Below are 288,358 nucleotides of genomic sequence, written 5' to 3' on the forward strand. Positions count from 1 at the left end.
TTGTTTCTTTTCTATTCTGTCTTATGTCTATCTAACCAAGACTTATTATAATTCTGCATCATTTGGCCTGAGATTATGACTGTTGTGTTGTAGTGCAATTTTCAATTATACTTTACTTTGATGCTCTAACCCGTGTGCTGAATTGTGTAAAGGTTTACATATTCCCGAGGAAATGGCCGGCTAGGTATTCCACTTTATGTGTGGGATACCCTTATGGAGATTCACCCCGAATTACTCAATTGATTTTAATGTATTAATTTCATGGTGAAGATCCACCCTAATGGCTTAATTGATCTTAATGTACTGATTTTAATATGGACCTAATTACTTAATCGACTACGGCTATCTAATTAATTGTAAAACTTTGCCTTTTAATATGCGATCTTGGACTTCTCTTTTGTTACCCTACGATTACGGTATTATGGTCATGTCCCGCGAATATGGGGATACACTTAGCAAAGACCCTTCAGTTAAATCATCATAGTCCCTCGAATGTTGCCTTTGTCCCTCGATGACCCTTCGGTGTAGCCTACGGTTAAATGATGATCGTCCCTTCGAATGCTAAGGTATCCTCACAACTGTTGCCTTCGATGACCGATCAATGACCCTTCGACGACCCTTCTACATCCAAAGGGATAAGACTACTTACTTCTCAATAGTAAGGACAGTTTTACCCTCATAAGGATAGGAAATGCCCGGAAAGACCTCAGACAAGTATAACTCTTAATTGCTCATTCACAATTTAAAACTACTTTTCACACCTTACACCTTTCAAAACCTCCATTAGAAAATCACCACTTGGCATACATTCGCACTAGAATCATTGCCGAGTTATATTTTTCTAAACTATTTTCAAAACTAAACGAGATAACCACTTTGTATACATTCATTCAAGAATCATTACAAAGTTAAATTCTCCTTTTCAAAACATTTCCTACACATTTCTCAACCACTTTTTCAAACTAGGAAAACATAAATGATTGAGCAATTAAGAGCCCATGGATAACCATGGATACAAAGGGTGCTAACACCTTCCCTTTGTATAATGTACCTCCCGAACCTAAGAATCTAAATTTAGGTATTTCCTGTTCTTTTCCACCTTTCCTTATAGGATAAAAGAAAAGTCGGTGGCGACTCTTGCTAACCGCGACATTGCGATTAAAAAACACATAAAGTCAGTTCACCGTATGACAATGCCCATTCGTAAGGATCACTAAAGGAGAATTTTTTTTAAATTCCGCTACGTTTTAGATCGCTATTCTCCTCCACTAATGCCTTCCCCTTGCATAATTGACTTCCTTACCCAACATATCTCTTTCCCCTGGGTTTTATCGATGTCTTCCCTTTCCTTCCGGAATAGATAAAGTTCGACGGTGATTCTGTTGTATGTTCGAGCGTGTGATACGTTTGGGTATATTTCCACTAGCTTCAGCTGACGACTCTACTGTGGATTTTTCTTCTTGGGGCATTTCCTAGTTGCTAAAAGGAGTCGAGCCTAATTTTGATTGCTTCTCGATTTGTTTGTGTGTTTACCTTTATGCATTTGCTCACTTTATTTATCGCATTTCTTATTGCTTTATATTATGGATATTATCTGTTATACTCTCTGTTGGGTAAGGGGTTGATACTACATGAGTGAAGCTCTATACCCGAGCTTAGTATACACACATGATAGATTCATGGATAGTCGTGTACACCTGTGTTTCATGCGTTGGGTTGTCACGAGAACCACACACAACTAGATTCACTTGGAAGTACTTTTGTCCTATGAGCATTCACTATGGCAGGGTATTTTCATTTCGAGTCGATGACTCTGGGAGACCTTCTAGGGACCACCTTGAAGCATAGTTCATACCTGTGAGGGGGATATGAGATTTTTTCTGCAGGAAACCATAGACTCTACATACCTTATCCTCATGGATGTCGAACTTTTGATCCTGTATCAGGCAGTATATATAGATTATCCGGATTCTTGGTGTTATTAACCTATGTTATTGCATTGTTGTGCATATGTTGTAGCTTGAAACTTGGGTTACTATAATATCAAGGCTTTGAATCTATGGATGCTGTATAATTATTTGCATTTCATCCCCAACATATGCATTCATTCATTTGCATTTCATGCATGTTAACCAGAAAACTCACCCTATCCATTCCTCCTTCAGAAAGACAATGATTCGTCGACACCAATCATCCAAGGATCATGGAAGATACTAAGAGCATTGACAGAACTGACAGGGTTTTGGGGCTATTCTTAGATAGCATGACAATAGACTTCCCAAATCAGGTTGTGATTGATAAGCAAGCTGAAGACAATCTAAAGAAAGATAACGAACAGAAGGTGGTTGTAGGCATTCTACCACTTCTTCCTCAAGAGCAGTGTTTGCTACCACATCAGAGGCTTGCTCCAAACGACTAAAAATTGAAGCAGAAGCAAACCATTTAGAAGAAAAATGATCAAGAAAGAAGATGTCCTTGCAATGATCCAATTCTTATGAGTTACAAACAACTTCTACCTATATTGGTTAACGTTGGGGCAATTGTGCCTAAATAAAGCGAGCCTGCTAGGTTTCCTTATGATCGTAAGCATGACCCCCATGCCATATGTGGATATCATGCTGGACATATAGGGAATTCTATAGAGAATTGTTACTCTTTAAAGACCAAAGTTCAAGAGCTCATCGATCAGAAGTTGTTGAGCTTTACACCTGCAATTGCTAAAGCGCTTGTTGAGAAAAAGTTTAAATACAAGGGTCCTCCGATTCGTGTCCAAGTTCATCCACCTGCAATCCAGCCTGCTATGCAATATTTGAATCAAGGATACCACCCTGGAATGTTGTTGTCCTATCTCGGGGCATCACCTTCTACTGCTATTGTACCTCAGTACGCCTATATCAGGGAACCATATACCCCATTTGGAGTTCATTATGGTCAGAATTCTCACTAGACAATCCATCCTAGCTTGGCGCATTCTGCTCAAATGTTCTGACCAATGGCTATTCCTCCGATTTATCCTCCGTTACAAGTACCTTTGATGCCTATGTCATACTATTCGCTTCTACCTGGTGTTACGTCCCAGTACCAGCATCCTCCTCAGGCTTAAGCTTTGAAAAGTCAACAAATTGTAGCACATAACCATCAAGGGAAAAGAAAGACCAAACGGTTTGATAGAAAACATCCTCAATGTGATCAGATCCCTATGACATATGCTCATCTGCTACCTTACCTTGTCCAACGAGGACTCATTGAGACAAAAGAAATCCCACTTGTCACTTCCCCATATCATGCAAAACACAATCCTAATGCCTCATCTGCTTATCATGTAGGGCATAAGGGGCATTCTATTGAGGATTGTTGGGTTTTCAAAGCTAGGGTACATGAACTTATAGATCAGAAGATTTTGACTTTCACCAAAGAAGGGCCTAATGTCAAGACCAAAAAGGGTGAGTGCAGTCATTGATGAAGAATGCTCAAGAACTGAGGTTGTATCTACAGAAGAATAATGAAGCCAATTATGCCAGGGATCATGTTATTTTTCAATCTTTTCATTTGTAATATTTTCTTGTATGTCAACGTATTGTTCAATTGTGAATTTTTTTGTTTTGAATAATGATCATAATGAAATAAACGTGCATGTTTTACTTAAATCTATTAGTGTTCACTCATATTTTATTTTGTCAGTATTAGACTGTTTGTGAAACTAAAATCAAAAGAGAATGATGCAATTAGAATACGCAAGATTGCTGCCAGTATGCTTTTGAATAAGATCGTGCTGATGATGTAAGGCATTGTTGAAATCCCTAAACACCGGGGATATAAGGAAGATAATCCCTAGTCAACCCCTTTGGGCCTTCTAGTAGGAGTTTCTTTCTTTAACACATAAAACCCACATGTTTAACCAGGGGCAGGGTAGTCTTTAGTTAGTTTGAACTCGAACTCAAATTTCAGAAGGAGAATATCCCATCAAGTGATCAATCATATCATATCCCTCAAAAGAGGATGGAATCATAAATCAATGGTTAACCATTACCCACAAAAGGAGTGAGATAGTCATGAACCTTGCAAAAAATCAAGAAAGCAGATGTCATAAGATTTGCTCCAATACAAAAAGAAAAGATGAAATGAAAAAATCAAAAGCAAATGAAAAGCCCGCTAAGTCAAAAACTTGAAAACAAGATTGACTTAGGCAAAAGTTAGGGTATCCCGGTGGGTTGCAGACCCAAAGGATCAGCCTAGGAAAAAATCAGGGTAAACAAAACAAAAGAACAAGAGGATTAATATCAAAATCCTCAGCAAGAGAAAATCCTTGTGACTACAAACAAAAGCAGAAGGTGAGTGACTATCACTCCAAACTCTCATAGGGTTCCTTAACCATCATTTCTGATATTCAAAATCTTTTCTGAAAGATGAATACTTATTTTAAGCTAACTGAAAGTAGGACTAGAGAACATCACGGAGAACAGGTGGGTTAGATTAGGTTTTGAGCCTTATTACCTTTATTTCTAAAATCGTGAACCATACCACGTTACAACCCTCAAAAGACCTAATTGAATCAGGGTTTATTTCGAAAGCATACTATGGTAAGATCGTGTTAAGCTGACTCCTAAAGATTTGCTTGTCATCTGTTTTAATGCTGATATGGCACTCTAATCAGTGATTCGTTCACTAGATGTCAGAATCTTAGTGAACACACTTGAGTTTCCAAACTTGCATGATCATGACATTACAATTATCATTTTCAAAATAAGCATTTTACATACGAGCATTCATTTGACATCAAGGAAGGTTACATATTGGGAAAGTCGAACAAGTTCCTGATACCCCATAACTCAAATATCTTCAAGAGACAGTCAATCTGGGGCTACCATGTCGAGATTCTATAAATATCTCTGAAACAGCCGGATAGGGTCAAAGTTCTTCAAACCTTATATTGGGGAAGGCCACCTTGAGAGCATGAGAAGTCAATCATTCCTACGATGGTTAATCAAGAGAATATTGTTTCAAGACACCGGGGTAAGCCCGTTTGAGATATTCCAATGATGAGACTACTCCGTAATCGGTAACTGGGGCAGTTGGTACAAATACCCATTATACTGGGACAGAGGCAAACTACGCAGACACGAGCTCTCTCCATGTTTCAGATCAAATCCAAAAAGTACCACAACAATTTTTGAGCTTGAAATAGGTGTCCGAGAATCATATCCATATGACCATTATCCTAGCCCAAAATTCCCACCGCCCTCTATGTGAGCATCTGGCTTAACCATTACATGAATCATCATCATGCATAAGCCACGTCGTTTCACTCATGCATATTATTCCTAAAACATAACATGAAACCGTGCAAACGAGAAAAGTCAAAAATCCAGTTTTATTGACTAACCCAAATCCTAACATTAGCTTGGCTCTTATCATATTACATTCATTCCCAACGGGCAAATTTTTGGATACGTTAGTATTTAATCCTCTTCTACCTTGAATACCTGAAAAGCTTCCGCAATTCTTGTATTCAAGTTCAAGAAGATTAAATAGGGGCAACTGTTGTACCCCAAAATTTGCCCTTCCTTTTCGCTTCTCATCTGACTTATGGCTTGAGACTCATTCATATTTCATTCATGTGCTTTATTCATTCATGATTAACACTTGCTAACAGGCATCATAGATTCAAGGTTTGTGGCTAATGAAAATCAAGTTTTTTTGGTTTGAGGATTATGGTATTGCTCATCATGTGGAGAGAAACCCTAATTTCTGGATTCGTTGGGACCTTGACTCTTGTGGACTGCATCTTAACATTCATTTGTACATTGCAACCCTAATTCTTAACTTTGCTCCTATGGGATTTTATATTTGACCTTCTGTGTAATTAACCTGACTTCTAAACCCTAATTATGGGTCCATGGTTTGAGGTGTTTCTTGTGGAGCTTTGGGCTTTGTTTGAAACCCTAATCAGGGATAGTTGGTATTCAAGTGCTTTATTGGTTTGGCTTTCTGATCTATGGTTCATCAAAACCCTAGACCTTGGCTTTGAGGTTTGTGAACCATATGGTTTTCATTAAGGTAGTGGAAACCCTGGTTATGGTTTGTGGCATTGATGCATCACTTGAGTTGACTTCTCTCATGGCTTGAGATTCTTGATTGATACACAACTTTGAACTTTGACCTAGTAAACCCTAATTCATGGTGTTATGTGATTGATTCAAGGCATGTTTGCATATTTCATTGACCTCATGGTCTCATGATTCATTTGATCCGAGTCTTATTTCATTCCCACTTCATCCATTACTTTCATGGTTTTATTAAAATGTCAAGATTCATTCATGCTTTGATTTATAGTCCCATTGATACAAATTCATTGTCCATTTGATCAAGTCATTCCATGACCCATTAATTCAATTTCATTCTTTCATTCAAAGAAAGCCAAGCCATTATGCATCAAAACAAAGGAAAAAACCCCATTTTGCATGATGGAAATCGATTACCATGTTTGGGAAATTGATTTCCCTACTCCATTAGCAAATAAATGAATTTTTGGATGATGGAAATCGATTACCATGGCTGGGAATTCGATTTCCCCGGCTCCAGTAGCAAAAAAAATCAATTTTCATGATGGAAATCGATTTCCCCTGGGACTGTGGGCCAAAATACAACATTTTTCAGCAATAATGCAGTTTCCTTTGCACTCCAAAACAATTCCAATGCTTGCATCAATGCACCTTGAAATCTCTATATAATTATGCAGTGACCAACCATAACATTCATGTATTAAACCAAGTATTTCCAACACTTCAAATCATAAACTTTAATCTATTCTAACGTCCCCCAACTGTCATAACAGTCCCAAACTAATTCCAAACCATATCAAACTAATTCCAAACCACATCACACTAACTCCAAACCTCCTCAAACTAATTCCAAACCATTTTAACTAATTCCAAGCCTCATTTAACTAATTATAAGCCACATCAAAACTAACTCCGAACCTCCATTTGATCCAAACCTATAACCTATATAAACACAAGGGGGAGCAAAAACTCAGAACTTGATCATTCTCTCAAATTACTCATTGCAAATTCAACTTTTCTCCTCTAACTTCATCTTCTCCAATTCCCCTCCCTATGCCAAATCTCAAATCACCATTGGATCAAGCTTCTCATTGAATTTTGTTATTAATTGAGCTAAACCTATTGTATTCAACAATCATCCCTATATTCACATAATCAATATCAACAACAATAATTCAATTCAGAATTTTTCAGAGTTGATTCTTGAAGAGGAAGGGTTCATAGTGGAAGTAGAATATTAAAGGTTCAAAGTAGAATACCTTTGGTTTTGACTTCATCTTCTTCATCTTCATCACCTTCAAATTTCAACAAGTTCCAAGACAATCCTTCGTCTTGTAGGTCGGTGAATTTCCATCCTTGCTTGTTTGCTGAAATTTTGACACCACAATGTAGCTTATGTAATGGAGAATCAAAACCCCAAGGTTTGGTGGTTTGATTCTGCTTTATCCCCATTTAATTTCAGATTTTGTGCTTAGGGTTCTTGACTTTAATGACTCAATTTCCATAATTGATTAACTTATAGTTAGAATGGATGAGACATTAGGATAGAAGAGGTTGAGAGGAGTAAGAAAGTTGTGTTTTTTCTCGATTCCGGCCAACTCCGCCGCCTCAGGCGCGGTGGTGCCGGAGCTCCGGTGGTGGTTCTGTTATGACATGAGAATTAGAAGATGATGTGTAGAGAAGAGAGTGAGTTGCTGAATTTTTTCACATGTTCCTTTGCAAATTCTGTTGGCCTTAGCCATTAAGCCCAATATTTTGCTTTCTACACCCTTGTTTTGCTTAGCAACATACTTGCTGAATCCAACTACACTTCTTGGTATTTGGGCTTATTTTGTTGGACCCAAAGCCCCTTTTTCTGGACTTTGCACTCTATTCAGAGCCTGCACCCACTTGACCCAACATTTTAATTACCATTTTAATTACCTTTAATTCCATTTTATTTTATGTTGATATTTTTGGTAATTGTTTTTTTTGGCATTTTAATTTAGGTTTTATTAGATTTAGATTGTAATTATAATTTTAGGGATTAAATATTTATTAGTATAATTTGTAATTAGAATTTTAATATAGTTTAATTAGATTAAAAATTAGAAATTGATTAGATTTTTAGTTAATTTTAGAATTTAGTTAATAGTTAAACATTAGGTTAACTTTAGAATTTAGGACTTAATCAACTTGTAATTTCTAATTAGACTTTAATTGGAATTAAATTTGTGTTCATGATTGATTTTTTTTTGTGAATTGACCATTTTGCCCCTTAGGGGTTATTTTGGTATTTTTACCATATAATTGCATGCTCCCTTAGGAATAGCCTTTAAATTTAAGTCTAACCTTTAGATCAGGTCCTAACCTAGTTTCCAAATTATTTCAAGCCCCCTAATTCAAATTGATCAAAAGTAATTTTGATCAATTAAATCCTTTGAACTTGTATAATCCCACAATCTAAATTGAGTGACCAAAAGACCTTGGTCACTTAATAGGACTTTTTTCTGTAAGTTGTGGAGCTCGAGACTTCAAGTAAGATCTTCAATCAAGGCATCCTCAGTCACATTAAGCAGCGAATTATACAAGATAAATCAAAGGCCAACACTTGGTAAATACGATTCAAATTGTACGATACGAGCCTTAAGTAATAAGGAATGATGAAACGTAGTTTCTCATATCCTTGTCTAGAGTGAATTTGCGTATGAGGCGTAGGCCCTAGCTATTCAAAGCATTCGCCCTTATTCATAGACTATAGTGTGATTCTCGTCAATCAAATGTCAAGTCTCCCTCTCTTCATCATTGCAGGAAACAACAACAAATATTCTCCTTCAGCAACTTGAAAGTTAAGATGCGAATTACATGCCACGAGCCTTAAGTAGTAAAGAAGGAATGAGACTGGAGCTTCCTTACACTCATTCTGGATATCTTTAGGTGTGGGACGTTTGACTCGTTGCTTATCGTATCCACCTTTACTCATAGACTTTAGTGTGGTTCTTACCAAATAACTATCAAGTCTATCCATTCTTCATTTCAATCTATCACATTCTTTTGCCTCACCAATCATCTTATCTTCATCCCTAGTGGCCTGAACTACGAAATCTCTGATTTCCTTATTGAACTATAAGGATACGTAGGCAGGCGAATCCAGATTCTTTGTGAGCTAGCCTATTTATCAATCAATCATTCTCCATTCATTTAATCAAGACCATATTTTTTAGATCAACCATACTTCTCCTTGGACTCCTTGTACATCCTTTTAGGACGATATAATGGAAGTCCACCTCATCAATTGAGAGTTGTTTGGATTACCTCTGAACACTTAATTCAGTCTTTTTGGGTTTAGACACCACCTTTCTCTTCGATTCAGAGTCTAACTCTTCTTGGATCCAAGATACTATTCTTCTTTGATCTCGAACTGTTTGTTCTCCATCCAGTGATATATTGTTCCTTATACATAATAATACTTTATCTTGGGCCCCGCCTATACCCTTTTAGGACGATATAGAGGTAGTCTATCTTGTGAATCAAGAGTTGTTTGGTTGGCACCCAGACACTTAATTCAGTCTTTGTTTTTGGCTTTACCCTATAGCGGCAGCTATGCTAACCCACGTACTATTAAAAGCTTGTTTACTCTTTGATTCCAAGTTCCATCCATTTGTGGGTTCCTTTGATACCATTCTGTTGGTGCAAGTTATAATTTTTGTCACTTATCATTCTCTTTGTTCTCGTGGTTCCACGAACTACGATTGCTCTAATTTTCTCATCACATAGTGAAAATATATAGGCACGAGGATGTGAATCCTTGGCGAGCATACTTCTAATTATTCCTTCTTCTGCCTTAGGGCATCATCCATATCTTTCATGATCCATTATCTACCTTCAGTTATAAATCGTTCACCTAGTAACATACTATTTCTTTGACATCAAAACACAGTTTTCTTTGGATATCCATATACACCCTTTTAGGATGCTTAGCGAAAAGTCCACATTTCTACCTAGAGTTGTTTGGCTTATACCCAGATATTTAATTCCTTCTTTTTTTTGGCTAAATATCAGATAGTGGCAACCATGTTGTTCCACGTGTCGTTTAATGTCGTTTCCCTCTATGGTACAAATCCCATTTCTCTTATGGATTCCAATATACCTTAACCTTCAGTTTCAAACCATACTTCTTCAGTCACTTGTTACCAAATCCTTCTATTCTGTGACTTTGGTCACTTCATTCCATTCATTTCCATGACACACATATTCTACCTTCATTCATTCCATGTGATGTACCAGTTATCTTTAAGCCAAATAGACTACCTCTTTGTGCTTATTCTTGCTTCACCTTGTGAACCAAGCGATGTTTGGGACCGTGCTCAAACACTTATTTTTTCGTAATCTCGGCATTACACTATAGTGGCAACCATGCTAGCCCACGTACTGGTAAGAGCCACCTTACTCTTGAGTTCATCCTTCCACCCTTGTTGGAGTTCAAAATATTATCCTTTGGTTCAGACTATACTTTAGTCACGATTCTTTTCACCTCCCACCACTAGTTCTTTGAACTACGGAGCTATGAATTCCTCATTGTATTATAAGGATACGTAAGCATGACGACCCCAATCTTCACCGAGCAATCTATATATTTCTTTCCTTTTCCCTTATCCCTTCGTGATTAATATTTAGATATAACACCCATTTGAGCGAGAGCAATCAAAACGGTTCCCATGGAGTACTATGGATGTTAGGGGTGCTAATACATTCCCCTTGCATAACCGACTTTCTTACCCAACATATCTCTTTCCCCCGAGTTTTATCGATGTTTTTTCCCTTTCCTTAGGGAATAAATAAAGTTTGATAGTGACTATGTTGTATGTTCAAGCGTGCGATACATTCAGGTATATTTCCGCTAGCTTCACATAGTGGATTGAGAGTGGAGCAGAATTGGTTGTGGTATTGTGTTGTAAGTTGTTGAGTTTATCTGTACTATTCTGTGCGTGTTTTTGCACAAATTGTGTAATCTTTGATGTTGTACTATATGTTGCTCTATTTCACTTATTGTTTTTTTTAATTTGAATTATAAGTGAATTTTGTTGGTTTCACTGCAATAAATTTTTTTTATGGATTTCCTTAGCCACTTGTACCTTTTTACTGCATTATGAAAGTTTGAATATTTATTCTTGTAACTTTGGTGCAAATGGAAATTACTTTGTGCACTTTGTCATAACAATGTTGAATTATTTTTGCATTGGGGTTGTACTAATCTGATCTTGACTGGCCTTGGTTCTTGATTGGAGACTAGAAATTTTCCTTTGTAATAGGCTCTTTTCATGGATAAAGCATGGCTTGGAAGTTTCTTGGGCATGAAAAAAGGCATAATGGAGAATGGTTCAAGGATCTTGAAGCTATAGAGTCAAAGGAGCCAAAATTTGGATAATGGGAGGGAAATAGTTCTTGAGAGTTTTTTTAGGACTCAAGGAAACTTGTAAAATTGTACATTATGGTATTTTTTCCAAGATGTAGAAAAACTCAATAGAACATGATGATTTGTAAACTCAATTCTTGTGCAATTTCCAAATTCAAAGCCACTAAAAAAATCTCTTATTATTCTCTTTGTCTCATCCAACATCAAACATAATTCAAACCTCTTTTATGAATTAGTGGTATGGCGAATTCAAATGACGTGAAATTTGAAAATTAACTTAGATTTAAATGGATGAAATACTAATGACAATGCATACTTAAGTCAAACAAAATAAGAAGGGATACTTGAACATGATTTGAGATATGAGAATGCTCATGTATGCTTTGAAACAATTAAAATTCTCTAAAACTAGGACAGGCATGAATAAGTGTGAAACAAAGTGATATAATTGAAAACAATTCAAAATAAAAAACAAAATTATCCTAATGGCTAATGTCATGATTAGAGCAAAAAAAACACTCTAATGTGCCCATGAAATGTAATGGTGGATGCAACGAAATGAAATGAATCTCAATATAGAGATTGACCTAAGTCTTATATTGACATATGCATGAAAGTGAAACTTTTACGACCAGATGAAATGGTCATAAGATGTCAAGTCAAATAACTTCTATGACCAGATGAAAATATGAAAACATGAGATATGCAAATAATGAGGTGTATGATACCAAGTTTTTTCACTACACAGTCAAATTGAGATATGCTAACAACATGAATATATTTTTTTGGAGGAGGACATTGAAATAGATAATCATGTTGTTAACTTCTATAAAAATTTGTTTAATTGAGAAAATCATTGCAGTTATACTGATATGGTGGAAAGAACTATCCCAAAATGTATAAATCACGCGGATAATGAATATCTCACTAGAATGCCCCTACCAGAAGAATTTAAGAATGTAGTGCATAATTTGAGTATGATAAAAAGTTTTATCATTAGATTATTACCATTCTCCACTCTTCCAAATTATCAATCATGGTAAATAGAAAATTTGCAAGATTTTTTATTGCTTTAGAAGAGTGAGGCAAGAAGATCTTCTCTCTTCCTTACTCTTTTGCATTACTGAAGAGGCACTTAGTATACATTTATCTATGTTACTGAAGAGGCACTTAGTATGCATCTATCTATGTTGCATATGAACTTATGATATTATACAATGATACAAGAAAAAATGCTCAAGTCATTAACCATTTCCTTCAAGAATATGGTCAGAATTTTGGTCAAAACATCAGTCCAACTAAGTGTAAGTTTTATGGTGGAGGTAGTTCTGGATCCTGGTTGAGGGACATCATAAATATGCTTGCATTTACTATGGGGCAAACACCATTTAATTATATTGGGGTTCGTATATTCAAAGGCAAGCTTAGAACTCATCATCTCCATATCATATTAGATAGAGTGTTAACCAAGAGCGGGGTGAACCCTAATTGTAACACCCTATTTCCCCAACACATAATTATAATTAAATTAGAGATTTTTCACAACTTTCACACATAGGATGTTACACATCTCGAAACACACATTTGTTGATCATGTAACACTTAATTTAAATAAACATGCCACACCTATCATCGCATGCTCACCTTCACTTAGGGTATCATCGCAGTAGAAATACTTAATTAAAACAAACCAATTTAAATCTCATCATAAATCTCATGTCATAATTAAATAGCATCGACTCGTAAGTCTTCTCCAAATGCTTATCACACCAAAACATAAAATACGAGAGCATACATGGTCTCTTAAAAATCTCAATATAAAATAAAGAAATCGCTCTCCAGTGTTACATATCAGAGCATAACCAAAGCTAAAATAAAGGAATTTAAAAGAAATAACTTCATGAACGAGCTTCCACTCACAACAGTAACTGTACTCTTTAGTATCTGCATGATGCCCACGTAAAGGAAACATTCAAACAGAAGGGGTGAGAAATCACATTCAATAATAAATGGCATATACTGTAAGGTAGGATATCAAACTAACATGTTCTACACAATCTCATCCATAGTATATCAAAATACATTCTCGCACCCAGGCTCATCAACCAATCATAATTCAACAATTATGCATATAAACCATTATGTGATACAACTAGACTATGCAACTCTATGCATATGCATGTGCTACCAACTTAATACTCGATTCTCTCTAGAAACCGAGTCCCAATCTCTACGAACCCATGAGCCATCTCTCTGAGCTTAGGACAAGCCATCAGTCCCCTCTTTGAACTAGCGAACATGTCTCTTGACACAACTCTTATAAAGTATGATCATATCATCAAATCAATGTGTTAAGACCCCTCTCTAATCCTAACATAAATGCATTGACAACTCAAGTAATCCCCTATCTGGATTACGTCTCAATCACAATCACAATCACAAAATGCACAACATCATATAATTCAGTGCAACTCAAGTATTCAATCAATCTCCTCAATTAGATTATTATTCGTGAATGCCATAACAAAATAGTCATAGATATTACCTCAAACACACTGACATTGCGATACTCTCAATTCACATAACAACATCATTATAAAAGATCATCAGCAATATGGCATACATATATCTGAACATGTAACATCATAGCAATATCATCAAACATCAAAATCATAACAACTACATTAACATCATCAACCCAACACATGCATATTCATAAGCATTCAGTCACTTTAATTTGTTATAACATCAATACATCATCAAATTAACACAACGATTCATTAATCGATCATATAAATCAATACAAAATCACAACAGTAGTCACATGATTATTATTCAAGTATTTCACCAAGAACTATTATGATGTAGATCTGAGTGTTAACTTTCTAAAGCTTCAAACGGGGCATCATTTGGACCTACAGATCAAAAGATACAGCCAAAATCATCGGACAATACAACAAAACAAAAGTAGATTTTTCACTATTTGGCATGGTGCAATCGATTATCATTTTATGAAATCGATTGTCACTAAAACATATTTCGCTACTAAGTTCATAGAAAAACACTTTTCTAGGCATGACAATCGATTGTCATATGGTGAAACCAACTGTACATTTATTTCTTTTCAAATTCTCAACTAATGCAATCGATTGTCACTATTGCTTTTTCTAAAAATTCCATCTTTCTCTGTTACGTGATTTTTCCTCCAATTTCCAACTTCAACCACCAACCAGTTCCAATTTTGTTCATTCAAAAACATCCCTATATATTTTCTAACAAGATCAATACATATATCTTAATAATTATCATAAATCTATCCATTTTCTAATGAATTAAACACTTAGATTCATGCCCCAAATTACTCAATCTCATATTATTTTTCATGGATTGATCAGTGTATTTTGATGTATATTCTTCTACTATTATACTTAGACAAATCTATAGTTTATTCTACTATTTTTACTATTTTAGTGTGTTTTTATATTTAAGTTTATTTTTGCCTTTATTTTATTTTCGTGCTTTATTTTCAGCATAAATAGTTATCTATGCATACCATAACTTGAGCTACGGAAATTTGATTGATGCATTCTAATATGCGTTGGAAAGATAAGAGAAAGAGATACAATTTTCTTGTTAAACTCAAAAGCTGATTCAGAGTGAAGGATGATCTAATAATTAGCTAAAGTTCCAGACTTAATTAAAATAGTTAGTTTGAGCCCGTTTTTGTAATTTTTGGGCAAAATCCCATAAGGGCCCGAATTTCCCTTTTATTATATTAGATTTTTCACTACTACAAGAATACTATTATGAATTTTGAATATAGAATATTATTTAGATGATTTCATGGATAACTAAAGTTCACAAGGTTGATCTGCTGTAATCAGTTCCCGCCGATACTTTGAGATTTCTTATTTTTCAATCAAATGTCTTTTCCCTTTCAATATTTTGTTTTATGTCTCGTATGCTTTATTTAATTTCTATAGAATATATGTTAATTAATTTTGATTGATATATGTTCCATAATCGCGTTTGCTTAATTCGCGTGTGCTTAACGTGTTTGCTTAATTCGAAATCTGTTTGCTTAATTAAGAAACTAGGAACGCATATCATATATCAATATGAATACATTTGTTATTGTTACTATAATCTAAAAGGGATTAGAATACTCTTAGGACATGAAAATCATATTAACCAATGATAAGTTAGGAAACCAAAACAGTAGATCAACTTATTTCATAATCACTTTTTATAATCACTTTTCGTAATCCCTTTTTATAATCACTTTTATAATCACTTATTCAAATCAAAATCAAAATATCCCTATTTTATTTTCTTATTTAGTTAATTTGTCAAGAGTCCTTCCGATACGATACTCGAGTGTTGTTTCCCTAGACTACCGTTCTTAGTTACTCGTTTTTGATCCGTGTGCGACAAAAGATCAAATTGGCGCCGTTGTCTGCAACTCTTTGATAATATTAACTAATTTTAGAATCCTAGATTAGAGTTTCGTTATCATTTTGTTTTTTTTTTGTTTTTTGTTTATTTGTTGATTTTCAAGGTTGCAGTATAATGGCGTAACTATCCTAGCAGCCTATCAGGTGACTCTATAAGCTACTGTTCTGAATTGCTCCAAATTTTTTCTAGAAAATCAGAAAAGATTCAAGAAATAATACTCCCTTTGAAGAGAATTTTAAGAGATTTTGACCCTCAAAATCACAAATTCCTTATTTTTCTATTTGATTTGATTTATTTTCTGTTTTTATATTCTAAAAAAAAATCCATTTTTTTGTAGATTCGTTATTTGATTTTTAGTCAAATTTGCATGATTTTTAGATTTGGTTTTAATCATTTTTTAATTAGGTTTTATTAGTCTGATTTGATTCTGTGTTGATTTTACTATGATTTTGATTTTGATTTTATTGTTGATTTTATGTCATATTTGATAGTGATTTTATTTTATTCTATATTGATTTGATTTTGAATTTAATAATCATATCATGACTGATCAAAATAGAATCTTAAGAGAACTTGCTACAACTAATTCATTTTTTGCTGATTTCCCTTCTCTGTCTGATTTTGATGACACTCATACTTGTGATGTTTGTACAAAAACTCACATATGTTCAGTTTGTGTTGAAATTGAAGTTGCTTTATAGGTTGATATTTCTTATAATATTTCTACTGACAGAGTTGATGTTGCAGATGTAAATGTAGTTCCTACTACCAAAATTTTACCATCCATTGAGCAACCATCTACTTTAGAACTAAAGTCACTCTCTGCATTTTTAGAATTTAATGAAAATTTTCCTGTAATAGTTTCATTTAAATTTGAATCTAAACAAGAAAAAAAGTTTTTACAAGTATTGAGGGAACATAAGAAGGAAATTGGATGGACCTTGATTGACATTCTTGGTATTACCTCATCAATGTGTATGAATCAAGTCTTACTTGAAGATGGAGCAAAAGTAGTGAGGTAGCCCCAAAAGCGGTTTAACCCCTTGATCTTGGATGTTGTGAAAAATGACATCTATACTGCACCAGAGGACAAAAAGAATACCACTTTCATTTGTCCATTCGATACTTTCACCTATAGAAAAATGTTTTTTGACTTAGGAATAAAAAATGAAGGCATTGATAAAAATTTCAAAGTCAATGGACACCGTCTTAAGCTACTCCATAAGAGCCCCACTTTGGAAGAAGATATTGTAAAAGAGCTCTCTTTGAGAAAGGTTGTTTATGCAGTCATCTATCCGCCTTGACTTCTCTGGTGTGTTCTTTCTTATCTCTCTTCTCTCTTATTTTCTACTTATGTTCTTTTATTGAGGACAATGTGTGTCTTAAGTGTGGGGGAGAGAATCATTTACTTGTGGGTTTTCTTGTTTTTCATTTACTTATTTTATTTTCTTTTAAAAATAAATGTTTTTTCTGTGGTTTTCGAGTTGCAATTGTGAGTATTTTCTCTGATCTCTTGATTAAAGACTTGTGGTGTGATGTGATTGATTCTTTTTTGCGCATTCTTAGTATGATATGTAGGACTAAACTCTAAATTGTACATCATTTGTGGTAGATCAATCAACCATGTGAGATTTTGAGCATTTTAATGGATAACATTCAAAAATCAATCTCTTTCTTTTTTGTGTGTTTCACTGATGTATGTTAGTCTCTAGAACTTGAATTGACTCTAATTGAAACTTTTTATTTACTTATGCATATTGATATGATAAAGACAACTTACTTTTATTTTATTTATTTTGTAGTCAGTAGCCAAAAAGCCAACCCTGAATAATATCATCCATTGTTTGAAAACTCCCTTCTATCATCTCATTATTTGTTTAAACTCATTACAAGCCTGAAAGTGAAAAACAATGTTATCACTCATTCATAGGGTTGAAAGAGTCTTGTTGGAGTTGTATGGGGTTTAATCATTATACTTGTGATATTTGGTTTAAAAAAAAGTTGGCAGAACAAAAGAAAAAAAGTTGAAAAAGAAAAAAATAGAAAAAGAAAAGTAGGATGTCATTACATATTTATTTTGATCTGAAAAAGAAAAAAAGAATAAAAATATAAAATAAAAATAAAAATAATTGAGAATTTGTTGTTTGAAAATTAACGAAATACTTTTAGTTCAACTCCCGCGGCTCTTTCAATTTTCTTTTGATCCTTTGAATTTTAGCCTAGTACCCTCTTAGGATTTACCTCACACGTATCCTGACCAAGTTACAACCAAATAAAAGTCCTTTTGATCTTTATGTGCATGTAATTCAATTGTAGATGTTAGAGTCTTTTCAAACTTATGATAATACTTTCTTTTATGATGTGTTTTGAGTGTAAACAATCAACCTAAACACTTGAGAGTTGAGTGAATTTTATCTTGTGAGGATCTTGATGCTTTTGATACATTCTTTAGTAATCTATTTTTCATATTTGCTTTGAATGTTATAAAAGAGTTACTTACTAATGTCATTTTCTTGAAATTTAGACTTAGAATTTTTCTTGCACTTTGTATCATGAGAACCTTTGGAATTGCATGTTTTGTTTTGTTCTTGTTTTTCTTTTCTTTTCTGTTTTGAGATTTAAATTTATAATTTTGCTCGAAGTGCAAAAGTTTAATTGTGAGGGAATTTGATCAGTACATTTTGATGCACATTCTTCTACTATTATACTTAGGAAACTCTATAATTTATTCTACTATTTTTACTATTTTAGTGTGTTTTTATATTTAAGTTTATTTTTGCCTTTGTTATATTTTCATACTTTATTTTCAGCATAAATAGTTATTTGATACCTTGTTACTATGCAGATCATAACTTTAGCTGCGGAAATCGGATTGATGCGTTCTAATATGCTTTGAAAAGCTAAGAGAAAGAGATACAAGTTTCTTATTGAAGTCAAAAGATGATTCGGAGTGAAGGAGGATTGAATAATTCATTAAGGTTCCAGACTTAATTAAATAGTTAGTTTGAGGCGGTTTTTGTAATTTTCGGGCCGCTCCCATAAGGGCCCGAATTTCCATTTTATTATATTAGGTCTTCCACTACTACAATAATCATATTCTGATTTTTGAAGATACAATATTGGTTAGATGATTTCATGGATAGCTAAAGTTCACAAGGTTGATCTGCTATAATCGGTCTCCGTCGATAGTTTGAGGTTTCTTAATTTTCAATCAAAGGTTTTTTCCCTTTTAATATTTTGTTCTATGTATTATATGATTTATTCAATTTCTATAGAATATATGTTGATTAATTTCGATTGGTGTATGTTTCATAATCGTGTGTGCTTAACCCGTTTGCTTAATTCGGAATCTGTTTGCTTAATTCATAAATTAGGAACACATATCATATATTAGTATGAATACACTTGTTATGGTTACTATAATCGAAAAGGAATTAGAATATGCTTATGGCATGAAAATTATATTAAGCAATGATAAGTTAGGAAACCAAAACAGTATATCAGCTTATTTCATAATCACTTTTCATAATCACTTTTTATAATCACTTCTTAATCACTTATTCTAAATCTAAATATAAATCCCCATATTTTGTTTTCTTATTTGGTTAATCTGTCAAGAGTCCTTGCGATACGACACTCGAGTGTCGCTTCTCTAGACTACCGTTCTTAGTTACTCATTTTTGACTCGTGTGCGACAACGGATCATGGATTCAATTGATTTCAAGAACACAACAACTACATGTCAACACACGCAATTGCAATTCACATCATGGCATATAAAAAAAGAATTATCATAATATTTTCATCAACATTCATCATTACTCAAAGGAAGAACAAATCTTATAGGAGGTTAAGGACTCCTCTACCCTACTCCGCCATGCATAAGCCCTTATTTAAGGTTATTCTCCCCTTATTACCTTAGATTTCCATCAAGCAAGCTCCCTTATGCCTTCTCTTTCTCTTTCTCTTTCTCTTGCCCTAGCCTCATTTTTCTCTTTTCTCCCAAAAATTCTATGTACTTCTCAACTCACTCATTCTAATTCTCTTTTCACACTATAAACTTAGTCTCCTCTTTAGACTATTCCTACTTTAGCATTAGTTTTCTCTCTAATCCCCATCTTTCCCTCAATATCTCTATAACTTCTATTTTTTTTCTTTTCTTATTTAAATAATAAAATCAAAACATTGTTTTAATTAATAAAATAATTCTAAGTTATTCTATCTTTCTCTAATTACTCTTTACACTCTACTACAAAGTCACTCACCCTCTCTCTCACCCACATTCATTTATCTATCCACACACAATAATCAAATAAATACACAAAAAGTATAATTAAATTAAAATAAAATAATTTACTAAAACTGTGGAGTTACACTAATCACCACGATATATTCTAGTTTATGGTCTCTATCTATGTTGTTGAACAGATGACTCCAAACACAAAATAAGGGTAAATTGTGATATTAAAAAATCGTGATTAATTTATAATTAATTTATTAAAACATTAAGATGTATTAGTATAGTTAAAAAGGTAGATATGATAGGAGTGGAAAAAAAGGAAAGAGATAAATATAAAGGAAAGTAATTAGCAGAAAATAAAGAGGGAAAGTTTATAGAGATTACACCAGGATTTATAGAGGTTTCGCTGATCATTTGGTCTACTCCTCTCCTTGAGAAATAAATTTCTTGAGAGTTCCACCAATAAAATATTTTGAGGGGTTAATACCCATTTCCCCTACCATATGGGGCAAATTGGAAAACAGTTCCTGTAAAAAAATATAGATTCCCTCTTTGCCCTTTGCTGATTCCCCTATTTTGACCCCTCAATAAATTTGGTCAGTAGAATCTCTGACGTGGCACTACACATTTGGATATTTTTTAAATGACATGGATTTTTTCCAATTTGGCTTTTTTTTCCAACTTTGGGACTTTAAAATCTAAAAATTCTTTAAAATGTTTGAAACAAGATTCCAATTGATGCACATTCTCTCAAAGGGAAGACACCTATATCACTTGGCTACTTATTTTATTGTGATAATGTTGCTTAGGAAAAATGTATATTTCAATATCATCCCAAAAATGCATATTCCAAACATCATTAAACACAACAATGTACCTCTTTTGCTGCAAGTTATTTCTCACTTCATGAGTTAATGACCCTCTATCCATTTGAAATAAATCCTTAGGATGATCTTTTCCTTTTTGTTTGTATAATATTAGCAATATATCCTGAAAACCCCTTCAATATTATATGATTGAGAGGATGTGATCCATACCCGATAATCAAAGTGTCCAATGACGTTCTTGTTGTCAAGAACTTTCTTGGCTATAATGGTTTTACCTTGCCCTCTCATTCCTATAACATATATGAAAGTGGTGTCTTCCCTTTGCTTTAAAAACAAATAAATCAAGTTGTCTTTTTGATTTTCAAAGCCCATAATATCAGTTTCTTCAATGTAAAAAGCAGCCACTCAAGGATCGTGCCATTTGGCAATCTGACTTCTACTAGAACTACTTAATCCTTGTTCAATAAAAAGTTGGAAGCCATATATTTCTCTTATATACTTCTTCTTCTTTCTTATATACTTCTTTGATTTGATTAAGTGTATTTTTCAAAGAATTCAAGCAACAACAATAGCAACATCAACAACAATAGTAACAACAGAAATAATAACAACAACAACAATAACAACATCAATAAAAATAGCAAAAACAACAACAACAACATCAACATCAAGATTAATAACAACAACAAGAACAACAACAACAATAACAACAACAACAATAACAACATTAACAACAACAACAATAGCAACACTAGCAGCAACAATAATAACAACAATAATAACAACAACAATAATAACAACAACAACGACGACACAAAGAGTAACTACAATAGCAACAACAACAAAAACAACAACATCAACATCAACATCAACATCAACATCAACAACAACAAAAACAACAACAACAACAGCAAAAACAACAACATTAATGTAACATGAATATTGATGTTTGAGATATCAAATATGTGAACAAGAAGTGAAAGAAATGATTTGGGTTTTTTATTATGGAAATTATTGAGTGAGAGCCCTAAACACATATCATCTTCATATTGATGATGATATATGTTTGCGACTCTCGTTGTTTAGGTCTATTCGTTAGAGTAATGTCTATGTTGCTTTTAGGCAAGTTAAATTGAATGCTACCAGCTAATATTGATTTTCATTGCATTCTCGTTATATTTTTCCCTTTTGGTCTTGTTGCAAGGCCCTATGCCTCCTTCACGTTCTAGATAGGTCGACATATATTGTTGTGAAAAATCCACCATGTCCAATGTTGCTACGAATGGTCTACCCAAGATGCAGTTGTAGACGCTTTTGTAGGGAATTACTAAGAACTGCAGGTTAATTGTCCACATGTCTCTTTATTCTTCCAAGGTGTCCATTAGATCAATGTACCCCTATGGACTGATGATTGTGTCGTTAAAAGCTTGTAGGCCAAATCTTTCATATGGCCACAATTTCTCTCTTTTTAGTCCAATTTTTTCAAAGAGCTCCGCAAACATGAGTTTGCAAGAATTTTCTCCACCGATGAGGATTCTGGACACGAGAAAGTTAGCTATGGTTACTATTATTACCAAAAGAAAATTTTCATTTGGGATTCTGCCAACATTTTCACTATCTCAGAATTCGAGAATAGGTCTTTCTAGGTTTCCTTCATAATCTTTTTCTTCTTCCTTTCTAACCACCATTAGCTCGGAGATTCTTTTTTTACCATGCTCTTGAAGGGGTTCTTTAGTCAAGGAAGGACTCAAGTGATTGATACGAGGTATTAGCATTTTCCTTTTAAGTTTTCCTTCTCGTTTGTCTTTCTTTCCTTTAACCCCATTGACAATCTCTATATAATTCATTTGTGGACCTTTTTCCTCGACTAAGGGGGGGGGGTCGTTTTTCTTGGGCGATTCATCTTGCTTCTTATAATATTTCTTTGTATCTTGATCCTTTTTCTTTCCTCCGTATAGGGTATAACATGTAAGTTTCCATTTCTTGATCAACTTCTTAGTTGCATCCTTCAAGTGGATGCATTTGTCGGTGTTGTGGGTATGACTTTTATGGAAATGACAGTACATTAATTTATCCCTCCAAGATGACTCCCTGACCGCAAAAGGGCTATTGATCCTGAATTCTTTAATGTAGATGTTTGCACAATCTTGTAAAAATTTCTCTCATGATGTGTTCAAGGGAGTGTATGATGAGAACCTGGCTCGAGGCCCTCGGTCTCCGTCACCCCGAAGACGGTTGGAATCTTTCACAGTCACCCTATTGTGTCAAGGGTTCCCTGCTCATTGGCCTCATATTCTTCTGCGACTATGATTTCTTCCTCATATTTAATATAAGGTTAGACCTATCCAACAAGTCATTTAGGCTACCGACTCCCTCTAATCATAGTTTTTCATGGAACATGCAGTCCCACTACAACCCTTTCTTGAATATCCAACATTTTAAACCTTCTTCTATTCTGCCAAATTTTACTGCTACCTTTGTGAATCAGTCAACGTATTCTTGCATGGTTTCCTTCTTTTTCTACTAGATTCCACTGAGCATATCTATGGCGATGAGATTTCGCTTTCACGCTATGAATTGAGCGACGAAAGAGTTATAACTCCTTCCAAGAACTTATACTTATGTCTAGGAAGAGCTTTAAGCACTTCACGACGCCTCCCTTAAGGGTTAATACGAACAACTTGTATTTCACGACTCCCCGAGTGTGATAATAGTTCAGCCTGATATTATATGCTCATATGTTTTTCATACCATCTACTCTGAACTAGAATCAGAAATATGTAGATATCGAAAGAAATGGAGTTCAGGTGTGATGGAGTTAGCTTCCGATACGACGGAGCAGAGATAAATCTGCAAGCTTAACATTCTAACGCCTAATTTAGTGAATGAATGTGAAACTAGAATGAGTGCATGAATGCGATAATACATGAAATTCACGTGTTGAATTTTACATAACGTTGGCGGTTAAAATCATCTCTACAAGATCCAGTGCTTCTTGCGAGTTGTCATTTGATTAAATCTAATAGTGAAAAATATGTTAGGATACTAGAATTTGTGTTCTTAACTAGGGTGGAATCACATTTGTTTGGCGCATATTTCTATGCAATTTTTATACTCCCTCCATCTCATAATGAGTGATTCATTTGGAATAAAAAAGTATGCCAAAATGAATGATTCATTTCAATTTTCAATGCAGTTTTTCTAATTTTACCATCTAATTAATATTACTTTCATTATTTATTTATTTATTTTAACATATGTAAAATTGTCAACCGAAACATTCATTATAAAAAAAAATACTTCCTCTGTTCCTTTTTAAGTGTCACTTTCTTGATAAATTTTTGTTTCTTTTTAATTGTCACTTATAAAATTCAAGGTAATATTAAATGCACTTTTGTCAAAATTACCATATACAATTATTATAGAGAGAGAAAAAGTAAAAAGAATGTAGGATATTATTAAGGATATTATAGGTAAAATGAGAATTATTGCTTAAAAATAAGAATAATGATTAGCTTTTTTTCATATGTGTAAAAAGACAAAAAATGAAACTTAAAAAGAAATAGAGGGAGTAAGTATTAACCTTTCATATTTGATCTTACTATATTCCAACAATAATTTTGATATGAAATTGTGCGGAAAAATATTTTGCTTAAACAAAAGGAAAATATAGATGAAACTTAGAAATTCATCTCTCTTATTGTACATATGTACGTGGATACAGCGAAGTGTGAGCAGGCAGGGACAGGACAATGCGTGCCACTTCAAAAGGCGGCTACACGCAAGGGGGCCATCTTTGAGAATCGTTAGGGTCAATTTGTTGAAATGAAAGGACATAATGTCTTTACACATACTCATTGGCTGCAAAATAACACTTTCCAATTAAATTATGCTGACTCGACAACAACATGCTCAAGTTTTCACTCCAACATGAAACTAGAAGAAAAGTAGTTAAAGTTATAAAAATCTACTTTTTTGTTGTTATACCACAGTGGGAACTTTTTTTTTTAGACAAATTTCAATTACACAAAATAGCATATAAAAATTATGGTTTATAGGATGTCAAATGAACATATGTGCGATAAAAATTGAGACGTAGTCTCGGAGACAGTATCTTTTAAATTTAAAATTATATTAATGTATATGTCCGTAAAATTTTGAAAAAAAAACCAAACAAGACAACATAGATATTAAAAGTTAAACGACTAAACCCTTAATCTGTTAAAACATATATATTTAATATGTTGAATTGGTAGACAAAACATATAGTTTCAATAGGTCGAATTAATTTTGCCATCTCTAACTTATAGAGTGTGGTTTTCTCTCTTCAATTACGGCAACTTAGTAGATCAAAATTAATTTTGGTACATTTTGTGCTATCTTGTTTTTATTTTATATTTTGTTTGAATTTTTCATCTTCAGCTAATATATTATTTTGTTTATAAAAAGACTTTTTTTTTAATTTGATTAAAATTTTAAATTGTCATTTATGTTGTTTTTACTTTGAGTTAATTACATACACATGTGAACTTATATGATGAGTTAGCGAGCTAAAATCTGCATTTAAACTCCCCCTTAAAATTGAATTGAAATATTATTAAATATTTTGAGGAGTTTTATATGGTCTATTATGATCCTAGTCAATTGGATTGATTAATATTTGTAATTGTAGAAAATGATATTTGATTCAATCTTTTAAAAATTTTATTCAAATAATTCACATTTTTAAATAAATACCTAAAAAATAATCTATTTTTCTTTTACGTATTTTTTACACTAATTCATTTAAAAAAAATATTAACAGAGACTAATTCAATTGGTGTTAATGTACAACATATAAAGAGAGACGTCAATCTAATTGACAATAATATACAAATACGTAGGAGAGAGTGTATTCTTTTTTCTATATATTTGTACATTGCATTGACGTATTGATGTCTTCTTTGATATATTGTATCCTGTCGTCAATTGAATTGAATTGACACTTCTTTTGTGTTGAGAAATGTTTTTATTTAAAAGTAAGTTAGTTTAATAAATAATTAATTTAAAAAATTGGGATAAAAGATTCCAATCTTTTTTTTTTGACGTTTTTAATTTGGGTAATATATTAAATAAGCTTTTCTAACTTGTACATTTGTAAAATCACACTATGAAATTTTATTTAGTATAAATATTAAATTTATTTTAATTATAATTAATATTATATTAATAATAATATATTGTATCAGTAAGTTACTATTAATATAGTTTATTATATTCACTATTTATATAAAACAATTATAATTTAAATATCCTAATAAAAGTTATGTGACTTAATATTTATACAATATATTATTATATGATATATTATTATATAATATCTTATTATATAACATATTTTTGTACAATAAAAAATAAAATTATCTTTAAAAATATATAGCATTTTTTTATTCTATTTTTTATAATCTATTAATTTATAAATATCAATAATTTATTTACATCAATATAAATATTAATACATCAATATAAATAAATATTTCAGTTAGAGATTGAACTTTAAATTCATAATTTATATTTATTTAATTTAATTAGTCAACTAATACATGTTGAATTACTCTATCTACCTTAACTTTTATCTTTTCTATGTAATCTAGTATTATTTTAAATATGTTGCATTGACTTTTTGATTTCAAATTTAGTTTAATATTTTATTGTTTTTCGATGCAACAATAATTTTATGTCTATGTTAATTGTGGTTCAAATACTCTATAGACACTAGAAATTTAGTGACATATAATTTGAATATTATATTATTATACTTTTTATTTATTGTTTTTGAGACTTTTAATTAGGATTACAATAAATAAAGATTTCACTTAAAAACATATAGTTGTTTTTTTCTATTTTATGCAATTTGTAACTATTTTTAAAATGATGCATTTATTTTTTATCCAAATTTATTTTAAATATTTTTATTAAAATAGATTACAAATCTCTCTCTCTCTCTCTCTCTCTCTCCTCTCTCTCTCTCCTCTCTCTCCTCTCTCTCTCTCTCTCTCTCTCTCTCTCTCTCTCTCTCTCTTCTTCTCTCTCTCTCTCTCTCTCTCTCTCTCTCTCTCTCCTCTCTCTCTCTCTCTTCTCTCTCTCTCTCTCCTCTCTCTCTCTCTCTCTCTCTCTCTCTCTCTCTCTCTCTCTCTCTCTCTCTCTCTCTATATATAATATATATATATATATATATATAATATATATATATATATATATATATATATATATATATATAAAAAGTTATGCACACACTATATTTGTTTAAATATTTTTCAAAAATATTGAGTTGAAAATTCTACTATCTTTCTTATCAATTGGAAAAATCTTATGGGTCATTTATCCAAAACCTAAGAAACAAACATTATTTGTTTAACAATGCTATTTTATATGTTATGAAAACTTATATGAGGATATACTATAACGTTATGTTATTTATAAAAGTTTACGATAATTTATATTAATATTGTTAATAATAATAAAATTGAAGTTCATATATTCACTATAAAAAATACATTAATTAAACACGTGATAAACACGTCACAAACCACAAAATCACGTTGCATAACTCAAATTAGCGACGTGAGCAAACACATCGTAAAAGAGTAAGTCGTAACTCTGTTATTACGTGAAAAACACGTCGTAAATTTGTCACGAGAAAAACACATTGAAACCCTTTAACATGGGATAATCACGTCACTAATATCTACCTAGGGTGCAACATCTCTCGGTTAGTGGTCTGAGTGCAGATATAAGTGTAGGAACTAGAGATGTAGTTTTTACTAATTTGCAGCGTAAAAAACACGCCTCAAAGTTTAATATGTCATGTGATTACCATTTCACAGTTTCTTTAATAAAAAAAATAAAATGATGAATAATTAATAAAATATGAAAATTAATAATTAATAAAATAATTTTCAAATAATAATTATAAATATATATTTTTTTTTATAAAAATTCAACTAAAAATGATTATAAAGTAAAATGATAATTATAAATATGAAAATTAATATTATTAAAAAGTGAAATAACAATAAAAAATCAATCATCGACATTGATCTCATATTCTTCTTCCTCCTCCTCATTTACCGCTCCTTGGCCATCAATTGTTCCATTTCCGTCATTTCCACCAAATCCTTGATTTTCACCCATTGTACCATATGCTTGGTTCGTTTGTGGGAACATCATATATTGTCGCATTTGCTCATCCATCTCAATTGGTCTCTTATTCACTTCCTCCAACTCGGCCTTTAGCGCCGCCTCGCATGTCGTCGCCTTGCGTCCCATCTTAGTTAGAGCTAATTGTCTCACTGTTTTCATCATTTGGGATGTCATTTCTAGTGGATGTGACGATCCTCCCCCATCTAATTCCTAGCTAATTAGACTCTTACAAAACTTATATTCTTCTAATGCTCCATTATTAATACCAAACTCATTGTCATAAAAAAAAACATGCAACCACTAATGCAATAAGCAATATTTCTCACTTATAAACCCAACTTCGACACCAACCTCTTTGCATCATAAAACATGTAGGAAAGTTGTCTTTCGTAGGAGTCGCGTCCAACATCATTTTTGTAAAGAATTTCAAACACTAATCAGGAACATTCCAATTTGAGTTGGCGACCAATAATCTCACACACAGTGATAATTTTGAGTCTGACGATCCATCAAACAACAATGTATTCATTTCTTTCAAGAATTGATAAATTTTTTGCACTTCCTCATTTGACAACTCTTTCCCATCAAAATCTCGTGGTTCATCATAAGTCACGTTCACCCCAAAAACATCACCAACCATGCCATCGATCAAATTAATTTGTTCCTTATATTCCATATGTGACTGACTGCTTGAAGCATATGTACTAGTAGTCTCTGGTACATTACTCGACTGTTCTTCTCCATTATATGTCCAAACCCAATAATTTTTAATGAAACCCCCTCTCTTTAAATGACATTCTACTTCATATGGGTCACTAATTATAGGTCTACATTCAAATTTAAGACAATGACATCTTACTCATCATTCACTTCGAAAATATTTTTGAGCAAATTCTCATGTGATAAACCATTTATCTCCTTTCTCAAAATTTGGTTTAAGTTGTAAGACCCCAATTTTGACCCTAAGATCCCTCATGCTATCTCATCATACGCATTAGCTCTGGGATCACATCTTGGCATTTCTCATTACCCCCTCATTCATTGGATTTGCATTGGTAGAGGTCACCAAGCATATTTGATTTTATCATACTTTGTTTTTCATTATTTACTAACCAAAATGCCAAAAATATGTCTATGTATAGTTTGTTGCTTTTGTAGGTAGTGTGTGTGTGTTCACCCATGCTCCATAAAGCTCATATCTAGGGTTTAAGACCCTCAATGCAAGGAAATCAATCAATAGGTGGCTTACATTGACTCTAGACATCATGTATGTATCCCCATGGTCTTCACATATAATTTTTATCAAGAAATCATCAAGAGTTTGAAGCTTGTTTGCCTTGGAAGCCCTAATTCATCTGGGTATCTTGTGTGACTTCCTCAACAAGTTTCTTCATCATTTGATAAAATATATCAAGGTATACTTCATATTACATCATCTTACACATATATGATCTCCCATGAATTTCAAATATCAAGAGGATTTCAAGTTTGCAAGATGGTTCATGATGGTTGACCAGAGAAAGTCAATTGGTCAAAACTGGGGTTCCCTAGACCCTATCTCCTACAATTTTTGTCATATGAAAATGATTATAAGATCAATGTTACTCCTTATGACATTCCAAACAACTTTTATATTGAAGTCAAGATCTAGTTTTTCTTGGAAAGGCATTTTTATGGTGAAATATTATAGGTCATTTTGTTTGAACCCTAGTTAGGAGGTCAACTTCCAAGGATCATAACTTGCTCATTTCTTATGATATGAAATCTATGTAAGCTCCATGATTAAATTCAATATCTCTTTTTCAACTTTTATGTTTGGAATAAGTTCAAATTCAACTTGCAAATGCATGTGCCAAGAGAAAACATTATAGGTCATTTTGGGCCATTACCATTAAACAAGTGATTTTCCTCAACTTCTAAAATGCATAACTCCTTCATGCCAAATCCAAATATGGTTAAATGTATGACCAAATTGAATAGGTTTGAAAGAGATAAAACTTTTATTAAGGAACATTTTCCATTTGAAGTCCATAGCAAAAGTTATTTAAGGTAGAAGAAGTGAACATTTGGCTTGGTACTTAGAAAATTTTTAAATATGTTTGATTTTCCAAACTTCCACCTAAAAACTCATCATGATCCAAGCTTCAAATGGAAAAGTGTTCAATATTAAAGTTGTTCCCCTTGATCTCACATTTCCAAAAAGTCCAAGATCACCTCATTTGACCAAAGAATGAAGGACTTGCACATGGGTTCTTTTCAAGGGACCAATTGGATGATTTTCACCTCCACATTTCAAACTCAAATGCATGGCCACATGACATGATTTCAGCATGATTCACAAGAAATTTTGGACCTGATAGCATCACTTGATGGGGCTATCACACGCCCATGTAAGCATGCAATGAAAATTTCTAAATTTGGCAAAATTTGGAAGTGTGTGGAAATGAATCACATTGGCTATAAATACAACCCTTCATGCTCAGAATTGAGGACCTCATGCCTAAGCTTTGAACCTGAAATCCAAACCCTCATCATTAAAGGATAATCTTCAAGGTTTTCATTTGAAAATCGAGCTTCAAATTTCATTCTATTTTGAGATTGAAACTCCAAGAGTCCAAGCCATTTTCTGACTCATTCTATTTTGAGATTGAAACTCCAAGAGTCCAAACCATTTTCTGATCTTAATCACTTCCTACAAGCTTCTGAAACCAAGCCAAGCACAATTGGGATCAAGATTAAGCAAGGCTGAAGCTCCCTCGAAGTTAATTTTTCAAAATTTTCATCTCTTCGATTCTCCCTCAATTCTCCACTATTCTTTGTGATTTTTGGTTGGCTGAAGTCCTACCAACGTAGGCAAGAAGTTTGAGTTTCTTTGAGGTTAAATCGAAGCAACTCATTTCATGACCCTCAAAATTCAAATCCCTGTATCTTTTTATATACTTGGAATTGGAGAAAATTGAGACCAGATTCGAGCTCCTGAGCATTTTCTCTTCAAAATAGTATCCTTGTTTTTCATTTTTCATGGAGTTGAGGTTGGACCAGTCTGGTGGTCATCACCGGAGAAGATGACCGGAGCTAGGGCTCCGGTGGTGAGTTGGCTTCATCTCATCCATTTGATCTTGGTCCAAGGATCTAATCTCAACCTTTAGTTTGAATTACCACTTGTACATGTGCGTTGACTATGGACTATGGTGGATGATACACGTTTGGCCATCAGATCTGCCACCTCAATTAATGAGGGAGATCCGATGACTCTTGTTTTTTTTGTATTTTCTAATTTTTCATTTAATTTCTTTATTTTGATTAATTCATAATAATTTCTTTTTAATCCAAAAAATATGGGACTTTCGCCAAAAATCTTTAAATATTGTTCTCTTTCATTTTTTGAATTTTGTTTTTTTTGGATTAATTTTAATATTTTTCAGGAATTAAATGTTTTTAATCCCCATTAGGACCTTAAAATACTTAATAAACAACAAAAACCCTAAAAAATGTTTGGTGGACTGTTGGTCTTGATCTGAACTTTTGGACTTAGGATTAGACAACATTCCCTGTGCAAAAAGGACTTGACCAATGCCAACATTATGAGACCAAGTTATTGTGAACTGTGCCTTCATCTGATGCAAGTCTTGGGGTTTTGTTTGAATTCATCTGCTACATTGTCTTGGTGAAAACTGTTATTTTGATCTTGTGTCTAATGCTTTATTCTGAGTTGATCAAGGAGCATTTCATCTGATACATAAGAAGACAAAGAAGACTACTAGCGGGGATTTGCTTGCTTGGATGTGGCTATCTTTATTTGATGCCTTGATCTTTATGATGTCTGATATTTCTAATTGCTTGATTCAAAGTCCAAAGGGAAAGTGAGTTTTCTATATGACATTCTTGTCTGTTGGATTGCATCTCATTGGTCAGATCTTTTCAACTCTTAACTTTTAATTTCATGCTTAGGATTAGTCTCTTTATCTCCTCCCACTTCTTAAATCTCAAATCCCCCCCCCCTTTCAAAAACTTTCTTTGCTTGTAATTCCAAACTTAGACCTTACTTAAAAAAAATAGAAACTTTGGCCTTATGCTAATGAACTTTCAAACTCTTTTTCTTAAATCAAACTTGTAAATAAATCTAATCATGTTGACTTAAAATTTCAAAAGACAAAAAGAACTAACAACTTCATTCAAACTTTTGTGTCTTTTGTGCCTTTCTTATTAACCTTTTATTAAAAACAACCCACTCATTTTGAAATTGTTACCACGAACTACGAGGTTTTTATCCCTCATTTTTATGTTGGTAAGTAGGCACAAGTCCGAAGGTCTTATCAAACACAAAAATATAATCAATGAATTCTTTTCTCATCCCCATACTCTATTTTTCTCAAACATCATTTATACAAAAAATAACATACACATATAAAAAGGGCTCCCTAGGAGCACCTATGACACTTTGGGTGCTAACACCTTCCCTTTGTGTAACCAACCCCCGTACCTGTAATCTCTGGTATTTTATTAGTTTTGATTTTAAAACTTCTTATCTTTGGGTTTTGTATGTACTTTTCTCTTTTCCTTTGGAAACAATAAAAGTGCGGTGACGACTCTGGTTTTATTGACGTTAAGCTTATCCGTAGCTTGATGGTCATAAATTTACTGCTACATAAGTCCACGTATTTCTGGATATTGTTCAATCGTACATCCACTATGATAGTACCAAAAATATTTCATACTGCAAATTTACAAAATCGTTTCCATTTTAATTATAAAAGTATTTTTAATCTATCGACCAATTCTAAGAATTTTGATCACACATTAACGGCAAATATTAACAAACTTAGTGACTTAATAATTAATCATATTTTTTACACGATATTTTAAACATAAATATATATAAACTACAAACTACATTTCATACGACTTAATTGTGTTTTACTAAATTTATTTCATTTAATTTTCTTAAATGTTTACTTACTAAACTAAATTTAGTTTCGGAAAATTGTATTTTCTTATTTAAAAAAAGTTATATATACTTACTTAAATAAAAATATATATAGTTACATAAATATATAAATATATATTTATATTTATTATGTTTATAACTAATATATATTAAATAGCTATATCGTTAATATCAAGGTCGGTCCTGTTTTAACTTTAAAAATTGGTCCAATTTTTTTAAAAAAATACAATTAAAACAATTTTAAATAACATATAAAAATATAATTATATATTACGAAAATTCTTAAGGAATAGTTCGATGTACTTGAGAAGGATGTGAGATACATGATTTTCTTGTGGAGTGAGCAATGTCAGCCCGGTGCCTTCGATGGCCCTTCTTTCAGTCTCCTTCATCAGCGCCCGACACTGAGTGATGTGAAACTTTAGTTCAAAAGTGGCATTCAACCACAATTACAGGAGTCAGAAAGAGCCTGAGACTAAGAACGACTTACTCTTAGTATTCTCAAGAAGGTGATTGAGTTTGTAGGAGGCATCTCCAAGTGATTGGTAGAGGTTGGCCAGGAGAAGTTTACTGAGGGAGATCTTTCTCCCTTCATGAAGCTGAATGGCCAGAGGGACAAACTTCTTAGCCACCTGTAGAGAACTAGAACAGAAAACATAATAATAAATCCAGAAAGCCAAGAAAGCTATGTGTTTTTGGTCAGAAATGTCTTCGTTGATAATATCATGGTTATCGAAGATGAAATTTTTATAAGTGAAACGTTCGATGGTGAACTCGTGTTGGGTTTTCAGAGTTGGACATAAGGTGGAGCCAACAGGATTTAAAACTGTAATAGAGGCAATGTCGAAAAAATTTGGCATCAATATGCCGCAGAGAAGCTGAAAGGTGTTGGTCGAGCCTTCCCAAAAGAAGATTGAAGCCAACAATATGCATGGATTGTATTTGGGGCCAGTCTGGGACAGATTGACCATGTTATAAATGTCCAGTTTCTCCCAGTGTTTCGTCTTCTTGGATTGAACTTTTTTGAGCCCTGTCAAATACTCTTTGGTTGGAATCGGTGGAGTAGATCAGAACACGCGACTGGGCTTGACTATAAAATATAGGTCAAGATCATGTTTCTCAAACGCATAGGGCATAATAAGTGAGTAACCCAGGAAAAGGCGCGTAAGCTTTGTAACATGTGATCTCTTGGTGGGATAAGGTCCAGAGAAGGCATACACGGTGTTGTCTATGGAGTAGAGAATCAACATTTGCTTTACCCATATGACAATCTTGTCGTATTCAAATGAGGGCTCAAGGATGAAATCCATTGGCTCTTCGCTCGTTAGGGGGAATGATGAAGGCAAGCGGATTGCTACCAGTAATGTATTTGGAAGACATTTTGCTAGTAGACATGATAGAAGAAGTGTTCTTTGAAAAAAAATGGTAAAATGGGTTTGGAGTTCTGTGTGAAAAGAGAAAGAATACGAGAAGACGAAGTGAAAGAAAAAAAGGGAGATGAGAAAGGGTATTTATAGGCTTCAATGCATGTGATGGATCAGACACTTGGTGGCCACATGGGAGTGATTGAAGGGTTTCATGGGTTTTCGAAGCACTAGATTAAATGAGGAGTATGAGCAGTTAAGGAACATGGAAACCCACGTCTTCCTAGGAAATATGAGTAATGATGAGATTATGAGCGAAACTCATGAAATGACAATGCGCTATAAAAGGGTAATGATGATGATGGAGTCAGTGGAAATGAAACGAAATCGAGAAATTATGACAAAAAAGGACATATATCTTTTGTTGGATGCAAATAGAAACATGGCCTTTTGGGGGGCAATTTGTTACACTGGATTTTTCGACCTGACCATAAGTGGAAACTACTAGTGAGAAAAGCTATAAATATGCCACGTGGGAGGTGAAAGATAGAGTGAGTCTACATGACAAATATGACTCAAGGTCGAAATTCATATAAAGTGATACCGGTCGAAGGTGGCAAGGTCGAAACACATTTTGAGGAAATTGGGGACTTAGTGAAATTGTGTTATGTTGGCTAAGGTTGAATTTCATCACTATAATGAAAACAATGTCAAATCAGTCACCACATGTGGAGTTCATCATTACAATGGACAATGCAACATGGTATGTTAGCTTAACATAGTCGACATCGAAGACTTCGACAAGGGTAGTCAGTTTTGGCGCCCAACAGAGCAGTTAGGGAATTCAAATGATGTCACAAGGTGGGAACTGAGTTGGAATCGACGATTATTCAGAAAAACATGGGGGCACGTCGAAGAAAACCGCTGTATGGACTTGGGATGTGTCACCACATGAGTCGCTTACCATTCTTAGACAATTATCATAGAGTAATACATAATGATACTTAAGTTTATTTTGTAAAGGATCCGCAATTGTACACATTTCTGCTAACTCAAAGTACCCGCGTGTTAAGAAACGAGTGAGGAAAGATGTACGTATGCGTTCAACCATTTTCATACATTTCAAGAAACTTTACATTAAAAGTCATTTTTATGCATTAACTTGCTTTTCTATTTACTTTACTTTTCCTGTCAATTTACATCACTTGCACTTTAATTTCAGCATTTTCTTTTCCTACACCTGCCTTTTTTGAATTAAAAGCCTCTACTTTACTTACATTCCACATGTAGACCGTTTATTCCTTATTACAAGCAATCACAACAAACATTTTCCAACAATTATGGTTCTCCACAAACTTGAAAACACATAAATATGTCAGAGAGATTTACGAGTTTGATCCCTTAAGTATTAATATAAACTTGTATTTGATAACCAATCTTCACAATAAACACATCCAAAAGAATTTGTATTGTCGGTAGTTCTTTTTCTCTAGCCTATATTTTTTATGATTTCTCATCTCAAGAGAAAGAGATCAACTTCATCAAGAACTTTTTCGATTGTCAACTCATTCAAACTCATTTTGTGGAGGAAAGATACTTTTAGAAGTTTGAGTTCAAAGTTAATATATTTTATCTGTAACAAGCCCGATGAGATGTTTCCAAAGCTAATAAAGGTGCTCTACGCAAATCATCGCTACAAGATTGTTACAATAACAATCGAGGTATGCAAAACTTGAATTTATCTCTCCTTTGAGGAATTTGCTACTATTTATGATTACCCTGCTCCAAATCTTTCTACACCTCTGAAGCTCTTAGTGTTATAAATATTTTTGACTTTCTCTCTTCTCCTCAATTACTTTTAATCGACCCGTTAATAGGTCACAAATTCCCTCTTACTGTGGGATTTAGGACTCCGAATGCTCGTCTCACTCAATATGTGATTACGTATGTGCTAGTCCCCAGAAAATTTAATTCTGGAAGAGTATCTAAAGTCGATGTGGCGATCACATGGTTACTAGCCAATAAGACCGAAACTAATTGGGCTACTGGGATACTTCAATACATGTTAGGATACTGAGAAATGGAAGTGCATGGTTACCATATGGTGATTTGATTACAAAAATTCTATCACATATTTAATTCGATTTAGAAATGAAAGAATCAGTTGAGAGATACACCCAAATAGGAAAACACAACTTGATTTATATACAAATGAAAGATGATAAGGAGTCTTAGTGCACATGGGTACTAAGCAAAAAAGAAATATCTTCAATAAGAATCCCAACAAATAGAAACTTTAAATTTGGAGGACTTCAATTATGAGATTCCTCAAACATATACTAGGACAATGAACTGAATAATTTTCTAAGTTGCTTTTTTGATACGCAACCTAGTTGACTCTGAAATAGCTTTATGTCTTGGAACTTTTGGCGATAATGATGGAAACATTTAGTGACACTAGGTTGTTTTAATATTTCTTTTGTTGTTTGCTTGTTTTTTCTTCTTTGTCCCCTTTATGTAACTCTATACTTTTCTAATATATGAATGATGTTTTCTTTTTATTTGCTTATATGTGTTATAAATGTTATATGTGTTGTTTGTTTATTTTGTCTTTTTGATAATGTCAAGGTAAGAAGTATACTCTAAGGGGAGCATAGTATACTCTCTTTATTTGTGAGGAGGAGTTAACTGGTCCAAATTTATTAATCTCTATTTTGTTTTACCATCTCCTTAAGAGATGCATTGTCATTGTAAAAAAATGGGAGAATGTGATTCTATGTGTTGTGTCTGTATTGATGAGGTCTGCCAAACGTTGATGACAAATGTCAAGTGTTGATGATGACTATCAAATGTTGATGACAATTGCAAAAGATGGCGTTGACGACAAATGTCAAATGAAGGGTTGGTGACAATTGTCAAAAGACTTCAATCATGACAACTCTTCCAAAGGTTTCTAATGATGACATATGAACAAGAAAGAGATATCACAAGCTTCATCATTCAAATGTATCAAGATCAAGTTGAAAGTGCTAGTCAATATTGAATCGAGCAAAAGATCTTGAAGTTGCGTTCTTTAAAGATTTGAAAGCTTGAAGTCTTGAAGTTATAGACTCAAAAGATGTGAAAGTGTGAAAATTCATTCACTCCAATGTTTAAGTTCAACAAATTAACTGAATTGAATCTTAAACTAATTTGAATTATTCATTTTATCATCCTCAGTTACATAGATGAGATAGATAATTCAACTTGTTTAAACTAGTTGAACTAAAGAGTAAAAGAGTTTAAATTTAGATTCAATATTCAAAAACGATATAAGTATATTAACAAATAATTTTTAACAATTTCCCATTAAAAAATATGTCATTTGTAGAAGCTTATTAAAGAAGTAATTCAATCCTACCATTATATGATATTGAAAGATATAAGAAAAATCTCATGAAATGTGTTTCCCATTAAAAAGATAAAACAAATACAAAATTTGATGAATGACCCCATGTTAAGAGCCAAAGAAAGAAAAATCTTAGTTTAAACCAATGCTCTCTTGACCAAAACCACTAAAGTATCTTTGTGATTCTACTTTCCCAACCTTGTTTAACTTTTCTTTTTAAAAAGAAGCTTTTGGAGTGACTCGAGCTTTCATGTAAAGTAGGGTAGTGATGAAAAATAATAGTGGCATTGCGTGTATCCAACCCAAAAATCAAAACGTTATAAAATATTTTGAACCAAAGCATGTGATGCTTAGTTGGAAAAGGAGATTCAATGACAAAAAGAAGATGGGAAAGATACTTGAGGAATCTACAAATAATATACTTTTAGAGTTTAGCCAATAATGATAGAAAAAATTGAAAATTCTTAGGACAGATTCAAGTATTACATGCTCCTTTTGATAAATTGATAAGTGCTCTCACTGCTCAATTTTTTAAGAACTTTCTCTTAAGCTGTAGTACATTAGTCGAAAACACACACCTTTAAAGTCATTGGAGTGCCTTTAGTTCTTTACAATATGGACCCAACAAAATCATCTATTGTGCCATTCAACTAATGCAGCATAGACCCCCACTCACCCATCGAAGAAAAAATATATTAGTTTTATGAGCAAAAGATAAAGTTAGAAGAAGACAAAAAAAAAGAGCTTAATAACATGTGCATTGTGTAAAAACTCACTTATATTTAATAGAGAGTTGTTTATATTAAACTGAATGGTATTTTTTTTTTAATTTAATAATTCAGTTTATTTTGCCTAAATTTGTACTAACTAAATTCTATTAAAAAAAAGTGGAATCTTTTTACAAGTTAGTAATTAGGCTATTTAAAGACTATGCGGGCTATTGTAATTTTCAAACATTCAACAAATTATTGATGTTTTAATATGTTGTTTTTTCTAGATTCCTTTTATTTTTTCTATTATGCAATAATACTGTCATAGGTTAATATGGTATCAACGATAAATGAGTAGTTTAATATTCTTTTATTCCAATCATCATTATGTTTTTGCACTTGAATGGTCCATCAGATTTCATTCCTCTCTCCATCATCACACTTTTACATTTGAATTGTCCATTAGATCTCTCTCTCTCTCTCTCTCTCTCTCTCTCTCTCTCTCTCTCTCTCTCGCTCTCTCTTCTCTCTCTCTCTCTCTCTCTCTCTCTCTCTCTCTCTCTCTCTCTCTCTCTCTTCTCTCTCTCTCTCTCTCTCTTCTCTCTCTCTCTCTCTCTCTCTCTCTCTCTCTCTCTCTCTCTCTCTCTCTCTCTCTCTCTCTCTCTCTCTCTCTCTCTCTCTCTCTCTCTCTCGATGTTATATATAATCTGATATATTTATAATAGTGGATTTTATTAGAAACATATTGATTTTATAGATATTAATTTTTTTGGTAGCGATATACTTCCTTCGTCCCACGAAGAGTGACCCAGTTAACAATTTCACACAGATTAAGAAAAATAAATAAATGAAAGAGGAAGAATGATATTTGTACTAAAGGACCTCATATTAATTATTGAGAATGATGAAAGTAATTTTAATTAGAGGATAGAATTGGAAAGTGTGTATTGAAAATTAAAATGAATCGTTCATTTCAGAACATTTTTTTATTCTAAACGAGTAACTCATTATAAAATGGAAGGAGAAATGTTTAACGTAGATGATGAATCAACAATAATTTCACATAAATTAGATGTATGATATAATATTTTATGAATAACGAAGACAAAAATCTCATTTTTAAAAAGTAGTTCATAGGTTGGTTGTTTTTCCTTAGACGTGGTGGAGGAAAAAATGCATGTGTCTCAAATGTACACGCAAGTTGATTAAGAGTAAAAGAGATGACATAAAATAGTTAGAAATAGTTAGCGATTGATGAAGAGTCACAGAGATGATTTTGTCTACCATGATAGGTCTCTCACGTAAGAGACCTTAATAGATTTCTCACTTAAGAGATCGAAAAATTAATATTTTTTTATGTTTCAAACATTTAGCGGCGGTTTAAAACAATCACAAAATGTCATATCATTTTTATTTTTATTTGTAAAACATTTAGTAGCAGTTTTAAACCAACGTTAATTTTTTTTTTTTGGATTTCAATCTTTTAACGGCGGTTTTAAATCATCAAAAAATAATCATTAAAAATTTATGACGCCGTTAAATAGTTGAAACATAAAAAAAACATTAAGTTTCTAGTCTCTTATACTGGTCTCTTACGGTAAACGGCGTCCACAAAGATATCATAAAATAGTCAGAACCAGATGGTTTTAAAAAAAAACTATTGAATGTGACCTAATCATATGAACAAGTGTTGTATTTTTAATCCACATGTTTCAATTAATCACTTAGAAAATATTTAGTTTGAGATGATAGATAATATGGTTAGTAGTGGTGACGGTGTAAATGAAATACTCTTGAACGAGAATACACATAATTTGTATTGCATATTGAAGAAAATAAATGAATTGTTATTTCAAGGGTTCAATCCTCTTATTAGATCGGTTATCCATCCGATCCGGTTTGTTTTAGTAAAAAAAAATCATTCTCTAACTTTTATTCATAAATTCCTTAAATTAGAAAAAGACAACAAAAATGAAGAATAAACCTAACATACCTAATTAGCAATAGAAAACAAAAAGGCCAAGAAACAAAATAAGCCGGATAATTCCAATGACAAGTTACCAAATGGCTTTACGTGCAAGTGGGTGCAACTTTATTCATCTCAATTATTTTTGTGTGCTGCTTCTTTGCAACTTGCAAGTTTAAAATTGGTGGCAAGAGACACATGATTGAAGGCGAAACCTATAATAGATTTATTATATTTAAAATAAAATAATATTTAGGTTTGTCAAGTTCTCATATAAAATCAAACCATTATCATCAATAGGATTCATCTATAAAAGTTTATGGTCAGTTTGTAACAGATATAAAAAAATCAAATGTTTTTATATTTTAAAAATAATTTGTATAATTTTTTAATTATTATAAGTTATTTTAAATACATTTTTTTGAATAAATGATTTAAACTTTCAAACTCTCAAATAATGATAATTAACATAGATATATCTCAAACGTCAAAAAGACGACTCAAGTGTGAAAGCTCGTCTGATTGTATTCATTTAAGTGATCAATGTCTTCTAAAGATCCAAAGGAATTTTTGAAAACATTATGGCCAAATCACATACTAAAAACGTTTCAGAAACCTCTCTCTTTTATTTAAATCACCAAGAAAAATGTTTATGGCCAAGGCAGTTGATTAAGGAATTGTCTGTTTGATTATAATAAAATTTTAAAACTATCTAATCGTTTAGAATTGCCTAATTTATTATCTGATGCCTAATCGAGTTTATAATGGATTATGATAGTCTCTTAATGAGTGGCAACTACTCTATTAACCTAATCGACTGGGTCATTTATTTGACTCATGGATTTGTTTTCAAATTTACACCATGTCTTGACCTATAAATAGAAAATTTCTCTATCATTTTTCAACAATCTAGAAAATATATATAACCTCACTTTTTATTCTATCACAACCTCTCTCTAAATCTTTCATATTTTTCTCACATATTTTAATCACAAATGCTTGGAGAGCGTTCTTGAGTCTAGTGAGGAATAATGTTTTAGGTGAGGGAAAAATAGTAAATCTAGCAAAAGTAGTTTTTTTCTTGAATAAATAATTCTTCCTAAGGAATTTGGAATTTTTGTTGGGAGATAAACCATTGAAAAAGCTCTTGTTTATACTTGGGTGATTGTCTAAGTCTCCATTTGATTTGTGAGCTCAGCTATTGATAAAACTCTCTTTTGGTTTGTGAAGATCAATGAGTAAAAATCTCCACAATAGTTATTGAGCTCATCCAAGTTAAAAACTTTATTGGTTCGAGATTAGCCTGATATAAAATCTCACTCGATTTTTGAGTTCAACCTGATATAAAAACTTAGTAGGTTCGAGATCATCCTGGTATAAATCTCAATTTGGTTCATGATCAGTCAGTATGAAACCCCATTTTGGTTCAAAGGATAGCCAAATAAAAAATCCATCTTGGTTCTAGATCAGCTTGTGAAGAATCTCTGTTTCGTATGAAGACAAAACGCTTTAAGTCGTGTTCGTTGTTTGGATAGAAGTTAACCTAAAACATTGTTTCCTTGTAATAGGGGAATTCATGAGTATAACCTTCTAAAATCTCTTAAGAATAATGTATACTCTAAAGATCAATTCTAGGAGAAAGGATTAGATCTTCTTGGCCGAACTTGTATAATTCTCAAGTGTTATTTCTCTTTCCTCATCTCTTTATTTTCAAGTTATTTACTTTGATTTTCCATTGCATTTTCAACTATTTTTGTAAAATAGTTTTAAACTTTGATTTATTGAATGATCTATTTTAAATCATCAATTTTACAACCACCAAAATTCACCCCCCTCTTTTGTATGGAGTCACATTTTCAACAATTGGCATCAGAGTCTAACTCCAGTTTAAAGATTAATCGTCTCTGGAGGAAGATGACTTCTAACACAATTTTTAACAAAATGCCTTTTCTAAACACACCTGCACTATTTAATGGTGATAGATTTGAATTGTGAAAAGTTAGATTGAAAATATTCATTTAACGTTTTGATCTTGAGTTGTGAGAAATAATAATCAATTGTTACTTTATTACTACTCACTATGTTAATGGTGAAGTAGTAGATAAACATGATTTTCTTTTGACAAAAGAAGAAAATAGAAAGTTTACAATTGATTTTAAAACTAAAAACTTTTTAGTTATGTCTTTAAATAAAAATTATTTATTTATGTTCTAAAGTGAAATTCCACCAAGAAAATGTGGGATACTCTTGTAATGATATACAGAGTGTCTCCAAGTATTGAACAAGGGGAAAAAACACACGAGGCGACGAAGATGAATGCGAATACTTCTTTCACAAATATTTTTCAACCATTAGTAATTTTGGAAGCCATGTTATAAATTTATTCACTAAGAAATATATAATAATTAAGAATTGAAATAAAAAATTTGATCCAATCCTTAAATTGAGAAATGAAAATATTTAAGATTTTGAGGAAAAATATAGGAAGGAAGAAATCATTGAGAAATTGAATGATTTGATTCAACTATTAAAATATAAGGGGTAAGCTTAAAACTAGAAGAATGTCTATCAACTTCATCGAATAACTCTTTTGAAAAAGAAGAAGAAAAATCAACTCTAGTAATCTCCTTCAAAAGAATAGTCTCAGTGGTTGAGCGATCCTCGAAAGATTTAACTTCCAATGGAGAAACTTCATCAAGAAGAGAATATGGAGAATATGAAGAATATGAAGTCTCATAAAATGGAATCTTCAAAATAAGAAATTAGGAAGAAGTCTCAATGAGAAATACATCCAGAGACCCAACATCAAAGATAAATCTAGAAGAATCAACCTATAGGTAGAATCTTCGAAGAATATTCTTCCAACGAAGAAGATGAACAAGTTTGATTTAAAGTATCTCACAAAGAATAAGGTAACAACTCTTTCATATAAGAAATTGTTTAAATTCTAACGCTAATTTAATCAAGGAACATGATAAGATTAAAAAGCGTAACAAGATATTAAAGACTATATTGAGTTTCTAAAAAGAGTAACAAGATATTAAAGACAATTAAAAAGCTCTTTTAGGTGTCACAATCTGCCTTGCAACGACTACGAGTATGATGATAGTGAAAAAGGTAACAAATTTAATTGTATTGATTCTTATGTTTCTTTTCTGACTGATTGAACCTCTATCATTCCTACTCCATTCACCGTTGGCATAATACGATCAGATATTCATTTAATTCGTTATATGGTGAATCATGTTCTTTTCCCAGGGAAGATAAAATCTAGGCACATAAACATATCAGACATAGCTCCGATTTGGTTTTTGGAAAACAAAGTTGAGAAAAGTTGGGATGATGTGGTGATCCATCATATGGTGCGGAGGAAAAAGAAGAACATGCTTATACCATATAGTGAACTAGTCACAAAAATCTTGGTGAAAACATGCTATGATTTAGAGGATGAGGAATTATATATTAGACATTCAGGAATAGGAAAAAGCACTTTAAGTATGATGATATACATAATTTAAAATGGGGAACTAGTTCCACTATCTACAATAGCACCGCCAATAGAACGACAACATGCATAAAATTTGGAGGACGCTGACATCCCTCCTACCTCCTCTTTCAACACTATCCTCAACAACCCCCTCCAAGATCAACAAGAAATGATAAGGATGCAAATGAGGACTAACTTAAGGATTCTTCGTCTCACCAACAAGCTTGTTGCATCCCGACTTATATCTCTAATTGGTTCAAGCAATGACGATGAGGAGGCGAATTAGTTATTTGCTTAGTTGTTTAAATGATTGTTTCAATTTTTTTCTACTTATTCTCATTTTCTTCATGTTATTTTCTGTTACTTTTTTGTACTTTGCATGATTTTTTTATTCAATGGATTTTTTTCCTATTTATATATGCTTGTCTTTTCCTTAGTAAAATGTGACTATGTGAATTATGTGTTTGCATATTTAAAATTCTATCTAGCATATTTATCCGCCTTTTTTATGATGATAAATAGATAGAATTATATTCTAAGGGGGAGTAGAGTATACTCTATACTCTTGTGAGAGGGGGGGGAGTAGAGTATACTCTATACTCTTGTGAGGGGGAGTTTAACCACTCCAAATTGTATCTATTTGTTTTCTCTTTTACCACCTCCCTTAGAGATATGTTGTCATTATTAAAAAGGGGGGAATGTTGATCTATGTACTTGTAGGTATAGCCAAAAAGTTATCAAAGATGGTAAAACTTATGGATAAAAAGAATGCAAGTCAACTAATAACTGCTTAGTTTTGATGATGACAACACTCGAAGTCAAATAATGGCTAAAGATAAGCTTAATTGGTCAAATATGTACAAAATGGTTGATCAAGCTATCATCCCGAATCAAACTAAAGATATATATTTGAAATCAACATTGTAGTTTAACGACTCTCAAGTGGAGACTTAAGGTTTTTTTTTATCATTGGTGGTTTAAACTTTAAAACTTATAGATGATGGTAATTAACATAGAGATATCTCTAGCCTTATCAATAAGACTTAAGGTTCTTGTGTAATGCTAAAGTTAAAGAAAATAATGCAAATACTTAAAGCTTTAGAGTGTTAAAGAGAGGAAATGTGAAATCTCGCATAATCGTGTATGTTTGAGTGATCAATGTCTTGTAAAGACATAAGGGCATTTCTGGAAGCATTATGGATAAATCACACACACACAAATATTTGAGAAGCCTCTCTGTTTTATTTAAATCACCAAAAAAATATTCTTGAGGCCTAGCCAATTTATTAGGGGACTATCTACTTGATTAGAATTTTTTTTCAAAACTATTTAATCAATTAGATCATTTACCTAATCGAGTCTATAATAGATTAACAAAGTCTTTTAACGAGTAACAACAACTTTATATCAAAACCTTCCATTTGGATCATAACAATCTATTATTTGAAATGCCTAATTAATTATCCTAATCAATAAGGTCATTAATTTGATCCATGGATTATTTCTAAATTTACACCATATCTTGACCTATAAATAGAGAGCTTCTCTATCATTTTTCAACAATCCAAAAAACATGAAAAACCTCACGTTTTATTTTTCTCGTAACCTCTCTAGATCTTTCATACTTTTTTCACATATTCATGCATAGTGTTTTGAGAGTGTTCTTGAGTCTAGTGAGATATGTTGTTTTGGGTGAGGGTAAAATTGTAAGTTTAGAAAAAGTAGATTTTTCTCTTGAGTAAATAATTCTTCCCTAGGACGTTGGTATTTTGGTTGGGAGATAAACCATTGAAAAAACTCTTGTTTATATTTGGGGCATTTTTCTAAGTCCCTGTTTGGTACATGAGCTCAACTATTGAAAAAACTCTCTTTTGGTTTATGAAGACCAGTGAGTAAAAATCTCCACAACATTTTGTAAGCTCTGTCTGGTTAAAAGATCTATTGACTTGAAATTAGTTTGGTGTAAAATCTCACATGATTTATGAGTTCAACCCGATATAGAAACTAAGTTGGTTCAAGATCCTCCCACTAAAAATCTCAGTTCAATTTATGGTCAGCCAATATAAAACCCTGATTCGATTCAGAGGATAGCCAAATCAAAACTCCGTATTTGTTTGAGACCGACCTATGCAAAATCTCGGTTTGGTGTGAAGACTAATCAGTTCAAGATGTGTTCGTTGTTTAGTTAGAAGTTAGACTAAAACTTTATTTCCTTATATAAGTGTGTTAATGAGTATAACCTTCTAAAAACTCTTAAACATATTGGATACTCTTAAGGTTACAGAAGTATGGGTCGTTTCTCTTATATAAACAATATTTTCTCCATTTGTAATCTATGCGGTACTTAAATGCTCACACTTGAATTCCAGCAATTATGATAAATATTATGAATATATGTAATTTAAATAATTTAAAATTAAGAAAACTTTTATCATTTGTAAAAATAAGGGAAATATGTTTATAAGATATAACTAGTGTCAGGGCGGCAAACCATGTGAAAGAGCAGCACGTTCTACGACACAAGATTTTAAATATTGGAGGCCTCAAATTTTAAAATATGCATTTTTTTTCATTAAAATTAATAGATAAAAAAAATTTATAATCGAAATTCAATAAAAAAAAATAATACTATGATAAAATAATTATAAAAATTTATTTACTTTAAAATAATACATAATTATATTTTTATATCATTTTTTAATTATTTTAATTATACTAAAAAAATTGGGTCTATTTTATAAATTTGAATGGAGCCTCTAAATTAATTGGGCCGTTTGTATTCACATTTTTTTTCAAATAAACTTGTATATTATTTTTTTACTATAAAGTACTAATAAATATAAGTAATTGTATATGACGTAAATATAAACAAATTTAATAGACTCATCTTTGAAAGTTAATTTAATGATGAATTTTCGCAACACTAGGAGCTCCTCATCGATTATCTTCCTACAAGCATCTTATAACCAACTAGATGGCATATAAGGTGTGTGAGGTTATTGTTAGAGTTATGTCTTGAATCTTGTGGCTTTCATCTCTATTTCATGTTAGATTTAAAAATAGAATCATCATTTAAATTTTATGTAGATTTTCACAAAATATTATCATGTTTAGCCCATGATTTATTCAATCAAATCCTTTAGACAAACTCCAATACTATCATTTAAAGAGAAAAAAAAGGGAAGAAACATGTCCTCAACTACTTTAGGTCCAAGCCAACAAACAATGTACTTGCATTTTGATAATCTTTGTCTTTATCTTCTTTTGCCCAAACAATACCCAAAACTAGGGGTGGCAAAACGGGCTTGGCCCGCTGGGCATGCTCGTTTTGCCCGCACTTTTGTGCGGGGCGGGCCAAGGATTTAGGCCCTCACCCTCAAATGTGTCCGCCCCTCCCCGCTCCGTTTTTTTCGCAGACTTTTGCGGGCACATATATTTACATAAAATTTTGCATTTTTAGGCTTAAAAAGTGCAGTGCCCGCGGACTTTCCCCGCCCCGCCCTCATTTTTTTGCGGGGCGGGTCTAAGTTTTAGACCCACATCCTCAACTATGACCGCCCCGCCCCGCCCCGTTTTTTTGCGGGCTTTTGCGGGGCGAGCCTAAACGGGGCGGGCATGCCCGTTTGCCACCCCTATCCAAAACCTCCTAGTACACATGTTAACAGAAAGATCACTCATACATTATAGATGTTTTTTTTTTGTCACACAACTCTAAAATTTGTTAAGTTCCACTCATTTTATTATTGAACCAACACTCTAAATATTCACAAACAAAATCCATTGAAAAATTATAGCAATCATAGTTATTTGTGTTTATTGATTGTTGAACACAAAAATAGAAGAACAATTAAACTCTATAGATCTCTCAAAAATTTACACCAACAACCCTAGGGAAGATTGGTCGAGATTTCATGGGTACAACGTGTATGATCTTGAATTAACAACAATCAAGGATAACAATGAATTGAAAAGACTTTTGATTGCTACGTCGAGCAAGTCAATTATAGTGATCGAGGATATTGATTGTTCTATTGATCTTACTGGCGAAAGAAAGAAAAACAAGTAATCTTCGTCCGACGAAAATAAAGTAACTATTTTGGGTTTGTCGAATATTGTTAACAGAATTTGGTCGGCATGCGGAGGAGAAAGGATCGTAATTTTTACGACAAACTTCGTGGATAGACTTGATCAGACTCTTATTAGGAGGAGAAGGATGGATATGCATATTGAATTGTCATATTGTAGCTACGAAGCTTTCAAGGTGCTTGCAAGGAACTATTGATATGTTGAGTCTCATGATGAATTTTTTCCAATTATTGAAAAGGTGATAGGAGAGACTAATATGACACATGCCAAAATCATTCAATAAAGATTTTGAAACTTGTTTGAAGGCTTTGATTCATTCTCTTTGAGATTGAGAATGCAAATAAAAAAGCTGAGGAGAAAGCTTATATCAATGCAGAGGAAGAGGGAGATAAACAAAAGTAATTCAAGAAGAAGTGGAGACTCTTGAAAATTCAAATGAAAAAGTTTAGAAGAATGGGTTAATATGTTAATTTGGAATAAGATAATTATTGTAATATTAATGATGTTATTAAACTTCGTAGTAATATGATTGTTTTTATATTATGTGATTCAGATGATGTAAGTAGTTTTTAAACCGGTTTTGAATTGAAAGATTTAAGATACACCCTTATGCATGATAAAAGACTTTGAATTGTTTTCACATTTTGATTGACATCTATAAGGACAAAATTATGAATATGATATTTTTTTATAGTTGGTTTATTAGACTTGGCTGATATTGTCTGACTATATATAATTTTAGCTATATGTAATTAGTCTACATCAAATAGTTTAGAATAATATATTATGGATTAGAGTGGATATATTAACATCCTAGAATAATGAAAAATAATAATAAATATGAAATTATAGGTTTATTAAGAATAAATATACCGTAACGGTTTCTTATTTTTATTATAATAATTATTAATAATAAAAAACCAATTTTAATGTGGTCTATAGTTTTGAGATTTTGGTTCTGAAAAAGGTATGATTTATTTTGATTTTAATGTAAATTGATATGACCATTTAATTGGATGATAATGAGTTTTAATGGGTTTAAATTCTTGATGGTAGAATCAAGCCTATAAATAGTCTTTGGTCCCTAAAGCTTTCTCTCATAGCATTCATGAATGTTACCGCTGGACTACTTTGTTAAACATGTATTTTGATTTTGTTCATATCCATATGATTTCAATTTTACTGATCATTATGTCTTATTATTTAATCTTTGAATTAAATTTGTGCATAAATTAAAATTGATTTATAATGGTATTATTTTGTTAAGCAATTGTATAAGAGATCTTATTTATTTAATTTTGTTATCTCATATAATTGAGTTACTATGTCTAGTGATTGTTATAATTTTCATTAATTTGGATTAGCCACAACATCCTTAAATTAATTGAGATTATTTTTTTAAAGATTTGAGATCACATAAATTATTAGCATAAAATTGTAATTAATTATACGTGGTATAATGAATTTTATCCTACAAGATTTTTTATTATATTTGTAAGATTAATTAGGATAAAATGTAAAAATATTTTCATAACTTGCCCACAAGAATTATGAATTGGTATATAATTTGATAGTTTTATCATAAGGTATTAATTTTGGATAGAAAAACAAAATTATATCATGCACGTAAAGTGTGAGGTTTGAAAAATCTATCGCAATTTTTTTTTAAATCTTATTACATTAAAATTTAGCCCACAAGTAATTTTTATGTTGCAAGATTTATTTTATGATATGTTTATATTGATAATACAGACAATTTGGATAATATTTATGCCTCAAATTTTGACATCAATTTTGTTTATCTTTTTAGATTCTCAACCTGCTAATTTTTCTGATATCCGATGTGATATTCCTGAGCTCAGAGGAGATAACTATAAGGTGTGGAAGGAAAGAATTCTCCTCCATCTAGGATGGTTGGACATAGATTATGCTATTAGGAAAGACGAACCAGCTGCAATTACAGATGAAAGTACTCCAGCTGTGATAACATGAAATAGTATCACATTCTAGGACTCAATTTAATTAAATTATATTATTATTTACTTCAATTTATTTCATTTTATTAGATATTATGCGGTATTTTCTTTCTATTTTATCTCAGGTGGTTTATTTGAAGAACAAGTAAAAAAGGAAGAAAAGGAGGTGCAAAAAGGAATGAAAAGAAGCAAATATCAAAAGCCAAAGCCCAGCCCAAAAAGCACAGGCGCTGTGCCTGTGACGAGCGTCACAAAGGCTGTGACGAGCGTCACGCTTTGCACACTCCTGTGACGAGCGTCACACATGGTGTGACGGACGTCACACCGTTCCCCTATATTTTTGGCACCAGGAACGCAACTGACCACGTTGAAACAGACCACGTTGAAGCTACTTCCACGCTTGACCCTCGGAACGTAAAGACCGTGTACACGGAAAACCCTTGGAAGCAGTTACACAAGTAGCAGTATAAATAGTAGCTTTTTTGAAAGCTCTCGGTAACACGCTTTTTCCAGATTTCTTTTCCGTTTTCGCTTTTTCGCATTTTTCTTTTCCAGCAGTACGAGCACATTTTTTACAGCATAGCTTTTACGATTTTTATATTGTTTCCCTTGCAATTTCTATTTTCCTTTTTAGCATTTAATTAATTCTTTTTCGCACAATAGTTTCTACACCGGAAACTAGTGTATACCTTTTACCGGATCTAACCTTACGTTAGAATCTAGTTTTTTTTTATTCCTTCGCTTTTATTTTCCTGCCTGATTGAAGAATTCAAGAACAAATCCAACCGACCTGTGGTGGAGTGTTCAAGACCGCTATTTAATTTCTCAGGTTCTTTAATTATTGTTTGAATATATATATGCCCTGTTTTACTGTTTATTTATATTATTTGCCTGAGATGAATCTGTTTATGCATGATAATTATTTAAGTCTGTTTAGCATGTCTGGCTGATTTACTTAGGTATCGGAGTGTAGAGTAAGCGGAATGAAGGAATCAAAACCAAATTGGTTTAATTAAGTTTAAAATTAAAATCACTCTTTTTACGGTCTCAATTTACAGGTTTAATAACAAGGTTTTTGTACGAAAGTAAAAGACATAAAGAAGTTAAAAGCAATAGAGCGAGAGTTTGAGTTTTTGACTGGACAATGTAAATTGGACATTAATTCTAGATCAGGGCGAGAGCAATTTTTAGAGTTAATTAAATTCTAACCTTTTTCAAAAAGTATTTTTAAAGATTGAATGTGAGGACGAGAGTTAAGCATTTAAATTTAATTATATAACCTAAGTCATCAGAGCGAGAGTTTGAGATAAGGGTGTTTAAACGATTAGTGTTTTCTTAAAAAGAGTTTCTACGGATCCTATTGTTTTCAAAAAGTGGTTTTTGACTTAACTATAAGTGACAGCTACGCTAATATAAAATCATAGTTTATTCAACAGAGCGAGAGTTTGAGATAAGACTTTTAATCAATAGCGTCAACTGAAAAGATTTATTTTAAAACCAAGAAACCAACAAAGAATTGATTCCCTAATTACGACGAACTACATACCTCTATCCGCTTAATTAATATTTAATTTAGATCTTATTTTAGTTTTAACTTTCCCCCCGAACAATCAAAGTATCATCCGCCTTAGCTTTACGAAGTAACCTTAGATAACGGTATATCGATTCATAAGTCCCTGTGGGATCGATATCTTTTAAAACTACGCGATAGAACTGTGCACTTGCAGTTTGTACCCCAAATTCGACTCATAAAGTCGCGATCAAGTTTTTGGCGCCGTTGCCGGGGACTTTTATTTAGTCGATATCGTAACTCTTCTGTTACGCTGTAGAGACTAAGGCTTTTCTTTCTCTTTTCTTTCTTTCGTTGATTTGTATGCCACACACTCGCTCACAAGGCGAACCGTTCTACTTACGAATCAACGATATCGAACTATATCTCCGAGTCTTACGACGAATTCGGGAATATCGTGCTGCAAACAATCTCCCTCCTGTTGAATTTCCTGATTTCAAAAATATTTTCCCTTCGATACCCGAGATGGCAGAACCAGCTCGTGCTCTTAGAGATTACGCCGCTCCATCGCAAGATGAGCCGCATTCAAGTATTGCTCCACCCGCAATCGAAGCAAACAACTTTGAACTCAAACCTTCACTGTTGCAGGCAGTACAACAGAACCAATTCTCTGGAAATCCTACCGAGGATCCAAACCTTCATTTATCCGTATTTGTCCAATACGCTGATACTGTTAAAGCTAATGGTGTCACTTCAGAGGCAATTCGACTTCGTCTTTTTCCTTTCTCATTAAGAGATAGCGCTAGAAGATGGCTTCAATCTCTTCCTTCAAACTCAGTCACCACATGGAACGAGTTGAAGAAAGTTTTTCTTGCTCGATACTTTCCGCCAAGCAAAACAACTATGTTAAGAGCCCAAATAAATGGATTTAAACAGAAAGATAACGAGTCTCTTTTCGAAGCATGGGAAAGATACAAAGACATGATGAGACTTTGTCCACACCATGGTTTAGAGGACTGGTTAGTAATTCATACCTTCTATAATGGTCTCATGTACAACACGAGGTTAACAATAGACGTCGCCGCAGGTGGTGCACTAATGAACAAACCTTATGCTGACGCTTACCAACTTATCGAAAGCATGGCTCAAAACCACTATCAGTGGGGAAGCGAACGAACAATGGTAGAAAAACCTCAAACGAAAACTGGCATGTACGAGATAAGTAACCTTGATCATGTTAATGCAAAAGTGGATGCTCTGGTCCAGAAAATTGAAAGTTTAAATGTATCACCTCCAGCCACCGTAGTTGCCATAACTCAGAATTGCGAAGTCTGTGGAATCCAAGGTCACACTTCTGCAGATTGTCAACTCCTAACAGGAATCCAAGCGGAGCAAGTAAACTATGCTCAAGGAAGCCCCTACTCGCACACCTATAACTCAAATTGGAAGAATCATCCCAATTTTTCATATAAGAGTAATAATGCTTTATACGCACCTGGACATTCTCCAAATCAAGCCCCAGCTATACCTCCGGGATATCAGAAGCCGATCCCGTCTACACCTAACAATAACGCCCCTAGGAAATCCAACTTGGAAATCATGATGGAAAACTTTATAGCTTCTCAACAGCAAACCAATAAAGATTTCTTAAACCAGAATGTACACACTGGCGAACAAATTAAACAACTAGCAAGTAAAGTAGATGCCCTGGCTACTCATAACAAAAGGCTGGAAACGCAAATTTCACAAGTAGCTCAACAACAAGCGCCTACTGCTGCCCCAACTGGTACATTTCCTGGCCAATCCCAACCTAACCCAAGAAGCCACGCTCATGCAATTATACTGAGAAGTGGAACGGAAGTGGAAGGACCGTCTGACCCAAGGATAGAAAACCAAAACTCTAAAAAGTCAACTGAGGAGGAAAGTGAACCTAAGGAAAAGGAAGAGAGTAACAAGGAAACCGTAGAAAAGAAGGAACCTTATGTACCTCCACCACCTTATAAACCGCCTATCCCTTACCCTCAAAGGCTTATTAAAACCAAAGATGCGGGCCAATTCAAAAAATTTGTTGACCTACTAAAACAATTAAACGTCACAATTCCGTTTACAGAAGATATTACGCAGATGCCCTCATATGCCAAGTTTTTAAAAGAAATTCTTTCTAATAAAAGGAAACTTGAAGATAACGAAACCGTTACACTCACCGCTGAATGTAGCGCTATAATCCAGAATATGCCTCCTAAACTTAAAGACCCAGGTAGTTTCTCTATACCCTGTCACATAGGAAAATTTGTCATTGACAAAGCCTTATGCGATTTAGGAGCCGGTATTAGTGTTATGCCTTTATCCATATGCAAGAGACTTGAAATGGGAGAATTACGACCAACTAAAATGTCTGTGCAACTAGCAGATCGTTCCGTCAAATATCCTGTAGGAATTCTTGAAAACGTTCCAGTGCGCATAGGTCAATTCTACATTCCAACTGATTTTATAATTATGGATATTAGAGAAGATGAAGTTACACCCATTATACTGGGAAGACCGTTCTTGGCAACTGCCGGTGCAATCATAGACGTGAAACGAGGACGACTCACTTTTGAAGTAGGAGAAGAGAAAATTGAGTTCATTCTTTCCCAATTTTTGAAAGCACCTGCAATAGAAGATACATGTTACTTCATGGATATCATCGATGAATGTATAAAAGAAACGGAGTTAGAAAAAGACAAATCATCTGACTATCTTGTAGAAGACAAACTTAACCAATGTTTAGCAATAACACCGGACCCTACGCAATGCCTTAAGAAACCAACCTTAGACCTGAAAACACTTCCCAAGAATCTGAGATATGAATTCCTAGACTTAGAGCTTGAACGACCAGTGATAGTTAATGCTGACCTAGGAAGACTCGAAACAGAAAAACTCCTGCATATCTTAAGAAAATATCCAACCGCACTAGGTTACAACATCACCGATCTTAAAGGAATAAGTCCCTCTATTTGTATGCACCGCATCATGCTAGAAGAAGACTGTAAAACTTCTAGGGAACACTAGAGGAGACTAAACCCGATCCTGAGTGAGGTAGTGAAGAAGGAAATAACCAAGTTATTAGAGGCAGGTATCATATATCCTATATCTGATAGCAAATGGGTTAGTCATGTACACATAGTACCAAAGAAAGGAGGTGTAACAGTCATTGAAAATGAAAAAGGAGAAACTATAACCAAACGAATCGAATCGGGATGGAGAATGTGCATTGACTATAGGAAACTAAACAAAGCAACCCGAAAAGATCATTTCCCTTTACCATTCATTGACCAGATGTTAGAACGATTAGCAAAACACTCTCATTTCTGCTATCTAGACGGTTACTCAGGTTTCTTTCAAATACCAATTCACCCTGATGACCAAGAAAAGACAACGTTCACGTGCCCTTTTGGTACCTTCGCTTATAGACGAATGCCGTTTGGCTTGTGTAACGCTCCTGCAACTTTCCAAAGGTGCATGATGGCAATATTCGCCGATTTTCTAGAAAACATCATGGAAGTATTTATGGATGACTTTTCCGTATGCGGACAAAGCTTTGAAGAATGTCTTGAAAACCTAGAGAGAGTTCTAGAGCGATGTGTAAAAGTAAACCTAGTACTTAATTGGGAAAAATGTCACTTTATGGTACAAGAAGGAATTGTTTTAGGACACATCATCTCGAACAAAGGAATTGAAGTAGACAAAGCTAAAATAGAGGTAATCGAAAATCTTCAACCCCCGAAAACTGTGAGAGAAGTACGAAGCTTCTTAGGACATGCCGGTTTCTACCGACGATTCATTAAAGACTTCTCTAAAATAACTAAACCTTTAACCGGGTTATTAATGAAAGATGCTGAATTCATATTTGACAATAAATGTTTAGAAGCATTTCAAACGCTTAAACAAGCACTGATCTCCGCACCCATAATGCAGACACCAGATTGGAATGAACCATTCGAAATAATGTGTGATGCTAGTGATTACGCTGTAGGTGCTGTTTTGGGACAACGAAAGGATAAAAAGCTTCATGTTATATATTACGCAAGTAGAACTCTAGATGAAGCACAAATGAATTATGCCACAACCGAGCAAGAACTTCTAGCAGTAGTGTTTGCGCTAGATAAATTTCGTTCTTACTTGGTCGGAGCCAAAATAATCATCTACACTAACCACGCTGCTATCAAATACCTCTTAACAAAAAAAGGATGCTAAACCTAGACTCCTAAGGTGGATCCTTTTGCTACAAGAGTTCGATTTGGAAATCAAAGACAAGAAAGGAACTGAAAACGTAGTAGCAGATCACCTCTCTAGACTTGAGAACCTTGAACCAGAAAGAACATCGATCAACGATGATTTCTCGTACGATAAACTTATAGCTACTTTGGAAGAAAATAACGCTGATAAACAGGTGGAAACCACTTTAGCTATATCTGTTACACCGTGGTACGCTGACCTCGTCAATTATTTAGCTGCCGGAATAGTTCCACCTACCTTATCCTACCAACAGAAGAAACGATTCTTCTATGACATAAAACACTATTACTGGGATGACCCCTTACTTTTTAAAAGAGGCCCCGATGGTATTTTCCGTCGGTGTATACCCGAAGAAGAGGTAGAAAATATAATCCAACACTGTCACTCCGCTCCTTATGGTGGACACGCAAGTACATCCAAGACCTGCTCTAAAATCCTACAAGCCGGTTTCTATTGGCCAAATATATGGAAGGATGTACATGCAGCTATTAAGAAATGTGACCGATGTCAACGCACAGGAAACATATCTAGACGTGACGAGATGCCACAAAAGGGCGTTTTGGAAGTAGAGATTTTCGACGTGTGGGGAATAGACTTCATGGGACCTTTTCCATCCTCTTTCGGTAACAAATACATACTCGTGGCAGTTGACTACGTATCAAAATGGATTGAAGCTATAACTTCTCCAACAAACGACACACGAGTAGTAACTAGACTATTTAAGAATATAATATTTCCAAGGTTTGGTGTCCCAAGAATAGTAGTCAGTGATGGTGGATCGCATTTCATATCCAAGGTACTCGAAAAACTACTGCTTAAGTATGGCGTAAGACATAGAGTAGCGACACCTTACCACCCTCAAACCAGTGGGCAAGTGGAGGTGTCTAACAGAGAAATCAAACAGATACTAGAGAAAACAGTCGCCACTTCAAGGAAAGACTGGTCATTGAAATTACCAGAAGCTTTATGGGCTTACCGAACTGCTTACAAAACTCCCATAGGGACAACCCCATTTAAGCTAATTTATGGAAAATCCTGTCACCTCCCGGTAGAATTAGAACATAAAGCCTATTGGGCTATTAAAAATCTAAATTTAAACTATAAAGCCGCCGGCGAAAAGAGAATCCTTGATATAAGCGAATTAGAGGAACTATGAAGAGACGCTTACGAAAATGCCAGAATCTACAAAGAAAGAACAAAACAATGGCATGACAAGCGCATATCAAGGAAAATCTTCAAACAAGGCGATACAGTCCTTTTATTTAACTCCAGACTAAAGTTATTCCCGGGAAAACTACGATCTAGATGGTCAGGTCCTTTTCAAATCACCAATGTTTTTCCCAGTGGAGCAGTAGAAATTAAAGGCAAATCTATGGAACCATTTACCGTAAACGGGCAACGTCTAAAACATTATCACTATGCAGAAAACACTGAAGATTCGCAAGTCTTGCAGTTAGACGAAATGCCTCAAGAACTTATAGATTATAATTGATAGTTTTTATGTCGAGCTTGCGACATTAAACAAAGCGCTTAGTGGGAGACAACCCACAAATATTTTATTTTTCTTCTATTATTATTTTTCTATTTCTTCCTTAATTATTCTTTTAATTTTTGTTTAGTATTCATTCTTAATTTATTTTAATTTATTAAAAACTTTTCTCTTCTTCTTTCGGCATTTGGTCAAATCCTGACTAAAACTCTTGTTTTTCTTTTCTCTAGCTAACACTAACCTGATGGGACAAATTGATCGTATGGGTATCAAATTCAGAGGAACAGCTCAGAAACAAAAGTTTGAGGAACTAGCCACGAGAGAGATGCTACCTAGTCTGTATGCTGATGACTGGGCAATGACTGCCCTTGGACTAAGACAAAGTGTCCTGTATTTGCTGAGTCAGATAGGGTGGGAAACCGCTCCTATCCGTAGACAATTTGTCACTTACCGGAGACTGACTCTAGAATTCCTTAGTTCTCTGATCTATCTACCCAGCCATGGAGAAGGAATAAGCAGAGGTTTCATCTAGTTCAGAATGTTTAACATGGAGTACCAATTTAATATTCAAGATTTTACCAACCTTTTAGGTTTCCCTACATCCTTTGACACATTCACAGTGAGCCAAGAAGAACTTTTTGAATATAGAGAACTTGAACACTTTTGGGGTAACTTGACTGGAAATGACGATCCCGAGGAACATGAGTTTCTCTCTGGAAACATACATAACCCGGCCTTCCGTTATTTCCATAAGATCCTGACCCACACCTTATTTGGGAAGAAGCCAAACAGTACCACAGTTTCACGTGATGAACTCTTCATCATATTTTGTGCTTCCCAGAACCGTCCAGTAAACGGTGCCACTTTTATGTTGGCAAATTTAGACCACCTTATCCAAGATGAACGAGCACCAATTCGAATAGGCGGTTTGATAACCATGATTGGTAATGCTATCGGATTACGTCAGCCTATGCTTGACTTAAGCCCTTTTTGTGGCATTACTACTATGAGTATACCCTTCCTCTTCAACACTATGTTTATAGCAAACCTAGGATCTGATGAGTTTGAGCTTATAATTAATAACCAAGTTCTTTGCCTATTCACCATGCCCGATCCTAGGACTGGTGTTCATAACCGCAATAACTGACTTTACAATCTGAACGAAACCCCCTCTCCTGCTAGATCCACTGAATCCATCCAGGACTATGAGATTTGTGATGACCTGATTCCTTATGCTGAATCAGACCCTCAGAAACCATCTGGTTATTATGATATTGATCCTCCTCCTCAACCTGTTCAGACCGAAGAATCGGAAATACCCGACCTTAGACATCATATGCCCGGAACTGATTATAACACTGCCATTGAAGCTTTGATGTCAGAACAAGACGCCCTCAGAGAAGAGTTCACTAGCTTGAGACATGAATTTCTGGGATACATGAACAGTATGACAAATCAGTTTCACGAGTTACTATACCGTGTTAACTCCTTTGCTCCTCCGGCCAGAGATCGTGCAGATGGATAGAAGCCGTTTTTCTTAGTTATCTAGCTTTAGTTAGTTTTATTATTTAATGTTATTTCAAATTATGTTCGTATTTGTTTCTCTTTCGCATTTTTGTTTTTCTCCATTGTTACATTATGATTATTTTATGAAGCTATTGAATTATCCTATTTTATTATGAATTATGCAATATTTATCAAAAAAATGCTCTCTACTGTTGCTGCCTACATAAATTATTAACAATATAATACATTTATGCACTATTATACAAAGTAGAATAGCATGTAGGAAAATTAAATAGCAAAATAAAATAATCTGAAGCAAAACAAAATAAATAATAAAAAAAATAAAATAAAAAAAAATAAAAAAATTACCAAAGTTATTCTGAAGAACGCTAGCAGAACCTTGCCAAAAAGACTGTGTGACGAGCGTCACACATTCTATCACGGACGTCACACAAAGTGCTTGTGACGCCCGTCATGCTCCTGTAACGAGCGTAACGCCATGTTAACGTTACAAAGACCGTTGGAGACGAACGTTACAACCCTACAACTTTTTACCTTCCCCATTTATTCATATTTACCCACATTTATTCACTTTTCAACCTCTCCCTTTCCAACTTCAAAATTTTTCCCTATAAATACCCACCATACCTTTCTTCCTACATCACAACTATTCTATACAATCAAATATATTTTCTTTTTCTTTCCTAATTACTTCTTCCAACTCATTCATCAGTATGGCGGGAAATCAAAATTTCGGAAATATCATCTTCCGATCCGAAGATGATAATTATCAAAGGGAGCAATTCGAGCACTTTCAACAACGAGGTGTCACTTCTACCAGGTATCCTGATTCAACTTGTTTACAACAATTAGGATTACTTCAAGGTATCGAGTGGATGCTCCGCCTTGCCGATCTAACCTTTCTATGCACGCATAATCAACCCACCTACCCATCCCTAACCTTAGAATTCTTAAGTTCATATGCGTACAACACTCCCACCGGTGAGGACGAATTCTTAACCGGTACCGCAACCTTCCATATGTTCAATACCGAGTACTCCCTATCCCAAAACCAATTGAGTACCATGCTACAATTCCCCATAGAAGGTCAAGTCTATCCCAGAATCCCTCCAAACCTAAACTGGAGCACAGTTGCTGCTTTCGACCTCTTTAGGAAAATATCCGGTGTAGATGCCAACAACTGGGAAGAGCTCCTTGTTTCCCATATACATAACCCAACTATCCGGTACTTTATTTGCATCCTACAAAACACAGTTTTTGGAAGACCGAACAACAGCAAGGTCAACGCAAAGGAACTATTCTTCCTCGAATGCGTCTTCGAACCGAATGCTAAGGTAAACGCCGCCTCCTTCCTATTTCATCATATCCGCACCTTATGTGCTAGAGGACGTCTACCTTTTGTAATTGGTGGATTAATCACCACCATAGCACTTGGCTTAAACCTAGGGGACCGACTCCAAACTTTAGAATCTTTACCTCCCCTCTTTATGGATATAGGCTACTGTCGGTCCAGCCGCCTAATAAAGAACAGAGTAGGCGGAAAATATTACCTTATGGTGAATAACCAGGCAGTCCCAAGCGTTGTTCTACCCAACATTGCCTTAACCGATGTCACCAATCCCAACCGCCACCTCTATGATCTGAATGCTCCCGAAGCTACCGAGCCTTCACATACAAACCCGTCTGCAGACGAGTTCGAAGAAATGGAGCAAGGAGATAATGCTCCTGCACAACAATCAATCCCACTCAACCCTTCCGATACAGCAGCTGGCCCATCCTCCCGACGTCGTCGACGAAGAAGGCCTGCAGCCAACGACGACATCATGAATGCTATTGATGGTATGCAAGCACAGAATCTCGAAATGATGCAAATGATGCACCAAATGCAACAACAGCAGGAAGAGAGGAATGCCATAACCGACCAGCGGTTCACTGATTTGCTTAGCAGGTTCGACAACTTAGAAGTACGTCAAAGATCACCAGGTCCAAGAACAAGAGGCGACAGGCAACCTTAACTTTAGTTTTTTTTCCTTTCTTTTTGTAATTCAATTTTTTCCTTCAAACATTGAGGACAATGTTTCATTCAAGTATGGGGCGGAAAACCATGTTCTCTCCATCCTCCTTTTTCCTTTTCAAGTATGTATCTTTCTTTTCATTGTTATTTCCCTTAAAAATAAAATAATATTTCTTATAATATAGATTTATTTTAAGTTAAGTCCCAAACGTGAAAACCTTATATTATCTATTCCCCTCAATTTTCTTGAGCCATAACAAAAATTCATCACACTCAATAAGTATAAAGGTCGCTTATTTTATAAAACTTGAGTGAAATCAAGACAAAAATTATTACCATAACAACGCTCTAAGAACCTCAACATGTTAGATCAGGATAAGTACCTATTATACCAATCCCTTGAACTTTTAGTTTTATAGTAACCCCGAGTAGTTTATACGAGAAGTCAGCACCATCTTAATAGCAAACTACGTGGAGAGCCGATGAATATAAGTGAATGATTCCCAAAGTAACATAAAAAATATATATATATCAGGAAATGCACTAATTAAGTTAGGTGATCCTTACCAGATCATTTAATCTAAAGGTTGCAGATCATACAAAAGCATAATATGAAAGATCCATTATGAGTTGGTTCAGCAGGTATCTGGTACTGAACTTGGTAGGGCGGACTACGGTCCGATCCCACGCAATTTGCAATTGACTAAATAACGAAGTTATCCGACTTATGTACCAGAACTTCTAGCTAAAAGGGGATCAGAATCACTAATCGGTTACTCCACTATGTGCGCGAAAAGATAAAGGGCTTAATGTGATTTCGCTAGAATGAAAACGGGTGAAATAAAAGTAAAGGAACTAGGATAGCTATAATGGCATTACTCGAACTGGTTTGCATAAGGTGAGGTTATCTGAGGTTGTGACGGTGGTCGTTGATGTCAAGATTAAAACCAAGTAACTTCTAAACAAGGTTTACATGCAACCTAGTACGAATTGATGTGTGTTTCGAAATTTCATCTAGCTAAAATTTTTAAAACAAGTTCTATACTGTATTTTGCTTGAGGACAAGCAAAGATCTAAGTATGGGGGAGTTTGATAACATGAAATAGTATCACATTCTAGGACTCAATTTAATTAAATTATATTATTATTTACTTCAATTTATTTCATTTTATTAGATATTACGCGGTATTGTCTTTCTATTTTATCTCAGGTGGTTTATTAGAAGCACAAGTAAAAAAAGGAAGAAAAGGAGGTGCAAAAAGGAATGAAAAGAAGCAAATATCAAAAGCCAAAGCCCAGCCCAAAAAGCACAGGCGCTGTGCCTGTGACGAGCGTCACAAAGGCTGTGACGAGCGTCACGCTTTGCACACTCCTGTGACGAGCGTCACACATGGTGTGACGGACGTCACACCGTTCCCCTATATTTTTGGCACCAGGAACGCAACTGACCACGTTGAAACAGACCACGTTGAAGCTACTTCCACGCTTGACCCTCGGAACGTAAAGACCGTGTACACGGAAAACCCTTGGAAGTAGTTACACAAGTAGCAGTATAAATAGTAGCTTTTTGGAAAGCTCTCGGTAACACGCTTTTTCCAGATTTCTTTGCCGTTTTCGCTTTTTCGCATTTTTCTTTTCCAGCAGTACGAGCACATTTTTTACAGCATAGCTTTTACGATTTTTATATTGTTTCCCTTGCAATTTCTATTTTCCTTTTTAGCATTTAATTAATTCTTTTTCGCACAATAGTTTCTACACCGGAAACTAGTGTGTACCTTTTACCGGATCTAACCTTACGTTAGAATCTAGTTTTTTTTATTCCTTCGCTTTTATTTTCCTGCCTGATTGAAGAATTCAAGAACAAATCCAACCGACCTGTGGTGGAGTGTTCAAGACCGCTATTTAATTTCTCAGGTTCTTTAATTATTGTTTGAATATATATGCCATGTTTTACTGTTTATTTATATTATTTGCCTGAGATGAATCTGTTTATGCATGATAATTATTTAAGTCTGTTTAGCATGTCTGGCTGATTTACTTAGGTATCAGTATGTAGAGTAAGCGGAATGAAGGAATCAAAACCAAATTGGTTTAATTAAGTTTAAAATTAAAATCACACTTTTTACGGTCTCAATTTACAGGTTTAATAACAAGGTTTTTGTACGAAAGTAAAAGACATAAAGAAGTTAAAAGCAATAGAGCGAGAGTTTGAGTTTTTGACTGGACAGTGTAAATTGGACATTAATTCTAGATCAGGGCGAGAGCAATTTTTAGAGTTAATTAAATTCTAACCTTTTTCAAAAAGTATTTTTAAAGATTGAATGTGAGGACGAGAGTTAAGCATTTGAATTTAATTATATAACCTAAGTCAACAGAGCGAGAGTTTGAGATAAGGGTGTTTAAACGATTAGTGTTTTCTTAAAAAGAGTTTCTACGGATCCTATTGTTTTCAAAAAGTGGTTTTTGACTTAACTATAAGTGACAGCTACCCTAATATAAAATCATAGTTTATTCAACAGAGCGAGAGTTTGAGATAAGACTTTTAATCAATAGCGTCAACTGAAAAGATTTATTTTAAAACCAAGAAACCAACAAAGAATTGATTCCCTAATTACGACGAACTACATACCGATATCCGCTTAATTAATATTTATTTTAGATCTTATTTTAGTTTTAATTTTTCCCCCGAACAATCTAAGTATCATCCGCCTTAGCTTTACGAAGTAACCTTAGATAACGGTATATCGATTCATAAGTCCCTGTGGGATCGATATCTTTTAAAACTACGCGATAGAACTGTGCACTTGCAGTTTGTACCCCAAATTCGACTCATAAAGTCGCGATCAAGCTGCAATCGCACTATATGAGCGGTGGGATAGATCCAACTGGCTCAGTGTGATGTTCATTAAGACTAAGGTCACAGGTGGAATACGTGGTTCTGTCGATCAGCATGAGAATGTCTGTGATTTGCTGAAAGCCATTGACGATCAGTTCGTCACTTCCGAAAAGGCTTTGGCAAGCACATTAATTATGAAATTTTCCTCCTACCGACTCACCAGTGTGAAAGGTGTACGTGAGCACATAATGAAAATGCGTGACATTTCAGCTCAACTTAAGAAACTTGAGGTTGATATGTCTGACTCCTTCTTGGTGCACTATATTCTGAACTCTCTTCCGTCTGAGTATGGGCCTTTCAAGATCTCCTACAATATACATAAAGACAAATGGTCAATTCATGAATTAATGACCATGTGTGTTCAGGAAGAAGAAACGCTTGTAATGGAACAGAGTGAGAGTGCATTGCTGACAAGCACTCGCGGGAAGAACAAAGCTTTCAAAACTGACAAGTCATAAGCCAATCAGAAAGGAAAATTCAAAATACCACCGCAAGGTGATATCAAGAAAGAAGTAAAGTGTTACTTCTGTAAAAAGGGAGGACACATGAAGAAGGAATTCCCTGGATTCAAAGAATGGCTTGAGAAGAAAGGTAATTTATTCTCATTTGTTTGTTATTAATCTAATATGACTGATGTAAATATTAACACCTAGTGGATTGATTCTGGATCAACAATCCATATAACAAATTCCTTACAAGGTATGCAAAACCTAAGGAAGCCAGTGGGAAGTGAGCGGACTGTCCTATCAGGAAGCAGGATGGGCTCACATGTGGAAGCTATTGGAACTTGCAATTTAATTTTGAATAATGGTTTTGTTTTAAATTAGAAAGGACCTTTTATGTACCAAGTTTCTCACGAAACTTGATTTCAGTTTCTAGACTTGTACCTTTTGGACATTCCTTTAATTTTAAAGACACCTTATTTGAATTATTTTATAATTCGGAATGTGTTAGGAATGGTATATTGTCTGATGGTCTTTATCGTACTAATTTACAAATCGAATCCATTTATAGTTCAATGCATGTTCAAACTGGCACTAAGCGGTGTAATATTAATGAGAATTCTTCTATGTTATGGCATCGAAGATTAGGACATATCTCCATAGAGAGAATTAAAAGGTTAGTAAAAGATGGGGTACTTAATACTCTAGATTTTGCTGACTTTGAAACTTGTGTTGACTGCATTAAGGGAAAGCAGACCAACATGTCTAAGAAAGGTGCCAATAGAAGTTCAAGTATATTAGAAATAATTCATACAGACATATGCTGTCCTGATATGGATGCACATAGTCAGAAATATTTCATCACTTTCATAGATGATTACTCACGATATATGAATATTTATTTGCTTAACAATAAATATGAAGCATTGGATGCCTTCAAAGTCTTTAAGGCTGAAGTTGTGAACCAATGTGGAACACAAATAAAGATAGTGAGATCAGATCGGGGTGGTGAATACTATGGTAGATACACTGAGAATGGACAAGCACCTGGTCCATTTGCTAAGTTTCTTCAAGAACATGGGATTGTTGCCCAATACACCATGCCCGGTTCTCCGAACCAAAATGTTATTGTAGAAAGAAGAAACCGAACATTATTGAACATGGTGCGAAGTATACTTAGCAACTCTAATCTTCCTAAATCATTGTGGAATGAAACACTAAAGATGGCTGTGTATATTCTAAACCGGGTTCCATCCGAGGCTGTCCCAAAGACACCATTTGAGTTATTTAAAGGATGAAAGCCGAGTTTACGACATATGCGCGTTTGGGGATGTCCGTCTGAGGTGAGGATTTATAACCCACAAGAAAAGAAACTAGATCCGAGGACCATTCGTGGGTATTTCATTGGATATGCTGAAAGGTCTAAAGGTTATAGATTTTATTGTCCATATCATACAACTAGGATTGTGGAGTCAAGAAATGCAAAGTTTCTTGAAAATCATTTGACTAGTGGGAGCGATCAAATCAAAAATTCAATTTCTATGCATGATTGTAACACCTCAAAATTTGCCCTCCTCTCTTGGGACTAGCATACCATATTGCATATCATTTTAGGTCATTAGGCATTGCATATTGCATATCATGTGGTTACATTGTGCAAATCATCCTCCCAAGTCTTGGTCAGAAGATAAGAGGTGGAGATGCAAGCCTAGGGTTTTATTGACTGATCATTAGCCATCTGAGGATGTGGAGGTCCAAATTAGGGTTTTTTGATTCTCAAGGATATTGGTCTTCATCTTGATTGAAGTGATACATCATCATCATCATGGTCTTGATATCATCAAGTGTTGAAGCGTATTTCTTGAGATTAGGGTTTTGACCACTGGTCAACCCTAATCAGGTGCATTGGGCCAATCAGGGCATGATTAGGAGATGGGGTCTATGATGGATATGGGGATCATCACATGATTTTATTGTGCATACTGAGGCTAGGGTTTCATCCTTGAGCCGTTTCATCAGAAGATTGGGGCTCAGATTGATCTATGCATGGCCAAATTCATCTATCAGCTGAAAAAAGTCAACTGTGGTCAACTGTGATTGATTTTATGGATTTGGGGGTGGAAATGAGTTGGATACACTTCATTCATGTTGGAACAAGTGTTATTTGACATGTCAAAGCTTAAGAATGAAGAAAATAAAGTCAGGACAAGAATTGCCAAAAATAGAAAGTGACTTGTAATGGAAGTTTCCAAAAATGGAAAGTTTTTCACCTCAAGACCACGTGTCCAAGGAAGCTTCAAATGAAAATTTGTTCAACATGAAAGTTGTAGATCTTGTTCTCACCTTTCCAAAAAGTCCAAGAACTTGAAATTCCCATGTATGGTTGGCAAGTTATGGTCCATTCAATTTCAAAAATGACCCATAATCAGAAGGGCATAACTTCCACATGGAGTGTCCAAATTGGGTGATCTTTTTATGCACAAACTCCATTTGACATGTACTTTCATGGTGCATAATTGGATTTCATCAAAAATGGTCAATGCAAAAAGTCAAATTTCAAGTGTATGGTTAAAGATCCAAGGGCAAAATTGTCCAACTTGTGAAATAATGTGAATTTTTGAGTGGGGATTTTTGCAACATCTCACAAATGATATTTGGAAATGGTTTGAATGCTCATAACATGTCAAGGCCTCATGGTTTGAGAACTCACTTTTGAAATGGACTTGAAAATGCATAAAAGTGCCATGACATGTGGAAAATGAGAAATACACATCCAATGAAGATGAGACAAGTTGCAACAGCTCATGACAGATATTTTGAGAGTGTATGAGCTGTCAATACAGCTGTCATTGGCCTGTGGTGAAAGTACCATTTTGCCCTTGCTTTGAAAATGACATTTTGCTAAACACATTCTATTTTGTTAATTAAGGTGATTAAGGCTTGATTAATTGGAGGTATATATTCCTAATCATAACAAACTTCTAACAGAATTCACAATTCCCAAAATCACAATCTCTTTTCCCTCCAAATTCACCAAAAACCTCAAGAACACATCAAGCAAAACTCCATCAATCTCTCTCAATTCTTGATCATTTGGCGAGATTCTTTTTGATTTGATCCTCATTCACCTTCCTCTAGCACTGTTTTGGTAAATTGGATTGAGAGAAGCATCAAATCGTGACTGTCCAAGTAAGGTTCATCAATGGTGAATTGGATTTTTGTGCATCAGAAGCTAATTCAACTGAACCTGAGCACTTCATACAACTTCTTGAAGCTTATGCTGCACCTGTTTTGGATCAAGAAGCGCGAAGAACATCAAAATCATCGCTGCCATCTCCAGGTACTTGAATTTCGAACTTCATGATTTAATGAATGCTTATATGCGTTTTGAAGAGTGTTGAATGTAGAATCCAATGATGCAATTGGTTTGTAGAATGGTGAACCATAGGCTAAGTTATGTTGATTCAAAGTTAGGACACCAAAACCTAATCCATTCGATTCGTGAAATATAGGGAGAGTTAGTTGAAATTAAGGACATGTTTGTGATCCTCTCACTCAGACCTTTCCAACGAGTATTAGTTTGTAGATTTTGGTTAGGGTTTGATGTTCATGTGTTCGTCCCCAAATCTGGAAAATGTTGATGAAGATGATGAGATTTCTGGAAAATAAGCCGTGTTTGATCCATTGTTTTGCCAAGCCAGTTTGAATTCGTGTTTTGCGCCAAAACCAGCCAATCACGCGCCTCCAGCTCAATTATTTAAACGGCGCGTTTTGGCTCCTGCGTGCATATTTACCACTTTGCCACTGAGTCCATTTAAATTAAATAAAACATTCAATAAATATTACATAATTCATTTAAATCTTAAAAAATTCATAGAAAATTATTGGAAAGTCAGAAAAATATGAGGATTTTTTCTATAGTTTCCAAATTCCCTCTATAATTTTATGAGCATGATTTTGCAAGTTGTGCTTGGAGAAATGTTGACCTAGATTAGGGAACTTTGACTTGTGTGTATTTTTGACATGTTCTACCATTTTCAATGTGAAATACTCATACCTTAAAAGAAATTCTTGAAATTTTTTATGGTGATTCTAGACATGTTGCTGGTGATTTACATGTAAAGTTTGTGAATTTTGGATACCTGATGAGTGAGTTATGATTTTTTGAACTTAGGTGTGACAATTTGTGTCACACCTAACTAGGGCAACTTCATGAAATTATTTGCCTAGCCTATGCTTGTTGAAATGAGTTGAAATTTTGCATGGATGTTTATGGATATGTTGAGATGCTATGTGAATTTTTCTGGATTTTTATATGGCATTTTCAATTTGATTGATATTTTTCATCTCTGTTGGTCAATTATGCAAGTTCATATGACACATGTTTGTAAATTTAATGTGAAATCCTCATATGGTTTTAGATGAACATGAAATTTGGTATGCTGATTGTAGACACATTGTAGGACATCCCTGTTTTGGTCCCATTCATTTCTTAATTGTTCTCACTCTGTTATGAATTTTTGAAGTGAATGTATGTGTTGATACCTTGAATTGGCTTACATAATTGTGTCTGGATTTCTTGATTTTCATTGACCTAGTTCCTTTTGTCCAATTGAGCTGAAAATTCACATGCTATACCTTGAATATGTCCTGTTTAGGTGTGAATTATTTGAGGATTTTTGGAATTGTTTTGGTATGCTTTTGATGGAATTCATTCTGTTTGGACATTGGATGTTGCATTTAACCTAGTTTGTGATGTTTTGGTCATGAAATGAATATGATGAATGATATGAGTATGGGATCAATTGCATTTGCTTTCTATTTGCATTAATTTGGTTTTGGTTGAGAATTGTTTGCTGTTTAGAATTTTTTCTCACTTTTGGACCCTAGGCTTGGCCTAGTGGTCTAGTTTCTCACATTTGGGTTGACTTTTCAGGATGAAATGCATGATGCTTAAGGAGAATGCTTCAAGTCAATTAAATTGAGATTATTTGGTGTTGTGAACTAACATGAATTTGTTTTGTAGGTTGTGAAGCTTGAGCTTGAGCTTATAGCTTGCCTTTGTGTGCATTAATCTGTATAGTCTGACTGATTAACATTTGCTGTTTATTGTTGTTTGTCTGAGTACTGATGATACTTGATTGATTTCAGGTACATTTAGTTGCTTACAGTTCTTTAAGAACTTGCTTGCTGCTGCTTGGTTTTTAAACCACTTGAGGTAGGACTTCTATTCTTCATGTAGTCTGGAGACCCGGTCTGTTATTTGGCCGGGCAAAATGTCTGAAGTCCTCCTTAAGAGGCGATGTTTGTGGTTGTTTACATTTGTGCCAAGCAGGTAAAGACCTCTATGAGGCAATTGGTGGATCAAAGGGATATGCAATCTATCCCCCACTATTCTGTGAATCGTCCCTCTGCTCACACGGCTGTGTGTCGATGCATTGGGACACAAACCCAAGATCCTGTGCTGTTGCACAATCGAGTCAGAGTCTTTGAGCGTAGAAGGGTCCCTCCATTCTGGACCCACGCTCCTTCGTCTGAAGCTCTCCCTGGTCAGGGATAAGAGCTGTGAGGTCTCATCCTCACTTCACCTTTTCACCTGCTTCACCTTAGCCTCGTAATGGCAAGGTTAAGAGCGAATAATACCCATGTACAGATGACTTGCTTCGGCCGTCAAACCCATTGTTTGAGCCTCACTTGATTGGTTATAGTGTGTGCTTTGTGAATATTTGTTTGACATGTTTGCTTGAAATGCTTGTTTTGATCTGTATGCTTGTATGCTTGCTTTCTTCCTGGATAGGGTTAGCTTGCAGTTGTGCAAGTAGGTAGAAACCTGAACATAGGGTAATGATGCATGACAACACTAGGCTCGAGTCCAGCTCCCTGGTAGTGTGTCTTCCCTTGGTTTCTGGCTAGATTTTCTTTCCCTTGAGGGGGAACTACATCACCCTGATCCTTGTTCCAGACGAGGTATGTAGGCAGGTGGTCGTGCGAGACCACTCCGGGCACTTTTTTTCTTTTTGTGTGTGTTTACCTGTTATCTGATTGTGTGTTTGGTTCGGATGCCGACGTAAGTCCAGTGATTGGCGGTCGGGCTCCACGTTTGCCCTTTTGTGTGCGTTTTGGTTCGGATGCTGACGTAATTCCATCGAGTGGTTGTCAGGCTCCATGTTTGCCATCTGTTTGTGCGTTTTGCTTGTTTGGCGTGCGTGAGCCGAACTACAGTGGCTCTGATTCTCGTTCCAGACGAGATATGTAGGCATAGGATGCGATGTCCTATCGAGCTCCCTTCTCTTAACCCCACCTGCGTTCCCCTGTGTGTGTGTGTGATGTTTAGCAACCTTTTCTTTTCTTAGAACGTGGATCCCGTCGAGTACGACGGACGTGAGGGGTGCTAATACCTTCCCCTTGCGTAACCGACTCCCTTACCCTTTCTCTTTGGTCGCGAGACCATTTCCTTTCCAGGTTTCTCTGAGCGTTTCCTTTCCCTATTTTGGGATAAATAACGCGCAGTGGCGGCTCTGTGTTGTGTTTTTATTTGAGTCCCGCCGGTTGATTTTCGCGGATGCGACAATGATCATATAGAGTATGAACCTTCCACTTCAAGTAATAGAATGCTTACTATTTACAACATCCCTCAAGTTCAAATGGATGTTGATCAACCAATCATCGAGACTCCACAAGCTACTGATGATCCAGTAAATCAAGTTGGTCATCAAGATGATGAACAATTAGTTGAACAATAAGATCCTCAAGAAAATGTTGATCAAACATTAAAAAGATCTACTAGGACAAGAAAATCAGCTATTCTAATGATTACATTATGTATCTACAAGAATCTGACTATAATATTGGAGCTGAGAATGATCTTGAGAGCTTTAGACAATCCATGAGTTGCAAAGAGTCAAATTTGTGGTATGATGCCATGAATGATGAAATTAATTCCATGGAAAACAACGACGTATGGGATCTTGTAGAGTTACCTAATGGGGCAAAGGACATTGGTTGTAAATGGGTCTTTAAAACCAAGAAAGATTCATTAGGCAACATTGAGAGATATAAGGCCAAACTCATTGCTAAGGGATTTACTCAAAAGAAGGGAATCAATTACACTGATACTTTTTCTCCTGTATCTAAGAAAGATTCTCTTCATGTCATCTTGGCATTAGTTGCACATTTTGACCTTGAGTTGCATCAAATGGATATGAAAATAGCCTTTCTTAATGGTGATTTAGAGGAGGAGGTTTATATGAAACAACCTAAAGGTTTCTCTTCAAATAGTGGTGAGCATTTGGTTTGCAAGCTTAAGAGATCCATATATGGTTTAAAATAAGCCTCTCGTCAATGGTATCTTAAATTCCATGAAACGATATCCTCATTTGGGTTTATTGAAACCCCATGGATCAATGTATATACCAGAAGGTCAGTGGGAGTAAAATTTGTTTTCTCATTTTTTATGTGGATGACATACTACTTGCAACCAATGATAAAGGTTTTCTACATGAGGTGAAACAGTTCCTCTCTAAAAACTTTGATATGAAGGATATGGGTGAGGCATCTTATATCATTGGCATTAAGATCCACAAAGATAGACTTCGAGGAATTTTGGGTCTATCACAAGAAACCTACACCAATAAAGTTTTAGAGAGATTTAGAATGAAAGATTGTTCACCAAGTGTTGCACCCATTGTCAAGGGCGATAGATTTAATTTGAATCAATGCCCTAAGAATGATTTTGAGCGGGACCAAATGAAGAACATTCCATATGCTTCTGTTGTTGGAAGTATTATGTATGCTCAAGTATGCACAATACCCGACATTGCATTTGCTGTTGGAGTCTTAGGAAGGTATAAGAGTAATCCAGGTATGGATCACTGGAAAACTGCAAAAAAGGTGTTGAGATATCTTAAAGGAACAAAAGATTACATGCTAATGTATAGGCAAACGGACAATCTTGATGTGATTGGCTATTCAGACTCCGACTTTGCTGGTTGTGTTGATTCTCGCAAATCAACATCAGGACATATTTTTATGATGGCTAATGGAGCTATTTCATGGAGAAGTACTAAGCAAACCTTGATTGCTACTTCTACTATGGAAGCCGAGTTTGTCTCCTGTTTTGAGGCTACTTCTCATGGTGTATGGCTTAAGAGTTTTATTTCTGGGCTTAGAATCATGGATTTTATTTCTAAACCTCTGAAGATTTTTTGTGATAATTCAGAAGTTGTCTTTATGGCTAAGAACAATAAAAGTGGAAGTCGAAGCAAGCACATTGACATAAAGTATTTAGCCATTAGAGAAAGAGTTAAAGATAAAATAGTAGTTATTAATCACATTAGTACTGATTTAATGATCGCTGATCCTTTGACTAAGGACATGCCACCAATAAAATTTAAGGATCATGTAGAGAACATGGGACTTGGGCCCTCCTTATGATTGTATCCATACAATTTATTAATAAAACTCTTATATTATGATGTTTTCTCATTTTCATGCGCACATCAGTTTGAGAAAATATGTTACATCTGGACCAAGAGTAAACATTGGTTTATTCATCAAGTTAGTTACCACATTACAGATATATACTTGAAAATAGACATGTTGTAATACATAGATGAGACTACTCGCTTTTAGGGGGACTATCTCTATGATTCACATATTTATTTCTTGAGTAAGTTTTCCATGACTCATTTATGCCAATAATCAGTTCTATGGACCAAGTGGGAGAATGTAACAATTTCTTATTTTTATTATAATAATTATTAATAATAAAAAACCAATTTTAATATGGTCCATAGTTTTGGGATTTTGGTTCTGAAAAGGGTATGATTTATTTTGGTTTTAATGTAAATTGATATGACCATTTAATTGAGTGGTAATGAGTTTTAATGGCTTTAAATTCTTTATGGTAGAATCAAGCCTATAAATAGTCTTTGACCCCCAAAGCTTTCTCTCATAGCAAAAGAAATACACCATCTATATTGAGAGAGCAAGAACTTAGAAGAATCAAAGGCAGTTCACTCATAACACTGCAACAATGGCTGGAGGTAAAACCTCTAATTCTATTTCCGTATTTTGTTTTATTGATCTCGTTGTTCTTTTATTATGAGGAACATAGGATCAATATATATATATATATATATATATATATATATATATATATATATATATATATATATATATATATATATATATATATATATATATATATATATAACACATACTAGTGAAATATAATAAAGAGAGTTTTTTTTAATATAAACCAAAATTATGTATGAATGGATATAATGGACTCTTGAAGTAGTGCTGCAAGTCTAAAGAGGGAGTATAATGAAGTATGAAAATTGTGAGTAAGTTAGTCTTATCAAGGCACAGGGACTGATATGGTAATGAGGAAAACAGGAAACTCGTCAAAGCACAAGAGTCACATGACAAGAATCTTACCAAGGCACAAGGACTAATATGGTTATGAGGGAATAACAATGAAGGTGTCAACCCAGGGAATAACGATGAAGGTGTCAACCCCAAAAAAAGTGATTATAGTGGTGTTAAAACTAAGAGAGATAAAGAGCCACAAGGACAAGTTGTAGACTTGATAATGAATTGACAGGGAATTGCACTAAAGTCTATGAATAGAAGAGAATACTCTGAGCAGCTAGGGTCTACATCTTGTGCACAGAGGTACTCTAGACAAGGGTAGGGAAGATCCCCTCTCATCATTTTCTATTGCTTAAGGCTCATGGCATGCAAGTCTAGTCAATGACTGACAAGTTGTTGAAGCAGGTTCCCAAAGATGTTGTGTGGATGAGTCAGATGATTGACTGCTGAGGAAAGATGTGCTTCACGGAGGGTCTTAGACTTATGGGGGAGGCTGAATGCTCTAAAGTGACAAAGGCAAGTCCTATCAAGTGACTAAGATACTTATGGTCACTTGAGAAAGACAAGGGGGGATATGTAACAAATAAAGGGATTTAGTAGATCCTATGTGAATTGGATTAAGCCAAATAAAAGGAAAGGATTGATGAACAAACAAAGATGCATGATCATACAAAACTAGGCTAGGGTCTCATTCTTAGGTAGCCCAAGAGAAATCCATGTGAGTGCAAAGTGTATTGTCTTATGCCTCATTATAAGGTAGCCCAAGAGAAAGTCATGTGTGTGTAATAGTGTACTAAACCTAAGCAGATGAGGTTTTATTGAGTTTTGTACTGAATGTTTTATTGGGGTTCTCTTTTACCATGAATTTGATGTTAATTTTGATATGTATTTCAAGCATTTTAGGTTTGCATATAGAAGAAAAAATATATGGAAACCATACCAAGACCACTTGTTTGGGATATTGTGAAGAGGAACAATATTTCAAGCTTTGTTTTATCAAATTTTAGTATGTGTCTTTAAATGGCTGTATGTAGTTTTATAATTAAACATTTTCCTCTTATTTAATGGATTGGTTATTTCTATGAAATATTGATCACAAATTTCCTATGAAAGATTAACCCTTGGTTAATAATTTTTTGAATACCCAGCAAACAATTCTCAATTGAAGATGAAAATAAGACACTATCTACTAGTTTTTTAGGGTCATGGAAATAAGCATTAAGTAGTTGTAGTTTCCGGTAGTTGTGGTGACTTTTTCATATTAACTCGATTCCAAATGAACCTTTGCAATTACACTTTACTCATTTATATTGCAAGTCGTGTTTGATATATGTAGTGAGTACTAGTAGGGCTTGTCCATATGATGGTTGCTTGGTTTCCGAGGCCGATTCTAAGGTTATTTTCTTACATTTAAGTTTGAAAGTACTTATGAGCAATGTGAAGTGTTTTCTTTTGTATTTCATTAGTTTTATAAATTTGTATTTTCGGTATTTTAATTTCATCCTTTGATAGAGACAAATAAGACACTTGTTGAAACTATTAGGAAAATAGCAGTAACTATTGGAATATTAGCAGTTCATTAGATGTATCATAGAACTAGATGTAGAATCAGTTTCCTCAGCAGGACACATACAAGTGGGAGGTATTTATGGAGTTTACTTTTTGTTCTCAACCATTTTAGTGATTAAATTAGTTGCCACATATGAGCATCATTAAGACAAAATTTAGCTTTTCTAACTTGTCAAACATAAAGTCTTTTAGAACGTGTCGGCCTTATGATGCCGAGTTGAATGAGGATGAAAATTGTTTAGTCTGAACGATATGGAGTGAGAAACAAGTGCATTCAATGTACTTTTTATCGTTGAGACGTTTCACGAGATTTTTTTTAAACATGTGGCATAAGGACTATAGACTAGCGCGTAGTGTTTTCTTCCAAGGTGCTTGATTGCACTTAAATGTCATGGAATTACTAAGGTAGGTTCAATCTATTGCCTCCAGTCTTCCCATTTTTTTTGAGTCCTATGATTATTTGTGATAGTTTTGAATTTAATTGTGCTTTTAGGAAATCTTCTTTTGACGAGACCTTTTATGATCGGTCTTGCAGTATTTTTTTCTGACAAGAGTGTTAGGGGAATGCACTGGTGGTGATTGGGTTGATAACGTTATTTCTACCCCTAAAAGGGCCACTTTCGACTCTTCCCATGCCGGTCCTTTATCATATATGCAGCTTGTCGGCCTAGATGAACAAAGGCTTCAACATTTTATTAGGTTTTATAAAATTACACAAGGTCGAGATCCTAACAATGCTGAGATTAAGGGCCAAATCAAACTTCAAAATTAACGCATGTGTTTGGGTGGATTGTCCGCAACCCAAAGGTCAAACAAGTCTTTCCTATCGGGATCCATTTGATGTTAACTGGTATCGTTGAGTAGATCACAAATTGACAGGGATTACCTCTCTTTTCAACAACACAACCAAAGTAGAAAGTGCTATCGTAAAAGTAAGTTTGCCTCTTTATTGCAGGGTCGTCCTTGTAGATTCTTATAAGAGAATCCATAGTTACTATGAATGGTGCTCTATTCCTTTTTACAAATGTTTGTTCACTCAACGAAATCTTAGTCTACCTTGCAATGAATTCGAGGTAGGAGTGTTGAAACGTTTGATGATTGCTCCCTCTCTTAACTACACCTCAACGCATCAGTTTTCGTGAAAGTCTTATAGTATTTGTGCAAATATAGGGGTTGAAAGCCTTCCTTGAACTTTTTCGTCCTCATTTTTTCCATGGCACATACCGCCCTGGTCAACATTTGTGGCAAGGGTTGATTTTGCTATGGAAGGAGGTTGAACAATTTAGCTTCTACTCCGAGAATTGGGAAGAATTTAAATATCATTACTTCTTCGTGCGCCCTCGAACTCTAGAGGCTCACATTGTCTTGGGTAGGATCATTGGGGGAAAGTCTCTACTACCTGATTTTTCATGAGTGGGAATGATTAAGTTGGTGACCGAATTCAAAAAAGTTGGGCCTGGAACCACTTTAATAAAATCCCACACCTATGTCGTTCCTCTCGATTCTCTAACCTCAGAGGAAATATTCGTATAGGAAAACCTAGCGGCCTTCTGGGAGAGCATGTGCTAAGAGGAAGGGGTTTTCCCTTTAGATGTGAGGCCTTGTATGTAGAAGAAATGATCTATTAACACTCGAGCTATAGTGGATGCTTTTGAGGTTCACGAGAAGATAAAATTGTTTGATGAGGAGGGAAAACCAATATTAATGCATATTTTCTTCTTTTGTTCTAAATTGATAAATACTAACTTTTTGGTTTTATTTTCGCATATAGAATGGATTTTTGTGGCATGGCTGCAACGAAGGGTCTCTTCGAGAGGTAGAAAGCCCCGTTGAAAGCTGAGGTGGATGCTACCTCTCCTTCCGTTGGAGTTGTTGGTGTAAGCCCTAGAGACCAATACTTTTGGTACTTGTATTGAATTATTTATTAATAATAAAAGGCTTTTTCTTTATTATGTTTGTTTAATAAAGTCCCTATAATAGCTAGTCCGTTTAATGTATCAAGTGTGACTTAATCATGAGATCTCATTAAACATAATGACACTATTCTTAAAGTATCCGTAGTCGAGCTTTGTTGTGAAGTGGGATAACATTAAAACATTAAGACTATTATGTATATACACTGATGATCACATCTCATGGATCATGGATAAGGAGTTATCAAGTCTTAAACATATGTATGAATATTAGGAGTAATATTTATACTGGATTGACCCGCTATGAGAATACTACATAGAATGTTATGCAAAGTGTCATAAGTTATTCTCATGGTGATAGTGGTGTATACCACCCTTCAACCTGAAACCACTATGGACCCTAGATGTAGAGTCGAGTGCTTTATTGCTGATCAAACGTTGTTCGTAACTGGATGACCATAAAAACCGTTGATGGGAACTCCACGAAGCATGATGAGGGACATGAGTGACCTAGATGGAATTTGCCCATCCTACGTAATAGGATTAATGTCTAAGGGTACAATATTGAATTGGACAAGGATGACACGGTCTATGCCTTGTGTTCAATATAGACACAAGAGAAAAAAAAGGTAATTGTACACACAAGTATTATCATAAAAAGGGATTTGTCAGATCACATAACATTTTCAAGTCTTAGGTAGCATTGATGTGTTGCTAGATACTGCTCACTGTTTATTATGTTAAATACCTGATTTAATATAATTGTCAATATTCTGAAAACCTACAGGGTCACACACAAAAGGACGGATTGATGAGAGACAAAGTGAATAACGAACACCATAAGGTACGGTGCACTTAAGTGAATTGTAGAACATCGTAAGGTATGGTGCACTTAAGTAGAATACAAAATATGGTAAGGTACCACACACTTAAGTGATTTTCGGTATACCATAAGATATGAGCCACATACACTTAAGTGGGTTTTTTTAGCTTGCAGCCCACACAAGTGGTTCTATAAATAGAACCCTTGTGCAGAAGCATTTCACTTGATGAAATTTTGTTTCTCTCTCTCTCTCTCTCTCTCTCTCACACACACACACACACACACACACACACACACACACACACACATACTACTTTCATTCGTAGAAGGTAACACAAAGATTGAAGGATTTCGTTTGTGTGGACTGAGTAGAGGCGTTGTCACCATTAAATGCTCATGATCACTCCTTAGATCTGCATCGAAGGTTTCAATCACCACAAGGGGTAACAGTTTTTATCACTGATCATACCCATTCGTAAGGATCACTAAAGGAAATTTTTTAATTTCCGCTGCCTTTTGGTTCGCAATTTTCCTTCAGTGGTATCAAAGCCACTTACGGAACCATGCATCTGATAGTTGTTTATTTTTTGTATTTTTTGTATTAATACGATTGAAAGAAAAAATGAATTAAATAATAAATGAGTGATTAAATTTGGCATCATGTGTGTATGATTTGGATGATTGATGTTGACTATGCTTCGAAATCCGATGTTAGTATTGTGAAGCAGCGATACATCGATCGTCGATAGGTTACACAAATGAGATCGATCAATTTATATATATGATATAAGTAGTTCTGATGCAAAATATGGTATATATGATATACTGTTTCTATTTCGTTAATTCAAAAACTTAATGATTGATATTCCTTTGAGCGATCAATGGTCATTTGCTTTGGAATCCGACGTTAATATGGTGAAGCAATGACGTGTTGATCAATCATACTGAATTATCAATCGAGGTGTGTTTGACGGTATGAAATTGCTGCATTAGGGTTCATGACGGTACAACATTTGTGCTGTCAAAGAGTTATGCGATTAGGGTTGTGATTACATAAGAGTTGTGCTTTAAAGTATCAAGTGTTGATGCGAAAAACAATGTCGGTGTCAAAGAGTTATGTGGAACCACCATCTGCTGACCGGCCAGCGGAACCCTCGGCTAACTCTGCATAGTGTGGTCAATCGCCGAAATTTAATTTGGTTTATTTAATTAACAAAATTTAAATTAATAATAATAATGTGTTTATTATTATTGTCTTGTGGTGATCCGTTATGGCCTTAGTTTTCCTTTATTTTGTTTTTGGGATTTTAAAATACGACATGCGTGTCGTGTCTCTCTTTTAATCTCTTAATGTAACTTTTTTTCTCATCTCACTCCCTCGTATGTAAAACGAGTTTCTTTTATGTAATGTAATGTTATGAAGAAAGAGAAGAATACAATATCAAAGGAGGACAACCTTGAATATCTTTCTCGGAGAAGCTTAGATCGTTATTAGGTTAGCTTAGGTTCTCTCATTGGCGTGGGAGAACAATTGCGCTAGGGGACATAACTATTTCATTATGTATGTTGATGCATGTGAATGTATGTTAATGCATGTGAGAGACAATTTATATGATAAATAATCCGGTGATATCAAAATAATTGCAAATTCCCTCAAATTAAATATTAAGTTTATGCTTTCCAAGTTTTAGCACTCATCAAGACTAGTATTGAATAATGTAGGTTTCGCCTACGCGAGGTGCATGTTAGATATTAGTAAGATGCAATGGGATAATTGTAATATCCAATTGCTAAAACAATGCGTCAAACTTAACTAAACAAATTTAGAAGCCAGAGTTGGAAATGATCCATATGATGGATTGGAATAAGGATTTATTCACCCAACTAAAATATTCGAGAGTTGTATTAGATACAATTGGAAGGAGTTCCTACCTTAATAACCTAGTTTTGTGTAATCCTCCTATGCGGACTTAAAACAAAGTGAAATGTGGATCTCGATCCACCTTCCAATGGGATTTTCCGAATCAAATGGTGAGGGTCATTTGTTTTGAGTCAAATAGTGGGAGCATATTTAATTAAAGGCCTAATTAAATATGTTATTTTAATGATACTTATATTTTTATATTTTTCATGTAGATTACCATAACAACAAACACCTCTGATAACCTTTTGCGATCAATCCTTGATAAGGAAAGATTGTCTGGAACAAATTGTCTGGATTGACACCGAAATTTGAGGATTGTCCTCAAGCATGATAAAAAGTTGTATGTCTTTGACAAACCTGTTCCTGAAGAGGAACCTCCTAGTTCTGCACCTAAGGTAGAAAAATATGCTTATAAGAAGCATGTCGATGATGCCAACGAAGTTGCTTGCCTCATGCTAGCTACCATGAACTCGGAGTTGCAAAAGCAACATGAAAACATGGCAGCGTTCGACATAATCGGATACCTGAAAATGATTTATCAAGAGCAGGAAAGGCATGAAAGGTTTGAAGTTTCAAAAGCCCTTTTTCAAGGCAAGTTAGCTGAGGTAGCCCCCGTAGGTCCCCATGTGCTCAAGATGATTGGGTATGTGGAGAACCTTGAGAGGTTGGGTTTTCCCCTCGGAAAAGAACTTGCGATTGATTTGTTCTTGCAATCGTTTCCAGAGAGTTGCAGTCAATTTGTCCTTAATTTCAACATGAATGATATGGACAAAACTCTTCATAAAGTTCTAGGCATGTTAAGAACTGCTGAGAAGAATCTGAAGTTAAAAGGGAAGTCCACTCGGATGATCGAAAATGGAAAGAAGCAGAACAAAAGACCCACCAAGCAGGGTGGTAAAGGGAAAGAGAAGGAAGTTGCCAAACCCAAACACAATGCTCGTGCTTTGAAGCCTAGTGGAGGCATATCAAAGGATGGATCTTGCTTCCATTACGGTAAGACCAGACACTAGAAGAGAAACTGCCCAAAGTACTTGGAAGATAAGAAGAATGAAGTAGAGACTTCAACTTCAGGTATTTTTGTTATTGAAATTAATCTATCTACTAATGCATCATGGGTATTAGATATTGGATGCGGTTCTCACATTTGTACCAATGTGCAGGGGCTAAAAAGAAGTAGAGATTTGGAAAAAGGTGAAGTTGACCTACGAGTTGGAAATGGAGAAAAGGCTACTGCTTTAGCCGTAGGAACGTATGTATTGACTTTACCTAGTGGTTTAATAATTCAATTAGAGAACTGTTACTATGTACCTGCAATTAGCAGGAATATTATTTCCGTTTCTTGTTTGGACAAGTTTGGTTTTTCACTCATAATAAAGAACAGTTGTTGCTCCTTTTATTTGAATGATATATTTTATGCAACTGCACAAATGAACAATGGACTATATATCCTTGATCTTGAAATGCCTATTTATAACAATAATACTAAAAGGATCAAACCTAATGAGTTAAATCCAACTTACCTTTGGCATTCTTAATTAGACCACATAAATGAGAAACGCATTTCCAAACTCCATAAAGATGGACTCTTGGACTCTTTTGGTTATGAATCATATTAGACATACATATCTTGTTTAATTGGGAAGATGACAAAGTCTCCATTCACAGGAAAAGGTGAAAGAGCTAATGATTTTTTGGACCTCATACATACTGACGTATGTGGACCACTGAACATACCATCCATAAGAGGGTTTCAGTACTTCATCACATTTACTGATGATTTCAGTAGATATGGTTATGTGTATTTAATGAAATACAAATCAGAGTCCTTTGAAAAGTTCAAGGAATTCAAGAATGAAGTAGGAAACCAACTAGGTAAGAATATAAAAAGTCTTCAATTAGATCAAAGCGGTGAATATTTAAGCCTAGAGTTTGATGACCATCTGAAAGAGTATGGGATTCTATCCCAACTTACTCCTCCTGAACACCCCAATGGAATGGTGTATCTTAGAGAAGAAATAGAACCTTCTTATACATGGTCCGATCCATGATGAGTCACGTCGATCTTCCAAACTCCTTTTGGGGACATGCATTATTGACACCGGCTTACAGACTTAACCGTATTCTATCCAAAAAGGTTAAGAAGACACCATATGAGATATGGAGTGGTAAGAAACCACATGTGTCTTACGTGAAGATTTAGGGTTGCGAAGTTTATGTGAAACGACAAATTTCACTAAGCTTGAGCCCAAATCTGAAAAATGCTTATTTGTGGGTATCCTAAAGAAACAAGAGGGTATTACTTCTACAATCCTTCTAAGGGCAAAGTGTTTGTCGCTCAAACTGGAGTTTTCCTACAAATGGATTTTATTTCCAAAGGAATCAGTGGGAGGAAAGTAGAGCTTGAAGTAATTCAAGAATCACAAAGCATTGATACACCTATGGAGGAATTAGAGCAGGAAACACAAGTAGTTGTGGAAGAGCAACCTGCTCAATTAGAATAAGACCAACGTAGGTCAAGCAGGATACGTCACCTACCTAAGAGATATGGATATCTCATAACTGATCAAGGTGATGTATTATTCATGGATCAAGATGAGCCTGTGACCTACCAAGAGGCCATAACTGGTCCCAAGTCTGAGAAGTGGATAGAAGCCATGAAATCTGAAATGGATTCCATGTACAAAACCAGGTTTGGACCTTGGTAGAGCCTCCGGTAGAAGTTAACCCTATAGGATGCAAGTGGGTCTTCAAAATGAAGATTGACATGGATGGTAAGGTACATACGTATAAGGCAAGATTGGTTGCAAAAGGATATAAACAAATTCATGGGGTTAACTATGATGAAACCTTTTCACCAGTTGAAATGCTTAAATCTGTTTGGATTTTACTTGCTATCGCTGCATATCATGATTATGAAATTTGGGAGATGGATGTCAAAACTACTTTCCTTAATGGGAATCTTCTTGAGGATGTGTACATAACACAACCTGAAGGATTTGACATACCAGAAGAAGCCCAAAAGATATGCAAGTTACAAATATCAATTTATGGATTGAAGCAAGCTTCCAGAAGATAGAATCTTCGTTTTGATGAAACAGTATGGATTCATCAAGAATGAAGATGAGCCCTGTGTCTACAAGAAGGTTAGTGGGAACATGATCATCTTCCTGGTATTATATGTAGATGACATATTACTCATTTGAAATGATGTCCCTACACTGCAACAAGTAAAGACTTGGTTGGGGAGATGCTTTTATATGAAGGACCTAGGTGAAGCAGCCTATATATTAGGAATCAGGATCTATAGAGATAGATCATAAAAACTGCTTAGCCTAAGTTACATAGACAAAGTGCTGAGACGCTTTAATATGCATGATTCTAAGAAAGGATTCATGCTTATGCAACATGGCATGTGTCTATCAAAAACACAATCCCCTTCAACTAAGGAAGAAAGGGATCACATGAATAAGATTACATATGCATCTGCAATAGGATCTATCATGTATGCCATGTTATATACTTGACCATATGTCTCGTATGCTTTAAGTGCAACGAGTAGGTACCAATCTGATCCCGATGATGCTCATTGGGTGCTGTCAAGAATATCCTTAAGTATTTGAGAAGGACTAAGGACTCATTCTTGATATATGGAGGTCAGGAAGAGCTTGTTATAATTGGATACAATGATGCTAGCTTCCAGACAGATAAGGATGACTTTGGATCGCAATTTGGTTATGTGTTTTGCTTAAACGGTGGCGCTGTGATGTGGAAAAGTTCAAAGCAAGATATAGTTGCTGATTCTACAACCGAGGCTGAGTATATTGCTGCCTCAAGTGAAGCAAAGGAAGCTATTTGGATCAAAAAGTTCATTAGTGAACTTGGCATAGTTCCTAGCATTATGGATCCCATTGATCTCTATTGTGATGACAATGGTGCTATCGCACAAGCTAAGGAGCCTATATCTCACCAACGATCCAAACACATACTTAGGCGTTATCACCTCATTCGAGAGATAATAGATAGAGGAGATGTGAAAATATGCAGAGTACCTACACTTGACAATATTGTTGACCCACTGACAAAGCCTCTTGCATAGTAGAAGCATGATGGCTATACTAGATGTATGGGTATTAGGGGTATGCCTAATTGGCTCTAGATCTAGTGGGAGATTGTTGGTGTAAGCCCTAAAGACCAATACTTTTGGTACTTGTATCGAATTATTTATTAATAATAAAAGGCTTTTTCTTTATTATGTTTGTTTAATAAAGTCCCTAGAATAGCTAGTCCATTTAATGTATCACGTGTGACTTAATCATGAGATCCCATTAAACATAAGGATACTATTCTTAAAGTATTCGTAGTCGAGCTTTGTTGTGAAGTGGGATAACATTAAAGCATTAAGATTATTATGTATATAGCTGATGATCATATCTCATGGATCATGGATAAAGAGTTATCAAGTCTTAAACATATGTATGAATATTAGGAGTTATTTATACTGGATTGACCCGTTATGAGAATACTACATAGAATGTTATGCAAAGTGTCATAAGTTATTCTCATGGTGATAGTGGTGTATACCACCCTTCGACCTGAAACCACTATGGATCCTAAATATAGAGTCAAGTGCATTATTGCTGATCAAACAATGTTCGTAACTAGATGACCATAAAGACAATTGATGGATACTCCACGAAGCATGCTGAGGGACATGAGTGACCTAGATGGAATTTTCCCATCATGCGTAATATGATAAATGTCTAAGGGCCCAATATTGAAATGGAAAAGGATGACACGGTATATGCCTTGTGTTCCATATAGACATAAGGGAAAAAAGGGTAATTGTACACACAAGTATTAACTCAAAAAGGGATTTGTCAGATCACATGACATTTTCGGGTCTTGGATAGCAGTGATGTGTTGCTAGATACCGCTCACTATTTATTATGTTAAATACCTGATTTTATATAATTTCCAATAACATGAAAACCTACAGGGTCACACACAAAAGGATAGATTGATGAGAGACAGAGTAAATAACGTACACCGTAAGGTACGATGCACTTAAGTGAATTATAGAACATCGTAAGGTACGGTGCACTTAAGTAGAATACGAAATATGGTAAGGTACCACGCGCTTAAGTGATTTTCGGTATACCATAAGATATGGGCCACATACACTTAAGTGGGCTTTTTAGCTTGCAACCCACATAAATGGTTGTATAAATAGAACCCTTGTGCAGAAACATTTCACTTGATGAATTTTTATTTCTCTCAAAGCCTTCGTTCATAGAAGCTAGCACTGAGATTGAAGGAATCTGTTCGTGTGGACTGAGTAGAGGCGTTGTCACCATTCAATGCTCGTGATCACTCCTTAGATCAACATCAAAGGTTTAAATCTCCATAAGAGGTAACGATTTCTATCATTGATCATGCCCATTTGTAAGGATCACTAAAGGAAAATTTTAAATTTCTGTTGCGTTTTGGTTCACAATTTTTGTTCAGGGGTGTAACACCCCAAAATTTTCCCCCCTCATTCATGCATTTATTTAGCATTTCATATTGCATTTCATCATGTCAATCAGAATTAGATCCAAAAAAAAAAACGAAAAATAAATAAATAAATAAATAAATAAATAAATAAAAATAATAATAAAAAAATAAATAAAATATAATAGAAAAAACTTGGACTTGGACCTCTCTCATTTGAGCCCACAAAGCCATGAAAATCAGGTTATAAAAGAGGGAGATCAGACAAAAAAAGGAAGGGAAGCAAAATACTCTGAGGTTTCCTTGAAACAAAATCCTGGACAAAACCTGGAGAGGAACGTGACAGAGAACTCAGAGCAACCCCCATCTCACGCAAACCCTAACATTTCAACCGGTCTCTCCCATCAGGTTTGCCTCATTCCCATAATTTTATGCTCTTAATTTGGATCATCTGAATGTATGAGGTATGATGGATGAATTTCATTATGTTTTTGACCACAGGTTTAATTATGCATGAATGGGTGAAACCTATGCCTTGAATGTTTAATCACATGATTTCTGAAATGTATGCCACAGGGTTTGAGGTTTCTGAAACCATACTGTTATCCATGAAAAAATGCTTATCGTGTTTCACTAACCCTTTTGTTGAGTTTTTGTGAGGGCTCACAGACTCTTGCAGAGATGGTTTGCGTGGTTTTCCCACTTTATTTGTGGGATACCCCCTGGAGGTTCATTCCAATTACCTGTGCTGACTCACCTTTCTTTGATGGCATTAGCTTGGGAGATCCCTGGGTTTCTTACTCCTTTAATTGCTGTTACTTCGGATCTTCATCCGTGTGGTACTTTTACCTCTTTTCCGCATTTTATCGCTTTCTTAGCTGGAAGACCTCGATAGGAGACATTTGTTTTCTTTTGTTTATTTACTTCTGAGCCCCTTGTTGGCACATTTACTTTATACATGTTTGTTTTGTATGTGTTCGTATCCCTGCAGGTAGCGCGGTTCCTTTGTCAAGGACTGCTTTTTGCCCTTGAGCATCCCAAACCCTAAAACCCAAAGCAACACATTAACTCCTTCTACTACAGGCGAGTAAGTCTCCAAAGGTCGAGCATCCGGTAGATTGCATAGTGACGTCGTTTGTCCAAAACCCAATCCATAACCCCGTAGTTAGCCGAACTACGACTTGCTCTGATTCTCATTCCAGATGAGATACGTAGGCATAAGACGCGATGTCTTAGCGAGCACACATCCCCCCAACCCATAGGTCAGCCGAGCTACGAAGACTCTGATTCTCATATTCAGATGAGATACGTATGCAGTGGATGCGACATCCGTGCGAGTCATTTTCATTTAACCTTTTTTTTTTGGTAAACAGCACAAGATAAACTCACACCCTTTAGACAAGAACTACAAAAGTGGATCCCGTAGAGTACTACGGATGCGTAGGGGTGCTAATACCTTCCCTTCGCATAACCGACTCCCGAACCCAAGATTTGGTTGCGAGACCCCATCTTGTCCTTTCCCTTTTCAGGTTTACTTCGAGCGTTTCCTTTCCCTCCTTTGGGATGAATAACGCACGGTGGCGACTCTTCTGTCATTTTCTTTCGCTGGTTGTTTTTTTGCGCACTGTATTTTTCAGGTTGCTACAGCTGGCGACTCTGCTGGGGATTGAAAGAAGTTGACCTCTTGTTGGTCCATCTTCCCTAAGCGAGTCCCTCCTAGCTTGTGTGATTTCTTGTTTATTGGGTGTTCATGCTTTTGTACATTTATTTGCTTACCTGCTTGCATGTACATTTATTGGGTGTTCATGCTTTTGGGGATTGTTGTATCTGTTGGATCTGTTTGTTTGTTTGTTGGGATGGGGTGTTCTATGAGAGATAAGCCCATTACCCAGGCTTGAGTGTACACACAGGTTTTAGAGTGGATAATCATGAGGCTTGCGTGGCGTGTTGCTACGTTAAGTCGTTCGTGAAGAACCACACCCAGACGAGGTTTCTTTTGGATATATTATGTCTTACGGGTGTTCCGTAACGGCAGGATGTTCCTCTAGAAATCGTCGACTCTGGTGACCATTTCCCGAGAACTCAGTCGAGGCCTCTCCTCCGAGACGTGATTATGTTAGCTCTGGTGGGCGCATTCTCGCTGCTCAATCCGAGGATCCCGAGACTGGGAACTTGCTATTAGGATGTCCTGTTGAGGGGAGTCAATGGAGGCCTTTTGTCCCGTAATAATACCAAACCTTCAGTGGTAAACGTATTATTCGCGACTGAAGGGCTGAAGCTGACGAACTTCTGTTCTTAGAACCTACCAGTGAGGGGCGGGCTAAATTTAGGAAACCTTAACCTCCAACCAACCCGGTTTTCTGGAGCAGAGTTTTGGTCTTGTATTATATTCCTCAGTGAATTTCTCTCCAGGCAGTGCAACCTGACAGATGTTCAAGCGGATCCATCAATTCTGATTGACATGCCTTTGCATTGCATAACATCATCTGCATATTTGCATCCAACATCTCATGCTTATTCATTTGCAGGGTATTCCTTTTCAAAACGGGGGTGCCTTAAAACTGAACAAGCAGTGCATCGCATACCATGCATATTAACCCTTGTCTGTTTTGCAGGTGTCACCGCAGTGTCTAATGTTTGTTCCTTGTATCAGGCAGTTATTGGTCCCAAGCGAGTCCACAGGTACCCGACAAAGGAAAATCATCCACAGCTAGTGATGGACCAAGTACAGAAAGAGCTGGCTGATATGCGTGAAAGGATGGATCAGTTCATGACATTGATGACTGGTATGGCAGAAGGCCAGGAAAAGCTGAGGGAATTAGTTGAGCAACCGAGGCCCGATCCGGAGGTGGAGATACCAAATGCTGAGGGAAACCCTGGTAACCCTGGGAACGCTGATAACCCTGTGAACACTGGTAACGCGGGTAACGCAAATGCTGATGGAAACCCGGGTAATGTTGGCGACACAGGGAATGTTGGAAATGGTATTGGCGGAAGGTACAATGTGAATAAAGGAATTCGGATTAACGGGCGCCCCGTTACTGAAGATTATCAGTATGATCAATTTTCTTTGCACGACGAGGCTCTCGAGACCACTCGCCGTATGGATGAGCTTGCTGAGAAGCTCAAATCTTTAGAGTCTCAAAATTCCTTAGGCTTTGATGTCACAAATCTTGGTCTGGTTCAGGGAGTAAGGATTCCTCACAAGTTCAAACCCCCTACTTTTGAGAAATACAACGGGGCTTCTTGCCCACACACTCATCTCCAATCTTATCTGGGAAGGTTGGGAGCTCACACGGAAGATGAAAAACTATGGATGTACTATTTAGAAGACAGTCTAACTAGAGCTTCTCGTGAATGGTATTCTCATTTGTCTCGTACTACCATCAAGAGCTGGAAAGACTTGGCAGAGGCTTTTGCCAAGCAATATCAATACAACTTGGACATGGCTCCAAATCGGACCTTGTTGCAAGGTATGTCTCAGACTGCCAAGGAAACCTTTAGAGAGTATGCTCAGCATTGGAGACAGATTGCCGCGTCCGTCCAACCCCCTATGTCTGAAAGGGAGATGGCGGACATGTTCATGAACACTCTTCAAGGCAATTATATTGAGAGATTGGCTGCTTACCCGTCAATCAGCTTTGCAGAGATAGTAATTGTTGGAGAAAGAATCGAGAGTCTGTTGAAGATGGGCCGAATTCAAGACAATAGTGCTTCCAACTCATCAGGTCCCAAGAGACCGTTTGCTGGTAACGGTCAGCGAAGAAAAGAAGGCGAGGCAAGCGTTGTGTATGCCGGCAGAGGCAGGGGTAGAGGACGCCCTAATTATTATCAAGATCAAGTGGCCGCAGTCACTATTCCAACACCTGTTCCTCAACCGCAATATCATCCGCAACAATAACCTAGGTCCAACAATCAACAACAAGGAGGTAATCCGGGTCAGCAGAGACACTATCAACAACGTCCAAGGCAGACGGACCGGGTCATCGAGCCAATCCCAATGCCTTATTCAGTATTACTTCCCAAGCTGATTGACATGAATCTGGTTACATTGAGAACTCTGGCCCCACCAATCGATCCCAATAATTTGCCTAGAGGTTATGATGTCAACGCCAGATGTGCTTTTCACTCCAACGCACCTGGCCATACCACAAATAATTGCAAGGCTCTCTAGTTAAAGGTACAAGATTTGAGAGATGCCCAGGCTATCAATTTTGCTCCGGTGCCTAATGTTATCCAGAACCCGATGCCGGCTCACGGCGGGCAGAGGATTAATGCTGTTGATAGTAGGGAAACTTTGAATTTGGTTTCTGATGTGACTAAGGTGAAGACTTCGCTATCGGTGGTTAAAGACCGACTTCTGAAAGGACAGATTTTCCCGGGCTGTGGGGAAGAATGCAGAAGTTGTCGAGCTGCCGAAAACGGATGTGACAGTTTGAGAAGGGGTATCGACTTCTGATAGATGAAGGTTGTCTTCAGTTCGATCAGGCCCGTCCAGTGAAGAATGATGTATCGACGGTGACGTTTTATTTCACTCCTGAAGAAATATATGTTTCCGAGAGACTCGCTCCGACAATAATATATTTCCCAGAAAGTACAGAACCAGCAGCGGTGAACATCGAAAGTTCAGCACCAGTTGCAATTTACTCTGACAGCCCTCAACCGACTTTGGTTGGTACGATCACCATCACAATACCAGGACCCGTTCCGTATGAGAAAGACATTGCTATCCCGTGGCACTATGGGGCTGATATTTACTGCCAGGGGCAGAAAGTTAACGAAGAAGACATTGACATTGGTAGCTCCGCTGTAGACAATGTTGGAGGGGTTGGTGGCTTCACTCGTAGTGGACGCCTATTTGCACCATCAACATTACACGCGAATACTGAAGCCGAGGCAGCTGCCAAGGCTAAAGGGAAACAGATGGCCGCCGAAGAGGTTACTACTGAGGAAGATCCTCCTAAGACCGCATTCGAGAAGGAAGTGGATAAGTTTATGAGGATTATCAAGAAAAGTGACTACAAGGTAGTCGACCAGCTAAATCAGACACCCTCAAAGATCTCCATTCTGTCACTATTGATGTGCTCTGAGGCGCACAGAGCAGCCTTGTTGAAAGTACTGAATATGGCTTATGTTCCCCCGGAGATAACTGTTAACCAGCTGGAGTCGGTAGTTTCCAATGTAAATGCTAGCCGGGGGCTAGGTTTCACCGATAATGACCTGACATCTGAGGGCAGGAATCACAACAAAGCCTTGCATATCACAATGGAGTGCAAAGGGGTGATGCTTTCCCATGTTTTGGTTGATACAAGCTCTTCTCTGAATGTTCTTCCAAAGAAAGCCTTAATGAAGTTGGATTGCGATGACACCATCCTGAGGCCAAGTAACTTAGTTGTGAGGGCTTTTGATGGCTCTAAGAGAGCAGTCTTTGGCGAAGTTGAGTTGCCAGTTAAGATTGGAATGCAGGTGTTCAAGAGCACCTTTTATGTGATGGATATCCAGCCTGCCTACAGCTGTCTGCTAGGTCGGCCTTGGATTCATGTTGCCGGTGCTGTTACTTCTACCCTCCACCAGAAGCTCAAATATGAACTAGAAGGTCAGGTCGTCACTGTCTATGGTGAAGAGGATATTTTTGTTAGCCACCTGTCTACATTTAAGTATGTAGAGATGGACGGCGAGATGCACGAGATGTTGTGTCAGGGCTTCGAAGCCATAAACATCAATGAGGTCGCGCCCGAAGCTGTCTTTTCACCTGAGTTTGAGAAGGTCGGGACTTCTATCTCTTCACACAAGCAAGCTGTCGAAGTGGTTAAAGCTGGTAATGCCTAAGGCTGGGGCAAATTTGTGGAGCCAGTCATCAAAGAAGACAAGTTTGGATTGGGGTATGCTCCGGGATCTCAGAAGAATGAAATCGGTACTCTCTCCAGCGGGGGTTTGGTTTCTCCCCACATCGTCAATGCTGCAGATGAAGACAAGGCTGACAGCGACTGTGACTTAGATAGCTGGATTCGCCCGTGTGTCCCAGGAGAAAAGCTCGACAATTGGTCGTCCGAAAAAGTCGTCCGGTTTACTCTACTGAAAGAGTGATTTTTATTGTTTTCCTTTATTACATGCATAATAAAGTCTTACACTTTGCCCAAGGTGTAAAGGCTCATTTGTAGGGCCATCCATTTAGTTACATTTCGCAATTATTTTTATCATCAATAAAGGACGGCTTTTGCAAACAATTTTGTGTTCTCTTTCTTTCAGTTTTTTTTTTACTTTTACAAAAAAAATGGCAATGTTTCTTTTTTCGTTTTTTTTTTCTTTCCAAAAAAAAATCTCTCATTCTAAGGTAAAGCATAATCCTCCATCATGCAGAGCGGACCACCCGGATCTTACTACTAACGACACTGCTATGGCCAAGTATGACTTCGACAATCCTATCTATTAAGCCGAAGAAGGGGTTGAGGAAGATTGTGAATTGCCTGAAGGGTTAGCCAGATTGTTGAAACAGGAGGACCGAGCTATTACACCCTATCAGGAGGTGATTGAGACCGTCAACATCGGTACCGCAGACGACAAGAAAGAGATCAAGATCGGGGCAAGTCTACAGGCCGAGAGGAAAGACCGTTGATCATGTACTTGACTGTGTTAGAAAGGTCAATGGCTTGTGTGCTCGGTCAGCATGACGAGTCAGGTCGAAAAGAGCATGCAATATACTACCTTAGCAAAAGTTTACCGACTGTGAACAAAGATACTCATTGCTCGAGAAAACTTGCCGCGCTTTGGCATGGGCTGCTCGCCGACTAAGACAGTATATGTTGACTCACACGACTCTATTGATATCAAAAATGGATCCAGTCAAGTATATTTTTGAAAAGCCAGCACTTACCGGAAAGGTTACTAGGTGACAAATGATACTAACAGAGTATGACATCCAATACACTTCACAAAAAGCCATCAAGGGAAGTGTCTTGTCAGACTATCTTGCAGAGCAACCGATTGATGATTACCAACCTATGAGGTTTGACTTTCCTGATGAGGACATCATGTTTCTCAAATCGAAAGATTGAGAGGAACCACTCCCGGAGGAGGAGCCTGACCCTGAATCGAAATGGGTTATGATGTTTGATGGGGCGGTCCACGTCAATGGTCGCGGAGTTGGTGTAATGTTGATCACACCGGAAGGGGGTTCATATGCCATTTGGTGCCAGAATAACTTTTCCCTGCACCAACAATGAAGCCGAATACGAAGCTTGTATCCTAAGACTTGAGGAAGCCGCCAATATACAGATTAAAACCCTGGATGTATACGGGGATTCAGCTTTGGGTCATCAATCAAACCAACGGGAAATGGTATACACCTCAGCCTCATCTGGCTCCTTACAGAAACTACACGAGAAGATTGTTGACTTTCTTTTGAAGAAAACCAATTTGCTAATGCTTTGTTTACCTTGTCTTCGATGGTTAAGGTGCTATGCTGGAACTACGTACCCAGAATTGACGTATCTCGGTCAGAGACGAATGAAGAAAGCATTTGGTCAGAAAGTGCGCCCTCGGGGGTATCAAGTCGGTGAATTGGTACTCAAAAGATTTCTTCCTCCCAACACAGATCACAGGGGCAAATGGACACCGAACTATGAGGGTCCGTACGTGGTTAAAAGGATTTTCTATGGCGGAGCTTTGATGCTAACAACCATGGATGGCGAAGGATTCCCGTCCCCTATTAACTCAGACGCAGTTAAAAAAAAAATACTTCGCATAAAATAGACCCGCTAGACGATAAAAAGAATAGTCCAGGAAAAAAAAGGGCATCCCGACAAACCAAAAAAAAAAGAATAAAGAGGTACACCCGGTGAGTCGAAAACCCAAAAGGGCGGCTCAGGCAAAAATGGGTATCCCGGTGGATTGAAAACCCGAAAAGGGGGCGATCCAGGCAAAAGTTAGGGAATAAGCGAATGACTGTGATCTGAGTTCATCAGTGTTATATCACCGTTTCATTCAATCCGGTAATCTTCGAAGGTTAAAGATCGACTAATCATCCACTTCAGAAAGCAAGATGAGCAGAGCGTCTTGAGGACATACGAGCCATAGCAGAGTCGAAACTCGATGGGACCCCGTATCCCCATTGCCATTAGGATAGTTCTCTTTTTATAGCGATCACCTCTTTTCAGGGATCAGCTTCCTGATACCCTCGCCTATTCCTGGCACAAATTTTCTCCCCAGTAAGAGTCGAATAATTCAGTTAAAGAGCCTCTTTATTTTTCATTTATCAGTTTGTTTGCAAAAATGTCCGAATTTTTGATAAAACATATTGCATATGAACATAATGGTGGCTTTTGCAGATGATTTGCACAGGAAAACATTTAAAATTGCTTTGAATGTGCTTAATCCCGGACGGTGAATTCAAACCGAGTAATTCCCCCGAGGCATACGTGTATTTTTGGTTGCAGGTCACAGGAACCGGATGCCAAGTCATGAATCCTCATCCCTAAGCGGTTGACAAAGTCTCTCCTCAGTAGAGCATGTTCCCCATCAGAGTTGACAGTATCCAGATTATATATCCCCAGTGGAGTTGACAGTGTCAGACTGTATCTTCCTAGCAACAGCGGAGTGGTTGCATAACCAACAGATGAGAGGGTGGTATTCCCAGTGTTCATCTCATTCCCCAGCAGATTATTTTTAACAGATTTGTTAATCCCCAGCTTGAGGGCGATTAGCAAGTTCATATCCCCAGCAAAGGTCGTTTCCTACGACATTTCCCCAGGAAGTATTTTCCCCACAGACTCTCCTCACAGAGCCTCGCCGAACAAAGTTTCCATAGTTGATACTCCCCCCGCAAGGTCAACTTTTCAAGCAGCCAATTTATTTTTGGTGGCTCATTGGTCCCGGCAGATGGATCATTCCCCACAGAGCATTCAAGGATTGATACAGCGATCTGTTCCCTACCGGAGTTTGCTTCCCCAAGCAGATTTCTTTTTACACCATGCATAACATTTGCATTTGCATGCATATCATATCAAGCATACACATAAGCTGATAAACAGGTTCTTCCAAGCAGACCGAAGAATTACTTTACAACCAAGGTCATGAGATCCAGCCAGAGGATCAAGCGTGAGTGATCCAGCCTGAGGGTCATTTCGAAGATTCAGCCTGAGAATCGTGTTCCAGTGATCCAGCCTGAGGGTCATTTTGAAGATTCAGCCTGAGAATCGTTTTCCAGTGATCCAGCCTGAGAGTCATTTCGAAGATTCAGCCTGAGAATCGTGTTCCAGTGATCCAGCCTGAGGGTCATTTCGAAGATTCAACCTGAGAATCGTGTTCCAGTGTTCCAGCCTGAGGGTCATTTCGAAGATTCAGCCTGAGAATCGTGTTCCAGTAAGCCAACCTAAGGCTCAATTTGAAGATTCCCCAGTGAAGTCGCCTACAAGCTTTATTTCCCCAGCAAGCCCAATTGAGGAGTCGTTACAACATGTTCTAGCCCGAAGAATATGTACGAAGCCCAAAAGTGGAATATTCTCGAAGCTGCATATCTAATATGAAGGTTGGGTGTAGATGTCAAAAGAGGGTCAACCAGCGCATGCCTCAGATGCGGGATCCTAATGATGGGAATTTATCATCAAAACAATCCAGATCTAGCCAGAAGATCGAAGTAGATTCAGCCAGAGAATCGAAACAAAGAAGGAGATCTAGCCAGAAGATCGAAGAAGATCTAGCCAGAAGATCAAAATCGTATCCAGCCCGAGGATCAAAATTAATATCCAACCAGAGGACTAAATTGAGTATAGGTTCAGCCAGAGGATCGAAACTCCAGATTAAGCCAGAAGACTGATTCAGATCCAGCCAGAGGATCGGAAGAAAAATAAACAGCGCGGTGTATTTCCGCATTTTTGTGGTGTTCTTGGAGCGCAAATTTTCGGTCTGTCTTTGGTATTCAATCACAGCTCACCCTGTTTGTCTGATAAGCTGTTCGCTTTCATCCTACTCGGGTTAGCTGATGATTGAATAGGGGCAGCTGTAACACCCCAAAATTTGCCCCCCTCATTCATGCATTCATTTAGCATTTCATATTCCATTTCATCATGTCAATCAGAATTAGATCCAAAAAAAAAATTAAAAAAAACGAAAAAAATAAAAATAAAAATAAAATAAAAAAATAAAAATAATAATAATAAAATAAATAAAATATAATAGAAAAAACTTGGACTTGGACCTCTCTCATTTGAGCCCACAAAGCCATGAAAATCAGGTTATAAAAGAGGGAGATCAGACAGAAAAGGAAGGGAAGCAAAATACTCTGAGGTTTCCTTGAAACAAAACCCTGGACAAAACCTGGACAGGAACCTGACAGAGAACTCAGAGCAACCCCCATCTCACGCAAACCCTAACATTTCAACCGGTCTCTCCCATCAGGTTTGCCTCATTCCCATAATTTTATGCTCTTAATTTGGATCATCTGAATGTATAAGGTATGATGGATGAATTTCATTATGTTTTTGACCACGGGTTTAATTATGCATGAATGGGTGAAACCTATGCCTTGAATGTTTAATCACATGATTTCTGAAATGTATGCCACAGGGTTTGAGGTTTCTGAAACCATACTGTTATCCATGAAAAAATGCTTATCGTGTTTCACTAACCCTTTTGTTGAGTTTTTGTGAGGGCTCACAGACTCTTGCAGAGATGGTTTGCGTGGTTTTCCCACTTTATTTGTGGGATACCCCCTGGAGGTTCATTCCAATTACCTGTACTGACTCACCTTTCTTTGATGGCATTAGCTTGGGAGATCCCTGGGTTTCTTACTCCTTTAATTGCTGTTACTTCGGATCTTCATCCGTGTGGTACTTTTACCTCTTTTCCGCATTTTATCACTTTCTTAGCTGGAAGACCTCGATAGGAGGCATTTGTTTTCTTTTGTTTATTTACTTCTGAGCCCTTTGTTGGCACATTTACTTTATACATGTTTGTTTTGTATGTGTTCGTATCCCTGCAGGTAGCACGGTTCCTTCGTCAAGGACTGCCTTTTGCCCTTGAGCATCCCAAACCCTAAAACCCAAAGCAACACGTTAACTCCTTCTACTACAGGCGAGTAAGTCTCCATAGGTCGAGCATCCGGTAGATTGCGTAGTGACGTCGTTCGTCCAAAACCCAATCCATAACCCCGTAGTTAGCCGAACTACGGCTTGCTCTGATTCTCATTCTAGATGAGATACGTAGGCATAAGACGCGATGTCTTAGCGAGCACACAACCCCCCAACCCATAGGTCAGCCGAGCTACGAAGACACTGATTCTCATATTCAGATGAGATACGTATGCAGTGGATGCGACATCCACGCGAGTCATTTTCATTTAACCCTTTTTTTTTGGTAAACAACACAAGATAAACTCACACCCTTTAGACAAGAACTACAAAAGTGGACCCCGTAGAGTACTACGGATGCGTAGGGGTGCTAATACCTTCCTTTCGCATAACCGACTCCCGAACCCAAGATTTGGTTGCGAGACCCCGTCTTGTCCTTTCCTTTTTCAGGTTTACTTCGAGCGTTTCCTTTCCCTCCTTTGGGATGAATAACGCACGGTGGCGACTCTTCTGTCATTTTCTTTCGCCGGTTGTTTTTTCGCGCACTGTATTTTTCAGGTTGCGACAAGGGGTACCGTTGGAAAATATTACGGGGCGTCGATGCCCCACCCGCAACTCAGCCTTCTCATGGCTAGGACTAGTCATCCTCTACCGAGTCAGGTGAATGACATGACAAGCAAGCTTTGGCTTCTTCCAATAACACCTAGGGAGTTCAAGATTCAGATTCCTTACAAGAGGAAAGTTTAGAGAAAAGAATCAAAATGTTTGATCCTTCCCCTACTAGTCTTTTTACCCTTTTCACCATATTTCCTCCTACTTGTAAGACCCCAATTTTGACCCTAAGATCCCTCATGCAATTTCATCATAAGCACTAGCATTGGGATCATACCTTGGCATCTCCCTACCCCTCTCTCATTGGGTTTGTTTTGGGAGAGATCACCAAGCACCATGTGATTTTATCATACTTGTATATTATCATTTTACTAACCAAAATACCAAAAATATGTCTTTGTATTTTCCCAACTCTTTGTAGAAAGGGCATGATCACACTGATTTATCAAGTTCATACCTAGGGTTTGAGACCCTCATGGCTAAAAAGCACAACCAAGGATTGATCCACAATGCCTCTAAGCATAATATATGAGTCGCAATGATCTCTACATGTTATATTGATCAAGTTTTCTTCAAGAATTTGGAGGTGATTTGCCTTTGAAGCCCTAGTTTGACTGGGTATCCTGAGTAACTTCTCCAATAAGCTATCTCACCAATTGATCAAATTTCTCAAGTGACACTTCAAAATTCATCATCTTATGCATATATGGTCTACCATGAGCCAATAAAGTCAATATAATTGTAGGTTAGCAAGTTGGTTGATGGTGGTTTGCCAGATGAATTCATCTGATCAAAACTGGGTCCCCATAGGCCCTATCTCCTACAATATTCACCATATGAAAATTATTCCAAGAGACATGTTACTATAAATGACATTCCAAACAACTTTCATGTTGAGACCTAGAGCTAACTTTGCTTGGAAAATCATTTTCTATGTTGAAACATTATAGGTCATTCTGTCTAAACCCTAATTTGAAAGTCAACTTCCCAAGGCCATAACTTGTTCAATGTTTATGATATGAAAGCTTTCCAACTTTGACGAAGACACTTTTCTCATTTGAACTCACATAAAAAGTTAAGCAAGGTGGAATATTGAGATATATGGCTGGACACTTAGAAAACTTTTCATCATGTTGAAATTTCCAAACTTCCACCTCAAAATTCACCATGATACAAGGTCCAAATGGAAAAGTGTTCAACATCAAACTTGTTCCCCTTGATCTTAACTTTCCAAAGAACCCAAGCTCATGCATTTTGGATGAAGTTTACTAGGTCTGTGCATGGATTTAACAGAGCTGCACCATTGAAGGAAATTATAAGTCCAAAACTCCATTTCACATTGCCTTGCCAATCAAGCATCATTTGAACTTCAGTATAATTGCAATTGGACCAAAATGGATTACTTCATGGCCCTGTACACGCCCATGCAAGCTTATGCATCACATTGCCAAATTTAGCAAATTTTCAAGTGTGCAATTATCAATCCCAAATGCTATAAATACATGGCCTCTGAGCTTATTTCAAACACACTTTGCGCCAGCTTTGCCCCTCAATTGAAACCCTCTCATTCTAAAGGAAAACCTGATAATTTTCAATCTGAAAATTGAGTTTGAATATCAACTGTTTGGAGATTCAAGAACTCCAGGATCCAAAGTCTTGCACCATTGCTAACCACTCCCTGCAAGCTTCTCAAGTGTGATCAGGTTGTGTTTGAAGCAAGCAACCTCAAGTTCTGCACAACATTGGAGGTAATTTTCAGAAAACTTCATCTCTTCGATTCTCACTCAATTCTCATCAATTCTCTTGGATCTTTGGTTGTCTGAAGTCCTACCAATGTAGGCAAGAAGATTGAGTTGCTTAGAGGTCAAATCAAAGAAACTCAGTTGACACACCTCTAAATTCAACTCCTCGTATCTTTCTATATATGTGGAGTTAATTAAAATTGAGGTCAGATTCGTGCTCTACGCCATTTTTACTTTCAGATCATGTCCTCCTTTTTTATTTCGGTGATGGTTGAGGGTGAACCAGTTCGGTGAGGTTTACCAGAGAAGAAGACCGGAGCTCTGGCTCCGGCGGTGCGTTGGCACACCTCCCAGCCACAGGATCCTTTCAAAATGTTTTAATCATGAGCGCTCATTGTGATTACCCTTGAAACAGCGCGCTGACTCGTGTGTTTGGTGGAACGCGCGTTTCAGACCACTTGATATGCCACCTCAATTAGTGAGGGAAATCAAGTGGTCCACGTTTTTTTCATTTTCTGATTTTAATTTTTATTCCTTTGATTTTCTATAATTCATATTAATTTTAATATTGATCCAAAAAATATGAGACTTTCACCAAAAAATTTCAAAAATTTCCTCTTTCATATTTTGAATTAAAATTATTTTTTGGATCATTATTAAATTTTTCATGATTTAATTGATTTTGTGAATATTTTTAATTGTTTAAAAATACTTTTAAGTCTTTAAAAATTCTGAATTTTTTTCTCCAAGGTCCTTTGACCTTGTTTGACCTATGATAAATCTCATGGCCATTTCTTTGGTGTTTTAATGAGGTTTTAGGAATTTGACAAACCATATTTAATTTAAATGCCTTATTTTAGTATTTTTAATTTGAATAAATGCCAAATAATTGTGTTGACCTATTGTGATGATTTGTGTAAGTTTGACTCATGTTGTTGGGCCTTGGTCAAGGTTGATTTGGCTTTGTTAAGTTAATATCATTGATTTAGGGGATTGATGGAATGTACATTCCATCTCCCAAAATGAATGAATGATATTAATATGGTAAAAGTCCTCCTTTGACCAATTTGAGTTTTGATCCATTCCCTCCCCTCTTCAACTCATTCCCCTTCTTTATGCATTCATCTCATTTGGCCTATGATATCTCTAAGTCCTAAGGCTAGTTGACTGCAAAATCAACATAAGTATGGATGAGATTAGGCACCTATTTTGTATATTATTTTTGTGTGTGGTATGTTTCATGAGCATAGTCCATTATACTATGTCTCTAACATGCATTAGCACCAAAATTCTATTGCCCGACCTCAAATAGTTGTGACTTCTACATAAGTCCAATTACGTTTGCTTAACATAGCGCTAAATTTTTGACACAAAAGGCATATCATTCTAGTTAGTGAGATCGTAAGTCTCCCCTCTTTCATGGTATTGTGTGGAAACTTGGCCTTTTTTACTTCCTTTGGAAGATGTCTTGGCTCAAGGATCCATGCTTGTGATAAGTGGGTTGAGTGTTCTCCAAAGAATGACTTAAAATGAAAAGCAAAAGCAAAACAATACTAACTTCTAACTCATTAACAACTAACATTTAATGTCAAGTCCTTTATTTTAATGCACTTTAATTTTTAAGTTCTATTCATTTGCCATTATTCATACCATTCTAATTGTTTATGTTAATGTCATTTCCCCTTTGTCCATTTGGACCATATTATGTGATATATCTTGCTTGTGTTTATTTTGTTTGTTTGTGTGGTCTTGGACTATTAATGTACATAATAAGAACAAAAACCCTAAAAAACTTTTGTGTGGACTATTGACTTGATCTTGGACAAATTGGAGTTAGAATTTAGGCAACCTCCCTATGCTAAAGGACTTGGCCAATGCCAACTTTTGTGAAACCAAGTGATTGCAATTTGAAACTTCATCTGATACATCATTCAAGATCCCTTTGAGTTCATCTGCAACATGATCATTGTGAAGCTGTTATTTTGAACCTGTGACTTATGGAATTCATCTATTACATGGGCTTAATCTGAAGAAGATCATGGAATGGCTAAGCTTGGATGTGGCTATCTTTATTTGATGCTTTACTCTTCAAGTTGATATTGTATGCATTGTTTGTTGCTTGATTCTAATATCCAAGGGAATTTGAGGTTTCTATATGGCATTCTTGCCTATTGAATTGCTACCCATCGGTCAGATCTTTTCAACTATTAACTTTTAAGTTTGTGCATAGGATTAGTCTCTTCATCTCCTCCCCATTTCTTTAATTTCAAAATCTCTTCCTCCTTTCAAAAAACTTCTTTGGTTGAACTTGTTATTTTCTAAATTTTGACCACTTTGCAAACTAGAAACTTTGACCTTTTGTCATTGCATTTTCAAACCTCTTTTTTTAATCAAACTTGTAAATGACTTAAATATACTTGACCTAAACTTTCAAAAGCAAAAAAGAACTAACTCATTCAAACCATTTTCAGGCCTTTGTACCTTTCAAACTTAATTTTGTTAAAAATAGTGCATCCACTTTGAAATTTGTATTACGAACTACGAGGTTTTGATCCCTCATTTTTATGTTGGTATGTAGGTACAAGTCCGAAGGTCTTGTCAAACACAAAAAATATAATTAATGAATTCTTTTCTCATCCCCTCACTCTATTTGTTTGTAAACATCACTTTGTACAAAATACATATGCACACAAAAAAGGGCTCCCTAGGAGTACCTAGGACACTTTGGATGCTAACACCTTCCCTCTGTGTAACCAATTCCCTTACCTGTAATCTCTGACATTTTATTAGATTTGATTTGAAAATTTCTTACTTTTGGGATTTGTTCGTACTTTTTCCCTTTTCCCTTGGAAACAATAAAAGCGCAGTGGCGACTCTTCTTATTTGATGTCTAGCTTATCCATAGCTTGATGATCATGAATTTACCGTTACAGAAATTAAGTGGCGACTCTGCTGGGGAGTAGTCTCCCGTGGGTTTAGCCTAGTTTTTTGTGTGTATATAATTGTATATATGTGATGTATGTATATTTGTGTAATATAATCTGCTTGTTGTGCTTGGTGATCTCTGAGTGGTGAGATAGTTCTAACCCGGACTTGAGTGAAATTAAGATAGGAGGATGGTATAGTCATGTTCGACTTGTGTGGAGTAGTCCTTAATAAGTTGGCTTGAGATCCATCTGCTCAGTGGAAAACGTTTTGGATTTGGAAATGCCACACAAGTATTTGTGGTTAGGCATTACTATCTCTAATTTGGGTCCGAGAAGCTGAGGACCATAGAACATTTACCCCCTCTTGGCCTATTTAGGACGTAGTGCGGAGACTGTTCAAGTGTAAACTTGATAACAGTTGTTATGCGATACTATACTAAGGCAAGTTTCTCTTGAGAATATTATGGGTCGATGAGTCAGTCATCTTAACCTGTAATATCCAATAGAGGGAATTAAGACTCTGGAAACTTTTTAGAACATGATCTACAGGTTTTATCCTTAGTTCAGTCCTTTGGGATGGTTCTTACCCAGACTCCATGCCCGTGATTTACAACAAACCCTTGAATCTTGGTTAATCCAAACAAGTCTTGTCAATATCAATGGAACTTGGGTGTTGATAAGGTGAAAACCATAATCCACCAAAATGGATGATTGATCTTGACAATGACTTGATTCATCCCTTGACCTTTGCTTGTTGCCTTGTGTGTGATCCCTTATTTGTGATTGTTGCATTCATGCATTCATGCGCATCATAACATTCATCACACGAAAATTTCAAGGAACTTAGGTATTATTTGCAAATATTTTCAGACCATGGATTTTGGACGAAGTAACACTAAGAAGTAGAGTTTCAGATGTACCGATTTGAAAGAGTTAAGGTAACTAGCATCTTTTGTATTAGATTCCTTGGACTTCAAACAACGCCATAGGAAGCTTCTGTCTATCTTGTCTGTTGATGTGGTTGAAGGACTTTTGAGTGTACTAGTGTAGTTCTATGATCCTCTCTACCGCTGTTTCACTTTCCCAAATTTTCAGCTTGTGCCTACATTGGAGGTGTATTCTCATCTCTTAGGTTTACCTATTTCTAGTAGTGTGCCTTTTAGTGGATTGGAAGAGATTCCCAGATCTCATCTTATTGCTGAAGCTCTTCACTTGAAGAAGTCTGAGATAGAGGCTCATTGGGTGAAGAAACGAGGATTTTTTGGGTTGCCATCTGATTTCCTCATCAAGGAAGCTACTGCTTTTGCTCAAGCCAGTAGTGTGGATGCTTTTGAAGCTATCTTTGTGTTGCTCATTTATGGATTAGATTTTTTCCCTAACATTGACGGTTTTGTTGATGTTAACGCCATTAGAATTTTCTTGATTAGGAATCATGTGCCTACTTTGTTGGGTGATATGTATCTCTCTTTGCGTCTAAGGAATTCTAAGGGTGGTGGAACCATTGTATGTTGCATTCCTCTTATGTACAAGTGGTTTATTTCACACTTGCCTCAGACGCCTACATTTGTGGAGAACAAACAATGTCTACGGTGGTCTCAGAGACTTATGTCTCTCACTAATGATGATATAGTTTGGTATGATCCTTCTTTGGGCAGTTTGGACATTATTGATAGTTGTGGTGAATTCTCTAATGTACCTCTCATTGGTACACAAGGAGTAATTAACTACAACCCTGCTTTCGCTCGTCGTCAACTTGGGTTCCCCTTGAGAGACAAACCTAATAACATGTTGTTAGAAGGTATTTTCTATCAAGAGGGTAAATATCCCCAACATTTGAAGTAGAAGATTGTGCATGCTTGGCATAATGTGCATAGGAAGAGAAGATCCGAGCTTGGTCCATGCAATTGTGTACCTTTGGAAGCTTACACTCTTTGGGTGAAGAAAAGAGCTTTGGAGTTGAAGATGCCTTATCCTTGTGAAAGACCCATGTCTTTGGTTGTGGTTGAGCCATTAACTCTCCCTAACCAAGATATAGAGAAGTTGGAAGACGCACTCGCCAAGATGAAGTAAGAGAAGGACATGTGGGAAGAGCATTTCCGTGCTTTGAGCAAAAAGCATGAAGAGTTGCAGTTGGAGTCTAAGGACAAGGATAAACTTATTGAGCTACTTGAAGACCGCGTGACAAAGAGGCAGAGAGAGCCAGAGGTTTCATCTTCTAGCATGCCTCAACCTTCCGTTGCTTGGAAGAAAATTGTTGATCAGCTTGTCCTCGATAAGACACAGATGAAGGCTTCTTTTGAGACTGAGATTCGACGCATTTGAAGGAAGTACACGTCTTTAGCCAGATCTCCTGACATGGTTGTTAGTGATCCTTAGGATGACTAGTCTCCTTTTCTCTTGTATTTTTTATTTTGGTTTCTGAAATTGTACTCAGTGTAATCCTTCCAATTTACATAAATAAAAAGAGATTTTTGGTCATATAAAATTGTTGCAATCATATATATATTTGCGAATGATATAGTAAGTTCCTTGAAAATAGAAATAAACAAACAAGTATTGTATTTCATGCATCATTTGCATAAGCAGGTTTCTGTTTCGCCAGATGTCTCATTGGTGTTTCTTTTATGCTTCAGCCAAGCTGACTCATCGGTACAACACTCGCGCCAATCATCTGAGAATCATGGAACATCTTGATCAAGAGAATAAAGAGCTAAAAGACGAGATTGCCCGACTGACTGCCATGATGGAGTCAGTATTGGCTGCTCAAAGCTAATCTTCTCCAACGCCTGTAACTCCTCCTCAGAGTACGGTTATTTCAGAGGTGGCTACCTCTACCATGCCTGCTGCTACTGCTCATTTCACTCCTACCATGCCCACCGGATTCCCGTGGGGAATGCCTCCGAATTTTGTGCTTGAGGGCTTCGCGCCTACCTTTGCTTCCATGTCGGCATCTAACCCGGTCATGTTCGTGCCACCTCCCGTTATGCACACCTTACCTCGTGTAGAGGACATAATTTATCACTCCGAGCCGTCTGAGGGTCCGGATGTTTACGATAAAATGGACAAAATGAAGGATCAGTTTCTTGAGCTGCACAAGGAATTGAAGACGTTGAGAGGTAAGGATTTGTTTGGGAAAAGTGTTGTTGAGTTATGTTTAGTTCCAAATATGAAGATCCCGGTGAAGTTCAAAGTGCTTGACTTTGAAAAGTATAAAGGGAACACATGTCTGCTCAGCCATCTGGTGATGTATGCCCGCAAGATGTCTACCCAAACTAACAACGATCAACTGCTAATTCACTACTTCTAAGTCAGTTTGACCGGTGTTGCGCTCCGTTGGTATATGGGGTTAGACAGTGCAAGTATTCATACTTTCAACGACTTGGGGGAGGCTTTTGTCAAGAAATATAAGTACAATATGGATATGGCACCTGATAAAGACCAACTGAGGTCTATGTCTCAGAAGGATAAAGAGACATTCGAAGAGTACGTGGAAAGATGGAGGGAATTGGCTGCTCAGATCACTCCTCCTTTGGAGGAAAAAGAGATGACAAAGATCTTTCTAAAAACCCTGAGTTCATTTTATTATGAACGTATGATTGCTAGTGCCCCAGTGACTTTACCGAAATGGTAAACATGGGGATGAGGCTTGAGGAAGGTGTTCGAGAAGGACGTTTTTAAATAATGAAGCATCGTCAAGTAAGAGGTATGGCAGTAGCTTTGGGAAGAAGAAGGACAATGAAGCTAATGCAATAACCAGTGGGAGGCAGAGAAGGCCTCAGACCAGGAAGAGTCAACCACCCTGTCAAAACCATCATCAAGTATCTTCAGTTATTCCAGTATTCTCTAATAATCAATCAGTACCAATTCAATAACAACAACGTCAACAACAACAACCGCAACAACGAGCAAACACCTACAACAACAACAATACCAACAATTATCATCAACAAAACTTCGAGAAAAAGAAGGTCTCTTTCGACCCAATTCCTATGTCTTATGATGAACTCTATCCATCTTTGGTTCTCAAGAACCTAATCCAACCAAGAAACCCGCCGCAAATTCCAGAACCACTTCCATGGTGGTATAAACCTGAACTCCGTTGTGCTTTTCATCAAGGGGCACCCGAACATGATATTGAAAATTGCTATCCACTCAAGTATGAGGTTCAGAAGTTGATGAAGAGTGGAATGGTATCCTTTGAGGACCGTGCGCCGAACATGAAAACAAATCCATTACCCGCCCATGGAAATTCTTCTGTTAATATGGTGGATGGTTGTCCTGGCGAGTTTAAGGTTTTTGATGTTCGTTTTATCCGGAGGTCCTTAGTGAAGATGCATAAGGACATTTTCTTGGTGAGTGATTGTGAGCATGACCATGAGGGTTGTGTTGTTTGTAGTGTTAATTCAAGGGGTTGTGAAGTTGTGAAAAGAGACATCCAACGAATGATGGATGAAGGCATGATTCAGATTGTCCAATCTCGTCATATAGATGATGATGTGAATGTCATAGTACCAATTTTCAAGCAGCCAGAGAGATTGGTAATTCAATACGACATCAACAATAGTAACAATGTTAGCAATAGATCAGTATCGCCGTTGGTTATACGGTTAGCGGGTCCAGTCCCGTATTCATCTGATAAAGTTGTTCCGTATCAGTATAATGCTACGATGATGAAGGATGGTCAAGAGGTCCCGTTGCCGATGACCAGTTCTGTGGTGAGCATTGCTGATTTTACCAAGGTGACCCGAAGTGGTCGTGTGTTTGGGCCGGTGTTCCCAAAGGATAAAGAAGAATCAGTTGTTAGTAAGAAGGTAGAAGTGCCTGCTGTGGATCCAATTAGTGCTTCAAAAGGTAAGTCTGGTGAATCCAGCGATTTGAAGGCTAATGATGATGATGAGGTACTTCGATTGATCAAGAGAAGTGAGTTTAACGTGGTGGAGAAGCTGCTCCAAACCCCCTCAAAGATTTCAATTTTGTCTCTGCTCATGAATTTAGAAGCGCACAGAGAAGCACTGCAGAAAGTTCTCAAGCAAGCTTTTGTGGAACATGATGTTACAATGGATCAGTTTGATCATATTATGGCTAACATCACTTCCTGCAACAATCTCAACTTTTGTGATGAAGAACTCCTTGAGGAGGGCATAAATCATAATTTGGCTTTGCATATCTCTATGAACTGCAAAGATGATGCTTTGTCGAATGTGCTTGTTGACACTGGGTCTTTTTTGAACATACTGCCGAAGTCAACCCTGTCCAAGTTATCATATCAAGGAGCGCTTATGAGGTATAACGATGTAATCGTCAAAGATTTTGATGGTTCACGCAAAACAGTTATTGGTGAAGTGGACCTTCCAGTTAAGATAGGTCTGAGTGACTTCCAGATTACTTTTCAAGTAATGGATATCCACCCGACCTACAGTTGCTTGTTGGGAAGGCCATGGATCCATGAGGCGGGAGCTGTCACCTCCATATTGCATCAGAAGCTCAAATTTGTGAAAAATGGAAAGCTTGTAATCGTTGGCGGGGAGAAGGCGCTTTTGGTTAGCCACATGTCATCTTTCTCTTATGTTGAAGTTGAGAACGAGGTTGGAACTCCGTTCCAAGCCCTATCTATTGCTGCTGAAAAGAGAGTTGGGGAACCTATGTCCTCATTGAAGGATGCAAAGAAGATTGTTGAAGAAGGCAATGTTGATCAGTGGGGGCGCATGGTAGAGGTCTCCGACAACAAAGGCAAAACCTGTCTGGGTTTTCAGCGAGGTTCATCAACTGCAAGGTCTGAAGATATGCAACTTAGCTTCCGTAGCGGAGGGTTCATTCATGGCAATGAACAACACTTAGCTGCTGTGCTAGAGGATGACGAAGAGGAAGATTGCACCAATTTTGTGACGCATGGAAAGGCTTGCAACAATTAGAATGCTATTGATATTCTTGTTATTTTGCATCGATCTAAGTAATTGCTTTTATATGTTTTCAAAAATCCTTCTCCTGTGCCTAAGGGAGAAGCGAACACTGTTTGGGCATTTTCAAATTGATCATTAATAAAATTAATTCTATTCATCCACATCTATGATGTTTGTTTATACTTTTTTGCTTTATTCTGAAAATGGTAATCAGAAAAAACATAACTAAACAATATAATCATCCATCTGCATAATATTAGGTCACAAATTCACTTTTCTAAAATCAAATATCAAATCATTATGTAGGTTGGTTTCTAACCCCATTGAATACAATGATCCTTCTCCTTCTCCAAATTTTGAATTCCCTGTGTTTGAGGCCGAGGAGGAAAGTGATGAAGAAGTATGTGATGAATTATCTCGTCTTCTTGAGCATGATGAAAAATCCATTCAGCCGTTCGAAGAGCAGATTGAGTTAGTCAACTTGGGTTCCGAGGATGATGTGAAGGAAGTCAAGATTGGGTCTCGACTATGTCCAGATGCGAAGAAGGGGTTGATTGATCTTCTTCGAGAGTATTCATATGTGTTTGCTTGGTCCTATCAAGACATGCCTGTGCTGGATTCTGAGATTGTGGAGCATAGATTGCCGTAGAAGCCAGAATGCCCGCCAGTCAAGTAGAAATTGAGAAGAACGCATCCTGATATGGAAGTGAAGATCAAAGAAGAAGTGCAAAAGCAAATTGACGCAGGTTTCCTTGTGACCGCTGAGTATCCGCAATGGGTGGCCACTATTGTTCTTGTGCCGAAGAAAGATGGAAAGGTCCGCATGTGTGTTGATTATAGAGATTTGAATAAAGCCAGTCCGAAATATGATTTCCCTCTGCCACACATTGATATGTTGGTAGAAAATACTGCTAAATTCAAAGTCTTTTCGTTTATGGATGGATTTTCCGGATATAATCAGATTAAGATGGCACCCGAAGATATTGATAAGACCATATTCATTACACCTTGGGGAACATTCTGTTATAGAGTGATGCCTTTTGGTTTAAAGAATGCTGGTGCAACTTACCAAAGAGCAATGACTACTCTTTTTCATGATATGATTCATAAAGAGATTGAAGTTTATGTCGATGACATGATTGCAAAATGAATTGATGAAGAAGAACATGTTGAGCATTTGTTGAAGCTATTCCAGCGCTTGAGGACGTATAAACTCGCTTGAATCCCAATAAGTGTACTTTTCGTGTTCGTTCTGGTAAGTTGTTGGGCTTTATTGTCAGCGAGAAGGGTATTGAAGTTGATCCTGCCAAGGTCAAAGCAATACAAGAGATGTCTGCGCCCAAAACTGAGAAGCAAGTTAGAGGTTTTCTCGGCCGATTGAATTATATCTCAAGATTCATTTCAGACATGACTGCCACATGTGCGCCTATATTCAAGCTTCTTCGGAAAGATCAGTCCTGTGATTGGACTGAAGACTGCCAGAAAGCTTTTGATAGTATCTAGGAATATTTGCTTGAACCTCCGATTTTGTCTCCACCTGTTGAAGGAGGACCGTTGATCATGTATTTGACTGTGCTTGAAGACAGTATGGGTTGTGTTCTAGGTCAGCAAGATGAGACTGGAAAGAAAGAATTTGCAATTTACTACCTCAGTAAGAAGTTCACCGACTGTGAGACTCGGTATTCTATGCTTGAGAAGACTTGTTGCGCATTGGCTTGAGCTGTTAAGCGTCTGCATCAATATATGTTAAATCATACCACTTGGTTGATATCCAAAATGGATCCAATCACGTATATATTTGAGAAGCCTGCTTTAACCGAGAGAATTGTCCATTGGCAAATGTTGTTATCAGAGTAGGATATTGAATACCGATCTCAGAAAGAGATCAAAGGTATTATCTTGGCTGACCATTTGGCTCATCAACCAATTAAAGATTACTAGTCAGTACAATATGATTTTCCTGATGAAGAGATCTTGTACTTGAAATGAAAGATTGTGATGAATCATTGCTTGAAGAAGGGCCAAAACCTGGTTCCCGTTGGGGCATGGTATTTGATGGAGCTGTTGATCAATATGGAAATGGCATTGGGGCGGTGATTATTACTCCTAAAGGCACGCATTTTCCGTTTACAGCTAGATTAACTTTCAAGTGCACAAACAATATGGTAGAGTATGAAGCTTGCATTATGGGGCTCGAAGAAGCCATGAATCTCAGAATCAAGTATTTAGATGTCTTCAGAGACTCAGCTTTGGTTGTAAATCAGATCAAAGGTGAATGGAAGACGAATCAACCCGGTTTGATACCATATAGAGATTATGCGAGGAGGATTTCAACTTTCTTTACAAAAGTTGAGTTTCATCATATCCCTCGAGATGAAAACCGGATAGCAGATGCCCTTGCAACATTGGCATCAATAATTATAATGAAGTATCGGAATGAAGTTCCCAACTTATCTATGATGCGTCTTGATAGACCGGCTCATGTGTTTGCTGTTGAAGAGATCAAAGACGAGAAGCCGTGGTATTACGACATCAAATGTTTCCTCCAAAGTCAGATTTACCCGTCTGAGGCATCTTTTAAAGATAAAAAGACTTTGAGAAGATTAGTCGGCAATTTCTATTTGAATGGTGATGTCTGAGGCATCTTTGAAAGATAAAAAGACTTTGAGAAGATTAGTCGGCAATTTCTATTTGAATGGTGATGTTCTGTACAAGAGAAACTTCGACATGGTTCTGCTCAGATGCGTTGATAGACACGAAGAAGACTTGTTGATGACTGAAGCCCATAAAGGTTCCTTTGATACTCATTCCATTGGACATGCGATGGTGAAGAAGATGTTGGGAGCAGGTTACTATTGGCTGACAATGGAATCTGACTGTTGCAAGTTTGTGAAGACATGTCACAAGTGTCAGATATATGCTGATAAGATTCATGTTCCTCTGACACTATTGAATGTTATTTCTTCCCCATGGCCTTTCTCCATGTGGGGAATTGATATGATTGGCATGATTGAGCCTAAAGCTTCGAATGGACATCGTTTCATTTTGGTGGCAATTGACTACTTCACAAAATGGGTTGAAGCGGCATCATATGCGAATGTGACCAAGCAAGTTGTTGTAAGGTTTATCAAGAATCAGATCATATGCCGTTATGGTGTGCCAAGTAAGGTCATTACTGACAATGGATCGAACTTGAATAATAATATGGTGGAATCCCTTTGCAAAGACTTCAAGATTGCACATCATAATTCTTCTCCCTACAGACCCAAGATGAATGGGGCTGTTGAAGCTGCGAATAAGAACATCAAGAAGATTATTCAGAAGATGGTTGTCACATATAAGGATTGGCATGAGATGCTCCCATTTGCTTTGCACGGATATCGAACATCCATCCGCACTTCAACAGGGGCAACCCATTTCTCTCTTTTATATGGTATGGAAGCAATACTCCCCGTAGAGGTTGAGATCCCTTCATTACGTGTGCTAATGGAAGCCAAGTTGACTGAGGATGAATAGTGTTAGACCAGCTAAATTTGATTGAAGAAAAGAGATTAACTACCATGTGTCATAGTCAGTTATATCAGCAAAGAATGAAGAAAGCTTTTGATAAGAAGGTCAAACCTCGTGTGTTCAGAGAAGGTGACCTTGTGCTCAAGAAGATTTTATCTTTCAAACCAGATTCTAGGGGAAAATGGACTCCTAATTATGAAGGCCCATATGTTGTTAAGAGAGCCTTTTCAGGCGGTGCTTTGATTCTTACAACTATGGATGGTGAAGAGTTGACTCGTCCTGTAAATGCAGATGCAATCAAGAAGTACTTCGCCTAAAAAAAGATAAGAACAACTCGCTAAGTTGAAAACCCAAAAGGGCGGCTTAGGCAAAAATGAGCGTCTCGGTGGATTAAAAACCCGAAAGGGCGATCTAAGCAAAAGTTAGAGACATAAAATAGAAAGAACTTTCCCGATAAGTTGAGTACCCCACCTTGGGGCAACTTATGCAAAAATTAGGGATTATGGAAAGTAACTTCATTCTACTGATCTTCAATTTGGAGAGACTTTGAGCACAAGGGTTGACATCAATTCATCATCCCCGGTAGCGGCCGAAAGCACAATGGACATCAAGAGTTGGTAGAAGGATTAATGGTCATTTGTATTCAATGTAACCCTTTTCCATGTAAATTACCATTTTCAGCCTTGTAAAAATCTATGGAGTCTTGTCATTTACAGACTACCATTCCATTAAATAAAGTTGAGCTTTTATCAAATTATTTTCACTCTTATTTACTTCAGCCAATAGTTTTAAATTTTATTATGATCATTTTGAAATTTAAAATTTTAATCAAAATCATTTTTCTTAAATGTATTAAAGCAAGATTTTTTTTTCAAAGCAAATTTAAAAGAAATATCAACAGCAATTCAAAAGCAGCAAGTCTTCAGTGCGAAGCATTAAGGGTTCCCTAAGCAGTTAACCCTTCAGGTTTCCCAGCTAAGTTGGTTGATTTAGTACCCTGCAAAGTTAAGTTTGATCCCAGACAGAGTTTGTGTATTCATCAACAATTTTGGTCCTCAGTGGAGTATTTTGATTCCCCAGTAGACCGCGTTGGTGTCTCCATCAGTCGCCATCCGACTCGCTCCCAGTCAGAGTTTCCTCCTGGTTTCTAAGCAGCTATCTTGCGTTTATCCTCTGTATGGTTGTCTCCCATTTAACATGGTGTTGACCTAAAATTCCCCGCAGACTCGATAATGTTTACTTTCCTCAGCAGATCTCCTCCTTCCCCAGTTAAGGTTGAGCTTTTGGTATGTGGATCTCTCTGTTCTCTGGCAGTTATTTCCCTTTTGTGGATTGACCGAGGATTGTACCGATGATTCAAATTTTGCGACACCCTTGTATCCTTTGAGATCGTTTTGTCATCATAATCATCATATATATATATATATATATATATATATATATATATATATATATATATATATATATATATATATATATATATATATATATATATATATATATATATATATATATATATATATATATATATGCATATACACTCATGTAAGTTCATATTTGCATATTTGCATCATTCATATTTGCTGAATCATTGTTTGAGGTTCTTATGCTCTGTTATGGTGGTACTTTATCCCCATACAAGTTTGGTGTCTGTCCTCTCTCAATTATAGAAGGTCGACCCCTTCAACAGAAAGACTTTAACCTTTCTCCTTTTCCCACTGAGTTATTTCCTCGTGGATGATCAGTGTTTCAGTTTTTTCCTCCCTAGTCAATTATCTGGATGGAACTACTCCCCTTGAGATATATCCTCATTGGGATGAGTCTTGATTGACCGTTTCTTTCTAGCTCTTACCTAGATAGATGCTTTGAGTCTCCTAAGAGTTTATTGCCCCGTAACTGGTCATATTCTTCTTAGTCTGCAGTTTGTTACTTCTTGCCCAATACCCGGCGAAAGTATCCCTGTTTCTCTCTTCAGTAGAGTCCCTAGTGGATTATTTTCCAAGAGTTAATCCTTGATATGTTCATCTTAACCGGTGAAATTTTTTCTCTTTCATGGTATTCTACCCAGTAAAAAGGTAGTTGTAATCCCTATTTTGTTCCTCAGAGAGTTAATCCTTGATATGTTCATCCTAACCGATGACGGGTTTCCTTCTCTTTGCGGTCTTCCACCCAGTAACCGGTAGTTGTAAATCCTGCTTTTTTTCACCTTTGCAGAGTTTATCCTTGATATGTTCATCCTAACCGATGCCAGATATCCTCTCATGGTATTCTATCCAATAACTGATAGATGTAATTCCTATTTTCTCTCCGAACCAGAGTCTATCCTTGATATGTCCATCTTAACCGGTGACGGATTTTCTCTTTGATGGTATTCTATCCAGCATTCGATAGATGTAATTCCTACTTTTTTTCCCCAGCAAGGCTATTCTTACCCAGTAACCGGTAATGAATACTCCCTTCTGGTGGTTCCCAGTGAGTTATCCTTGATATGTTCATCCTAACAGATGACAGATGTCTTCTCTGTCAGATCTTTATTATCTCCCTACCCAGTAGCAGGTAATAGATAATAGATTTCTGCTCCTCCTGTGTTTAAGTTTATTTCTCCCCAGTTGAGTTGAGTGCGCATTTCCTTAGTGAAATCGATTTTCCTGCATGATTCAAGTACGTCAGTTTGATCCTGAACTACTCGTTTCCCCTGCAGATGTTTTGTTTCCCCGACTAAGTCTTTCCATTTTATATGGAATTCCTCTAGTCCCCCAACAATTTTAAGTCGTAGCCTAGCCTACGTATAACCTCATTTATTCCCCCTAGAGTCTCTGTCTCCCCAGTGAGTTTTCCTCATGAAATGCATTATATTCCTGCGGACTTTCGGTCTCTCTGATTTCTTTTCCTCTATGGCAATATTTCCCCATAAAGCATTAACCTGTACATTCATATCATATGCATCATGAGGTCTCCTAGGGACCAAAATTTATTTCTATATGTTGTTATTTAAGCCCATTTTACTGAGTCGAGCCAAAGATTTTAACCTTCACCTCCTCAGTTAGAATGTCCTTAAATAGGGGCAGCTGTAAGACCCCAATTTTGCCCTAAGATCCCTCAGGCAATTTCATCATAAGCACTAGCATTGGGATCATACCTTGGCATCTCCCTACCCCTCTCTCATTGGGTTTGTTTTGGGAGAGATAACCAAGCACCATGTGATTGTATCATACTTGTATATTATCATTTTACTAACTAAAATACCAAAAATATGTCTTTGCATTTGCCTAACTCTTTGTAGGTAGGGCATGATCACATTGATTTATCAAGTTCATACCTAGGGTTTGAGACCCTCATGGCTAAAAAGCACAACCAAGGATTGATCAACAATGTCTATAAGCATCATTTATGAGTCCCAATGATCTCTACATGTTATATTGAACAAGTTTTCTTCAAGAGTTTAGAGGTGATTTGCCTTGGAAGCCCTAGTTTGACTAGGTATCCTGAGTAACTTCTCCAACAAGCTATCTCACCAATTGATCAAATTTCTCAAGGGACACTTAAAAATTCATCATCTTATGCATATATGATCTAACATGAGCCAAGAAATTCAATAGAATTGAAGGTTAGCAAGTTGGTTGATGGTGGTTGGCCAGATGAATTCATCTGATAAAAACTGGATCCCCTAGGCCCTATCTCCTACAATTTTCACTATATGAAAATGATTACAAGAGAAAATTTACTCTAAATGACATTAAAACTTTCATGTTGAGACATAGAGCTAGTTTTTATTGGAAAATCATTTTATATGTTGAAACATTATAGGTCATTTTGTCTAAACCCTAATTTGAAAGTCAACTTCCCAAGGCCATAACTTGCTCAATTTTTATGATATGAAAGATTTCCAAGTTTCAAAATCCAATTCAATATGTCTAATTAAACTTTGATGTTTGGAGTGAGAGCTAATTCAACTTTTATGAGCATGTGATATGAGGATACATTATAGGTCATTTTTGACCTATACCATTGAACAAGTGATTTTTCCAAACTTCAAAAATGCATAAATCTATCATTATGAATCCAAATGACCTGAAATGGGTGACCATTTTGAAGGCCTTTGAAAGATATACAACTTTGATGAAGACACTTTTCACATTTGAATCTCACATAAAAAGTTAAGCAAGGTTGAATATTGAGATATATGGCTTGACACTTAGAAAGTTTTTCAACATGTTGAAATTTCCAAATTTCCACCTCAAAATTCACCATGATCCAAGCTCCAAATGGAAAAGTGTTCAACATCAAACTTGTTCCCCTTGTTCTAAGCTTTCCAAAGAAGCCAATTTCATGAATTTTGGATGAAGTTTACTAGGTCTGAGCATGGCTTTAACAGAGCTGCACCATTGGAGGAAATCAAATGTCCATAAATCCATTTCACATTGCCTTGCCAATCAAGCATCATTTGAACTTCAGTACAATTGCAATTGGATCAAAATGGATTGCTTCATGGGCCTGTACACGCCCATGCAAGCTTGTGCATCACATTGCCAAATTTAGCAAATTTTCAAGTGTGCAATTATCAATCCCAAATGCTATAAATACATGGCCTCTGAGCTCATTTCGAACACACCTTGCGCGCCAGCTTTGCCCCCCAATTGAAACCCTCTCATTCTAAAGGAAAACCTGATAATTTTGAATCTGAAAATTGAGTTGGAATCTCAACTGTTTGGAGATTCAAGAACTCTAGGATCCAAAGCCTTGCACCATTGCTAACCACTCCCTGCAAGCTTCTCAAGTGTGATCAGATCGTGTTTGAAGCAAGCAACCTCAAGTTCTGTACAACATTGAAGGTAATTTTCAAAAATTTTCATCTCTTCGATTCTCACTCAATTCTCATCAATTCTCTTGGATCTTTAGTTGTCTGAAGTCCTACCAATGTAGGAAAGAAGATTTAGTTGCCTAGAGGTCAAATCGAAGCAACTCAGTTGACCCAACTCAAAATTCAACTCCTCATATGTTTCTATATATGTGGAGTCAGTTAAAATTAAGGTCAAATTCGTGCTATACGCCATTTTTTATTTCAGATCATGTCCTCCTTTTTTATTTTGGTGATGGTTGAGGGTGGACCAGTCCGACGAGGCCCACTGGAGAAGAAGACCAGAGCTCTGGCTCCGACGGTGCGTTGGCACGTCTCCCAACCACATGATCCTTTCAAAATGTTTTAATCCTGAGCGCTCATTGTGATTACCCTTGGTACAACTTGCTGACTCGTGTGTTTGGTGGAAGACGCGTTTCAGACCACTTGATCTGCCACCTCAATTAATGAGGGAGATCAAGTGGTCCACGTTTTTTTTTATTTTTTTATTTTAATTTTTATTCCTTTGATTTTCATTAATTTGTATTAATTTTAATGTTGATCCAAAAAATATGAGAGTTTCACCAAAAAATTTCAAATAATTTCCTCTTTCATATTTTAAATTAAAATTATTTTTTGGATCATTATTAATATTTTTCATGATTTAATTGATTTTGTGAATATTTTTAATTGTTTAAAAATACTTTTAATTTCCTCTTTCTGAAATTTTTTCTCCAAGGTTCTTTGACCTTGTTTGACCTATGATAAATCTCATGGCCATTTCTTTGGTGTTTTAATGAGGTTTTAGGAATTTGACAAACCATACTTAATTTAAATGCCTTATTTTAGTATTTTTAATTTGATTTAATGTCAAATAGTTGTGTTGACCTATTGTGATGATTTATGTAAGTTTGACTCATGTTGTTGGGCATTGGTCAAGGTTGATTTGACTTTGTTAAGTTAATATCATTGGATTTAGGAGATTTATGGAATGTACATTCCATCTCCCAAAATAAATGAATGATATTAATTTTGTAAAAGTCCCCCTTTGACCAATTTGAGTTTTGATCCATTCCCTCCCCTCTTCATCTTATTCCCCTTCTTTATGCATTCATCTCATTTGGCCTATGATATCTCTAAGTCCTAAGGCTAGTTGATTGCAAAATCAACGTAAGTATGGATGAGATTAGGCCATCTCTTTTGCATATTCTTTTTGTGTGTGGTATGTTTCATGAGCATAGTCCATTATACTATGTCTCTAACATGCATTAGCACCAAAATTATATTGCCCAACCTCAAATAGTTGTGACTTCTACATAAGTCCAATTACGATTGCTTAACATAGCGCTAAATTTTTGACACAAAAGGCATACCGTTCTAGTTAGTGAGATTGTAAGTCTCCCCTCTTTCATGGTATTGTGTAGAAACTTGGCATTTTTTCCTTCCTTTGGAAGATGTCTTAGATCAAGGATCCATGCTTGTGATAAGTGGGTTGAGTGTTCTCCTAAGAATGACTTAAAATGAAAAGTAAAAGCAAAACAATACTAACTTCTAACTCATTAACAACTAACATTTAACTTCAAGTCCTTTATTTTAATGCACTTTAATTTTTAAGTTCTATTCATTTGCCATTATTCATTTCCCTTTGTCCATTTGGACCATATTGTGTGATATATCTTGCTTTTGTATATTTTGTTTGTTTGTGTGGTCTTGGACCATTAATGTACATAATAAGAACGAAAACCCTAAAAAACTTTTGTGTGGACTATTGACTTGATCTTGGACAAATTGGACTTATAATTTAGGCAACGTCCCTATGCTAAAGGACTTGGCCAATGACAACTTTTTGTGAAACCAAGTGATTGCAATTTGAAACTTCATCTGATACATCATTCAAGGTCCATTTGAGTTCATCTGTAACATGATCATTATGAAGCTGTTATTTTGAACCTGTGACTTATGGAATTCATCTGTTACATGGGCTTAATATGAAGAAGATCATGGAATGGCTAAGCTTGGATGTGGCTATCTTTATTTGATGCATTGCTCTTCAAGTTGATATTGTATGCATTGTTTGTTGCTTGATTCTAATATCCAAGGGAATTTGAGGTTTCTATATGGCATTCTTGCCTATTGGATTGCTACCCATCAGTCAGATCTTTTCAACTATTAACTTTTAATTTTGTGCATAGGATTAGTCTCTTCATCTCCTCCCCATTTCTTTAATTTCAAAATCTCTTCCTCCTTTCAAAAAACTTCTTTGGTTGAACTTGTTATTTTCTAAATTTTGACCACTTTGCAAACTAGAAACTTTGGCCTTATGTCATTGCATTTTCAAACCTCTTTTTTTAATCAAACTTGTAAATAGACTTAACTATACTTGACCTAAACTTTCAAAATCCAAAAAGAACTAACTCATTCAAACCATTTTCAGGCCTTTGTGCCCTTCGAACTTAATTTTGTTAAAAATAGTGCATCCCCTTTGAAATTTGTATCCCGAACTACGAGGTTTTGATCCCTCATTTTTATGTTGGTACGTAGGCACAAGTCTGAAGGTCTTGTTAAACACAAAAAATATAATTAATGAATTCTTTTCTCATCCCCTTACTCTATTTGTTTGTAACCATCACTTTGTACAAAATACATATGCACACAAAAAGGGCTCCCTAGGAGTACCTAGGACACTTTGGGTGCTAACACCTTCCCTCTGTGTAACCAACCCCCTTACCTGTAATCTCTGCCATTTATTAGTTTTGATTTGAAAACTTCTTACTTTTGGGTTCTGTTCGTACTTTTTTCCTTTTCCCTTGGAAAAAATAAAAGCACGGTGGTGACTCTTATTATTTGATGTCTAGCTTATCCATAGCTTGATGATCATGAATTTACCGCTACACTACTCTCTTCAAATTTCCATTAGTTCTTAAGTGTCAGGTACCAAACACTTTGTAGGAAGCACATGCATGTATATTTGAGCAAAATCTTACTTACCTCAAGAATCTTATTGATATAGAGAAGATGGAATTGATCTCAAAAGGTGTCTACTGTTGGGCTTGAGACTTCATACACAGGTGAACTGTGTTGCTTGGAAAAACGTGGTTTTTAAATTCTTTGAGAAATAAAATAAGAGTTTAAAAACATTTTTGAAAACTTAGAAGCGGAAAAATAAAAGCGGGAATATAAAATGCATATTTAAAAAAGTTAAGGGAAAAAGATGAACACCATGATATATAGAGGTTTTGTCAAATAAAAAAACAACCTACTCATCTCCCCAAGAATTGACCTTGAGAGTATCCAATAAACATTGAGAGATTTTAGTAGGAAAGACTCACGAACCCCCTTATACAAGTACATGATGGTTGACCTCCAACGAGATAATACAATACTTCATAATATGTAAGTTTGAGTCTTCTCTTCTAAACAATAAATCCATGTGGTTAGTCATTTCTCTACAAACAAGGATCTTGGAGCGATTAGTCTTCAAGTTCCTTAAACCTCGCAAGCTTTTACATGGCCTGAGCTCACGAACCTTAAACCTTGGTTTTACTCTAGATAACCAATAATCTCTGAGATTTTAATAACGGGTTGATCTTAAAACTATGAATCTTTTAATAACAGGCTGAGCTTCAACCTATTATGGTTTGATATCGGGTTGATCTCCAACCTAAACTAGAGTTTGATCACACAATCCTTGAACTAAAGATTTTAACAGGTTTAACTTATAACCCATACAACCCCCTAAATAGATAATATTCAACCAAGGTTTATACAAAAGATTCCCTTGGTGAATTTAAAATTCTACCCTTTCTAGAATTATAATTATATCCTCACTCATAAAAGTAATTTTCTCACTAAAACACTTAGGCTAAAACATTAGTGAGAAAAAAGTTAAATAAAACTTTAGAGAGAGTGAGTGAGTGAGTGAGAGAGAGAGAGAGAGAGAGAGAGAGAGAGAGAGAGAGAGAGAGAGAGGTGTCAAAACACATTTCTTGATGAATTTAAATGATAAAAGGGACCTCTATTTATGGGATAGAGGTTGGATAAAAAAAGAATTTCAATTTAATAACTTTTATGATAATCGAGTCGATTGACCCATGTTCACAATCGATTAGAAGTTTGAAATATAATCGATTGTATGTTTTAAAAGGGAAGGAAAAGATATTTACCCATTGTATATCATTTAGTCGATGTCCCAATCACTCGTGGCTCAATTTTAAACTGGGCTAATCGATTAGACAAAAGTCTAAATTGATTAGATAAGTCACAATTTTGCCTATAGCTATTTTGACAGTTCCTAATTCATCTAGCACAACTTCATGATATTTTTGAAGGTTTTTTATTTGATAAAAACATTTTGAATTTTTTTTTGTAGTGCGTGTGGGTATTGTAAGACCCCAATTTTGACCCTAAGATCTCTCATGCTACCTCATCATATGCATTAACATTGGGATCATACCTTGGCATCCTTCTTACCCCTATTTCACTGGGTTTGTTTTGGGAGAGATCACCAAGCACCATGTGATTTTATCATACTTTTTATTTTGTCCTTTACTAACCAAAATACCAAAAATATGTCTTTGTATTTGTCTAACTCTTTTGTAGGTTGGGCATGATCACTGTTGATCTATCAAGTTCACATCTAGGGTTTAAGACCCTCATTGCTAAAAGATCAACCAAGAATTGATCCAAAATGGTTCTAGGCATCATATATGAGTCCCAATGATCTCTACATGTTATTTTGATCAAGAATTCTTCAAGAGTTTGGAGTTGGTTTGCCTTGGAAACCCTAGTTCATCTAGGTATCTTGAGTAACTTCTTCAACAAGCTTCTTCACCCATTGATCAAATACTTAAAGGGACACTTCAAATTTCATCATCTTATGCATATATGATCTCCCATTAGTCCAAAAAGTCAAGAGAATTGCAAGTTTGCAAGTTGGTTGATGGTGGTTGGCCAGATGGATTCATCTTATCAAAATTGGGTCTCCCTAGACCCTATCTCCTACAATTTTAATCATATGAAAATGATTCAAAGATCAAAGTTACTATAAATGACATTAAAAAGAACTTTCATGTTGTGGTCTAGAGCTAGTTTTGCTTGGAAAGTCATTTTTTATGTTGAAAGGTTATAGGTCATTTTGTCTAAACCCTAATTTGAAAGTCAATTTCTCAAGACCATAACTTTTTCAATTTTTATGAGATGAAAGATTTACAAGTTTCACAAACAAATTCAAGGTGTCTACTTTAACTTTTATGCTTGGAGGAAGAGCTAAATCAACTTTTATGAGCATGTGATATGAGGATACATTATAGGTCATTTTTGACCAATACCATTGAACAAGTGATTTTCCTCAACTTCAAAAATGCATAACTCATTCATCCCAAATCCAAATAAGGTAAAATTTGTGACCATTTTGAAGGTTCTTGAAGGAGATACAACTTTGAGGATTACACTTTTCTCATTTGGATCTCACATAAAAAGTTAGCCAAGGTGGAATAATTGAACATATGGCTTAACACTTAGAAAATATTTTGACATGTTGAAATTTCCAAACTTCCACCCCAAAATTCACCATGATACAACTTACAAATGGAAAAGTGTTTAACATAAGAGTTATTCCTCTTGATCTAACCTTTCCAAAGAATCCAAATTCATTCATTTTGGATAAATTTTGAGGGGTTTGCACATGACTTGAATAGGGTTGTATCAGTTGATAAGAATCATGTTTCAAACATCAATACATCTTTGCCTTGCATCACAATTCTCATTCAGACTTCATTTCACTTGCATTTGGACCTAATTGAGTTGCTTCATGGGTCTGTACATGCCCATGCAAGCGTGCACTTCACACTGCCAATTTTGGAAGCATTTTCATGTGTGCAAATATCACTTATATTTTGCTATAAATAGAGGTCCCTTGCATCAATTTGAAGGACCTTGCACGCCAGCTTTGCCTCCAACCATTGAAACCCTCACAATTCAAAGGAAAACCTGATAAATTTCACTTATAATTTGAGTTTGAATCTCACTGTTTGGAGATTCAAGAACTCCAGGATCCAAAGCCTTGTACCATTCCTAATCTTCTTCTGCAAGCTCCATAAGCAAGATCAAGCACGAATTGAAGCAAATGAGATCCAGTTCTGCACATCATTGAAGGTATTTTTCCATATTTTTCTTTTCTTCGATTCTCCCTCAATTATCATCAATTCTCTTGGATCCTTGGTTGTCTGAAGTCCTATCAATGTAGGCAATAAGATTGAGTTGCTTTGAGGTCAAATCGAAGCAACTCAGTTCATACACCTCAAAATTCAACTTAGTGTATCTCTTAATATACTTGGAGTTAAGTTAAATTGAGGTGATATTCGTGATCTACGCCATTTTTCCTTTAAGATCATTTCCTCATTTTTCATTTATGTGATGGTGATGAGTGGACCAGTCTTGTCAAGGTCTCCTGAGAAGATGATCGGCGCTTTGCTCCGGGAATGAGGTGGCGTGGTCCTGAGCCATCTGATCAATTCAAATTGTTTTAATCTTGAGCGCTCGTTGTGAATACCAGACGTGTGGCGCACTGTCTTACGCGTATCATGGAACGCGCGTTTTCCACCACTTGATCTGCCACCTCAATTAATGAGGGAGATCAAGTGGTCCACGTTTTTATGATTTAGTTGATTTTCATTTTATTTCTTTTATTTTCATTAATTCATATTAAATTTAATATTGATCCAAAAAATATGAGAGTTTCACCAATTTTTTTTAAATAAATTCCCCTTTCAATTTCTAAATTAAAATTAATTTTTGGATCATTATTAATATTATTCATGATTTAATTTATTTTGTGAATATTTTTAATTTTTTAAAAATACTTTTAAGTTTCCAATAATTCTGAAATTTTTTCTACAAGGTCCTTTGACCTTGTTTGACCTATGATAAATATCATGGCCATTTCTTTGGTGTTTTGATGAGGTTTTAGGAATTTGACAAACCATATTTAATTTAATGCATTATTTTTATTATTTTTAATTTATTAAATGCCTAACAAATTGTGTAGAGCCATTTTAATTGACTTTGTGAGTTTGACTTGTGTTGTTGGGCATTGGTCAAGGTTGATTTGACTTTGTTAGGTTAAGATCATTGGATTTAGGGGATTGATGGAATGTACTTTCCATCTCCCAAAATGAATGAATGATCTTAACATGGTAAAATTCCTCCTTTCATGGTATTGTGTAGAGACTTGGCCTTTTTTCCTTCCTTTGGAAGATGTCTTGTTCAAGGATCCATGCTTATGATAAGTGGGTTGAGTGTTCTCCAAAGAATGACTTAAACAAAACAAAAGCAAAAGCAATACTAACTCCTAACTCATTAACAACTAACATTTAATTTCAAGTCATTTACTTTTAATGCACTTTAATTTTTAAGCCTTATTCATTTGCCATTATTCATACCATTCAAGTTGTTTATGTTAATGTCATTTTTACTTTGTCCACTTAGACCATATTTTGTGATTGTGTATATTGTGATTGTTTGTGTGGTCTTTTGACCTTAATGCACATAATAAGAAAAAAAACCTTAAAAAATATGTTGTGTGGACTGTTGGTGTGATCTGCGACAATTGGACTTAGAATTTAGGCAACATTCCCTATGCAAAGAACTTGGCCAATGCCAACTTTCATGAGGCAAAATGCTTGTGAATTGAAACTTCATCTAATACATCGTTGAAGATCCATTTAATTTCATCAACAACATGATCATTATGAAGCTCTTATTTTGAACCCGTGACTTATGTCATCTTGGAAGTCATCAGCTACATGGGCAAAACTTGAAGAAGATCATGGAGTTGTTAAGCTTGGATGTGTCTATCTTTATTTGATGCCTTGCTCTTCAACTTGCTATTTGTGTATTGATTTTTGTGTGATTCTAAAGTCCAAGGGAAATTTGGGTTTCTATATGACATTCTTGTCTATTGAATTGCAGCCCATTGATCAGATCTTTTCAACTCTCAACTTTTAAATTTATGCTTAGGATTAGTCTCTTCATCTCATCCCCATTTCTTTAATTTCAAAATCTCTCCTTCCTTTTAAAATCTTCTTTACTTGTGTCTATTTTCTAAACTTTGACCTTATTGCAAATTAGAAACTTTGGCCTTATGCCATTGCATTTTTAAAATCTTTTCTTAATCAAACTTGTAAATGAACTTAACTATACTTGACTTAAAATTTCAAAAGCCAAAAAGAACTAAAAATCATTCAAACCATTTTAGGCCCTTGTGCCTTTCAAACTTAAATTTTGTCAAAAGCAATGCACTCACATTGAAATTGATACCACAAACTACGAGGTTTTGATCCTTCATTTTTATGTTGGTACGTAGGCACAAATCCAAAGGTCTTGTCAAACACAAAAATATAATTAATAAATTATTTTCTCATACCCCATTCTATTTATTGCAAAAATCATTTTGTACAAAAACACATATGCACACAAAAAAGGGCTCCCTAGGAGTACCTAGGACACTTTGGGTGCTAACACTTTTCCTCTGTGTAACCAACCCCCTTACTTGTAATCTCTGGCATTTTATTAGTTTTGATTTGAGAACTTCTTATTTTTGGGATTTGTTCGTACTTTTCCCTTTTCCCTTGGAAACAATAAAAGCGCGGTGGCGACTCTGGTTTTATTGACGTCTAGCTTATGCATAGCTTGATGGTCATGAGTTTACCGCTACAGGTATGCTTTAGTCATGAACTTGTATGATAAATTTCTTATGCTTCACAATAGGTACACTCACTACTAAATTAGGAGGTTCACCAGTACTTCAAGACTTCCTAGATACTTTCTCTTTTATGGACACTTGCTTGAGTGTCTTGTGATGAGGCTTTAGATTCCATTGCATTTGATTGCCATCATCGAATAGTCATGTCCATTAAACCCTAATGATTTGGTTTATATATTTATTCTCTTAACCTTTCATGCTTGACTTATCATAAGACATTAGTTTTCTTCATCAAAAGTTGACGTCCTCGTTAAAAGCATATCACCTGCAAAACAAGGTTCGACATGTTTCATAGTGCCTCCTTGATGTCCATGGCTTCTGCGGGTCTTGGAGACGTTTTGACCCCAAGGAACCCCTATAAGAAGAGAGATACTTAGAAGGGTAAGTATGATGTAGTCGTCCATAATTTATCTCAACTTTAAGAAAAACTATCTAATATTTAGAAAGAGATGGATAGGTTATTTAATCTTAAGAAGGGGGTGGATACTCACATCTCTTCTTCTACTTTAGCCACCAAGGTATCCGAGTTACAACCATCTTGGAGGATAAAGAAAAAGGATATTAAATAGGAAAAACTTCTATAGCAACAATGACCTATAAGTATAATGCGGTTAAAGATGTCTTGCAAAAGGAAAAAGATTTTTGGGCCAAGGTGTAAGAGGCTCATATTGATAAATTTACAACAACGAAGAGAAGAGTCGAAGATGCTATTGATGAGGGTCTTATGACCATTTTAGGATCCTTTAAAGATGAGGATCATCTAGTAAAATTGTTATGTCTAGGAACTCAGATCCCCTAGTCAGAGTTGGACCCAAAGAAAGTGGCATGGGAAGGTGCCATAGTTAGAGACAATGATGTCCCCAGATGGGACCTGATGAATAATTTGTTGTGAATTCATTCGTCTTGTGCGCCTTTGTTTCTATTTTAGGCTTTGTAATTACATTATCGTTATGTCAATTAAACTTCTTTTCTACTACCAAGTTGATTTAGTGGTTTGATGTTTCCTCTTGGTTGGGAATTGTGGTTGCCTACTATGTTTTAGTTCATCAGTCTCAGTTCACCCATCTCATTCATTAGAAACAGATGTATTCTATGGAATTTTGTAATTACCCATCCTATTTTTTGTCAACTGGCGTAGTTCTTCAGTGTTGCTGGGGGTTGTCCCTGATCAAGAGTTGGGTCTCATTCCTTGCCCCTAGGTTCGAGCATAGTTCAAGGTTGATGTCTTCGGGATCCACCACCTACACTCTTGAAGTAGTTATCTCCTACAGGGGGGGGGGGGATTTCAACTTCGACTTAACTCACTTTATTTCTTTGACCCTACTTTTTGAAAGGCAATAACTAGTCCGCTGTCGCACACGGGTCAATAATGAGAATTAAAAATATAGTAAAACGGGAGCGACACTCGAGTCGTATTGTAAGGACTCTTGAATATTTTTAACCAAATTATCGTAACAATGAGGGGGGGGGGGGGTTAAATTTTTCGATTAAGATAGCGATAACAAATAATTGATTATGAATAAGTTAAAACAACTGATCTACTGATTTGGGTTCCGACTTATCACTGGTTATTATAACGCCAATCCCCTAAAGAGATTCTCTATTCTTATTCGATTACAATACCCAATGACAAGCACAATTGGTATTATATGACATATGTTCCTAATTTCCGAATTAAGTAAACAAATTTAAGCAGTCGTGAATTAAGCAAACATGACTTAATCAAATGTGATAACGAAAAAGCTATGTTAACGTGATTAAAGTTAAGGATCATACAAACAATCAAATTAAATCAATATAATCTATGAAAATGGAATTAAGCATACACAAATCCCAAATAAAATTGAGGGAGCTGATTCCTTTGTGCCTTGGATTGTAGACTCATGGTGGAGATGCGGAGATTAGATTTAAGCTTTCTTCAAAAGACAAGAAAATGATCAATGAAGCAATTGATTTGGTTCTAAAATGGCTTGATGTGAGTGAGATTGCAGCACAAGATGATTTTTAGTATTATGGAAATGTTATTTCAAGTGTGTTTGATCCAATCATTGTAAATTCAGCTACTGTTGTTGGGTATCCTCTTAATAATAGAAAGAATAGTCAGATATTGTCACTAGCAAAATATAGTTTTCAGATAGTATATTCATGTATAAGAGAGAGAGAGAGAGAGAGAAAGAGAGAGAGAGAGAGAGAGAGAGAGAGAGAGAGAGGATCAAATGAAATAAAGGTGTTAACCTTTATAACATGAAACTTCTGATAACTCTTTATTGCATATCCATTAACGGTTTTGTTAAAGTTTTGTAAGACGTTAATTTTTATACATCTTGTTGACATATCAAATGATTTTAGATTGATGTTAAATTTTATATAGATGATCTATATGATAATAACTTTCAATCCAACAGTGGAGTTTGTTATACAGATATGTAGTGAAGAGTTATCGGAGATGTCATGTTTCTAAATTTCTCACCTTGGTGTCATTTGATCCGGACCCATATATATATATATATATATATATATATATATATATATATATATATATATATATATATATATATTTGTTTCATTGCAGAATCAGAAATGGATGGAGAATTAGTAGTTGTGGAGAAGTACGGTAGATCCGAGCTTCCGATGCAATGGAGATGGGGTTGACCTACAAGGTTAGCATCTGGGACTTGGATCACATGTATCCTTTTTATAGGGTAGTTCCCATGTGATGTGAATGTTTTAGAAGAATTGTAACTTCATTTGAGTGATCATCCGATGACCATTATGGTTGGCCTAAAATAGTTTCCCACTAGCCCTTGTGTCTGCGTGGCAATGCAAAGGTTTGTCGTATCTACCTCGTCCGCCGATCATTTTTCAGCTGCTCTGGGAGATCAAGAGGAGGTGTTTCTGTTTCTTGAGAATTCACGTCTTTAATATATTGCTTCAAATGTCTTTTAGAAGGTATCCTCACTATGACTATTGAGAATTAGAACACTTTAGTGGTGCATGTGAGTGACTTGATGCGTCAATATGGTTTAGTATACCATCACATGATTTTTTAAGATTCATTTTCTCATTTCTTTGAGGTATATTTCCTGTTTCATTGTTATCTATGTTCCTTTGATATTTCCTTTTCCTATGTTTGGTGAAAATTACAAACACCATGAGTGAAAAGTCAACAGAAGCGCTACTACAAAAAGTACACACTACAAAACCCATTTCAGCACGGTTCATTGAATGACCGTGGTGACATCTTAAAAATCAGACGCCATCATTTTATTTGTTTGTTAATTAAAAATTATTTACATTTTACCACGCTTGCATAAAGCAGCCGTTGCGAGAACTCGTAAAATTCATGTGTTTTAATCTCAGCGCCAACAAATTTGTAATTTCTTTAATATTATAGTGGAGCTTATTTATTTATTTATTTTAAAACTAAATATAAGCAATATTTCACCATGGTTGAATATTCCAACCATGGTGATATATTTTCCTTTTTTATTTTATTTTTAAATGGTTAAAAATTGGCGCTTTGATAAAATCAAATTAAATAAATGATGTATCACCACAGTTGAAAAAACCAACTGTGGTAACATGTTATATTCTTATTCAAGAAACAAGATTTAGATTGTCATGTATATTCAGATTCCACTGCCTTATGAAATGTAGCACACATTCAGCACGTAGGGAACCGTTTGAACGCTAAAAAGTGTTTCATTTCCATTAACAAAGAAAACTATCATACATTTCATCTCCAACTCATTCAACATAATTTCTTTACCATCATTATCGCTTCAACCTAGCTCTTTTGGAATTGTGGAAAAAACTCCATCAATATCGCTTCAATAAACATACAAAGCAGTGAAAAATGAAGGAAAAACTTGAAGGAGGAACACAAGGATACTTGCAAGAAGGAAGGATGAAACTCACATGATTTCGCTCTTTGACTTGTTAATCACGCTTCTGATACGTAAAATATATCTACCATGCATGTAATAGTAATTTTGTTGAGATATGTTAGGTTTATGTTATTATTATTGTTGTGTTATTGAGATACTGTAGTGTCGCAACCTGAAAAATACAGTGGTGCGAAAAAACAACCGGCGAGAGAAAAAGACAGAAGAGTCGCCACCGTGTGTTATTTATCCCAAAGGAGGGAAAGGAAACGCTCGAAGTAAACCTGAAAAAGGAAAGGACAAGACGGAGTCTCGCAACCAAATCTTGGGTTCGGGAGTCGGTTATGCGAAGGGAAGGTATTAGCACCCCTACGCATCCATAGTACTCTACGGGATCCACTTTTGTGGTTTTTTGTCTAAAGGGTGTGGGTTTACCTAATGTGTTTATTTACTAAAAAGGTTAAGAGAAATGACTCGCGCGGATGTCGCATCCACTGCATACGTATCTCACCTGAATATGAGAATCAGAGTCTTCGTAGCTCGGCTGACCTATGGGTTAGGGGTAATTGTGCTCGCTAAGACATCGCGTCTTATGCCTACGTATCTCATATGGAATGAGAATCAGAGCAAACCGTAGTTCGGCTAACTACGGGGTTGTGGATTGGGTTTTGGACGAACGACGTCACTACGCAATCTACCGGATGCTCGACCTTTGGGGACTTACTCGCCTGTAGTAGAAGGAGTTAACGTGTTGCTTTGGGCTTTAGGGTTTGTTTGCGTTGTAGGAACGCGCATGCAAAAAGGAAGTCCTAGGCGAAGGAACAGTGCTACCTGTGGGGATACGAATACAAAACACCAAACATGTATCTCAAAGTAAAATGCCACCAAGGGGCTCAAACATTGCCTCCTATCGAGGTCTTCCAGCTAAGAAAGCGATAAAGTACGAGAAAGGGAAAAAAATTACCACACGGATAAAGATCCGAAGCTATAGCAGTTAAAGGAGCAAGAAACCCTGAAATCTCTCCAGCTGGACCGTCAAAGGAAATCAGTCAACACGAATAATCAAAATAAAACTCCAGGGGGTATCCCACAAATAAAGTGGGAAACCACGCGAGTGTCTCTGCAAAAGTCATGTGAGCCCTCACAAAACTCGACAAAGGGTTAGAGCAGCAGGATGAAATCGAGAGAAAACAATGCCATGGAAACACAAAAACAGGTTAGAACAAAACAGAACAAAAAGCAAATACTGTCACGTTCGCGACTGCTTCGCTTAGCGAAGGCTTAGCGAAGCTTCGCTACAGGCTCGCCTAGCGAAGCGGCTAGCGAAGGCCTGCGGGTTTTGGATTCCTCCTTGATAACAGTTCGATCTCTATGATCCGAAACCCTGTGGTATCCATCTCATAAACGAAAATGATTAAAACATTCATGGTATTGTTACACATATTCATACATAAATATAAACCCACGGGCAAAACCAGATGTTACCTCATACATTCATAATATTCAAATTCGAGGCGTAAGGTAATAGGAACAAAGGCATACCTGATGAGAGAGACTGATTTAGGATTGAACGGTACGGCCGGATCTGCAAAGTAGTACTAGGGTTCGTGTGAGACGGAGTGAACTTCTCAGAGCTGCCTGAAGGTTGCTGCAGAGTAGTTCCTAGGTTTCTTTCTCCAGTCTCTGGTCTTTTCTGTTCAGCCAGTGTTCAGTAGTCCTCTCTCTCCTTTTTTTCATTGACCACTCTGGTATTTATAGGCCAAATTTCGCAGCTTGTGGGCTTTGAATGAGGACAGCTCAGGCCCAAAACTGTTCTGATATTTTCTGAAATACGCGCCCTTCGCCTAGCGAAGGGTCTGCTCGCCTAGCGAGCATGATAGTACTCTTCGCTAGGCGAAGCATCTGCTCGCCTAGCGAGCATGACAGCTCAGCAGCAGATTCTTGCTTCTTCCAGCTTGGCGATTTGTACGGTGAGTAGGCCTCATCTGGCCCTGTTGGTAGTACCTCAAGTCTTTTCCTTGTGTTGACTGATCATTTGAATAAAACCCACAAAGTGTCTTTGATGATGTCCGAGCTTCTTGGAGCTAATTCCGATTGGCATGATGCAATGTAATATGAAACACTAAATGGCCTAAAAAATGAATGCATGAATGGGGAGGGAAAATTTTGGGGTGTTACAGCTGCCCCCATTCAATCAACTGGGGACCCGAAAAGAAGATAGCTGCGGCTTTCGCACTTTCGAGGTATCAAGGGATTGAATACAATAGAAGCCCAAAAATTTGCACTGAAGTGAAGTGAAGTAACAATGCCTTGAAAGAAGAATCCGTCTGGTACGGTGAGAGTCAGTCCGAATACCGAAAAAGAATGCTAACCTGGATACCAAAATAAATGGTAACACAGAAATAACCATGGCCTGAATGCCGCTCATCAGTCTGAATACTGGAAATGACTTCGATCTGAACATCGGGAAAACGGGCCTGAACGCCACTTCGGTCTGGATACCGGGAAAACTGGCCTGAATGCCATAAGTTACGTCGACCTGATCGTCGGAAACTTCTCCGATCTGAATATCGGAAAACTGGCCTGAACGCCACTTCGGTCTGGATACCGGGAAAACTGGCCTGAACGCCACTTCGGTCTGGATACCGGGAAAACTGGCCTGAATGCCATAAGTTACGTCGACCTGATCGTCGGAAACTTCTCCGATCTGAACATCGGAAAAACTGGCCTGAATGCCACTTCGATCTGAATATCGGGAAAACTGGCCTGAATGCCACTTCGATCTAAATATCAGAACACTAGCCTAAATGCCACTTCGATCTGAATATCGGAACACTGGCCTGAATGCCACAAGTCGCATCGACCTGAACGTCGGACACTTCTTCGATCTGAACATCAGAACACTGGCCTGAATGCCACTTCGGTCTGGATACCGGAACATTGGCCTGAATGCCACTTCGATCTGAATATCGGAACATTGCATGCCTGTCAGCATTGGCAGAAATAGGGAAAGATGATAGAGGCGGCGCATGGGCCAATGACACTTGCTGGAGATAACCAAGGTGAGTCATGAACAATCTTCAGTCTGAGTACTGGAAACAATTTCTAGCTTATCACTTGGGATATCGAGAATGTTTCATGCTTACATGCGTATGTTTGAATTTTTCAATGGCGTAATGCTCCATGAAAATGGAAATGCTACGCGATTTGGAAGGATGCAATGCAATATGATTCTACATGCAGGGATGCGAAATGCTGGGTAAAATGCCAAGTTGAGGCAGGGGACCTGCTGGGGAAATGATCACCATCCTCTGGGCCCTGGCAAGGCTACCGGAGATGCACAGCACAAAGAATTATGTGGGGAAATGACCCGTCACACGGTGTTCTGGCCATAGCGAGACTCTGATCGGGGAAGGAATGGCATTGGAAGCCTGCTGCTGAGGAAAGCTACAATGATTCTGGCAACCATGATTTGCGAGAGATGACTCAGCAGGGGAAGCAAACACTGATACGGTACCGAGGTTCTGCTTCAAGGAAAGAAACCATGGATCTGGCATTGGGATTATCGATCTGGCATCGAACTCTAAGGAGCAGCCACTTCTGCTGGGAAGATACAGTCTGGAACTATCAACTCTGCTGGGGAGTGTATGTCCTGAAACAACCGCTTGAGGAAGTACAATGGTGAGAACCTGCTGGGGATTGAGGAATCCAACGCTCTGATCAGCTCTGCAGGGATAAGACACCGAATTTGTCTGTTGGCGACTTCACTGGGGAAGATATTCACGATCGTCCGCAGGGGATTTTAAGGAAATGCCCCGAGGGTACCTGTTCTGAATAGACGATCCAAAGCACTTAAAATTTACAGCAATTTTAAATGTTTATTAAGCATGTACCTGTAAAGCCCTTATGTGTCATGATGCAATGTTTATCAAAAATTCAGACGTCATTTTTGCAAACAAAACAGTAAAATGAAAATGAAAACAAAGATATACTGAATAACATGATTTTATTGATTGAATGGCCTCTGAATAGGCATTTACATTAGGAAGCAATCCCTGGAAAGAGGTAATCGCACAAAAGATAAAAACAGAAATTAATCTAATGGCAATATGAAATGGATTTCTATTGGGTTCCAATTCTGCTATGACTTGCCAGTCTTCAAGATCCTCCAGATGATCAGCCTTCTGAAAAGGTGATTGGACTGTTTCCTACCTTTCGAAAATTTCCAGTCATCGGCATGAGATGAGATTCATAACTACTCAGAACGCAGTCATTCGCTTAATCCCTAACTTTTGCCTGGATCGCCCTTTTCGGGTTTTCAATCCACCGGGATACCCATTTTTGCCTAAGTTGCCTTTTCAGGTTTTCAACTTACCGGGTGTACAATCTTTTTTTTATTTTTGTTCCTAATTTTTGCCCGAACCTTTTCATTTTTTTGGTTCGCCGGGATGCCCATTTTTTGCCTGGACTATTCTTTTTACTGTCCAGCGGGTCTATTTTTTGCGAAGTATTTTTTAACTGCGTCTGAGTTCACAGGGGAAGTGAAGTTTTCACCATCCATAGTTGCAAGCATTAAGGCCCCACCATCAAAAACCTTTGTGACAATATACGGTCCATCATAGTTAGGAGTCCACTTGCCCCTGTGATCTGTCTGAGGAGGAAGGATCCTTTTCAAAACTAAATCTCCATCTTGGAAACAACGAGGACGCACTTTCTGATCAAAGGCTCTCTTCATCCGACTCTGATACAACTGCCCATGACAAATGGCTGCCATTCGCTTCTCTTCGATAAGACTCAACTCATTGAACCTTGTCCGAATCCATTCAGCTTCGTCTAGCTTGATATCCAACAAGACTCTTAGAGAAGGGATCTCCACTTCAACAGGTAGGACTGCTTCCATACCATACACAAGGGAGTAGGGGGTTGCCCCGGTCGATGTACGTACTGAAGTGCGGTACCCATGCAAGGCGAAAGGTAGCATCTCATGCCAATCTCTGTACGTGACGACCATCTTCTGCACAATCTTCTTTATGTTCTTATTTGCCGCCTCAACAGCGCCGTTCATCTTAGGGCGGTAAGGGGAAGAATTGTGATGCTGAATGTTGAAGTTCTGACACAACTCCTTCATCATTTTGTTGTTGAGATTAGAACCATTATCATTAATGATTCTTTCGGGAATCCCATAGCGACAAATGATTTCTTTCTTGATAAAACGGGCAATCACATGCCTGGTGACATTCGCGAACGACGCTGCTTCGACCCACTTGGTGAAATAGTCGATGGCAACAAGGATGAAGTGATGCCCATTGGAAGCTGTCGGCTCAATCTTTCCAATCATATCAATACCCCACATAGAAAACGGCCACGGCGAAGTCATCACATTCAGAGGATTTGGCGGCACATGCACCTTATCAGCATAAATCTGGCATTTATGACACTTCCGAGCATATTTGAAACAATCTGATTCCATGGTCATCCAGTAATAACCCGCTCTCAACAATTTCTTAGCCATTGCATGTCCACCGGCATGAGTACCGAAGGAACCTTCATGAACTTCCTGCATTAACATGTTCGCGTCGTGTCTGTCCACGCATCTGAGCAAAACCATGTCGAAGTTCCTCTTATACAACACATCGTCTTTGTTCAAGAAGAAACTGCCTGCCAATCTTCTCAAAGTCTTTCTGTCATTGTTGGATGCCCCTGCAGGGTACTCTTGATTCTTCAGAAAACACTTGATATCGTGATACCAAGGCTTGTCATCGGCTACCAGTTCAGCAGCAAACACATACGCGGCCCTGTCAAGGCGCATCACATCGATCCTGGGAGCATGGTTCCAACGAATTACCTTGATCATGGAGGACAGAGTAGCAAGTGCGTCTGCCATCTGGTTCTCATCACGAGGTATATGATACAATTTTACTGTTGTGAAGAAAGTCAACAGTCTTCTCGTGTAATCTCTGTAGGGGACCAGAGTGGGCTGGAGAGTATTCCAATCACCATTCACTTGACAGATCACCAGAGCTGAATCTCCGAAGATGTCCAAAGTCTAGATTCTCAAATCAATGGCTTGCTCAATACCCAAAATACAGGCCTCGTACTCAGCTTCATTATTTGTGCACTCAAAAGTCAAACGAGCGGTGAAAGGTATGTGGGCACCTTTCGGAGTTGTAATGACAGCACCAATTCCACTTCCTCTAGCATTGACAGCCCCATCAAACAACAAAGTCCACTTTTCGTTTGGATCAGGTCCCTCCTCAACAACTGGCTCTTCACAGTCTTTCATTTTGAGGAACATGATGTCTTCATCAGGGAATTCAAACTTCATCGGCTCATAATCATCAATCGGTTGCTTGGCAAGGTAGTCTGACAGAATACTCCTTTTGATGGTCTTCTGTGACGTATACTGGATATCATACTCTGTTAAAATCATCTGCCAACGGGCAACACGTCCGGTGAGAGCCGGCTTCTCGAATATGTATTTCACTGGATCCATCTTAGAAATCAACAAGGTAGTATGGTTCAACATATACTGTCTCAGTCGGCGAGCAGCCCAGGCCAAAGCACAGCAAGTTTTCTCAAGCTGCGAGTATTTGATTTCACAGTCGGTAAACTTTTTGCTAAGGTAGTATATGGCATGCTCTTTTCGACAAGACTCGTCATACTGTCCCAATACACACCCCATCGAGTTCTCAGTCACTGACAGGTACATTATCAGAGGTCTCCCAGGAACTGGAGGTATAAGGATTGGAGGTTTCTGTAGATACTCTTTTATCTTCTCGAAAGCCCTTTGACAATCTTCATTCCACCTGATAGCCTGATCTTTCCTCAGCAATTTGAAAATCGGCTCACACGTGGTTGTTAGGTGAGAGATGAACCTTGCAATGTAGTTCAACCTCCCTAAGAAACTACGGACTTGCTTCTCTGTTCTTGGCTCAGGCATTTCCTGTATCGCTTTTACTTTGTCGGGATCCACCTCAATCCCTTTTCCGCTAACGATAAAACCCAGCAATCTTCCCGATCTCACCCCGAAAGTGCACTTGTTCGGGTTAAGTCTCAGTTTGAATTTCCTCAAACGCTCAAACAGTTTCTACAAATTCAATAAATTTTCTTCTTCTGTCTGAGATTTGGCAATCATATCGTCCACATAAACCTCGATTTCATGATGAATCATATCATGGAACAGAGTCACCATAGCTTGTTGATATGTTGCTCCAGCATTTTTCAGACCAAACGGCATCACCTTGTAGCAGAAGGTGCCCCATGGGGTTATGAAGGTTGTCTTTTCCATGTCCTCTGGTGCCATCTTGATTTGGTTATAGCCAGAAAAGCCATCCATGAAGGAGAATACCGAGAACTGAGCTGTATTATCCACCAAAACGTCGATGTGAGGTAATGGGAAATCATCTTTAGGGCTAACTCTGTTTAGATCCCGGTAGTCGACACACATCCGTACCTTTCCATCCTTCTTAGGTACTGGGACGATGTTTGCAACCCATGGCGGATAATTGGCGACTGCTAGAAACCCTGCATCCAACTGCTTTTGCACTTCTTCCTTTATCTTGACGGCCATTTCCGGTCTTGTTCTTCTGAGCTTCTGCTTAACCGGAGGACAACCTTCTTTGAGAGGCAAGCGGTGCACCACGATGTCTGTGTCCAGCCCGGGCATGTCCTGATAAGACCAGGCGAAGATGTCAACGTATTCTTGCAGCAATTCAATCAGCCCTTTCTTCACATTGTCTTCTAAAGCAGCCCCTATCTTGATTTCTCTCTTGGCGTCCTCGGTGCCGGGATTAATCACTTCAACAGACTCTTGATGCGGTTGAATGACCCTTTCTTTCTGTTTTAATAACCTGGTAATTTCTTCAGGGAGTTCACAGTCTTCATCACCCTCTTCTTCAGCTTGAAAGATTGGATTTTCAAAGTCGAAGCGAACCATAGAAGAACCGTTATCAATAGGATCCGGTGATGTGCATCTGCATGAGTGATGGTATGTGCTTATGAGTGTGAACAAGAAGTGAAAACTAAACAAAACATTGCCATTTTTTTTATTTTGAAAAACTGCAAAAATAGAAAGACAGGGAACGAAATATTTGAATGCAAAAATACGTCCTCTATTTATGATAAAAATGCAAGTGTCACATAGATGGGCCCTACAATGAGTCATTACGCCCTGGGCGGAACGTAAGACTTGGATATGCATGAATAAATAAAGAAAATTACTCTTCAAGAAGAGTGACTTCGATAATCTCTTCAGAAGACCAATTGTTGATGACTTCACCCGGGATCCTCGGAAGCACCCAGTTGTCGATGTCACAATCACTATCCCCATCTTCTTCGTTGACCGCAGAGACCTCACTGGGAATCAAAAAATTAACAGGAACAACATCTGCGAATTCATCAGTAGCATCTTCAAACCCTTCTTCCTCAACCCCTTCCGCAGACTCTTGGACAGACAGACCCTCAACCTGGAGGATACCTTTGTCGAGCAAGGCCTGAATACCCTGCTGTAGTTTCAAACAACCTCCACTCTGAGTGGCACAATCCAAACAACTCTTCCCACAACCGGGGAAAACGTCGGCCTTCCGCAAGCATCCTTTGATATCCAACAATGGAGTCTTCAACTTCAACACATCCTTAATGGACTTGGCTTTTCCCTCTATCATATTAACATTTGCACCACCATGCTGGGGCATGGGATTGTTGACGACATTCGGAGCTGGTGCAAGGTCGATGGCCTTTGAATCTACGAGGTCTTGAACTACGTGCTTAAAAGCTTTGCAGTTCTCAATATCATGGCCAGGTGCCCCAGAGTGGAAGCTACACCTAGCGTTGGCGTCGTAACCCACCAGAAGTCTACCAATAGGAGGAGCCAGAATGTGCAGTTGCACAAGTTGTAGTTGTTGAAGACTAGAAAGCATTTGGGCGTACGACATTGGAAGGGTGTCGAAACGCCGGTCCATCATCCTTTGCCTCTGTTGGTAAGCGGGTCTGTTACCTGGTTGCTGCTGCTGTTGATACTGAGCTGGTTGACGTTGTGATTGTTGTTGTTGTAGTGGTGCTGCAGCTGGAATGGTCACAGCCGCAACATACGGTTGCTGATGATAATTCTGAAAATTATTCCTCCGGTTATCCCTGTTCTGATAAGAAGATATGGCATTTGCATCCCCTTCTCTCCTCTTCTGTCCCTGAATGAACGGCTTCTTCACCCCTGATGAGGATCCAATTCCATTCTGGCTCTTATAGGTCTTTAGGTAATTCTCCACCCTTTCTCCAGTAGAGACCACATCAGCAAAGTTGGAAGCATTGCACCCCACCAGACGTTCCAGATAAGGTCCAGGCAGCGTATTCATGAACATGTTGGCCATTTCCTTTTCCAACATAGGAGGCTGAACGCGGGAAGCTGTATCCCTCCATCGTTGAGCGTATTCCCTGAAGCACTCATTGCTTTTAAGAGACAGATTCTGAAGTTGAGTTCTGTCCGGAGCCATGTCTGCATTATACTGATACTGCTTTACGAAAGCCTCTGCCAAATCCCTCCAGCAACGGATGTGGGCTCTGTCCAGCCTCATATACCATTCCAAGGATGCCCCAGCTAGGCTATCCTGGAAGAAGTACATAAGTAGCTTCTTGTCATCAGAGTATGCAACCATTTTACGGAAATAGGCTTGCACGTGAGTTTTGGGGCAAGAGCTGCCATTGTATTTGTCAAATATCGGGACCTTGAATTTCGGTGGCACTCTCACACCTGGGACCAGCCCCAAGTCAGCAACATCTACTCCCAGAGGATTCTGTCCTTCCACTGCCTTCAACCTTTCTTCCAATCTTCTAAACAAGGGGTCCATGCCGAAGTCTTCCTGAAGCAAGGGGAACTGATCATCCTGACCATCCTGAATGGGTTGTTGACCGGAGGTGACATGTAGGATTGGGATAGGCCCCGGTCCATTGGGTCCATTAGCTTCTCCAGCTGGAGGATCAGCCAACGTCTCCGGTTGAGTAATAGGGGGATCCCTCTGTACCAACAATCTAAGCTCCTGCTGTCCTTGAGCCACCCCTTGAACCAAATCCATGAATTGATTCATGCGAATCTTCATCTCGGCGAGCTCTGCCTGTAGGCTTTCCATTACTCTCTGTTGGTTCCTCCGGGTACCGTATCGGTGAATGCCTGAGTCAGCTATCCTGCTGATGGAACACCAAACAAACTGAGAACATTGTGGAGGTACCTGTTATGCAAGACATGCGGATGACTATGCAAATGCAATGACATGTTTATCAATTCCAAGAGTATTCTACCCCCTTGATTCCAGTCTCACATTTGATAAACAGTGTAAGAAGAAAACCCCGACTAGAATCAAGAAGAAGATTTAAACCTCCTTGAAAAGGATAAACATGTGTTAAATGATATGAATGCAAATGATGTGATGCAACGATGTGAATGCAATGCAGTGGCATGTCAATCAGGATTGCTGTATCTGCTTGAACATCTGTCAGGTTGCACTGTCTGGAGAGAAATTAAGAGCACACCAAACAAAGGTCATGGGATGGATCATGTTATCCTTAATATCAACCACCCATTTTGGCGGATTATGGTTTACACCTTATCAACACCCGAGTTTCATTGATATTAAGGATACCTGATCGGATCAACCATGAACCAAGGGTTTGTCGCAAGTCACGAGCATGGAGTTTAGGTTAAGAACCACCCAAAAGGAGTGTACTAAGGTTTAAACCTGCCAAACATGTTCTACAAAAAGGTTCCCATAGTCATAATCCCATCTTTCGGATATTATTAGAGGAACGACTACTCGTATTCCAAAAATATTCTCACGAGGGACTCTTATGATTGTAGTATCGCGTAACAATCGTATCAAATCTTACATTTGAACGACTTTCGCACTACGTCCTACGAATAGGCCAAGATGGGTTAGGTAAACTAAGGTCCTTGGCTTCTTAGGTCTATATTGGAACAAGTAATGTCTAACCACAACTTACTTATATGACATTATTGATCTCAACATGACCTCCACCAAGTGAATGGGCTTGCAAGTCAACTCGCTAAGGAATACTCCACACAAGTTGACAGGACTATGCCATTCTCCTATCTTAAGTGCACTCGAGTTCGGGTATAGAACTCATCTCACAAAGATCACCAAGCAGCCAAAGCCAACCAACAGATACAACAATGATATGTACACAATGCAATAAGGTAAAGCAGGTAAATAAATAACTGTATAAAAGCATGAACACCCAATAAACAGACGATCTACAAAAGCTAGGAGGGACTCGCTTAGGGAAGATGGACCAGCAAGAGGTCAACTTCTTAAAGTCCCCAACAGAGTCGCCAGCTATCGCAACCTGAAAAATACAGTGGTGCGAAAAAACAACCGACGAGAGAAAAAGACAGAAGAGTCGCCACCGTGCGTTATTTATCCCAAAGGAGGGAAAGGAAACGCTCGAAGTAAACCTGAAAAAGGAAAGGACAAGACGGAGTATCGCAACCAAATCTTGGGTTCGGGAGTCGGTTATGCGAAGGGAAGGTATTAGCACCCCTACGCATTCATAGTACTCTACGGGATCCACTTTTGTGGTTTTTTGTCTAAAGGGTGTGGGTTTACCTAATGTGTTTATTTACTAAAAAGGTTAAGAGAAATGACTCGCGCGGATGTCGCATCCACTGCATACGTATCTCACCTGAATATGAGAATCAGAGTCTTCGTAGCTCGGCTGACCTATGGGTTAGGGGTAATTGTGCTCGCTAAGACATCGCGTCTTATGCCTACGTATCTCATATGGAATGAGAATCAGAGCAAACCGTAGTTCGGCTAACTACGGGGTTGTGGATTGGGTTTTGGACGAACGACGTCACTACGCAATCTACCGGATGCTCGACCTTTGGGGACTTACTCGCCTGTAGTAGAAGGAGTTAACGTGTTGCTTTGGGCTTTAGGGTTTGTTTACGTTGTAGGAACGCGCATGCAAAAAGGAAGTCCTAGGCGAAGGAACAGTGCTACCTGTGGGGATACGAATACAAAACACCAAACATGTATCTCAAAGTAAAATGCCACCAAGGGGCTCAAACATTGCCTCCTATCGAGGTCTTCCAGCTAAGAAAGCGATAAAGTACGAGAAAGGGGAAAAAAATTACCACACGGATAAAGATCCGAAGCTATAGCAGTTAAAGGAGCAAGAAACCCTGAAATCTCTCCAGCTGGACCGTCAAAGGAAATCAGTCAACACGAATAATCAAAATAAAACTCTAGGGGGTATCCCACAAATAAAGTGGGAAACCACGCGAGTGTCTCTGCAAAAGCCATGTGAGCCCTCACAAAACTCGACAAAGGGTTAGAGCAGCAGGATGAAATCGAGAGAAAACAATGCCATGGAAACACAAAAACAGGTTAGAACAAAACAGAACAAAAAGCAAATACTGTCACGTTCGCGACTTCTTCGCTTAGCGAAGGCTTAGTGAAGCTTCGCTACAGGCTCGCCTAGCGAAGCGGCTAGCGAAGGCCTGTGGGTTTTGGATTCCTCCTTGATAACAGTTCGATCTCTATGATCCGAAACCCTGTGGTATCCATCTCATAAACGAAAATGATTAAAACATTCATGGTATTGTTACACATATTCATACATAAATATAAACCCACGGGCAAAACCAGATGTTACCTCATACATTCATAATACTCAAATTCGAGGCGTAAGGTAATAGGAACAAAGTCATACCTGATGAGAGAGACTGATTTAGGATTGAACGGTACGGCCGGATCTACAAAGTAGTACTAGGGTTCGTGTGAGGCGGAGTGAACTTCTCAGAGCTGCCTGAAGGTTGCTGCAGAGTAGTTCCTAGGTTTCTTTCTCCAGTCTCTGGTCTTTTCTGTTCAGCCAGTGTTCAGTAGTCCTCTCTCTCCTTTTTTTCATTGACCACTCTGGTATTTCTAGGCCAAATTTCGCAGCTTGTGGGCTTTGAATGAGGACAACTCAGGCCCAAAACTGTTCTGATATTTTCTGAAATACGCGCCCTTCGCCTAGCGAAGGATCTGCTCGCCTAGCGAGCATGACAGTACTCTTCGCTAGGCGAAGCATCTGCTCGCCTAGCGAGCATGACAGCTCAGCAGCAGATTCTTGCTTCTTCCAGCTTGGCGATTTGTACGGTGAGTAGGCCTCATCTGGCCCTGTTGGTAGTACCTCAAGTCTTTTCCTTGTGTTGACTGATCATTTGAATAAAACCCACAAAGTGTCTTTGATGATGTCCGAGCTTCTTGGAGCTAATTCCGATTGGCATGATGCAATGTAATATGAAACACTAAATGGCCTAAAAAATGAATGCATGAATGGGGAGGGCAAATTTTGGGGTGTTACATGTAGGTTTTGGTATTGATGGCTTTCCGTTATTGAGATATTGTAGGTTTTAGTATTGAGATATTGTTGTTGTTATTGAGATATAAAAGGTTTTTGGTATTGATGTTGTTATGATTATATTGTTGTTGTTGTTGTTGTTGTGTCTAGATCCTAAAGGTTTATATTTTGTTGTTGGTGGTGAGAATGTTAATTAATGTTTAGTGCCTATATTGTCGTTGTTGATGTTTAGTGCCAAAACCCTATAGATTTATTTGTTGTTGTGTTGGTTGGAATATTAATGAATTTATCATATTTGTTTTGTTGAGATATGTTGTGATTATGTTGTTGTTGTTATTGTTGTAGTTGATGTTTAAAGCTTAAATCCTAATGGTTTATTTATTGTTGTTGGAGAAAATGTTAATTAAGGTTTTATCTTATTGCATTTGTTGAAATATATTGTGATTATGTTTTTATTATTATTTTTGATGTTTAAAGATATGTTTATTGTTGTTGTTGTTGTTCTTGTAGAGTAAAGTGAAGGTTAAATTTAGTGTTGTTGTTATTGAGTTATTGATGGTTTTGTGTTATTGAGATGTTGTATTTATGTTGCTATTAGATAATGAATGTTTAGTGATTTTGTTGTTATAATTGAGTTATTGAAGGTTTATTGTTGTTGTTGTTATTGAATTATTGAAGGTTAAGTGAAAGTTTTTTAGTAATGTTGTTGCATGAATGATTGAAGATGATTTTGTTGTTGTTGTTGTTGTTGTTGTTGTTAATGTTATGGTGATGTTTTTCTTTTGTTATTATTTTGAACATAAATTGATTGTTCATCTAGCGATAAAACTCATAAAAATGAGTGGTCTACTAAAGATGGAGAAAAAAATAAAATCTAGAGGTGCTACAGTGATGGCTAAGTTAATAAAAGTTTGCAACTTAGGTGAGAGATTGTCAATCGAGTTCAATGATAAAATTAAAAGTTATATTATGTTCTTTGAATGTAGAAAAGTGAGTATTTTTTTAAATGATTGGACCCAAGTATCAGAAGATTTGAAAGATATCATATGGACCGACATTAAGGTATTAATTTTAATTTACATGATTCGATAGTAGGTTTTTAATTACTAATACATACTTATTGATGTAACTGTAGTCAACTTTTAAGTTTACTGATGATGATAAGTTGAAAAAAAATTGGAACTCTTATGCTGGCGTGTGTTGGAGGGGATTTAAGTCATATCTCATGCATGATTATATTGTGAAACCTAAGTCTGATCTTGAGCATCCAACTGTGAAATATAATTATATTGAGAAACATGTTTGGGAAAAGTTTGTCAAGTCTCATAGTTCAACTGATTTCTTGTTTAGTAGTAATCTTAGTTTTTGAAGAATAGTTTTATGTTTTTGTTTTTTAGATACAACCATGTAAATTAATATTTTCACTATGTTTATAACATGTGAAAAGTGAATAAGAAAAGCTAAACAAGAAAAATAAATAAATACCCTCATATATTGTCTCTTGGGGGTTATAGGAATCTTGAGGAAGTATTCATTAAGGAAAAAAACATCAACTCGAATCTCTATGGATTCTTGGACCCATATAGTATTTTATTTAGAGATAATCATCAAAAAGTGATTAAAACATACATATCATCACGATTAAGAGAGGGGAATAAATGCTATTACTTAGCAACATTTATTGATTCCTGAGTAATTTTCAAATTATGGTTTCTCTATTATATTTAGTTTCCATATTTACGAATTACGAATTATGCCTCTATTCATTTAGTGGTCATTGGCAATTCATCATCATATCTCTTCGGTAGAATATGATAATTATCACTACGCCAAATAAGGGAAAAGAGGGCGCTTATTTTGGCCTATAACAGCGCTTTTAAGCGCCCTCTAATCTGGCGCTGGCATAGGTAAAGACAGCGCTTTGTTTTCCTGGAGAAAGCGCTGTCTAAAGTGGCCACATTATAGTGCGCTTTTAGAAAAAAGCGCCCTCTGGAGTGGTCCATAAAGGGACACCTTAGAGGGCGCTTTTTGGAAAAAGCGCCCTCTAAAGTTGTCAATGTAAAGTGTTTAGAGGGCGCTTTCTGGAAAAAGCGCCCTCTAAAGTTGTCAATGTAAAGTGTTTAGAGGGCGCTTCAGGAAAAAGCGCCCTCTAAAGTTGTCAATGTAAAGTGTTTAGAGGGCACTTTCAGGAAAAAGCGCCCTCTAAAGTTGTCAATGTAAAGTGTTTAGAGGGCGCTTTCTGGACAAAGCGCCCTCTAAAGTGTTAGTTATTTTAAAAAAATTTGTTTGAAAAACAGTGGATATATATTTAATTGTTAACCTGTTCGCATGCTGCAAAAGTGTAAAATTCATATTGATTTCATCCTTTAATCCAATGTTATACACCATTAATCCATTGATATATACAACATGAATCCATTTATATACAACATTAATCCTCCATATATACAACATTAATATATGATTCTTTGATCAACAATATACATTTAAGAGAATAAAACATAGCAACCAACAGTGACCACTGTATCCAAAAGTTGTCTAGTAGTTCTAACCAATACTAAACAAAATAACGCCCATCCACCCATGGTGGCAAACATGTTCTGTATATCCAAAAGCTGTATAGTAGTTCTATCGCACATCCATTACGTGTAGCACAAGTTATTGGTCAAACTCTGTAGCTGGTCTGCAGTGAATTTATTTTCATCATACAGCACATGATAATGCGTTGGTCGACTAGTCCCCTGCAAAAAGAACACGTCCAAATGCAAATAACACATAACTGTCAAAAGGCAATTGAGCAACAAATAGTAAACAATGGCATAAAGTTAAATGACATAGCTAATATTACCTGAATTCCTGCATGGCTGTTAAGGTAAAAATCAAATTCCCTAGGGTGACAAATGTTGGTGTCTACCACGGTTCCTTTGAGAATTTAGAACAACAAAATCAGCAAAAAGTGATAAATTCAAATGATAATATATACCAGCTGCGTTGAGAAATATATTGAAAAAACCTGGTATAATATTTCCACTTCTATCGGTCTCTTTGGGGTTGACAGGAAAGAGACGGGTGTGATGTCTCTTTTGGACCACTACAAAAGTAACTTTAGGTAGATACCCATCCTCTATTGAGACACAAGCCTGATGAAAAAAAACTAAAAATTAAACGCAGAGAATTTAGTGGTGTATTTTATGAACGACAAAGCAACAAGAAATCAACTTTGAGAAGTCCTAAATTCTGCCTACAATACAGGGCTGCAAAGTTAATGCAACAAAAAACATATAACAATATATGGTAAGTACCTGTATCTCCGACCATATTTTTTCTTTGCCAACCTTCAAGTCCGGACTTCTCCAATTATCACATGTAATCGGAATATGTTGTCGAACAAGGAAACCAATGTAACTTGCCAACATTGAACCGTTAGGCTCAATTAGTTGGTCTTCAGCACTCCAATGTACTTCAAATTTTACACCCTTATCTTTTGAAGATAGAATTGATATTTGTTTAGATGGAGATGTTCCATCATCTACGCGAATGAGGCTTGACGACAATAGAACATCTCCACCTAAACAAATATCAATTGACTTCATAATAGCCATTTTACCTGTAATAAAGAAAACAATTAAAATCAGATGACAAATGTAAAAACAATTAAAATCATAAAAGTCATTTTACCTGTAATAAAGAAAACAATTAAAATCATTTGACATGTACCTTTTTCACTAAGTTCTCTTTCTTTTCTTGGTTGGAATATGTTCTACATGTCTCTTAACAACACGGACGGTTGGATTGATCCAAATACCCTCCAGTGTTTTCATCAATTACTTTGTTGGAAAAAAGAACTATAGACCATTTCGTACTTTTCGGATCATTGACATAGAACACTTGTCTAGCTTGAGAGGCTAGAATAAAAGACTCATATTTGTATCCCACCCTATTAAGATCCACTTGCAAAAATCCTGACTTATCCATTCGAATGCCGTTATTATTTTCAACCCACTTGCAACCAAATATAGGAATCTGAAACTTCTCATAATCAAACACCCAAATGCGCTCGATAACACCAAAATACGACAGATTTGCAAATTTGGGGTTTAAATCCTTCACACTTGATATGTGCATTGCTTCAGCTACCACGGTGACACCACTATTCTGCATAGTACTTTTATCATCTTGTTCTTTGGTATAAAATGTGTATCCATTAATCGCGTATGCGCTATAAGAAAAAACATGGAAACTTGGACCATATGCTAAGCATCTCAACCTTTCTGTTATTGAAGCGGGATCTGAATAATACTTTGAATAAATATGATCCTTAAACCAAGGTATAAAACATCGATTGTGCTCTCGTACTATCCAATTTTCATTTCTATTGGGATTTAAACCTCGGAGAACATCCTTGTGAATTTCAACATACGGCTCAACCTCATTCTCATTGTGCAGAACATACAAATGCACTTGATCCCGTTCGACCCTTGATACTGCCACGATTTTATTTCCAATTAGATTTTTTTCCTTCTTTCTTTTCGACAAGCTGAGACTTGGGGAGTCCGATTGACTGAACATTAGACAAATATTCAGTACAAAACTCAATCGCTTCTTCAACAATGTATCTTTCAACCATACAACCTTTTGGTCGACTTCGGTTCTTCACGTACCCTTTTAATATTTTCATATAACGTTCAACAGGGTACATCCATCTCATATAAGCTGGTCCACACAATTGTGTCTCTTTCACAAGATGAACAACTAGATGTACCATTATGTCAAAAAATGATGGAGGAAAAAACATTTCAAGCTCACACAAAGTAATAACGATTTCTTTTTGCAACATTGGTAAGATCGCAGGATTGATCACCTTACTGCAAATTGACTTGAAGAAAGAACACAACTTAGTTATAGAGCTTCTTACTTTTTCTGGAAGAATAGAACGTATACCTATTGGGAGAAAATGTTCCATTATAACATGGCAATCATGGGTCTTTAAACTCTTTAACTTGAGGTCTTTCATAGACACAAGTCTTCTAATATCTGAAGAGTACCCTTCTGGAACTTTAACTTCACTTAGAAACTTACACAATGTTTTTTTCTCCTTTCTAGATAGAGTATAAGCAGCAGGAGGTAGATATGTTCGTTTTCCTTTCTTCAAGGGTCCTAATTCAGTTCTTATTCCCATCGCTATCAAGTCCTTTCTTGACTTAAGGCCATCCTTAGACTTTCCTTGTATATTGAGTAACGTGCCAATAACACTTTCAAATACATTTTTTTCAATATGCATAACATCAAGAAAATGTCTCACATACAAGGACTTCCAATACGGCAATTCAAAAAAAACTGACCTCTTCTTCCACCCACTTTTGACAAGTGTGTGGGCAAAAGGCTTGCCAAACTGAGTATCCAAATCTTTCACCTTTTCAAAAATTTGATCACCCGTCAATATAGGTGGAGCTCTGCCTTGTTCTGTCTCTCCATTGAACGCCTTTCTCCATCCACGGTAGTGATGATTTGAATTTAAGAATCTCCGATGACCGAGAAAGACATTCTTCTGACCAAACTCCAAGCGCTTCCAATCTGTTTTATCTTCACAAATAGGACACGCACATTGACCTTTTATGCTATACCCTGATAGATTTCCGTATGCTGGAAAATCATTAATTGTGCCAAACAACATCGCCCTCAAGTTGAAACTTTCTTTCCTATATCCATCATAAACCTCCACACCGGTCTCCCACAAAATCTTTAAATCTTCGATTAAGGGCTTCAAGTACACGTCTATGTCATTCCCTGGTTGTTTAGGTCCAGAAATCAACATAGACAACATCATGTACTTACGCTTCATACATAGCCATGGAGGTAGGTTATAAATCATAATAATCACAGGCCATGTACTGTGTGAGATACTCTGGATACCGTGTGGGTTCATTCCATCAGTAGATAATGCCAAGCGAAGGTTTCTTGATTCTTCTCCAAATTCAGGATAATCATTATCAATTTTCAACCACTGTGGTGAATCTGCCGGATGTCGATACTTTCCATCTATAATTCTTTCATCTGCATGCCAGGTCAAGTGTCTTGAATCGGTTTCACTATGAAACATGCGTCTAAATCTCGGAATAACAGGAAAATACCACAAGACTTTTGCTGGAGATAACTTGTTCTTATATCGCGAGACACCGCATTTAGGACACTCATTTAACGATGCATACTCATTTCGAAACAAAACGCAATCGTTTGGACATGTATGTATCTTATCATAGCTCATGCCAATAGAGCACAACATCTTTTTGGTCTCATATGTTCGATTGGGAAGAACATTATCCTCAAGAAGCATATCTTTCAAAAGGGCTAATAACTCTGTGAAACTTTTATCCGACCACCCATTGCCCGCCTTTAAGTTGTACAACTTTAATACCGCAGACAATCTTGTGAATTTAGTGCAACCATCATACAAAGGTTTCTCTGCATCACTTACCAACCTCTCAAACATTTCGGGACAATCCTTAAGATCTCCTTCAAGTGCTTCTGCAATCTCTTCAACTCGATCACAATCGTATGTATTTGCGCCACTATAGTTTGAGGCATAGGTCGTACTATCCCCCGGTTCAACATTATCGTTACTTTTCTCACCATGCAAATTCCAACATGTATAACTTCGATCAATTCCATGCCTCATTAGATGCGATGTCAACTAAACTGCGTCAACCCGTTTTCCATAACAACAACCCAAGCAAGGACATATCATTCTACTGGGGTCTTCGGCGTGCGCAACGGCAAACTTAACGAATTCTGATACCCCATTCTCGTACTCTCTCGACAATCGATTGGAAGACATCCATGTATTATCCATTACTAATTAGAATAAACAAAAAACAATTTCAGAAGAGTTCAAACACATTCGGACCTAGGTCGTATAACCCATTGCATGCGCTATCATGGTCACTAAAAACCAACCGTCAATTTCCTATTGCATCCGCTATCATGGTCGAAACAAACGTAGAAGGAGGAAACGCGCAGTAATAAGGTAAAACAGAAATTGGGCAAAGCTAAAACAAAGCAATAACATGAAAAAGAAGGAGGAAACGCGCAGTAATAAGGTAAAACAGAAATTGGGAAAAGCGTGTACCTTTGATTGGTAGAAGGAGGAAACGCGCATGTAGATCTAACAGAGGTGGAAGGAAAACGCCTCAGAACCCTAACGTGAAAAAGAACGCTAATAACAGATAGTGAAAAAACAAAACGCGCAGTATGTTATAATTTTAATGTTTACTAAAGGGGACATTAGAGGGCGCTTGTGGAAAAAAAGCGCCCTCTAAAGGGGGCCTAAGAGGGCGCTTATGAAAGCGCTCTCTAAGGCTTTCCAGAAGCGCTTTATAAGCTGGAAATGCATGTGGACTTATAACAGCGCTTTATTAAAAGCGCCCTCTAAGGGTAACCTTAGAGGGCGCTTTCTAAAAAGCGCCATGTATTGTTGTCCCTCTATCTCCTCCTTATTTTTTCGTTTCACCTTAGAGGGCGCTTGTGGAAACAAAGCGCCCTCTAAAGGGGGCCTAAGAGGGCGCTTATAAAAGCGCTCTCTAAGGCTTTCCAGAAGCGCTTTATAAGCTGGAAATGCACATGGACTTATAACAGCGCTTTATTAAAAGCGCCCTCTAAGGGTAACCTTAGAGGGCGCTTTCTAAAAAGCGCCATGTATTGTTGTCCCTCTATCTCCTCCTTATTTTTTCGCTTCACCTTAGAGGGCGCTTTGTTACAAAAGCGCCCTCTAAAGTGCGCTGTCTATTGCTCCTTATTTTTCGCTTCACTTTAGAGGGCGCTTTTGTAATAAAGCGCCCTCTAAGGTGCGCTGTCTATTCCAGTTTTTGGCGTAGTGTATGCTATGTTCATTAGTCAAACCACTTGAAGCAAAGATGAAACGTTTACTTTCTATGAAATTTTATATTTTATGAGACTTTTAGTAATATTTTTTATTTGACATTGACATTAGCTTATCGTGTAATATATAAATTGTTTCCAATATATATAATTGTGGAGGGAAGAAAATACATTATACAGAGTTAGAAGAATGCCCAAATTTTATACGCCTTCGATAAGTGTATTACTTGTGACATTCATTTATCTATAATTACATGTATGGTTATATACTCATGGAATGTTTAAATTTGTAGATGGGGAAACAACTAGGAGGATACATGTGTGGTTATTATGTTATGAAAGGCGTGATAAAGATTGTCTCTGCCGACATTGTTGATTTTATATTTCCAGAATTTTATATGGATGTTTAACGACATAATACCATTCTCATAAGAAAACTTGAAAGAAGTTTGTACACATTCGACTTCATGCTTCAATGCGATTTATAGGCTAGAGTGATCAAATTAATTTTGCAATATATGATTGTAATATTTTTGAGTTTGATGTAAATAATATATAATTAGGTTTGTTTAATATTTTGGTACTATATTTAAGCCATATTTTGGTGCTTACATATAATGTATAGTTTTGTTAAAATAAATTATGCATATGTTGGTTCATATTCTATTATGGTAGAAAATATGGTATACAATACAGGAAGTAAAAAAATGTTACATATATGGAATATTAAACAAATATTAAAAAAACAAAGTATTCGTAGTGGAATATGGAACGTCAAATATTACATACCCATGGTATGACTGGGAATGAAACTCGTGACCTTTTAACACTTCACCACGGTTAATTGTGATGACCATTGTGAAATATGGTTCGCTACCTTGAATCCCACCACGACCGCTCGCCCGTAATGGAATGTAGCACACTTACTACCACATCCTACGTTACCACGGTTCATCACCCGTGATGATATCCATTTTCCAAACATGATGAAAGAACCTTTTTTGTAGTAGTGAAGATGTCCGAGCTACATGGGTGGATTCTATGTATTCTTCAACTGTTTATATCTTTGCATGAGACGGTAATTTTGACGGACCTTTCTTGATGTTGGTCCATATTTGGATTGGGGAGGATGACATAATCTATAGTAAATATGGTGATTACTCCATCCCTTTCCATGTGTGCATTTTCTCGATCCTAGGTTTCAATTGCCCTTTAATGGATTCTAGAGTGAAGTTCTTAAACACCTGATTGTTGCTCCATCATAGATTCATCCTATGATTTGGGAGTATGTGAAAGCCTTTCGGTACTTGTGTGAATATTTGAGTGGGAGACCTTCCATGGCCCTTTTCTTTCATCTCTTTAGAGTCCAATATGGCCATGTGGCTTAGACCTTCCATGATTATTTTTTATAAGCATCAAAAGCACTTGCTTTTTTGCTTTCAACTTTCTTACTTATGATGTATTTAGTTTGGTAATGATTCCATGCAAAATCAGTGAAGGATGAAGAAGCGATGTGTCTTTTACAATGGGGAATCTGGCCATAGCGAACTATAGTGGGACCTATCACTATTTTGAGGAGGGTCGGTGCCTATCCACCCTCAAAATACTCTAGGAATTCAATTATTTTGAATGCTATGAGGTGGATGTTGCATGTGTCAAGTTACCTGGCCTCAACACAGTTGACTAGGTCAGACCCACACCCTTCTAAGAAACGTAGAGTTCTTCTTTCAAATGAGGACTACTCATAATTTTCCAACCTTTATGGGCATACCCTAGAGGAAGAATTATGAATCTATCTCATTACACTCGACACACATCTACTGCTTTGGCCCTTGGTGGAGCCGGTCGTTGGGACACTTTGTGGTCTGGCCAACAACCCGAAGAAAGGCATTGGCTCGAGGAAAATGTTTGTAGCATGACACTCCAACATGATACGTACCTATAAGAAATATAAACAACTTTGAATTATCTTACTAGGATAGGTGATGATTTACACCCCCTCAGGTGAAACTTTAGTGAGGGGTGTAGTGAGGAAGGATAAGGCTCTAGCTTCTTCCTGGGCTACTTTGATGTCTACTCGGTCAGCTCTTTTAGCGGCTTAAAGAGAATTAGAAGCTTTGCATCTCAAAAAAATATCTCGACGCTTAACTGAGTGTTCTACTGCTAACCCTGGGGCTGTTTTGGAGTCTTTCGAGAGTGCTTTGTAGAAAATGGAGCATTTTCACCACCCTCTCTGTATTTCGAGGGAACAGATTCAACCGTATCAGATGCTAAAGGATGTGAAGGTCATTTCCTAACAGGCCTAGCCTTCCCCCCCTTTTTTTGTCACATCCTGTGTATAAAGTATGTTTGTAATAAAGAAATAGATGTGCCTTCTGTTTGTACATGTTTGAGGTATGTATATTTGATCCCGAATGCGGAGTTTTAGATTTTGTGCAAATTTATGAGGTCTTCCATCAAAGCTTATTAGACATCTAAGGGGTTGTTCCTAGCCAAAGGTATGTTCCCCTTCCCCTTCCCCTTCCCAGGTGAAAATCGGGTCAGAGGTTGATATGTGGCCAACCCATCACGGCCTCTAGAGGGGGTGGATCTTAATTTCCTTTTTAGTGGTTTTTCCAATTTCTTTGTGTGCGTGCTTTATGTTATTGGGAATTTACTTTTATAGTCTCACACACATAACATTTGCGACAACGCCCCTGAGTCTTTGTGGTAGGGCCTTAATCCTTCCGGTCGTACCCCATACTTGTTTTTACCTTACACAATCACAAAAAAATGAATATTTCCTAATTTGCAATATTTCATTAATAAGTTGGAATAATCATACAATCAAGAAAGCTGACTATACAATAATAACATCAAATATGAATAATAGAAAACAAACCAAGTGGACCGGTCACCACTTATTTCTCCTGTTTTGGTCCTCGTAAATCAACCACTTTGGGGAGGCTGGACGTTCATACTTCTGAGATGACTGGTTAGGGATGCCACATTAATTTCTAGTGCCTTACCTTCTTCTTCGTCTCACTGAAGTGATTCATATACTTTTTTTTCTCATTTGAGACTGACATTGATAGTGATTGGCTCTCCTTGAAGATTATGGTATTTGAGCTTGAGATGGAATAATGAGGCTACAACATCCAAGGTGGCTGCGAAAGGCCTTCCAAGAATGAAATTATAAACACTCCTGCATGGAACTACCAAGAATAGTAAGGTGACAGCCCATACCTCTTTCCCTTCTCCTATAGTTATCATTAACTCGATGTACCTCATGGGCGGGTTGCGTGCCATTAAATGCCACTGATCAGAGCCTTCGTATGACCATAAGCTTCCTTTCTTGAGACCCATCTTCTCAAACAACTCATAGGACATGATATCACACGAGCTACGACTATCAATCAAAATTTGGGAGACATCAAAATGTCTGATCATAGCAGTTATAACTAAGGGGTAGTTTTCATTTGGGATTCCCCCAACTTTCTCACAGTCTCGAAACCCTAACATTGGCAGGTCAGGGGTTTTAATTGACGTACCTCCATCCTTATTATGGATATACACCATCTTGGTGATATTTATTTGCATCATTCCTTTGGACATGAGGTTTTCTCGGGGAAACACTCTAGTGATTGAGGTCATATATTGGTGTTCCCCCTTGCTAGTCTTTTTATCTTCACCACTAATCTCAACATTTGCAACTTTTGAAGGAGGCTTACTATTGGGCGACTCTTATCCTTCTCTATCCCCTCAACGTATTCGTAAAATTGGCCTATTTTATCACCTATTGAATAACATCCTTCATCTGGAAGCAGATGTCAGTGACGCTTGTGGAAGCGAAAATATTTTATCTTGTCCTTCCAGGATGAATTTCTAATGGGAAAGGTGGCTTTAATTCCTCCCTTTCGGAACTCTATTTTAGCACACCCTTGATAAATCTTTTCCTGTGATGCCTTTAATGGTGTGTACTTATCATACCGGACATGCAATCCGTAAACCGTTTCATTTTTCACCGAAGAGAATCTTTTCTTATTGAGTTCCTAGAATTGGAGTCAGCAAGATCGGGTTGTCAAATGAGGTGTTCATCTTTTACTCGAGGTTCGTGAAAGATTAAACCATTTTTTACATTTTCTAAATGGTATGAGCCTCCCTTCTCCCCAACTTCTATAAGTAATGGGCTATCCCGCAGAAGGTTGTTCTCAAATATCCAACACTTGAGACCTTCTGCATCTCCCTCTTTTTCAATGACCACTTATGTGAATCGATTGGCCTAACACCATAGACTCTCCTTCTTTTCTTGAGTGATCCCACTCAAGGAGACTATAGCCAATGGATTCCTTTTCTGGGAAATAAAGTGAGCGGTGAATCTCTCACAGAAGTCTGACCAAGATTCAATGCTCTCATCTGGCATAGAATTGAACCACAGTCTGGTCGGTCCAATCAAAGTTAGCGCGAATAATTTACATTAGGAGGCTTAATCAGCATGGAAGTCATTCAATCGTTCATTAATGAGTTGCACATGCTTGTCCGAGTGTCCCTCTCCCCTGTATTTGCTCATATTATGAGGCTTCTCCATTGATTTAAGTATTCTGCGTTCAAAAATGCAGGTGCATAGAAGAAGCTTCTATAGATTCTTTAGCAACTTCTTTTCTATCTGGTCTTGGGGAAGAGTGTGACTCCCTCGATCTTCCTTGAGGGTCTGAGGACGAATCTGATGTATCTTTCTCTTTTGATAATTTTGAGAATTTGGACGAGGAAACTTCTCCAGAGGTCGGTTCAGGGATGACAACTTGGCTTCTCTTTGACATTGCTTTTTGTGCGGTATTTCCCTATTGAGGCGCGTTGTGTAGGTTGTCTTCGAGACAAAGAAACCTTTCCTTTCCTCTATTGGACGTGAGTTATGCTGTTGAACGATGTTGTACATATTCTTTAGTAGTTTATTGGTGCCTTATATCCCGAGGTTAGCTTGTAATAGTTGGAAATCAGATAAGGCTTCTAGTTGTGAAGTTGAAGGAAATATCAGAGGCACTAAAGTAGATCTAGTGATCGGAGGATCTTGAAGCATATTTAGATGCAACAAAGTGTTGGTTACTTTATTCGTATCTCCTTGAGGAGGATGAAAATAAGGTTAATTGATTGTTGCTTAAGAGGAAACGATTATATCATCGACTTCACGTCCTGCGGCAGAAGTAGTAGCTCTAGATTTAGTAATTCTTTAAAAGTAAGGAAGTCAAGAATTTGTAAATCCAGGAAATCAAAGTTAGTATGTTTCTTGATTAGGTCGATCATAATGGGTCTCCGTGTTCGATTTCGAGAACTCTAGATTTGATAAACTGTGTAGTTTTCGAATTGATGAGTCGAAGAGCAAGCTACAACTATGGAAATTGCAGGAATCATATTCTGTTTCCCACTGAAGACACCATTGTTGCATTTTCAAACTAGAAATAGATTAAGAATTGGTAGTTATGGGTAACTATGGTGGATCTGAGCTTCCGACGAGGTGGAGACGAGGTTAACCTTCAAAGTTAGCATTCTAACACTTAAGTCAGTATATGTGGAGAAGAGTGAATGGAAATTTGGATTTGAAATTATGTAGCTGGAAATGGAGAGCTTTGTTTTTATATAATGGAGCAGTTATAACAATTTTCTATTTTTTAGGCATGTAATGCAGGGAGCCGTTGTATGCATATGGTACTTGGATCATATGCATCCTTCCATAAGGTAGTTTATGTGTGTTGCAAATGTTTTAGACGAATTATAACTTCATCCGAGTGGTCGGCCAATGACCATTATGGAACCAGGTTTATCAATAAATGATGAGTTGGACTCCTAATAAGATGGTGCAGATCTTCAATGCAGCTCCGTGGAGGTGACACTCTAACGCCTAAGTTATGGAGTGAACAAAAGGGGTAGAGTGAGTTTTTATCAGAATCACACCTTTTTCGGTTTAGATGAGGATTTATATGTGGTGTGTGGTAATTGGGCTTATGTAGTATTAGACATGTGGTCGTCCAAGAATAATTCCCACCAAAACTTATCATGGCTTAATGTATGGGAATCCTTTCAAAAACTTGGTTGGATTCCTTACGCCAAGATATTTTATATGGAGAAGTGGTGAAGTTCTATTTCTCAGGGGATAGATGTCGAACATGATGCTTCAGTAACAGGTTCAACAAGTTAAATCGGAAACACCATAATAGAAGATACTAGACGATTGAGCTGAAAAGTAGTAAATAACACAATATTTATTTACCCAGATCTATGAAACCACACCCTTGTCTGGGGGTTGAGTCCATAACCTAAGAAAGGAAATTCACTATTAATAGCTTAGTACAATCAGTCTTACAAGCAACAACAAATAACGTGTTATTCAATGCCTCTTCCTAACACTACCTAGTGACTTTCTATTTAGGGCTCCCCTAAACATGAGAACCTACTCACATTCTTCTCTATTAGCCAACCTATGATTGGAGATTACAACTTAATAATCCAAGTTGAATACTACCACTCAATTCTAGATAAACCTTATATGCCAAGTTACTGAAACATAGAGGTGTACATACAACAATAACAAGGACTCAAAGTAAACCCTAGCACTCTAAAATATTCAATGTATTTATCAGCTTCTAATGTAGGTTTTAGCTTCTTTATATAGCATAATAACTCTGAGTTTTTCTCCTTGAATGATATATTTAATATCGTCCAGAATTAATGCAGAATATGTTGGATATCATTTGTGCCATAAATATCTCCAACACGACATGATTTGTTTCAATTTAAATTCAAATTTAAATCTTCATTTAAATATAAATCAATCTTTGTCCAAATGTCAAACAAATCACCTAATCATTCAAAATGCATAAATCTAACACATGTTGAGCAAGACCCAGATGTCGTACCAACATGTTGAAGCATCACACATTACTTGTGTCCTTTATTCAACTTAAGAAAGCTAGACAAATATTGAACACTTTTACACTTATTCATGTTGTTGTTTTGCAAAATGCATCCAGTCAAATAGGAGCTACAAGTGGAAGTGATCCGGAGAATAGGTGCATTAAAATATAGTCTCATCTTTGAGACATTGCACAATATTTCTTCACATGGCCCTAAATTCGTAGGCTAAGGCGGGACACTCCACCCTAGGATATGTGAGTGCACTCAAGTTGCATTGCATTTACTTAGTGAAATTTGACTGTTGCTTTTCATCTTCCTATTTTATTGCATTATGGATAGTTTATTTATCTATCTTTATTTACTATATAACAATTACTTTGGTCTCTTAAATGATTTTCGCTTTCTCTTGCAAACTATGACTTACTTTTCCCTCTTTAAGTTCTTTTCTCCTTTCCCGAGCTTCGTTGACTCTTGATTCCACCATCTTGTCTTCCTGTCTGAGTTTTGTGTTCTCTACTTCACTATCATCTTCAAATTTCACCTGCTTTTAATTATTTCTTGGCTTCATTTTCTTTTCAGACGTCATTTCTCATCTCTTTTTTGCATTTTTTTTGTTTTTTATTTCTTCATTCTTATTATGTTCAACATAAATAATATACATGCAAACATAATAAACCAATATGACATTGGTGATTCTTCATCATCCATTATGATTGAAAACCCAAATATTCCAAATGCTGAGTCTTTATAAGTTAATCATTCCAACCCATATATTATCCTGCTTAGTGATAGTTATGGGTCTGGTGTGGGTTATGTTCAAGAAGGTGACAATCCCTTTAGTGACTCATTCGACGAGATTACTAGTGTGTATTCCAAAAAAGTATGAGTGGTTGGATTACGGTACTACTATTATTCTATTTGACCTCTTTTAGATTCAAACATAATTGCTCGAGATGAAAGGATGACCCATTACTTTATGAGATCTTTTAGGGAGACAAATAGTTGGGACCTAATGACATAGAAATTAGGGATTATATTAGTTTTTGAAACCATTATGCACTCTTGACCAACATTATATTTTACATGACAGTCGGACATACATGGTTCGCCGAGATCATGAAGGATACGACCTGCCTCTTAATGTTGAACTATAACACTGGGTGGATTCCGACTTATTGGGGACAATTTCCTACTACATCTATTCTGCCAGGATGGAAGAGGCCTACATGCAGGTGGGTCCATCTTTCGGTTTTTCGGTTTCTCATGTTAAAGCCGCCAAAATATTTGCAGTTCTTGTTAAGGATGTTTATAAACTTAGATTTCCTTCTACTGAATTTGAGGAGGCGATACTCATGCATCTAAGGATTTCCCCTCTTAGTTACATCTATGGGTTTGGATCTTTTTTTGGATGTTCTAATACTGGAGTGAGTATTAGGATTATGAGCCCTCCACAAACTTCTTTTTCAACATCTTCACCATTAATCAAACTTCTGTAAAAGGGCAACGAGGATGAGATATGGTCTCACTACATCAAATAAACAAAGTATTCCATGTATACTTTAAACGTTGGAAACATTCAAGAGTGATTGGGCTATGATGAAGAATCTAGACCTCAAAGGAAAAGTTGATGAAAGGATATTTGAAATCCTACTAAGAGTGATTGGGCTATGATGAAGAATCTAGACCTTCTTACATGAGAAATCAACAATTTATCGATACTCAAGCGGTTATGAATGCAAACATCATATAGGATTAGAGGAAACTCTTTGGTGATGATAGAATCTTTAATTTAATGGAATATTTTTACAGTTCTTATAACTTTTTACTGATCTTTTCCTTGTGTTTTTCCTGCAGATAATATGGCATCCGTCAGGAATCTCTTCACGAGGAACAAAACCACGACAAAAACTGACGTGTTTCAAACTCCTCATACTACTCCTATTATAACTTAGGGGGGGAGAGATAATGGAAAGGCTTCTTGTTGACATTGGGGCTTTGCTTTCTACCAAGACCTAACTGGATCACCTTGAGTAGGACCAACCGTCATCCAAAAGGCGTAGCAAGAAGTCCAATGACGACTTTGCTTTTGCGGCTGGGGATAACAACAAATAGGGCTGGTACAATGGCTCCATTAAGGAATAAGGATAGATAAAAAAGTATAAATTGTTTGGTCCTACCTCTGTAGGGATCGTCCTCCTTAACACCGAAACTACTCCTTTCAAATTGCCCTTCACTCTTCCATCCCAGGTACCTCGTAATAATTCATAAGAAGCATATGCTTGCATATTTGAACATGACCTTGCTTATATTTAAAGCCTCTTTGACACAGGTAAGTTGGAGCTAATGGAAGAGACATCCCTCCATATGTTTTGGAGTACTTCCTTGATAACGTTTGCAGCTGATAGTCTTGGAGAATCACTTTACCAGGAAAAGCCTTCCAAGGAGATTAAGCAAAGGAAGGATAAGCACGACATCATTGCTATGAATGGACTTACTTCAAGGAAGAATATGTGAGCTTCAAAAGGAAGTGGATTGGTTGTCAAATATTCAAAAGGAGGTGGATACCTATGGAACTCCTTCTTAACTAGCTGCTAAGGTGGCCATTCTACATTCACCTTTGGATGATAAAGGAAAAGATATCGAGGAAATGAGGACTTTCGTAATGATGTTGTCCTTCTAGATCAATGAAAATTAGAACCCTATGAAAAAGTTTAAGGAAACCCACTTTAGGTAATGGAGTTCCGCAATGTGAAGCTCATGATACAATAAAAAAAGAACTCGAAGATACATTTGATGAAGGCTTCAAAGATGTTTATGGCACTTTCATGATTGTTAATGACTAGTTAGAGGTGCTCTGCCTAGGTATTTAGGTTCCCTGGGAGAAGATGAACCCATAGAATATGGTTGTTTCATGAGAGATTGTTAGTGATACACAGGAGAATGGGAAATGATTTGGGAGTCTATTGATTGAGTCTTTGTGCTTTTTGTGAAGTTGAGACTTTGTTATGGTGTTGCTTTGCACAATATTTTCTTTTTCTTGATAATTTATTTACTTTGCTTGTTTTGTGCTTTAGATTGCTTCCTTCATTTTGTCATTCTGATCAATTATCATTTTGTTTCATCGCTTATCCAACTACAATTTTGTTTATCATTTATCCGTCTACAATTTTGTTTCATCATTTATTCACCAACGATTTTGTTTCATCGTTTATCGACTTAAGATTCTTTTCATCATTTATCCACTTAAGATTATGTTTCATTATTTATCCGTCTACGATATTTTTTCATCATTTTATCGTTCTTGGCCAAAGCTCAGATCCCCTTCCCCGCCCCTTGTTTTAAGCTCGGTTCAAGGTTGACATATCGTGGTCTCCCCCGCCTACACTTTAAAGTGGGTAGCTATTGTTCCTTTTCGATTTGTTGTATTATCAAAAACAACATGGTTTGTTCAGGTTACTTATGTGAAGAAGGAAAATTGTGGAAACAAATGTCCTAACATGTGTGCCACATATTTCCCCTATCAGCGGATTATAGTGGAAGGTGTTATGCGCATTATTTTTTTGATTGGTTCAATCAGATTTGTTGTTGACTGTTTAGAAATGTATGTGTGGTTTATTTGATAGTTGTTTGAAGATCAAATCAAATTTAAATAGAGATTTAAATCTGAATTTGAATTAATAACAAATCATATCTTTTATTGGAGACTTTTATGGAACAAATTAAATCCCACAATATCAGCTAATATTTTGGATGAGATCGGGTCAAATATACAAGGAGAAAAAGTCCAAAATGGAATTTATATTTAATTAGACTCAAACCTAATGTTTTATTACTTGTGCAAGGATTAAATATACATAGTGCTAGGGTTTGAGTCCTTTGTGTTGATTGTACACCACATTGTTGCTTCATTCATATCATAAGGCATAATAGTTGGATTGTTTTGTCGAGTTGTAATTCAACATTCATCATTGTGTTTATTGATGTTGATCACTTGGGGTTGGTGATTGAGAGAAAATGAGTGAGGGTTCTCATATTAAGTGGGAGTCCTGAATAAAAAGATACTAAGGGTAGTGTAGTGGTGAAAATTTTGAGGTTTAAGCTATTGATTAACTTAACTCATAAAGCAAGAGTCGCCACCGCGCTTTTATTATTTCCAAAGGAAAAGGGAAAAAGTACGAACAAAACCCAAAAAAGTTTTAAAATAAAACTAATAAAAAGAGATACAGGTTCGAGGTTAATTATGCAAAGGGAAAGTATTAACACCCTAAACATCCATGGTACTCCATGTGAACCTCTTTAAAGATGTGTACATTTTGGTTTGAAGAAAGGTGTTGTTTTCAAAAGATTGGAGAGATAAGACAAGAATTGTTTTAATAATTTTTGTGTTTGCCAAGACTTTCTAAGTCTCATGCCTACGTACCAACAAAGTGCAATGGAGGATCAAAACCTCGTAGTTCGTGGTAAAAATGTCAAAGATGTTTGTTTTGATTTATTTTTAATGAAGATACATTTTGTAATTTTAAGGAGAATACTCAACTAGTCTCCCACAAGTATGAGAACTTTGCATCATCATGAGAAGGGCTCCAGCTTGGATAAAGATCAACAAGTATGCCACTAGCTCTCTTAGATGGAAAAAAATTATCATCAATACTATGGATATAGGAGAATTATATCTCAACTATTGAAATGACTCATGTCTAAACTTGGAGATAAAAGTTTTAAAAGCAAAAGTGCACAAAGGGCACAAAATAGTTTGAATGAGTTATGCATTTTTTAGTCTTTTGAAATTGGTCTGAATATGCTTAAGATGGATTAACATTTATTAAGAAAAGTTTTTGAAAATCAATTGACAAAAGATAAGGTTTATTGAGAAAATGATTCAAGTTTAAAACAAGAAGGTTTTGAAAAAGGAGAGAATATTTTGGAAATTAAAGAAGGATGGGGAGAAGAAGAGACTATCCTAGAGCATAAAGTAAAAGCTAGGGAGGAAAGATTTAACCAAGAGATAACAAGTTCTACGACATAAGTCAAACAAGAATTCCCTCCTTTGGATTAAGCTTCAAGCAAGCCCAAATAAGCAAAGAATAATTCATGTATCAGATGAAATCAAAATAACCAAGCCAAGTCTTCATAGAGAAATATATAGTCAAAGGTATCAGATGAATCCCAAGAAGATTTTGGAAATTAAAGAAGGATGGGGAGAAGAAGAGACTATCCTAGAGCATGAATTAAAATCCAGGGAGGAAAGATTTAACCAAGAGATAACAAGCTTTACGATATAAGTCAAGCAAGAATTCCCTCATTTGGATTAAGCTTCAAGCAAGCCCAAATAAGCAAGGGATAATTCATGTATCAGATGAAATCAAAATAACCAAGTCAAGTTTTCATAGAGAAATCCAAAGTCAAAGGTATCAGATGAATTCCAAGGTCTCAAATCACAATCTCCCAAAGCAAAGGTCAAAGTCCTAGCTCTAAGTCCATAACTCCATAACATTGCTAAGTATAGTAACCTCTAGTCTATGAATCAAGGGAAATAAATATTTTAAGGGGTTTTTCCTTTATTAATGTCTTTAAAATAAAAAGAAGTCCAAACGGACAAAGGAAAAATAGCATAAACATAAACAATATGATATGAGATGCTAAAACAAAAGTATAAAGTAAATGGCAAAAGAAATAAATAGCATAAGATAAATGACATTAAAGTAAAGTTAACACAATAAAATGTTAGTAAGTTGTGTTAGTAATCAAAAATGAAAGATGGTTTTGGTCATTTTTCGGAGAACACTTAACTATTCATCCACAAGCATGAAAATATGAACCTCTACATTACTTATGAGAAGGGCTCCAACTTGGATATAATTAAGAAGTATGCCACTAGCTCTCACAAATAGAAAGGGAGCAATATTTTCATACAATACCATGAGGATTAACAGACTTACAATCTCACTTATGAAAATGCCTTACTTTCGGGACAAATTTAGCGTTATGTTAAGAAATCATAATTAGACTGATGTAGAAGTCACAACTATCTAAGGTCGGTCAATAATAATGTTAGTGTTAATACATGCTAGAGAAATGATATGTAAATCATTCTCCTAAAGCCATGACACACAAAAAAAGAAAGAAAAGAAAGGATCAAGCACAAAGGCTAGGATGATGGTCTATTACTTCAGTCCGTACTTCATGACACTTAGGACAAACTTATGCATCAATCCAAAGTACCTTAAATGATTCATGATCAATTAGGAGGTAGATTTGAAATGGTGAAAGTTCATCAAGCACCAATCCATACATCATGAACAAGATAGACACAAGCCATCCAATTGCTCATAGGGAAACAAAAGAGATGAAGAAGAAGGGGACACGAGAGATGACACCCAAATTGGATCAAAAGTTTGATCAAGTCATCATCAAAATCAATCATCCATTTTGATGGATTAGGGTTTTCATCCCATCAACACTCAAGATCCATTAAGTTTGATGAGACTTATGGTCTCAACCATCACGATCCAAGGCCAATAAAAGTTCATAAAGGTCACCCAAATATAAAATGAAATTAGATGAAATAAAAATGCGCCAAACGTATTTTTAAATGAATTTTAAAATAGAAATAAGATGAAAAATCCATAAGGTCCTTCAAAACACCAAATAAATGGCCAAGAAAATTATGGAAGGTTGGAAATAAAATAAGAAGCATGTAATAATTTTTTCAGAATTAAAAAATGTAGAAAAGTATTTTTAAACCAATTAAAACAAAAGAGAAAACAGAAATCCCACAAACAATAGAAAATTAATGAAATAAAATGTGGAAAAATAAAAATCAGATGAAGAAAAATAAAAGAGAATTTTAGAAATTATTTTTGGATTTTTTGGATGAAATTGAAATTACTATGAATTTTATAAGAAAAATCAATTAAAAATAATAAAGAAAAAGAATAAAAATCAGAGAAAAAAATGCTAACCATTGGATCACGCCTCATTAATTGACGTGGAAGATCCAACACTTCTCAAGTTAGGGTGCACGACGGAATGCAACACAAACAACACACGAGATCCAATTCAAAATGAGCCAATCAAAACATTTCGTTCCTCCAACGTGTTTGGCCAAGCTAAGATGACCTGAAACACTCCGATCATCTTCTCTGATGGTCTCTCACTAGAGTTTCATTGTTTGGTAAATTCAGGACACGAGACCACCATCATTGTGGTCCTCTTCTCATCCCGAATTCAACCTTATGCTATACATTCATTTATATAAATCGTGCACAAATAATTTCAAAGAAGTTTCAGAAGCAAGCAAGCCAAGAAAAACAGAATTAAATGATGAACACAATCAATCAACACCTGATAAGGTATGGGAAAGCATCAGAGAGTGAAAGACTATATTATGGTAACTTCTTTGAGTTCAAATGGTGCTCAGAATTACCTTGTCCAAATGATGATCAGTAGTAGATGAAGCTCGATTTGGTTAGAGCAATTAAGAAGGTCTTAGAGCTTGGGAATTATTGTAAACTTTTCCGAGGATGCCAAAGATGCTAATGGAATCAAGAAATTGGGTTGAAATAAGTTGGAACTCAAAACACGATAATTGAATTTTTCTGGAAATTTTCATATTAAAGTAGGGTTTTTTTGGCTCTCAAAAGCTTAGCAATGAATGAAGTAGCTTCCTCTATTTATAAGGAATGTGTTTGGATCGTAATGTGTTTGGAATTAAGCTTAATTCGTGCAAAACGAATTTGATCCGAATGTGAGAAAAATGTGACTTGCAATCCATCAAAATTCAGCCAAATGATGCGTTTCAAGGGTCAATTAAATTTGGGAGACTTGGTTAAACATGTTTAGATCCAAAACACAGGCTAATTTGGCTTGAAATTGAAATTAGTGAAGTTTAAATTTCGGGCAATGGTGATTTCTGCAGTTCGAAGTCACCATGTTTAAGTCAATTGGGCATCCTAGTCATGAGGATTTTTTATCCCATTCTTTTTGCAATGTGTTAACATCATAATATAGATTACAATGTGCTAAGAAAGGTTGCATTTGGATGCTTGATCAAAAAGTTATAGCATGTTGAAGTTGACATGAGAAACTTGTCACATAGCTTCGAAAAGTTTAAGTATCCAATGGCTGAAAATGACCTGTAATGTCTCAATGAATTCCATGGCCTTCCAAGCATAATCTGACCTTTATCATTGAAGCAAACTTGTAGAGGGCATCACAAATGACATTGTGCAAAAATAATCAACCTAAAATGTTGAAAATTGAAGAAGTTACAATCCTTGAAAGTTGAGAAAAGGTCACTTGAAAAATATGTCAAATTTCACTAAATCCACAAATGACCTATAATGTCTCCAAATGTTTCATGATACTCCAAGCATAATTGGCTCTTGTCATGTAAAGATAAGTTGTTAAGGATAACGAGAAGATTCAAATGAAAAACGAAGCATCAAAAAATGTTGATAATTTAAGGAGTTGTGATCTTTGGAACTTTGACTTCAAATGTTGACTTTTATTTGTTCAAACCACTTGGAACAAACTTGTGTACTTGAACTTTTATCGCATTTCAAGGTACATGGATGATCATAGGAACTCAAAATAAGGCGTCCTTGAATGTATCTTGATTAGATTACTCAAGGTTTGAAGTAACTTAAAGAAGAAGGCATGGAAATTAACACATAAACCTTTGATTTCTCTGAAGAAATAAGCCACAAATCTTTGAGATGCTCTTGATCTAAATGAGATTGAAAGATGCTTGAGGACCTTAGAGATCATGCTTTGAGAAATAGTCCCTTGAGAACCAATGGTTGACCATATTTTGCCGAGGAATCAAAGAAAACCTAGCTAATGAGCCATGCTTGATGCTCTGGATGAAAAGCCCTACCTTGCACAACAAACTTAAGGAAAACAAAACATATTTTTTCTATTTTGATTAGTGGTTAGATAAGCAATGAACATATAAACACAAAGGCAAAAACTAACAAAGAGGTGCTTGATGATACCTGAAAAACGCAAACCCCAAAGATGAGAGGGATATGGACCAAGAGGTGACCTGGTTTGTGTGCAAGGATGCCAATGATATGTGGGATCTTAGGGTATGACAGATGCCCCTATTTAGGTTTCTTCAGTTTGGAGATATGAAGATTGAAATTTTGTCTCGACAAGATTGAAGAGACTTAAATATCAAAGACCCAATTTTTGGCCCTAAGATATCGCAAAAATGCTTATGATATGATATGAATACAGACTAGGATCTCTGCGGGGAACATAGCGCTACGAAAGACAAAAACATTTATTGGAAAACAGGGGGAACTGAAATTCCGCAGGGAAATAACAGATTCCAAAGGGGAAAAACCCAATCGGGGACAAACCAAGTTCCACAGGGGAAATACTCAGCTTGGGAATAACTATTGTATTGGAAGAAAACCAATGCGTAATTGGAGAGTAAATGATCTAAAGGTTCGACGGGGAAGAGTTATCAACGTAAGAATCCGCCGGTGGGAAAGAAAATATTACCTAACTACCAGCCATGTGATAGCTTAATAAAGATAATAAGTTCAAAAGTAGTGATTACCAACTACCAACCAAGTGATAGATTTACAAAGATAAACAACCAAAGGTAATAAGATATATTACCTACTATTAGCCAAGTGATAGCTTAACAAAGGTAATAAGCAAAAGAAAGATTACCAACTATCAGCCAAGTGATAGCTTAACTAAGGTAATCAAACGAAGGTAACAAGAGAATATTACCTACTATCAGCAAAGTGATAGCTTAACCAAGGTAATAAACAAAAGAAAGATTACCAACTATCAGCCAAGTGATATCTTAACAAAGGTAACCAATCAAAGGTAAAAGAGATATTACCAAACTATCATCCAAGTGGTAGCTTAACCAAGGTAATAAGCTCAAAGCGAAACCGAGTTCAATCCAGGAATGAATTAAGAGAAACTGCCAAAGAAGACTCAACCCGACGAGGGAACACACTCAATTGGGGAATATAGAAAAAATAAACTCTTTATGTTTTAGGTCAAGGCTCTATTGGAGAGAGATGACGCACACACTATACAGGGAGAAAAAACACCAGAGAGTGGGGAATGCATGCAAAATTCCCAAATAAACACCATTATGTCATGCACATGCGTATGAACATATGTATGAATATACTCACAAAACAGACATAAAAGGGTTAGATTGATAACGCAATACAACCAGATGCTCGACTAATCTCAACGAGATGGAGATGCTATCGGGGATCTTTTCCAGAGATTCTACCAAACAAAAATTCGCAATGAAAGATCATAAGAACATCAAAGGAGCTAAATTCTGATATAAGGCTAAAAACCTTCTAGAAAGATAAAAAAATATTGTTTGGAAACCAAAGGCTTGATCTTTTAGAATCATGAACTCCGTTTTGAGGGGGTCTACGAGGGATAAAAGATATCCAACCAAAATTCGTGTCGAAGACCTGTTGGCGATCTCGATATGGATTTTGTTATACCCGTAATCTTGCGTTGGGGAAACCAATGTTCTTGGATACATGTAACAAAGGGAACTCCTGTCTAGGGGACACTGAGCTCTCTTTTCAATATCTTACCATTCTCGAGATTGCTGTTGACATTCCTCTTTTATACTAACAAGTCAATGAAAAATATATTTTTTGTAAAGTTCAAAACACAATTGTTTATATATCTTTTGTTTCAAAAATTATTATCAGAAATAAATGAAATTTTGTAAACTGAAACACGTGAGAATAGTAAATGAATGGGAAAAAGGATCAAATTTTATTGATAAAATGGTAGTCCGCAAATGGCGTGACTCCATGGATCATTACAAATTTGAAAAAATGGTAAATATAGGGAAAGGGCTACATTAAGATAGAATGACAACTACTCTCCCTAACAATTTTGAATTCCGCTATGTTCCAAACTTCGGTCGATGATGACTAAATGGGAATCTTTGATAGATAATGTCGCTTTAAATGATCAAGTTTGGCCTGATGTAGTTACTTTCCATAATCCCTAACTTTTTCCTAGATTTCCCTTTCGTGTTCAATCTACCAGGATGATTATTTTCTGTTTATGTCTCTAATTTTTGTCTGGACCTCCCTTTCGGGTTTTCAATCCACCGAGACGCTCATTTTTGCCTAAGCTGCCCTTTCGAGTTTTCAACTTAGCGAGCTATATATTTAGTTTTTAGGCAAAGTATTTCTTGACTACATCGACATTCACAGGACGAGGGAGTTTATCACCATCCATAGTTGTAAGAATGACTGCACCACCGTAGAAATCTCCTGTAACAACATATGGGCCTTCATAATTAGCAGTCCATTTACCTCTAGAATTAGTGTTGAAAGACAAGATCTTCTTGAGCACAAGGTCGCCTTCTCTGGATATACGAGGTCGAACCTTCTTGTCAAACACTTTCTTCATTCTCTTTTGATATAATTGTCCATGACACAAAGCCGTCATTCTTTTCTCTTTAATTAAATTCAACTGATCATATTTGTTTTGACACCATTCAGCCTCAGAAAATTTGGCTTCCATCAAGACTCACATTGTTGGGATCTCAACCTCTACAGGGAGCACTGCTTCCATGTCATACACAAGAGAGAAAAGAGTTGTCCATGTTTAAGTGAGGACGGATGTACGGTACCCATGCAAAGTAAAAGGGAGCATCTCATGCTAATATTTATACGTCACAACCATCTTTTGGATAATTTACTTAATATTCTTATTTGCGGCTTCAACAACCCCATTCACCTTGGGTATGTAGGGAGAAAAGTTGTGGTGTTGAATCTTGAAGTCTTCACAAAGCTCTCTCATCATCTTATTATTAAAGTTTGACCCATTATCGGTAATGATCTTATTTGGAACACCATATCGGCAAATAATATGATTCTTGATAAATCTTACCACAACTTGCTTGGGAACATTAGCAAAAGATGTTACTTCAACCCATTTGGTGAAGTAATCAAAAGCTAGGAGAATGAAACAATGTTCATTCGAAGCTTTAGGTTTAATCATACCAATCATATCGACCCCCCTAATAGAGAAAGTCCATGGGGATGAAATAACATTGAGAAGTGTTGAAGGAAGAGGAATCTTATCAACATAAATATGACATTTATGGCACTTCTTCACATATTTACCACAATCAGATTCCATTGTCAGACAATAGTAACCTGGCCTTAACATATTTTAAGCATTGCATGTCCACTAGCATGAGTACCAAATGATCATTCATGAACTTCTTGCATTAACATGTTTGTTTCGTGTCTATCCATGTACCTAACCAAAACCATGTCAAAGTTTCCCTTGTACAACATATCTTCATTCAGGAAGAAATTGCCAACCATTCCTCTCAAAGTTTTCTTATATTTGTTGGATGCTCCGAGCGGGTACTCCTGATTCTGGAGGAAACACTTAATATCATGATACCACACTTTTTATATGTAACTTCTTCTGCTGCAAATACATGATCCGGTCTATCGAGGCGCATAATTCTGATACTGGGCACATCATTCCAACGATTTACTTTATACATAGAAGACAAAGTATCCAAAGCATCTGCCATCTAATTTTCTTCACGAGATATATGATGAAACTCAACTTTATTGAAGAAATTCAGCAACCTCCTTGAAAAATCTTTGTAAGGAATCAAACCAGGGTGAAAAGTCTCCCATTCTCCTTTAATCTGATTAACCACTAAGGTTGAATCTCCATATACATCAATGATCTTAATCCTCAAATCAATGGCTTCTTCAAGACCCATGATACAAGCTTCATATTCCGCCATATTATTCGTACAGTCAAACGTTAATCTCATAGTGAAAGGGATATGAGAACCCCGAGGAGTAAAAATGATTTCCCCAATTCCATTACCATATGCATTAATAGATCCATCAAACACTAAACCCCACTGGGGTCCAGGCTCTGGTCCTTCTTCAGGCAATGGTTCATCACAGTCTTTAGCTTTTAAGTACATAACATCTTCATTAGGGAAGTCAAACCTGATGGGTTGATGATCGTCGATTGGCTGGTGAGCCAAATGATTTGCAATAATACTTCCTTTAACCGCCTTCTGAGTAAGGTATTCAATATCATATTCAGACAATAGCATTTCCCAACAAGCAATCCTTCCATTCAAAGGAGGATTTTTAAAAATATACTTGATTGGATCCATTTTGGATATCAACCAAGCGGTAGGATTGATCATATAATGGCATAGACGTTTGGCAGCCCATGCTAAAGTACAACAAGTCTTTTCAAGCATGGAGTACTGAGACTCACAGTCTATAAATTTCTTACTCAGATAGTATGACATGCTCTGTCCTACCAGCTTCATCTTGTTGTCCAAGCACACAACCCATAGACTCTTCTAACATATTTAAATACATAATCAGCAGTCTTCCTTCCACTTGAAGAGACAAGATAAAAGGTTCAAGCAGATACTCTTCGATGTCGTCAAAAGCTTTCTGGCAATCTTCTGTCCAAACACAACCTTGATCTTTTTGGAGAAGCTTAAAGATTGGCCCACATGTGGTAGTCATGTGAGATATAAATCTGGATATGTAATTCACACGTCTGAGGAATCCTTTGACTTGTTTCTCTATTTTTGGTGCATGCATTTCTCGAATGGCTCTGACTTTATCAGGATCTACTTCAATACCTTTATGACTGACAATGAAACCTAACAACTTTCCAGAACGGACACCAAAAGTACATTTATTAGGATTCAGACGGAGTTTAAACTTTCTCAATCGCTGAAACAACTTTAATAAATAATCAACATGATCTTCTCCAGTCTTTGACTTAACAATCATATCATCGACATAGACTTCTATCTCTTTGTGCAGTGTGTCATGGAAAAGAGTAGTCATGGCTCTTTGGTTTGTTGCACCAACATTCTTTAAATCAAAAAGCATCACTCTATAGTAGAATGTTCCCCAGGGTGTAATAAATGTTGTCTTTTCCATGTCTTCGGGTGCCATCTTGATCTGATTATAACCGGAGAAACCATCCATAAAGGAGAAGACATTGACCTTAGATGTATTATCTACCAACATGTTAATGTGTGGCAGAGGAAAATCATCTTTTGGGCTTGCTATGTTCAAATCTCTATAATCAACACACATCCGAACTCTACCATCCTTCTTTGCAACATGCACAATGTTGGCCACCCATTAAGGATTCTCATAAGTAACAAGGAAACCATCATTAATCTTCTTTTACACCTCCTCTTTGATCTTGATAGCCATATCATGATGAGTTCTTCTCAATTTCTGTTTAACCGACGGACACTCTGGCTTCAATGACAATCTATGCTCCACACTATCAGTGTCCAGACCTGGCATATCTTGATAAGACAAAGAAAACACATCCACATATTCTCTAACAAGCTCTACCATCCTATTTAACATCGGGACCAAGCAGTTCCCCAATCTTGACTCCTTTCTTGTTATCTTCGGAACCCGGGTTAATCACTTCCAATGACTCTTTATGAGGCTGAATGGTATTTTCTTCATGCTTAAGCAAACGGGAAATGTCATCAAGAATCTCTCAACATCCTCCTCCTTCATTTCAAACATAGGGAATTCAAAGTTGGGAGAGGTCATAGGGTCATGGTTTTCAATGGGTTTAACGATCAATCTGCATAATGATTTTATGCTTGATTTTAGAATATGAAGAAATATACGCACATTATGATGCAAATATAAAAACGATTATTATCTTGGTTTTTTATATTACCACTTTTTCAGAAAAAGCAAAAAAGAGAAAACATAATATGGATAAACGTAATAACATTTTATTAATGATGACAAAATTTGAAACAAGGCCCACATATTTTCACTTTCACCTTGGGCATAGTGAAAGGATTTTTGAAAGTAACAAAAAAACATATTACTTTGAAAAATGAGTAATAGAAGGAACATCAAAAATAGTCCAGTTCTGGCATATCAATCCATGTATCACAAAGTTTGGCGCTTGTTGCTCTTCATCATCTTCCTGGATTACGGCAGAAGACTGATCTTTGGAATGAATAAAGCCAACACTATAAAATACTTCCTGAATTCACTTCAAATCTCTTCGGGTTGAACCCGCTGAGAAGCCCAAACCAGCTCTGTTGTAGCCAGATATAACAAACTCTTGAAGAGCATATTCAGACTTATGAAGAGGCTTGTAAAACATATCTTTTATTAAAGAAATCTGATCACTTTCAAGTTTTTCAGTTTTTTTCTTTAGAGAAGTTTAGTTTATCTCTCACAAGACTATATTGTTTCCTTAAAATTTTCATATGTATGGTTTTCTGCTGACATCTTTCCATAAGATCTTGACACAAATAATTAAATTAGATTTAGAGAGTTTAGAAAAGACCTCTTTTGTATCTTCTGAATCTGAGTCATAACTAGCTTCACATTCTGAATCTGAAAGTGTTGAAGCCATTAAAGGAAGATTTGTTAGAGAATATGCTTCGATCTAGGGGTGGGATGAAAATATCACAAGTCCAAAACATTAACAAAAAACTGTTTTGTAAAATTCATTGCGAACAGAAGTAAACCAAATCAAATAATCTATCTGAACCACTATCAAAATGCTCGGATATGTGTAATTGCAATCAAGGTATGATAATGAAAACAAATTTGATCAACAAACTATCAGCCACAACCAATTGAATTTAATGCTAAAAGTAGAGACTATTTTCTCAATGATAAATCAAACTAAAATACTATTGAGACAAATTACAGAACACCTTGTGTGCAATTGATTTTATTTGAAAATTTATATGGTTTTGTTGGTCTTTAAATTCAATCACAATCTAAAGGATTTTGATCAACTCTACAAGACCTCTTTCAAAAGTTTATACATTTTTTGGCCAAACGTAATGATTCAACAATTGATGAGTGTAGCACCTCAAATTTGCACCTCCCATTTGTACATTCATTTCATTTTTAGGTTATTAACATTGCATTCACATTGCATAGTCCATTGCATTTCATCAGTCAAGACTGATCAAGAGATTCAACTGTGCAAGGTAACAAAAGTATTGTCCATGAGATCAATGCCCTAGGGTGGTTCCAATGAACTTACATGACTCAAGGATCACTTTGAAGTAATTTGGCCGAGTGTTGAAGGCTCAGAACTCATCAGTGCATGTGCAAATCATCTGAGACCCATAAAAGTCAACAGAAGTCAACTGCAAAGTCAACTGTAGATTTGGAGGTGGGAAGTGGTTAGAGATGACTTATTCATGTTCAAGCAAGTCTCATTTGACATTTCAAACATCAACATTGAAGAATTTGAAGTCAGATCAAGGCTTTCCAAAAATAGCAAGTGACATGTAATTTGAACTTTCCAAAAATGGAAAGGTTTTAGACCAACTTCAACTCAAGTTTACATCATCAAGAAAGCTTCAAATGAAATTTTGTCCAACATAAAAGTTGAAGATCTTTCTCTCCCATTTCCAAAAAGTCTAAGATCATGAATTTCTCATGTGTGGTTGAGGAGATATAATCCAATCATGGCAAAGTGTGTTTGAAAATTCAAATGGGCATAACTTTTGAACCAAAGCTCCGAAATGAGTGGTTCTTTTTGCATTTTGATCCTCATAACATGTACTTTCCAAGCATATCATTACATGGCTTAAATTTCCTTTTCATGGGCATGTGCTTATTCATGAAGATTTTTGAAGAAAAATTTCTAAAATCATTTTTGATGATTGTATGCATACAAAACCAATTCCAAAGGGTGCATGGACTGATTTTAAGTGGATTTGGGCCTTGTATAAGTACTGTTCACGCATGCATGGGGTGCATGAGGTGAAAAACACATTTTGCACATACACCTTCAAACTTGCTAATCTCATTTGCATTTGGCCTAAACATGATTTGAACATGATTAGCATGGCATATATAAGGTTAAGCATAATTGTTTTCATCATTAGCACACTTTTCAGATCTGAATCTCAAAATCACTCAAAATTTTCTCTCAAAATTTTTTGCAAATTCTTCACACATGGACCTTTTCTATTGATGAATTCATGTTCATGAAGCATATTTGAGTAGGTTTGTACGTGAATTCGAAGCCAATCGTGCCAGATTGGATCATATGCAAAGCTTGAAGGTTCCATGGAAATCGCAAATTGAGCTGGATTCAGTTGTGTTAGAGCATCCAATTCATCATCAATCACTTCAATAAGCATTGTGGAGGAGATTTGAGGCTTGGCTGAGCTTGTAGCACGCGATTCTAGGTTCTGCTCATCAAGAAGGTCAGGTTTCGACCTCTTTAATTCTCAAAATCTTTGTGATATTTGTGTAGATCCTTCATTGGTGATGATGCTGATGTAATATTCGAGTGAATTGGTGAACTATACGCAAAGTTATGCATGTTTAAAGTTTTGATGTCAAGTTTTAATTCCTTCGATCTGAACTTGTTGTGAAGTTTTTGCATGAAATAATTGTTGATCTTGCATGAGCATGGCCTGATGAATTGTTTGATGTTAGTTTGGTTAATTTCAGGAATGATTTTTTGAGAACTGGAAATTTGTTCATCGTGTTCATGAGGAAGGGGATGAAGCTCATGCAATTTCCAGATTTGCTACCATTTCGCTACAGTTTTGCTACGAGTTTGTGAATTAGCTACGAAAATTCTGGGCTTAGGGTTTAGGACCAAAACGGCGTCGTTTTGGTTGGGGCGCCAAATTCAAAATTGGCTGAGGTTCGAGTCCGGGCGAGTGTAGCTTTTTAAAATGCTTGCTATTTTTCACTTTCCCTCCACATTATTTCATGCCTTGGCTCATTTTCATTTTCAATTTTTTCCTCAACTTCCAAAAATCATTATAAATTGAAAAATGCATCAATTTCACTCCAATTTTTTGCACAATGCTCCTTGGTTTGTCTACTTTTTTATGAGCATAAATTTACAAGTTGTGCTTGGCTGGAAAAATGATTTGTCCTAGGGTGATTGAACATGTATCCATTTATGATATTGCCTTGGTCCTTTCATCATAAAATGCTGAAAAATGATCCAATGACTCTGAAATTTTATGTGTAGTTTCTTGACATGTTGATGAACATTTTGGCCTTGGTTTGACATTTTTTCCATGCACCAATTCTGTTTTATGCCTATGCTAACTTGGTGTGACAATTTGTGTCACACATTTGGTTGTCTGTATTGTACAATGTGATTGCCATGCCTAATGATGCCCAATGCCTCTGATTTTTTGTATGATGATCATGTTATATGTCTTGTATACTCATGAATTTTGCCAAGATTATTTGAGGCATTTTTGATTTGATGTGCATTTTTCTTCTTAATGTCTCAATGTGACCACCATTTGCATGCCTTGCCATGTTTTGATCATGAAATGAATATGCTTAATGATTTTGATGTGAGCCTTTTTAATATTTATTCTTGATTGAATAAGGATGATTCATGTTAAATTTCAAGTTCTGTTTTGGATTTTTAATCCACTTTTGACCCTAGGCTTTGACCTAGTGGTTTGGACTTATCATTTGAGTTGTGATTTCAGGTTCAGATGCACATTGCCATGATTGGAGTGGCTCATTCATTTAAGCTTGATTATTGGTTGTTGTTGGCTAACCCTTGTGTGTTTTATGGGCTTTGAGGACAATTCATTTGTGTTTGCCTAATGCCTTGCACCATTGTTGCCTGATGCTTTGTCTGTCTGTGTGATTAACTGTTGTTTGTTTGTCTGTACAGTTTAACTGATTGGTTTAGATCTTTTCACAGGTACCTAAGTTGCTTTGAGTTCATTTTGAACTTGCTTTGCTAGCTTGTGGGTTGCTTACCACTGAGGTATAATTCTTCTGACTTCATGTAGTCTGGAAGACCTGTCCTGTTATGTGGGCAGGCACCTGTCTGAAGTCCTCCTTAAGAGGCAATGCTTGTGATTGTTTACTGTTGTGCCCTGTACATTCAAAGACCTCCTAAGTGAAGAGGAATTGGCAGATACCAGGGATGTGCAATCCATCCCCTGCTATTCAGTGTGTCATTCACCTTGCTCACACCATTGTGTTGATGCATTGTGAATAAAAACCCAAGATCCTGTTGTGTCAGTCATCTGTGGAGAAGAGTTCCTACATTCTGAACTCCCATACTTTCTATTTTGAGTCAAGCTCTCCCAGGCCAGGGATAAGAGCTGTGAGGTCTTACCCTCACTTCCTATTTCATCTGCTTCACCCTAACTCTCAATGTTAGGGTTAAGAGCTAATCATACCCTTTTTCCAGTGGCTTGTTTGTCGAGGTTGACATGACCCCTTGACTAAAGCTTAGCATTGTGTGAGCCCATCTGTTTGCATATAGTGTGTGTGCTTGCTTTTGTGTTTATGATTGCTTGTGCTGTTTAGGCTAGCTTGCTTCCTGTGCAAGTTAGGATAGAAACCTTAACATAGGGATCGTATGCATGACAACTTCTAGGCTCGAGTCGTAGTCTCCCTAGTAGTTTGTGGCTCCCTTTGTCTCTGGTTAGGATAGAAGTTCTTTCCCTGTTTAGGGGAACTACGTCGCCTTGATCCTCATACCAGATGAGGTACGTAGGCAGGAAATGAGCTGATCTCTCCGGGAACCCTTTTTCTTTCTCAACCCCTGTGTGTGTGTTTGGAGTCTGACGTAAGTCCAGCGATTGGCAGTTGGTTTCCTGTGTCTTGTTTGTTGGTTCGGAGTCTGATGTAAGTCCAGCGATTGGCATTCGGTTTCCAGGTTTGCCTGTTTGTGTGGAGTCTGATATAAGTCCAGCGATTGGCAGTTGGTTTCGTGTCTTTGTTTTGTTTGGCGTGCGTTAGCCGAGCTACGAGTGCTCTGATTCTTCCTCTGGTTAGAGAAGATACGTATGCATAGGATGCGACATCCTAGCGAGCACGTTTCCCCTGTTCCCGAACTACGTCGACTCTGATGTCTGTGTCTGATAGACTACGTAGGCCCAGGATGCGATATCCTGCCGAGTCCCGTTTCTTCCGTCTCTCTGTGTTTCCTTCCAGTGTGTGTGCAGTTTGTGAGCAGTTTTAGCAACCTTATCCTTTCTTTTGTGCGTGGATCCCGTCGAGTACGACGGATGCGTAGGGGTGCTAATACCTTCCCTTCGCATAACCGACTCCCGATCCCATCAATCTCTGGTCGCGAGACCATGTCCTTTCCAGGTTTACTTCGAGCGTTTCCTTTCCCTCTTTTGGGATAAATAGCGCACGGTGGCGGCTCTGTTGTTTCTTTTTCCCGTCGGTTTTTCGCGTAATGCGACAATGAGTTCAACAATTTTCAATTGAAAAATAAAAGATATATATATATATATATATATATATATATATATATATATATATATATATATTTGAACTTTAATTGAGATAATGAAATTAACCTTACTTTAAAAGGTATGTATATAAGAGATATGTAGCATTCTAACCCTACAAACCCTAAGTTTCATGTTGATTCTGACACTTTCTCTTCCCTTGATCTGAGCTTGATCAAGTAACCCAACAATGTCAAATTGATCCACCTTCCCATGCACCTCCTTTTCAAGAACCTTCTGTTCTTCAAAGTCTTCACTCGATCGAATCCAAATTATGAATTGTTGTAACCCAAGATTTATGAATATGATCCAATGTCCCACGCTACTTCTTTGCAATAACCTTCCGTTCTTTAAATCCTTCACTCGATCGGATCCAAATTGCGTAACCTTGTCCAAAACCTTCAAATCCAAAATTGATATTGAAGGAAAACCCCACCTCGGTTTTCTTATTTGAAACCTTCAAAGATGTCAACGCATATTACAATTAAACAACCTAAATTGGAGGTTATCAACTCTAATTCTATATGGCACCCAAATAAAGAATGATTATGTGTAGTTTGTTTGTGCGCATGTATAGAATGTAGGTTATGATTGTAAGAACAAAAATTGTTCTACAACAGATTCCAGGATTTTGATGATAACAAAGGATGAAACCAAAAATGGCACTCTAACGAAAAGTTTCTAAGTGTGCAGGATTCTAAACAAGAAGAAAGGAATCTGATTACGTCATCAGATATAGAATCAAATCAGATACAAATTATCAGAAGATCAGAAGCATCTGAAGTAGAAACGCGCTCTAGAAGTTCTGACTCTGAGCAAAACAGCATATCAGAATATCAGAAGCATCTGAAGAAGAAGCGCGCTCTAAAAGTTTTGACTATGAGCAACGGTATATCAAAAATTCCAGAAGTCTCAAGATCATCTGAAGTCAACACTGGAAATCTAAATGATGAGGACTATCAGAAGCTCTGAAGCCACATCTCAAGATCTCAGTCTAACAGAGTAACGCAGACTCTGATAATGGAATTCCTTATCCATAAAAGAGTAACGGCAACTTCAACTTCAAATGGAAAGAAACTATAATTGGAAAGAAGTTATTCAGGGAGACAAACTTGTTCTGGCAAGAAACAACAAAGTTATGGCATTAAAACTCTCATCAAGACTAAATATCTGCCATTACTACAAACGGTCGTTTTTCACCTCTATATAAAGAACGACGAACCTCATTGAGAGATACACCTGAGCGCACAGAATTACTCTACTCTCTCTCTAATCTTTCACGAGCTTTTGCTCATAACGTGAAACTTCTTATCTGCTCTAATTGTTGTAATACTTGCTTTATACTAGAAGCACTCTAGATTACAATTCTGTTTTTACCTCAATTGTTTTAATTCCTCAAGTGACTCTGCGCAGTCTGTATACTTGAGAGGACTAAGAGATCTTTCTCTTAGACGTTGGTTGTAATAATCTTTCAAGATTAGTGGATTAAGTCCTTGTTGAAGGCGAAATCACCTTGGCCGGGTGGACTGGAGTAGCTTTGTGTTATATGCGAACCAGTATAAAATCCTGTGTGATTTTATTTTGCAAAAGCGCTTATTTTCCAAAACAATTCAAACCCCCCTTTCTTGTTTTTCTCACCTTCAATTGGTATCAGAGTTTCGGCTTTGTTATTGATTTTCCAATCAAACACTTAACCGTGTAGAGAGATCCAGAACGAGAAAAACTATTGCCCACACAAATGAAAGAGACAGTTACAATGCTAAGCCTCCTGTCTTTGATGGAGAGAAATTCGATTACTTGAAAGATAGAATTGAAAGTGTCTTTCTAGGCTATGATGCTGTTCTCTGGGACATTGTCACAGATGGATACAAACCTCCTGTAACAGATGATGGAGTTGAAGTTCCCAGAAGTAAGATGTCAGATGATCAGAAGCGTGTTTTCAAGAATCATCACAAGGCCAGAACCATACTTCTCAATGATATATCTTACAACGAGTATGAAAAGATCACCAACAGGGAAACAGCCAAAGACATACTTGACTCTCTGAGGATGACTCATGAAGGAAACTCTCAGTTCAAAGAAACAAAGGCTCTGGCTCTTATCCAGAAATATGAAGCCTTCAAAATGGAGGATGACGAAGCCATAGAGGTAATGTTCTCTAGATTCCAAACTCTTATTGCAGGTCTCAAAGTTCTAGACAAAGGATACACAACTGCAAACCACATCAAAAAGATAGTTAGAAGCTTGCCAAAGAAGTGGAGACCCATGGTCACTGCTCTGAAGCTGTCAAAGGATCTGAACAACATCAGTCTTGAAGAGCTTGTCAGTTCCCTCAGAAGCCATGAGATAGAACTAGAGGAAGATGAGCCTCAGAAGAAGAACAAGTCTGTAGCATTAAAGTCCAGATCTGAAAGATGCAAATCTGACAGAACCAAAGCATTCCAGGCCGAAACAGAAGATGCTGATGACTCTGAACAGGAAGATTCTGATGATGAAGAAGAATTATCCCTCCTAACCAGAAGAGTTAAACAACTCTAGAAAAAGAGGAACAATAACTTCAGGAGACCAAGACCCAGAGGGGATCGATCAGAATCAACGTCTAAAGGTAAAACTAACAAAGATGTTACCTGTTATGAATGTAAAGAAACAGGTCACTACAGGAACGAATGCCCAAAGTTAAAGAAAGACAGCTCCAGAAAAGAGAGCTTCAAGAAAAACTCCCTCAGAACCAAGAAGGGATTAATGGCCACCTGGGATGATAGCGAATCTGAATCATCAGAATCTGACTCTGATGAACAGGCGAATGTGGCGTTCATGGCTACCACATCCAGGACCACTTCAGATGAAGAATCTGAATCAGAAGAGGTATTTTCTAAACTCTCTCAATCTGACCTAGAATCATGCTTGTCAGAAACTCTTAGCTCATATCAGAAACTAAAACAAAAATTTAAAGCAATAAAAGGCTGTCTTGAAGAAAAATTTGAAGAATGTGGCAAACTTGAGATGACAATTCTAGAACTAAAAGATGAAAACAAAATTTTAACATCACTAAAAGATGCAGCAAAGAAAAATTGTTTAAAACTAGAAGAAGCATTATCTCAAGCACCACAAACTTCAAATACAATAATTTATAAATACGAAAAAGCCTTTCAAAAGTTTCTGAAAAATGGGATAGGAAGGAGTGTAATGGCATCCATGATTTATGGAGTCAGTCAGAACAATAGAAAAGGAATTGGGTATGATCCTAAGGAAGATAAAACTTCTACTAGTGACCAACTTAAATATCCATTTTCATATCACTATACACAAATACAAGAACAAAAATTTGAAAATGCTAGAAAACCCAAAGTGTTAAGAAACTCTGGGAAAACTAATCAGAAAGGACCCAAGAGACTCTGGGTACCAAAAGATAAGATTGTTTATGTTGCAGATATCTTATGCAGCAAAGTTCAAACACCAGTCATGGTACCTGGAATCTGGATGCTCGCGACACATGACGGGAAGAAAGTCTATGTTCCAAAGCCTGGAACTTAAAGACGCTGGATTCGTAGGCTTCGGAGGAGATCAGAAAGGAAGGATCAGAGGCTCCGGAACTATTGGTTATGGTACTCTTCCCTCTATATCTGATGTCCTTTACGTAGAAGGATTAATGCATAATTTGTTATCCATAAGTCAATTAAGTGATAACGGTTATGATGTGATCTTTAATCAAAAAACATGTAAAGCCATAAATCAAAACAATGGTTCTGTCCTATTCACAAGCAACAGGAAAAACAATATTTATAAAATTAATCTTTCTGATTTAAAAGAACAAAATGTGAAATGTCTGATGTCTGTTCATGAAGAGCAATAGGTATGGCATAGACGCTTGGGCCACATTAGCATGAGGAAATTATCTCAGCTAAATAAACTTGAGTTAGTCAGAGGCCTACCTAAACTGATGTTCTCTTCAGATGCTCTATGTGAAGCATGTCAGAAAGGAAAATTTTCAAAAACATCTTTCAAAAAGAAAACTATTGTTACTACCTCTAAGCCTCTGGAACTTCTTCACATTGATCTATTTGGTCTTGTGAAAACAGCATCAGTCAATGGAAAGAAGTACGGACTAGTCATTGTTGATGATTTCAGTCGCTGGACATGGGTGAAACTCCTAAAACACAAGAGTGAGTCTCACTCTGTATTCACTAGTTTCTGCTCCAAAGTGCAAAAAGAATTTGACTCTAAAATTATCAGAGTCAGAAGTGATCATGGTGAGGAATTCGAAAATATATCCTTTGAGGAATTATTTGACTCTAATGGAATATCCCATGATTTCTCCTGCCCTAGAACTCCACAACAAAATGGAGTTGTAGAGAGGAAGAATAGGACACTCCGAGAGATGGCCAGAACTATGATCAACGAAACTAATATGGCTAAGCACTTTTGGGCCGAAGCTGTAAATACAGCGTGTTACATTCAGAATAGAATCTCCATAAGACCTATTCTGGAAAAGACTCCCTATGAATTGTGTAAAGGAAGGAAACCAAACATTTCATATTTTCATCCATTTGGATGTTCTTGCTTTATTTTAAACACTAAAGAACATATGAACAAATTTAATTCCAAAGCACAGAAAGGTATTATGTTAGGATACTCAGAACGCTCTAAAGGCTACAGAGTATACAATACAGAAACCAAAATTGTGGAAGAATCAATTCATGTCAGATTTGACGATAAGCTTGACCCTGAAAAGTCAAAGCTAGTTGAAAATTTTGCAGATTTAGAAATCACTCTTGCAGGATCTGACAAAGCTCCAGAAGCAACTGCCACTAAGAATTCTGAGGAAATTAATCCTCCATTAATTCCAAAGAAAGCTAAAAGTCGCCTCAACGTATCTGAAGAATTGATTCTGGGCAACAAGGACGAACCTGTCAGAACCAGATCTACCTTTAGGACTTCTGAAGAGACTCCTCTGGGACTAGTGTCTTTGATCGAGCCTACGTCCTGTGATGAAGCACTTCAAGATAACGACTGGGTTCTAGCCATGCAAGAAGAATTAGATCAATTCACAAAGAATGATGTCTGGGATCTTGTTCCCAAGCCCAGAAGCACTCACGTTATCGGAACCAGATGGTATTCAGAAACAAGCTGAACGAGAAAGGAGAAGTCGTCAGAAACAAAGCTCGACTGGTAGCTCAAGGTTACAGTCAACAAGAAGGTATTGACTACAATGAAACCTTTGCTCCAGTCGCAAGGTTAGAATCTATTCGTCTTCTTGTATCTTTCGATATAAACCATTCTATTAAATTATATCAAATGGATGTCAAGAGCGCATTCCTTAATGGTTATATATCAGAAGAAGTGTATGTCAACCAACCTCTAGGTTTTGAAAATCCAAATTTTCCAGAACATGTTTTTAAACTTAAAAAATCTTTATATGGACTTAAACAAGCTCCCAGAGCTTGGTATGAACGTTTAAGTAACTTTCTTCTGGAACATAACTTTATCAGAGGGAAAGTTGACTCCACACTCTTCTGTAAGAACCTTAACAATGATCTCATGATATGCCAGATATACGTTGATGATATTATCTTTGGTTCAGCTAATGCCTCTGTTTGTCAAGAATTCTCTGAGTTAATGCAGGCAGAATTTGAAATGAGCTTAATGCAAGAACTAAAGTTCTTTCTGGGAATTCATATTAACCAAACTTCAGAAGTCACATACGTCCATCAAAGCAAATACATAAAAGATGTTCTTAAGAAATTTGACATGGCTGAATGCAACTCTGCAAAGACTCCCATGCATCCAACATGCATTCTTGAAAAGGAAGAAGTAAGTAAAAAGGTTTGTCAGAAGCTCTATCGTGGTATGATAGGCTCCCTTCTCTATCTGACTGCTACTCGACCTGATATTCTCTTTAGTGTCTGTCTATGTGCCAGATTCCAATCAGATCCTAGAGAAACTCACTTAACAGCAGTTAAGAGAATTTTCAAATATCTGAAAGGAACTCCTAACCTGGGCCTGATGTATGAGAAAACATCAGAGTATAGACTTTCGGGTTACTGTGATGCAGATTACGCAGGAGATAGATTGGAACGAAAAAGCACATATGGAAATTGTTAGCTCTTAGGAAACAATCTGATATCTTGGGCCAGCAAAAGACAGTCAACTATCGCTCTATCAACAGCAGAAGCTGAATACATCTCAGCATCACTCTGCACAACTCAGATGCTCTGGATGAAGAATCAGTTAGAAGATCTGCAAATCTTCGAGAGTAACATTCCTATCTTTTGTGATAATACTGCTGCCATTTGTTTAAGTAAGAATCCCATTCTACACTCCAGAGCCAAGCACATTGAAATAAAACATCATTTTATCAGAGACTATGTTCATAAAGGGATAGTAACATTGAAGTTCATTGATACAGATCATCAATGGGCAGATATCTTTACTAAGCCTTTAGCTGAAGATATATTTCTTTTTATCTTAGAAAATCTGAACATTCAAAATTTCCCTGAATAAATTATGCCTCTGAAGCTGTAAAATGAGACTCTGACATAAATAAATAAGATTCTGCCTCTGACTCTGATACTTCTACCCAGTTAAGAAGATATCTGAGTTAGAAATCTCCAGGAACCATTCGTTTGGTATTCCTGAAGATCAGATAAAGCAAACACGTGGAGTGACTTGCGTCTAACCCTAGAACTTCTAGACAGCTGTCTAGCAGTAATCAAGGAACAGACTCTTGAGATCTCCTCGAGCAGTGTGCAAACTGTTGGGATTAGACATTCATTTATGAGCCATAATCATTTCTCCCTCTAAACGTGCTAACTTGGTTTTTGTGCTAAACTCTTTTGCGTGTCGTTTTGCATGCGTTTCTTTTGGGTATTTAAACACTCCTCTCACACTTTGCACACACTTCACTCTCACTCACTCGTTCAAACCCAGTTCTCTTAGGCATTTCTGCAAACAGTTCATCTTCATCTCAGTTCTTCATCAACAATGGATTCTCAACAACAATCTGTGTTCAATTAATCTCAACAAATGAACTCCAGCAACGCAGCTCAAAGCACAAGCAATCCTACTCCCACCATTACATGCGTAACTGTAACACCAGTGTACAAGGAGCCTCACATCCTTGACCGTGAGCCTCATATAGATCTTGCAACTCCTTTCGAGAAACTGGACATGTTGTGTGAATCTCTGGTGGATTTTAACAACATGAAGAGAAATGGAGTAGACCTCATTGAAGAACTTCATCAACAAGGTTGGGGAAACTATTTTCAACGCCTCTACGGTCCTGTTTACCGAAATCTTATTAAGGAATTCTGGAGGTTTGCTGATGCTGACGATCATTTCATCGTCTCCTACGTCTTGGGTGTAAAAATAGTGATAACTGAAAATCCAATCGCTGCCTTGCTGAACATGGAAAAAGCTGGAGGAAGAAGAATTTACAACATAAATCCCAGGGCGAAATACATTGCTCATGAAATCAACCCCACAATCTTCAAACTCAACACAGAAGGCAATCCCTCAAAGAACAAGGAACTACATCAGAATCTCCGGGTGTGGCTCAAAATCATTCTGGGAACTATTCATCATCGCCCAACATCAAACTCATCAGATTACATCAATACAGATCAGAAATGTATTCTGTATTGTATTCATAAAGGTCTGAAGCTCTGCCTCCCAACACTCCTCTTCAAATACCTCAGAGATTCTGTACGAGAAACCAGGAATAACATGAAACCCAGAACTTACATTCCTCTGGGAAGACTCCTCTCAGATGTGCTGATAGAAAATGGTCTCGTGGACCATCTGGTAAAACACAAACTCATGGAAGACTTGGCAATAGAAACTGGAAGGCCTCTGAACTCCAGGAATCTAAAGAGCATGGGGATTCTGGAGAAGATTCACGTTAAACCTACTCTGGACACCTCTTGGGAAGCCTTAAAAGATCAGAGGGATATGCCAAATGGTCTATGTAGGTTCTACAGGGATGAACCCAAAGAGGCAACTCTCCACTATCTCCAACGTCTAATGGATGAAGGAGTGGACATCTCAGACTTCAGATTAAGCGATCTGTCAGATTCAGCTCCAGACTTTGTGAGGTTTAAAAGAGGTCCATCTTAGAAGTCATCAAAGGCGAAGAAAGCGAAGCTAGGGGAAACCTTTGAATCAAGATCTCCAGCACCTCTGCAAGAGTCTTCTGGTAAGTCTGCCTCTCCTGCTCCCTCTATACAGCAACTTGCTTCATCTTTTCCTCTACCAACACCCATCTACACCACATCTGAAACCCCTCCTTCAACAACCAGAACATCTTAACCACTACCTAAATTCAACCTTGGTAATACCTCCTTACCTCTATCTGAAGCTGAAGAAATGAATCAAACCACTTCCTCATCCTCGGCCCCAGAATCACCTCCCTATTTTGTCCTTTCTTCTGACACAGAACCCTCTGACCCCGCTTCTCCCACTCTAGCCCAACTTCAAACTCTAAACCGTAATCCACAACAACCTCCACCTGAACTTGAAGTAACTTCACCACCCACAAAACAACCAACCGTCATTCCATCTGAAGTTCAACCCTCTGACCTCAATACCTCGGACATTACCCCTCCAAACACTTCCGCTGAACCTCCAACTCTCAACCTAAGCCCTCCAAACTCTCCACCTTAACCATCTGAACCAGAACATTCCCTGCCAACCCTAGAGGAAGCAATTATGCTGTTTGCAGGAGCATCAGTTGAAAAGGTCAAGTCTCTGACCATCAACTCTGGTATCAGTGATGATCCTGACTCTGTTAGGACACACTGGAACAGATTCATTGGTTGGATGACATCTGAAGCCTTTAAACTAAAGCACATCTTTGAGCAAGTCAGAAACAACTTCATCAGAGACGCTGAAGCCAGAAGGATAGAAGAAGAAAGAGCAAGACAAGAAGAACTTCAAAGGGTACGGGAAGCTGAAGCCAAAGCTCTAGTTGATGTTGCTGCTGCTGAAGCTGAAGCAAAGGCTGCTGCCGAAGTTGAAGCTAAAGCCGCTGAAGAACAGACTGCTCTGACTCAGGGGGAGTCCTCTACTTTTGTCCCTCTGGTGCTAAAGACCCTTGAGGAGCTTCAGAAAGAGCAGAAGGAAGTCCGAGCCAGATTGGATCAACAGGACACAGTCAACGCCAACATCCAGAACCTGCTGACTCAACTACTTCAGAGAATGCCTCCTCCTCCCAACCCTTAGGCACTTAGGATTTTTTTGCTTATTGCCTTGCTTGTCTTTGTCTCTGTTGTCTTTGCTTGTCATTTTCTCTGATGTTTTGTTTCTCTTATCTGAATATATATCTGTTTCTTCCTGCTTATTATTTTGTTAAAGTCTTTTTGATTCTGACAAAAAGGGGGAGAAATCAAATAGCTCTGATGAAAAATTGCCTAATACCTTAAGCACTCTGCAAACATACTATTCTCTAAAATAAATTCATCTAACACTGGACTTAAGAAATTGCAGAAGGTATCGAGAAACTTCATTGCTTGGAAGCTCTGGTAAGAACTTCTGAACTCCCTAGCCTATCTCAGGGGGAGCTCATTTCTATCTGATCTGATAAACTCTAAATTTTTAATGTTTCATCTGTCATTTGAATTTGTTTTGTCATCATCAAAAAGGGGGAGATTGTAAGAACAAAAATTGTTCTACAACAGATTCCAGGATTTTGATGATAACAAAGGATGAAACCAAAAATGGCACTCTAGCGAAAAGTTTCTAAGTGGCATTAAAACTCTCATCAAGACTAAATATCTGCCATTACTACAAACGGTCGTTTTTCACCTCTATATAAAGAACGGCGAACCTCATTGAGAGATACACCTGAGCGCACATAATTAATCTACTCTCTCTCTAATCTTTCACGAGCTTTTGCTCATAACGTGAAACTTCTTATCTGCTCTAATTGTTGTAATACTTGCTTTATACTAGAAGCACTCTAGATTACAATTCTGTTTTTACCTCAATTGTTTTAATTCCTCAAGTGACTCTGCGCAGTCTGTATACTTGAGAGGACTAAGAGATCTTTCTCTTAGACGTTGGTTGTAATAATCTTTCAAGATTAGTGGATTAAGTCCTTGTTGAAGGCGAAATCACCTTGGCCGGGTGGACTAGAGTAGCTTTGTGTTATAAGCGAACCAGTATAAAATCCTGTGTGATTTTATTTTGCAAAAGCGCTTATTTTCCAAAACAATTCAAACCCCCCTTTCTTGTTTTTCTCACCTTCAATGATGAGAACTATTTGAAATCAGTTTACTCTAGAACCTTACTAGAAATGATGTATGTATTAAGTATTTATATGCATGCATATTTAGAGGCAAAAGGAATGCAAAAGATTTGAAAATATCATGAATTTTTGTAAAAATATGTTACATGTGTCGACCTATGTAAGTCATGTGTCGACCTGTGTAGGTCATGAGTCAACACATGCAATTGGTGTATGAAACAGAGGCTACGAGCTTTAAGAGTGAGTTACTTGAGTCGACCTGAAATTAGATGTGTCGACACATAGGATAATGTTTCATCTATGTGTCAACCTAAAGCATGTATGTGTCGACACATAGATTGTTTTACAAGTAAAAACTTGTTTTTGATGCATGAAATCTTTTCCAACTCGTTTTGATATGTTTTTATGCTTCCTAATACTAAGATTTACATTTAGATTAAGAGGATACCGTCCAATATACATAAACGCTAGAGTATCCTAGTTTTGACATCATCAAAAATACATCTAAGGGAAAGTTGCACTCACATACTCTCCCTTTTTGGTGATGTCAAAACTTGAGACAATGTGTTTCGTGTCTACATGAAGGCTCCCCCTGAATGTATGCATCAACTTCATATTGCAGATGTTTCTCCCCCTTTGAAAACATCAAAAAGAGATAAAGCAATCCATGATAATTATCTTATATCACACATATACCAATATAACTCAAAAGGAGTTTGCAAATATAAGATCACAAATAAAACAACACTCACATAGAATGATGTAAATATTCAAAATGCCTAAACATAAATAAAAGCATTTAAATCAACAATATAACATTGTTGCCATAATTTATGCCAAATAACATATATAATAAACATGAAAGATGAAGGATACAATGCAATAAAAAGCATTTGAGTTACTACAAAAGAGACATGATTATGTGACATATACTTTTTATACTCCCGAATGTTGCACACGCACGTGCTCTAGCAAGGCAATATATAGATTTATCACCACTCAAACCAAAAATATAGATGTTATCATAATAATGACACACTACAAGAATTTTGTTGACATTATAACATGTTCAAACATATTTCGTGCCAAAATAAATAACATGCTTAAACACCAAGAACATATTTCAAGTATGGAAGTAGAATATCATGAAGTCACTTTAAGCATATAAATTGGCATACATCAATTAAATTTTTGGATGTAAACTTTCATGTATTAGTTCATACATCAAGCATATCAAGCATTTTGAACATAAACAACGTGCAAAACTAAAAACTTACTTTCAAAGGGAAAATGGAACAATATTACCTCTCTTATGAATTGATGAAGGACACACTCATATGTGATTGAATTTCCATGGAAAGATAGAGAAAAAGTATATAAAGTGCATGCAACAAATCATATTTAGCCAAGATTTGAGATATCGAGTATCCCAGTTCCCTATGAATGTTGAAAAATGGTTCAGTCGCAAGAGGTTTTGCTATCAACAAGTTGATTTTTGCTATCAACATGCTCAAATACAACATCTCCTTTTTCAACATGGTCACATAGGAAGTGGTGGCGTATCTCAATATGCTTAGTGCGAGAGGGTAACACCGGATTTTTAGTTAGATTAATAGCACTAGTGTTGTCGCACATAATAAGAATACATTGTAGTTTAATATCAAAATCAAGTAGTTGTTGTTTGATCCATAAAATTTGAGCACAACAACTACTAGTTGATACGTATTATGCCTCGAAAGTTGATAAAGCAACAAAAACCTGTTTCTTGCTATGCCAACTTACTAAGGAGTTTGAAAACATGTGGCAAGTTCCACTAGTACTCTTCCTATCCGATTTCCATCCGGCTAAATCAGAATCGGGAGAACCAATCAAATTACAATCGCTTCCCTTGGAATACCAAAGCCCGTAATTAGATGTACCATAAGGTATCTAAGAATGCGCTTTATGTCTTTTAAATGTGATTCCTTAGGAGTCGATTGATAACGAGCGCACATACACGTGATAAACATAATATCCAACATATGTGCAATAAGATATAGAAGAGAACCAATCATACCTCTATACTTTTTGACATTAACATCCTTACCATTTTCATTTCTTTCCATGTTTCTATTTATGGGCATTGGAGTGTAAATTGATTTTGCATCTTCTATACAAAATATCTTTAGTAATTCATTTCAATATTTAGTTTGACATACAAATGTCCCTTCGTTGAGTTGCTTGATTTGAAGACCAAGGAAGTAATTCAACTCTCCTATGAGACGCATCTCAAACTCACCCTGCATAAGCTTAGAAAACTCCTTGACAAGTTGCTTGTTAGTGGAACCAAAAATGATATAATCGAGATAAACTTGAACTAGAAGAGTATGATTTCCTTGATGCTTAATGAAAAGTTTAGTATCTACCTTCCAACAAGAGTATCCTTGATCAATTTAAAACTAACTAAGTCGCTCATACTAAGCCCTAGGTACTTGTTTGAGACCATACAAATCTCTTTTTAGTTTGTAAACATGATTAGGATACTCATGATTTTCAAAACTGGGAGGTTGAGCCCCATACACTTCCTCATAAATATATCCATTAAGGAACACACTTTTCACATTCATATGAAATAACTTGAAATCTTTGGAGCAAGCATAAGCTAGTAGAAGGTGTATAGCCTCGAGGAGAGCAACCGAAGCATAACTTTCCTCATAGTGAATGCCCTCCTCTTGTTTATAACCTTGAGCTACTAGCTTTGCCTTGTTCCAAGGTATCACTCCATTTTCGTCGAGTTTATTTCTAAAAAACCATTTGGTGACAATAACTTGATGATATCTCAGATGAGGGACAAGGTCCCAAACATCATTTCTTTTAAATTGGTTTAATTCATCTTGTATGGCCAGAAGCCAATGCTTATCAAGAAAGGCGTCTTTGGAATTTTTAGGTTCAACTTCTGAAACGAATGTAAAGTGATAACAAAAATTACTTATCTTGGAGCATGTTGTCACTCATTTGGTGATATCTCCAAGTATGTTGTCGATAGGATGATCTTTGGATGTTCTCCAAGCCAAAGGTAGACTGTCCACTGCAGCTAGACTATCAACCTTCTCGTCTTCACAATCATTATCTTCTTTTTCTCATGTTCCATCGCTTTAGTCTGATTAATTCATTTTTCGGATTCTTTGAGAATGTCTTGTGACGATACACCTAAATCATGAAAAGAAACACTTTTCCCGATATTTTTTGGATAATATTCATCAAAAGCGACGTGTACCAACTCTTCAGCAACAAGTAATATTTTGTTATAAACCCTACAAGATTTCTATATTGAGAGCATGTAAGGAAGATACCTTTGTCGACATTCCCATCAAACTTACCAAGATTATCCTTTCCATTATTCTAAATAAAACATTTGCATCCAAAAACGTGAAGATGTGATAAGTTAGGTTTTTTACCCTTAAGTAGTTCATAGGGAGTTTTGTCTAAGATAAGACGTTTTAGTATCCTGTTCAAGACATAACATGATGTGCTAATGGCATTAACCCACAAACACTTAGGTAGATTGCCTTCATTATGCATAGTCTTAGACAAATCCTCTAAAACACGATTCTTGCACTCCATAACACCATTTTGTTGTGGAGTTCTCGGAGAGGAGAAATTATGCTTAATGTCATGTTTATCACAATACTTATTAAAGATGTGATTTTCAAATTCTCCTCTATGATCGCTTCGGATAACAACAATTTTCAAATTCATCTTATTTTGGGATAAACTAGCAAACTGCTTGAAAGATGAAAGTGTCTCATCTTTGCTTTACAAAAACATAACCCAACAAAATCTTGAGTAACCGTATACTATCATCAAATCATAATAGTTACCACATATGCTTTTAGTACTTTAGGGACCAAAGAGATCCATATGAAGAAGCTCAAGAGGTCTCGAAGTTGAAACAATGTTTTTCGATTTAAATGAGACTCTTATTTGCTTGCCCATTTGGCATGCATTGCATAAATGATCTTTTGAAAACTTTATTTTTGGTAGACCAATTACTAAATCTTTTGAATTCACTTTGTTTAGTAAATCAAAGTTCCACATGATCTAGGCATCTATGCCATAACCAAGAGTCCTTACTCATGGTCACTAGACACTTAGTTCCTACGAAGAATATGTCATCTAATTTAAGAATATAAGTGTTATTAACCCTCAAGCCTTTAAACATACAATCCTTCTTTTCATTATAATCAAACAAGAAACAAGTATTTATAAAGGTAAATTTAAAGCCCTTGTCTCATAATTGACTAATGCTAAGGAGGTTATGTTTAAGACCATCAACTAACATAACATCGGAGATAATAGTAGATGAGGGATTACCTATACTAACTTTTCCAAGTATTGCTCCCTTGTTGTTGTCTCTGTAGGTAACATAACCCTTCTTCTTTGGCACAAAGTCAACGAATAGAGATATGTCACCCATCATATGTCTTGAGCATCCACTATCGAGAAACCACATTTCTCCGTAGAGTTAAGACATTCAACCTATAGAATCAAACAAGATAAATGGTACCCAATTTTCGTTGGGTCCTTGAGAGTGAGTGAAATCAAGGTTGCATTTGGTAAACCATTTAAAAGCACCTTTAGGAACAAAGATTATCCTAAACTTGCATTTTTCAATAATATGGCCTTTCTTGCAACAATAGTGACAAGATAAGTTGTGATGAGATGTACCTTTGATATTTTAGTCATTTTGAACATATTTATACTTTTTATATGAAGGGTTCAAATACCTTTCATACTTTGATGGATCAATAGCAAATGCAATCTTTGGTTGTAATGCTTTATCTAATTTAGCCTGAAGAGTATTTACCTCTTTTTTCCAATTGTGACAAGATTCACAACCAAACCATGAATGTTTTTCATCCTCATTCTTGTTCTTTTGAATATCTATCATTGATTTCTTAAGAGCTTCCATCTTCTTTTCAGATTCTAAAACTTTAGCTTCTAAGTGTGAAAAGATTCTTTCGTGTGAATCTAACTTTTTAAAAGCATCTACGACTTCTCTATGTAGATTTTCAAAAGCTTTTTGTAATTGAGAATAAGATAGTTCATTAATAGATTCAAGCTTATAAATACTTACATTCTTCTTCTTCTTTTTGTTTTCCATGAGGAAAATTCGGGCCGATTCGATACTTGAACTTGAGCTTTCATCACTTGAAGAATCACTTGCACTCTCCCATGCAACATAGGCTCTTCTAGACTTGCTAGATTTCTTGTGATGGCCTTTCTCTTTGTCTTTCTTGATCATAGGACACTCTAGCCTATAATGATCGACTTCTCCATAATTGTAGCATGAACTTCTGAGTTTAACTTTCTTATTCTCATCTTCCTTTGAGTAGTTAGATAGACTTCTAAATTTGATTAGGTTCTTGTCAGAGTGATTGACTTTATTTTTCCTTATATACCTTTGGTTCCTTTTGACAAATAACCCCATATCTTCATCATCATAGTTCGTGTCATCTCTTATTTCACAATCACTTTGCTCAATGTTCGAGGACTTTGAGCTTAAAGTGTTTAGAGCAATAAACCTCTTCTCTGCCTCATTGTCTTTACCTTTCTCCTTGTTTACCTTCTTCTCATTCTCTTTTTCATGTTTTTCCAAGCAAGTGAGTTCTTGCTCATGTTCTTCTAGTTTGCCAAATAAAGTTGTGAGACCAAGTGTTTTAATATCATTTGTTTCTTTGATTGCAATGACCTTAGGTTACCATTTCTTATTAAGACACCTCAAAACTTTATTAGTAGAGATATAATTGGAAATAGGCATACCTAAAGCATTCAACTGATTTATAAGATGTGTGAACCCCTTTTGCATGTCGGCAATGGTTTCACAATGCTTCATACGAAATAGTTCAAACTCTTGATTCAAGGTATTGATCCTAGCTTGTTTGACTTCATTAGTTCCCTCATCGGAACCTTATAATGAGTCCCACATAGCTTTATAAGTTTCACAATGGGAAACACGATAATATTCATCAACATCGAGTATGGATATGAGAATATTTTGTTCCTTCCAATCATGTGACCTTAATCTCTTATCATTATAATTCCATTGATCTTCCGGTTTTGGCATGATGATGCATTCACAATTGGTCATTGTAATTTGATTAGGACCATGGATGATGACGTCCCATACACCCTTATCAACTGAGTTGATATGGATATGCATACAAGATTTCCAAAGCCATAATTTTCACCGATAAAAATGGGTGCTCTATTATACACCCCATTAGGTTCGGTAGCCGATTTCTAATAAGTAAATATTGAAGCACAGATTTAACTAGAGCTCGTGATACCACTTGTTAGACAATAAGCTTCGATCTAGAGGGGAGGTTAATAGACCATAATTTAAAAACTTTAACAAAAACTTGTTTTGTAAAATTAATGGCGAGCGGAAGTAACCCGAATCGAATCGTCTAACCGAACCACTATCAAAAAGCTTGAATATGTGTAATTGCAATTAAGGTATAATATTGAACACAAATTTGATCAAAAAATATCAATCATAATCAATTGAATAAAATGCTAAAATTAGAGATTATTCCCAATGACAAATTACACAAAAAATATTATTGAGACAAATTACTGAACACCTTGTGAATCAATTTTGTTTGGAAATTTGTATGGTTTTGTTGAACTTCAAATTCAATCACAATATAAAGGATTGTGATCAACTCAACAAAACCACTTTCAAAAGGTTATAAAAAAATTTGGCCAAACTTTATGATCGCACAATCGATGAATTCAAAAAATTTCAATTGAAAAATAAAAGAGAGAGAGAGAGAGAGAGAGAGAGAGAGAGAGAGAGAGAGAGAGAGAGAGAGAGAGAGAGAGAGAGAGAGAGAGAGAGAGAGAGAGAGAGAGAGAGAGAGTACACAAGGATTTGTTTAGGTAGTTCCCCAATCGACCTCTTTATGGGTACGTCTTCCCTCAATTCAAACTTGAATTGAGATAGTGAAATTAACCTTACTTTGCAAAAGTATGCATACAAGAGAAATGTAGAAATCCAACCCTACAAACCCTAAGTTTGATGTTGATTCTGAAACTTTCTCTTCCCTTGATCTGAGCTTGATCAAGTAACCCAACAATGCCAATTTAATCCATCGTCCCATGCTACTCCTTTGAAATAACCTTCGGTTCTTAAAAACTTTCACTCGATCAGATCCAAATTTAGAACAGTTGTAACACAAGATTTACCAATATGATCCATCGTCCCGCGCTGCTCCTTTGCAAGAACCTTTTGTTATTCAAAGCCTTCACTCGATCAGACCCAAATTGCATAATATTATCGAAAACCTTCAAATCCCAATTTGATCTTGAGGGAAAAGCCCATCTTGGTTTTCTTATTTGAAACCCTTAAAGATCTCAACCCAATTTACAACTCAACAACCTAAATTGGACGTTATCAACACTAATTCTAGATGGCACCCAAACAAAGAATGATTATGCGTAGTTTTTTTATGTGTATGCACATAATGGAGGTTGAAGATGATGAGAACTCTTTGAAATCCCGGTTTCGTGTAGGTTTACTCTTGAACCTTACTATAAATGATGCATGTATAAAGTATTTATATGCATTCATGTTTAGAGGCAAAAGGAATGCAAAAGGTTTGAAAAAATCATGAACTTTTGGAAAAATATGTTGCATGTGTCGACCTTATAAGTCATATGTCGACTTGTTCGATGCATGTGTCGACATGTATAGGTCATGTGTTGACCTATATATGTCATGAGTCAACACATGTAGTCAGCACATCAAACAGAGGCTACAGGCTTTAAAAATGAGTTACATGAGTCGACCTAAAAATTGGATGTGTCTACACATAGGAAAATGTTTCTTCTATGTGTCGAACTAAAGCATGAATGTATCATCACATATATTATTTTTCCCATAAAAACTTTTTTTGTTGCATGAAACCTTTTCCAACTCATTTCAAAATGTTTTTATGCTTCCTAATGCTAAGATGCACATTTAGACTCAGAGGATACCGTCCAATATACATAAACTCTATAGTATCCTAGTTTTGACATCATACAAAATACATCTAATGGAAAGTTGCACTCACAAGATTAACTTCTTCTTTATTAGATCCTTCTTTATTGTCAAGTTCTTCCGATGTTGTCATGAGACTTTTATTGAACTTACTTTTGAAGTTGTTCCTTTGAAATCTTTCCTTTTCGCTTTTGTCCTTCTGCAGATCTGGACAGTCAACTATGTAATGATCAGGGTTTTGATAGTTGAAGCAACCCTTCTGATAATCATTTCTAGAACTAGATGCTTTGAAGCCACTACTTCTACTAGAGAATTTGTTCTTATTTTTTATCAAGTGTTGAAATCCTTTAATGGTAAAATCCATTCCATCATTATCAGAATCCTCATTAGAAGCTTCATCATGAGTGGCTTCTTTATGCTCCTTAGTTTGAGAAGATTTCTCATATCTTTCAACAGAATTTAAAGCCAGTGTTTTAAACTGCTTTATGCTCTTTATGCTTCATCATTTAGCTCCATATCATGGCTTTGGATATTTCTAATAAGACTTTCAAGACTTAATGTGTTTAAGTCTTTAGCCTCTTGAATAGTAGTAACTTTGGGTCTGTATTTGGCAGGAAGGCTCATAAGAATATTCTTGACATGATCCGAAGTATTGTAGCTCTTGTTCAAGACTTGAAGTCCATACACAAGAAATTGTAATATTGAGAACATAATTTCAATGTTCTAATCATTTTTCATTATGAATAACTCGTATTTTTGAACTAGAATATTTGCTTTATCTTCTTTAACTTGCTGATTACTTTAATAGATAACACATTAATTTTCAAGGATAGTTTTGGCAATGGATTTATCAATAATATTTATGTACTCAAAATGAGGCAACACATCAACAATAATGCCTTTCACTCTATGATGTTTTATGTATATCGTTTTCTGCGCAGGAGTGAGAGACTTTCTGCCATAAATCATACCAACACCATTGAGATGAATGTCAATTCCATCTTCCAAGATATCCCATAACTCATCATCCAGACCAATGATAGGATTGAAATTCCGGTGTAGTCAGAGTTCAGATGTTCTACTCCATATCATGACATCTGATCTAACATTATTGCAAATACAGCAAGACAATTATATAAATTATGATCCAGTACTCATATGCACAAATTCACAGATGTTACAACATCTGCTAATGCAAACACAGGAAAGAAGAACATCCAGGTCTGTCCATCTAGTGCAAACACACAGTAGAGATAAAACATAGCCCTTATGTTTATTTATCCTGCCCAGTTATCTGCATGATGTCTCAATATTGGTTTGAACATCACCTGTCCCAACATTGCAGATGAGTGAACTGTAACAGATCAACCAGTCCATCAATATCAGCAGTCAATGATGAATGTCATAACATTCTGTTTGACATTCAGACTGCAGGCTATGTGTCATGTCTGTTATCCCCTTCATAAACAGACTAAAACCAAACTGAGTTATAACAGACAAAATATAGTGTGCAGAAGGTAAAAACACAAGCAATTGTTAACCCAGTTCGGTGCAACTCACCTACGTCTGGGGGAATACCAAGCCAGGAAGAAGATCCACTATCAGCAGTATTAATTCAGAGTTAAACTCCCCCGTTTACAACTCTTCACTTAATCCCTACCCAATGCAATCTATACCTAGGAACTCCTAGATAGAAACCTCCAGTTTCCATTCCTATCACTACAATTACAATGTAATGTTAAACAACTTGAACTTGCTTCACAACTTCATTCAAGAACAAAATCACTCTTGCCTACAGGCTTTGAGTTACAAATACTCTCAGCTTTGACCACTGAGAAACACATGGTAACCTTCCCACAGATTGGGAGGTTTACCTCACACACACCCCTAGATTTTCATTCCATGAGGCTTACAAACATTAGGTTACAATATGCTATTTATAACCTAATCACCCAACTGGATTTGGGCCTTCAGAAATCGCAGCAAACTTGTTCTTTGCTGTTACAAAACCAGCAGAAAGTTTCTGCTACAATCAAGGTCTTCAATATCTCCATATTTAGTTCCTAAAATATCCAAATACCTCCACAAATAACGCCACATAGGATTCTAACTAATTTCCACATATTAGTGTGCTAACAAATAGGCTATTTGTTAGGTTCCTTAATTGTAGCTTGGTTGTTGGTTTCCTGGATTTTAGCCTGAGAAAAATGCTAAAACAGAAAAACTAAACAACCTACAATATAGCATATGCTGTCAGGAATGAATGTCACAACATTCAGTTTGACTTCCAAATCATTAACCATATGCTAAGTCTGTTTTTCCTGAAAACAGACTGTACAATTTGCTGTACTGTACAGAACCAATCTGTCCATACTTCAGTATCAGCATACATTAATAAATGTCAAAACATCCAATTTGACATTCACGCATAGAGCCTTACATCAGGTCTGTTATCTTCTTGATAAGCAGACTGAGTTGCATACTGAAATGTAGCAGAAAACCAATCTGCTTAATGTTCAGTATATGCTGTCAATGATGAATGTCATAACATCCAGTTTGACATTCAGACAATAGGCCTTATGCCAGGTCTGTTATTTCCTTGATAACCAGACTGGAAATGAATATTGAGCTCTAACAGAACACCAACTGTTCTATTCCTCAGTATCTGCTGACAGGGATGAATGTCACCACATCCAATTTGACATTCAATAAATCCTGTATTAGCTAATCCTGCAGTAAGCTACTCAAGTATGTCATGACATTAGTCAAGACATCAGAGTACAGTCAGATATTCTAACCTACAATGCAGTCACACAAACATCTCCACAGCATGTCATGACATCAGTCAAGACATTAGAATCATGCTAGTGTTTTACCATACAATGCAGCCAATCAAACATCTACAAACTCCCCCTTTGGCAAATTTTTGGCTAAAACACTTTGGCTTCACAACAAAGTCCATAGCAGCGGAAAACACACATCTAGCAGGAAATTAACCTAGCTAATACACTCAGAGTAGCAGCACACTCACACAGATGGAAGTTAAATAAAAACTTCACATAACAGCACACATACACATACTCACACTCATAGAAGTGGAACCTCAACTGCAGCACTACCTCTGGATTAGAGGATCTTCAATATCTGTTTAGCAAAACACTCTGTTGTCCTGGGGCATCACAGGTGTTACTCCCCCTTTTTGTCAAAAATGTTGCCAAAGCAACACAGACCAACATAAACAGAATTACACACAAATGACAGATACACAATCTTGATTTTAGTTCACAGTTTCAATCAAGAATACCCCCTCTTGATCTTGCTTTACAACTTTGATCAAGACACTACCCACTTGATCTTGCTTCACAACTTTGATCAAGTAGTCACACACTGTCTTCACAGCAGGTATATCAGGTGTCATACCTTGTTATCTGAGAACACATAGACCACAAGCTTGATGATTACTTGCAGCACAAAGACAGAACTCCCCCTGTCATGAACAACCAACTCTCCTCTTGAAACTTGGAGATCACACATGAACATATCCCACACCCCAATGTTGGACCTTCACATACTTCCTGATTCAAAGAGAACCCAGACCACTTGATAAATGGAAAACATAAGACTCATCTTCATGTCTTCAAGAGCACACCCTCTGTTCAACCCTCTTGGCTGAACACATCCACACTCTGTGTCAATCTCTCTTCTAACCAGAACAGAAACCACTTCACAAAATGTTCTAACATTCGTTAGGACATCCTTCACAACATAACAAGGAACACCATCTGATAATCTTCAGATATCACTGAGTCACCAGCTTGATCCAAAAGAACCCAGACATAAATTGGGACATATACATTCTCATCCCATTACGAGAGATAATCTTCCATAGATAGCTCAGAGCTCCTACCACAAGCTCCAAGAGATGAATAGAAAACACCTCCTTTTGTCTTCAACTTACTACTTTTCTGCTCAAAAGTAATTTGTCTCAGACTTTCCTCAAGAATAATCAGCTGCCATATGTGGATTATCTTGATTCTTCGAACTCACTTCTGAGATAGACCAAATGCCACTTGTTGATTACCTCCTTCATGAATCCTCATATGAAAAAGTCAAATGCCATTCTTTGACCTCTCCACGTCTATCAGACCTCTCCCAAAGATATTCTGACCTTCCAAGTGAGACTTGAACTTCAAGCTACATGTTGAACACAACTTAGATTTTCTAAGACATGAACACGTAACATCCTTTCTATCCAGCAACTCCAAAGAACTGCAACGAGGACGACCTTTTTGAAGTATCCAATCTACAACCATGTAGACCCTTCTATCTCAAGTTGATGTGCCACTTCACCAACTAAGAATCTGATGTTGAACCAAATGTCACAACATTGTGTTTTGACATCTAGCTGTTGAATTCAGCTCCTTCTTCTGCCACTTGAAAGAACTTCCTCCCTTCACAGAACAAGAGTTCAATGTTCTCATCGACTTGATTGTGGAACCAAGTTTGAGTAAACAACCTCCATCCTGCAGGTTTGCAGTTAAGTCATCCAAGCTCACACCTTGATGAATCCCTGCTTCTTCTCCAAAGACATCAGACACTCTGATGTATGAGTCTTCAGAAGGACTAGTTAGAAACTGTCCCTTCAGCTATACCAAGGATTCCACTTCCTAAGGCAAGGCTGTTTCCATGATGTTAAGAATGTTGCCACTTATTCTTAACTTCACAGTGTGCATTAGCCAATGCACTTCCTTACCTAGATCAGAAGTAAACTGATCCAAGTAACCACCATCAGGATTATGATGTTTTCTTCTTCTTGTACACACCAAGGCTGAACATGTTTCTTGCCAGGAAACCTTTTCAGTGATCATATGCTTTTGCTGCCACCAAAGTGATAGATCATAAGCCAATGTACTATCCTTCCTGTAATTCTGCACAGGGTATTGAAGACGAGATGTTAAAAACATCAGTAATCTTGAGCTCCAAGGATAATCAATTAAATACTTGTACTTAGCACAAGTAGCCATTGATCTTAAATCCTTTCCCAATATTCCTTTCAGATACTTCCACCATAAGAGTACTTTGAAAATACTCTTCTTGTGTCAACATCTTCTGCTTGCAAGCACCTCAACAGTTTTGAAAAACTTCCCAGATTAAATTCACCCTTAGGAATGTGAGAGATGAATCCTTCCTTGCAAATGTGTCACACAACCACCAGAACCCATGTGACACAGGTCAACAGCCAACCAGACCCTAGGCTGACCAAACGTGAGGAGGTTAACCAAAACTCCCCCTCAAATTAACAATCATGGAAACTCCACACTAATATCGATGCATTGTACACAAATGTGACATGCACCATCCATACCAGTGGAAACTAACTCTATAAGTTATACCTATACATACTCCAATCACACTAATCAGACTCCAGCTGACCATACGTACTAGTGAACGAAAACAACACCAGTCAATAGTAGATATGCATTGCCAGAGCATACTACCTCAACCAACTTCTGAATCTTCATATTCTCACTCCTTGAAAGAACTGCCACTTCTGAGCGTGGTGTTTGAATAACAAGATTCATGGTCCCAATCCTCTTCAATGATATAGCAATCAGGTTACCCCATTATTGACTTCTAACATCCAGGGGACTTGTCTTCCAACACAACATAGTACTTCAGGGAACAACTATCCCACCCTGATCAATCTACAGGAATAAGATAACCAGTAAGAAATTGCACAATGTCACATCTCAACCAGCTCCACTTCTAGAGACTAGACTTCTAAAAGTGACTTTCTTGAGCACACACACAGTTGACCCTACCCTTGTCAACTTAGCACAAACAGATGTCTCCTCTTCCAGGTCAGGAGTAGGTTCCAAACAAAAGTATTCCTTTGTTTGACACCTAATAACATCTGCTCTTCAACCAGTAGCTGCATACTTGTTGAACAACATGTTCTAACATCACATAGAACATTAGTTCCACCTCTTTGGAACAAACCCTTCTTGAAAGTATTCAAGGTCTTCATATACACTACCCAAGAGAGTAAAAGAATCAGTGATCAGGTGATTCTTACCATCCTGAAGTGAGAACGTCATGATGAGTGGACTTGAGGAGACTCAAGTATCTTTGACATCTTCAGTAGATTATGATGAAATCTTGAATATAGCAGCCTTTCATCCACATGAGGGGAAACTACCTCAGAGTTTGAGTTTTGCCAGGTATTATGCAGCGGAAATCATAATACAACTCAACCCATGAACACACACTTCACCAGATCAGCCTCCAAGAACATACCAAGTTTGAATATGATTCAATACTTAGCACAGCTGTCCCACACAAGGCCAATTGCCAACCTCCAGAGACAGGTACACACAGTTCCTGTCATGAATAGTCCATCCACCTACTTCAAGGGACCATTCAGGGAGATCACAGAGCCTTCCACAGATTCCAACATCAGTACTAACATAACTCCTTGCAAGATACCAGAAAGTATCACCCATGGATCTCATCCAGAACCAGAACAGGATGCCTGCTCTGATAGCATTTGAAATTCTGGTGTAGTCAGAGTTCAGATGTTCTACTCCATATCATGACATCTGATCTAACATTATTGCAAATACAGCAAGACAGTTATATAAATTATGATCCAGTACTCATATGCACACATTCACAGATGTTACAACATCTGCTAATGCAAACACAGGAAAGAAGAATATCCAGGTCTGTCCATCTAGTGCAAACACACAGTAGAGATAAAACATAGCCCTTATGTTTATTTATCCTGCCCAGTTATCAGCATGATGTCTCAACATTGGTTTGAACATCACCTGTCCCAACATTGTAGATGAGTGAACTGTAACAGATCAACCAGTCCATCAATATCAACAGTCAATGATGAATGTCATAACATTCTGTTTGACATTCAGACTGCAGGCTATGTGTCATGTCTGTTATCCCCTTCATAAACAGATTAAAACCAGACTGAGTTATAACAGACAAAATATAGTGTGCAGAAGGTAAAAACACAAGCAATTGTTAACCCAGTTCGGTGCAACTCACCTACGTCTGGGGGCATACCAAGCCAGGAAGAAGATCCACTATCAGCAGTATTAATTCAGAGTTAAACTCCCCCGTTTACAACTCTTCACTTAATCCCTACCCAATGCAATCTATACCTAGGAACTCCTAGATAGAAACCTCCAGTTTCCATTCCTATCACTACAATTACAATGTAATGTTAAACAACTTGAACTTGCTTCACAGCTTCATTCAAGAACAAAATCACTCTTGCCTACAAGCTTTGAGTTACAAATACTCTCAGCTTTGACCACTGAGAAACACATGGTAACCTTCCCACAGATTGGGAGGTTTACCTCACACACACCCCTAGATTTTCATTCCATGAGGCTTACAAACATTAGGTTACAATATGCTATTTATAACCTAATCACCCAACTGGATTTGGGCCTTCAGAAATCGCAGCAAACTTGTTCTTTGCTGTTACAAAACCAGCAGAAAGTTTCTGCTACAACCAAGGTCTTCAATATCTCCATATTTAGTTCCTAAAATATCTCAAGACCTCGACAAATAATGCCACATAGGATTCTAGCTAATTTCCACATATTAGTGTGCTAACAAATAGGCTATTTGTTAGGTTCCTTAATTGTAGCTTGGTTGTTGGTTTCCTGGATTTTAGCCTGAGAAAAATGCTGAAACAGAAAAACTAAACAACCTACAATATAGCATATGCTGTCAGGAATGAATGTCACAACATTCAGTTTGACTTCCAAATCATTAACCATATGCTAAGTTTGTTTTTCCTGAAAACAGACTGTACAATTTGTTGTACTGTACAGAACCAATCTGTCCATACTTCAGTATCAGCGTACATTAAAAAATGTCAAAACATCCAATTTGACATTCACGCATAGAGCCTTACATCAGGTCTGTTATCCTCTTGATAAGCAGACTGAGTTGCATACTGAAATGTAGCAGAAAACCAATCTGCTTATTGTTCAGTATATGCTGTCAATGATGAATGTCATAACATCCAGTTTGACATTCAGACAGTAGGCCTTATGCCAGGTCTGTTATTTCCTTGATAACCAGACTGGAAATGAATACTGAGCTCTAACAGAACACCAACTGTTTTATTCCTCAGTATCTGCTGACAGGGATGAATGTCACCACATCCAATTTAACATTCAATAAATCCTGTATTAGCTAATCCTGCAGTAAGCTACTCAAGTATGTCATGACATTAGTCAAGACATCAGAGTATAGTTAGATATTCTAACCTACAATGCAGTCACACAAACATCTCCACAGCATGTCATGACATCAGTCAAGACATTAGAATCCAGCTAGTGTTTTACCATACAATGCAGCCAATCAAACATCTACAAGGATTATACATCTTACTCTTCCATCATTCAAATTGAGTAGAATCTCCACTGAATGTTGGTGGTCAAGAAATATATTATTTTGGTCAGATGTACTTTGATTATTGTTATTGTTCCCACGAGGGGGACTAACAGGACTAGTTACTTCAGAACTATCAGGCATGATGGAAGTTGTATTTTTCTCAAGATCTTTTCTGCACACTGTTAACTATTATAATACAAACCATGCTTTAATGACAATTGAAGGTGAGAAAAATACATAAGAAGGGGGGTTGAATTGTGTATGTCAAATAACGAGTCACTTCTGATCTAAACAATTTCAGAATCTAAACAAAGTTTAGAGTATCATGTCAGAGTTGATAATGGAAACGGAAAGAATATGTATACAAAATAATAAGTAAAGCAATACACACACATATTTAACCTGGTTCCTCTCCTCAATTGAGAGTAATCGAGTCCCTTTATTCAGCAAGATATTTTCATTATAATCAGACTGATTACAATTTGCTCAAGCACACTTGCAAGAGACTTCAACTTGCTCAATCACACCTGAAAGAGACTTCATTGTTCAACCATACATGCAAGAGACTTCCTTTGCTCAATCATCCCTGAAAGAGACTTCACTACTCAAGCACATAGGAAAAAGACTTCCTTTTCTCAATCAAACTAGCAAGATACTTCCTCTACTTTAAATAATCAGTTTAGTAGAAAAGATAACAACTATACTTTGATACACAATCAAAAGTATAGTAGTTGTACAACAACTATAAAGGTTCTTAACTCTTAATATATCTAAGATACTTAAAGATAAAAAATCTTAAGATCTTACACAATAGGAGTTATAAAATAATAGCTCAAAGTTATGCTCAAGATATTATTATATTATGTTGTTGTAACATTCCTTCAAATATTCAGCTTCCTTTTATAGAGATCGAGAAAAATTCGTTGAAGGGTTGAGCATAAGATCTAACTTCGTGAAGAAGCATTCCAAGAGAGACGTTGGAGAACGTATATGGTTAGAATTATTTTCCATTAAATAAAGGTATTGTTCGCAACACCTTTCAAAGTACTAGGTATCTACCAAAAGGTAGAACAAACTTAAGAGGTTGCATCACCATTCCTTGAGCCTTGCAAAATGAAACCCTAGTTGACTCTCTCCATAAATATGGAACTTTGAAAATACTGGTATGCTTTTGGTACAATGTACGTATCAGAGACACCTTTATCCTTCAGAGTCATCACCAGAGGCTAAAACTCCATGATCAGTGTGTGAACCTTTAGAGGCAGAACCATCTTCTTCAGAGTTTGATCCTTCATAGTTATCAGATTCTGATCTTCCAGAATCTAATATACTTTGCTTGTCCACATATGTTTTTAACATTGTCTAATCAGACTTGAATATTAAGTTTGTGATCATGCACACTTAAACATATGTTAGTATATCCATTTGTTCTTTAAGTTATTTGTTATCATCAAAACCCAATGGATATGAATAAATCATGTTCCAACAAACTATGTGATCAATGTCTTAATGTGAAATTCAACAAGTCTGAATGTATTATCCAACAAAGAGGAAGAACTGCTAATAAAAGGATCTAGGTCCAAGGATAATTTATATATATGGATGTCTCAGCCCTCGTCTTGCTTGATTTCTAAGGTTGATAAAACTAAGTTATGGCACCAGAATCTTAGTCATATCAACCTCAAGAGCACAAATAAGATCATATATTAAGAAGCCATCAGGGGTTTACCAAAGCTGGAAATTGTAAAGATAAGAAGTGACCATGGTAACGAATTTGAGAATTCTAAGTTCTCTGAATTTTGCTCAGATGAAGGGATCAAACATGAATTTTCTGCTCCTATCACACCTCAACAAAATGGAGTTGTAGAATGCAATAATAGAACTCTTCAAGAAGCTTCTAGAGTAATGTTACATGCCAAGAATCTTCCTTATCGTTTTTGGGATGAAGCTACGAACACAACTTTTCATTGATGATAATTCTGAAGAAATTGATTTTAAGGAAGCAAATGGTGTATCTCCTTAAAAAACTGATGTCCTAGACAACAGGTCCAACATTGAGTTTGAAAGCACAAATTCTGAAGAAACTCCCACAAACAAGGGACCATCTATACGGATTCAGCATTGAAAATGTCATAAGAAATCTGAATGGAGTTATGACTAGATGTAAGAGAAGCCTTGTCTGAGGAATTTTGGATAGATGCTATGCAAGAGGAACCATGTCAATTAAAAAAGAATACTGTATGGGAGTTAGTTCCAAGACCTAAAGATGTAAATGTCATTGGTACTAAGTGGATATTCAAGAAAAGTATGATGAATATGGTAACATAACAAGGAATAAGGCAATGTTAGTTAATCAAGGATACACTCAAATATAAGGAGTTGATTTTGATAAGACATTTGGTACAGTTTCTAGAATTGAGTCCATTAGATTATTATTAGGAATTTCATGCATGATGAAATTCAGATTGTAACAAATGGATGTTAAAAGTGCCTTTTTGAATGGTTATATTAATGAATAAGCTTATGTAAAGCAACCAAATGGGTTAATTTATCCTTGTTTTCCATATCATGTGTACAAGTTAAAGAAATGTTTTATGGCTTAAAGAAATCTCCAAGAGCTTGGTATGAAATATTAACTGAGTTCCTAGTCAGCAATGGATACAAAAGAGGTGGAATAGACAAAACGCTCTTTGTTAAGAATGATAGATGAAAGCTCATGATAGTTCAGATATATGTTGATGACATTGTATTTAGGGAATGTCATACCAGATGGTGGAGCATTTTTTTCCAACAAATGAAGTATGAAATTAAGATGAGTCTTGTAGGAGATCTCACTTAGTATCTTGGTCTTCAAGTTAAGCAGATGGAAGATAACATCTTTCTATATAAAAACAAGTATTGTAAGAGTAGAGTGAAAAAGTTTAAACTTGATAATTCAAGACATAAAACAACTCTTGTTTCTAAACAAGTGAAAATGACCAAAGATGATAATGGAGTTGATGTATATCAAAGTTTATACAAAAGCATGATACAGAGTCTACTATACCTCATAGAAAGTAGACCTGTCATCATTTTCTCTCTAGGTGCTTGTGCTAGATATCAATATAAAACCAAGACTAGTCATCTTACTCAAGTGAAGAGAATCTTGAGGTATGTCAATGGGACATGTGACTATGGTATTCTCTACTCACATGACACTAACTCAATAATAGTAGCGTATTGTGATGTTGATTGGGCAGGAAGTGTAAATGATAGAAAAAGAACATCTTGTAGATGTTTCTTCCTTGGCAACAACCTAATATCTTTGTTCAACAAGAAACAAAATTGTGTCTCATCGTCTACAACTGAAGCTGAATATACTTATGTAGGGAGTCGTTGTACATAATCTCTCTAGACGATACAAATGTTGAAAGAGTATAATGTGGGACAAGATATTATGATATTGTTCTATGACAACTTGAGTGCTATTAATATTTCAAAGAATAATTTTCAACACAGTAAAACCAATCACATTTACATAAGGCATCATTTCATCAGGGAACTTGCGGAAGATAAAATTGTCAAACTTGAGCATGTAGCAACTGAAAAATAGTTAGTTGACATAATTACTAAGGCTTTAGATGAAATTCAATTTGGAAAATTAAGGGGTTCCCTTAGAGTTTGCATATGTGACAACCTATAGAAGTTAAACATTGGGAGCCGTGCGGGGGAGTTTCTCTCTCTTTTGGTCTATGTTGCACATGAAGCAAGGTTGACTTTACTTGTTTCAAATCCTCCTTTTATCTAGATCATCATTACAATCAAGACTACCGCTTTCATCTATATCTTTGGGACTCATAATTTTGTTATTTCTCCCTTCTCTAAAGTTTTTATTTTCCTTCCAAAATGAGTTCATCTTCAAGAAAGGGTAAAGAAAAGAAGTTTAATAAGCTGGAAGACAACTATGGGAAGAAGGCCAAGGCTTCAAACCCAAAGCAGACAAATCTGGAAAAAAATGGATCCAAGGTGGAGACACATGCTGGATCATCTGTGACTAGAAAGAAGCTTGTGACCAAGATGAAGTCTTTAAAGAAAAGACATGTTAAACACATGATTCTGACTCAGATGTTAATGAAGTCTGGGTTACCTTTTTGGAATCAGGTGGTTGGTCTAGAGATATAGTCTAAAGATTGATTTTATAGGTGTTTTAGTATCATTAGTTATCTTTGTTTTGATGATGGGTTTGTAATAACTCCTAATCAATCATGGATCTGTAATGGCATGATAACCTTTTTTTTTAAAATTGTCTTGAAGCTATAACATCTTATTAAACACTTGTGATATTGGCAAATGTTTGTCTACTCCTGATCTGATGTGTGTATGTGCTAACATACTGACCTCTGTGATGACTGCCTGATTTTCTGAGGAGCACCTTTTCCAAATTATAGCTAAAAAGGGAAGTAATGGTGTGTAGAGGTAGTGTATTTTATCTACTGACAAATGATGTATGGTGTATTAGTTATGTTGATATGTTGTCTGTAGCGGTGCATTCGTGACCATCGAGCTATGGATAAACCCGACATCAATTGAAAAATCAGAGTCGCCACCGCACCTTATTTATTTCCAAAGGAAAAGGTAAAAGTATGAACAAAACCCAGAGATAAGAAGTTTTCAAATCAAAACTAATAAAATGTCAGAGATTACAGGTAAGGGGGTTCGTTACATAGAGGGAAGGTATTAGCACCCAAAATGTCTTAGGTACTCCTAAAGAGCCCTTTTTTGTGCAAGTATTTTAGTTGAAAAGAGGCTTGATAAAAATGGAATGGGGAGATGAGAAAAGAATTAACTAATTATACTTTTGTGTTTGACAAGACCTTTGGTCTTATGCCTACGTACCAACATAAAAATGAGGGATCAAAACTCCATAGTTCGTGGTAAAAATTTCAAAGAAGTTGGTGAATTGATTTTAACAAAAGTTTAAAAAGAAAAGGCATAAAAGGCCAAAGATTTGAATGGGATTGCCATTTCTTTTTGTCTTTTTGAAATTTAAGTCAATATGGTTAAATTCATTCATAAGTTTGATTAAGAAAAAGTTTGAAAATGTAATGGCATAAGGACAAAGTTTCTAATCATTAAAACATGTCTAAGTTGAAAAAAACAGACAAATAATGTTTTTGAAAAGAGGGGGAGATTTTGAAATTTAAGAAGTGGGAGGATATGAAGGGACTATCCTAGACAAAAATTAAAAGTTAAGGGTTGAAAGATCTGACCAATGGGACGCAATCCAATAGACAAGAATGTCACATAGAAACCTATTTTCCTTTAGGATTTAGCAAGCAACAAGCATCAGAAATATCCCAACAATTATATGAAGACCAAGGCATCAAATAAAGATATCCACAATATCCAAGCAAGCAATCCAAGAGCTAGTAGTCTTCAATGCATTAGAAGAAATATTCGTTTGACAAACTCACAGAAACAATCATCAAACATAATCAACATAACAATTAAACACAGAGACAAAGTGACAGATGAATAGAGTGGCACTTCAGGCTTGCATCAAATGAAAGGCACTGTCAAAGATAGCCCAGTCTCAAATAGTGGCATTGGCCAAATCCTTTAGCACAGGGAATGTTGCCTACTCCTAAGTCCAAAAGTTCAAATCAAGTCCAACAATATATTTTTAGAGTTTTTGTGGTTATTAAGTATTTTAAGGTCCTAAGACCACAAACAAAAATAAATACAAACAAACAATATATACAATCACAAGATATGGCTCAAGTGAGTAAAGTGAAAAGGCCTTGAAACATAAATATTTTGCATGAAATGTAAATGACAATGAATGATAAAGGTGCTTGAATTTAAATTGCATTAAGTAAATGACTTAAAGATAAAGCAACATTAATAAAAGTTAGTCAATGGTTAGTCAAATGTTAGTGAAGTGTCTTAATTGCTTAAGTCATTCTTTGGAGAACACTCAACCATTCATTCACAAGTATGAATCCATGAACCAAGACATCATCCATGAGAAGAGCTCCAACTTGGATAAATCAACAAGTATGCCACTAGCTCTCATGAATGGAAAAAAGGTAAAGTTTTCACACAATACCATGAAGAATGAGATACTTACAATCTCACTTACTAGAATGCTATGCCTTGTGGGACAAATTTAGCTCTATGTTAAGCAATCGTAATTGGACTTATGTAGTAGTCAAAACTATATGAGGCCGAGCAATAAGAATATAGGTGTTAATGCATGTTAGATATTTGGTACAAAGAACTAAACTCCTAAAACATACCACACACTAAAAGAAATGGGAAGGACCTATCTCAGTCAAACTCATGTTTTAAAATGGAAAAAACCTCAAATCCCTTTAAAGCACCAAATAAATGGCCAAGGGATTTATTCTAGTTCAAACTGGGTCAAAGGATCTTAGACATGAAATTTCATAATTTTTGAAAAATCAGAAGTATTTTAAAAGTATTTAAAACAAGTTAAAAATCATTTAATTCATGAAAAATATCAAAACTAATCCAAAAACTGATTTTAATTCAAAATATGAATGAGGAAAATATTTAAATTTTTTTTGGTCAAAGTCCCATATTTTTTGGATTAAAAATGAAATTAATATGAATTAAAAAAAATAAATGGATTAAATGAAAAATCAGAAATTAAAAAGAAAATAGAAAAAACAAGGCTCATCAAATCTCTCTCATTAATTGAGGTCGCAGATCTGATGGTTAAGCGCACGCGTTCTACAATGGTCCTTAGTCAACACATCATATGGATCGTAATTAAAAGGAATGACTCAAATTAAAACGTCTCCACATGATCAGGTGGCTAGGAGGCATGCCAACACATCACTGGAACCCTAGCTCCCGTCGTCTTCTCCGGTGGACCTCACAAGACTGGTCCACCAACAAAGTTCACCAAAATAAAAAATGCATACACTAATTTAAAGAGAAAATGTTCAAGAGCTTGAATCTGGCCTCAATTTCTCCTAATTCCAAGTATATTGAAAGATACAAGGAATTGAATTTTGAGGTACAAGATCTGAGTTGCTTCGATTTGACCTTAAAGCAACTCAATCTTGTTGCCTACATTGGTAGGACTTAAGACAACCAATAAACAAGTAGAATTATGGAGAAATGAGAGAGAATCGAAGACTTGAGAATCTGAAAAAATCACCTTCGGGTTGTAGTGATTTGGCTTGATCTTAATGCAATTCCACTTGGTCTTTTCTCCTCTAGCTTGCAGTGATTGATTGAGATGAAAACGGCTATGAATCCTTGGAGTTTTAGTTCACAAACAGAATTTGAACTAGAAGCTCAGTTTCTTTGAAATCTTCAAGGTATTCTATGGAATGAGGTTCTGAGATGGCTTGGCAAGGCTTGGGCAAGGTCCTCCCCTCAATCTGAGGGCAATGAGTTCATTATATAGGCTATGGAAAGTGATATTCAAACCATTTTAAAATTAAGCCAAAAATAGAAATTCAAGTGCATGGGTGCATGGACATGTTCTAGGCCCAAAATGATCATTGCAATCCACTCCAATTCGTGCACAAATGCCACTGATGTCATAACATGGAGCCATGCAAAGCTAAATGGAAATTGAATACAAATGTTGCCAAAACAAACCATGAGAAGAACCCATGCACAAAAGTCCCTCAATTCTTGTCCAAATTGAGTGACATTGGATGTTTTGGAAAGGTGAAATCAAGGGGAAAAACTTTTATGTTGAAGACTTTTCCATTTGGAAGTTGTATCATGATGAATTTAACATGGTTGAAAACTTTCTAAGTACAAAGTCAAATGACCACTTCTTCCACCTTGAATAAATTTTTCTATGAGCTTCAAATGAAAATGGTTTCTTCACCAAATTTTTACATCTTTAATTCATATTAAATTCGGTCACAAATATGACACCATTTGGATTTGGCATGAGGGTGTTATGGATTTTAGAAGTTGAGCAAAATTGCTTGTTCAATGGTAATGGCCCATAATGAGCTATAATGTTTCCTCTTGGCATATGCCCTTGCATGTAGAATTTGACATTTCTCAAAGAATCAAAGTTGGATAAGACATCTTGAAATGGATCATGAAACCTGGATGGCCTTCATATGATATAAATTGTGCAAGTTGTGGTCCTTGGAAGTTGACCTTCTAACTAAGGCTCAAACAAAATAACCTATAATCTTTCACCATAAAAAATGACTTTCCAAGCAAAATTATCTCTTGATGTCAACATGAACATTGTTTGAAATGTCATAAATAGTAACTTTTATCTTGGAATCATTTTAATATGATAACAATTGTAGGAGATATGGTCTAGGGAACCCTGGATTTGACTAGTTGACTTTCTCTGGTCAACCTCCTTGAATCAACTTGCAAACTTAAAGTTCCTTTTATATTTGGGGCTCATGGAGGATCATATGTGCTTGAGATGATGTATAATGGAGTATCCCTTGATATGTGTAATCAATTGCTAAAGAAACTTGTTGAGGAAGTCACATAAGATACCCAAATGAATTAGGGCTTCCAAGGCAAACAAGCTTCAAACTCTTGATGAATTCTTGATCAAAATGACAAATAAAGAACATGGGGATCCATATATGATGCTTATAACCATTATGAACCTTTCTTTGATTGATCCCTTGCATTGAGGGTCTTAAACCCTAGGTATGAGCTTGATGAGGCACAAGTGAATGCACACACTACCTACAAAAGAAACAAAGCTACACATAGACATATTTTTAGTATTTTGGTTAGTAAGAAAAATAAAATAAAGTATGATACAATCAAAAGTGCTTGGTGATCTCTCCCAATGCAAACCTAATGAATGAGGGGTAAGGAGGATGCCAAGGTGTGATACCATGAGGGATCTTAGGGTCAAAATTGGGGTCTTACAAATGCCTCTATTTAAGGACATTCTAGCTGAGGATGTGAAGGTTAAAATCTTCGTATCAACTCAGTAAAATGGACTTAAGTAACAACATCAAGAAGCAAATTTTGGTCCCTAAGAGACCTCATGATGCATATGATATGACTGTTAAAATAATCTTTGTGGGGAATATATTTCCACAAAGGAAAAGAATCCAGAGAAACCGAAAGTCCACAGGAGCATAATGCATTCCATAAGGAACACTCATTGGGGAGACCAAAATTCTGAGAATAAAAGCTATGCATAGGCCAGGCTACGACTTGAAAACTGCTGGAGACACGAGGGAATTTTCCATGTAAATAAATTAGTGGAAAGACTCAATCGGGGAAAAAGGAAATCTGCATGTATTGGGCTAACACCAATACAGCAAGAAACACCTGCCGGGGAGATGCGTAAATCAGAGCGAGGCTGAAATATTCATGCAAAAGGGGATTCGATTTCTCAAAGAAATACGAAACCAAACTCAATTGGGGAAGAAAAACTTCAACACAAGAGTAGAAGAGATATATTATCAACTACTGGATATTGGGTAGGAAGGTAATATACTCAGACATAGGGACATCCATTACCGGTTAGGGAAAACATATCAAGGATGACTCGTTGAGAAAAACTGAGGCATATTCATTATCGGTTACTGGGTATGAATGACCTACTGGGGAAAAAGAAACCAAATAGGAATTACAACTACCTGTTACTGGGAAGAATACCAAAGAAAGAAAGTATTTGTCACCAATTAGGATGAACATATCAAGGATAAACTCAAAGAGAAGAATATCCGTCATCGGTTAAGATGAACATATCAAGGATAAGCTGCCGGGAAAAATAGGGTTTACAACTATCTATGGGGATAGAAGACCAACATATCAAGGATAGACTCAAAGGGGAGAATAGGATTTATATCTACCATTTATTGGGAAGAATACCGCGAATAGGAATTACAATTATCGGTTCACCGGGTAGAATACCAAAAGAGAAGAGAAAATCTATCAACGGTTAAGATGGACATATCAAGGATAGACTCCGCAAAGGGAAATATGATTTACAACTACCTTTTTACTGGGTAGAAAACCAAAGAAAGAGACAATCCGTCACCGGTCAAAGTGAACATATCAAGGAGGAACTCTTCTGGGGAAAGTAGGAATTACAACTAACTTTTTACTGGGTAGAATACCAAAGAGGAAGAATATTCATCATCAGTTAAGATGAACAGATCAAGGATAAACTTGTCGGGGAAACGAAAAACGAATCCGCTGGAAAAAGAATCAAAGAAGTAAATTACCTTTTACCGGTTATTAGGTAAATTAACGCAGGTAAAGTACTAAAAAACAAGAAGAATATTACCAGTTACTGGGTAATAAACTCTCGGGGGATCCAAAGATCTATCTAGGTAAGAACTATAAAGAAACGGTCAAACAAGACTCAACCCAATAAGGATATAACTCAAGGGGAGTTGTTCCATCCAGATAATGAACTGGGGAGGAAACTAAAATAATAATCATCCACAAGGTAATAACTCAATGGGGAAAGGAGAAAAGATAAAGTTTTTCTGCCTGAAGCGGCTGACACTCTATAATTGAAGAAGGACAGACACATCAAATCTGCATGGGGAAGTAGTATCACCAAAGTAGGGGATTAAAAGAAAGATCAATGCGATAAAAATGCTCAATGAAATATCTGATGTAGTGTTTTATGCATGTATATGCATGAGTATGTATGTGATTATGCCAACGAGCGAGCACAAATGATACAAATAACGAAGATATGAATCATCACAACTAGATATTAGGTTAATCTCTACAAGATGGGAACACCAACTGGAGAATCTTCTAGGGATGAAAATAAATCGTCAAGGATATAAAAATCCTAACTGCAAGATGAATTCAACTCTTGACGGGGGGAGGACATGGGGAACATGCATCCAATCCAAAATGCTGAGGATAAAAAGGGATCTACTGAGGATCCTAACAAGTCAACGCTATAGGGAATTTTAAGTCAACACCATATGAAATGGGAGACAACCTTGTAGGGGACATCAACAGTACTGCTCAGAACCAAGCACTACTGGGGATTTCATAAAAAACATCTCTATGGAGCTTCACTGGGGATACAACAATCTTCCAGGATAAATCAAAGACCACACGAGGATACAAAGATTAACAAAAACTTCCTCAAAAGGAAAGAAAATTCTTCTTGGAGATTTGAGAAATAAACCAATTCCAAGGCACCAACCGGATCTACTGACTCACACATGGGAGAAACTGTCACGGCTATGCGACACACATGTAAATGTGTTGAGGATCTGGAGACCAAATAAAGGTTCCAAGATAATCCAGGGTTCATTCACCAATACACAAATTGGGAAATGCTATAAACATGAACATCTCAGCTGAGGAAGATGGATTGTAAGGGGAACAAATCATCAACTCAGCTGGGGATGAGACCCACCAACTCTACTGGGGATGATAAATTGCTCAGGGAGAAACTTATCAAACATGCTGAGGATGAACAACGAACTACTGTGGAGGCAAAGCTATCAAACTACTGCTCAGAAAAAACCAACAATGCTTCACATATCCAGGCTAACCGTCCTTGAGATTGATGTTGACATTCCTTTTTGAAATCGATTATTCTAAAAGTAAATTCCTTATTATTTTAAGAAAAATGATTGTTCATTGATTTATTTATTCCAAAATTATCATCATGAAATTCAATTTTAAAACAGAAACAAATAAGAATATAAAATATTTGGATAAAAGCTCAACTTTATTTAATAGAATGGTAGTCTGCAAATGGAGGGACTCCACGGATCTTTACAAAGTTTGAAAATGATAATTTACATGGAAAAGGGCTACATTGAATATAATGACCATTACTCTCCCTACCAACTTCAAAATCCACTGTGCTTGTCTTCGGTTGAGAAGGATGAATCGGAACTAAATGACTGCTCAAAACTGCTTCAAAGGTCAGGACCAGCCGAATGCAGTTACTTGCCATAATCCCTAATTTTTGCCTAGATTACCCCAAGGTGGGGTACTCAATCTACCGGGATAATTTTTCTATTTTATGTCTCTGACTTTTACCTAGATCGCCCTTTCGGGTTTTCAATCCACCGAGACACTCATTTTTGCCATAGCCGCCCTTTTGGGTTTTCAACTTAGCGAGTGTAAGACCCCAATTTTGACCCTAAGATCCCTCATGCTATTCTCATCATATACATTGGCATTGGGATCAGACCTTGGCATCCTCCTGAGCCCTCATTCATTGGGCTTGCATTGGGAGAGATCACCAAGCATTTTATTGTATCATACTTTGTTTTTCTTATCATTTACTAACCAAAATACCAAAAATATGTTATTATATAGTTTAACTCTTTTATAGGTAGTGCACATGCTCATCTATGCTCTATCAAGCTCACATATAGGGTTTGATACCCTCATTGCAAGAAGCTCAATCAATATTTGGTTTATATGGCTCTAAGCATCATATATTAATCCCCATGATCTTCACATGATATTTTGATCAAGAAATCATCAAGAGTTTGGAGTTTGTTTGCCTTGGAAACCCTAAGTCATTTGGGTATCTTATGTGACTTCTTCAACAAGTTTCTTCAACAATTGATCAAATATTTCGAAGGATACTTCACATTTCACCATCTTATGCATATATGATCCTCCATTAGTCCCAAAAGTCAAGAGAATGTCAGGCTAGCAAGTTGGTTCATGGTGGTTGACTAGAGGAATTTAACTGATCAAAACTGGGGTTCCCTAGACCCTATATTCTATAGTGTTTATCATATGAAAATAATTCCGAGATAAATGTTACTTTAAATAACATTCCAAACAACTTTCATGTTGAGGTCTAGAGCTAGTTTTTCTTGGAAAGTCATTTTTTATGGTGAACGATTATAGGTCATTTTGTCTAAATCCTAATTTGGAGGTCAACTTCCCAAGACCATAACTTGCTCAATTTTTATGAGATGAAAGATATTAAAGTTGAAGAATCAAATGCAAGATGTCTAATTCAACTTTGATGTTTGGAGGAAGATCAAATTCAACTTTTAAATGCATGTGATATGGGGAGACATTATAGGTCATTTTGGGCCAATACCATTGAACAAGTGATTTTCCTCAACTTCTAAAATTCATAACTCCTTCATGCTAAATCCAAATGAGTTCAAATTTATGACCAATTTAAAGGACTTTGAGATATCTACAACTTTGGTGAGGGAATGTTTCTAATTTGAAGCCCATAGAAAAAGTTACTCAAGGTGGAAGAAGTGAACATATGGCTTGGTATTTAGATTTTTTTTTATATGTTTGATTTTCCAAACTTCCACATCAAAATTAATCATGATCCAAGCTTCAAATGAAAAAGTGTTAAACATGAAAGTTGTTCCTCTTGATCTAACCTTTCCAAAAAGTCAAAATTAATCCCATTTGGACAAAGTATGAGTGACTTGTGCATGGCTTAAAGTTGAATGACCATTTGGCATATTTGAACTTCCATTTTCCATACACGAATGCATGGCTTGTTAACATGACTTCAGCATTGCTTGCACATGATTTTGGACCTGAATGCATCATTACATAAGCCTATCACATGCCCATGCATCCATGCAAAATCATTTTACTATTTTTGAACTTTGAAAAGAAATGTGCAAATATCATTGCCCTGGCCTATAAATAGAAGTGACATCTTTGAATCTCCAACCCTAAACCCTTACATTCAAAGGATAACCTTGAGGATTTTCATTGAAAATCGAGTTTGAATCTCCATTGTTTTGAGATTCAAATCTCCAAGAGTCCTGCTTATTTCTTGATCCATTTCCACTCCATCAAGCATCCAGAGCAAGGCCAAGCACAATTTGAGCAAGATCGCGTCCACTCAATTCTCCACTCAAGATCGTGTCCACTCAATTCTTTAATTCTCACTCAATTCTCCATAATTCTTATTGATTTTTGGTTGTATGAAGTCCTACGAATGTAGGCAACAAGATTAAGTTGCTTATAGGTCAAATCGAAGCAACTCAGATCATGATCCTCAAAATTCAACTCTCTAATCTTTCAATATACTTGGAGTTAGGTGAAATTGAGGCTAGATTCGAGCTCTTGAGCATTTTTACTTTAAATTCATGTCCTCCTTTTTCATTTTGGTGATGTTTGAGGGTGGACCAGTCCGGTGAGGTCCACCGGAGAAGAAGACCGGAGCTCTGGCTCCGGCGATGCGTTGTCGTGTCTCTAGACCACATGATCCTCTTATTTTGTTTTAATCTTGAGCATCCAAATTGATAAACATGTGTGTGGTACATTGACTAGAGTCCATCATGGAACGCGCGCTCTGATCCACTTGAGTTGCCACCTCAATTAATGAGGAAGATCAAGTGGTCCACGTTTTTTTACATTTTCTGATTTTCATTTTAATTGACTTATTTTCATTAATTTATATTAATTTTAATATTGATCCAAAAAATATGGGACTTTCACCAAAAATTCTAAAATATTTTTCTCTTTCATTTTCTAAATTAAATTTATGTTTTTGGATCAATATTAATATTTTTCATTATTTAATTGTTTTTGTGCATATTTTTAATTGTTTAAAAATACTTTTAAGTCTCCAAGGTCCTTTGACCTTGTTTGACCTATGATAAATCTCATGGCAATTTATTTGGTTTTTTCATGAGGTTTTAGGATTTTGACCAACCATAATTTAATTTAATGCATTTTTAATTGATTTTTAATTGTTTAATTAAAAATAAATTATGTTGATCTATTTTTATTGACTTGTTGAGTTTGACTATGTTGTTGGGCCTTGGTCAAGGTTGATTTGACTTTGTTAAGTTAAAATCATTAGATTTAGGGGATTGATGAAATGTACATTTTATCTGCCAAAATAAATGAATGATTTTAATTTCCCCTCCCTCTTTATCTCAATCCCATGCATTCCCCATCAATTTCTTTAACCTATGATATCTCTATATCCTAAGGCTAGTTGATTGCAAAATTAACATAAGTATGGATGAGATTAGGTCCACCCTTTTGTCATTTTCTTTTAAGTGTGGTATGTTTTAGGAGTATGGTTCATAATACCATATCTATAACATGCATTAACACTAAAATTTCTATTGCCCGACCTCAAATAGTTGTGACTTCTACATAAGTCCAATTATGATTGCTTAACATAGCGCTAAATTTTGACACAAAAGGCATAACATTCTAGTAAGTGAGATTGTAAGTCTCCCCCCTTTCATGGTATTGTGTGAAAACTTGGCCTTTTTTCCTTCCTTTGGAAGATGTCTTAGTTCAAGGATCCATGCTTGTGAATAGTGGGTTGAGTGTTCTCCAAAGAATGACTTAAACAACAAAAAGCAAAAGCAATACTAACTTCTAATCAACTAAACATTTGACTAACTTTTAATTTCAAGTCATTTACCTTTTGCACTTTAAATTCAAGTCTTTATTCATTTTACATTATTCATACCATTTAACTTGTTTACTTTAATGCTATTTTCACTTTGCTCACTTGAGCCATATCTTGTGGTCATATTGTGATTGTATATACTTGTTTGTGTATTTTGTCTGTGTTTGTGGTCTTTTGACCTTAATGTACATAGTAACAACAAAAAATCTAAAAAAGATTTGTGTGGATTGTTGGATTTGATCTGAGACATTGGACTTAGAGTTATGCAACATTCCCTATGCAAAAGGACTTGGCCAATGCCAACTTTTCTGAAACCAAGTGCTTGTGAAGAAAACTTTCATACGATGTAAGTATTAAGACCCCCTTTTGAGTTCATCTTCTACATGGTCTTGATGAAGTTGTTACTTTGAACCTGTGTCTAATGCTTATCTCTAAGTCATTCAAAGGAGTATATCATCTGATACATGGGAGATTATGAAGAAGATTATGAAGTTACTAAGCTTGGATGTGGCTATCTTTATTTGATGCCTTGCTCTTCATCTTGCTATTTGTGTATTGATATTGCTTGATTCTAAAGTCCAAAGGAAATTTGGGTTTCTATATGACATTCTTGTCTGTTATATTGCATCACATTGGTCAGATCTTTTAAACTCTTAACTTTTAATTTTTTGCTTAGGATTAGTCTCTTCATCTCCTCCCACTTCTTTAATTTCAAATATCTCCCCCCTTTCAAAATATTATTTGCTTGTGATTTCTAAACATAGACCTTGTTGCAAATTAGAAACTTTGGCCTTATGCCATTGCATTTTCAAACTCTTTTCTTAATCAAATTTATAAATGAACTTAACTATACTTGACTTAAATTTTCAAAAGACAAAAAGAACTAACACCCATTCAAACCTTTTTTAGGCCTTTTGTGCCTCTTTTAAACTTAAACTTATGTTAAAAGCAATGCACTCACTTTGAAATTGTTACCACAAACTACGAGGTTTTGATCCCTCATTTTATGTTGGTACGTAGGCACAAGTCCGAAGGTCTTGTCAAACACAAAAATATAATTAATGAATTCTTTTCTCATCCTCACACTCTATTTATTGCAAACATGTTTTATACCAAAACACATGTACACATAAAAAAGGGCTTCCTAGGAGTACCTAGGACACTTTGGGTGCTAACACCTTCCCTCTGTGTAACCAACCCCCTTACCTGTAATCTCTGGCATTTTATTAGTTTTGATTTGAAAACTTCTTATCTTTGGGTTTTGTTCGTACTTTTCCCTTTTCCCTTGGAAACAGTAAAAGCGCGGTGGCGCCTCTGGTTTTATTGACGTTAAGTTTATCCATAGCTTAATGGTCATGAATTTACCGCTACATAAATTAAGTAGCGACTCTGATGGGGAGTAGTCTCCAGTGGGTTTAGCCTACTTTTGTGTGTGTTTATATTTGTATATTTGATGTATGTATATTTGTTTGTATAATATAATCTGCTTGTTGTGCTTGGTGATCTCTGAGTGGTGAGATAAGTTCTAAACCCGAACTTGAATGCAATTAAGATAGGAGGATGGTATAGTCATGTTCGACTTGTGTGGAGTAGTCCTTAACAAGTTGGCTTGAGACCCATCTACTTAGTGGAGACCCTTTTGGGGCTATTGATGTCACACAAGTTATTTGTGGTTAAGCATTACTTTCTCTGATTTGGGGTCCGAGAAGTTGAGGACCGTAGAACATTTAACACATCTTGGGCTATTTAGGACGTAGTGCGGAGACTGTTCAAGTGTAGACTTGATAACAGTTGTTATGCGATACTATACTCAGACGAGTTTCTCTTGAGAATATTATGGGTTGATGAGTCAGTCATCCTAACCTGTAATATCTGATAGATGGAATTAAGACTCTGGGAACTTTTTAGAACATGATCTATAAGTTTTTATCCTTATGCTCGTGACTCACAACAAACCCTTGATTCTTGGTTGATCCAATCAAGTCTTTTCAATATCAATGGAACTTGGGTGTTGATAAGGTGAAAACCATAATCCACCAAAATGCATGATTGATCTTCATGATGACCTGATTCATCCCTTGACCTTTGTCTTGTGTGTGATCCCTTATTTATGATTGTTGCATTCATGCATTCATGCGCATCATGACATTCATCACACGAAAAAATTGCTTCAAGGAACTGAGATTTTATTTGCAAATATTTTCAGACCATGGATTGTGGACGAAGGAACACTAAGAAGTACAGTTTCAGATGTTCTAATTTTAAAGAGCTAAGAAAGCTATCATCTTTTGTATTAGATCCCTTGGACTTCAAGTAACATCATGAGAATCTTATATATGTGTTATCTGCTGATGTGGTTGAAGGACTCTTGAGTGTGTTGGTTCAGTTTTATGACCCTCTCTACCGTTGCTTGATTTTTCCTGATTATCAGCTTGTGCCTACGTTGGAGGAGTATGCCCATCTCTTGGGAATACCCGTTTCTAGCAAAGTGCCTTTTGGTGGATTGGAAGAGATTCCCATATCTCATATTATAGCCAAAGCTTTTCATCTGAAGAAGTCTGAGATTAAGGCTCATTGGGTGAAGAAAGGAGGAACGTTTGGGTTGACTTCCTAGTTCCTTATTGGGAAAGCTATTGCCTTTGCTCAAGCTGGTAGTATGGATGCTTTTGAAGCTATATTTGTGTTTCTCATCTATGGGTTGGCTTTGTTCCCTAACATTGATGATTTTATTGATGTTAACGCCATTAGAATCTTCTTGACTGGAAATCATGTGCCTACTTTGTTGGGTGATATGTACTTCTATTTGCATCTAAGGAATTCTAAAGGTGGTGGAACTATTGTATACTGTGTTCCTCTTCTGTACAAGTGGTTTATTTCGTGCTTGCCTCAGACGCCTACTTTTGTGGAGAACAAACAATGTCTAAGGTGGTCTTAGAGACTTATGTCTCTCACTAATGATGATATAGTTTGGTATGACTCTTCATTGGGTAGCTTGGATATTATTGATTATTGTGGATAATTCTCTAATGTGCCTCTCATTGGTACACAAGGAGGAATCATCTACAACCCTGCTTTGGCCCGTCATCAACTTGGGTTCCCCTTGAGAGGCAAACCTAATAACACTCAGTTAGAAGGTCTTTTCTATCAAGAGGGTAAAGATCCCCAACATTTGAAGCAGAAGATGGTACATGCTTGGCATAACGTACATAGGAAAGGTAGATCTGAGCTTGATTCGTGCAACTGTGTAGCTTTGGAAGCTTATACTCTTTGGGTGAAGAAGAGAGCTTTGGAGTTGAAGATGCCTTATGCTTGTGAGATACCTATGTCTATGGTTATGGTTGATCCATTAACTCTCCCTAACCAAGATGTAGAGGAGTTGGAAAATGCACTCTCCAAGATGAAGCAAGAGAAGGATATGTGGGAAGAGCGTTTCTATGCTTTGAGTAGAAAGCATGAGGAGTTACAACTTGAGTCTAAAGACAAAGATGCACTTATTGACCTTCTTGAAGACCGAGCAGTGAAGAGACAGAGAGAACCAGAGGGTCCATCTCCCTCTAGTATGCCTCAGCCTTCCGGTGCTTGGAAAAAGATTGTTGACCAGCTTGTCCTCGAAAAGGCTCAGATGAAGACTTCTTTTGAGTCTGAGATTCAACGCATCCGAAGGAAGTACGCGCCTGCAGCCAGATCATCTGATACCGTTGTTAGGGGATCCTTAGGATGACTAGTTTCCCTTTCTCTTGTATTTTTGGTTTCTGAAATTGTACTCAGTGTAATCCTTCCAAATTATATAAATAAAAGAGATTTTTATGGTCAATCAAATTGTTACAATTGTTATTATATATTTGAAAATAAAATAGTATGTTCCTTTAAAATAAAAACAATTAAGCATTGCATTTCATGCATCATTTGTATATCAGGTTTTCTTCCGCCAGATGTCTTATTAGTTATTATTCTGTGCTTCAGCCAAGCTAAATCATCGATACAATACCCACGCCAATCATCTGAGAATCATGGAACACTTAGAGCAACATGTAGCACCTCAAATTTGCACCTCCCATTTTGTACATACATTTTCATTTTAGGTCATTAGCATAGCATAGTCCACTGCATAGCATTGCATTGTCCTTTGCCCAAGTGCAAGCCATCAGACAAGATTAGGTCAATTGGTTAGGAGGATCAGTCAAACAAGCAAGCAAGTGCATTTCTCAAGGAAGCAAAGCCCTAGGGTTGGTTCAACATGTTCACATGACCTAGGGGTCCTTTTGAAGTGGTTTGGTCAAAGATTGGGTGCTCAGAAGTCATCAGTCATTGTTCAATCCACCAGAAACCCTAGAAAGTCAATTGTGGTCAACTGTGCCTGAATTCATGGATTTGAAGGTGGGAGATGGTTTGAAAGGCTTCATTCATGTCCATACAAGTCTCATTTGACATTTCAAAGATCAAGATTGAAGAATTTGAGGTCAGAGGAAAAGTTTCCAAAAATAGTAAGTGACCTGTAATTTCAAACTGCCAAAAATGGAAAGGTCTTCTCCTCAAATTTACATCATCATACAAGCTTCAAATGGAATTTTGTCCAACATGAAAGTTGAAGATCTTGCTCTCACCTTTCCAAAAAGTCCAAGAACATCCATTTCTCATGTGTGGATGGCAAGTTATGATCAAATCATTGTCAAGATATTTTGAACTTCAAAGTGGGATAACTTTCACACCATTTGGCCAAATTGGGTGGGGTTTCTTGCTACATTTCACATTTGACATGAGCTATCATAATCCTTCATCACATTTCATCAAAAGTCATCACATAAAAATGGCATTTTTCAAGTGACTTGAATTTGAAAAAAGGAGGAAAAAAGTGACTTTTCAAACTATGCATTTGCCACACATAATTCCACTTGAAATTGATCTAAAACCACATTTGGAGTGTGTTTGGCAAGGAATTCGTGCACTGTAGCAGCATTTCTCACATGAAGGTTATTTTGGCCAATTTAGCATGAAAACTCATTTCACTAATACATTCACATTTGGCTACTTGAGATTAAGGAAATGATTAGTCCATGGTATATAAAGCTACTTCTAACAGAAAATTGGATTAGCATTCACTCATCTCCGATCTAGATCCAAAAGTGCAAATTCTCTCAACTTTTGCTCTCAATTTTTCTGCAAGTTTCTTCCATTTCCTTGCCTAGTTCTTCATTGTGCCATCATCCACAAGCAACATTGAAGGTGCTGCAAGCAAAGGTTCGAGGATTCCCAGCTGTTTCAGGAACTGTTACATTGAACATCATCCATGGCAGCTATTGATTTGAGCTAGATCGTGCAAGCTGAACTCCAAATTCTTCATCCATTACATCATATATGAGCTAAGGATCATCTGTTTTTGCCTTTGAAGACTTGAAAGCTGCGATTTCACATCTGCATCTTCATAGAGGTTGGAATTCGATCCTTACCATTCTTGAAATCATGATATGCTTTGGATAGATCTTGCCATGCTGATTGTACTGCACTTTGAATCGTGTATTTTCATCAAGTATTGTGAAAGTTATATTGAATCTAAGTTTCAAATGTGAATTTTATTTTGCTCGATCTGGACATGTTAGCATGCATTAGGTTTAATGGATGTTATATTGTTCATGTGCGTGAAGAGAGGATTCTATTGATATATCATTTGTCAATTTCTGTGAGAAAAGTTCTGGACGATGAAGAACACAATGAATGTTGCATAAACTCTAATTTTGCATTTCCAGAAGATGTTTTGCTCTTCATTCCCGTGAAATTGCATGTTTTTGCTGTTCGTAAGCCATGAAGCCAATCGCGTTGCGCCACGCACTTAAGTGAAACGCGGCGTTTCACTTAAGTGGCTCCTGAATTATGCTTTTGCCATTTTCCATTTAATCCATTTTAATTCATTTTTGTTTTCAAATTTTAATTTCATTTTCATCTTCAATCTTAGAAAAATCATAACTCCTTCAATATTTGTCCAAATAATGTGGGATTTTTTGCATGATGTTCCTCATGATCTCTAGATTTTTATGGTGATTTTTCTAGAAATTATGCACGGGTGGATTTCTGTTTTGCCTAGGGTTTGTTCATGTGTATCCAATTTGTACCTTCCATTCCATTTTGCTTGTGAAATGATGATGCTTAATCCAATGAGGCTGAAATTTTTTATGCTCAATCTAGACACCTTTAAGGATTTTTTGGTATAGAGTTCGTGATTTTATCATTGCTGGTTGATGAGATATGATTTTTTGAATAGAGGTGTGACAATTTGTGTCACACCATTCTTGTCCAATTTGATGATTTTTGTTACCATGCCATATGAACTCAAAATGACCTGAATTTTGCATGTTGGATCTTCTGGATGTTAAGTTTGAATGTGAATTTTTGTGGATTTTTTGAGTGCATTTCCAATTTGATTGAGATTTTCTCCCCTGCTTGACCAATTGTTGACTTTTTGTGAGTCATGATTTTATTTGATTTGGGAAATTCTTGTGGTTAATTGGATGGACTTGAAATTTGGCATGTGTATTATAGACATCTTGAAGTTTGCCATGGCTTTAGTTTCATTCATTTATCATGCTTGGTCTCTGTTTTATGATTGCTTGAAGTTGATGCATGTTTTGGTGCCTTGTATGAGCTTGTTTGAACTTGTGTTGACTTCATGAATTTCATTAACTTGCTTCCCTTGGTCCAAATGGCTTGAAATTTGGTGTGTAGCTCATGTTATGAATGCTGTTTGATCATGAATATTTTGGTGATTTATTGAAATGTTTGTGAATTGATTTGAATTGAATCATTCTGTTTGCATCTATGAGGTTCCAAATTGCATGTTTTGTACTCTTTGCTTCATGAAATGATAATGATGAATGATATGAATGTGAGACCACTTGGATTTGATTCTTGATTGTTTGATCTTGATTTTTGATAAGTTTCATGTTCTGTTTTGGTTTTTTTGCTCCCTTTTGACCCTAGTCTTGTACTAGTGGTTTGTGCTCTCACATTTGAGCTTTGTTTCAGGTTAAAAGCATAATTTGCTTATGCCTGATGATATGCCCTCAATTGGAGTTGGCTTGTTGCTTGTTTATGACTAACTTTGAATTTGTTTTGTAGGTTTTGAAACTTGAGTTTGTGCCATGTGGCTTGCACCTTTGTGCATTGACTGTTGTTTGACTGTATAGTTAACTATTGACCATTGTCTGTTTGCTTATTGTTTGAGCTGAGTACTGATTATATTGGATTGATTTCGGGTACCTTAGTTGCTGAAGTTCCTTTGTGAACTTGTGTTTGCTTGGCTTGCTAGCTTGAGCATTGAGGTATAATGATCTCTTCTCCATGTAGTCTGGAAGACCTGGCCTGTTACTTGGCCAGGCACCTGTCTGAAGTCCTCCTTAAGAGGCAATGTTTGTGCTTGTTTATATTTGTCCCTGTACATATTCAAAGACCTCCTAAGTGAAGAGGCATTGGCAGATACAAGGGATGTGCAATCCATCCCCTGCTATTCTGTGTGTCATCTGCTTTGCTCACACCACTGTGTTGATGCATTGCAGATACTAACCCAAGATCATTGTACATTATGTCAGTCATAAGTGTAGAAGGGTTCCCACTTTCTGGACCCACACTTCTTTGTCTGAAGCTCTCCCAGGCAAGGGATGTGCTAACATCACACCGATACAGTTGGCTTGCTCTTGCAGCCTAACCTTTGTTTGAGCCCCACTTGGTGTGTATATAGTGTGTGCTATATGTGTTTGTTTGCTTTGCTATTGCTTGTGCTTAGGTTTAGCTTGCTCCCTGTGCAAGTTAGCTAGAAACCTTGACTTAGGGATGATTTTGCATGATAACATCTAGGCTCGAGTTAGTCTCCCTAGTTGTGTCTCCCTCTGTTATCTGGTTAGGCTAGTCCTGTGTCCCTGCGTAGGGGAACTACATCGCCCTGATCCTCATACCAGATGAGGTACGTAGGCAGGAGATGAGCAGATCTCTCCGGGCGCCCTTTTTGTTTTGTCTTTGTGTGTGTCAGGAGATGGATGTAAGACCAGCGATTGGCATTCCGTATCCTCTTGTTGTGTGCTTGGAAGCTGATATAAGTCCAGCGATTGGCATTCGGGTTCCAGTGTGGGTGTGTTTGGTTCAGAAGCTGATATAAGTCCAGCGATTGGCATTCGGGTTCCATGTTTGCCCGTGTTTGTGTCTGTTGTGTTTGGTGTGCGTGAGCCGAGCTACGGATGCTCTGATTCTTCTTAGTCCAAGAAGATACGTATGCATACGATGCGACATCCTAGCGAGCATGTGTTTTTCCTAGTCCGAACTACTTCGACTCTGATGTCTATGCTTGATAGACTAAGTAGGCCCGGGATGCGATATCCTGCCGAGTCAGTTTGTTTGTTTTCTTGTGTCTCTTTCAGCCAGTGTTTGTTTATTTGAGCAGCGTTTTAGCAACCATTTCCTTCCTTTAGTGCATGGATCCCGTCGAGTACGACGGATGCGTAGGGGTGCTAATACCTTCCCTTCGCATAACCGACTCCCGATCCCATTCTCTTTGGTCGCGAGACCATGTCTTTTCTAGGTTTACTCTGAGCGTTTCCTTTCCCTCTTTTGGGATAAATAACGCATGGTGGCGGCTCTATTGTCTTGTTTCCCGCCGGTTTTTCGTGTAATGCGACAGCTGGCGACTCTGCTGGGGACAATAGAGAGGTTGACCTCTTGCTGGTCCATCTTCCCTAAGCGAGTCTCTCCTAGCGTTCTCTAGGTTAGGGTTTTGGTTGCTATTTGCTGTTGTTTATTCCATTCATTTATTTATTGTTTGCATTTTTGTGTGCATTAATGTTTGCATTCATTCATATTCATCTGTGTTGGCTGTGCTGTGTTTCTCTGTTTGGGGTGGGAGTTACTCGAGGTAAAAGGCCTAATACCCAGGCTATGAGTGAAATCTAGGAAACCTAGGAATAGAGTGATTCATGGGAAGCGGGTGGTATGCGCCACTTAGCGGAACATTGATATCACGAGCAGTTCAGACTCTGATGGGGTATTATCAGTGCATACATCGGGTGTGCACAGGATGATATTCTTGAAAGGGTTGTTTATCCTGCGTTTCTCTCGACCTTACCCTGGCCTAGATGACACCCGTGAGTGGGGAGGGAATAATCATTTACAGGTATTGTAGCTGACTTGTTGGTGACTTGTTGGTGACTTGTTGGTGACTCTGGGTACTGATGGTGACCGTGAATTATGGACATTTATTTCTGGGACGCCGGAGTTCTGTCCGTGGTTTATCAGCAGGTTCCGTTTATTTCGGACACCCGGGTCGAATTTGAGAGTACCTGTTCAGAAGATCTGGCTGTCATCCGTTCAGTGGATGTTCCTGTGATGATAGTGATGTAATCTCCGGTTCCGTTTATTTCGGAACTTCCCAAGTCGGATTTATGGTGACTTAGTCCCTCAAATGATTGTGACTGGTTCAGAGACTTGATGGGTCTTTAGATGACTTGGTGGCACAGTGACCTGCATTCATGCATTTGCATCATTATCATTTCCCATTCACCTGCATTCAACTCATGTCTACACGTACTTGGGGTCCATCTTTGATTAAGATTCTGGTTGAGAGACATCCAGATGTCTGAATGTTGTTGATGAAAAATTATTTGTCTCAGTGACGCCAGAATCAAAGGACAGAATATTCCTAATACGGATAGACATTGCATGTGTGAGTCATACTAACCTGTTTGCTGTTTTGTAGGTGTCAGTGTCTAACTGGTGCGCATAGCTTTTCCGTTCAGGTATCCAGCCAGACTCAACCAATCCAAACTGATGGATCCACTCAACGCCGACATTCTCGAACTGAAAGAGATGGTGAGGGAGTTGTTCAGTGTTGTGCAAGGGCTTGCCCTGGGGCAGAAAGCCATGGCCGAGAGATCGGAAAGGATTGAAGACTGGATGATCAAGGGGAAAGTTCAGGAAAAGACTCTGTCAGCCGAAACAAACAACCCCTCTGGTACTGTGGCAAAGAAACCATCTGGCAGTGGTCCACTCAAAAAGGAGGTTGAATCAGGAGGTGTGAAGACAAAGAAAGAACGCGGTAAGGATCGTTATCACCCTTATGCTGCCGCTGTAATCACTCCTGTTGATAACCCAACTGTACCACAGCAACAACCACTACCTCAACCGAAAGTATTGAAAGCTAAGAGTCAAGTCAAGAAGGGGAAGCCAGATCGTCAGTTTGATAAGCCACCTGTGACTTATACCCTTCTGTTCAAAAGGTTGAGGGATCTGGGGTTAGTCCGGCCGAGAGTATTGATTCCTCTAGAACCGCATTGGAGGCCTGCAAGTTACGATGAGAATGCCAGGTGTGAGTTCCATTCTGAGGCGCCCGGACATAACATTGAGGGTTGTAGAGCTTTCAAGCACGTCATCCAAGACATGGTGGATTCTAAGGCCATCAGTTTGGCGCCAACACTGAATGTTAACCCTAACCCCGTGCCAGGTTCCGTGGGGGTATAAGTGGTGTCAAAGGACAAGAGAGGAACAAAGGTGACTGAGGGAGATCAGTTAAAAACCTCAGTGTCTGTGGTCTCAAAACATCTGATGAAGGATGGAGCTTTCCCTAGTATTGGTAATTGTTGTGCGGATGTCGCCACAAGTGAGTGTGCAATGATGAGGGAGACGACCCAGAAGATGAATGAAGTAGAAACGGACAGTGAAAAAGCTGAAACACCAAGTCAGGCAGTGGGAACAGTCCAGGTGGAAAACACCTTTGTTGCTGAGAAAGAGAAGAAGTTGTCCATTTCTTCTTATAAACAAGCCCTGGAAGTGGTAAAGAACAGAGAGGCCCAAGGTTGGGGAAGGATCATCGACATCGTGGTAAAAGCAGACATGTTTGGGGTCGGCTATCAGCCAGATCAGGAGTCGCCTAGATAAAACAGAGGATGTCGTCCACCGTACACTTTCGTCAGTGCAGGAATGCTGGATCCTGGTCACGCCTGTACAGTAGGTGAAGGGATTGACTGTGACCGCGAGCTTGAGTCGTGGATAAAATCGTGCGTACCAGGAAACTGGAAGGCCTCAAAGATCATCACTGTCACTCATCCTGAAGAGTAGTATTTCTGTTTTTCAATTTTTGTTTGCATGAAAGCCATACGTTTTGCCCGAAACGTAATGGTCTATTGTAAGGGCCATCTCATGTGTTTCATTATGCAACATTTTGCATCAGTAATAAATGGATGTTTTTGTGATTAAAAGCGGTGTTCCCTGTTTTTCAATTATTTTGCAGTTTAAAAAATAAAAAGGGCAATGTTTATTTTCATTTTTCTTTCCTTTTGATTTGTCTTGTTCCGACCTCAAAAGTGGTTATCCTCCTGATCTCATTGATAACAATTCGGTTACACCTCTGTATGACTTCGACAATCCGATCTATCATGCCGAAGAAGAAGGCGAAGAAGATCGTGATCTGCTGGAATTAGCCAGGTTGTTAAGACAAGAGGAGAAGGTGATTCAGCCGCACGAGGAGCGATTCAAGATTGATAATCCAGGTACCGCCGAGGTCGGAAAGGAAGCGAAAGTTGGTTCCGCCTGGAGGCAAGTGTCAAGAGCGGAGGCGATGCCAATCGGTCTCAGGAATGCCGATGCCACGTATCAGAGTGACTTTGTTTCATGATATGATTCATCGTGGAATCAAATGCTATGTTGATGACATGATAGCAAAGTCCCAAGCAGAAAAAGGGCATCTGGTGAATCCGGGGCAAGTCGTTTGACCGGGTGAGACAACTCAGACTGAGGTTGAGTCCGAATCAGTGCACTTGTGGAGTGCTGTCCGGTAAGTTGCCGAGGCTTATTGTGAACGAAAGATGAATCGAGGTCGATCCTGCAAAAAAAAAAAACAACAAAAAAAAGAGAAAAAGAAAGAAAGAAAAGAAAAGAAGAAGAAAAAACAATGCAAGAAATGCCTGAACCGAACCGGAGAAAAAAGAAAGCAAACGGTCAGGTGGATAATGGCTGCCACAGGGCATTGAAAAAATAATAAGTTGCAGGAACCTCTGTTAATCTGGTACTTGGCAGCCCTCGAGGGGTCTATGAGGTGCGTATTGGGTCAGCATGACGAGTCTGGTCGAAAAGAGCATGCAATTTACCTAAGCAAAAATTTTATCGACTGTGAAACAATACACTCACTGCTCGAAAAAGCTTGATGTACTTTGGCATAGGCTGCTCATCGACTGAGACAGTATGCTGGTTCATACCACTTTGTGGATTTCCAAGATGGCTCTGATCAAGTATGTACTTGAGAAGCTAGCATTGACCGGACGGGTTGCGAGATGGAAAATAATTCTGACTGATTCGTGCTATACAATAACCCATTGAGGATTATCAACCAATGAAGTTTGAGTTCCCTGATGAGGACATCTCGAGGTCCTCAAATCGAAAGATTGTGAGGAACCGATCCCGGAGGAGGGGCCTGACCCTGAATCCGAACGGATTCTGATGTCTAATGGGGAATTTAAGGTGAATGAGCTGGTGTGTCCCAGATAACATTTGAATACACCAATGTTGGTAGCTGAGTACAAAGTTGGTGTCCCGAGTACTGAACCTTGATGCGTATGCCTACTGGGGCAACGCCGCATTCGCTTGTGTATGGGATAAAAGTGGTATTACTTACTGAAGTCTAGATCCCATTGTGGAGAGTCCTGATGGATGAAAAAATTGGAAAAGACTGAGCGGGTAAAGACTCGGTATGACGCATGGAGCCTGACTGAGGAAAAGAGGTTGACGGTTACTTGTCATGGGGCAGTTGTACCGGTGAATGAAGCGCGTTGTTGACCGAGAAGTGCGACCTCGTGCATCCCACGTGGGAGAGCTGGTATTGAAAAGGATCCTTCCTCCTCAACGATCGTAGGGGCAGGTGGACACCCAATCATGAATCCCCAGCATGGTCAAGAAGGTTTTCTCCGACAAAGCCTTGTTGCTGACGACCATAAGTGGCGGGGATTTTCCATCCCCTGTGAATGCGGACGCAGTTAGAAAATACTTTGTAAAATTGACCCGCTGGACAAAAAGAATAAAAGAGTCCAGGCAAAAAGGGGCATCCCGGCGAACCAAAAAAAAAAGAGAAAAGGTTCGGGCAAAAGTTAGGGATAATAAAAGAAAAGAACTGTACACCCGACAAGTCGAAAACCCCACAAGGGCGGCTTGGGAAAAAAAGGGTATCCCGGTGGACTGAAACCCGAAAGGGCGGTCCAGGCAAAAGAGGGATTGAAACGAACAACTGCGTCCAGCATGATCGTTTGTGCTTGAGATATGACTTGGATAATATCCGACAGAGATCGATCGGAATCGTCTTGTTCAGAAAACAGAAAGTGCGGAAAGTCTTGAGGACATATGAGGTGTAATCGAGTTGGAACCCGATGAGATCACGGTTTCACATTGCCATTAGGGTAGATTTTTTCCTTTTGTGCGCGATCACCTCTTTTCAGGGATTGCTTCCTGTGTGTTGCTCGGTTTTGAGCCATCTTTTTCAGTCAATAAAATGCCTGTTCAGTCAAATAATTTTGTTTTTGTCTTCATTACCGCTTTGATTGCAAAAAACATCTGTTTGTTTTGATAAGAATATTTGCATTTTGTAACATAGAGATCCCTTCCGGTGCATGCTTATAAGATTGAAATCTGGAAATCTTATTCGGAAGTTTGAGTGACCTAGGCGTTGAAATGTTGGCACGCCTGGGGCACGCTTTTATCTAACGATCTCTCGTGCAGGTACTGTTAGATATCTTCATTCATTTGCAGGCTATGATGAGAAGCCTTTTGACAAGAGATCCCCACAGAGTCCAACCAGGGGCAAGGGATAGACGAACAGTGAAAGGACGGTGAAGGATTACGAAGACGATCCTTGAGGGTTAATCAAGAAGACTCTTCAAAGTCTGAGGACCAGAAAGTTTGTATGAATCCCAGGAGTTCGATCTCCGTGAACTACGGAGGAGTCAGGAATACAAGGTGATGAATCAGAAAAGTCCAGATGAGTCTGGGAGTTCTCAGAAGTGGGAAGTCAACACTGTGGTTGGATGATGAATGCCAGTGTTCGACGAGTCGACGGGTGTTCCGTGTCAAAAAGGCCGTATCTCCCAAGTGGGTCTGAAAGTATTATTTTCCTAGCCGATTCGAGATCGGTGTCTCCTCAGAGAGCTTGATGGTCGCCATGTCCCCCAGTGGGAGTATCAGTGGGTGGTTTGTTTCTCAGGGTTGAGGACGTATCCCCAGCGTGGTTGTGAACGCTTGTCCCCTGCAGGGTTGTGGATGTCTATCCCCAGTGTGGCCTGGCATATTAGTTCCTCAGCAGAGTGGTGTAGGCCTTTCCCAACAGAGTTATGCATTTCCCCATCAGGGTGTGGAGTGTTTTCCCCTAGTGGATCTCCATAGCAGAGGGTTTGTGTTGTTGGTTTTCCCCTAGCAAGGTCCCCAAGCGGACCGAGTCCGGCGAAATCATCCCCAGTAGAGATAAGCATTGGTTGCCTCTAATAGCAGAGTAAACCTTAAGCAGTTCGGGTTCGACAGAGATCATCCCCAGCAAGGGTTGTCTTTCCCCAGCAGGATGGAAATGGACGTGGTATTGAAATCTTCAGCAAAGTTCCTGGAGCTCCCCGGTGTTGTCTCTGGAGGAGACGTGTGTTTTATGCATTCATCATTTAGATAAGCATAGCATATTGCATCATTAGTGCGTAGCATTTCCATGATCATGGGGCATTGCGCTAAAAAAAAACTCATGCATTAGCATTGCAAACATATCCATTAGCCCTAAAGCCGTGGTGACCAAGAATGGATTGTTGGAAGGAGTTTAGCCTCGCGCCTTTGGTTTGATTTCGGAATTGGGTTCCCCAGCAAGATAGAAAAGGTGTTTTCCCAACAAGTGACTCCGTAAGTGAGCGAGTATCCCCAGCAGTGTTACTCCCCAGGATTGGTAGCATTTGCCAGCTTGGATCTTTTCTCCTGGCAGATGTGGGTGTGTCTGATCTCTCCATATAGAGTCGACCCCTTAAGCAGAAATTGTCTGTCATTTCCTTCGGCACTCCCCACGAGTTGTATCCTCGTGGATGACGGTTGTTTCCGTTCCCTCCCACACATAACGGGATGGGTTTTCCCTATTGAGTTCTTTCCTCATTAGGATGAGTCTTGATTCAGTTCGCCTGTTTGGATTGATCCTAAATTGGCTTCCTTGGGCTGTCCCTTGTGCCTCCCTGTGGTATAAATGAATAGTTGCTCACTAACCGGCACTCATTCATCTTATCCTCAGCGGAATTTGTTGGCATCTACCTACTACCCGGTAGTTGTAAGTCCTATCTTTGCGGTCTTCTACCTGCTATCCGGTAGATGTGAATCCTCTTTTCTCCCCTTTGTGGAGTCTACCCTTGTGCTCATCCTAGTGATGACGGTTACTGTTCCGTGGTTTTCTGCCTACTAACCGGTAGATGTAATCCCCTCTTTATGGTTATCATTATCCAGTCGGTATTGATATTCCTTTCCCCTTTCGGATATTTGCTCCGAGTCAGCAACTTAATTCCCAGTGGGTCCTCTTTCATTCACCGTTTGCTGGTAATGTTTGTGGTTTCCCCTTTTGATTGGTCATCTTTGCATACCTAGTCCTGGTATCCCGATGCCTTTCTTTTCGGTCGATCTATCCTTTAACAACCTACAAACCGGTTAGGATGATCTTCCATGCGAGTGTATTATCTATGTTTTGACGGCTATAGAAAATATATGTCATGCGCTCTTTGGGTGAATTCTTTGTTTGTTCCCCAGCTGAGTAAGATTCATATTCCTTGTGGAATCGAATGTCCATCCTCTAACAAGTTTGCTTTCGCTTTCTTCAGGATGATGAGTGTTTTGGAACACAAACCAATTCACGCTTTGGTCGGTCACCTGTTTTGTGCCTACAACCCAGCCTCCTTGGTGCTCCTTCCTGTTTGCTCGCTGTTGTGACCTTGATCCCCAGTGAGACCCCAGCAAGTGTGTAGCCTTGCCTTGACATGTGTAGATGTCGTCTTGTGATACAGGTCAGTGTCACGTCAGTGCCCGCGTGTGTTCTTTCTTTGGTGTCGGTCAACACCATCTTTCGGTGTACACATCGAGTATGTCCCAGTCATTCGTTAATGTCTGGTCTTCTTTGGTGTCCGTAAACATCATCTTTCGATGTTCGTAACGTCGTCCTCCTTCCCTAGTGAAGTTTCCTCCTCTCCGTTGGTGTCGATAAACGTCTTGTTTTTTCCAATCGTCCGTTGACGTTTGGTTGAGTCTTGTTCTCTCTCCCCAGAAGAGTCCTCCTCTCCGTTGGTGTCGATAAACGTCGAGTTTTTCCTGGTCGTCCGTTGACGGTTGGTTGTGGTCATTATCCCCACAGGGTCATTATCCCCACAGAGTTACCTCTCCGTTGGTTTCGATAAACGCCGAGTTTTTCCTATGCGTCCGATGACGTATAGTTGTTTATTCCCCACAGATCATTTGGTAATACCATATGATTCCCCTCAGAGTTTCCTCCTCTCTGTTGGTGTCGATAAACGTCGAGTTTTTCCCGATCGTCTGTTGACGGTTGTTGGTGATATATTTCCCCATGCAGATTTACCTCTCTGTTGGTCTCGATAAACATCGAGTTTTTCCTAGTTATCCGTTGATAACTAGTTGTATCCCTTTCACCTCAGTCTTCTCCTTCTCCGTTGGTGTCGATAAACGTCGAGCTTCTCCCTTTCGTCCGTTGGCATCTGGTCGAGTTTTCTCCTTCTCTGTTGGTGTCGATAAACGTCGAGCTTCTCCCGTTCGTCCGTTGACGTCTGGTCGAGTTTTCTCCTTCTCCGTTGGTGTCAGTAAACATTACCTTTCGATGTTGGTAAACGTAGAGTTTTTCCCATTCATCAGTAAATGTCTGGTCGATCCTTTTTTGGTGTCAGTAAACATCATCTTTCGATGTCGGTAAACGTCGAGTTCTTCCCATTCATCCGTAAATGTCTGGTCGATCTTTTTTTGGTGTCAGTAAACATCATCTTTCGATGTCGGTAAACGTCGAGCTTCTCCCGTTCGTACGTTGACGTCTGGTCGAGTCTTCCAGTCATTCATTAATGTCTGGTTACCTCTCCGTTGGTCTTGGTAAACGTTGAGTTTTTCCTAGTTGTCCGTTGGCATCTAGTTGTGATCCTCATTCCCATTCATCGTCTTTCGATGTCTGGATGTGACTGTACCTTTTGAGAGAAAAATCAAAATCCCTAGTAATAAATATCAAATCCCAGTGGACGTTTCCGTTGGTGGATCCCCGCAGAGTGCAAATTTCTACGGTTCTTTGGTATTCAATCCCTGTGTACCTTGAAAGTCTGACAGCCGTTGCGCTCATCCGTTCAGGTTCCCAGTTGATTGAATAGGGGCAGCTGTAGCACCTCAAATTTGCACCTCCCATTTTGTACATACATTTTCATTTTAGGTCATTAACATAGCATAGTCCACTGCATAGCATTGCATTGTCCTTTGCCCAAGTGCAAGCCATCAGACAAGATTAGGTCAATTGGTTAGGAGGATCAGTCAAACAAGCAAGCAAGTGCATTTCTCAAGGAAGCAAAGCCCTAGGGTTGGTTCAACGTGTTCATATGACCTAGGGGTCCTTTTGAAGTGGTTTGGTCAAAGATTGGGTGCTCAGAAGTCATCAGTCATTGTTCAATCCACCAGAAACCCTAAAAAAGTCAACTGTGGTCAACTGTGCCTGAATTCATGGATTTGAAGGTGGGAGATGATTTGAAAGGCTTCATTCATGTCCATACAATTCTCATTTGACATTTAAAAGATCAAGATTGAAGAATTTGAGGTCAGAGGAAAAGTTTCCAAAAATAGTAAGTGACCTGTAATTTCAAACTGCCAAAAATGGAAAGGTCTTCTCCTCAAATTTACATCATCATACAAGCTTCAAATGGAATTTTGTCCAACATGAAAGTTGAAGATCTTGCTCTCACCTTTCCAAAAAGTCCAAGAACATCCATTTCTCATATGTGGATGGCAAGTTATGATCAAATCATTGTCAAGATATTTTGAACTTCAAAGTGGGATAACTTTCACACCATTTGGCCAAATTGGGTGGGGTTTCTTGCTACATTTCACATTTGACATGAGCTATCATAATCCTTCATCACATTTCATCAAAAGTCATCACATCAAAATGGCATTTTTCAAGTGACTTGAATTTGAAAAAAGGAGGAAAAAAGTGACTTTTCAAACTATGCATTTGCCACACATAATTCCACTTGAAATTGATCTAAAACCACATTTGGAGTGTGTTTGGCAAGGAATTCGTGCACTGTAGCAGCATTTCTCACATGAAGGTTATTTTGGCCAATTTAGCATGAAAACTCATTTCACTAATACATTCACATTTGGCTAATTGAGATTAAGGAAATGATTAGTCCATGGTATATAAAGCTAATTCTAACAGAAAATTGGATTAACATTCACTCATCTCAGATCTAGATCCAAAAGTGCAAATTCTCTCAACTTTTGCTCTAAATTTTTCTGCAAGTTTCTTCCATTTCCTTGCCTAGTTCTTCATTGTGCCATCATCCACAAGCAACATTGAAGGTGCTGCAAGCAAAGGTTCGAGGATTCCCAACTGTTTCAGGAACTGTTACATTGAACATCATCCATGGCAGCTATTGATTTGAGCTAGATCGTGCAAGCTGAACTCCAAATTCTTCATCCATTACATCATATATGAGCTAAGGATCATCTGTTTTTGCCTTTGAAGACTTGAAAGCTGCGATTTCATATCTGCATCTTCATAGAGGTTGGAATTCGATCCTTACCATTCTTGAAATCATGATATGCTTTGGATAGATCTTGCCATGCTGATTGTACTGCACTTTGAATCGTGTATTTTCATCAAGTATTGTGAAAGTTATATTGAATCTAAGTTTCATATGTGAATTTTATTCTGCTCGATCTGGACATGTGCGTGAAGAGAGGATTCTATTGATATATCATTTGTCAATTTCTGTGAGAAAAGTTCTGGACGATGAAGAACACAATGAATGTTGCATAAACTCTAATTTTGCATTTCCAGAAGATGTTTTGATCTTCATTCCTGTGAAATTGCATGTTTTTGCTGTTCGTAAGCCATGAAGCCAATCGCGTTGCGCCACGCACTTAAGTGAAACACGGCGTTTCACTTAAGTAGCTCCTGAATTACGCTTTTGCCATTTTCCATTTAATCCATTTTAATTCATTTTTGTTTTCAAATTTTAATTTCATTTTCATCTTCAATCTTAGAAAAATCATAACTCCTTCAATATTTGTCCAAATAATGTGGGATTTTTTGCATGATGTTCCTCATGATCTCTAGATTTTTATGGTGATTTTTCCAGAAATTATGCACGGGTGGATTTCTGTTTTGCCTAGGGTTTGTTCATGTGTATCCAATTTGTACCTTCCATGCCAATTTGCTTGTGAAATGATGATGCTTAATCCAATGAGGCTGAAATTTTTTGTGCTCAATCTAGACACCTTTAAGGATTTTTTGGTATAGAGTTCGTGATTTTATCATTGCTCGTTGATGAGATATGATTTTTTGAATAGAGGTGTGACAATTTGTGTCACACCATTCTTGTCCAATTTGATGATTTTTGTTACCATGCCATATGAACTCAAAATGACCTGAATTTTGCATGTTGGATCTTCTGGATGTTAAGTTTGAATGTGAATTTTTGTGGATTTTTTGAGTGCATTTCCAATTTGATTGAGATTTTCTCCCCTGCTTGACCAATTGTTGACTTTTTGTGAGTCATGATTTTATTTGCTTTGGGAAATTCTTGTGGTTAATTGGATGGACTTGAAATTTGGCATGCGTATTATAGACATCTTGAAGTTTGCCATGGATTTAGTTTCATTCATTTATCATGCTTGGTCTCTGTTTTATGATTGCTTGAAGTTGATGCATGTTTTGGTGCCTTGTATGAGCTTGTTTGAACTTGTGTTGACTTCATGAATTTCATTGACTTGCTTCCCTTGGTCCAAATGGCTTGAAATTTGGTGTGTAGCTCATGTTATGAATGCTATTTGATCATGAATATTCTGGTGATTTATTAAAATGTTTGTGAATTGATTTGAATTGAATCATTCTATTTGCATCTATGAGGTTCCAAATTGCATGTTTTGTACTCTTTGCTTCATGAAATGATAATGATGAATGATATGAATGTGAGACCACTTGGATTTGATTCTTGATTGCTTGATCTTGATTTTTGATAAGTTTCATGTTCTGTTTTGGTTTTTTTGCTCCCTTTTGACCCTAGTCTTGTACTAGTGGTTTGTGCTCTCACATTTGAGCTTTGTTTCAGGTTAAAAGCACAATTTGCTTATGCCTGATGATGTGCCCTCAATTGGAGTTGGCTTGTTGCTTGTTTATGACTAACTTTGAATTTGTTTTGTAGGTTTTGAAACTTGAGTTTGTGCGATGTGGCTTGCACCTTTGTGCATTGACTATTGTTTGACTGTATAGTTAACTATTGACCATTGTCTGTTTGCTTATTGTTTGAGCTGAGTACTGATTATATTGGATTGATTTCAGGTACCTTAGTTGCTATAGTTCCTTTGTGAACTTGTGTTTGCTTTGCTTGCTAGCTTGAGCATTGAGGTATAATGATCTCTTCTCCATGTAGTCTGGAAGACCTGGCCTGTTACTTGGCCAGGCACCTGTCTGAAGTCCTCCTTAAGAGGCAATGTTTGTGCTTGTTTATATTTGTCCCTGTACATATTCAAAGACCTCCTAAGTGAAGAGGCATTGGCAGATACAAGGGATGTGCAATCCATCCTCTGCTATTCTGTGTGTCATCTGCTTTGCTCACACCACTGTGTTGATGCATTGCAGATACTAACCCAAGATCATTGTACATTGTGTCAGTCATAAGTGTAGAAGGGTTCCCACTTTCTGGACCCACACTTCTTTGTCTGAAGCTCTCCCAGGCCAGGGATAAGAGCTGTGAAGTCTCATCTTCACTCACCTTTCATCTGCTTCACCCTAACTCTCAATGTTAGGGTTAAGAGCTAACATCACCCTGATACAGTTGGCTTGCTCTTGCAGCCTAACCTTTGTTTGAGCCCCACTTGATGTGTATATAGTGTGTGCTATCTGTGTTTATTTGCTTTGCTATTGCCTGTGCTTAGGTTTAGCTTGCTCCCTGTGCAAGTTAGCTAGAAACCTTGACTTATGGATGATTTTGCATGATAACATCTAGGCTCGAGTTAGTCTCCCTAGTTGTGTCTCCCTCTGTTATCTGGTTAGGCTAGTCCTGTGTCCCTGCGTAGGGGAACTACGTCGCTCTGATCCTCATAACAGATGAGGTACGTAGGCAGGAGATGAGCAGATCTCTCCGGGCGCCCTTTTTGATTTGTCTTTGTGTGTGTCAGGAGATGGATGTAAGACCAGCGATTGGCATTCCGTATCCTCTTGTTGTGTGCTTGGAAGCTGATATAAGTCCAGCGATTGGCATTCGGGTTCCAGTGTGGGTGTGTTTGGTTCGGCAGGTGATATAAGTCCAGCGATTGGCATCCGGGTTCCATGTTTGCCCATGTTTGTGTCTGTTGTGTTTGGTGTGCGTGAGCCGAGCTACGGATGCTCTGATTCTTCTTAGTCCAAGAAGATACGTATGCATAGGATGCGACATCCTAGCGAGCATGTGTTTTTCCCAGTCCGAACTACTTCGACTCTGATGTCTATGCTTGATAGACTAAGTAGGCCCGGGATGCGATATCCCGCCGAGTCAGTTTGTTTGTTTTCTTGTGTCTCTTTCAGCCAGTGTTTGTTTATTTGAGCAGCGTTTTAGCAACCATTTCCTTCCTTTAGTGCGTGGATCCCGTCGAGTACGACGGATGCGTAGGGGTGCTAATACCTTCCCTTCGCATAACCGACTCCCGATCCCATTCTCTTTGGTCGCGAGACCATGTCTTTTCCAGGTTTACTCTGAGCGTTTCCTTTCCCTCTTTTGGGATAAATAACGCACGGTGGCGGCTCTGTTGTCTTGTTTCCCGCCGGTTTTTCGCGTAATGCGACACAACAGAACAGAGAACTGGAGGATGAGATCGCTCGCCTGACTGCCATGATGGAGTCAGTTCTAGCTGCTCAGAGTCAATCTTCTCCAATGCCTGTAACTCCTCTTCCTTAGAGGAATGTCATTTCAGAGGTTGCTACTTCAACCGTGCCTGCCACTCAGTTCACTCCTGCCATGCCTGCTGGATTCCTGTGGGGAATAACGCCAAACTTTGTGCCAGAAGGTTTTGCGCCTACATTTGCTTCCATGCCGGCATCTAGCCCGGTCATGTCTGTTCCTCCTCCAGTTTTTCACACGCTGCCTCGTGTTGAGGATACCATCTACCATTCTGAGTTGTCTGAAGGTCTGGGTATTTATGAGAAGATAAACGAAATGAAAGACCAATTCCTTGAGCTGCGAAAGGAGTTGAAGACCTTGAGGGGAAACTATTTGTTTGGTAAGAGTGCTGCAAAACTTTGCTTGGTTCCCAATTTTAAGATCCCGATGAAGTTCAAAGTCCCTGACTTTGAAAAGTATAAGGGGAATACCTGTCCGCTCAGTCATCTCGTCATGTATGCTAGAAAGATGTTGATAAAAACTGATAATGATCAGTTACTGATTCATTATTTCCAAGACAGTTTGATTGGTGCCGCTCTGAGGTGGTACATGGGTTTGGATAGTGTGAGTGTCCGCATGTTCAATGATTGGGTGAGGCCTTCGTGAAGCAGTACAAGTATAATGTGGATATGGCGCCTGATAGGGACCAACTTCGGTCAATGTCTCAAAAGGATAAGGAGACTTTCAAAGAGTATGCCCAGTGATGGAGAGAGTTGGTTGCTTAGATTACCGCTCATTTGGAAGAAAAGGAGATGACCAAGATTTTTCTCAAGACCCTGAGCTCATTTTACTATCAGCGGATGATTTCTAGTGCCCCAATTGACTTTACCGAAATGGTAAATATGGGGATGTGATTAGAAGAAGGTGTCCGTGAGGGACAATTTTCTAAAGAAGAGGCATCATCAAGCAAGAGGTATGGTAATAGTTTTGTTAAGAAGAAGGAAGCTGAAACCAATGTAGTATCAATTGGGATGCAGAGGAGGCCTCACGTCGGAAGAAGTCTGCAACCCTGTCAACATCATCATCAAGTATCATCTATTATTACAGTATTTTCCTACAATCAATCTATGTAAGTTCAACAACAACGTCAATAACAGCCACAACAAAGAACAAACAACTACAACGCCAACAACACCAATAATAATCATCAACAACAACAGAACTTCGAGAGGAAGAAGGTCTCTTTAGACCCTATTCCTATGACTTATGTTGAATTGTACCCATCTCTGATTCTCAAGAATCTTCTACAACCAAGAAATCCTCCACAGATTCCAGAACCACTTCCATGGTGGTATAAGCCAGAGCTTCACTGTGCATTTCACCAAGGGGCTCTTGGCCATGATATCGAGAATTGCTACCCGCTGAAGTATGAAGTCCAGAAGTTGGTAAAGAGTGGGATGGTGTCCTTTGAGGGTCGTCCACCGAATGTGAAAGCAAACCCATTGCCTGCTCATAGCAATTCCTATGTCAACATGGTAGATGGTTGTCCAGGGAATTTCCGGGTGTTTGATGTGCCATGAATTCGTTGATCATTAGTTGAGATGCATAAAACCCTGTGTACTATTAGTGATTGTGAGCATGATCACGCCAGTTGTGGAATCTGTAGTATGAACCCCCGTGGGTGTTCGGTTGTCAAGAGAGATATCTAGAGGTTGATGGATGAAAATGTAATCCTGATTCAACAGTCTAGGGATATAGATGATGTCAACGTAATAGTTCTAGTGTTCAAAACACCAGAGAGGGTGGTAATCCAGTTTGATAGCAACAACAGTAACAATGTCAACAATAGATCAGTATCGCCATTTGTAATACGGTTAGAATGTCCAATCCCGTATGCATCTGATAGAGTTGTTCCATGTCAATATAATGCTATTATGTTGGAGAATGGCCAAGAGGTTCCGTTGCCTACAACGAGTTCTGTTTTAAGCATTGCTGATGTTACAAAGGTGACCCGTAATGGTCGTTTTTTTGGGCTGGTGTTCCCGAAGAATGTAGAAGATGTATCTATCAGTAAGAAGGTTGATGTGCCTGTAGTAGATCCGGTTAGCGCTCCAAGATGTCAGTCTGGTGAATCCAGTAGTTTGAAGCCTAATGATGATGATGAGGTACTTCGTTTAATCAAGAAGTGTGAATTTAATGTGGTGGAGAAGCTGCTCCAAACTCCTTCCAAGATTGCAATGTTGTCTCTGCTCATGAATTCTGAAGCGCACAGAGAAGCATTGCAAAGAGTATTGGAACGAGCTTATGTAGAGCATGATGTGACAGTAGATCAGTTTGACCATATTGTGGCTAACATCACTTCCTACAACAACTTGAGCTTTTGTGATGAAGAACTTCCCGAGGAAGGTAGAAATCACAACTTAGCATTGCATATATCAATGAATAGCAAGGAGGACGCATTGTCAAATGTATTGGTTGATACCGATTCATCTCCTAATGTACTCTCCAAGTCAACTCTTTCCAAATTGTCGTATCTAGGAGCTCCGATGAGATACAATGGCGTGATCGTCAAACCTTTTGATGGTTCTCGCAAAACTGTTATAGGAGAGGTGGATCTTCCGGTGAAGATAAGTCCGAGTGATTTCCAAATTAATTTCCAAGTAATGGATATCGACTAGGCCTATAGCTGCTTGTTGGGATGGCCGTGGATACACGAGACGGGAGTTGTTACGTCAATTCTACATCAAAAGTCGAAGTTTATCAAAAATGGTAAGCTTGTTATCATCGGTGGAGAGAAGGCTATGTTGGTGAGTCACCTGTCGTCTTTTTTGTATGTTGAAGCTGAGGATGAGATTGGAACTCTGTTCCAAGATCTATATATTTCTGAGGAAAAGAGATTTGGGGCACCTATGTCCTCTTTCAAAGACGCGCATAAAGTTGTTGAAGATGGTAATTCTGATCAGTGGGGTCGGATGGTAGAGGTTGCCGAGAACAAGAGTAGAGCTGGTTTAGGATTCCAACAAGGGACGTCTGTGATTAAGTCTGATACATGGTTATGAACAACACTTAGTTGTCGTGGTCGAGGGGGATAAAGATGAAGACTGCACCAATTTTGTGACGCATGGAAAAGCTTGCAACAATTGCATTGCTGTCAATGTTCATATTATTATGCATCGCTCTAAGTAATTGCTTTTATTGTTTTTGAAAATCCTTCTCCTATGCCTAAGGGAGAAGTGAACATTGTTTGGCATCTTTCAATTTGATCATTAATAAAATGAAATTCTATTCATCCAAATCTATGATATTTTATTTTTACTTTTTTTCTTTTCTGAAAATGGTAATCACAAAAAACATAAGTAAATAATAATAATTGTCCATCTGCATAATATTTGGTCACAATTCACTTCTCTAAAATCAAAATATCAAATCATTATGTAGGTTGGTTTCTAAACCCATTGAATACAATGATCCTACTCCTTCTCCAAACTTTGAATTCCCTGTGGTTGAGGCAGAGGAAGAAAGTAATGAAGAAGTGTCTGATGAATTATCTCGTCTACTTGAGCACAAGGAAAAAGCCATTCATCCATTCGAAGAGAAGATTGAGTTAGTCAACTTGGGTTCCGAAGATGATATGAAGGAAGTTAAGATTGGGTCTCAACTGTGTCCAGAGGTTAAGAAGGGGTTGATTGATCTTCTCCGAGATTATTCAGATGTGTTTGCTTGGATTCTGAGATTGTGGAGCATAGATTGCCTTTGAAGCCAGAATGCCTGCCAGTCAAGTAGAAGTTGAGGAGGACTCATCCTGATATGGCAGTAAAGATCAAAGAAGAAGTGCATAAGCAGATTGATGCTTGTTTCCTTGTTACTGCTAAGTATCCGTAATGGGTGGCCAATATTGTGTCTGTTCTGAAGAAGGATGGAAAAGTCCACATGTGCATTGATTATGGAGATTTGAACAAACCTAGTCTGAAAGATGATTTCCCTCTGCCACACATTGATGTGTTGGTAGACAATACAGATAAATTCAAAGTCTTTTCATTTATGGATGTATTTTCCGGATATAATCAGATCAAGATGGCACCCAAAGATATGGAGAAGACCACATTCATTACACCCTGGGAACATTCTGTTATAGAGTGGTGCCTTTCGGTCTAAAGAATGCTGGTGCAACTTACCTGAGAGCAATGACTATTCCTTTTCATGATATGATGCACAAAGAGATTGAAGTCTATGTTGATGATATGATTGCCAAATCTAGTAACGAGGAAGAACATGTTGAGCATTTAATGAAGCTATTCCAGTGTTTGAGGAAGTATAAACTCCGCTTGAATCCCAATAAGTGTACATTTGGTGTTCATTCTGGTAAGTTGTTGGGCTTTATCATCAGCTAGAAGGGTACTGAAGTTGATCCTATCAAGGTCAAAGCAATACAAGAGATTACCTGCGTCCAAAACTAAGAAGAAAGTCAGAGGTTTTCTCGGCCGCTTGAATTACATCTCAAGATTCATTTCACACATGACTGCCACATATGCGCCTATATTCAAGCTTCTTCGGAAAGATCAGTCTTGTGATTGGACCGAAGACTACCAGAAAGATTTTGATAGTATCAAAGAGTATTTGCTTGAGCCTCTGATTCTGTCTAAACCTGTTGAAGGAAGACCTTTTATCATGTATTTGACTGCGCTTAAAGAGAGTATGGGTTGTGTTCTAGGTCAGCAAGATGAAACTAGAAAGAAAGAATATGTTATTTACTACCTCAGTAAGAAGTTCACCGACTGTGAGACTTGGTATTCTATGCTTGAGAAGACTTGTTGCGCATTGGCTTGGGCTGCTAAGCGTCTGCGTCAGTATATGTTGAATCATACCACTTGGTTGATATCCAAAATGGATCCAATCAAGTATATTTTTGAGAAGCCTGCTTTAACTGGGAGGATTTCCCAGTGGCAGATGTTGTTATTAGAGTATGATATTGAATACCAATCTCAAAAAGCGATTAAAGGTAGTGTCTTGGCTGACCATTTGGCTCACCAACCAATTGAAGATTACCATTCAGTACATTATGGTTTTCCTAATGAAGAGATTTTGTACTTGAAAATGAAAGATTGTGACGAACCATTGCTTGAAGAAGGGCCAGAACCTAGTTCCCGTTTGGGCATGGTATTTGATGAAGCTGTTAATCAATATGGTAATGGCATTGGGGCAGTGATTATTACTCCTCAAGGCACACATTTTCCATTCACAGTTAGGTTGAATTTGAAATTTACGAATAATCTGGCTGAGTATGAACCTTGCATTATGGGGCTTGAAGAGGCCATTCATCTCAGAATCAAGTATCTCGACGTCTATGGAGACTCAACTTTGGTTGTGAATCAGATCAAAGGTGATTGGGAGATGAATCAACCTGGTTTGATACCATATAGAGATTATGCGAGGAGGATTTCAACTTTCTTTAAAAAGGTTAAGTTTTATCATATCCCTCGAGATGAAAACCGGATGGCAAATGCTCTTGCAACATTGGCTTCAATGAATATGGTGAAGTATTGGAATGAAGTTCCTAATTTGACTATGATGCGTCTTGATAGGCCAGCTCATGTGTTTGCTGTTGAAGAAGTCAAAGATGAGAAGCTGTTGTATTTTGATATTAAGAGTTTTATCCAAAGTCAGATTTACCCGTTTGGGGTATCTTTGAAAGATAAGAAGACTTTGAGAATATTAGTCGGCAATTTCTACCTAAATGGTGATGTGCTTCACAAGAGAAACTTCAATATGGTTTTGCTCAGATGCGTGGATAGACACGAAGCAGACCTATTGATGACTGAAATCCATGAAGGTTCCTTTGGTACTCATTCCAATGGACATAATATGGCTAAGAAGATGTTAAGAGCATGTTACTATTGGCTGACAATGGAATCTGACTGTTGCAAGTTTGTGAAGAAATGCCACAAGTGTCAAATATATGCAGATAAGATTCATGTTCCTCTGACACTGTTGAATGTCATTTCCTCTCCATGGCCCTTCTCCATGTGGGGAATTGATATGATTGGCATGATTGAGCCCATAGCTTCGAACGGATGTTGTTTCACTCTGGTGGCTAGTGACTACTTCACAAAGTGGGTTGAAGCGACATCATATGTGAATTTAACCAAGAAAGTTGTTATGAGGTTTATCAAGAATCAGATTATATGTCGTTATGGTGTATTGAGTAAAATCATTACTGACAATGGATCAAACTTGAACAATAATATGGTGGAAGCTTTTTGCAAAGACTTCAAGATTGCACATCATAATTCTTCTCCCTACATATCTAAGATGAATGGGGCTATTGAAGCTGCAAACAAGAACATCAAGAAGATCATTTAGAAGATGGCTATAATGTACAAAGATTGGCATGAGATGCTCTCATTTGCTTTACATGGGTATCGTACATCCATTTGTACTTCAATAGGGGCAACCCCTTTCTCACTTGTGTATGGCATGGAAGCTAGGCTCCCGGTAGAGGTTGAGATCCCATCATTGCGTGGCTGATCGAAGCCAAGTTGATTGAGGTTGAATGGTGTCAGACTAGGTATGACTAGCTGAATTTAATTGAAGAGAAGAGGTTGACCGCCATGTGTCATGGTCAGTTATACCAGCAGAGAATGAAGAAAGCTTTTGACAAGAAGGTCAGGCCTCGTGTGTTCAGAGAAGATGACGTTGTGCTCAAGAAGATTCTATCTTTTAAACCAGATTCTAGGGGAAAATGGACTCCTAATTATGAAGGCTCGTATGTTGTTAAGAGAGCCTTTTCAGGCGATGCTTTAATTATTACTACTATGGATGGTGAAGAGTTCACTCGTCCTGTGAATGTTGATGCAATCAAGAAATACTTCGCCTAAAAAGAAAAGAACAGCTCGCTAAGTTGAGAACCTGAAAGGGTGGCTTAGGCAAAAATGAGCATCTCGGTGGATTGAAACCCGAAAGGACGGTCTAGGCAAAAATTAGAGACATAAAACAAAAAGAGTTATCGCGATAAATTGACTAACCCGCCTTGGGGCAATTTATGCAAAAATTAGGGATTATGGAAAGTAACTGCATCCTGTTGAGCTTCAGTCTTGAAGATGTTCTTGAGCATAATGTTTGGTTCTGATTCATCTTTCAACCAAAGCTAAGAGGACAATGGATATTGAAGGCGGTAGAAGGATTAGTGATCATTGTATTCAATGTAGCCCTTTTTCCATGTAAATTACCATTTTTCAACTTTTGTAAAGATCTATGGAGTTTCGTCATTTACAAACTACCATTCTATTAAATAAAGTTGAGCTTTTTATCCAATTGTTTCCACTCTTATTTTTTCAGCCAAATAGAATTAAATTTTTATTGTGATCATTTTGAAGTTAAAGTTTTAAAATAAAAAAAAACATGTTTTCTTAAATAATAAAAGCAGTAACTTTTAAAAAACAATTAAAGGAATATCAATAGCGGTTGGAAAAACGGTAAGCCCTAAATGCGAAGCATTATTGATTTTTCCCCAAGCGGTTGGTATGATCCTTATTTCATCCCCAGCATCATTCCTGCAACATTTCAGCAGCCGAGTTTGGTTGGTTTCCCATACTAAGTTTGTATTTTCCTCCCGTGAGTTGTAGGCGCGTCCTAGCAGCAGTTCGCACAGTTCGGCAGATTTTTGCTCCCCCGCAAGTCGCCATCAGAGTTGTCCTTAATCTCTATTAGCCCTGATTCTGAGCAGTGTTGTACCTTGTTCTCTCCAGTAGTTGTTTCCTACCTTTGGTTGAGCCTTTGAGGTGGATGATTCATGTGCATTCCTTTGCACCTTGTTCTCTCCAGCAGTTGTTTCCTACCTTTGTAGATTGGCGGAGAATTGTATCAATGATTCAGACCAGTGACATTTGTATCCTTTGTGATCGTGTTGTCAGCATAATCATCATATATACATATACATTCATTTCATTATTGCATTACTAATACACTTTGTGATTCATTATTTCTATGATCCTCTGCTTCGATGGTATACTTTTTACCCCCACGCAGATTTGGTTTATGTGTCCTCTTTCAATTGTAGAGTGTCAGCCCCCTAAGCAGAAAGAATTTAACCTTTCTCATTCCTCACTGAGTTACTTCCTCGTAGATGATTATCATTTTAGTTTCCTCCCCAATTGATTATCTGGATGGAACCACTCCCCTTTAGCTATATCCTCATTGGGTTGAGTCCTTGATTGACCGTTTCTTTCTAGATCTTACCTAGATAGATGCTTTTGGTCCCCTTGAGAGTCCATTACCCAGTAACTGGTAGTATTCTTCTCAATTTTTGCAGATTTTTACTTTTTGCCAAATACCCGGCAAAAGTAACCCTTTTCTCCCCAGCGGATTCGTTTTTCACGTTTCCCCAAGAAGTTTATCCTTGATATGTTCATCCTAAGCGATGACAGATATTTTCTTCCCCTGCTATGAGTTTATCATTTATATGTTCATCCTAACCGATGACGGATATTCTCGTTTTGGTATTCTACCCAGTAAAAGGTAGTTGTAATCCTTATTTTGTTCCCCAGAGAGTCAATCCTTTATATGTTCATCCTAACCGATGACGGTTTTCCTTTCTTTGCGGTGTTCTGCCCAGTAACCGGTAGTTGTAAATCCTGTTTTCCCTTGCAGAGTTTATCCTTGATATGTTTATCTTAACTAGTGACGGATATTCTCTTTTCGGTATTCTATCCAGTAACTGATAGATGTAATTCCTATTTCTCCCCTCGGAGTATATCCTTGATATGTTTATCCTAACCGATGACGGATATCCTCTTTTTGGTGTTCTATCTAGTATCCGATAGCTGTAATTCCTACTTTTTCAGGCAATTTATCCTTGATATGTTCATCTTAACCAGTGACGGGTATCCTTCCTAATGTCCCCAGGTGATTCTATCCTTGATATGTTCATCCTAACCGATGACGGATATTCTTCCCCATTGAGTTTATCCTTGATATGTTCACTTTAATCAGTGACGAATATTCTCTTTCTTTGTGGTCTTCTGCCCAGTAATGGGTAACTGTAAATCCGATTTGGCTTTTCTCCAGTAGTTCATTCTTACCCACTAGCTGGTAATGAATGCATCTCCCGGTTGCCCTCAGCGAGTCATCCTTGATATGTTTACCCTAACCGGTAATGGATGCCCTCCCTGTCAGAATTTGTTATACCCTTACCCGGTAACCGATAATAGATAATATACTTTTGTTCCTCTTGTGTTGAAGATCATTTCTTCCCCAGTTGAGTTTGAGTGCATTTCCCCCAAGGAATCGCCTTTTCCTGCTTAGGTCGAGTATTTCAGCTTTGTTCCGATCTACCCATTTCCCTAACATATGTTTTTCTTTCCCTAGCTAAGTCCTTCCATTGATTTATTTTCATGGAATCCCTCGAGTCCCCTAGCAATTTTAAGTCATATCCTGGCCTACACATACATTTTTTTTATCCCCAGAGTCTCTGTCTCCCTAGTGAGTTTTCCGTATGGAATGCATTATGCTCTTGCGGACTTTTAGTCTCTCCGGATTCTTTTCCTTTGTGGCAACATTCCCCCCCCCCCCCCCCCACACACACACATGTAACACCCCTTTTTCTACCCCAAAATATTTAACATATAATCAGAGTAAATAAGCACGCATATAAACAAAAGGGCGTCACATCGATGTTTTAAAAAACTAAAAGCCTTCAAAAACCAACAATACACCTGGTCATTTAAATAACACATCTCAATTATCATGAATATTCAAGCATATGCGCTCGCAGCGGAAAATAAAGAATACTCATGTATTTCATAAAATGATCCATGTCCCATACCATGGTCATCTCTCAACAATCATCTCAAGATAACATAACTCAAGTAATAACATACTGCATTTCCAATGAGATATGAGTTTGATACTCCCAATCTACCCAGTGTTACATGACCAGAGCATTGACTCATTACCTAATCGTCAAACTAAAATACGGAAACTCTCCAGCTAATCTCGAGCGAGCTACCGTCCTCCTACTTCAGTGATACTACTCTGGAGTATCTGCACGATACCCATGTAAAGGTAACATTCAAACAGAAAGGGCGAGAATTCAAATCATTATGAAATAGCATAATAAGGCACAATGATTAAATCAACAATTAAAGGAATTCATCACACCTTGGATAATCATGTCACTAATATTAACCAACATTTATTTCACACGTTTCAAACATACATTAACACTCAAGAAGTTAATACTAAAATTCAATGCAATATTCTCAAATATACACATAATCACAATTATCACATAATCACATATTTCACCAAGTTAAGTATCCAAACATCACCAAATTCAATTACCATATCTCATACACACATCACAATCACAACCATGCAAACATTCAACTATAACCTGACTCTAATGTGACTCAATGCAATACATGTGACCCTATGCATGTGGTACCATCTACCACCTTGCCTATTTCCATTAAGGATCAACGAGTGCTCATCTACCTCGCCTATTTCCAATTCAGGATCAACGAGTGCTCATCTACCTCACCTATTTCCAATTAAGGATCAATGATGCTACATCTACCACACCTGTTTCCAATTAAGGATCAATGAGTGCTACATCTACCTCACCTATTTCCAATTAAGGATCAATGAGTGCTCATGTGAACCCACGGTTTCACCACTTCCACAATGAAGTCGACCATGCTATGAATGAATACATACATACCAACACATATGCAATTAAGATCATCTCTACCATCTTAACATTCCACATATCACCATAACTCAACTCTATGAATTATCCACCAATGGTACATATACACATTCATAACAACATATCATACACATTCATAACAATATATCATTCACAATCCACCAATGGTACATATACACATTCATAACAATATATCATTCACAACCCACCAATGGCACATATACACATTCATAACAATATATCACTCACAAATACACCAATGGTACATATACACATTCATAACAATATATCACTCACAAATACACCAATGGTACATATACACATTCATAACAATAAATCATCCACATAATATGCAATTAACCAATTCATGTTACCACATGAATAATATCAACAAATAACAACAACTCATCAACATCTTAACATCATCGACATAACAACATAATTATCACACAATCATATTACAACAATGTAACGATTCATCAACCAAACGTATAAACCAATATATTTATCAATACAGTAGGCATGTGAATACTATTAAAACATATTAACAATCACTACCATGTTTTAGGTATGAGGATTAGCTTTCTATTGCTTCAAACGCCACCAAAATCGGACTTACAAAATAAAAGTTATAATCAAAACCGTGCCCGAAGGCATTATTAAAAGTTGTTGTTTATTAAATTTTCCAACATAATTTTCATCTTCTTCAACCCCCAGAACGTCCATGAAATAATCTCCAAAATTATTTTATTCCCGAAACAAAGTTATAGCCCTCTGTTTCAGCTATCCAACACTTCGAACGGCACTTGATTTGGACTTACGGATCAAAAGTTATGACTAAAACGATTTCGACAATAAAACATAAAAACAGGCCGCGAGTGTGACGGACAGCATGCATAATTTTCCGCGGTTTTCATCGTTGGAGGACTTCCGGACCTCCGATTTCAATTCCGTAAAAAGCCAAATGTTCAGAAAATTACAACTCACACAATACTCCAAATATATAACGTTAATTTGAAGTTTTAACACAATCAATCACCACAATCAAGCATAATCATCAAAACCTAACAATCCTAAAATCATGCAAATTAAGGATTTTAACCTAAACATACATCTACCCATTAACCCAATCATACTTACCCATAATAATAAGGATTCCTTCTTATCTCTTCAATTTGATGGAAACCCTAGCTTCTCTTTACTTTTCCTCTCCTCTTTCTCTATTGCCTTCAATGTTCAAATGAATTCTAATTCTCACTCTCCTCACCTCTTACTATTTATATTAGTATTCTAGTAGGGCTTAAATCATGACATCCATCTAATTTAATTACTAGGCCCAATAACACCTAATATTTAAATATCTCTTATTTAAATTTAAATAAATTAAACCACTCACTATGCACACCAAGTTAGTTAATTCAATTATTTAATTATATCAACTAAATAATTAATTAACACACCAAATTAATTAATATACTCGATCATTATACTACCTAACAACCCATTAATTACTTAAGACTCCAAATAATTAAATAAAATATAATAATAATAATATACGAACTAATTACTAAAATTGGGTTGTTACAACTCTCCCCCACTTAAAAGATTTTCGCCCTCGAAAATTCACCTCAAACGAACAACTCTGGATACGATCCCTTCATCTTATCCTCGAGTTCCCAAGCTGCCAATGGAAAATAAAACAAGCATCGACAGTGTTCTCACACACATGTCGCATACTAGGGAACAACCTAATTAAACAACCTGGCCGGACGGACCGACCTGCTCTGATACTACTAATGTATCAGACAAACAGTATCGATCGTGTCAGATACACGAATCAAATACAACGGGATGGAAAACCGTAACGACTATTGACCAACTGGTCGACCATGCTCTGATACCACTAATGTAACACCCCTTTTTCTACCCCAAAATATTTAACATATAATCAGAGTAAATAAGCACGCATATAAACAAAAGGGCGTCACATCGACGTTTTCAAAAACTAAAATCTTTCAAAAACCAACAATACACCTGGTCATTTAAATAACACATTTCAATTATCATGAATATTCAAGCATATGTGTTCGCAACGGAAAATAAAGAATACTCATGTATTTCATAAAATGATCTATGTCCCATACCATGGTCATCTCTCAACAATCTACCCAGTGTTACATGACCAGAGATATGAGTTCGATACTCCCAATCTACCCAGTGTTACATGACCAGAGCATTGATTCATTACCTAATCGTCAAACAAAAATACGGAAACTCTCCAGCTAATCTCGAGCGAGCTACCGTCCTTCTACTTCAGTGATACTACTCTGGAGTATTTGCACGATACCCATGTAAAGGTAACATTCAAACAGAAAGGGTGAGAATTCAAATCATTATGAAATAGCATAATAAGGCACAATGATTAAATCAACAATTAAAGGAATTCATCACACCTTGAATAATCATGTCACTAATATTAACCAACATTTATTTCACACGTTTCAAACATACATTAACACTCAATAAGTTAATACTAAAAATTCAATGCAATATTCTCAAATATACACATAATCACAATTATCACATAATCACATATTTCACCAAGTTAAGTATCCAAACATCACCAAATTCAATTACCATATCTCATACACACATCACAATCACAACCATGCAAACATTCAACTATAACCTGACTCTAATGTGACTCAATGCAATACATGTGACTCTATGCATATGGTACCATCTTCTACCTCGCCTATTTCCATTAAGGATCAACGAGTGCTCATCTACCTCGCCTATTTCCAATTCAGGATCAACGAGTGCTCATCTATCTCACTTATTTCCAAATAAGGATCAATGAGTGCTACATCTACCTCACCTGTTTCCAATTAAGGATCAATGAGTGCTACATCTACCTCACCTATTTCCAATTAAGGATCAATGAGTGCTCATGTGAACCCATAGTTTCACCACTTCCACAATGAAGTCGACCATGCTATGAATGAATGCACACATACCAACACATATGCAATTAAGATCATCTCTACCATCTTAACATTCAACATATCACCATAACTCAACTCTATGAATTATCCATCAATGGTACATATACACATTCATAACAACATATCATACACATTCATAACAATATATCATTCACAATCCACCAATGGTACATATACACATTCATAACAATATATCATTCACAACCCACCAATGGCACATATACACATTCATAACAATATATCACTCACAAATACACCAATGGTACATATACACATTCATTACAATATATCACTCACAAATACACCAATGGTACATATACACATTCATAACAATGTATCATCCATATAATATGCAATTAACCAATTCATGTTACTGTAATACCCCAAAATTTACCCTTCATTTTTTCTGGAAGGCATTCATTTTTAGGTCATTTAGCATTTGCATTTCATCATGGCAATCGGAATATTTAAAAAAAAAAAACGAAAAACGAAAAAAAATAAATAAAAGAAAAAGTGTTGGACTTGAACCTCTCTCATTTGAGCCCACAGGTCCACAAAAATCAGGTTATTAATTCAGAGTTTCAGTGAAATAAAATTGAATTCTATTCCTATTACCCTGGCTGGAGAAAAAAGATAGTGAGAGAAGAGCTAACAGAGTTCAGAGCTACCTCCAAACCCTACAGGGAACTCAACTGCACAGAATCACCTCTGCCTCACATAAACCCTAAAGATTGTTTTGTAAACCTCACGGGTGTAACTCAATTTCAATCAAGCTCTCCAATCAGGTTTGCCCTATTCCCATTATTGTACGCCTTTAATTTGAATGTTCTAAATGTGTGATGTATTATGTATGAATGTATAAATAATGTCTTGAATGCTTAATCGTTTAATTTCTGAAGTGTATGCCACAGGGTTTGAGGTTTCTGAAACCATACTGTTATCCATGAAAAACCATATTGTTTTGCTCTAATCTGACATGTTTTCTCCTAATCCTTATCTTGTTTCACTAACCCTTTTGTTGAGTTTTTGTGAAGGCTCACATGACTTTTGCAGGGATAGCTCGCTGGATATTCCACTTTTCTTGTGGGATACCATTTGGGAGATTTATTCTGATTGCCTTGTTGGAACATTTACTTTATACATGTTTGCTTTGTATGTGTTCGTATCCCCGCAGGTAGCGTGGTTCCTTCGTCAAGGACTGCCTTTTTGCATGAGCATCCCAAACCCTAACCCTTCATTGATTTTTCTTCTCACGTTTACTCCTTCTACTACAGGTGAGTAAGTCTCCAAAGGTCGAGCATCCGGTAGATTGCGTAGTAACATCGTTCGTCCAAAACCCAATCCATAACCCCGTAGTTAGCCGAACTACGGCTTGCTCTGATTCTCATTCCAGATGAGATACGTAGGCATAAGACGCGATGTCTTAGCGAGCACACATCCCCCCAACCCATAGGTCAGCCGAGCTACGAAGACTCTGATTCTCATATTCAGATGAGATATGTATGCAGTGGATGCGACATCCGCGCGAGTCATTTTCACTTAACCCCTTTTTTAGTAAACAGCACAAGATAAACTCATACCCTTTAGACAAGAACTACAAAAGTGGATCCCGTAGAGTACTACGGATGCGTAGGGGTGCTAATACCTTCCCTACGCATAACCGACTCCCGAACCCAAGATTTGGTTGCGAGACCTTGTCTTTTCCTTTCCTCTTTTCAGGTTTACTTCGAGCGTTTCCTTTCCCTCCTTTGGGATAAATAACGCACGGTGGCGACTCTTCTGTCATTTTCTTTCGCCGGTTGTTTTTTCGCACACTATATTTTTCAGGTTGCGACAGCTGGCGACTTTGCTGGGGACCCGGTTTCCCTAAGCGAGTCCCTCCTAGCTTTTGTAGTTTGTTTGTTTATTGGGTGTTCATGCTTTTGTACAGTTATTTATTTATCTGCTTTACCTTATTGCATTGTGTACATATTATTGTTGTATCTGTTGGCTGGTTATGGCTGCTTGGTGATCTTTGTGAGATGAGTTCTATACCCGAACTCGAGTGCACTTAGGATAGGAGAATGGCATAGTCTTGTCAACTTGTGTGGAGTTATTCCTTAGCAAGTTGACTTGCAAGCCCATTCACTTGGTGGAGGTCATGTTGAGATCAATAATGTCACACAAGTAAGTTGTGGTTAGACATTACTTTTTCCAACATAGACCTTAGAAGCCGAGGACCTTAGTTTACCAAACCCATCTTGGCCTATTCGTAGGACGTAGTGCGAAAGTCGTTCAAGTGTGAGATTTGATACGATTGTTACGCGATACTACACTCATAAGAGTCTCTCTTGAGAATATTTTTGGAATACGAGTAGTCGTTCCTCCGATAATATACGAAAGATGGGATTATGACTATGGGAACCTTTTGTAGAACATGTTTGGCAGGTTTAAACCTTAGTACACTCCTTTTGGGTGGTTCTTAACCTAAACTCCATGCTCATGACTTGCAACAAACCCTTGATTCATGGTTGATCCGATCAGGTATCCTTAATATCAATGAAACTTGGGTGTTGATAAGGTGTAAACCATAATACACCAAAATGGGTGGTTGATATTAAGGATAACATGATCCATCCCATGACCTTTGTTTGGTGTGCTCTTAATTTCTCTCCAGACAATGCAACTTGACAGATGTTCAAGCAAATACAACATCCTGATTCCCATGACACTGCATTGCATTCACATCATTTTGCATCACATCATTTTGCATTCATAATCATTCACACAAGTTTATCCATTTTTGTGGGGTTTATATCTTCTTCTTGATTCTAATCGGGGTTTTCTGGTACTTTTTAAAAGGGATATTTTATCTGATGAGAGACTGGAATCAAGGGGGTAGAATACCTTTGGAATTGATAAACACGTCACTGCATTTGCATATTCGTTAGCATGTCTTGCATAACATGTACTGTCGCAGTGTTCTCAGTTGTTTGGTGTTCCACTAGCTGATAGCTGACTCAGGCATTCACCGATATGGTACCCGAAGGAGTCAACGATGAAGATGAGGATAGCGATTGCGACATCGATAACTGGGTGCGTCCGAGGATCCCAGGTGAAGTCATCAACAATTGGTCTTCGGAGGAGATTGTCCAAGCCACTTGTCTGGAGGAGTAATTTTCTTTGTTCATTCATGCATATCCAAGTCTTACATTCCGCCAGGGCGTAATGACTCATTGTAGGGCTCATCTATGTGACACTTGCATTTTTTATCATAAATAAAGGACGTCTTTTTTTGCATTCAAATATTTTGTTCACTGTCTTTCTATTTTTTCAGTTTTCAAAAATCAAAAAATATTTGGCAATGTTTTGTTTAGTTTTCATTCCTTGTTCACACTCATAAGCACATACCATCACTCATGCAGATGCACATCATCGGATCCTATTGATAACGGTTCTGCTATGGCTCGCTTCGACTTTGAAAATCCAATCTTTCAAGCTGAAGAAGAGGGTGATGAAGACTGTGAACTCCTTGAAGAACTTTCCAGGTTATTAAAACAAGAGGAAAGGGTCATTCAACCGCATCAAGAGTCTGTTGAAGTGATTAATCTCGGCACCGAGGATGCCAAGAGAGAAATCAAGATAGGGGCCGCTTTGGAAGACAATGTGAAGAAGGGGTTGATTGAATTGTTGCAAGAGTATGTTGACATCTTCGCATGGTCTTATCAGGACATGCCAGGGCTTGACACAGACATCGTGGTACATCGTTTGCCTCTCAAAGAAGGTTGTCCTCCGGTCAAGCAGAAGCTCAGAAGAACAAGACCAGAGATGGCTGTCAAGATAAAGGAATAAGTGCAAAAACAGTTGGATGCAGGGTTTCTAGCAGTCACAAATTATCCGCCATGGGTTGCAAATATCGTTCCGGTACCTAAGAAGGATGGAAAGGTACGGATGTGTGTTGACTACCAGGATCTGAACAGGGCTAGTCCTAAAGATGATTTCCCCTTACCTCACATTGACGTTTTGGTGGATAACACGGCTCAGTTCTCGGTATTCTCCTTCATGGATGGCTTTTCTGGCTATAAACAAATTAAGATGGCACCAGAAGACATGGAGAAGACAACATTCAAAACCCCATGGGGCACCTTCTGTTACAAGGTGATGCAGTTTGGTCTGAAAAATGTCGGAGCAACATATCAGCGAGCGATGGTGACTCTGTTCCATGATATGATTCATCATGAAATCGAGGCTTATGTTGATGATATGATTGCCAAATCTCAGACAGAAGAAGAACATTTGGTGAATTTGCAGAAACTGTTTGAGCGTTTGAGGAAATTCAAGCTGAGGCTTAATCCGAACAAGTGTACTTGTGGGGTGAGATCTGGAAAACTGTTGGGTTTTGTTGTTAGTGGAAAAGGGATTGGGATGGATCCGGCCAAAGTGAAAGCGATACAGGAAATGCCTGAGCCAAGAACAGAGAAACAAGTCCGTGGTTTCTTAGGGAGGTTGAACTACATTGCAAGGTTCATCTCTCACCTAACAGCCACGTGTGAGCCAATATTCAAGTTGTTGAGGAAAGATCAGGCTATCAGGTGGAATGATGATTGCCAAAGGGCTTTCGAGAAGATAAAAGAGTATTTGCAGAATCCTCCAATCCTTATGCCTCCAGTCCCAGGGAGACCGCTGATTATGTACTTGACAGTACTAGACAATTCTATTGGTTGTGTTATCGGTCAACACGACGAGATAGGTAGGAAAGAGCATGCCATCTACTACCTGAGTAAGAAATTCACAGATTGCGAGTCGAGATACTCAATGCTTGAAAAAACATGTTGTGCACTTGCATGGGCTGCTAAGTGATTGAGACAATACATGCTATCTCACACAACCTTATTGATCTCCAAAATGGATCCAGTCAAGTATATATTTGAGAATCCAGCTCTCACCAGAAGAGTTGCTCGTTGGCAAATGGTACTGACAGAGTACGACATCCAGTATACTTCCCAGAAATCCATCAAAGGGAGTACTCTGTCAGACTATCTTGATCAGCAGCCGATTGATGATTATGAGCCGATGAAGTTTGACTTTCCAGATGAAGGCATCATGTTCCTCAAGATGAAAGACTCTGAAGAGCCATTTGTTGAGGAGGGACCTGATCCAGATGAAAAGTGGACTTTAATGTTTGATGGGGCCGTCAACGCTAGAGGAAGTGGAATTGGTGCTGTCATTACAACTCCAAAAGGTGCCCACATGCCTTTCACCGCTCGTCTGACTTTCGAGTGCACCAATAATGAAGCTGAGTATGAAGCCTGTATCTTGGGTATTGAGCAAGCCATTGATTTGAGAATCAAGACTTTGGATATCTTCGGAGATTCAGCTCTGGTGATCAATCAAGTGAATGGTGATTGGAACACTTTCCAGCCCAATCTGGTCCCTTACAGAGATTACACGAGAAGACTATTGACTTTCTTCACAACAGTAAAGCTGTACCATATACCTCGTGATGAGAACCAGATGGCAGATGCTCTTGCTACTCTATCCTCCATGATCTCGGTGATCCGTTGGAACCATGCTCCCATGATCGATGTTATGCGCCTTGATAGGGCCGCGTATGTGTTTGCTGCTGAACTGGTAGTTGATGACAAGCCCTGGTATCACGACATCAAGTGCTTTCTGAAGAATCAAGAGTAACCTACAGGGGCATCCAACAATGATAGAGAGACTTTGAGAAGATTGGCAGGCAGTTCCTTCTTGAACAAAGACGGTGTGTTGTATAAGAGGAACTTCGACATGGTTTTGCTCAGATGCGTGGATAGAAACGAAGCAGACATGTTAATGCAGGAAGTTCATGAAGGCTCCTTCAGTACTCATGTCGGCGGACATGTAATGGCTAAGAAATTGTTGAGAGCGGGTTATTACTGGATGACCATGGAATCTGATTGTTTCAAATATGCTCGGAAGTGTCATAAATGCCAGATTTATGCTGATAAGGTGCATGTGCCGCCGAATCCTGTGAATATGATGTCTTCGCCGTGGCCTTTCGCTATGTGTGGCATCGATATGATTGGAAAGATTGAGCCGACCGCTTCCAATGGGCATCGCTTCATCCTTGTTGCCATCGACTATTTCACCAAGTGGGTCGAAGCAGCGTCATTTGCGAAGGTCACCAGACATGTGGTTGCGCGATTCATCAAGAAAGAAATCATTTGTCGCTATGGGATTCCCGAAAGAATCATTACTGATAATGGTTCTAAGCTCAACAACAAAATGATGAAGGAGTTGTGCCAGAACTTCAACATTCAGCATCACAATTCTTCCCCTTACCGCCCTAAGATGAACGGTGTTGTTGAAGCGGCAAATAAGAACATAAAGAAGATTGTGCAGAAGATGGTCGTTACGTACAGAGATTGGCATGAGATGCTACCCTTCGCCTTGCATGGGTACCGTACTTCAGTACGTACATCGACCGGGGCAACCCCTTACTCCCTTGTGTATGGTATGGAAGCAGTCTTACCTGTTGAAGTGGAGATTCCTTCTCTAAGAGTCCTGTTGGATGTCAAGTTAGACGAAGCTGAATGGATTCGGACAAGGTTCAATGAGTTGAGTCTTATCGAAGAGAAGCGAATGGCAGCCATTTGTCATGGGCAGTTGTATCAGAGTCGGATGAAGAGAGCCTTTGATCAGAAAGTGCGTCCTCGATGCTTCTAGGTCGGAGATTTGGTGTTGAAAAGGATCCTTCCTCCTCAGACAGATCATAGGGGCAAGTGGACTCCTAACTATGATGGACCGTATATTGTCACTATGGATGGTGAAAACTTAATTTCCCCTATGAACTTAGACGCAGTTAAAAAGTACTTTGCATAAAATAGACCCGCTGGACAGTAAAAAGAATAGTCCGGGCAAAAATGGGCATCCCGACGATCCAAGAAAATGAAATGGTTAGGGCAAAAATTAGGTATTAAAAATGAAAAGATCGTACACCCGATAAGTTGAAAACCTGAAAAGGCAACTTAGGCAAAAATGGGTATCCCGGTGGATTGAAAACCCGAAAAGGGCGATCCAGGCAAAAGTTAGGGATTAAGCGAATGACTGCGTTCTGAGTAGTTCTGAATCTCATCTCGTGTCAATGACTGGAAACTTTTGAAGGATAGGAAACAGTCCAATCACTCTTTTCAGAAAGCTGATCATCTGGAGGATCTTGAAGACGAGCAAGTCATAGAAGAATTGGAACCCAATAGAAATCCATTTCACATTGCCATTAGATTAATGTCTGTTTTTATCTGTTGTGCGATTACCTCTTTCCAGGGATTACTTCCTGATGTAAATGCATATTCAGAGGCCGTTCAATCAATAAAATCATGTTATTCAGTATATCTCTGTTTTCATTTTCATTTTTCTATTTTGTTTGCAAAAATGACGTCCGAATTTTTTGATTAACATTGCATCATGACACATAAGAGCTTTACATGTACATGCTTAATAAACATTTAAAATTGATGTAAGTTTTAAGTGCTTTGGATCGTCTATTCAGAACAGGTACCCTCGAGGAATTTCCTTAAAATCCCCTGCAGATGATCGTGAATGTCTTCCGCCAATAGACGAATTCGGTATCTTATCCTTGCAGAGCTGATCAGAGCGTTGGATTCTTCAATCCCCAGCAGGTTCTCACTACTGTACTTCCCCAAGCGGTTGTTTCAGATTATACACTCCCCAGTAGAGTTGACAATGTCAGACTATATACCCCCAGCGGAGTTGACAGTGCCAGACTGTATCTTCCCAGCAGAAGCGGCTGCTCCTCAGATTTCGATGCCAGATCGATGATCTCAATGCCAGATCCATGGTTTCTTTCCTTGAAGAAGAACCTCGGTACCGTGTCGGTGTTTGCTTCCCCTGCTGAGTCATCTCTTGCAGATCGTGGTTGCCAGAACCACTATCTCTTTCCCCAACAGTTGGTTTTCAGTGTCGTTCTCTCCCCAGTCAGAATCTCGGTATTTCGTCATTGCTAGAACACCGTGTGGCGGGTCATTTCCCCACATAATTCTTTGCGCTGTGCATCTCCAGCAGCCTTGCCAGGGTCCAGAAGATGGTGATCATTTCCCCAGCAGATCCCCTTGCCTCAACTTGGCATTCTACCCAGCATTTCGCATCCCTGCATGTAGAATCATATTGCATTACAAATCACGTAGCATTTCCATTTTCATGGAGCATTACGCCATTGAAAAATTCAAACATACGCATGTAAGCATAAAACATTCTCGGTATCCCAAGTGATAAGCCAGAAGTTGTTTCCAGTACTCAGACTGAAGATTATTCATGACTTACCTTTATTATCCCCAACAAGTGTCATTGGCCCATGCGCCGCCTCTATTATCTTTCCCTATTTCTGCCGATGCTGACAAGCATGAAGTTTTTCCGGTATTCAGACCGAAGTGGCGTTCAGGCCAGTTTTCCGATGTTCAGATCGAAGAAGTTTCCGACGTTCAGGTCGATGCAACTTGTGGCATTCAGGCCAATTTTCCGATGTTCAGATCGAAGAAGTTTCCGACGTTCAGGTCGACACAACTTGTGGCATTCAGGCCAGCCTCTCGGTGTTCAGACCGATATTAATAATCTCATATCTCCCGATGTTCAGATCAAAGTCATTTCCAGTATTCAGACTGATGAGCGGCATTCAGGCCATGGTTATTTCTGTGTTACCATTTATTTTGGTATCCAGGTTAACATTCTTTTTTGGTATTCAGACTGACTCTCACCGTACCAGACAGATTCTTCTTTCAAGACCACCTCTTTTCCGATTCTAACAGGCATTGTTACTTCACTTCACTTCAGTGCAAATTTTCGGGCTTTTATTGTATTCAATCCCTTGATACCTCGAAAGCACGAAAGCCGCTGCTATCTTCTTTCCAGGTCTCCAGTTGATTGAATAGGGGCAGTTGTAATACCCCAAAATTTACCCTTCATTTTTTCAGGAAGCAAACGCTTTACACCTCATGCATGCATTCATTTTTAGGTCATTTAACATTTGCATTTCATCATGGCAATCAGAATATTTTTTCAAAAAAACAAAAAAAAACGAAAAACGAAAAAAAAAATAAAAAAAAATAAAAAAGTCTTGGACATAGACCTCTCTCATTTGAGCCCACGGGTCCACAAAAATCAGGTTATAAATTCAGAGTTTCAGTGAAACAAAGTTGAATTCTATTCCTATTACCCTGGCTGGAGGAAAAAGATAGTGAGAGAAGAGCTAACAGAGTTCAGAGCAACCTCCCAACCCTGAAGGGAACTCAACTGCACAGAATCACCTCTACCTCACATAAACCCTAAAGATTGTTTTGTAAACCTCACGGGTGCAACTCAATTTCAATCAAGCTCTCCAATCAGGTTTGCCCTATTCCCATTATTATACGCCTTCAATTTGAATGTTCTAAATGTGTGATGTATTATGTATGAATGTATAAATAATGCCTTGAATGCTTAATCGTTTAATTTCTGAAGTGTATGTCACAAGGTTTGAGGTTTCTGAAACCATACTGTTATCCATGAAAAACCATACAGTTTTCCTCTAATCTGACATGTTTTCTCCTAATCCTTATCTTGTTTAACTAACCCTTTTGTTGAGTTTTTGTGAAGGCTCACATGACTTTTGCAGGGATAGCTCGCTGGATATTCCACTTTGCTTGTGGGATACCATTTGGGAGATTTATTCTGATTGCCTTGTTGGCACATTTACTTTATACATGTTTGTTTTGTATGTGTTCGTATCCCCGCAGGTAGCGTGGTTCCTTCGTCAAGGACTGCCTTTTTGCATGAGCATCCCAAACCCTAACCCTTCATTGATTTTTCTTCTCCTAAACACACGTTTACTCCTTCTACTACAGGTGAGTAAGTCTCCAAAGGTCGAGCATCCGGTAGATTGCGTAGTAACGTCGTTCGTCCAAAACCCAATCCATAACCCCGTAGTTAGCCGAACTACGGCTTGCTCTGATTCTCATTCCAGATGAGATACGTAGGCATAAGACGCGATGTCTTAGCGAGCACACATCCCCCCAACCCATAGGTCAGCCGAGCTACGAAGACTTTGTTTCTCATATTCAGATGAGATACGTATGTAGTGGATGCGACATCTGCGCGAGTCATTTTCATTTAACCCCTTTTTTAGTAAACAGCACAAGATAAACTCACACTCTTTAGACAAGAACTACAAAAGTGGATCCCGTAGAGTACTACGGATGCGTTGGGGTGCTAATACCTTCCATTCGCATAACCGACTCCCGAACCCAAGATTTGGTTGCGAGACCTTGTCTTTTCCTTTCCTCTTTTCAGGTTTACTTCGAGCGTTTCCTTTCGCTCCTTTGGGATAAATAACACACGGTGGCGACTCTTCTGTCATTTTCTTTCGCCGGTTGTTTTTTCGCACACTGTATTTTTCAGGTTGCGACAGTTACCACATGAATAATATCAACAAATAACAACAACTCATCAACATCATAACATCATCGACATAGCAACATAATTATCACACAATCATATTACAACAATGCAACGATTCATCAACCAAACATATAAACCAATATATTTATCAATACACTAGGCATGTGAATACTATTAAAACATATTAACAATCACTACCATGTTTTAGGTATGAGAATTAGCTTTCTAACGCTTCAAACGCCACCAAATTCGGACTTACAAAATCAAAGTTATAATCAAAACCGTGCACGAAGGCATTACTAAAAATTGTTGTTTATTAAATTTTCCAACATAATTTTCATCTTCTTCAACCCCCAGAACTTCTATGAATTAATCTCCAAAATTATTTGATTCCTGAAACACAGTTATAGCCCTCTGTTTCAGCTATCCAACGCTTCGAACGGCACTCGATTTGGACTTACGGATCAAAAGTTATGACCAAAACTATTTCGACAATAAAACATAAAAACATGCCGCGAGTGTTACGGACAGCATGCAAAATTTTCCGCGGTTTTCATCGTTGGAGGACTTCAAGACCTCCGATTTCAATTCCGTAAAAAGCCAAACGTTCAGAAAATTATAACTCAGACAATACTCCAAATATATAACATTAATTTGCAGTTTTAACACAATCAACCACCACAATCAAGCATAATCATCAAAACCTAACAATCCTAAAATCATACAAATTAGGGATTTTAACCTAAACATACATCTATCCATTGACCCAATCATACTAACCCATAATAATAAGGATTCCCCCCTTACCTCTTCAATTTGATGGAAACCCTAGCTTCTCTTTACTTTTCCTCTCCTCTTTGTCTATTGCCTTCAATGTTCAAATGAATTCTAATTCCCACTCTCCTCACCTCTTACAATTTATATTAGTATTCTAGTTGGGCTTAAATCATGACATCCATCTAATTTAATTACTAGACACAATAACACCTAATCTTTAAATATCTCTTATTTAAATTTAAATAAATTAAACCACTCACTATGCACACCAAGTTAGTGAATTCAGTTATTTAATTATATCAATTAAATAATTAATTAACACACCAAATTAATTAATATACTCGATCATTATACTACCTAACAACCAATTAATTACTTAAGACTCCAAATAATTAAATAAAATATAATAATAATAATATACGAACTAATTACTAAAATTGGGCTGTTACAACACACACAAAGATTATTTTTGCATTCACATCATATACATCATGAGGTCTCTTAGGGACCAAAATTTATTCTGTATGTTGGTATTTAAGCCCGTTCTACTAAGTCGATACGAAGATTTTAACCTTCACCTCCTCAGCTAGAACGTTCTTAAATAGGGGCAGCTGTAAGACCCTAAGTTTGACCCTAAGATCCTTCATGCTATTCTCATCATATGCATTAGCATTGGATCACACCTTGACATCCTCCTTACCCCTTATTCATTGGGTTTGCATTGGGAGAGATCACCAAGAACATTTGATTGTATCATACTTCATTTATCTTTACTTCACTAACCCAAATACCAAAAATATGTCATTGTATAGTTTAACTCTTTTTGTAGGTAGTGCACATGCTCACCTATGCTCTATCAAGCTCACATCTAGGGTTTAAGACCCTCATTGCAAGGAGCTCAATCAAGAAGTGGTTTATTATGGCTTTAAGTATCATATATGAATACCTATGATCTTCACATGTTATTTTGATCAAGAAGTCATCAAGAGTATGAAGTTGGTTTGCCTTGGAAACCCTAATTCATCTGGGTATCTTGTGTAACTTCTTCAACAAGCTTCTTCATCAATTGACAAATATTTCAAAGTGTTCTTCACATTTCATCATCTTATGCATATATGATCCTCCACGATTCCCTAAAGACAAGAGAATGTCAAGCTAGCAAGTTGGTTCATGGTGGTTGACTAGAGGAATTCAACTGATCAAAACTAGGGTTCCCTAGACCCTATCTCCTACACTTTTTGTCATATGAAAATGATTCCTAGAGCACCTTTACTCTGAATTACGTTCCAAACAACTTTTATGTTGAAGTCTAGAGCTAGTTGTGCTTGGAAAGTCATTTTTATGGTAAAAGATTATAGGTCATTTTGTCTAACCCCTAATTTGGAGGTCAAATTCCCAAGACCATAACTTGCTCAATTTTTATGAGATGAACGCTATTCAAGTTTCATGATCAAATTCAAGATGTCTACTTCAACTTTGATGTTTGGAGGAAGAGCAAATTCAACTTTTAAATGCATGTGATATGAGGAGACATTATAGGTCATTTTAGACCAATGCCATTGGACAAGTGATTTTCCTCAACTTCAAAAATGCATAACTCCTTCATGCTAAATCTAAATGAGGTCAAATTTATGATAAAATTGAAGTACTTTGAGAGAGCTACAACTTTGAAGAATAAACCTTTCACATTTGAAGCCCGTAGAAAAACTTACTAAAGGTGGAAGAAGTGAACATATGGCTTCATACTTAGAAATTTTTTTATATGTTTGATTTTCCAAACTTCCACCTCAAAATTCATCATGATCCAAACTTCAAATGAAAAGTGTTTAACATGAAAGTTTTTCCTATTGATCTAACCTTTCCAAAAAGTCCAAATTCATCCCATTTGGACAAAGAATGAGTGACTTTCGCATGGCTTAAAGTTGGATGACCCTTTGGCATATTTGAACTTCCACTTTCCACACATGAATGCATGGCTTGTTAACATGACTTCAACATTGCTTACACATGACTTTGGACCTGAATGCATCATTACATGGGTCTATCACACACCCATGCATCCATGCAAGGCATTTTGCAATTTTTGAAAGTTTGAAAGAAGTGTGCAAATATCAAAAGCTTTGGCTATAAATAGAAGTGTTTATGATCAGAATTGAGGACCCTTGCACGCCATCTTTGAAGCTACAACCCTAAACCTCCATATTCAAAGGATAACCTTGAGGATTTTCATTTAAAATCGAGTTTGAGTCTCCTACTGTTTTGAGATTCAAAACTCCAAGAGTCCCGCTTCTTTCTTGATCCATTTCCACTCCATCAAGCATACAAAGAAAGGCCAAGCACAATTGAGAGCAAGATCGTGTCCATCTGAACCTGCAGTGAAGGTGAATTTCTGAATTTTCCATCTCTTCGATTCTCACTCAATTCTCCATTATTCTTGATAATTTTTTATTGCCTGAAGTCCTACCAATGTAGGCAACAAGATTGAGTTGCTTTGAGGTTAAATTGAAGCAACTCAGATCATGATCCTCAAAATTCAACTCCTTGTATCTTTCAATATACTTGGAGTTAGGTAAAATTGAGGCCAGATTCGAGCTCCTGAGCATTTTTACTTTAAATTCATGTCCTCCTTTTTTATTTTGGTGATGGTTGAGGGTGGACCAGTCCGGTGAGGTCTACCATAGAAGAAGACTAGAGCTCTGGCTCTGACGATGCGTTGGCGAGTCTCCAGACCACATGATCCTTCAATTTTGTTTTAATCTTGAGCGTCCAAATTGATTACCACGCGTGTGGCACATTGACTAGGGAACATCATGGAACGCGCGCTCTGATCCACTTGATTTGCCACCTTAATTAATGAGCGAGATCAAGTGGTCGACGTATTTTTGCATTTTTTGATTTTCATTTTAATTGACTTATTTTCATTAGTTCATATTAATTTTAATATTGGATCAAAAAATATGGGACTTTAACCAAAAATTCTCAAATATTTTTCTCTTCCATTTTCTAAATTAAAATTATTTTTTGGATCAATATTACTATTTTTCATGATTTAATTATTTTTGTACATATTTTTAATTGTTTAAAAATACTTTTAAGTTTCCAAAAATAATGAATTTTTTTCTCCAAGGTCCTGTGACCTTGTTTGACCTATGATAAATCTCTTGGCCAACCATAATTTAATTTAATGCATTTTTTGAATTGACTTTTAATTGTTTAATTACAAATAAATAGTATTGAGCCATTTGTGTTGACTTGTTGAGTTTGTCTTTTGATGTTGGGTCTTGGTCAAGGTTAATTTGACTTTGTTGAATTAAAGTCATTGGATTTAGGGGATTGAGGAAATGTATATTTCATCTTACAAAATGAATGAATGATTTTAATTTTGATAAAAGTCCTCCTTTGACCAATTTGTGTTGATCTCATCCCCCCCCCCCCCCTCCCCTCTTCATCTCAATCCTATTCTATTCGCATTCATTTCTTGAACCTATGATATCTTTATATCCGAAGGGTAGTTGATTGCAAAATCAACATAAGTATGGATGAGATTAGGTCCACCCCTTTTGCCATTTTCTTTTAAGTATGGTATGTTTTAGGAGTATGGTTCATAGTACCATATCTCTAACATGCATTAACACTAAAATTTCTATTGCCCGGCCTCAAATAGTTGTGACTTCTACATAAGTCCAATTACAATTGCTAAACATAGCGCTAAAATTTAACTCAAAAAGCATAGCATTCTAGTAAGTGAGATTGTAAGTCTCCCCCCTTTTGATGGTATTGTGTGGAAACTTGGCATTTTTTCCTTCCTTTGGAAGATGTCTTGGTTCAAGGATCCATGCTTGTGAATAGAGGATTGAGTATTCTCCTAAGAATGACTTAAATAATTGAAAAGCAAAAGCAATACTAACTTCTAATCAACTAGCATTTGACTAACTTTTAATTTCAAGTCACTTACCTGTTAAACTTTAAATTCAAGTCTTTATTCATTTGCCATTATTCATACCATTTAACTTGTTTACTTTAATGCCATTTTCACTTTGCTCACTCGAGCCATATCTTGTGATTATATTGTGATTGTATATACTTGTTTGTGTATTTTTTCTGTGTTTGTGGTCTTTTGACCTTAATATACATAATAACAACAAAAACTCTAAAAAAAGGATTTGTGTGGACTGTTGGATTTGATCTGAGACATTGGACTTAGAATTAGGCAACTTTTCCTATGCAAAAGGACTTAGACAATGCCAAATTTTCTGAAACCAAGTGTTTGTGAAGAAAACATTCATCTGATGCAAGTGTTGAGACCCCTTTGAGTTCATCTGTTACATGGTCTTAATGAAGATTATTACTTTGAACCTGTTTCTAATGCCTTATTCTAAGCCATTCAAGGAGTATGTCATCTGATATAAGGGAGATTATGAAGAAGATCATGGAGTTGTTAAGCTTGGATATGGCTATCTTTATTTGATGTCTTGTTCTTCACCTTGCTATGGTGTGTATTTATATTGCTTGATTCTAAAGTCCAAGGGAAATTGGGTTTCTATATGACATTCTTGTTTATTGGATTGCATCCCATTGGTCAGATCTTTTCAACTCTTAACTTTTATTTTTTGCTTAGGATTAGTCTCTTCATCTCCACCCACCTTCTTTAATTTCAAATCTCTCCCTCCTTTTAACATCTTCTTTGCATGTGTTTTTCTAAACTTAGACATTATTGCAAATTAGAAACTTTGGCCTTATGCCATTGCATTTTCAAAACTCTTTTTCTTAATCAAATCTATAAATGAATCTAATCATATTGGCTTAAAATTTCAAAAAGACAAAAAGAACTAACACCCATTCAAACTCTTTTAGGCCTTTTGTGCCCTTGTTAAACTTAAATTATTGTTAAAAGCAACTCATTCACTTTGAAATTGTTACCACAAACTACGAGGTTTTGATCCCTCATTTTATGTTGGTACGTAGGCACAAGTCCGGAGGTCTTGTCAAACACAAAAATATAATTAATGAATTCTTTTATCATCCCCACATTCTATTTATTGCAAACATCATTTTATACCAAAACACATGTACACACAAAAAAGTGTTCCCTAGGAGTACCTATGACACTTTGGATGCTTACATCTTCCCTCTGTGTAACCAACCCCCTTACTTGTAATCTCTGGCATTTTATTAGTTTTGATTTGAAAACTTCTTATCTTTGGGTTTTGTTCGTACTTTTCCCTTTTCCCTTGGAAACAATAAAAGCGCGGTGGCGACTCTGGTTTTATTGACGTTAAGTTTAGCCCTAGCTTAATGGTCATGAATTTACCGCTACATAAATTAAGTGGCGACTCTGTTGGGGTGTAGTCTCCAGTGGGTTTAGCCTACTTTTGTGTGTGTATATATTTGTATATTTGATGTATGTATATTTTTTTGTATGATATAATCTGCTTGTTTTGCTTGGTGATCTCTGAGTGGTGAGATAAGTTCTAACTCGAACTTGAGTGCAATTAAGATAGGAGTGGTGATATTTATTGTGCTTGGAAACAATAAAAGCGCGGTGGCGACTCTTGTTTAATTGACGTTAGTTTATCCATAGCTTAATGGTCATGAATTTACCACTACACTAACTCCCTCCATCTTTGAGCATATTCTTTGAATGTCTCTTTGTCCTTCTGAGACATCAACCTCAATTGATCCCTATTTGGCGTCATATCAACATTGTACTTATATTGTCTGACAAAGGCCTTGCCCAAGTCGTTAAAAATACTGACACTAGCATTGTCCAGGTCCATATACCATCTAAGGGTAGCTCTAGTCAAACTATCCTGGAAGTAGTGAATAAGCAGTTGGTCATTGTCGATATGAGTAGACATCTTTCTAGCATACATGATAAGATGACTTCACAGGAATTTTGACATTAGGCACTAGTCACATCTCGAAAGGACTCTTACCAAATAAATCCTTTCCTCTCAGGATTTTCAATTCCTTGCGCAACTCAAGAAACTGATCCTTCATTTCATCCATCTTCTCATTAACATTTGGACCTTCAGACGGCTCAGAGTTGTAAATGGTTTTCTCAACACAAGGAAGAGTATGAACAATACGAGGAGGTACAGACAGGACTGGGCTAGATGCCAACAGATAAGCAAATGTAGGTGCGTACCCTTCAGGCACAAAATTTGGTGGCATCCCCCAAGGGAACCCAACAGGCATAGCAGGCGCAGATTGGTTGGCATCAGCAACAAGTATAGATGATGAAGTAATCTCTAAAATGAAAATCCTCTGATGAGGAGGAGTTGCAGGAGGTGGAGACGGTTGGTTCTGAGCAGCTATCATAGAGTCCATCATGGTTGTGAGTCTGGAAATTTAATCCTTCATCTCTTTGTTCTCTTGTTCAAGGTGCTTCATTCTCTTCAGATGATTAGCTCGGGTGTTATAGTGATGAGTCAACTTGGCTGATACACAGAAGAAGAACTGATAAGACACCTTGTGTCGCATCCGCGAAAAACAACCGGCGGGCTAAAACAAAACAACATAGAGCCGCCACCGTGCGTTATTTATCCCAAAAGAGGGAAAGGAAACGCTCGAAGTAAACCTAGAAAAAGCATGGTCTCGCGACCAAAGAGAATGGGATCGGGAGTCGGTTATGCGAAGGGAAGGTATTAGCACCCCTACGCATCCGTCGTACTCGACGGGATCCACGCTCAAAAGATAGAACAAGGTTGCTAAAACAAACATCACACACACACACACACACACTGAAGACAACACAGGTGGAGGAAGAGGGGAGAGGACTCGCTAGGACATCGCATCCTATGCCTACGTGTCTCATCTGGAATGAGAATTAGAGCTATCGTAGTTCGGCTCACGCACGCCGAAACAAAACACACGCAAAAAGGCAAACATGGAAACCAAATGCCAATCGCTGGACTTACATCAGACTCCGAACCAAACAAACCCACACTGGAAACCAAATGCCACTTGATGGACTTATATCGGACTCCAAGCACACAACAATAGGATACGGAATGCCAATCGCTGGGCTTACATCCATCTCCTGACACACACAAGAAGAAACAAGCAAAAAGTTACTAAGGAGTCTGGCACTCGAGCCTAGCAACTGTCAAGCAAACACACACAAAAAGGAAAAGGGTGCCCGGAGAGATCTCGTGCGACCTCCTGCCTACGTACCTCATCTGGTATGAGGATCAGGGCAACGTAGTTCCCCTTAACAGGGGAGAAACTTTCTCCTAACCAGAGACCAGGAAATGACCAACTAGAAGGGAGACTGACTCAAGCCTAATAGTTATCATGTATTCCACAATGGTCCTAAGTTGAGTTTTCTATCTACTTGCACAGGCTGCAAGCTAATCCTAAACAGGCAAAGCAAAGCATGCAAGCATAATCAAAACAAAGAAAACATACACAATTAGCACACACTATACACAGACAAAGTTGGCTCACACAAGGGTTAGGCTGCAAAAGCAAGCCAACTGTATCAGGGTGATGTTAGCTCTTAACCCTAACATTGAGAGTTAAGGTGAAGCAGATGAAATAGGAAGTTAGGGGTGTGCCTCACAGCTCTTATCCCTGGCCTGGGAGAGCTTTAGACAAAAGAAGTGTGGGTTCAGAAAGTGGGAACCCTTCTACACTTATGACTGACTCAACATGGATCTTGGGTTAATATCCACAATGCATCAACACCAGTTGTGTGAGCAAAGGGATGACTCAACTGAATAGCAGGAGATGGATTGCACATCTCTTGTGTCTGCCAATTGCCTTAACAAAGGTCTTTTCCTGCTTGGGGACAAAGATAAACAAGCACAAACATTGCCTCTTAAGGAGGACTTCAGACAGGTGCCTGGCCAAGTAACAAGCCAGGTCTTCCAGACTACATGAAGTTAGTGATGCTATACCTCAATTGGTTAAGCAACCAAGCAACAGCAAAAGCAAGTTCACAATGAACTATAGCAACTAATGTACCTGAAATCAATCTAACATAATCAGTACACAGCTCAAACAGTCAAACAGATAATCTAATGGTCAGCAGTCAACTGTACACTAACAGACAAACAAGCATCATTGCACAAAGGTGCAAGCCACAAGGCCTAAGCACAAATCTCAAAGCCTACAAAACAAATTCAAGGTTAGTCATAAACAAGCAATGGACCAACTCCAATTGAGTGCACATCATCAAGTATAAGCAATTGTGATCTTTGACCTGAAACAAAGCTCAAACATTAAGCACTAACCACTAGGACATGGCCTAGGGTCAAAATGAGAGCAATAAACCAAAACAGAAAATGAAAATTATCCAAAATCAAGTTCAATCAAATAAGAAACAAATCCAAGTGGTCTCACATTCATGTCATTCACCAAGATCATTTCATAAAGCATTTAGTGCAAAGCATGCAATTTGAAGCTCATAGAACTAAACAGAATGATTCAATCCACATCAACTCAAAAACATTTCATTAAATCCCAAGAAAAATCATGGCTAACATCACTCATTTCATGATCATCATACCAAAATTCAAGTCAATTGGATAAGTGGAAGTATGTCAAATAAAATCCATAAGACAAGGCAAGGAAAAACAAGCTCATACAAGGCACCAAATCATGCATCAACTTCAAGCAAGTACAAAACAGAATTGGCACAAGATAAATGCATCAAACCAAAGACATGGCAAACATCAAGGTGTCTAGAATCACTCCACAAAATTTCAAGTTCATGTGATACATATCAAGAATTTCACAAATCATCTAAGATCATGACTCTCAAAAAGTCCACAAATGACAAGCCAGAAGAGAAAATCTCAAACAAATTGGAAATGCATTCAAAAAATCCACAAAAATTCATGAGCAAACCTAACATCCAGAAGAGTCAACATGCAAAAATTCACATCAATTCAAGTTCATATGGCATGGTAAAGAAATTCCACAAGTTGGAAAAGAAATGGTGTGACACACATTGTCACACCTATATTGATCAGATCATACCTCACAAACCAAAAATTCAAAAATCACAAACTCAATGCCAAAATGTCCCTAAGGATCTCTAGTTTATGCATGCAAAATTTCAGCTTCATTGGATTAAGCATCATCATTTCACAACCAAAATGGCAAGCAAGGTGCAACAAAACACATGTATGAACAAACCCTAGGCCATTTAAAAATCCAACAGTGCACAATCTCTGGAAAAATATGCATTAAATTCTAGAGATCATGATGAAAACAACAAAAAAACCACAGCTCAATTGGATCAATATTGATTGAGATATGAATTTTTGAATGGAAGAGAAAAATAAAAAATGACATGGAAGCATAGCATGAACATGGTGAGAATAATGAAGAAAAATGCCAAATGCCAAATGGAAGAGGCGCTCGCCCGGAGTCGAATGGAGGGAGCGTTCAAATTGTAGCGCGCGCTTTAATGAAACACAACGTTTCATTAAAGCTGATGTGGCGCAGGGGAGCGAGCGGAGCCAATCGTTTTGGCACGTGAGATTACATGCAACCAACCAGCGAGCATAAACACCAAAAACCATGCAACTAGCGCAGGCAAGGATCTACAACACTTCTGGAAACGAAAATTCAAACATTCATCCGTGTTCATCATAAACCCTAGGCTCAAGAACATTTTCTAACAGAAATTAATGAAACCTACACCATTGCAACCGTCTTCCAGCGTACAAAAACAATCCAAGCTTATTTTAACCTAAATCTTCCTAAAACTCTTGGATCGTGCAAGATAAGTTTCACACATCAAAATGAAAATCAACATAACTTCCTTGTTTCTCCATGGATTTCAACGATTCAACTTGCAGATTAACATACATTCCAAGATCTACCAAAAGCATGCATTAATTTCAAGAATTATGATGCTCGAAAACTGACCTTGATTGGATGACAGAGTTGAAATAGGTTGTTTCAGGCCTTGGCAAGCAAAAACAGCAAATCCTCAGCTCTCATATGCATGAATGAAGCAAGGTTTGAGTGTTGATTGTGCACGAGAAATCCAGAAAATCAAGCTACCATGGATGAACACACTTGCAACAGTTCCAAATTCAGCACCAAATCCTTCGAATCTTGCTACAATTCAACTCAATTATGCCTCTTGATGATGATTTGATCAAGGAAATAGCAAGGCTTGTGAAGAAAAATGGAAAAAAGTTGAGAGAAGAAGTTGAAGAATTTTTGGATTTCTAGATCTAGATCTCAATTCTGTTATGATTAGCAATGAAACAGTTGTGATTTTCCTTTTATATGTGTTGTTAAACATGTTGCTAATCACAATTAGCCAAAATGCACATGATTAGTGAAATTGGAAGTTTTGGTGCATTTTAGCAAATGGCCTTGTACATGTGCATACCAATGTAACAGTGCAGAGTTTAGTTTCAATTCACTTCAGAAATGTTGTTTCCAAGTCAAGGCAAGTGGAATTAAGTGAATGCCATGCCTAATTTTCAAATTCATCTTTTCCCTCCAATTTTCAAATTAAGTTCAAGTGAAAAATGCACTTTTTTTGTGATGAATTTTAATGAAATGTAATGCATGATTATGATAGTGCACATCAAGAGAAAATTGCTCCACAAAGAACCACATGATTTGGCCATTTGGTTCAAAAGTTATGCCTTGTTGAAGTTCAAATTCCATGGACAATGATTTGATCATAACTTGCCAACCACACATGAGAAATGGATGTTCTTGGACTTTTTGGAAAGGTGAGAGAAAGATCTACAACTTTCATGTTGGAAAAAAATTCATTTGAAGCATTTTTGGACATGTAATTTTAAGGAGAAAACCTTTTCATTTTGGCAATTTTGAATTACAAGTCACTTTCTATTTTTGGAAAGTTTTCATCTGACTTTATTTTCTTCAATGTTGATGTTTGAAATGTCAAATGAAACTTGTTTAGACATGAATGAAGTGTCTCTAACTCTCTCCCACCTCCAAATCCATCAGTTGACCTTTGGTTGACTTTTGTTGACTGATAGATGAATGGGCCATGCACAGATGAACTTGAGCCTCAAACTTCTGATGGCATGGCTCAAACATGAAACCCTAGCTTCCATAAGCTCATTAAAACAACATGATGATCCCCATCTCAATGAAGACCTCATCTCCTTAACAAGCCCTGATTGGCACAATACCACTCATTAGGGTTGACCAGAGGTCAAAACCCTAATCCCAAGGCATCTGATCAAGCAAAATGAACCTCTTGGTGATGACAAGACCATGATGATGATGATGTACCATTTCAACCAAGATAATGATCAATCCTCCTTGAGGAACCAAGAAATCCTAATTTGAAGCACAAACCCTCAGATGGCTAGTGATCAATACAATAGGACCCTCAGCTTGAATCTCTTAACCTCCTTATCTTCTGATCAAGACCTAAGAGGATGGCTTGCCTGAGTTGCCACATGATATGCAAAGATGCAATGTCTAATGACCTAAAAAATGCAATGCAATGTGCTAAGCTAGTCCCAAGAGAGGAGGGCAAATTTTGAGGTGTTACACCTTGCGGAAGAAACCTGCTATGCAAATGATGCATGAAATGCAATGTTTTTTTATTATTTTTAATTTCAAGTAACATATGAAGTCTAACTTGCAAATATTTTCAATTGGTAATAACAATAATCAATAATAACAATCCAATTGACCATAAAATCTCTTTTTATTCATAAAATTTGGAAGGATTATACTGAGTACGATTTCAAAAACCAAAATAAAAATACAATAGAAAAGGAAACTATCATCCTAAGGATCCCTAGCAACTGTGTCGGATGATCTGGCTAAGGGAGTTTACTTCCTTCATATGCGTCGAATCTCTGACTCAAAGGATGTCTTCATCCGAGCCTTCTCGAGGACAAGCTGATCAACAATCTTCTTCCAAGCACCGGAAGACTGAGGAATACTAGAGGAAAATAAATCTTTCGACTCTCTCTATCTCTTCACTACACGCTCCTTAAGAATCTCAATAAGTGCATCTTTGTCTTTCAACTCAAGATGCAACTCTTCATGCTTTTTGTTTAAAACATGGAATCCCTCTTCCCACAAATATCTTTCTTTCTCCATCTTGGAAAGTGCGTATTCCAACTCCTCTACATCTTGGTTAGGGAGAGTTGATGGCTCAGCCACAACCACAGACATAGGTCTCTCACAAGCATACGACATCTTGAGCTCAAAAGCTCTCTTCTTCACCCAAATAGTGTAAGCTTCCAAATCTACATGGTTGCATGGACCAAGCTCAGATCTTCCTTTTCTATGCATATTATGCCAAGCACACACCATTCTATTCTTCAAAAGTTGGGAATCTTTACCCTTCTGATAGAATAAACCCTATAACTTAATGTTATTAGGCTTATATCTCAAGGGGAACCCAAGTTGACGACGAGCCAATTTCGGGTTATAGTTGATTCCTCCTTGTGTACCAATGAGGGACACGTTAGAGAACTCACAATAACTGTCAATAATATCCATGATTCCTAATGCAGAATCATACCAAACAATATCATCATTAGTGAGAGACATAAGTCTCTGAGACCACTATAAACATTGTCGATTCTCCAAGAAAGCAGGCGTCTGAGGCAAGTGTGAAATAAAGCACTTCTAGGGAAGAGGAACACAACACACAATAGTCCCACCACCTTTAGAATTCCTCAAATGCAAATAGAAGTACATGTCACCCAACAGAGTCGGAACAGGATTCCCAATCAAGAAAAATCTAATGGCGTTAACATCAACAAAACTGTCTATCTTAGGGAAAAAAGCTAGACCATAGATGAGAAATGCAAATATGGCTTCAAAAGCGTCCATGCTACCAGCTTGAGCAAAAATAATAGCTCTATCAATGAGAAATTTAGAAGTCAACCCAAGAATCCTTCCTTTCTTCACCAAATGAGCATCAATCTCAGATTTCTTCAAATGAAGAGCTTCGACTATGACGTGAGATATAGGAATCTGCTCCAATCCACTAAAAGGTACCTTGTCAGATACGGGTATACCCAAGAGATGGGCATACTCCTTCAACACGGGTACCAGCTGATAGTCGGGAAAAGTGAAGCACCGATAAAGAGGGTCATAGAATTGAACCAAAACACTCAGAAGTCCTTAAACCATATAAGTAGGCAATACGAATAAAAGCTTATCATGACGTTTCTTGATGTCCAAGGGATCTAATACAAAGGATGACAACTTCCTTAACACTTTTAAATCAGGACATATGAAACTGTACTTCTTAGTGTTCCTTCGTCCATAATCCATGGTCTGAAAATATTTGCAAACAAGACCATAGTTTCCTTGAAATTTATTTTTTGTGATGAATGGCATGATGTGCATGTATGCATGAATGCAACAATCACACATAAGGGATCACACATAAGGAAAACACAAACAAAGGTCAAGGGATAAATCAAGTCATCATCAAGATTAATCATCCATTTTGGTTGATTATGGTTTTCACCTTATCAACACTCGAGTTTCTTTGATATTGATAAGACTTGATCGGATCAACCGAGAATTAAAGGGTTTGTTGTGAGTCATGAGCATGGAGTCAGGTTAAGAACCACCCCAAAGGAGTGTACTAAGGATATAACCTGTAAAGCATGTTCTAAAAAGTTCCCAGAGTCATGATCACATCCATCAGATACTATAGGTTAGGATGACTGACTCATCATCCCATAGTATTCAAAAGATAAACTCGTTTGAGTGAAGTATCGCGTAACAAATGTTATCAAGTCTACAATTGAACAGTCTCCACACTACGTCCTAAATATGCCAAGTTGGGTTAAATGTTCTACGGTCCTCAGCTTCTCGGACCCCCAAATTAGAGAAAGTAATGTCTATCCACGATTTACTCGTGTGACATCAGTAACTCCAAAGAGGTCTTCATTTAGTGGTGGATCTTATGTCAACTCTTCCAGGACTACTCCTTCAAAGCCAACATGACTATACCACCTTAGGTACTCCTAAAGAGCCCTTTTTTGTGTACAAGTGTTTTAGTTGAAAAGATGCTTGATAAAAAAGGAATGGGGAGATTAAAAAAGAATTCACTAATTATATTTTTGTGTTTGACAAGATCTTCGGTCTTATGCCTATGTACCAACATAAAAATGAGGGATCAAAACCCTGTAGTTCGTGGTAAAAATTTCAAAGAAGTTGGTAAGTTGATTTTAACAAAAGTTTAAAAAGAAAAGGCATAAAAGGCCAAAGATTTGAATTGCATTGTTAGTTATTTTTGTCTTTTTGAAATTTAATTCAATATGGTTAAATTCATTCATAAGTTTGATTAAGAAAAATTTTAAAAATTCAATGGCATAAGGCCAAAGTTTCTAATAATTAAAACATGTCTAAGTTGAAAAACACAAACAGAGAAAGTTTTTGAAAAGAGGGAGATATTTTGAAATTTAATATGTGGGAGGAGATGAAGGGACTATTCTAGAACAAAATTAAAAGTTAAGGGTTGAAAAGATCTTACCAATGGGATGCAATCCAACAAACAAGAATGTCATATAGAAACCCATTTTCCTTTGGACTTTAGCAAGAAACAAGCATAAGCAATATCCAAACAATTATATGAAGACCAAGGAATCAAATAAAGATAGCCATAATATCCAAGAAAGCAATCTAAGAGCTAGAAGTCTGTGAGAAAATTCTTTACTTTGAATAGCTTTTGATTGATAGCAAATTGTGTGATCATCATCCAAATGATGGCTGTGCATTACCATACATGACACATGAGTGTTTTTAGTGTGTTTTATCCCATTCTATTGTTGCATGTATGTACATAAAGATCTACATTGATACATCTCTTAAAATAACTCATAAAATCCATTTTATGTCAGTATGCATCAATACATAAGCCTATGCATCGATCCATACAGCATGTTGCAAATTACAAAAAAATTTGTTCAGTATGCATCGATGCACACGAGTCATGTATCGACACATGAGCAGGCAAAATGCTCTATGGATCGATCCATACGAGCCTTGCATCGATCCATGATCAATTGAAACACCCTATGTATCAATGCATGCGTATTATGCATCGATCCATATTAGTGGAAATGTCATATGCATCAATACATACGAATTATGCATCGATACATGCTTAATTCATTTCACCATAAAACTCATATATCTTACAGTATGCATCGATGCATACCCTCATGTATCAATGCATAAGTTTGTTTTATGTTCTAACAGTTTCTGTTTCAGCATATATAAGAGATGTTGTGACAACAGTGACAAGCGTGACGAATTCTTAGAGGGAAAAACAATTGAACTCAAGATCAAAGCAGTGTGTAAAGGCAATTGTTTTTGAGCAAATAGAAACCTGAAAGAGACTTCATCTTCTTCATCTTCTCAATCACTTTTCTTCAAGAACATCAAAACATAATCATTCTTGTTCTTTGATTTAAAGGATCAACGAGATAACGTTCAGTGGTACGATCAAGGATCTAGCTGAGGTTTTTCAGTGGAACGATCGACGATCTAGCTGAGTTGAAGATTGAAGGGGGTTTCGAGGAAAAACCTACTGGTTTGTCCTTCAAGAATTGGAGTGTTCTTGCGGGTTTGTTAGTCACGTTTGCAGAACAGATTCAGCCGCAGCGTTGCTGTAAGACCCCAATTTTGGGCCCTAAGATCCCTCATGGCCCATATCATTCATATCATGGCCTCAAGGATCACTGCATGCCCTAGCATCCCTCCTAGTGGGTAGGTTGCTTTGTGAGTTTGTTTCTTGATCACCAAGCATGCCTTGCATCTGTATATCTTTGCTTTCATATGTTTATCATTCAAAAAGTACAAAAATATTGTCAGTCTAACCTTGTTGCTTGCAGTTGAAGCAATCATCAGCAATTAGGTCAAAGACAGTCATTAGTCAGTCAAAGCAATGGATGGTGGCCATTCTTGCAGAATTTGGGCACCATGATCAATAATCAAGAGTTCATACATCTTGGGACATCATTTGAAGTCAAGGTCTCAAGGAATTAGGGTTTGGAATTCATCAGAAGTGGTTCAATCATCCAAAACCCTAGAAAAGTCAAACTTGGTCAACTGTTGATTTAATCAAGGATTTGATGGATAGAATTGATTTGAAGGAGCTCATTCATGCTTGTATAAGCCTCATCTATCATGTCAAACCTCATCATGGAAGAAAATCAAGTCAAACAGAAAATTTCCCAAAATAGCAAGTGGACCTGTAATTTCAACTGCCAAAAATGGAAACTTCTTGATCTTAAACTTACATCATGATACAAGCTTCAAATGAATTTTTGCCCAGCATGAAAGTTGAAGATCTTGTTCTCCCATTTTCAAAAAGTCCAAGAACTCTCAAATCCCATGTGTGGTTGTCAAGATATGATCAAATCATTTTCACAAAATCTTGAACTTCAAAGGGCCATATCTCTCAAACCATAAGGCCAAATTTGGTGGGGTTTTTTCCTACAAACCACATTTTTCATCCTCTTTCCAAAAATATAAATTTCATGCACCAAAACCCTACCAATCAAAATGGCATTTTTGGACCTATTTCATTAAAAAAAAATCAAGTTTGACCAACCATTGACTTTTTGATTTAAACACTTTTTCCCATTTTTGCCAATTGGGAAATGTTTTAAATCATTTTTGAAACTTGCCTCAAGCCTTAAATCATGTTCATATCACCATTACACTACCATTTTGGACAAAAATTCAAAGTTGACAAATTGTACAATTGGCTTCAATAAGCAAAGGCATGTTAACAATTAATGTACAGACCACAAACAGCAAAACATGTTGGTCCTTGGCAGCCTGTAGCAGGCCCAAATCCGTGCAGATATCACACCTCCATTTCCACTTTTGTGCCAATTAGCAAAAATGGCAAATGCTACATTTCAAGCTAAGTAGGATTAAGCATCCCTTAAACCAACTTAAGACAGTCACATATAAGCATTCTTCTGTCACATTTCAACCCTAGAAGCTGCAGCCACAAACCAAATACACATCACCCTCTCATTCTTGCATTTTGGCATAAGGGAATTTTCTGCAAAAACCTCAAAAACCCTTAAGCCTTTCCACTTTGTTCCTTCATCTAGACATCCTTTGGAACCCCTTTCGAGCACAACTCATCATCTGTTCAGCTTTCATCATGTTCTGTTTTCAAAGAAATCCTTCAATGGCAGTTTGGGTTTAGAGTGGAACCAAGCTCGTTTGAACAAATTCCCTTCAAACATTCATCACTATCAACCATCATTGACAACTGTTTGAGCTTGAATCAACCAATACACCACTGTTTCACATTTTCTTCAAAAACAAGTAAGTGAATCGACCTCCTCCTTTTGCCATGCCATGATATGTTTTAGATAGTTTGTTGTATGCTGATTCCAATGAATATTAGTTTGCATTAAATGTTGAACTATGCTGTCTGAAATCTTGGTTTTCATTTTTATGAACAAATGCATTTTCCATCGATTTGGCTTGGTTATGATGAGTTAAAGAAAATTGGAATCATATTTGTGTTGAGGGATGTTGGATGATGCTATTGGTACTCTTGATTTAGATTTCTGGACATTTCGAAATTTTGAGTTCATGATGATGTTGAGTTTTATGCTGCTGCTGTTCAAACCTATGCCATGCCTAGAATTCCTCATGCTTGTGTTGTTTTGTTGTTTATGTCATGAGGCACATTGTTATTACCATGCTGCTTGCTTGATGCTTATTTTTGAATGAGTTCATGATGATGAAGTTGGATGATGAAATGCCCTGCTGTTATGCTTGAACCATGAACATGCCCAGAAATCCACATTGATTCATGTTCTGTTTGTTTGTGTTAGGATGCCAGTTGAGTGTTAATACCATGCTGTTGTTTGTTTTGTTTGGTCGAATGATGATGAAGATGTATGCTGGCTGCTTTTAGAAACCCTAGGGTTTATGATAAACCCAGATTTTGAGTCCATTGGCCAGATCACTGTTTCATTGGCTGAGGACCAATGAAAACATTTCAATTGCCTTGCCCAAAACGCACAGTTTAAGTAAGTGGCGCGCTAATTACAACTTTGCCACTGCGTTGACCATTGTTGACCCATATGCCATGCTATTTGATCTTGCTTGCTTCAAATTTCATCCAACTTCCACAATTAATTTCTCTTTCACATTTCATCCAAAAATTATGAAATGTTTTCCTCATGTTCAGGAATGTGTCCTCTATTTTATTGTTATTTTTAATTAATTTTCCATTGTCTGGATTTTTAATGATAATTGATTTCCCAACATGTATGCCAAAATGATACATTGTGCCATTTCAATTGTGAAATACTCATGTTATATCCAATGCCCTTGAAACTTTTTGTGGTGAAACTAGACTCATTGACCTTTGTTTCCATATAAAGTTTGTGAATTTCCATTTGTGGTTTGCTGGATATGAATTTTTGAAGTTAGAGGTTACATTTGATGTCACAACATGAACATGCATTTTCCCAATTTTTGTTCACATGCTTCCTTACATCCAATTGACCTCAAATTTTGCATGAATCATCTATCACATGTCTAGTTTGTGTATGAATTTTCTTGGAATTAATCTTGCTGTTTTCCATTTATTTGAGAATTTTCTTCCATGCTTAGTCATTTGTTGACTTTTTGTGATACACATTGCCAAATCTTTTGTGAAATCCTCATATCTTATTGTATGACCATGAAATTTCATATGTGATAACTAGACATCTTGAGCTTTGCATTGGTGTTAATCTCATTCATTTCTCTTCTGTTTTCAAATTGATATGATTTTTTGAAGTTGACCCATGCTTGTTGACTTTCATCATGCTTACTTGAATTTGGTTTGACTTCATGATTTTACTTGACTGCCTTCCTCTCATCCAAATGCCATGAAATTTGACATGCTTGCCATGCTAGATGTTAGGATTGAGTGTGATTTATTTCATGGATTTTGAGGTTGTTTGAGTTGACTTTTGAAAGAGGTCTTGCTGTTGACCTATTTGTGCTCTTTCTTGCCATGCTTTGCATTCTTTTGTGTATGAAATGACAATGATGCATGATTTGATTGTGAATCCAATTGAAATAGCTTCTTAAATGTTTGAACATGGATTGGGTTGACTTTACTTTGCTGTTTTGACTTTTTCTTTCATCCTTGACCCTAGGCTAGTCCTATTGGTCTTTTGAGCTTACAATTGAGTTATTGTTTCAGGTTAAGCACCAATGCCTCAAAGATCATTCAAATTTGATTGAGTTGGATTATATATTGTGCTAACCCTTGTTTTGTAGGTGTGACTCATATGAGTTTGGCTTTGTGCCTTGGCACCTCTGTTTATGGTTGACTGTTGTTTATCCATTCCTTTTGTTTTGGACTGTTGACTTGTTTACTAATAAGTTTGACTTTTTCAGGTACACTTTAGTTGCTTTAGTTGCTTGCTTTGCTTTTTAGCAATTGCTTTTGAGGTATAAACCTTTCTTCTTCATGTAGTCTGGAGACCCGGTCTGTTATTTGACCGGGCAAACTGTCTGAAGTCCTCCTTAAGAGGCAATGCTTGTGTGTGTTTAAAATTGTCCCAAGCAGGAAAAGTCCTTCAAGTAAGGCAATTGGTGGAAGGTAGGGATAAGCAATCTATCCCCCACTATTCAGTGTGTCCTCTCTTTGCTCCCATTACATGGTTGAAGCATGGAGATAAAAACCCAAGATCAATCGAGTCAATAATGGGGAAAGAGTTCCATCTTTCTGAACTCCCCCACTTTCTATTTGATGCTCTCTCTGATCAGAGATAGAAGCAATGAGGCACACCCCTCATCTCCTTTTCATCTGCTTCACCTTAGCCTCTCAATGGCAAGGTTAAGAGCGACCTTCACCTATTACAGTGGACTTTCATAGTCAAACCCTCTTGTGTGAGCCCCATTGTTTGGCTATAGAGTGTGCTGTTTGATATTCGTTGATTGATTGATTGCTTCATGTGCACTTGTTTGCTTGTATGCTATGCATTTATCATCATCATCAATTGCCATTAGTGCATGATCATATCATTTGTCTGTGTGACTTTTTTTATTGTGGTTTACCCATTGAGGACAATTGTAAGTCCATTGCTTTGGCATTTGCTCCTATGATATGGAAGGATAGAGTGTAAGACCTCATTGGTCACTCATATCTTCTGTTTTATCTGTTTGTATGTGAGGATACAGTTATAAGTCCCTGTAAGTTGGCATCTGTTGTCCTGTGATCATAATTGGTTCTATCTGTTGTATGTGAGGTTGCAGTTATAAGTCCCTGTAAGTTGGCATCTGCTTTCCTGTGATCATAGTTTGTTTCATCTGTCTATGTGAGGATGCAATTGTAAGTCCCTGTAAGTTGGCATTTGCTTTCCTGTGAACATATGTTGCTTTTGTTCTTGTATGTGAGGATCCATTGTAAGTCCCTGTAATGTGGCATTGGATTTCCTAGGAGCATATCTGTGGAGTTAACCTAAGTCCAGACAGATTGGCAGTTGACTTTCATATCTCATTTCTTTGTTTTTCTTTTGAGGAGATTAGTATAAGACCATTGAGTGGCATCTGATATCCATTTCTGTTTTAGGAGACTGGTGTAAATCCATCTATTGGTATCCGGTATCCGCCTTTATTTCTTTGTCTGAGGAGATTGGTGTAAGACCATTGAGTGGCTTCTGATATCCCGTTTTGTTTTAGGAGATTGGTATAAGACCATTGATTGGCATCCGGTATCCGCCTTTCTTTGCTTTGTTTGTTTATTATTATCCATTGCTATTCCAAAGGACACACTTGAATCATCTCCCATATGATTTCAAGAAGTGAACCTTCTAAGAAGTTTTACTATCCATTCATCCATTCATCATTCATTATGTCCTAAACCTTTTCACACTTTATCTTTCAAACTTGACATAAGTGTTGTGCAAACATCTTCATGTTTTCTAACTAAAAACCTGGACCCCAAGTCCTTGACTTTTTTCAAACTCCATTTCATAATACTTCTTTCAAATCAATCTTAATCATACTCTGACTTCACTTTTCATAATCACAATCAATTAATTTCACTCATTCACTTGTTTTGGCTCTGTCCATTGTTAATCTTTTCATGCATTAGCCATAGGTTTCAATTATCATTGTGGTTGATGTAAATCTTGCCTATCCTTAGTGAGTCGACAGTAAGACTTCCGTACTGAAAACAGGGTTAACCCTCTAGTGCGTCGAAGCTATCCTCACATGGTGGATGTTGTTTTTTGGTCGAGTGTTCTCCCATTGATAATGAAAAGCCTCAGTGCTATTGTTTAAAATTGAATCCACCAACTTTTGGAAATCTTTTAGCCGAACTACGGCGTTCTGATCCTTACCTTTGATGGAAGGTACGTAGGCAACGGGTTCATCCGTTCGAACCCAATAACACAAAAATAACTAACTTGTATATTCTTTTCTCATCATCCCAATCATGTTTGCACAATGTTTATGTCATAACAAACAATAATCTTTTACAACAAGTGTGAAAAGGGCTCCCTAGGAGTACCTAGGACGTAGTGGGTGCCTAACACCTTCCCATTGCGTAATTTACCCCTTACCCAGACTCTCTGATCTTTTTATTAGTTTTCTACGTGTAAAACTTCTTAGGCTTTTGTTCGCTTTTTAGCCAGTCCTTTGGATAAATAAAAGTGCGGTGGCGACTCAAAAATTTCATTGTATCTCTTGCTTATGATTTAATTGATAGATCATATAGCGACAAATACACCGTCACAGAAAAGTGGCGACTCTGCTGGGGAAAGCTACAGAAAAGTGGCGACTCTGCTGGGGAAAGCTACAGAAAAGTGGCGACTCCACTGGGGATACCTCACCAGAATCCCTGGTGGTATTGCCTACTTTTCACCCTTGTTGTGCTATATTGTTATTCTTTATCTGACATATTTTTGTACAATTTGGGATCACTGTATTAATTGTAATGTGTGAATTGCTTGATATACATTGCTGTTTGCTTTGGTGATCTGTGAGATGAGTTCTATACCCGAACTCGAGTGCTCTCTAGGATAGGAGAATGGCATAGTCTCGTCGACTGGTGTGGAGTAGTCCTTAGCCAGTTGACTTGCGAGCCCATTCACTTGGTGGAGGTCATGTTGAACTAATAATGTCACACAAGTTATTTGTGGTTAGGCATTATTCTTTCAATCATGTTCCGCAGAAGCCAAGGACCTTAGTTTACCAAACCCATCTTGGCCTATTTTTAGGACCGTAGTGCGGAGGTCGTTCAGATGTCAGTTCTGACACGATTGTCACGCGATACTACACTCATAAGAGTTTCTCTTGAGAATATTCTTGGAATACGAGTATTCGTTCCTCCGATAATATTCGAAAGATGGAACGATGATTATGGGAACCTCTGATAGAAC

At 37.3% G+C, this 288,358-nt stretch overlaps 1 non-coding gene across 1 annotated transcript; it reads right to left on the minus strand.

Annotated features, from left to right (window-relative positions):
• Positions 1-52,499: 52,499 nt before the first annotated feature.
• On the minus strand, positions 52,500-52,606 carry LOC127116104 (small nucleolar RNA R71). The gene has a single exon (XR_007801087.1). It is a non-coding gene; the product is annotated as a small nucleolar RNA R71 (small nucleolar RNA).
• Between the last annotated feature and the right edge of the window lie 235,752 nt (positions 52,607-288,358).

This window comes from Lathyrus oleraceus, chromosome 1, assembly GCF_024323335.1.
Source record: "Lathyrus oleraceus cultivar Zhongwan6 chromosome 1, CAAS_Psat_ZW6_1.0, whole genome shotgun sequence".
In the NCBI taxonomy this organism is placed as follows: domain Eukaryota; kingdom Viridiplantae; phylum Streptophyta; class Magnoliopsida; order Fabales; family Fabaceae; genus Lathyrus; species Lathyrus oleraceus.